This window comes from Aphelocoma coerulescens, chromosome 31 (assembly GCF_041296385.1).
Source record: "Aphelocoma coerulescens isolate FSJ_1873_10779 chromosome 31, UR_Acoe_1.0, whole genome shotgun sequence".
Lineage (NCBI taxonomy): Eukaryota > Metazoa > Chordata > Aves > Passeriformes > Corvidae > Aphelocoma > Aphelocoma coerulescens.
Genome location: NC_091044.1, coordinates 200 through 270,429, shown reverse-complemented (window position 1 = coordinate 270,429; position 270,230 = coordinate 200). Strand labels below are relative to the sequence as shown.

The 270,230-nt window shown below is 60.8% G+C and overlaps 23 protein-coding genes, 1 long non-coding RNA gene and 1 pseudogene across 27 annotated transcripts in view; 12 read left to right on the top strand and 13 right to left on the bottom strand.

The window, feature by feature from the left end:
• LOC138100406 (uncharacterized) overlaps window positions 1–6,242 on the top strand; it is a 7,593-nt gene extending 1,351 nt beyond the window's left edge. The window contains exon 3 of the long non-coding RNA XR_011146814.1: window positions 3,857–6,242. This is a non-coding gene — a long non-coding RNA (uncharacterized lncRNA). The remainder of the gene's footprint in view (window positions 1–3,856) is intronic.
• Window positions 6,243–6,391: 149 nt separating this feature from the next.
• LOC138100300 (zinc finger protein 70-like) lies at window positions 6,392–12,380 on the bottom strand. The gene is made up of 7 exons (XM_068998112.1): window positions 12,341–12,380; window positions 12,176–12,254; window positions 12,010–12,100; window positions 11,487–11,629; window positions 10,653–10,866; window positions 7,501–7,579; window positions 6,392–7,314 (listed from the first exon to the last, which is right to left on the bottom strand). The coding sequence occupies exons 1-7, from the start codon at window positions 12,378–12,380 to the stop codon at window positions 6,392–6,394; spliced, it is 1,569 nt and encodes a 522-aa protein (XP_068854213.1).
• Window positions 12,381–51,738: 39,358 nt separating this feature from the next.
• LOC138100403 (olfactory receptor 14J1-like) lies at window positions 51,739–52,695 on the top strand. The gene has a single exon (XM_068998242.1). The coding sequence runs from the start codon at window positions 51,739–51,741 to the stop codon at window positions 52,693–52,695; it is 957 nt and encodes a 318-aa protein (XP_068854343.1).
• A 12,892-nt stretch (window positions 52,696–65,587) lies between these two features.
• On the top strand, window positions 65,588–66,490 carry LOC138100299 (ribonuclease H-like). Its single transcript, XM_068998111.1, has 2 exons — window positions 65,588–66,182; window positions 66,486–66,490. Exons 1-2 carry the CDS (start codon window positions 65,588–65,590, stop codon window positions 66,488–66,490), a joined length of 600 nt encoding a protein of 199 aa, XP_068854212.1.
• A 7,884-nt stretch (window positions 66,491–74,374) lies between these two features.
• SPATA16 (spermatogenesis associated 16) lies at window positions 74,375–86,581 on the bottom strand. Its single transcript, XM_068998239.1, is given in 12 exon segments — window positions 74,375–74,581; window positions 76,254–76,331; window positions 77,612–77,776; window positions 80,537–80,646; window positions 80,880–81,020; window positions 81,380–81,527; window positions 81,694–81,778; window positions 82,187–82,276; window positions 82,977–83,122; window positions 84,184–84,570; window positions 86,185–86,266; window positions 86,442–86,581. Coding segments are annotated over 12 exon segments (1,758 nt in total). The 5' UTR covers window positions 86,561–86,581.
• An 8,695-nt stretch (window positions 86,582–95,276) lies between these two features.
• Window positions 95,277–95,910, top strand: LOC138100298 (olfactory receptor 14C36-like; annotated as a pseudogene).
• An 11,864-nt stretch (window positions 95,911–107,774) lies between these two features.
• Window positions 107,775–113,272, bottom strand: LOC138100297 (uncharacterized). Its single transcript, XM_068998110.1, has 3 exons — window positions 112,985–113,272; window positions 108,644–111,362; window positions 107,775–108,193 (listed from the first exon to the last, which is right to left on the bottom strand). The coding sequence occupies exons 1-3, from the start codon at window positions 112,988–112,990 to the stop codon at window positions 108,048–108,050; spliced, it is 2,871 nt and encodes a 956-aa protein (XP_068854211.1). The 5' UTR covers window positions 112,991–113,272; the 3' UTR covers window positions 107,775–108,047.
• Window positions 113,273–113,676: 404 nt separating this feature from the next.
• Window positions 113,677–123,608, bottom strand: LOC138100402 (5-aminolevulinate synthase, erythroid-specific, mitochondrial-like). 2 transcript variants are annotated; one of them, XM_068998240.1, is made up of 11 exons: window positions 123,535–123,608; window positions 122,013–122,104; window positions 121,545–121,658; window positions 121,390–121,467; window positions 120,704–120,911; window positions 119,973–120,157; window positions 118,398–118,577; window positions 116,283–116,447; window positions 115,386–115,654; window positions 114,710–114,869; window positions 113,677–114,104 (listed from the first exon to the last, which is right to left on the bottom strand). In XM_068998240.1, the coding sequence occupies exons 2-11, from the start codon at window positions 122,098–122,100 to the stop codon at window positions 113,950–113,952; spliced, it is 1,602 nt and encodes a 533-aa protein (XP_068854341.1). In that variant the 5' UTR covers window positions 122,101–122,104; window positions 123,535–123,608; the 3' UTR covers window positions 113,677–113,949. The 2 variants fall into 2 exon arrangements, with proteins under 2 accessions (XP_068854341.1, XP_068854342.1); XM_068998241.1 differs by lacking the exon at window positions 123,535–123,608 and adding an exon at window positions 122,524–122,617.
• Window positions 123,609–124,045: 437 nt separating this feature from the next.
• On the top strand, window positions 124,046–131,376 carry PRICKLE3 (prickle planar cell polarity protein 3). Its single transcript, XM_068998197.1, is given in 10 exon segments — window positions 124,046–124,115; window positions 124,836–124,912; window positions 124,995–125,175; window positions 126,549–126,662; window positions 127,151–127,288; window positions 128,027–128,044; window positions 128,046–128,240; window positions 129,389–129,569; window positions 130,010–130,222; window positions 130,981–131,376. Coding segments are annotated over 10 exon segments (1,266 nt in total). The 5' UTR covers window positions 124,046–124,064; the 3' UTR covers window positions 131,079–131,376.
• A 445-nt stretch (window positions 131,377–131,821) lies between these two features.
• PQBP1 (polyglutamine binding protein 1) lies at window positions 131,822–138,230 on the top strand. Its single transcript, XM_068998158.1, has 7 exons — window positions 131,822–131,850; window positions 134,620–134,856; window positions 136,080–136,191; window positions 137,065–137,174; window positions 137,256–137,360; window positions 137,459–137,519; window positions 137,607–138,230. Exons 2-7 carry the CDS (start codon window positions 134,790–134,792, stop codon window positions 137,755–137,757), a joined length of 606 nt encoding a protein of 201 aa, XP_068854259.1. The 5' UTR covers window positions 131,822–131,850; window positions 134,620–134,789; the 3' UTR covers window positions 137,758–138,230.
• FTSJ1 (FtsJ RNA 2'-O-methyltransferase 1) lies at window positions 138,231–143,306 on the bottom strand. The gene is made up of 11 exons (XM_068998157.1): window positions 143,223–143,306; window positions 142,555–142,691; window positions 141,943–142,012; window positions 141,408–141,504; window positions 140,794–140,872; window positions 140,663–140,715; window positions 140,423–140,476; window positions 140,230–140,332; window positions 140,054–140,137; window positions 139,560–139,663; window positions 138,231–139,115 (listed from the first exon to the last, which is right to left on the bottom strand). The coding sequence occupies exons 2-11, from the start codon at window positions 142,673–142,675 to the stop codon at window positions 138,750–138,752; spliced, it is 1,131 nt and encodes a 376-aa protein (XP_068854258.1). The 5' UTR covers window positions 142,676–142,691; window positions 143,223–143,306; the 3' UTR covers window positions 138,231–138,749.
• Window positions 143,247–158,596, top strand: GPKOW (G-patch domain and KOW motifs). The gene is given in 13 exon segments (XM_068998156.1): window positions 143,247–143,289; window positions 153,698–153,904; window positions 154,456–154,676; window positions 154,756–154,856; window positions 155,095–155,198; window positions 155,651–155,816; window positions 156,309–156,411; window positions 156,853–156,917; window positions 156,919–156,956; window positions 157,212–157,326; window positions 157,767–157,836; window positions 158,234–158,319; window positions 158,395–158,596. Coding segments are annotated over 12 exon segments (1,386 nt in total). The 5' UTR covers window positions 143,247–143,289; window positions 153,698–153,713; the 3' UTR covers window positions 158,521–158,596.
• PLP2 (proteolipid protein 2) lies at window positions 143,958–147,895 on the bottom strand. Its single transcript, XM_068998186.1, has 5 exons — window positions 147,773–147,895; window positions 145,666–145,818; window positions 145,081–145,176; window positions 144,697–144,784; window positions 143,958–144,347 (listed from the first exon to the last, which is right to left on the bottom strand). The coding sequence occupies exons 1-5, from the start codon at window positions 147,857–147,859 to the stop codon at window positions 144,328–144,330; spliced, it is 444 nt and encodes a 147-aa protein (XP_068854287.1). The 5' UTR covers window positions 147,860–147,895; the 3' UTR covers window positions 143,958–144,327.
• On the bottom strand, window positions 148,787–153,517 carry MAGIX (MAGI family member, X-linked). Of its 2 annotated transcripts, XM_068998195.1 has the most exons (8): window positions 153,442–153,517; window positions 152,626–152,698; window positions 152,171–152,332; window positions 151,473–151,547; window positions 151,016–151,080; window positions 150,110–150,244; window positions 149,620–149,740; window positions 148,787–149,173 (listed from the first exon to the last, which is right to left on the bottom strand). In XM_068998195.1, exons 2-8 carry the CDS (start codon window positions 152,657–152,659, stop codon window positions 149,070–149,072), a joined length of 696 nt encoding a protein of 231 aa, XP_068854296.1. In that variant the 5' UTR covers window positions 152,660–152,698; window positions 153,442–153,517; the 3' UTR covers window positions 148,787–149,069. The 2 variants fall into 2 exon arrangements, with proteins under 2 accessions (XP_068854296.1, XP_068854297.1); XM_068998196.1 differs by lacking the exon at window positions 152,171–152,332.
• A 347-nt stretch (window positions 158,597–158,943) lies between the features above and the next one.
• On the top strand, window positions 158,944–164,626 carry WDR45 (WD repeat domain 45). The gene is made up of 10 exons (XM_068998249.1): window positions 158,944–159,140; window positions 159,485–159,559; window positions 160,205–160,309; window positions 160,653–160,749; window positions 161,373–161,467; window positions 162,127–162,206; window positions 163,127–163,335; window positions 163,722–163,823; window positions 163,902–164,044; window positions 164,460–164,626. The coding sequence occupies exons 1-10, from the start codon at window positions 159,092–159,094 to the stop codon at window positions 164,567–164,569; spliced, it is 1,065 nt and encodes a 354-aa protein (XP_068854350.1). The 5' UTR covers window positions 158,944–159,091; the 3' UTR covers window positions 164,570–164,626.
• Window positions 164,627–164,929: 303 nt separating this feature from the next.
• HDAC6 (histone deacetylase 6) lies at window positions 164,930–185,294 on the bottom strand. The gene is made up of 28 exons (XM_068998251.1): window positions 185,274–185,294; window positions 184,936–184,988; window positions 184,269–184,376; window positions 183,423–183,505; window positions 182,877–182,946; window positions 182,721–182,761; window positions 182,439–182,484; window positions 181,745–181,839; window positions 180,647–180,733; window positions 179,931–179,999; window positions 178,663–178,759; window positions 176,008–176,073; window positions 175,457–175,504; window positions 174,870–174,959; window positions 173,070–173,173; window positions 172,660–172,727; window positions 172,072–172,309; window positions 170,922–171,050; window positions 169,924–170,092; window positions 169,069–169,202; window positions 168,929–168,997; window positions 168,355–168,544; window positions 167,748–167,897; window positions 167,236–167,410; window positions 166,642–166,883; window positions 165,823–165,978; window positions 165,393–165,521; window positions 164,930–165,016 (listed from the first exon to the last, which is right to left on the bottom strand). The coding sequence occupies exons 2-28, from the start codon at window positions 184,936–184,938 to the stop codon at window positions 164,945–164,947; spliced, it is 2,928 nt and encodes a 975-aa protein (XP_068854352.1). The 5' UTR covers window positions 184,939–184,988; window positions 185,274–185,294; the 3' UTR covers window positions 164,930–164,944.
• Window positions 185,295–185,807: 513 nt separating this feature from the next.
• Window positions 185,808–199,868, bottom strand: GATA1 (GATA binding protein 1). The gene is given in 7 exon segments (XM_068998247.1): window positions 185,808–186,086; window positions 186,088–186,171; window positions 188,078–188,203; window positions 191,850–191,995; window positions 194,379–194,537; window positions 195,416–195,585; window positions 198,965–199,868. Coding segments are annotated over 7 exon segments (975 nt in total). The 5' UTR covers window positions 199,012–199,868; the 3' UTR covers window positions 185,808–185,843.
• A 316-nt stretch (window positions 199,869–200,184) lies between these two features.
• Window positions 200,185–208,220, bottom strand: CDK20 (cyclin dependent kinase 20). Its single transcript, XM_068998194.1, is given in 9 exon segments — window positions 200,185–200,544; window positions 202,755–202,910; window positions 204,594–204,717; window positions 205,072–205,134; window positions 205,218–205,258; window positions 205,260–205,340; window positions 206,491–206,679; window positions 207,645–207,758; window positions 208,083–208,220. Coding segments are annotated over 9 exon segments (1,023 nt in total). The 5' UTR covers window positions 208,158–208,220; the 3' UTR covers window positions 200,185–200,364.
• A 548-nt stretch (window positions 208,221–208,768) lies between these two features.
• On the top strand, window positions 208,769–222,695 carry PORCN (porcupine O-acyltransferase). The gene is made up of 13 exons (XM_068998260.1): window positions 208,769–208,967; window positions 209,638–209,830; window positions 210,541–210,584; window positions 211,189–211,376; window positions 213,863–213,993; window positions 215,125–215,139; window positions 216,598–216,723; window positions 219,628–219,728; window positions 219,838–219,914; window positions 220,442–220,505; window positions 221,595–221,680; window positions 222,148–222,258; window positions 222,355–222,695. The coding sequence occupies exons 1-13, from the start codon at window positions 208,832–208,834 to the stop codon at window positions 222,454–222,456; spliced, it is 1,374 nt and encodes a 457-aa protein (XP_068854361.1). The 5' UTR covers window positions 208,769–208,831; the 3' UTR covers window positions 222,457–222,695.
• A 132-nt stretch (window positions 222,696–222,827) lies between these two features.
• SLC35A2 (solute carrier family 35 member A2) lies at window positions 222,828–228,643 on the bottom strand. Its single transcript, XM_068998149.1, has 5 exons — window positions 228,560–228,643; window positions 228,009–228,191; window positions 227,372–227,523; window positions 225,911–226,572; window positions 222,828–223,545 (listed from the first exon to the last, which is right to left on the bottom strand). The coding sequence occupies exons 1-5, from the start codon at window positions 228,621–228,623 to the stop codon at window positions 223,518–223,520; spliced, it is 1,089 nt and encodes a 362-aa protein (XP_068854250.1). The 5' UTR covers window positions 228,624–228,643; the 3' UTR covers window positions 222,828–223,517.
• Window positions 228,644–229,010: 367 nt separating this feature from the next.
• Window positions 229,011–237,434, top strand: LOC138100335 (selenide, water dikinase 2-like). Its single transcript, XM_068998148.1, has 8 exons — window positions 229,011–229,258; window positions 229,981–230,084; window positions 231,400–231,507; window positions 233,369–233,523; window positions 233,797–233,887; window positions 234,241–234,340; window positions 235,835–236,047; window positions 236,742–237,434. Exons 1-8 carry the CDS (start codon window positions 229,039–229,041, stop codon window positions 236,975–236,977), a joined length of 1,227 nt encoding a protein of 408 aa, XP_068854249.1. The 5' UTR covers window positions 229,011–229,038; the 3' UTR covers window positions 236,978–237,434.
• Window positions 237,435–237,880: 446 nt separating this feature from the next.
• On the bottom strand, window positions 237,881–247,488 carry IKBKG (inhibitor of nuclear factor kappa B kinase regulatory subunit gamma). Of its 2 annotated transcripts, none has more exons than XM_068998165.1 (12): window positions 247,239–247,488; window positions 245,777–246,093; window positions 245,459–245,571; window positions 245,321–245,365; window positions 244,276–244,378; window positions 243,347–243,456; window positions 242,233–242,373; window positions 241,977–242,073; window positions 240,989–241,117; window positions 240,026–240,150; window positions 238,123–238,187; window positions 237,881–238,033 (listed from the first exon to the last, which is right to left on the bottom strand). In XM_068998165.1, exons 1-12 carry the CDS (start codon window positions 247,351–247,353, stop codon window positions 237,915–237,917), a joined length of 1,479 nt encoding a protein of 492 aa, XP_068854266.1. In that variant the 5' UTR covers window positions 247,354–247,488; the 3' UTR covers window positions 237,881–237,914. The 2 variants fall into 2 exon arrangements, with proteins under 2 accessions (XP_068854266.1, XP_068854267.1); XM_068998166.1 differs by having other exon boundaries at window positions 243,347–243,453.
• A 210-nt stretch (window positions 247,489–247,698) lies between these two features.
• G6PD (glucose-6-phosphate dehydrogenase) lies at window positions 247,699–262,138 on the top strand. Its single transcript, XM_068998164.1, has 13 exons — window positions 247,699–247,753; window positions 248,916–249,064; window positions 250,252–250,289; window positions 252,389–252,497; window positions 252,927–253,144; window positions 255,375–255,530; window positions 255,611–255,736; window positions 255,825–255,918; window positions 256,848–257,034; window positions 259,802–260,037; window positions 260,436–260,512; window positions 261,607–261,699; window positions 261,937–262,138. The coding sequence occupies exons 1-13, from the start codon at window positions 247,699–247,701 to the stop codon at window positions 262,037–262,039; spliced, it is 1,641 nt and encodes a 546-aa protein (XP_068854265.1). The 3' UTR covers window positions 262,040–262,138.
• A 1,057-nt stretch (window positions 262,139–263,195) lies between these two features.
• Window positions 263,196–266,077, top strand: LOC138100296 (collagen, type I, alpha 1a-like). The gene is made up of 3 exons (XM_068998108.1): window positions 263,196–264,077; window positions 264,187–264,936; window positions 265,130–266,077. Exons 1-3 carry the CDS (start codon window positions 263,196–263,198, stop codon window positions 266,075–266,077), a joined length of 2,580 nt encoding a protein of 859 aa, XP_068854209.1.
• A 1,558-nt stretch (window positions 266,078–267,635) lies between these two features.
• FAM3A (FAM3 metabolism regulating signaling molecule A) lies at window positions 267,636–269,582 on the bottom strand (the record flags this gene model as incomplete). The annotated part of the gene is given in 5 exon segments (XM_068998107.1): window positions 267,636–267,834; window positions 267,836–267,871; window positions 268,992–269,030; window positions 269,032–269,119; window positions 269,386–269,582. Coding segments are annotated over 5 exon segments (540 nt in total), but the record flags the coding sequence as incomplete, so codon positions are not given.
• Between the last annotated feature and the right edge of the window lie 648 nt (window positions 269,583–270,230).

Here is a 270,230-nt window from a genome sequence, read left to right as displayed (position 1 = left end):
ACCTCTACCTGCTCCCACTAACACAGAGGAAGGGAAAAGGCAACAGGGAACCGGAACCTCCAGAACCTACGCACAGGTTGCAACAGAGCAAGACCTAGAAACTGATTCCAGTTCTGAAGAAGATATTGATCCATTAGACTCAGGTCCGGTAAATCTGGAACAGGAACCCAGTAAAGCGATAGTCTATCCCGTAACAGATTGGGTAGCAGAGAGACGCAAAGTGATTAAGGAGGGGGATTTTGATATGTTGCATGGTCCGCTTCTAGCTATGCCTGTCAGATACAACAGATGGAATTGAAATCCAAAATGGGAGAATATGGGACATACCAAAATTAAAGATTTATGGAGAGCTATAAAGGAAAGTGGACTGAGTTTGCCATATTTTAAGCAATTGCTGAAAGGCATATATGCTACTTTTGATCTAACATCGTTTGATTGCCAATATGTCTCACAGATGATCTTAACAGACACACAATATCTCATGTGTGAATCCAAATGGCAAAGGCACCTTAATAAAGTTTTAGAGAGCTATGCTGGCTGTCCTAATCCAGTGCTTACAATTGCTCACAATAGCTGGCGACCCGCCTCATGACTGAGCAGAAGACCAAGCGGCTGATTTACCCAGAGACATGCTTGGTGATATTAAAGAGGCAGCTCATAAAGCTCTCTTGCAAATCCAACTGGCAGGGTCTCCTGAAAGTCTTTATACACAAATACTGCAGGGGGTTTCGGAGCCCTAGACAACCTTCATTGATCGCTTAACTCAAGCGATCAAGAGACAATGCGAAGACGATACTGCCTGTCTGCTTTTGCTCCATAACCTTGCTTTTGTTAATGCTGATGATGATTGCAAGAGAGTTATCCGAGCTTTACCTGATCCAGAGCCTACCGTACTTCAGATGCTAGAGGCTTGCAGCAAACTTGGCCGCTCCACAAACACATTGTCACAATACAAGCAGATACCTTGGGGGAGAGACTTCAGAAGGCTTTTGCAGCTCAAACGGACATGCTAGCTAAAATTCTCACTGCTCTTAATCTAAACAACACCAAGGCAGTGATGCAGGCCGAGGTTGTCAATAGATCCTGTTACCGATGCGGAAAACCTGGACACATAATAAAAAACTGCCCAGAATCCGTGGAAGATACTAAGCAACCTAATTGCTGCCCCAGATATAAAAAAGGAAGGCATTTTGCAAACCAGTGTTGCTCTAAATTTGATGTTGATGGAAATCTCCTGCCCCAGTTGGGAAATTGGAAAGGCAGCACGTGCCACCGCGTGACGAAACAAGTAGTGGCAGCATACCAGAAAGGGCCCGATGCATTTGGAGGACCTCACCACACACGGTCAGCAGGATCATCCAACACCTCCTCAGATTATTACCCCCTGGGTCCTTCTGCGACTTGGCAGCTTCCAAATTAACATTTTTTACACGTGAATTTCATTATACAATATATACAGGAGTCACTGGAACATCTGAAGAGAGGCAAGAATTTTTAATCATGGGGAAAGATGCTTGTTCTATGATAGGCCTCATCATTTATCCAATTATTGTTGCAGCTAATTGTCATGAAGAATTGACTGTTTTAGTTCAAGCTACAAAACCCCCATTGGTGATTCCTGCAGGGACGAAGATTGCCACAGCTGTTGCAGTGCCCACCACAACTACACACCAGGCCATAAAAATGGAATGTCAGCAAGGTCTGCGTTCAATAACAAATTCTACTCCATCACCTGAAGTTTATTGGACCGAGCTCATAGACTGTAACTGGCCACAGCTCATAGACTGTTACAGGCCTTCAGCCTGACACATAACAACAAGACAATTAAGATCACAGGTCTGCTAGACACAGGTGCAGATGTCACAATCATCTCTCACTCGTTTTGGCCAAGTGATTGGAAGCTAATCATACCTTCAGATTCTCTTACAGGTATTGGTGGAGTTGCAGTGTGCTTGCAGAGTGAATTCATGATTGCAGTCAAAGACCATGAAGGGAAAACAGCAGCCATTCATCCCTTTGTTGTGAGAAAGCCCATCACAGTTTGGGGAAGAGACTTGCTATCTCAGCGGGGAGCAAGGTTAGAAGTGGACTTTTAATAGGGGCCACTACAGCACTCACTGCTCCAAAGCTGTCATGGAAGACCAGTGACCCTGTTTCGGTGGCACAGTGGTCCCTAGAAGAAAAGAAATTGAGTGCCCTCAAAAAACTGGTAGCTGAACAACTGCAAAAAGGCCACATTAAACCAACAAACAGTCCCTGGAATTCACCTGTATTTGCCATTCACAAGAAAACTTCTGACTCCTGGAGATTGTTTCATGATCTCAGAAGAATTAATGAAGTGATTGAAGATATGGGACCTCTCCAACCTGGCCTTCCTTCCCTCTCGATGATTCCAAGAGACTGGCCTATTGTCATCATTGATCTAAAAGATTGTTTCTTCAGCATTCCGCTTCTCCCAGAAGACACTCCATGGTTTGCATTTTCAGTCCCTAGTGTCAGCAGACAAGAACCACTGCAGAGGTACCACTGGGTAGTCCTCTCTCAAGGAATGAAAACTTCATCCACAATTTGTCAATGGTTTGTAGCACAAGCCCTTGTGCAAATGTTTTGCATTTCCAAAGATCAGGCAAGAGCAATTGTAAATGCCTGCCCTGATTGTCAACTGGTGCAATCCCCTGTTTCCACAGGAGCAGTTAACCCGCAAGCGTTGCAGAGTTTACAATTATGGTAAACAGATATCACTAAATACCCATCTTTTGGAAAATTTAAAAATATCCATGTGTCAGTGGATACCTTTTCTGGCACAGTTTTTGCTTCTGTACACGCAGGAGAAACAGCTACCCATGCTTGCCAACATTTTTTGCAAGCATTCGCCTCATTAGGCGTTCCCCAAGAAATAAAAACAGACAACATGTATGTGTATACAGCTCAAAAATTGGCCACATTTCTAATGGATTGGGGTGTTCACCACACTTCTGGTATTCCCTACTCTCCCATGAGTCAAGCCGTCATTGAAAGAACACATCACACTTCGAAATGCATTCTAGACCAACAGAGAGGGGGACCAGGGCAAGCAACACCACAGATGCGTTTAGGTAAAGCTTTATATGTATATAATTTTTTAAACAGTTGCTTTGCAAAGCCAAACCCGCCAACTTTTAGGCATTTTTCCAATAGTACTCTGTAGGGTATGCCCAGCCCCTGCCCTGGAGGGATGTCTGCTGAGATAAGGAGATTGCTTAACCTCCCAGCAGGACCCCCCCGGGAAGGCAGCTAACTTTTCAGTTAGGCGAGAAAAGACAGACCCAGAATCCTCTGGGAGACCCTGTGCAGATCCTTTGTAACCCATTGGCCTTTACCCTCTGACACCCACTCCCTGTACCCCAATAAAAGCTAGCCCTCTGCCCTTGCAGGGGAGAGAGATGCTCGTCCCTAGCCTCCCCTTCGCCAGAGTACGGACCAGGAGTACGGACCACCAATAAAGCTACCTCGTGCAGAACAGCTACACGAGCCTCTCGCCTCTCTCCCTGGTCTGGCCTCGAGGCTGTCCTGCAGAGCTGAGCTGAAATCACGAGCTGACAATCACTAAAGAGCTGACAGCTTCTGCACAGGCCCTCCTAGCTAGCAGCTGAGGGAAAACACTGGGCCTCGGGAAGGCGATTCCTTTTGGGACCATCTCTCTGGACCGGTCACCTCTTCCTTGGTCAGAGCTACTGACCCCTCACCAGCAGTAATAGTACTCAAGTTAAATTAAAAGAGAATCCTCCAGTTTTAATTAGAAATCCAGAAACAGGACAAATCAAAGATCCGTATCCTCTAATAACATGGTGCAAAGGGTATGCTTGTGCCTCCACAGGTGCAGGTCCTAAGTGGGTTCCAGCAAAGAATGTGAAACCATATCACGTGAGACAACAAGAGCCTGATGAGCACACAAAGTGAAGGGCCCGCTCAACCTTCCACTATCGATCAGCCTTCCATTGCTACCTCTGAGTCTCCTGTCCGTGCGGACACCCAAGAACAACCTGTAATCGCTGAACCTCAGAAAAGACCAAGACGGAGACCCAAAGGAAGCAAAAACAAGAACCCCTCTAAAGCAGCTCAGAAACAAGTAGAACCCACTAGTGAAAAGTGATCTAGAGGCAGGCCCAGAAAGTGGCTGCTCCATAACTAGGCTGCGAGTTTTGCAGAGACTGTAGTTTATGTATCAAAAAGAGTTACAGTGGGAAAGATGAAATTGAGTTGGATGTTATGTTTATGCTTTTTTGCTTTGCTTGCTTTTAACGACGCAAGTATACTTGTTGACCAACCCCAAACAAATGTTTGGGTGACTGTAGTTAATGCATCAGGTCTAGATACCATATGTCTTTTGACCACAACCCCCGAGAAACCATTTCCAACTTGCTTAGTCGATATGCCAGTAGATGTTTGGCCAATACCGAAAAAACTTAAGGCAGTGAGAGGCACTCTAGCTGGGTCAAACCAGTGGGATTTCTGGACACCAGTAGACAAGTGGGATTGGTGGACTTCTCACCTTCCCAAAGCATCCTTTGAACCACAAGAATTAGAGCTTCTTGCTTTGGTAAAGATGGATTTCTGTGTCAAGTTCAACTATATAAGAAAAGATCAGTCAGCAGTCAAAGATGTTTCTCCACATCACTCTGTCTTTAAAAATCAGACATTTTGGTGTAACTATACTTCTTTAACTCCATATGTATCTAGCACAGTTCCCCTTTTATTACCACAGGGAATGTTCTTTATTTGTGGAGACAGAGCTTGGTCTGCTATCCCATCGCACATCAGGGGCGGACCATGTAGTTTGGGAAAGCTTACTTTATTCACACCTTGTATAAAAATAACTAGCCAGATCAGACGCAGAGAGAAAAGATCATTTGTCCCTCAATATGGACCAGAGTGCACTAACGATTTTAATCCTTGGGGTTGTGGGAAAAGATTTACTGCATCATTGTTTTTACCTCAAGTAGTCTCTAGACAAGCATTAAAACAATTAGATCAATTGGGGTGTTGGCTGAGTAAACACGCCAATTGTATTGAGTGATTTGCTAACAGACGTTAAAGACGTTAAATTGACTATCTTTTATTGGCTCATGGACATGGCTGTAAAGATTTTGATGGAATGTTGTCCTGGGGTGACCTTATGATGTGTATCCCATATCGCTGCCTATGCCCAGAAATTAATTTCTGTGTCTTTCTATGCCTCAAAACTGAGCCTGAGAGGGGGAAGGAAAAAACTGAGCAAAACTGAGCAAAAAAAACTTCACAAATGTGCTGCATGAATTTATCTGATCACTCGGAGTCCATTCATAAGAGCATACAACAGTTAAGAGAAGGCATGTCCAAAATCAGAGTTAATGATGGGACTTGGTTAGATGACTTGTTTGATGGATGGGGTTTAGCATCCTGGTTAAAACAGCCTTTGAAAATAAGTCTATATATATTACTTGTTATCATAGTTGTGTTGATAATGGCGCCTTGCCTACTTCAGTGCACACGATGAATGGTCGACAAAGCTATCAAAGAGATTTTTGTAGTTCAACAGAGGGGGAGATGTGGGAAATGAAGTTACAGAGAACTCACAGGTGCTGACAGGGTACAGAAACAGCATTGTGCTTGAACAGATAGAAATGGATACATGTCTCGATCTGAGACCTTGGCGAAGGCTGCCTGAGTTAGAACAATGAGCTTTTGCAGTTTAAAGCAAGAAATTAGTTTTGTAGTTTTAAAATAAACATGCTTTATAGAAGTAGAAATGTATTTTTAACAAGTAAGAACATGTTTTATGCAAGAAATAATAGTGATAAGTAAAAGAGTAAAGAGTTTTGAGTTTAACAATAAATTTTATAATAAAGTTTCTTAGAAAGTTAAGATACAGTAATATAAGCCTGTGCAAAAGGCCATAATAGCAGTATGATGACTGGATAAGAAAGTATGCACTGTGGCAGAATCACGTACAGTGATGATTGGTACAAATGTGTTAACAAGCCTTGTGGCATTTGCTTATTGGCTTCAAAAAGTATAAAAGGCCTTGTAGAAAAAAGCTGCTTTTAACTACCTCAGCTTTTGGATCTGCTGCAGCTGCTGCTACCCCTGGCCTCTGTGCCTGCTGCAGCTGCCACTGCTGCTGCGTTTGCTATTGCTACTGTAACTGCTGCTTTTGATATTAGAGATGTTGTCCCAAACATCTCACCTGTCTCACTCTTCAATAAACATGAGACTGATTCAGCAATAAATCATCCTTGTGACATTTCTGAGTCATCCCAATCCCATAATCCTGACAACCAGGGCCCTTCCCAACGTGGGTCCTCTGCTGGGGGATGAAGTTGGAGCAGCGGACAAAGCTCTTCCCGCAGTCAGGGCACTCTCAGGGCTTCCCTTACTGGTGCCTCCGTTGGTGTTGGGTCAAGTTAGAGCTGCTGGAGAAGCTCTTCCCACACTGGGGACACTCGTAGGGCCTCTCCCCGGTGTGGATGCGCCGGTGGGTGGTGAGGCTGGAGTTTTGCTTGAAACCCTTCCCGCAGTCGGGGCAGCGGAAGGGCCTCTCCTCTGAGTGAATCCGCTCGTGCCGGAGGAGATCTGAGCCGGTCTGAAACCTCTTCTGACACTCAGGACACTCATAGGGCCTCTCCCCGGTGTGGATACGCTCATGGCGGATGAGGTGGGAGCTCTCTCTGAAGCTCTTCCCACATTCCAAGCACTTATAAGGCTGTTCCCTTGTGTGAATGCGATGGTGGCGGATCAGGTGGGCGTGCTGGTTGAAGCTCTTCCCACATTCGGGACACTTGTAGGGCCTCTCCCCACTATGAATCATCTGGTGGGAGGTCAGGTGGGATCTCTGGCTGAAGTTCTTCCCACATTCCCCACACTCGTAGGGCCTCTCCCCACTATGAATCATCTGGTGGGAGGTCAGCTGGAATCTCTGGCTGAAGTTCTTCCCACATTCCCCACACTCGTAGGGCTTCTCCCCAGTGTGGACCCTCTGGTGGCAGATCAGGCGGCATCTCCACCTGAAGCTCTTCCCACATTCCCCACACTTGTGGGGCTTCTCCCCATTGTGAAGCTCCTCATGAACCACCGGGTCCAACCTCTGGCTGGCTCTCCAGCCACCTTCCTGGCACAGGGTGGGTCTTTCCTCCTCAGAGCTCCCTGGGCTGTGTTTGAAGCCCCTCCTCGTGTGGGATCTACGGGGCTTTTCCTCCCCGTTGGATTCCTGCGCCGTGGAGCCGCTCAAAACGGCCTCTTCCACCAGGTTCTGCCGCGGGGATTTGTCCTCCCTGGGCTCCGTCCTCAGCTCCTTGTCTGGGGGAGGAAGGACAAGGAGAGGATGGGATTTGCCTCCGTGCCACAGGGAAGGGGAAGGAGATCCCCCCAGTCCATCCCTGGCAGGACGGCGTCGGCAGCGGGGTTGTCCTGCAGCCGGGGGCGATGCTGGGCTGGGAGATGGAGCAGGAGAGAGGGGGAAAGGGGCACTGACTTCCTCCTCACCTGCCTGGGGCTCCCAGGGCATCTTCCTCTTCCTCGCAGCTTCCTCCTCCATCTGGCCAAGGGTTGGGAATGGGAAATCCTGGTTTGGGGGGAAAACAAGGGATGAGTGCTTTGGCTTCAAAGTTCCCCCTGCCCAAGTCCATCCCTAGAACTCCCTGGGCGTTGTGTGTCTATAAAAACCTCCCAAACACCAAGATTCTGCCCTGAAAAAGCCTCCCAGGAGTCTCTGGTCTCTCCCCTCTGGTGTTCGGGGGTTCCCCCCTGTCCCAGCTGCTGGGGGTCATGCTTGTATTGGGGGTCCCCCCTCTATTTGGTCTCTGCCCTCCCCAGATTGCTGGGAGTCACAGGAATCTGAGAAGTTCTCCCTCTTCCCTCTCCCCACTTAGAGATGCTGGGGGTTTTGGGGGTCCAAAGGGTCCTTTTCCCTTATTCTCTGATTTGGGGTGCAGGGGGTCCAAGGAGTCCCCCCTCCCCCTCTCCAGGCTGTTGAGGGTCCTGCGAATGGCAGCGCTCCCCCCTCTCTGGGCTCCCCACTTTGGGGTCCTGGGGGTCACAGGGGTTTGCTCCTCCAGACTGCCAGGGCTCCCCTGGTCCCAGTACTGCCCCTCTCTGCTCCCCCCACTCTGAGGGTCCCGAGGTTCCCCCCTACAGCTCTTCCAGGGGGTCTCGCAGCCCCCTGGCTCCAGGCTTGAGGTGGCTGTGCCTGACGCCGGCAGACCCAACAAAAAACACCTGCTGGGGACCTCCCAATGTCCCCTCAAGGGGAATTTTCTGCTCAGCTTTGGAGTTCTTCATTCTCCAAACACACCCCCCCCCCCAAAAAAACCCAATCCAGGGACAACACTGAGAGCAAATGGGAGTGACTGGGTCTGAACTGGGGGCAACTGGGTTCAACCGGAACCACACTGGAAGATAATGGGAGCAGCTGTGCCCATGCTGGGGTCATACTGGGATCCTACTGCAACTGACTGGGATCATACTGGGAATGACTGGAATAGTACTCAGAGTATCTGAGAATGACTGCGGTCATACTGGGAGGGACTGGAAAGGTACTGGCTGGGATTGGAACCATGCTGGAAGTGACTGGGAGCAACAGAGACCATGCTGGGAGCAAATGGGATCATATCTGGAGTGACTGGATTCATACTGGGAGTGACTGGGCCCACACTGGGAGTGACAGGGAGTCACTCTGGGCATGACTGGAATAATACTGGGAGTACCTGGGAGTGCCTGGGATCATACTGGGGGTGACTGTAACCATGCTGGGGATGACTGGGTGCAACTGGGATCATACTGGGAGTGGCAGTAAGTGACTGGGATCATACTGGCATTGAGAGGGAGCAGCTGGGATCACATTTGGGGCAACTGGGACCATACTGGAAGTGACTGGAACCATACTGGCCGTGACTACGGGTCCTACTGGGATCATCCTGGGAGCCACTGGGATTACAGTGCGCGTGAATGCAACCTGACTGGGGGTTACTGGGAGCTGCTGGGCCCATGTTGGGAGGAAAATGTGGACACATTGGGAGCATCTGGGATCAACTGGAAGGTACTGGAACCATGCTGAGGGGACTGAGACCACAACTGGGATCATACTGGGAGCAACTGGGACCACACTTTGGGAAACTGCCAGAAACTGGGATCATGCGGGAGGACCCTGGAAGTAATTGGGAAAGACTGGGATCATTCTGAGGTAACTGGAACCTTACTGGGGCAACTGGAAGTGCCTGGGAATGACTACAAGCACGCTGAGGGCAACTGGGATATACTGGGAGTGTCTGTAACCATACTGGGGGTGACTGGAACCACAATGGGAACAGCTGGGATCATGCTGGGGAGAAATGGGACAACACTGGAGGTACCTGGGAGCAACTGGATCTATGCTGGGGGCAACTGGGCGTGACTGGGACTATTCTAGGGGCAACTGGGATCATACTGGGAGGAACTGGGAACAACTGGAACTATGCTGGGGGCAACTGGGATCATACCGGAATCACAGTGGGAGCAGATGGGTCCATGCTGGGTGAGACTGGGATCATACTGAGGGTGACTGGAATCATACTGGGATTGTCTGGAAGTGGCTGTGAGCAACTGGAATCATGCTGAAAGCAACTGGGAAGAAGTGGGAAGGACTGGGAGCATGCTGGGGGTGACTGGGATATACTGGGAGAGACTGGGAGTCACGGGGATCATACTGGAGGCTACTGGGGTCATGCTGGCATTGACAGGGAGCAACTGGGATCACACCGGGGGCCACTGGCATGATACTGGGAGTGACAGGGCATAACCATGAGAATGTTCAGGGAAACTGGGATTTACTGGGTGTGACTGGGATTGCGCTGGGGGGAACTGGGACCACACTGGGGGAAACTGGGGGCAAATGTGAGTGACTGGGGCCCTGCTGGGAGAGACTGGCATCATACTGGGAGTGACTGGGACAATGCTGGGGGCAAATTGCATCATAATGGGGAATGACTGGGAGTGACTGGGTTCATACTGGGAGCAACAGGGAGTGAGGGGAAGTGACCAGGATCATACTGGGACTGACGAGGAAACTGGAACCAGTCAGGGAGGGAACTGGGCTCATACTGGGAGCAGCCATTTCCCGGGTCCGGGACCCCCGAGCCCCCTTCCCGGCCATGCCGCCCCTGCAGCCCCCAGACCCCCCTCCGGGATCCCGCCAATCCCAGGGGTCCCCCCTCTCGGGGTCCCCGCTTTGGGCTTCTGGGGCTCTCCTCTCTCCGGGGTCCCGCTTAGGGAAGCCGCGGCTCTCCCGGGGGTCCCCAAAACCGGTGTCCCCCCGGCCCCGCCGGCCCCGCGCCGTCCCCACGGGGCCCCGGCAGAGCTCGGAGGGCCCGGCCCGGGAAGCCCAACCCCCACCGCGGGGGAACCCGCATTCCCCCGCCGGGGTCTGCCGGCACCGCCACCGGGACCCCCAAAAACACCGCCCGGGACCCCCCGATATCCGCCCGAGGGGCATCTGCGGCTCGGCTTTGGAGTCCCGCAAGCTCCAAACATCGCGCCGCCCGCCCCGACAGAGAGGATGAAACAGCGAGCCCCAAACAGATTTCCTGGGAGCTCCAAATATCCCTCCCCCCTCCAAAAACACCGCCCGGGATGTTTGGGGCGAGCTCCCCCTCCCCGGGCACCTGCGGGATGCGGGGCGGGCGATGCTCCCGGCCCGAGCGGCTGCGGATGCAGAGAGCGATGCCCGCACGTGGAGCCTCCTCCGCCTGCTCCGGCTCCTCCTTCTTCCCCCCGGCCCTCCTCTTCCTCCTCCTCCGTCCCGCCTCCTCCTCCTCCTGCCCTTCCTCCGGGAGCTCTCGGGGCAGCGGGGCCGGGCCGGGCCACGATGGGAAAGGGCTGGGTCACCCCAGAGCGAGCTGGGGCAGCGGAGGTTTTGGGGGAACAACGGGAAAGGGATGGGAGAGGGGGGATCCGGGGAGGTGGGACAGCGGGAAAGGGGTTCTAGTGGGGTCCCCCAGTTAACCCCAGCACCCCCAAACCCCGTCCCAGTCCTCCCCGTTCCCTCCCCACCCCCGACTGAGTGGGGGGCTCAGCCCAGGACCCGTCGTCGTTCGGGGCTCCCCCGAGCGCAGCAAACGGGAGAGTTCCCGGCTCGGAGAGGCCCCAGCGGAGGAGGGAATTTGTCCCTCTTTGAGGGCATTTAAGGATCTTCGGGCCCCTTTGAAGAGGAGTTTTCCTCTTTGTAAGGTGTTTTTGTGGGGATCCCACCACTACAGGGGTGCTTTTTCCTCCCTATTTTAGGGTGTTTGTGGGGCCGCAGCCCCACAAGCCCCTTTTAAGGGGGGGATCATGACGGCTTCAAGTGACATTTTTAGGGGCCCTCCACTACAAGCCCCTGTAGGGGCTGTTTTGCCCCCCAGGGTGAATTTTTGGGGTTCCCTCTACCATCGCCGCTTTAAGAGCCCCAGGTAAAGTCGGTCCCCCTATAATTCCCGTTAAAAGGGCAACACCACTACTGTTGATTCCGGCAGCGGAGCCCCGGGAGGGTTTGGGGGTCCCGGGAGTGTTTGCGGGTCCCTGGAGGGTTTGGGGGTACGTGGGTGGTGCCGATGATGGCGATGCGGATCCCGTGCTGGGTCTGAACATTCGCGAGGGGCTCCTGGGGGGGTTTTGTGAGTCCCGGGGATTTTTGGGGTCCCGGTGTTTTTTGGGGTGTTCCCGAGGGGGGTTTTCAGGGGTCCCAAAGTGGGGGTTTGGGCGATCCCGGGGGCAATATTTGGGGGTCCCAAGGCTGTTTTGGGGTCCCTGCCGGTGATGGAGATGGGGACCCCGTGCCAGGTATAAACCTTCTCAAGGGGGTCTGGGGGCTGTTGGGAGGTCCCATGGGAATTCTGGTGTCCTGAGCGGGTTTTGGGGGTCTGTATGGGACTTTGTGGTCCTAGGGAGTTTTTGGAGGGTCCCGTGGATATTCTCGCGGTCTCAGGAGAGGTTGGGGTTCCCCGGGGGGGTGTTGGGGATTCCCGGGAGGTTTTGGGGTACCTGGGCGATGCCGGTGACAGAGCTGGGGACCCCATGCCAGGTATGAACCTTCTCGCTGTGCACGGGCAGCATCAGCGTGTTCAGGGAGATCCTGGGGGGCCCGGGGGATTCACCCCAAATCCCGGGGGGACCCCAAATGCTGAGGGACCTCCCAAACTCCCCTCACCGCTGGATCTGCTGCAGGCAGGGGGGCACCAGCACTCGGCCCCTGCCCCCCACTCTCACGGGGGGGCTGCAGAAGAAATCTGGGGGGCACAGACGGGTGAATGGGAACAGCTGGGACCATGGTGGGATCATAGTGGGATCATCCTGGGAGTGACTGGGATCCTACTGGGATCATACTGAGTGTAACTGAAGGTGACTGGGATCATACTGGGGGTGACTGGGAGCCCCAGGGCCCATGCTGGGAGTGACCTGGGCCTCCCTGGGTGGAACTGGGGGAACTGGCCCAGCTGGGGCTCAGGGTTGTTCTCCCCCAGGGCTGCCCCAGGTCCTGCTGCCACCCCTGGCTCTGTCACAGGACAGCTGAGGGACACGGGATGGACAAGGGACACGGGATAGACAAGGGACATGGGGCAGCTGAGGGACACGGGACAGCTGAGGGACAGGGGACATCCAGGGAACACGGCCTGGCCCAGGGACACTGTGCTCCAGCACTCTGGGCTGTTGTGCCCAGGGCGTTGCCCTTGGGCTCCCAGGACAGGCAGAGGGGGCAGAATCCCCTCCAGGAGCTGTTGTTGGCTTGAAGCTTTGGTGTTGGACATTCCCCCGGAGCCACCTGCAGTGGCCGGAGCCCGGGCGGTGCCCGGTGCCACCAAAGCCGCTCCGTCAGTGCCCTCCTGCCCCGGGCAGGGCAGAGAACACCGAAGGAAAGGCCCGAGCTCGGCTCGGGGCAGGGAGAGGGCACTCTCCTGGCGCTGCCACGGGCACCACAGACCCGGCCTGGGGAAAGGATTGGGATTTATGTCCCAGCGAATCGCAGCAGGGATTGCTTCTCATTTCACCACTGTCGTTTGATTAGCCATAAATTCCAATCATTTCCCCATGGAATTCCCATGGCAATGGGCTGAGGGGAGAGATCCATCCACAGAATTCTCACCTGACTGGGATGAGAGTGAGATCCAGCCATGGAAATTCCATAGGAATTCCTGCATTCCCAAGTGCCCCATTCCTGAATCCCACATTCCCAAAGGAATTCCCCTCCCACACCCACCTTTGTGCTCCAGAGCCTCCCAACCACATCCGATGTATTTTGGGAGCTCTTCCACACAGGTGTGTCCCAAGTAATGCTTCATCTGCTCTGCCAGGATCCCTTTGGATTTCCAGCACCTCTGGGGGATCTGGGTGGCACCGTCGGACACCGCAAAGCTCCCAGATCCCAGCTGGAAGGAGATGAAATCCCACCCGTCGTAGCCGTGCCGGTGGGATCCATGGATGCTCCGTTGCACAGGAGGTCACAGCTGGAAACCACCTGCACCGTGGGGAGACCTGGGAACGAGGAGAGAACGGACCCATGGAGTTGTGTCCCAGCCCCATGGAGCCCCTTGCAGCTCCCTGGATTCCTATGCCAGGCATGCAGATCCCATCCCACTCCTGCAGATCCCATTCCCACAGATCCCAGCCCAGCCCCCAGCTCCCCTCCCTCTCCCCGCTCTGGTTGTACCGGCCCCGTCTCCAGGTCACTGTCGGCCACGTGCCAGTTCCTCTCCTTGAGCTGGGTCTGGCTATCCCAATATCCCAGGTCTGGCCCTCCCAATATCCCGGGTCTGGCTATCCCAATGTCCTGGGTCTGGCCATCCCAGTAACCCAGGTCTGGCCATCCCAATGTCCCTGGTCAAGGAAAAGGGTGGGTCTGGGGGCTGGGAGAGGGGGGTGGCTGGGAAAAGGTTGCGTTGGTGCCGGATAAGGAGGTGCAGGGGGGTCTCAGTGCCGGGCAAAGGGGTAAAAGGGCATCTCGGTTCTCAGGAATGGGGGTCCAGGGGCGTCTCAGGGCCGAGGAAATGGGGGACAGGGACTTGGAGAGACAGAAGGAAGTTCCAGGGGCTCCCTGTGCCCAGGAAAGGGGGGTAACAGGGTGGGGGCACCCGGGAAAGGGGAGTTCAGGGGGTCTCCAGTTTTGCAGAAAGGTGGGGCTGGGGGCTGGGAAAGGCAGGAATGGGGGTCCGAGGCGTTCCAGGGCGTCCCATGGTCAAGCACACGGGAGGTCTGGAGGCTGGGAGACATGGGATGGCCGGGAAAAGGGGAGCAGGGGGGTCCTGATGTCTGGCAGTAGGGGATTCAGGGGGGTCCCTGTGCAGGATGAGGGGTTCAGGGGGGTCCCAGGGGGTGCTGGGGTCCCAGTCCCCCCTTGCCGCCCCAGGAGCCCCCAGCCCCAGCGCTGGAGCCATCGCGCTGCTCCGGGCAGATCCCGGCGGCGCAGGCTGGGAGATGCGGCAGTGCCCGAGGGAGGGCGGGGGAACGGGGGGATCACTTCCAGCTGTCCCCAGGGAAGGCTCTGTAAATCCCAGTCAATCCCAGTCGCTCCCAGTGTGTTCCCAGTCACTCCCAGTATGGTTACAGACACTCCCAGTACATCCCAGTTCCCGTCAGCATGCACCCTGTCACCCCCAGCATGCTCCCAGTCACTCCCACCTCCTCCCAGTTGCTTTCAGCACGATTCCAGTTGCTCACAGCCACTCCCAGTCAATCCCACTATGATTCCAGTCACCCTCAGTGTGATCCCAGCATGGTCCTGGTTGTTCCCAGTGTGGTTCCAGTCACCCCCAGTATGGTTACAGACACTCCCAGTATGATCCCAGTTATCCTCAGCGTGTCCGTAGTCATTCCCAGACACTCCCAGCGGCCCCAGTGAGGTGTTAGTTATCCCAGTATGATCTCAGTCATGCCCAGAATATCCCAGTTGCCTCCAGCATGCATCCAGTCATTCCCAGTTACTCCCAGTTGCTTGCAGCATCATCCCAGTTTCTCTCAGTTGCTCCCAGTAGCCCAAGGTGTGATCCCAGTTGCTCCCTTTCAACACAAATATGATCCCAGTTACCTCCAGTATGATCCTGGTCACATGCCAGCACTCCCAGTATGGTCCCATTATCATCCCAATTGCTTCCAGTCACTCCCAGTATGGTTCCAATTGCCTCCAGCATGGTTCCAGTTGCTTCCTAGATCAACCCAGTCAGTCCCAGTATGATGCCATTTGCTCCCAGTGTGCTCCCAGTTGCTCCCAGTCACCCCCCAGTATGGGGGATGATATGCATGGTGTGTTCCCAGTCACTCTCAGATACTCTCAGTCCAGTCGCTCCCAGTATGATCCAAATGTGACCCCACTGTGCTCCCAGTCACTGCCAGTATGAACCAGTTGCACCCCACATGGTTCTAGTTGCTTTCACCCTCACTTTTGTTCCAGTCCCTCCCAGTGTCTCCCAGTGTACCGCAGTTCCCTCCAGCATATACCCAGTCACTCCCAGTTCCTTCCAGCATGATCCCATTTGCTCACAGCCACTCCCAGTGAGCCTCAAAATAGTCACACTCACTGCCAGTATGATCCCAGCCACCTCCAGCATGATCCCAATTATCCCAGTTCATCGCAATATAAGCCCAATTGCTTCCAGTCACCCCCAGCATGCACCCAGTCACTCCCAGTTCCTCCCAGTTGCTCCTAGCATGATCCCAGTTGCTCACAGCTGCTCCTGGTCGCCCTCAGCATGATCCCAGTCACTCCCAGTGCATCCCATTTGCCTCCAACATGGTCTCAATTGCCCCTTGCAGGCTCCTACTCACTCCCACTATGATCCCAGTATGATCCCAGTACAAACCAGTCACTGCCAGTGGTGCCACTCCTGGGATCCCCCAGCCCTCTCTGTGTTCCCCCCTCCTGGCTCTCCAGGCTCCCCAGAGGAGCCCCAAGGGCTGCAAGTACCCCCCCAGGGTCCCCAGACAGGCCCAGTTTGGATCTGCAGCCCCCAGTTTCCCCAGTTTCCCTCTCCTTTCCCCGGGCCGGGTTCCCCCGCCCCCAGCGGGTGGGAGCAGCCGAGAGCCCCGCGCTGCCCATCCTGACCTGTCCCGGCTCCATCCCCGCTGCTCCCGCGGGCTGCGAGGGGCTCGGGAACGGGGCAGGGGGAGCAGGGAGGAGGGGGAGGGGGGATTGAGGAGGGGGGGAGGAGGAGGAGAAGTGAGGAAGAGGCGGAGCGGCAGCGGGAAGCTGGAAGAGAGGAGGAGAGGGGGAACCGCACGGCTCCAGCACTCCCTGAACTTGCAGCCCCCCGGGACCATCGCCCCCCATCCCGCAGGTGCCCGGGGAGGGGGAGCTCGCCCCAAATGTCCCGGGAGGTCCCTGGGTTTGGGGTTTTTTGGGTGGGATGTTTCGAGCTTGCGGGACTCCAAAGCCGAGCCGCAGATGCCCCTCGGGGGGACATCAGGGGGTGCCCGGGAGGTGTTTTTGGGGGTCCCGGTGCCGGCAGAGCCCCGGCGGGGGCGGGGGGATGCGGGTTCCCCCGCGGTGGGGGTTGGGCTTCCCGGGCCGGGCCCTCCGAGCTCTGCCGGGGCCCCGTGGGGACGGCGCGGGGCCGGCGGGGCCGGGGGGACACCGGTTTTGGGGACCCCCGGGAGAGCCGCGGCTTCCCTAAGCGGGACCCCGGAGAGAGGAGAGCCCCAGAAGCCCAAAGCGGGGACCCCGAGAGGGGGGGACCCCTGGGATTGGCGGGACCCCGGCGGGGGGGTCTGGGGGCTGCAGGGGCGGCATGGCCGGGAAAGGGGCTCGGGGGTCCCGGGCCCGGGAAATGGCTGCTCCCAGTATGAGCCCAGTCAGTCCTAGTATGATCCTGGTCACTTCCCCTCACTCCCTGCAGAATCCCTGTTACTCCCAGTATGAACCCAGTCACTCCCAGTCATTCCCCATTATGATGCAATTTGCCCCCAGCATGGTCCCAGTTTCTCCCAGTTGTCCCACTTTTGTCCAGTGTGTTCCCAGTTCTCCCAGTTGCCCCAGCATAGTCCCAGTCACTCCCAGTATGATGCCAGCCTCTCCCAGCAGGGCCCCAGTCACTCACGTTTGCCCCCAGTTTCCCCCAGTGTGGTCCCAGTTCCCCCCAGCACATTCCCAGTCACACCCAGTGTGGTCCCAGTCACCACCTGCATGGTCTCAGACACTCCCAGTATATCCCAGTTTCCCTGAACATTCTCGTGCTCATTCCCAGGCACTCCCAGTTACCTCTGCATGGTTCAGTTGCCCTCAGTTTTATCCCAGTCACTGCCAGTACATCCCAGTTGTCACCAGCATGCATCCTATCATTCCCAGTTGCTCCCAGTTCCTCCCAGTGCATCCCCAGGAGGCTCTCAGCATGGGCCTGGTAGCTCCCAGTAACCCCCAGTCAGAGTCCACTGACACCCACTATAATCCCAGCAAGGCCCCAGTCACTCCCTGTATGATGCCAGTGGCCCCCAGTTGCTCCCTGTCAATGCCAGCATGACCCCAGTAGCCTCCAGTATGATCCCTGTGGCTCCCAGTCTCTCCCAGTATATCCCAGTCACCCCCAGCATGCTCCCAGTCACTCCTACTTCTTCCCAGTTGCTTTCAGCATGATTCCAGTTGCGCACAGCTGCTCCCAGTCAATCCCAGTATGATTCCAGTCACCCTCAGTGTGATCCCAGTGTCACCCAGTTGCCCCTAGAATAATTCCAGTCCCTCTCAGCATGGTCCCAGTCATGCCCAGTTGCCCCTGGGGTAGATTCACTTGGCCCAAGCGTGGTCCCAGTTGTCCCCAGCATGATCCCAGCTGTTCCCAGTGTGGTTCCAATCACTCTCTATATGGCTACAGACACTCCCAGTTGCCCCAATAAGGTTCCAGTTAACCTCAGAATGATCCTAGTCTTTCCCAGTTACGGCCAGTTACCTTCAGCATGATCCCATTTTCTGTCAGTTGCTCAAAGTATAGTCCCAGTTGCTCCCAGTATGATGCCGGTTGCTCCCATTATGATGCCAGTTGCCCCAGTTGTGGTCTCAGTCCCCTCAGCATGGTTCCAGTACCTTCCAGTTGATCCCAGATGCTCCCAATGTGTCCACATTTTCCTCCCAACATGGGCCCAGCAGCTCCCAGTAACCCCCAGTCAGGTTGCATTCACGCGCACTGTAATCCCAGTGGCTCCCAGGATGATCCCAGTAGGACCCGTAGTCACTGCCAGTATGGTTCCAGTCACTTCCAGGATAATCCCAGTCACTCCCAGTATGATCCCAGTTGCACCCAGTCACCTCCAGCATGGTTACAGTCACCCCCAGTATGACCCCAGTCACTCCCAGATATTCCCAGTAATTTTCCAGTCCTGCCCAGAGTGACTCCCTGTCACTCCCAGTGTGGGCCCAGTTGCTCCCAGTCACTTCCAGTATGGTTCCAGTCACAGCCAGCACCTTTCCAGTCACTCCCAGTCTGGTTCCACTAGGATGCCAGTCACTCTCAGATACTATTCCAGTCACTCCCAATATGATCTCAGCTATTTCCAGTGGGATCCCAGTATGACCCCAACATGGGCACAGCTGCTCCCATCATCATCCAGTGTGGTTCCAGTTGCTCCCATTTACCTCCACTGTGCTTTCAGTCTCTCCCAGTGCATCCCAGTTGCTGCCAGCATGTTCCCAGTCAGTCCCAGTAACCCTGAGTTGCTTCCAGTCTGATCCCAGTTGCTCACTGCCACTCCCAGTCACCTTCAGTGCAGTCCCAGTTGCTCCAAGTGTGATCCAGTAGGACCACAGTGTCCCCCAGCATGGTTCCAGTTGCTCTCTGTTCCTCCCCGTGTGATCCCAGTTGCACCCAGTTTCCCCTAGTATAGTCCCAGTCACTCCCCATATGATCCCAGTCCCTCCCAGCATGGTCCCAGTCATGCCCAGTTGCCTCCAGTCACTCCCACTTGCCCCAGTATGGTCTTGATTGTTCCCAGTGTGAACAGACTCTCCCAGTATATCCCAGTGTCCCTCAGCATGCTTGTAGTCACTCCCAGTCACTCCCAGTTGCCCCAGTAAGGTTCCAGTTACCCCAGTACAAACCAGTCAGTGCCAGTGGTGCCACTCCTGGGATCCCCCGGCCCTCTCTGTGTTCCCCCCTCCTGGCTCTCCAGGCTCCCCAGAGGAGCCCCAAGGGCTGCAAGTCTCCACCCAGGGTCCCCAGCAAGGCCCAGTTTGGATCTGCAGCCCCCAGTTTCCCCAGTTTCCCTCTCCTTTCCCCAGGCCAGGTTCCCTCGCCCCCAGTGGGGGGGAGCAGCCGAGAGCCCCGTGCTGCCCATCCCGACCTATCCCGGCTCCGTCCCCGCTGCTCCCATGGGCTGCGAGCGGCTCGGGAACGGGGGACCCAGGGTGTGGCTGGTGCTGGGGGAGGAGGAGGAGGGAGAGGAGGGATGAAGAAGGAGAGCGAGAAGGGATGGAAGCAGGAGAAGGAGGTGGGATTAGGGAGGAGGAGGGATGGAAGAGGAGGAGTGGGAGGAAGAGGAAGAGGAGAGACAAAGGAGGATCAAGAAAAGGAGAAGAATCCACGAGGTCGAAAACTCCCTGAATTCACAGCCCCCTCCACCCGTGGGATCATCGCCCCCCATCCCGCAGGTGCCCGGGGAGGGGGAGCTCGGCCCAAATATCCTGGGGGGGTCCCTGGGTTGGGTTTTTTGGGGGGGATGTTTGGAGAATGAAGAACTCCAAAGCTGAGCAGAAAATGCCCCTGGGGGGACATTGGGGGGTCCCAGTGGCGGCTGCCGGCAGAGGCAGTCTGGAGGAGCGAACCCCTGTGACCCCCAGGACCCCAAAGTGGGGAGCCCAGAGAGGGGGGAGCACCGCGATTCACAGGACCCCCACAGCCTGGAGAGGGAGATGGGGGGACTCCTTGGACCCCCTGCACCCCAAATCAGAGAATAAGGGGAAAAGGACCCTTTGGACCCATAACCCCCAGCATCCCTAAGTGGGGAGAGGGAAGAGGGGGAACTTTTCAGATTCCTGGGACTCCCAGCAGCCTGGGGAGGGTGGGAACCAAGTAGAGGGGGGACCCCCAATGCAAGCGTGACCCCCCAGCAGCTGGGATGGGGGGAACCCCCAAACACAAAAGGGCAGAGACCAGAGACAGGGAACTCCTGGAGACTTTTTCAGGGCTGAATCTCGGTGTTTGGGAGGTTTTTATGGACCCCAGATGCCCAGGGACTTCCAGAGATGGACGTGGGCAGAGGGACCTATAAACTAAAGGTGCTCACACCTTGTTTTCCCTCCAAACCAGGATTTCCCATTCCCAACCCATGGCCAGATGGAGGACGAGGCTGCAAGGAAGAGGAAGATGCCCCGGGAGTCCCAGGCAGGTGAGGAGGAAGTCAGTGCCCCTTTCCCCCTCTCTCCTGCTCCATCTCCCAGCCCAGCATCGCCCCCGGCTGCAGGACAACCCCGCTGCCGACGCCGTCCTGCCAGGGATGGACTGGGGAGATCTCCTTCCCCTTCCCTGTGGCACGGAGGCAAATCCCATCCTCTCCTTGTCCTTCCTCCCCCAGACAAGGAGCTGAGGATGGAGCCCAGGGAGGACAAATCCCCGCGGCAGAACCTGGTGGAAGAGGCCATTTTGAGCGGCTCCATGGTGCAGGAATCCAACGGGGAGGAAAAGCCCCGTAGATCCCACACGAGGAGGGGCTTCAAACGCAGCCCAGGGAGCTCTCAGGAGGAAAGACCCACCCTGTGCTGGGAAGGCGGCCGGAGATCCAGCCAGAGGTCAGAGCCGGTGGTTCATGAGGAGCTTCACAATGGGGAGAAGCCCCACAAGTGTGGGGAATGTGGGAAGAGCTTCAGGCGGATCTCCCACCTGATCGACCACCAGAGGGTCCACACTGGGGAGAAGCCCTACAAGTGTGGGGAATGTGGGAAGAGCTTCAGGCGGAGCTCCAGCCTGGTCCGCCACCAGATTATCCACACTGGGGAGAAGCCCTACCAGTGTGGGGAATGTGGGAAGAGCTTCACAGACAGCTCCAACCTGATCGTCCACCAGCGCATCCACACCGGGGAGAGGCCCTATGAGTGTCCCGAGTGTGGGAAGAGGTTTCAGACCAGCTCCAGTCTCCTCCTGCACCAGCGGATTCACACGGAGGAGAGGCCCTTCCGCTGCCCCGACTGCAGGAAAGGATTCAAGCAAAACTCCCACCTCATCACCCACCGGCACATCCACACTGGGGAGAGGCCCTACGAGTGTCCCCAGTGTGGGAAGAGCTTCTCCAGGAGCTCTCACTTGACCCAACACCAACAGAGGCACCGGTAAGGGAAGCCTTGAGAGTGCCCTGACTGCGGGAAGAGCTTTGTCCGCTGCTCCAACTTCATCCCCCAGCAGAGGACCCACATTGGGAAGAGCCCTGGTGACCCACATTCCCTGTGATCCGTGTTTGGAAGACCCCAGGCTGGTGCTCTCCACGTTCTCCTGGATCCCCGTGGGCACCTGGGTGAATGCAAGGGCAGGAACATCCATTGGGACTCAGATCAGCATTGGAAATTCATTGGGAAGAGCTGATTTATTGACTTTACAGCCCAAAAATTCTCACTCGCTCTGTCCAATTGTTTCTTTTGGTGCCATCTAGCAATCCTGGATGATCTTGGAGGTCTTTTTCGACCTAAATAGTTTCCTCCTTCATCCTGTCAAAACAACCAAAATTGGGATAGAAATAAAGAAATGAAACAAAGATATCTAAAGCTGCACCATTTTAGCAGGATTTGGGGGTGAGTTTGGGGTTGGTTCAGGGGAATATTTGGGAGGATTTGGGTGTTGTGATGCCATGGGTTGAGCAGACAGGGCCACGATCTCATACTTGTGCTGGCAGAACGTGTCCACCTGAGCCCATCTGTTCTCCAGGAATTCCGGTTGTCTGTCCCAGTCCCTGCCCTGGGACTCCTCCTTTGGGGTGTGCCCCCCAAAGTGCCCAAATCGCTGCTGAAGTGCCCGAGCTGCTCCCAGCTGGGGATGTTCTTGCCCCCCACCCTGTCCTGGTGTGCCATGGGGGCTGGGAGGGGGTCTGGGGGCTCCTTGGGGGACTGGGAGGGGCTTTTGTGTCTCTTGAGGGCATTTGTGGTGCTTGGAGGAGCCTTTTGGGGTGGTCTCTCACAGAGTTTGGTGATCTTGGCTGGGCTGTGTGTCTTGGAGAGAATTTGGGTGGTTCTTGGGGTCATTTATGATGCAGGGAGTGGTTGGGGAGGGCTCCTGGTCAGGAGCTGTGGGGTGGTTTGAGGGGCTCGGGAGTGGCTGTGGGGCTGGGAGGGGGTTTTGGGGCGCTGGTGACCCCCCAGACCCCCCAAAGCCACCAGACCCCGTCCCCCAAGATGCTGCCGGGGGTCAGGGGCTCCATGTTGGGGTTCATCCACCTGGCACTGGAGGAGAAGGTGAGGGGGGGTCCCCAGGGGCCGTGTGTGTCCCCCCAGAGCGTGTGTGACCCCCCCCCCCCCCATCCCGGTGTCACCCCGTGTTCCCTGCCCACAGGGCTCCTGAGCCAGCCCCTGCTGTCCCAGGAGGGAATTTGGGGAGGGGGCAGAGGGGGTGCGCAGCCCCTGCCGGGGGATGACCCCGGCCCAGCGCCCTTCGTTCAGCACCGAGCTGGGCGTGGGGCCGCAGGAGGAAGAGGCCGATGGGAAGCAGATCCTGCAGGGGAGACAGGGCTTGGGCTCAGGGCAAGGTTCTGCCCTGCACACCTGGCTCAGGTGTGAGCCTGCCCCAGGAAGGGAGCGGGACATTCCCATCCCCACGGATCAGGGCTGGGAGCAGCACTGGGACCAGGGACATGGAAATACTGGGAGCCACTGGGACCATACTGTGGGCTACTGGGAGCTATTGGGAGCAACTGGGAATGACGTGTGTGTGCTGGAGGCAACTATGATATACTGGGAATGAATGAAATCATGCTGGGGGCAACTGGAACCATGCTGGGGACGCTGGGGTGACTGGGAATGAGCATGCTGGGGGAAACTGGGAGCAACTGGGAGTGACTGTGTCTGTGCTGGGGGCCACTGAGGTCATACTTGCAGTGACTGGGACTGTACTAGGGGCAACTGGGAGCAACTGGAACCATGCTGGAGGGAACTAGGATCACACTGAGGGTGACTGAGATCATACTGGGAGTGACAAGGAGCATGCTGTGGACAATTTGAACCACGCTGGGGGAAACTGGGATATACTGGGAGCAACTGGAACATCACTGAGGGTGACTGGGAGTGGCTATGGGCAACTGGAATCATGCTGGAAGCAACTGGGAGGAAGTGGCAGTGACCAGGAGCATGCTGGGGGCAACTGGGATATGCTGAGAGAGACTGGGAGTCACTGGGATCATGCTGGGAGTGACTGGGAGCGTGGCAATGGCCTGGGCTGGCTGATGAGGGGCCTCAGGGTGTGCAGGGAGCACTGTGACACTGCGGGGCCCCTGGAACTGTTATAAACGACCCAGATCTGATATGGAAATGAGTTCTTAAAATGTATTGAGAACCCAATAAAAATGGCAAAGCAAAAGGGGACAGCACTGGGAGCGTGGCTGGGTGCCAGAGGCTCGCCCACAGCATGGCCATCCTGCCTTTTATACCCCTGTGGCTGCATCAGCCTGATGCATATTTATTTCCTGTTTTGCATAGTCCCGCCCCTCATCAATATTTTGGGAGCCCGCCCTGTTCTGGTGCTGTGGCCCTCAGGGTCCTCACTGGTTGGAGTCCCATTCCTTTTGTGGTGGTGCCTTCCAAGTCTGGCTGGCAACAGCCCGGCCCTTTGCACACCCCACAGCACTGATGTTACAGCACACAGATCATCCAGCCCCTGTAAAAACCAACCCACAGCCAGAGCACCCCAGCAACCATTGAACAGCTCTGACCATGCAATGTTAGAACTCACGATTAATTCATAGCCCATACAATGTATGATGAAAGCCAACTCTCAATAACTCATCTAGAACAGTTCGTTAATTTTTTTTTTCTCTCCTCTGCCCAGCTGTGGCATGGGAGGGTGAGCGAGCAACTCTTGTGGGTGCCTGGCGTTGGGCCAGTGTCAAACCAGGACAGCTGCCCAGATTCCAGGCAGACTGGTGCTGCCAGTGCCGCTGTGGGGACCCCCCAGGGCACAGCGTGGCTGCTTTGGGGCTGTCGGCACCGCCCGGCACTGGGCATGGGGCGTGTGGGGGCAGCTGGGGCTGCACTGGTGGCACTGGTGGTGCTGGGAGCCCCCCCGGGCGCGGGCGAGGAACTCTGGGGTGAGTGGGAGGTGTGGGGGGTGGGCTGGTAGATGGGAAAGGGGAGAAGGGGGGGTAAAAGATGGGGTAAGACCCCCAAACTGAGTGGGAGGGGAGTGGAACCCACTGGGGAATTGAGGCCATGATATCTAATCTCTGAAATTCTGTGCTTGGTGTGGGAATGACCGAAACTGCAAAATTGATAACAGTGAAATGTTCAATTTGTTTAAAAAACAATCCCAAAACCAAGAAAAGGCCACCTTCTGGAACAGTTAAACAGGGAAATTCTCCTGGAGGTCATTGGCGAATCAATTTCTCTGCATTACCCAGACAAAACGGGGATCGGCGCCTTTGGGTATTGGCAGATCCATTTTCTGGATGTCCAGAGGCCTTTCCCTGCCGCATCAAAAAATCCAGGGAAGTGGTACAAATTATGCTTAAAGAAATCACACTGAGATTTGGGGGGCACTTGGGTTGTCTTCAGAGAGAGGCCCCCATTTTATAGCAGATGTGGTGCCACAGCTGAGCAAAACCCTGGGTATAAAACAGGACTGACACAGCCCTTGGTGACCAGGGGAGTGGGAAAGTGGAAAGGATGAATCAGACTTTGAAGCCACAAATGAGTAAAATGTGCCAAGAAGCCTCTTTAAAATGGGCACAGACCCTTCCTCTGGCTCTTTTGTGAGTCAGAATTCAGCCAATCAAGAACCAAAGTAAGTCCCCATGAATTGCTGTAGGGATGGTCGTACAAAACACCATCAGTTCCAGGAGAAACCCATTCAAAGGGAGAAACATTTAAATCTCGACTTGATTGCTTCAGCAGAAACTCTTGCTGGACTCTGTCTGTTTATAACCCTGTCGGGACCAGTTGTTTTGGGTGCCCTGTTGTCCTGGCTTGCAGTGTATTCCATTACCATCCTCATGAGCTGTTGGAACCAGGTGGGGCAGTGTTTCCTTGCCTCCTCCCTCCGGACTATCTTCCGTTAATGAGCCCATCAGCGCCTGGCCTCATGACTCATCATCCCATTGTGAGGTGCTCCACCCAGAGGGAGGAACCAAGCATTCATCCTGGATATAATCTGAGATTCCAAATACAACAGACACCCTTTCCACTGGATTCCCAGAGGACAGGAGCTACACAGCCACCACTGGACCTTCCGAGGAAGAGCAGACCCTTCTACAGGATCACCGCTTCAACAGAACCACATCCCCCACTTCAGGAGGACTGCAGCCACCATCTTATCAGACTGGTACCACCACCCTGGCTAACAGGGTGTCAGGTTGTATCCTGACTGTCACTTTGAACCAGTGTTTTCTGCCTTTTTAAAAATTTCCCTATTAAATTGTTATTCTGACTTGGTGCCTTCCACTGGTTTGGTTTCGAACTAGTACATTTTTTGGCACCCAAGGTGCGACTTGCTCTGAGAGAAGGTCAGAATTACGATTTTGTATTAACAGAAACCTATTCACCATGGTGCTCAGCTTGTCTACATGGGTACTGTATCTTGCTCTCTATATTTTTTCTCACATGGGGAACTACCTGCCTGTTGTATTGCTCCTGTTAAAACCAGGGAATGGTACGAGAATTGCTTTATTGATTTATTATGCCTATAGCATAATAATCTGCGAGGCGATGAATACCATTTGGAATATATACTCAGTTTTGTTTGGCTGTCCTAGTCTGGGCTGCTATGTCTGGGATCTCCTCAACAATTGCACCCAGACCCTGGTGGATAAGAGTAGAGAGTGGTTTCTTCCAGCCTTTCAGGCCAGGCACAGCAATTTTTGAAAATATTGAGTTCCCTCTGGATGTTAAGGATGGTATAATCTTCTTGTCAGTTCTATTCTCTTTTTTCTCTATGGCCTGAATTGTGTACACCATGCTTAGAAACAAAACACTCCTTGGTGTGGTGCAATGTCTGCTTGAGGAGGAGGGAAAAAGGAGCAAAGCAACAAACCCCATGTCTATACAGACTGTCACAAAGAAGAAAAGAACCAAAAGCAAAGCAACTGCATCCATATCTACGCAGACTGTCACAGAGGAGAAAGGAACCAAAACCACCGTCAGTGTCTCCACACAAACTGTCACTGAGCCAGAACAGCCTAAACCGATTGCAGTTGCCCCCCTTCAGAAGAAGAAATCAAAAATCAAATCAGTCCGCATAGTGACTGACGAGGATGCAGCAGGACCTTCACATCCAGCAGAAGAGGCAGAGCCAGAGATCATCACTCGGTCACTATCCCTGGGTGAGCTGCGTGACCTGTGGAGGGAATTCACCCGCCAGACGAACGAGTCCATCCTGACCTGGCTGCTCCGCATTTGGGACGCTGCAGCCAATGACACCATTCTGGACGGAAGTGAGGCCAGGCAGCTGGGATCTCTGTCCCGGGATGTGGTCATTGACCAGGGGATCGGGAGAACCCAAGAAACTCTCAGCTTCTGGCGGCGACTGCTGACAAATGTAAGGGACAGGTACCTTGTAGATACAAAAATGCTGCAAGCAAGGATTTTCTTGCTGTTTTTTAAGTCTGTGAGAGACTTTTCTCTCTCACAGAAGAGGTAGCAGAGTTATATAAACAACCAAACCACCTGCAACCTTGGAAAGTCTTGTTTATAGTACAGTAGAAAAATATTTTGACAATGGATGTTTTAGGATTTTAGCCAGTCACCCCAAGGGGGGGGCTGATCCTTGTCCAATTAGACTATGAAAGAAAAAGTCTATAAAAGAGTTTGTAAAATAATTAAATAAATCAATCTTGCTGCACAATTCCTTCCTGCTGGATCTTCTCTCCTCCTCTTCCCTATGGTTGCGGGACACGGTGATATACCCTAGGGCCTAGGCCTGCAGTAATAGTACCTTTGTAAAGAAGACCTCCAGGTGCACCAAGGAAAATGGAGCACAATGGAACAAGGTATCCGGTGCCTGAGGGAATTGGCCGTGCTGGAGATCATTTTCTCAGAAGATGAGAGATTTCCTAAGAGCCCAGATGGTGTCCAGTGCACGTCACAGTTGTGGTTGAGGTTTGCACGCCTTGGACCAGAGATGTACTCCCGTTACCTGGCAACACTGCAATGGAAGGAAGGCGAGGACAGGGTGGGCGTCTCGGTGAACAAACTGAGGATTTACGAGGACACCGTCACAGCCCTGTTTCGCACCGGTCTCATCTGTGGAAACAAGGCTGGCTGAGCAAGTCCGGAGCTTGATTGAAGAGGGCCATCAGAAACTGAAAAAGGAACTTAAGGAAGAAATTTACCACATCCCGCCAGAACCAACAAGAGTCTCTGCCATTAGGAGCAGGCGTCCCCCAACCAGGGAGAGAGGATACACCCCATGAGGTAATCTCTGGTTTCCCCTTCAGGAACATGGAGAAGACATGAGGAAGTGGGATGGAAAACCCACCTCCTCCTTAGCAGCCTGGCTACATGAACTAAAAAGAGGGACAACTACCACAAGAAGCTCATCTGGAGTGAACACTGCTCCAGTCTCTCGTGCACAGAACTCCAGACAGTGTAGGAATGATAATACGACCGATCCTCTTGAAGGGACCTCAGGAATGTATTCACCAGAAGGGAGCAACATGCACCAGGACCAGGAATAGAGGGGCCCTGCCTCTAGCCAGGTAGAGGAAAGGGATAATCGGGTCTTTTGGACTGTGTGGATCTGATGGCCTGGCACATCTGACCCACAAAAACACACGCCTTTGGTTGACACCAGTACTCAATGTTCTCTAATACCATCAAGGTAGAACCCATTTCTATTTCTGGGGTGACAGGAGGATCCCAGCAGCTGACTCTACTGGAAGCTGGAGTTTAACTGGGAGCAAGTGGCAGAAACACCCCATTGTGACTGGCCCAGAGGCCCCGTGCATCCATGGCATAGACTGTCACAGAAATGGATATTTCAAAGACCCAAAGGACATCATTGGGCTTTAGGGATAGCTGCTTTAGAGACTGAAGGCATCAGACAACTAAATACCCTGCCTGGTCTCTCAGATGAGCCCTCTGCAGTGGGACTGCTGAGGGATGAAGAACGAGTACCAATCACCACAGCAACAGTGCGCCATCGGCAATACCGCACCGACAGAGACTCTGTGGTCCCCATCCATGAGATGCGTGAGCTGGAGAGCCAAGGGATGGTCAGCAAGGCCCGTTCACCTTTTGTACTAGTTTGAAAGCAAACCAGTGGGAGGCACCAAGTCAGAATAACAATTTAATGGGGAAATTAAAGAAAAGGAAAAAATAAAAGAAAACACTGGTTCAAACTGATGTTAGTCAGGGTGGTGGTAGCAGTCTGGTAGAATGGTGGCTGCAGTCCTCCTGAAGCGGTGATCCTGTAGAAAAGGGTCTGCTCTTCCTCGGAGGTCCAGTGGTGGCTGTGTAGCTCCTGTCCACTGGGAATCCAGTGGAAAGGGTTGTCTCTGGTGTTCAGAATCTCAGATTATATCCAGGATGGGATGCTTGGTTCTTCCTTCTGGGTGGACCATCTCACAATGGGGATGATGAGTCATGAGGCCAAGTGTTGATTAGGCTCATTAACAGAAGATAGTCCAGAGGGAGTTATCTCTGAGTCATGCAGGACAATAATGGGTCATTAACAGAAAGATAGTCTGGGGGGGAGGAGGCAAGGAAACACCTGATTTCAACAGCTCATGAGGATGGTAATAGAATACACTGCAACCCAGGACACCTTTCAACAGCTCTATATGGCCAGTGCATAAGTCCAGTGGAGAATGGAGATGGATGGTGGATTACCGTGGCCTGCATGAGGTCACGCCACCACTGAGTGCTGCCGTACCAGACATGCTGGAGCTTCAGTACGAGCTGGAGTCCAAGGCAGTGAAGTGGTATGCCAGCATCGATATGCCAGCATCAATATTGCCAATGCATTTTTCTCCATTCCCCTGGCAGCAGAGTGCAGGCCCCAGTTTGCTTTCACCTGGAGGGGTGTGCAGTACACCTGGAACCGACTGCCCCAGGGGTGGAAGCACAGTCCCACCATCTGCCATGGTCTGATCCAGCCTGCACTGGAAAAGGGTGAGGCTCCAGAACATCTGCAGTACATTGACGACATCATTGTGTGAGGGAACACGGCAATAGAAGTATTTGAGAAAGGAGAAAAAATCATCCAGATTCTCCTGGAAGCTGGGCTTTCCATCAAAAGGAGCAAAGTCAAGGGACCTGCTCAAGAGATCCAGTTCCTGGGAGTAAAGTGGCAAGATGGACGGGGTCAGATTCCCACTGAGGTCATCAATAAGATCACTGCGATGTCTTCACCGACCAGCAAGAAGGAAACACAAGCTTTCCTAGGTGCCATAGGCTTTTGGAGGATGCACATTCCTGAGTACAGCCAGATTGTGAGCCCTCTTTACCTGGTTACCCGCAAGAAGAATGATTTCCACTGGGGCCCTGAACAGCAGCAAGCCTTTGCCCAGATCAAGCAGGAAATCGCTCACGCCGTAGCCCTTGGCCCAGTCAGGACAGGACCAGAGGTGAAGAACGTGCTCTACTCTGCAGCCGGGAAAAATGGCCTGTCCTGGAGCCTCTGGCAGAAGGTGCCTGGTGAGACTCGGGGCCGACCGCTGGGATTCTGGAGCCGAAGCTCCAGAGGATCTGAAGCCAACTACACTCCCACAGAGAAAGAAATCTTGGCAGCTTATGAAGGAGTGCAAGCTGCCTCAGAAGTTATCGGCACAGAGGCACAGCTCCTCCTGGCACCCCGACTACCGGTGCTGGGGTGGATGTTCAAAGGAAAGGTTCCTTCCACGCATCACGCCACCGACGCTACTTGGAGCAAATGGATTGCTCTCATCACAAAGCGTGCCCGTATTGGAAACCCAAATCACCCTGGGATTCTGGAAATTATAACAGACTGGCCAGAAGGTGAGACTTTTGGATTATCTTCTGAAGAAGAAGAAGAGGAAGTGACATGTGCCGAGGAAGCCCCACCATAAAATGAGCTACTGGAGACTGAAAGACAACACTCCCTCTTCACTGATGGTTCCTGCCAAATTGTAGGCACCAGCTGGAAATGGAAAGCTGCAGTGTGGAGCCCCACATGACGAGTTGCACAAGTTACCAAGGTGGATCGAGTCAGTTTGCAGAGCTTAAAGCCACCCAGCTGTCTTTGGGTATTGCTAAACAAGAGAAGTGGCCGAGGCTCTATCTCTACACCAACTCATTGATGGCAGCTCATGCTCTGTGGGGATGGCTGGATTGCTAGAGAAAGGCCAATGGGCAGCACAGAGGGAAACCCATCTGGGCCAGAGAACATGGTATCAAATGGATATATCATATCCCTTATCATGCACCAGCTGCTGGGAAAATGGAACACTGCAATGGACTACTTAAAACCACCTTGAAGGCACTTGGGGGGGACCTTAAAAAATTGGGAAGTGAACTTAGCAAAGGCCACCTGGATGGTCAATACCCGAGGGTCCATCAATCGAGCTGGTCCCACCCAGTCTGAACCCTTGCACACAGTGGATGGAGATAAGAGTCCCTGTGGTACACCTGAGAGGTATCTTAGGAAAGACTGTTTGGATTAATCCCATCTCAGGCAAAGGCAAACCCATCCGTGGGATTGTCTTTGCTCAAGGACCTGGTTGCACTTGGTGGGTAATACAGAAAGATGGGGAAACCTTGGGGAAAGATGTTGTGTACCACAAGGAGACCTAAAGCAAGAACTGTGTGTAGGGTTTCACTGTATATATATGTATGTGTGTGTGTGTGTAGAGTTTAAGGAAGGCATTGATTTGGGAATTTGGGATGAGGCAGATGGTAATAGAATAAGGGATGGATAATGCCCTGGGTTGCAGTGTATTCCATTACCATCCTCATGAGCTGTTGGAACCAGGTGGGGCAGTGTTTCCTTGCCTCCTCCCTCCAGACTATCTTCTGTTAATGAGCCCATCAGCGCCTGGCCTCATGACTTATTACCGCAGGCCTGGTTCCTACGGTATATCACCATGTCCTGCAGCCATAGGGAGGAGGAGGAGGAGAAGGTCCAGCAGGCAGGAATTGTGCAGCAAGATTGATTTATTTAATTATTTTACAAACTCTTTTATAGGCTTTTTTCTTCTTAGTCTAATTGGACAAAGGATCGGCCACTGCTTGGGGGTGATTGGCTAAAATCCAAATCCATTGTCAAAATATTTTTCTACTATACCATAAACAAGACTTTTCAAGGTTGCAGGTGTCTTAGTTGTTTACATTCCCTGCCACCTCTTCTGTGAGAGAGAAAAGTCTCTCACGGACTTAGAAAATAGCAAGAAAATCCTCGCTAGCAGCATTTTTGTACCTACAATGACTCATCATCCCATTGTGAGGTGCTCCACCCAGAAGGAGGAACCAAGCATCCCATCCTGGATATAATCTGAGATTCCAAATACAACAGACACCCTTTCCACTGGATTCCCAGAGGACAGGAGCTACACAGCCACCACTGGACCTTCTGAGGAAGAGCAGACCCTTTTCTACAGGATCACTGCTTCGACAGAACCACATCCCCCGCTTCAGGAGGACTGCAGCCACCATCTTATCAGACTGGTACCACCACCCTGGCTAACAGGGTGTCAGGTTGTATCCTGACTGTCACTTTGAACCAGTGTTTTCTGCCTTTTTAAAAATTTCCCTATTAAATTGTTATTCTGACTTGGTGCCTTCCACTGGTTTGTTTTCAAACTAGTTCACTTTACTTGCTGCTTGCTCGCTTCTTCTTTCTTTCTTTCTTTCTTTCTTTCTTTGTTTCTTTCTTTCTTTCTTTCTCTCTCTCTTTCTTTCTTTCTTTCTTTCCTTGCTTCTTAGTTTCTTGCTTTCATTTGTTATTTCGTTTTCTATTTCTTTTGCTCTTTAATTTTTTAATCTGTTTGCTTGCTTGCTTTCTTTGTTTTCTTTTTCTGTTTCTTGTGGCTTTCTTTCTTTCTTTCTTTTTTCAATTTTACATTTCTGCATCAAATCTTTGGGTTTTTTCATTTTTTGTTATTTTTTGTCTTCATTTCTTCTTTCCTCCTTTATTTCCTTCTTCTTTATTCTCTATTTTCTCTTTGGTTACATATTATTTAGGATACCTTCCTTCCTGGAATCCTTCCTTCCGGGAATTCTTCCTGGAATCCTTCATTCCTTACTGAATTTATTCCTGAAAATCTTCCCAGAATCCTTCCTTCCTTCCTGGAATCTTTCCTGGTCTCATTCTTTAGTTCCTGTCTGGAATCCTTCCTGGAATGCCTTCTGGAATGCTTCCTTCATTCCTGGAATTCTTCTTGGAATACTTCCTTCCCAAAATCCTTCTTGGAATCCTTCCCAGAATCCTTCCTTCCTGTAATCCTTCCTGTAATCCTTCCTGGTCTCCTTCCTTAGTTCCTGCCTGGAATCTTTCCTGGAATCATTCCTGGAATGCTTCCTTGATTCCTGGAATTCTTCTTGGAATCCTTCCTTCCCAAAATCCTTCCTGGAATCCTTCCCTCCTTCCTGGGATCCTTCCGGGACTCCTTACTAAGTTCCTGCCTGGAATCCTTGCTGGAATACTTCCTGGAATCCTACCTTCCTTCCTGGAATCCTTTCTGGAATCCTTCCTTCCTTCCTAGAATCCTTAAAGGAATCTGTCCTTCCTTCCTGCTTGGAATCTTTCATGGAATACTTCCTGGACTCTCTCCTTGTATCTTTCTTGGAATCCTTCCAGGAATCCTTCCTGGAATCTGTCCTGGACTCCTTCCTTAGTTCCTGCCTGGAGTCCTTCCTGGAATCCTTCCAGAATCCTTCCATCCTGGAATCCTTCCAGGAATTCTTCCTTCCTGGAATTATTCCTGGAAGCCTTCCTGGAATCCTTCTTTTCTTCCTGGAATCTTTCCTTCCTGGAATCCTGCCTGGAATCCTTCCTTTACTCCAGGAATCCTTCCTTCCTGGAATCTTTCCTAGAATCCTTCCTTAGATCCTGCCTGGAATCCTGCCTGGAGTCCTGCCTGGAATCCTGCCTGGAATCCTACCTTCCATCCTGGAATGTATCAAGGAATACTTCTGGAAATCATTCCTTCCTTGAATCCTTTCTTCCTTCCGGGAATCCTTCCTTAGTTCCTGCCTGGAATCCTTCCTGGAATCCCTCCTTCCTGGAATCCTTCCTGCAATCATTCTGCGAATCTTTCCTTCCTGTCTGGAAATCGTCCTGGAATCCTTCATTCCTTACTGGAATTATTCCTGGAATCCTTCTGGGAATCCTTCCTTCCCGGAATCTTTCCTGGAATCCTTCTGGGAATCCTTCCTTCCCGGAATCCCTCCGGGAATCCTTCTGGGAATCCTTCCTTCTTTCCTGAAATTCTTCCTGGAATCCTTCATTCCTTACTGGAATCCTTCCTGGAATCCTTCCCATAATCCTTCCTGGAATCTTTCCTGGAATGCTTCCTTCCTTCCTGGAATTCTTCCTGGACTCCTTCATTCCTTACTGGTATTATTTCTGGAATCCTTCCTGGAATAATTCTTGGAATCTCTGCTAGACTCTTTCCTGGAATCTTTCCTGGAATCCTTCCTTAGTTCCTACCTGGAATCCTTCCTTCTTGGAATCCTTCTGGGAATCCTTCCCGGAATCTTTCCTGGAATCCTTCCTGGAATCCTGGAATGTTCTTGAAATCCTTCCTGACTTCCTGGAATCCTTCCTTGAATCCTACCTTCAATCCTGGAATGTATCCAGGAATACTTCCTGGAATCCTTCTTTCCTTGACTCCTTCCTTCCTTCTTTCCTGGAATCCTTCCTGGAATGTATCCCAGAATCCTTCTTGGAATCCTACCTTCCCTGCATCTTTCCTCTAACCCTGCCAGGAATCCTTCCTTCCTGGAATTCTTCCTGGAATCCCTAATTCCTTACTGGAATTATTCCTGGAATCCTACCTGGAATCCTGCTGGGAATCCTTCCCAGAATCCTACCTTCCTTCTTGGAATGTATCCCATAATCCTTCTGGGAATCCTTCATTCCTGGAATCCTTCTTGGATTCCTTCATTCCTGGAATCGTTCCTGGAATCATTGTGGGAATCCCTTCCTTCCTGGAATCCATCTGGGAATCCTTCATTCTTTACTGGAATCATTCCTGGAGGCCTTCCCAGAATTCTTCCTTCCTGGAATCTTTCCTGGAATCCTTCCTATAATCCTTCCTGGAACCCTTCCTTCCTGGAATTCTTCCTGGAATCCTTCCTGGAAACCTTCCTTCATTCCTGGAATTCTTCCTGGAATCCTTCCTTCCCAAAATCCTACCTGGAATTCTTCCCAGCATCCTTCCTGGAATCCTTCCTGGAATCCTTCCTGGAATCTTTCCTGGAATGCTTCCTTCCTTCCTGGATTCCTGCCTGGAATCCTTCTTGGAATCCTTCCTTGAATTCTACCTTCCATCCTGGAATGTATCCAGGAATACTTCTGGGAATCCTTCCTTCCTTCCTTCCTTCCTTCCTTCCTTCCTTCCTTCCTTCCTTCCTTCCTTCCTTCCTTCCTTCCTTCCTTCCTTCCTTCCTTCCTTCCTTCCTTCCTTCCTTCCTTCCTTCCTTCCTTCCTTCCTTCCTTCCTTCCTTCCTTCCTTCCTTCCTTCCTTCCTTCCTTCCTTCCTTCCTTCCTTCCTTCCTTCCTTCCTTCCTTCCTTCCTTCCTTCCTTCCTTCCTTCCTTCCTTCCTTCCTTCCTTCCTTCCTTCCTTCCTTCCTTCCTTCCTTCCCTCCCTCCCTCCCTCCCTCCCTCCTTCCTTCCTTCCTTCCTTCCTTCCTTCCGAATTCCTTCCTTCCGAATTCCTTCCTTCCGAATTCCTTCCTTCCTTCCGAATTCCTTCCTTCCTTCCGAATTCCTTCCTTCCGAATTCCTTCCGAATTCCTTCCTTCCGAATTCCTTCCTTCCGAATTCCTTCCTTCTGAATTCCTTCCTTCCTTCCGAATTCCTTCCTTCCTTCCTTCCTTCCTTCCTTCCGAATTCCTTCCGAATTCCTTCCGAATTCCTTCCTTCCTTCCTTCCTTCCTTCCGAATTCCTTCCTTCCGAATTCCTTCCTTCCTTCCTTCCTTCCTTCCGAATTCCTTCCTTCCGAATTCCTTCCGAATTCCTTCCGAATTCCTTCCGAATTCCTTCCTTCCTTCCGAATTCCTTCCTTCCTTCCTTCCTTCCTTCCTTCCTTCCTTCCTTCCTTCCGAATTCCTTCCTTCCGAATTCCTTCCTTCCGAATTCCTTCCTTCCTTCCTTCCTTCCTTCCGAATTCCTTCCTTCCTTCCGAATTCCTTCCGAATTCCTTCCTTCCTTCCGAATTCCTTCCTTCCGAATTCCTTCCGAATTCCTTCCTTCCTTCCGAATTCCTTCCTTCCGAATTCCTTCCTTCCGAATTCCTTCCTTCCTTCCTTCCTTCCTTCCTTCCTTCCAAATTCCTTCCGAATTCCTTCCAAATTCCTTCCTTCCCTCCTTCCCTCCTTCCCTCCTTCCCTCCTTCCCTCCTTCCTTCCTTCCTTCCTTCCTTCCTTCCTTCCTTCCTTCCTTCCTTCCTTCCTTCCGAATTCCTTCCGAATTCCTTCCGAATTCCTTCTGAATTCCTTCCGAATTCCTTCCTTCCGAATTCCTTCCGAATTCCTTCCGAATTCCTTCCGAATTCCTTCCTTCCTTCCGAATTCCTTCCGAATTCCTTCCGAATTCCTTCCTTCCTTCCGAATTCCTTCCGAATTCCTTCCTTCCTTCCGAATTCCTTCCTTCCTTCCGAATTCCTTCCAAATTCCTTCCAAATTCCTTCCAAATTCCTTCCAAATTCCTTCCTTCCCTCCTTCCCTCCTTCCCTCCTTCCCTCCTTCCCTCCTTCCTTCCTTCCTTCCTTCCTTCCTTCCTTCCTTCCTTCCTTCCGAATTCCTTCCGAATTCCTTCCGAATTCCTTCTGAATTCCTTCCGAATTCCTTCCTTCCAAATTCCTTCCTTCCTTCCTTCCCTCCTTCCTTCCTTCCATCCTTCCCTCCCTCCCTCCCTCCTTCCCTCCTTCCTTCCTTCCCTCCTTCCTTCCTTCCTTCCGAATTCCGAATTCCGAATTCCTTCCAAATTCCTTCCAAATTCCTTCCAAATTCCTTCCGAATTCCTTCCTCCCTCCCTCCCTCCCTCCTTCCTTTACTTCCTCACTTCTCACCCCATTGAAGGGGTGCAAAGCAGCAAGGTCTCCTCCCAATTGGGGTCCCCTCACCCTCCCAAAATGTGGGGATTTCACCTCAGCCCCCTAAATTGCGGGGGGTTTACGGCACCTTCCCCAAATTCACTGCAACCTCCCAGAAGCAACTTAGAGGCCCCAAAATTGTCAAAAAGCAGCAGAGGCTCCCCAAAAGTGGCTCCTGCTTTTCATCCCTGGAGTGCCCCACTCCAAGTGCCCAAACCACCCCATCCCTCCCAAACTTCATCCCAGCCCCACGATCCCATCCCATCCCATCCCATCCCATCTCATCTGTTGGGGTTTTAGGAGCTCTCCTGGGGTTTTTTTTCTGTTAAAGGAATTTTCCCCATATGTGTTGCTAGGGGGACAAATTAATGGGTACTTAAGAAAAACAAAAGAGCTGCCCATTGGGGGTGGGGTGCATCTGGCTACTCTTTTGTTTCACCTGGGTGGCGGACAATCGGTCCCCCAATGCTGGAGAGGGAGGCTGTTTTTCGTCGGCTGCTTTTCCTTCTGCCAGAGAAACCCCAGGATCCCCAGCCCACCTTCCCTGCCCTGCTGGGAACCAGGACGCTGCCACCCTGCCCCTGCCGTTGCTTTGAGCCTTCGCTACATTGTAGCCCTGCTCGCCCTGCCTGCCCAGACCTCCAGGGAGTTCCCCATTTGGATACATCTTGTCTGCCACCCAGGATTTGTGCTCGTCCCTGCCGCTTCAGCCTGCCACTCCAGCCTGCTGTTCCCGAGAGTCCGGCCGGACACTGGGATCGGCTGCCCAGTGGTTTGTGAAGCCTTTGTTCCATCCCTTCCCTGGTATCCCAGGCCGTCAGTGCCGCGTGCTCCCCGAGCTCGCTCCGGAGCGCCCCCTGCAGCCGCGGGAGAACCATCGCACCTGCCCTGCTCACCAGGAGCCGCCAGCGCCCCAGCTGGCTGCGAGCGGAACTGCACCCGAGGGGAAAGGGCCTGACAGCCGAGAAGGCTGGGACTGGGTTTGTGATTGTTTGCTGTTACTGCCACAGTTATTGGTGTTTGTTTGACTGGTTATACACATATAGATATATAACAGTAAAGAAATGTTATTTCTATTTCCCACATCTTTGCCTAAAAGCCCTTGATTTCAAAATTAAAATAACTCGGAGGCAAAGGGGGTAGCATCTGCCATTCCAAGGGAGGCTCCTGCCTTCCTTAGCAGACACCTGTCTTTCAAACTGAGACACCATCCCATCCCATCCCACCCCATCCCATCCTGCCCCTTCTGGAAACCAATTCCCCTTCTGTGGTTCCTGACTCCCCACAGCCGGGGGTTGGGGCTGATGGATCGAGCCATTTGGGGCTGCCATCGACACATTGGGGCTGTGATTTAATTTATTGTAGGCAACCATTCAATCTCTCCATCCCAAATGGGAGCTTGGAACCTCTCCTCAGCCCTTGCTGTGCCCATGGGCTCACCTCAAGTCCCAAAATGAGAGTCAGAGCCCCACAGCCCATTCAGAACCTCTCAGCATTGCCAGAAACAGCAGCATCCTTCCCAAACAATAGGTCCCCCTTCCAAGCACCAGAGCCCCCCTCTCAGAACCCCTCCCTAAGCATTGGGGGCACCCCAAAACTGCCTCAGGAATGGGACATACCCTAAAATCCCTTCAGGAATGTGGGATACCCCAGAACCCACTCAGCAACGGGGTCCCCCCGGCCTCATCATGCGCAGCCTTCAGCTGGCTCAGCCAGAGCCCATCCCGCCCTCAGCAGCCCCAGCCCAGCCCAGCCCTCCTGGGCAGGAAGCCCCAATGGCCGAGCCGGCCTGGGACACTTGCAGGGATGCGGGGGCAGCCGCAGCTTCTCGGGCCAGCCTGTGCCAGGCCCTGAGCGCCCTGCCAGGGAACCATTGCTGCCCCACATCCCATCTCAGCCTGCCCTCGGGCAGTGGGAAGCCGTCCCGGGGGCCTGGCCCCGCAGGCCCTTGGCAAGAGTCTCTCTCCCCCAGCAATTGCTGCTCCTCCCTGCTGCGGGGCCCGAGCTGCAAGTTGATTTTCTGCCGCTGGCCCCGGCCCAGCCCCGAGCCAGGGCCAGGACCTTGCCCTGGAGCTCTGCGGGCGCTGCGTTTGTGCGGCCGCAGCGCAGCGGCCGCAGCTCAGAGCTGCCCTTTGTGTCCCCGCCGGCAGCTGGCAGAGCTGGCGGGGCCGGGCCAGGGCCGGGCCAGCCCCGGCCTTCCCGGCTCTGCGACACAGCGGCGGCAGCCCCAGCCTTCCAGCCCTGCACACGCTCCCACACAAGCGTCCAGAGCCGCGGCCACGCAACGCAACTGACCGGCCGCTGACCCCCCAGCCTGGCCTGATGGCCATTCCTCTGCCCACACCTCGGCCAAGCTCCCCTTGGCCACCTCCTGAGCCACAGTGCCACAGACAAGTGCCACATACAGCTACAGAGCTCTGCCCGGAGCTGGCAGGGAACGTTCATTCAACATAAAAAACACCAAGGAAAAGAGAACTGCCCCCAGCAGAGCTGTTCCCTCCTGCAGTAGTTACACCTGCACACCCACAGCGCCTGAGACTGCAAGCAATGAGCATTCCCTGGGCACATGTGCAGCCCAAGCAGCTCGAGGACAGCCTTGCAGCAGGACTGCTCTCAGCTGAGCCAGAAAGGCCCCTCTGGCAGCTCTATGATTCGCCCCAAACCGGGCCAAGAGACACTTCCCAGACAAAGTCCAAGAAGCGGGTGTTTGCTTTATTCAGCGCGCTGGGTGTGCGGGGATCGCTCCTCCCAACACCCACCCCAGGCACACGGCAGATTACAAGATGTGGTTGCATTTCATGCATATTCATTGTTTTCCCTAGAAAAGGTGTGGTTGTGCAAACCATTTCTCAGAACTCGTTATTATCAGTAGCACACGCGGAGCACAGGCCCAGGGCTCCCTGGTGGTCACGCTCAGGAAGGCTCGGTGGGCATTTGATGAAGGCTGAACGTCTTCCTCGCTCTGCACTTTCCACCTTTCTCCTCTCAGCATGCGCAGTCTCTTGGCAGCTGTTTCAGCAGTTTCTTCACTGGTTTCAGCAGCTTTGTTCCTCATTTCTGCAAGCTTTGCTCCCTACCTCTTGCCAAGTTGTTCAGCTGGCTTCTACATTGGTTAAAGTGTATTTTATTCTTGCCCAAGTACAATGATTTTAATCCTTTCACTTGGGCTTGGCACACACTGGAGGAGGGTGTCTGTTTTCAATGAGGAAACTCAGGAGTTATGAATGTATTGTGATGTTGGCTTTTCGCATGTGTCTCGGTTTGAAAGACGGGTGTCTGCTAAGGAAGGCAGAAGCCTCCCTTGGAGTGGCAGATGTAACCCCTTTCCCTCTGAGTTATTATAATTTTGAAATCAAGGGTCTTTAGGCAAAGATGTGGGAAAATAGGAATAACAGTTCTTTACTATATATATATATATATATGTATATAACTAGTCAAACAAAACAACAACAACTATGGCAGTAACAGCAAACACAAACCCAGTCCCAGCCTTCTCGGCTGTCAGGCCGTTTCCCCTCGGGTGCAGTTCCGCTCGCAGCCGGCAGGGATCGCTGGCGGCTCCCGGTGAGCAGGGCAGGTGCGATGGTTCCCCCGCGGCTGCAGGGGGCGCTCCGGAGCGAGCTCGGGGAGCACGCGGCTGCTCTGGCGCCCTGGGATCCCGGGGAAGGATGGAACAAAGGAGCTTCACAAACCGGTGGGCAGCTGGTCCCGGAGTCTCGGAAACAGCAGGCTGGACTGGTAGGCTGGAGCGGCAGGCACAAACACAAATCCCGGGTGGCAGACGAGATGTATCCAAAAGGGGAACCCCCCGGGGCTCCAGGCAGGCAGGGTAAGCACGGCTACAGCGTAGCGAAGGCTCGAAGCAGCAGCGGGGCGGGCGGCCACAGCCCAGCCTCCAGCAGGGCAGGGAAAGCAGCTTTGGGATCCCCGGTGTTGTTCCCAGCAGAAAGGAAAGACGCCGAAAACGGGAACCAGCAGCTCTTCTCTCCGCGGCTTCTCTCTCCAGACGCTGAGAGCGAACTGAACTGCCCGCCAGGTGAGAACAAAAGCCTGGCCGGGCCCTTTTGTCTTTCTTAAGTATGGCTATCTCTTCTCAAGTATGGCCATTTATCTCCTAGCAACATGCTATGGGAAAAAATTCCTTTAACAGAAAAAAACTAGGACTAAACTGAAACCCCAACATTATCCACCCCGAATTTTTTTCCATACTAACATGTTACATGAAACTTAACTTTTTAACCATATAAATACAAGCATCACCTAAATTATATACATATGTACATGCTGATACTGATACAAGTACAGAGCCATGGGTAGTTCACCCTAAAACAAGGTCCCCTTGCGGTATGCATCGGGTCTCTCCATCCCTTTGCATCACCCACCAGGTACAACCTGGTCCCTGAGCAAAAACAACCCCACGGATGGGTTTGTCTTTGCTCAAGGCAGACTTTACCCAAACAGTTTTTTCAAGCATACCTCTCATGTGCACCACTGGAACCTTATCCCCATCTGTTGTTTGTAGGGGTTCGGATTGGGCAGGGCCGGCTCGGCTGGTGGAGCCTCGGGTGTTAACTAACCAGGTGGCTTTTGCTAAATGCACCTCCCAGTTTTTGAAACTCCCCCCACCCAGTGCCTTCAAGGTGGTTTTAAGCAGTCCATTACACCGCTCAACCTTCCCAGCTGCTGGTGCATGGTAAGGGATGTGGTACACCCACTCAATGCCATGTTCTCTAGCCCAGGTGTTTATAAGGCTGTTCTTGAAGTGAGTCCCATTGTCAGATTCAATCCTCTCAGGGGTACCATGCCTCCAAAGGACTTGCTTTTTAAGGCCCAGGATGGTGTTCCGGGCAGTAGCGTGAGGCACAGGGTAGGTCTCCAGCCATCCTGTGGTGGCTTCTACCATTGTGAGCACATGGCGCTTGCCTTGGCGGGTTTGAGGCAGTGTGATGTAATCAACCTGCCAGGCCTCCCCATACTTGTATTTGGACCACCGCCCACCATACCACAGGGGCTTCACCCGCTTGGCCTGCTTGATCGCAGCGCATGTCTCACAGTCATGGATGACCTGGGAGATACTGTCCATGGTCAGATCCACCCCTCGGTCTCGTGCCCACTTATAGGTGGCATCTCTGCCCTGATGGCCTGAGGCATCATGGGCCCATCGAGCTAGGAACAACTCTCCTTTATGTTGCCAATCCAGGTCTATCTGGGACACCTCTATTTTCGCAGCCTGATCTACCTGCTTGTTATTACGATGTTCTTCATTAGCCCGGCTCTTGGGAATGTGAGCATCTACATGACGGACCTTCACAGATAGCTTCTCTACTCGAGCGGCAATGTCTTTCCACTCCTCAGCAGCCCAGATTGGTTTTCCTCTGCGCTGCCATTTTGCTTTATTCCACCTTTCCAGCCAACCCCACAGAGCATTGGCTACCATCCATGAATCAGTGTAAAGGTAGAGCTTTGGCCACTTCTCTCTTTCAGCAATGTCCAGAGCTAATTGAACGGCTTTGAGTTCAGCAAATTGGCTCGATCCACCTTCTCCTTCCGTAGCCTGTGCAACTTGTCGTGTGGGGCTCTATACAGCGGCTTTCCATTTCCGGCTAGCGCCTACAATTCGGCAGGAACCATCAGTGAAGAGGGCATATTGTTTTTCACTCTCTGGTAGCTCGTTATACGGTGGGGCTTCTTCGGCACGCGTCACCTGCTCCTCTTCTTCTTCAGAAGATAACCCAAAAGTCTCACCTTCTGGCCAGTTCGTAATTATTTCCAAGATCCCAGGGCGACTTGGGTTTCCAATTCGGGAGCGCTGCGTGATGAGGGCGATCCATTTGCTCCAAGTAGCATCGGTGGCGTGATGCGTGGAGGGAACCTTTCCTTTGAACATCCACCCCAGCACCGGTAGTCGGGGTGCCAGGAGGAGTTGTGCCTCAGTTCCAATTACCTCTGAGGCAGCTTGGACTCCTTCATAAGCTGCCAAGATTTCTTTCTCTGTGGGAGTGTAGTTGGCTTCGGACCCTCTGTAGCTTCGGCTCCAGAATCCCAGCGGTCGGCCCCGAGTCTCACCAGGCACCTTCTGCCAGAGGCTCCAGGACAGACCATTGTTCCCGGCTGCAGAGTAGAGCACATTCTTCACCTCTGGTCCTGTCCTGACTGGGCCAAGGGCTACGGCGTGAGCGATTTCCTGCTTGATCTGGGCAAAGGCTTGCTGCTGTTCAGGGCCCCAGTGGAAATCGTTCTTCTTGCGGGTAACCAGGTAGAGAGGGCTCACAATCTGGCTGTACTCAGGAATGTGCATCCTCCAGAAACCTATGGCGCCTAGGAAAGCTTGTGTTTCCTTCTTGTTGGTTGGTGGAGACATCGCAGTGATCTTATTGATGACCTCAGTGGGAATCTGACGCCGTCCATCTTGCCACTTCACTCCCAGGAACTGGATCTCTCGGGCAGGCCCCTTGACTTTGCTCTTCTTGATGGCGAAACCAGCTTTTAGGAGAATTTGGATTATTCTCTCTCCTTTCTCAAACACTTCTGTTGCGGTGTTCCCCCACACAATGATGTCATCAATGTACTGCAAATGTTCTGGGGCCTCACCCTTTTCCAGTGCAGCCTGGATCAGTCCATGGCAGATGGTGGGACTGTGCTTCCACCCCTGGGGCAGTCGGTTCCAGGTGTACTGCACACCCCTCCAGGTGAAAGCAAACTGGGGCCTGCACTCTGCTGCCAGGGGAATGGAGAAAAATGCATTGGCAATGTCAATGGTGGCATACCACTTTGCTGCTTTGGACTCCAGCTCATACTGGAGCTCCAACATGTCGGGCACAGCAGCGCTCAGCGGTGGAGTCACTTCATTCAAGCCACGATAGTCCACAGTCAATCTCCATTCCCCATCAGACTTGCGCACAGGCCAAATGGGGCTGTTGAAGGGTGAGTGGGTCTTGCTGACCACCCCTTGGCTCTCCAGCTCACGAATCATCTTGTGGATGGGAATCACAGCATCTCGATTTGTCCGATACTGCCGGCGGTGCACTGTTGAGGTGGCAATTGGCACTCGTTGCTCTTCCACTTTCAGGAGCCCAACTGCAGAAGGATTCTCAGACAGTCCGGACAGGGTGTTCAACTGCCTAATGCCCTCTGCCTCCACAGCAGCAATCCCAAACGCCCACCTGAGTCTCTTTGGGTCTTTGTAATAGCCATTCCGGAGGAAGTCTATGCCCAGAATACACGGGGCCTCTGGGCCGGTCACAATCGGATGCTTTTGCCACTCCTTCCCAGTCAGGCTCACCTCAGCTTCCAAAAGGGTCAACTGCTGTGATCCCCCGGTCACCCCAGCAATGGATACAGGTTCTGTCCCCACATGTCCCGATGGCACTAAAGTACACTGTGCCCCAGTATCAACCAATGCATCATATTTTTGTGGCTCTGATGTGCCAGGCCATCGGATCCACACTGTCCAGAAAACCCGGTTCTCCCGTGCCTCTTCCTGGCTAGAGGCAGGGCCCCTCTAGCCCTGGTTATCATTCTTTCCCTGGGCATACATACTAGAGGTACCTTCGAGGGGATCTGACATATCATCTTCCTGTCTGTAATACCTGGCAGCTCAGTCACGGGAGGCTGAGGCTACTTTCACCTTAGTGGAACCCCCTCGGTTAGTGCCTCCCTCCTTGAGTTCACGCACCCGCGCTGCCAGGACAGAAGTGGGTTTCCCATCCCACCTTCTCATGTCTTCCCCATGCTCACACAGGAAAAACCAGAGCTCAGCTCGTGGGGTGTACCCTCTCTCTCTCGCAGGGGGACGACGGGCTCTGACCTGGGGGCCTGTGACTCGCACTGGTGCCACACTGACCTTCCTCATCTCCTCCATCTCCTCCCTCATTTCCTTCCTCATCTCCTTCATCTCCTCTTTGAGGTCCTGGACCACAGCAGAGACATGAGCTTTCAGTGGACCATTGACCATGCTGTCATAATTCCTGAGCTTGTTGGCAACAGAGCCCACTGTTTCTCGGTTATTGTCAGCATCAATGGTTGCAATGAAGGTGGTGTATTGCGATGGCCCTAGTCTTGCCAGGTTCCACATCATCTGTCCTGTGCACCTGACCTTATTGGGGTCATTACCGTGCTGTCCATCCCTCCCAAAGAGTACCTCTAATACTGCCACCTCTCTTAGCTGTTGGATCCCTTCCTCAAGTGTCTTCCACTGCATTCTATGATGGTACTCCTGCATTCTCTCTTTGTGAATGAACCTTTCTCTCACACTCATTAAGAGCCGGTCCCAGAGAGAAAGGGGTCCTGGCTCCCTCACAAATATCTGGTTCACACCTGGGTCCTGGGTCAACGATCCCAGATACCTTGCCTCACCACTATCCAGTTGCACACTTGTGCCCATGAGGTCCCAAACCCGAAGCAGCCAGGTGGTATAAGGCTCACGCCCCCTTCGCACAATGTCGTCTCGCATACCACGGAGACTGTCGTACGACAGGGACTCAATGATGATTTCTGGCTCTGGCTCCCCTGCTGGTTGTGAGGGCCCTGGTTCCCCATCATCATTAACTGGTCGTACTGATTTGGTCTTACACTTCCTCTTTTGCACAGGGGCGACTGCTGCTGGCTGTACTTGTCCTTGGGGTTCAGCTGAAACCTGGGCGGTTGTAACATCCGTGGGTTCCACTGCTGCACCGTCGGACTCACCCTCTTTGGGGCAGGGAGAGGTTTTTTCACTAGCTGAGGAGGTGTATTCCCTTAGCAATTGGCATATCTCCTGGCGCACCTGGCCCATCTCCTGGCACATCTCCTTGCGCACCTGGCCCATCTCCTGGCACATCTCCTTGCGCACCTGGCCCATCTCCTGGCATATCTCCTTGCGCACCTGGCCCATCTCCTGGCACATCTCCTGCATCCCTTTCACCAGTACCCCCACCCATTTCGGGTAGTCCATTTCTGAGGTGGGCTGTTGGGCGGTATCAGGCTGTGGGGCAGGGTCTCTAGTGTCTGGGGCTGTGTCAGGCTCTGGGGCTGAATCAGGCTCTGAGGTAGGATCTCTAGTGTCTGGGGCCGTGTCAGGTTCCGGGGCAGGATCAGGCTCTGGGGTAGGAACTCTACTCTCTGGGGCCATGTCAGGTTCTGGGGCAGGGTCAGGCTCTGGGGCAGGATCTCTAGTCTCTGGGGCTGGTGTCTGGGTAGTTATCCAAGCCAATCTCAACTTATCCTTGAATGCTAAATAGAGTAGGCCTACCAGCAGCAGGTGCTTAGTATTCAGAAGGAATCTAAACCCTTCAAAAATTGATGGGGTGGGTCCAAATAACTGGTTGAGGGGTTGGGGGAAAACTTCCCCTGGTGTCATTTCCTCACAGAAGGTACCATTGTTAACATAACCCCAAAAACATGCGCTCAGTGTGTGATAGCCATTTATCCACGTGCCCACATTCCGGAGGAAGTTAAAAACCCATGAATTCCTCACCTTCTCGACCCACAGCACAAGCTGGATAACAGCAATGGTAGCCTTAGTGAGAGGACCCATATTCAAGTAGGGAGCTGCAAAGGGGAAGAATATAGCTACGGCCACATGCCACCCGAACCAGGGCAAAGTAGACCACATAGTGCTGCCTACCAAGGTTCCTATATCCAACACACCAAATTAAGTTATCCAGGAACTGTTATTCCTTTTTCACCTCTCTCTCTTAATGCCCTCAGGCCCCACGTTGGGCGCCAAGATCTGTCTCGGTTTGAAAGACAGGTGTCTGCTAAGGAAGGCAGAAGCCTCCCTTGGAGTGGCAGATGTAACCCCTTTCCCTCTGAGTTATTATAATTTTGAAATCAAGGGTCTTTAGGCAAAGATGTGGGAAAATAGGAATAACAGTTCTTTACTATATATATATATATATATATATATATATATAGTCAAACAAAACAACAACAACTATGGCAGTAACAGCAAACACAAACCCAGTCCCAGCCTTCTCGGCTGTCAGGCTATTTCCCCTCGGGTGCAGTTCCGCTCGCAGCCGGCAGGGATCGCTGGCGGCTCCCGGTGAGCAGGGCAGGTGCGATGGTTCCCCCGCGGCTGCAGGGGGCGCTCCGGAGCGAGCTCGGGGAGCACGCGGCTGCTCTGGCGCCCTGGGATCCCGGGGAAGGATGGAACAAAGGAGCTTCACAAACCGGTGGGCAGCTGGTCCCGGAGTCTCAGAAACAGCAGGCTGGACTGGTAGGCTGGAGCGGCAGGCACAAACACAAATCCCGGGTGGCAGACGAGATGTATCCAAAAGGGGAACCCCCCGGGGCTCCAGGCAGGCAGGGTAAGCACGGCTACAGCGTAGCGAAGGCTCGAAGCAGCAGCGGGGCGGGCGGCCACAGCCCAGCCTCCAGCAGGGCAGGGAAAGCAGCTTTGGGATCCCCGGTGTTGTTTCCAGCAGAAAGGAAAGACGCCGAAAACGGGAACCAGCAGCTCTTCTCTCCGCGGCTTCTCTCTCCAGACGCTGAGAGCGAACTGAACTGCCCGCCAGGTGAGAACAAAAGCCTGGCCGGGCCCTTTTGTCTTTCTTAAGTATGGCTATCTCCTCTCAAGTATGGCCATTTATCTCCTAGCAACATGCTATGGGAAAAAATTCCTTTAACAGAAAAAAACTAGGACTAAACTGAAACCCCAACAGCATGGTACATAATGTTAGAAAAACTTTACCTCAATGATATAGAATGTCTATTGTTTATGTAGTCAATTTAGAAAAGATAGGCAGAGAAAGTCTTTACATTTCTGGAATATCTTATCAGAGAAGAAGAAAACCAGAAACCAGAGAGAAGAATTTATGGAGGGAGCAGAGACAGAATGGAGCAAAAGAGAAAAATAAGGCTGATGGGATGATACATAGGAACTCCAAAGAATTTATGCATCATGCATGATTGTGATGAATATGCAATAAGAGATGTACTTTTAAAGGCAATCTTTTGGATGTAGAGGTGTGCCTTTGGCTCTCTGCCAAAGCACCCAGCCATAATACCCTTTTTGCTGTTGCCTCCTAATTGTCCCTTTTATTAAACTTTTTTAAAATTTTACAAAGAATGAACCTCATTTTTCACATCAGGGGTTTTAGATTGCTTCAAAAAAAACCCCAAGAACCCCCCCTTTGAATGACTGCAGCCAGTTCTCCAAGCAAAGCAGGTCCCAGGTGAGTGAGGAGAGACAGGATGGGCTTGGGAATGTGGAGCAGGGTTGTCCACACTGGATCAGACCTCAAGGCACAGCTTCTGTGACCAGGCCAGACCTCCTGAGGAGAGACCCTGCATCAATATCAGTCACAGAATGCTGAAATCACCCCTTCTCTAAAGAGAAAAGTAATAAAATACGCCCTTTAAAATAGGAATGAGTATTTCTTAGAAGCTCTTTGAAATATTTCTCCATAACTGAAGAAGTAAATGTTCCTAATGAACTGCACCAGGCCAGAGGGAAATCAAGGCAGGGTGTCTTGGTTTGAAAGACAGGTGTCTGCTAAGGAAGGCAGGAGCCTCCCTTGGAATGGCAGATGCTACCCCCTTTCCCTCCGAGTTATTTTAATTTTGAAATCAAGGGTCTTTAGGCAAAGATGTGGGAAAATAGGAATAACAGTTCTTTACTATTCTGTATATAACCAGTCAAACAAACACCAACAACTATGGCAGTAACAGCAAACAATCACAAACCCAGTCCCAGCCTTCTCGGCTGTCAGGCCGTTTCCCCTCGGGTGCAGTTCCGCTCGCAGCCGGCAGGGATCGCTGGCGGCTCCTGGTGAGCAGGGCAGGTGCGATGGTTCCCCCACGGCTGCAGGGGGCGCTCCGGAGCGAGCTCGGGGAGCACGCGGCACCGGTGCCCTGGGATCCCGGGGAAGGGTGGAACAAAGGCTTCACAAACCGCTGGGCAGCTGATCCCTGTGCCCGGCCGGACCCTCGGGAACAGCAGGCTGGAGCGGCAGGCTGGAGTGGCAGGGACGAGCACAAATCCCAGAGGACAGATGAGATGTATCCAAACAGGGAACCCTCCTGGAGGTCGGGCAGGCAGGGTGAGCACGGCTACAGCGCAGCGAAGGCTCGAAGCAGCAGTGGGGCAGGGCAGCCACAGCCCGGCCTCCAGCAGGGCAGGGAAAGCAGCTTTGGGATCCCGGCGTTGTTTCCAGCAGAAAGAAAAACGGCCGAAAAAAGAACCAGCAGCTCCTTTCTCTGCAGCTTCTCTCTGCAGACCCTGAAAGCGAACTGACCCCACACCCAGGTGAAACAAAAGAGTAGCCAGGCCTTTTGTCTTTCTCTTAAGTACAGCCATTTGTCCCCTGGCAACATGCATATGGGAAAAAATTCCTTTAACAGGAAAAAAACTAGGACTAAACTAAAACCCCAACACAGGGCCAGGGTTTGTCAGGACTTGCTTGATCCTAATGAGCCCCGTGAGGCATTTGGGGCTGAGCCCTTGAAGCTCAGGGCCTGAGAGGAGATTGCACAAACCTTTCCAGGAGTCAAAGGCAGAGGAAACACCCAAAGGGTCTCGAGGCATTGATGGGTCCCACTGAGGTCCATCCCCAACACAGGCTCCTCATGGACTCCTTGGAGGAGAGGACTGGAGGCCAGGATTGCCCAAAAACCTCTCAGAGACTCAGTGTGGGAAGGGAAATCCAAACTACCTTAAAACCCTTGAGTATCTCAGAGCATTAATGAGCCCCACTGAGTGTCAATGCAAAGCTCTCAAGGGACTCCTTAAAGTAATTGGAGATAATTGGAGGCCATGATTGCACAAACCTCTCAGAGAGTCAGTGTCCAAAAGGAGTACTTAAATTAACCCTGAGCACCCCGAAGCATTAATGATCCCCACTGAGTGTAGTTACTGACAAAGAATTTCCAGGGACTTATTAGAGCACATAATTGGGGGCCAGGATTGCACAAAGCTCTCAGAGACTCCCAGGCAAAAGCCAAAGCCAAAGTCCTTTGAAAACCCTGCAGTCCCTGGGAGCATTCAGGAGCCCCCAGGGCCATTCCTGACCAAGGCTCCCCAGGGACTCCTTCCAGCAGATCCCTGAGGCCACTGGGATGTGGGGGGATGCTGAGGGCAGGACAAGGGGCTGACAGAGCCCAGCCTTGCTGGGGCTGTGCCCAGGAGGCCCCAGGGCCTCAGGACAAGGTGTCTCCTCCCAGCCCTTGGTGGCACAGGCGCTGCTGTGCCCCAGGGCACCAAGACTTGGCTTCTCTTTGTCCCCGCCTGTCATCCCTGCCTCCAGTTCTCTGCTCTGACTGCAGCCTGGGGACACTTTCTCAGTCGTGTCCCTCACTGGGACCCATGAAAACTTCCAGAAACTTTGAAGTTCAATTCTGACTTGAATCCTTGAGAGGTTTCTGCCAGTCCCTGCCAGGAACTGATGTTCAGGGCCTCAGCACCAAGCCCCGAGAGGGTCATTCCAGTCCTTGTGCTGTGTCTGTGCTGCTGAGCTGGGCCGGGCTCCTGGCACAGAGGCAGCTCCTGGCAAGCGGCAGCGCTGCAGAGAGACAGCTCTGGCCAGGAGCAGCTCCTGGGCACAGCCCAGCAGGGCTGGGGCACTGCCTGCAGCCAGCCCAGGCACAGCACAGAGGCACACAGGGCTTCAACTCAGCCGGGGCTGGGAGCACAGAGCAGAGCTCACTGAGAGCTCACCAGAGCAGAAATCCTCACAGCGTTTGAAACAGTCATTGTCTGGCTGTGGGAAGAGAAGCTGCAGCTCCTGCAGGCATCTCCTGAAGCTGGCCCATCCCACAGCTTTTCGGAGCTTTGCGGAGCACTCCCAGAGTTGCTGCACTCTGGGGGATGTAGCCCTAAGACAGGGCTGGGTTTCCGTACTGCAGCACCCAAGACCCAGCACAAGGCAGCTCCTGCTGCCAGGCTCTGCTGCAGGGCTGAGCACCGGGGCTGCAGCCAAGGGTGCCCAGGGCTGTCCTGCAGAGCAGGGTCCTGCAGCCCAGGGCGCTGTGCTGGGGCAGGGACTCTGCTGCCTGCCAGGGGCAGCTCTCAGCCGGCCCGGGGAGCTGCTGCAAGCGCTGAGGGAGAAGCTATGGGTGAAAGGAGTGACCCGGAGCAGAGCAGGTGCTGCTGCTGAGAGCTGCTGGCTGGGGCAGGGCTGCTCCCAGCTCCAGACCAGCCTGGGCACAGCTCTGGAGACACTTCCCAAAGAAGGTAAGCCTGGGATTGCTGTAAAGATCAGGAGCTTTCCTGAGACTGTTTCAATTTCCTGCTGGGATCAGGGTGGGAAGGTTGGGGGATGAGAGAAGCAGAACAGGAGTTGTAATACCAGAATCACAGAACATTCTGAGTCTCTGCCCTGCCCTCTCAGGCACAGCACCACATCTTCCCTTGTTTCTGCACTCCCCTGGTATTGTCACTGTTATCTGGTGCTCTCAGGGAGGCTCTGGGGTTTGCAGCAGCTGAGTCAGGCTGCCAGGCAGGGCTGTCCATGGGAATGGGGTGTCCAGGCTTCCCTGTGCCCTGTGGGGCTGTGGGCAAAGCAGTCCATAGGAAAGGGGAATGAGCTGAGCCTCTCTCCCTGAGATACCATCATGGGCACACCCGAGGCTCTCCTCGCTGTGTCCTCCCAAGCTCTGAGCTGCCCTCCTGGGTGCAAATCTGTGCCAGAGCCTCTCGGAGTCCTCTGAATGTCCCCCGAGGAAGTGCAGAGATGCCACAGCTGAGGAAATGCTGCTGGGTTTGCCAAGGGCAGCGTGAGTGTCCCTGGCAGAAGGGGGTGCTGAGACCTTGCTCAGAGACCTTTAGAGAGGGTGAGATTCAGGGATCCCTCTGCTCTGGGCAGGGTCTGGTTTATTCCAGGGTGACCTGGGAGTGTGATTGGGCTTTGATTGCAGCCAAAGGGGCAAGCCCAGGGCACTTGGGAACAAGTCCATGCAGCCCCTCAACTTGCCATCAGCCACAGGGAATCCTTTGCCTCTCACCTCTCTCAGTGGCAAACTGGGAGTGCAGCAGAAATGCTGGGGATTTCTGATCTCAGAGAACCAGGAATGATGTGTGGGTAGGAAAAGAATTCCCTCCATCTCCTCCCTGCCATCCCTATCCTGTAGACCCTGGAGTGCAGATGGTACCAAGCCTGTCTGCATGAGGAGTGGTTCCACTGACAAATCCCGACTATCCAGCCTTGTCCCTCTGCCACACGGCCACAAACCCAGGGCAGCAGGGCAGGGATGGCTCCTCGAGAGTCCCCACGCACAGGCCTGGCTACTCCTGGCACACTCAGACAGCACAAGTGGAGCTCAGGCAGGGCCCTGGGTGAAGGTTTTCCCAGAGCAGGAACGAGGGTGGGGGAGTCCCAGCGGGATAGTCTGCAGGGAATGGCACATGTTTGGCTCCAAGCAGCCTGTCCTGACTTGTGCCTGTCCTTTTTCCATGAACAGGTGCCCATGGCCAGAGACAGCAATGTCCAACAGCAGCTCCATCAGGCACTTCCTCCTGCTGGCATTGGCAGACACGCGGCAGCTGCAGCTCCTGCACTTCTGCCTCTTCCTGGGCATCTCCCTGGCTGCCCTCCTGGGCAACGGCCTCATCATCAGTGCCGGAGCCTGCAGCCAGCACCTGCACAGCCCCATGTTCTTCTTCCTGCTCAACCTGGCCCTCAGCGACCTGGGCTCCATCTGCACCACTGTCCCCAAGGCCATGCACAATTCCCTCTGGGGCACCAGGCACATCTCCTACTCAGCATGTGCGGCACAGGAGTTTTTCTTTCTGTTCTTCATTTCAGCAGAGTATTTCCTTCTCACCATCATGTGCTACGACCGCTACGTGTCCATCTGCAAAGCCCTGCACTACGGGGCCCTCCTGGGCAGCAGAGCTTGTGCCCACATGGCAGCAGCTGCCTGGGCCAGTGCCTTTCTCTACGCTCTCATGCACACGGCCAATACATTTTCCCTGCCCCTGTGCCAGGGCAATGGCCTGGGCCAGTTCTTCTGTGAAATCCCACACATCCTCAAGCTTTCCTGCTCCAAATCCTACCTCAGGGAACTTGGGCTCATCGCTGTCAGTGTCTGTTTGCTCTTTGGCTGTTTTGTGTTCATTGTTTTCTCCTATGTGCAGATCTTCAGGGCCGTGCTGAGGATCCCCTCTGAGCAGGGACGGCACAAAGCCTTTTCCACGTGCCTCCCCCACCTGGCCATGGTCTCCCTGGTCATCAGCACTGCCTTTTTTGCATACCTGAAGCCCCCCTCCATCTCCTCCCCATCCCTGGATGTGGCAGTGTCAGTTCTGTACTCGGCGGTGCCTCCAGCCGTGAACCCCCTCATCTACAGCCTGAGGAACCAGGAGCTCAGGGATGCCCTGAGGAAACTGATGACTGGATACTTTTCAGAAGCAAAGAAGTGCCTGTTTTCTGCTGCATAGTTTTCAGAATGGAACTCATGACTGGCCCAGTTTGCCTTCTCAGGTCTTTGATGGTGGTCAATGGCTTCTTCTCGCCATAATTTTGTGCTCAATGAAATGTTTTTATTCATCCCTCATCTAATTCCCTCTCTGCCTCTTGAATTTGATTCAGAAACGCTGTAAAATCTGTAAAATTTGTGCTATTGCTATATTTAAACAAAATAAACTACCTGTCAGGGCCTTGGTTATCTGGGATCCCAACTCTGACACCTGCATGAAGTTACAGGGGAGAGGGGGAAAAGAGTCCCAGCACTGCAGCACAGCCAGGGACAATGACTCTTTCCACATCTGCTGTTCCACACTCTCCTCCCCAGCCCTTCTGTGGGCGCAGGGCCAGAGTGCTCGGGCAGCTCGGTCACTGTCCTGCTGTGTGTCCGTGCTTTGACCACAGGCAGGGACAGGCCACAGGCACTGCTGGGACACAGCTGGGCTCCACCACAGCAGCTCCAAAAGGGCACCTCCTGGAGGCAGGGCAGGAAGGATTCAGTCTTATTTCGTAGTTGCCTCAGAAATAGAACCTAAGGGTCTCAATGTTTTGCTTGTTCTCCCAGGGCTCAATGGGGTGAGATCAGGGTCCCAGGGTGGCCTTCAGGGGACTCAGATCTGGGTCAGGTTTTGTGTGTTGATGGCCAGTGCCCATCAGATGGTGAATGGTCAGTGCTGAACCTTCCTGGGGCTCTCCAGCTTGTGCCAGGGCTAATGGCAGAGGAATGTTTGTCTGGAGGGCCTTGGGAACTGCCAGGAGAACACAGGGGAGCTGCAGGGACAGTGTGTGCCAGGGCTCAGCAGAGAGTGGAGCTCACTGGGTACAGGCGTGTCCGAGGTGGGGTCACGCAGAGATGAAGGACTGAATGTCTGCTATGAGCCATGAGAGCTCTGCAGCCCCAGGGGACACAGCACGCACAGGGAAAGGAGTCTGGGCAGGGACTTGTCTGACCCTCGGGGAACTTCCCCAGGAGGATCCAGGGCAGCCCCAAGGCCACCTGCCAGCCCTGGAACAAGGCAGGCACCCCTGAGCAGCCTCCATGGCCACAGCAGAGCCCGTGTGGGAGGGCTCAGTGCAGGGAGCAGCAGCAGCTGCCTCTGTCTCGCAGCTGCAGCAGCACAGCCCAGCAGAGGCAGCCCAGGGCCCCGGGCAGCACAGCCCCCATGCTCTGCAGAGCAGCACCCCCAGCTCGGGGGCTGTGGGCAGCAGGGCAGAGGCTACAGCAAGGGCTGCTCAGGCCAGCACAGACGTGTTCCCCTGGGAAAGGCTCTGTGGCAGCTGGCACGGGCCAGGAGCAGAGCAGGAGCCCGTGTGTGTGCACAGGAGCCCTGGCAAGAGGCTGCCCTGTGCCTGGGCCAGCAGGAGCTGCCTGAGGAGCCCCAGGGCCAACTCTCTGCTGCTGTGCTGGCCAGTGGGGCTGGCCCTGGGGCTGCAGGAGAGGCCCGAGCTGAGGATCTCCTGAGCATTCCAGACACAGAGTTGCTGTCCCTGACCTGCAGTGCCTCCAGTTCCTGCTGCAGGGCCAGACCTGACTCTGCTGCTCTGCAGGGGCAGGAAGAGGCTGGACTGGGCAGTGCCAGGGAGAGGAAAACAATGGACCCCTGGTTATACGAGTCCCCACAGTGTCACACTGGCCCCTTGGTTCCATGAGCCCCACAGGGTCACAATGGCCCCTGGGTCACATGAGGCCCCACAGGGTCACAAGGCACCTTTGGTTCTATGGGGCCACAGTGTCAATTTTGCCAGTGAGCAGGGTCAGCACCAAAGACACAGACACCAACTGAAGGAATTGTGTCGTTTATTATAATGCAAAAGTGCAAAGAATGACAAAAGGAGCAGCACAGCAATGTCCCCAGTCATCAGTGCCAAAGATTGCCTGCAGTGATTAACCAAGATCCAGCCCTAGTGACCCTCAGACTTTACCATCACCCAGAGCCACCCATCAGCTGGGGGAAGCTGTCCCAGCTGTGAAAAACAAGGTTCACTCTCCTGTGAGAATTTAAATGGTTTAATATAAAGACAATAAGAGACACATAAAATAAAGCAAAGGGGTAATGGCCGGGTGCCTTGGTGCTCTGCCAAGAGCACACTTTTTGCCAGAGGTGAGTCCTTTTTATACCATTTTTACTGTCTGTTCTTTATTCATATTAAAACTTTTCCCAGAGCTGTTCTGCATGGCCACTCCTTGGTTCCGCCTTTTTAGAGCATGCGTATTCTTCTGCCTTGTGGTTTTATTTCTCTTGATTCTTGGGGTTGGGCCCGCTAGGCAAGAGTCGATGGTAGGGGGGAATCTCTTAATTCTCCAGACAGTCAGGGCTGATTGCAGCTTTGGGCCTCTTCCTCTCTCCGGGCAGAGTGGTGATAATGGCTCTTGGACTCTCCTGGCCGCCCTATCTCCGGGCAGAGCAGCCTTTAGGCCCTTTTGTTCCCTGGACAAAGTGTTGATTAGCAGCTTCTCGGGCCTCATCCTCTGTTCACTTGGAGGTTATCTTACGTGCTCACACTTGCTAACATTCTTGCTAAAAAGAGAGAAAACTACATCCACACAGCAAAAAGCATTTCTAACATAATATCTACCTTTATACTTTGCGAGAAGCCAATATAATATATGTTTATAACACAGCCAAGGACTGGAGAGCCACTCCCGGACACTGGGAATTCCTGCAGCTGCCTCCAGCCACAGCTGAGGCTCCAACCCCACTGGGAGAGGGGCCAGCTTTGACAGTGCTGAATAAACAGACAGCACTTCTAGTGCAGGAACATCTGCTTTCATCCTCCTCTTCAATTCAATTCTCAGTCTCTCTCCGGAGAAAAAGCAGCTGAACCACTGGCAAAAAAAACTGTCCAAAAAAAACCTGTCCACTGTCCCCAAAAAAACTGGGGAGCAGCAAGCCAGGTGCTTCCTCCCCCCCTGCCACAGCTGGGAAACAAATTGCTATCTGTGTGTGACCTTGAGCAAGCTGCAAACTGCTTTGGAAAAGTTTCTCTGTTTTCTTTCCCCCTCTCAGGCTCAGTTTAGAGGCCTAGAAAGGCACAAAATTAATTTCCGGGCATAGGCAGCGATATGGGATACACATCATAAGGTCACCCCAAGACAAGAGACTAGACAGGAGTAAGGGAATAAAAGTAGGTATTTATTTGAAAGGCCTTCAAAGCTAGCCCCTGGGGAGCCAGAGGCTATTGCCAAGATGGACCCCAAGATGGACAACAGGTCACGAGTTCTTCACACTTTTATAGGTTTCTTTCATTTGCATATCAGGGTTAATTCTCCAATTCAAGCTTCAGTTTAATGATGTCCTTTCCCCTCCACTTGCCCCCCTTAGAGGCTCTTTGGTTTATACTTTTTGGGCCTAGGACAGTCTGGGTGTCCTTGAAGAGCAGGCCTGGAGAGGCTTTGTTATGTCCAGCTAGCATGAGAGAGCAGAAATTAACAGGCTACAAGAAACTTCAGAGTTACACACCAGGCAGTACAGAATGTGAAAAATATAAAAGTTAAAACCTAAGGCATCAATAGCACCAGAACACCAACAGCTGCTGAGTTTCACAGGACAAAGAGACTCTACAGAGACGCTGTCACGCTTCCTTGTGCTTTTCTGTCTGTCTTTCTTGCACTTTGGGGAAAAAAAAGAATTGGCCCAGCCTCTGATATTCAGCACTCCAGTTGCTGCGTGTCTGGCTGTGGCAGCTCACGTCCAAACACGACTGGGTACCTGCTGAGCAGGGCAGTGGATGGCCACAAACAGGGAGGTTCCCCGGGGAGCACCAAGGCAGACACCTGGGGAAGTGCAGAGGACAGGGATAGCTGTGGGAGGAGAAGCTGTTCTGTGTCTCTGATGATGGTGCCAGCACCCTGAAGGAGCAGCCAAGACAAGTGCTGGAAGCAGACAGGTCCCACCCTTTTCTGCTGTCACATGGACACAGGACACACTTGTTGCCACAGGTCCACCAGACTTGATCCAGGAACAATGGAGGGCCATGCATTGGTAGGGAATGGCCTCCAGCAAGAGCAAAGCAGGATCTTCTAGCAGCAAGGCCTGAGCTTGTGAGCCGGGCCATCTCCTCAGCAGATACCAAAGTGCTTCCCTCCACCCCTGTAGCGTGTTGGGTTTGTAACCGGGCAGAAACACCAATTTAGTGTAGTGGTTTGGTCCAAAATACTCATTACTGTTTATCTTCTGTGAGATAAGAATTAGGAGAAACGTAAAGCAGGCACCAAACTTGAAAGAATATAAAGAAGTTTATTAACAGACCTAAAAAAGGAGAAAAAAAATCATACCACACCTTCAGAACTCTTCTCCTCCCCCCAACCTTCCTCCCTTCTCCCACTGACAATGTAAAAAGACAACCCTTAAGATGTTCAGTCAGTTTACCACTTCCATAATAAACTTGTTCAGTCCATTTAGAAAGAGGAGTCTCTCTGCTCATGCTATGAACACATTATCACAACGAGACAGCCGCCCACTTCCAAATAACTTTGTTCAGTCCATTTAGAAAGAGGATGCTCTGCTCGCATGTGAGTCCCTTCCCCCAACTTGCAGTTTTTCCCACAACTGCTTTCAAGGGTTCACTCTTGAAGGTTTTGGGGTACAGTTTTAAGGTTGAGCTGTTCAGAAACAAAAGTTCTCTTCACCCATCTCTGGGAGCATTTCATCTCTAAGAACAGAGGCCCTTCTCCTTCCCTGGGAGCAAAGGGTCTTCCTCATCTTCATCTCTAGGACTATCTCTGGGAGCATCTCTAGGAACTGAGGTTTTCTCCTTTCCCATTTGGAGCAAAAGTCCTCATCTGGTTCATCTTTCCCTGTCCAACCTTCTCATGAAATTACAGCTGTGTCAGCATCTGCCTATCTCAGTGCAGGTGCTTTTGCTCACGAGCTGAACACTCCACCCCCCATATCTTCATGAAATTACAATGGGATACTCTGATATATCATAGCTTCACAACAGACTTTCAGCTTTAAGCATTTCCTCTCTCTCTTCCCTCAGGTTTTCAGCTCTTCACAGCAATAAAAGGGTTAATCTCACCTCGGCCTTGCAGCTGGAATGTGGCTTATCACAGTGGAGAGAGGGGGGAGCCAAGCCTCTCTCGCTGCCCACAGCAGGGCTGTGGGGGAGCTGTGGGTGGAACAGGTTCATCGGCTCCAGGATGGCCGTGGCCCGGCCCAGCATGGCCCAAGCAGGGCCTGGCCGGGCCCGCTGGCCCCTGCACGGGGCCCGCAGCCACCTGTCCCAGCACCAGAAACGCGAGAGAGCTTGGGGGGGGAGTTGTCTGTTCTTAAGTGTGTATCACAGAGGCAGTCACAACTTTAAGTGGCTTAAAGAATTGTCCATATTCAAACTGGCCGCTGATAGGTTCTGTCAGGTCATGGGGGAAGCTGTAAGCACTCCTTTGTGAGAACATCACTTCCGAGACCATGCTAGCTAACCCATGACATGGCCTGAAGCATGCACTGAGGTTTCACTGCCTCCACTGAGGAGACTAACTTATTTCCAGAGGTATCATTTCTCCTCTCAGAGGTGAAGTTGCAACTCAATATCCTTTTTCATCTTGTTCTTGCACAGGACACCCAGGCAGTGATCTCCCAAGGATGGGATCTCCTTTACCCCTGCTGAGGGAAGGGATCCAGATGGGCCAGTGGAGGCATCTCATCCTGGGTTTGTGTTCCCAGCATTTGAGGGACACCCAGTTCCCATCCCACACCTTCCACTAGGCCACAGCAGGTGAGTTTCCTCTTGCCTCTGTACATGTGTGCATGGAATAGACACCTGTGTGTGAGTGTATTCTCTCAGCTCCCATAGGAATTAAAGAGGACAGAAGGCAGGAGTGAGCTGGTCAAAGGTCAGGCACAAATGCCAGAGGTGGTCCCACATCTCCAGGAAAAGGAGCAGGTTCCTATGGAGGACTAGAATTGTCCTGGCATTCCCTGGCCAAGCAAAGCAATGGGGTGCCAACAGCCTGAAGGGGTTTTGGACAACTCCTTGGATGGGCTGCCAGGTGGGCTAAGAAAGGTGATACTCACTGGAACTTGGAGCTGACCAACAGGAGAAGCTGCTCAGGAATGGGGTCAGCAGTGTCCACCTTGGCTGTCATGACAATGAAATCGGGGCGTCTCACATGCCAAAGGGCAGGGAGCAAGGGCAGCAGCAGAGCGTGGGCCAGGGCACTCCAGAGGAGAAGAATTCGATGTACTGGGAGACTGATCCAAGAGGTGCCATGGTAAAGGCAGCTCTGAAGGCTGAAGGAGCTCAGGAGATCTTACAGGCCTTGCAGGAAAGCCTCCTGCCAGGACAAGAAGGATCTCTCCACGTTCCCGTGAAATAAGCATCCTCTGCTGGCTGAACAGACAGAACTCCAGCACAAAGAGGCAGCAAACAGGACATGCAAACAGGGCAAGTTGCAAAGCAGGAATTTAGCAAACCTTGCCCCAGGATGTACGGATAAAGCCAAAAGCAAAGCTCCTAGCATTTTGGGAGCCGCTGGGAAGGGTAGAGGAAGCCCAAGGAGCTGTTGCAGGAATAGAGGGTCCTGCTGAATGAGTTGCACCCATCCCGGAGGCCTGGCCCAAGTGGGCACTGGGGCTGGTGGCCTCCTATGTGCATGTCAGCCTAGGAGATGGTCATACACCCTTCCTCTGGGAGGGACTGTGCCTGTCCATGCACATGGCTCTAGACTCTGCAGAATCTACTTGAAGACAGGCTGAGGAGCTAAATACGTTGGCATGAATGCAGAATTGGGTCTCCAAAATCCATGTGGTTGAATTTGTCTCTTTAGGTTGAAACCTCTTCATTTTGACTACATTCCTGAAGTCTCAACCTAAGAGTTGAGGGATTAGGGAAAATCACCAGGATGTTGACATTGGCCAAATCCCTGAACATGTCAAGGTCCCTCTGCACTCAAGGTCCCTTGTGCCAGCTGCTCAGGGATGGGTGAGGATGGCTCATCCTGAAGCGCAGTCGCTCATGGGATCATGGAATGATGGAATCATAGAATGGGCTGGGTTGGAAAGGACCTTTAAAGGTGCCATGGGCAGGGACATCTTCAAGCAGAGCAAACTGCTCAAAGCCCTGTCCAACGTGGCTCTGGATGTTCCCAAGGATGAGGCACCCAGCAGCTCCCTGGGCAGCCTGTTCCTTGCTGTCACCACCCTCCGTGTAAAAAATCTCTTCCTCATGGTGGGATCTCTTGGATGACAGTGTGAGGAGCAGCAGGCCAGCAGAGCTCATGGTAGGAAGAGACTCATTTCATGGCACTGCTGGCCTGGGTAGAATTACCAAGGCTCAGAAAGGCAGCAGCTGGTGCAAAGGAATCCAAACCTGGGGCGGTGGTGAAAGAGCAAACAGGGCTGGGCTGAGTGCTTGAGAGAGGATGAGGCTGATGAGGAAAGAGGACTCCCAGTCCTGGCCTTCCCAGAGGGTCCTTCCCCAAGAGCTTTGAAGCTGCCTGCAAGGGCCTGAGCTCTTGGTGCCTTTGGCCATGGCAGTTGTCTGCACCAGTGAGGTCTGTGAGGAGACAGGCTGTCCTCGTGGCACCGGGGCTGTGTCCAGGCAGCCCTGGGGACGCTGGGCATTGTTACACTGCTGTCCTTCCCTGGGCACTGCCCATCACAGCCCAGGCTGCCTCCAGGGAGAGCCCTGGGCTCTGGGAGGGACAGGATCTCCAATCCCAGAGGCTGGGATTCAGGCCTTGGCCCTTCTGCTCCATCAAACAAAGGCTTTGCTCAGCACCAGAGCCACCTGCCCAGTGCCTCTGCCTGCCTGCAATCACAGCCTCCAGTGACTGGCTCGAACGAGGCCCTGGGGAGGCTCCATCAGAAAGGGCTTTCTGATGCTCCAAGACACTTTGGGTTTGTCTTCTGACTTGGATTTCTTGAGGGACTGCTGCTATCTCCTCTCAGGACCTGTGGATCCTGGACTCAGAACACCAAATACACTGCAGGGCTCATTAAAATGAAGAAAGGCCTAATGAGTCGTTACCTTCCCACCCCCTTTGTCAAGTCCTCAAGGATTATACAGCTAATTAGACATTGGAGGATTAGAGATAAAGAGAAAGATTCCAATGTCCCCTTTGAAGACATGATAACAGCATTGTGCAGCTGACCTTGATCCAGGGTTTCCTAAGGAGATCGTGACCAATGGAGAAACAGTTCCTCGTGGCCCAACACGGGATGGACAGCTCTGCCCATCACCTCCACCCCCCGGCCCTTTCTCTCAGTGGCTACCTGGGACCTGCCTCACTTTCTGTCACATGAGACTTCTGAATTCTGTAGTGAGGTCACAGCTCCTTTGCAACAACTTCCACCTCCTTTCACCCTAGATCTGGCTGCAAACAGGCAGGGAAGGGTTTCTGCTAATTAAAAAACTGAAAAGATATTAATTAAAAATAATAACAAAAGAACCACCTCCCCTCTACCCCTCCCAAAACCCCAAACTAAACCCACCAGCAACAAAATAAATAAACAAATAACCGCAAACCAAAAATCCCACCAAACTCCGGAGGTGAAACACCATAAACAGTAAAACACAAGAAATGAGTCCCGCATCCTCCACGACCTGTGCAGACGGTGCCCGCTCGGGCCGGGAGGGGCTGCACAGGGCCAGGTCGGCCTCGTGCCCTGCCCAGGGCCCCCTCACAGCCCCACGGGTCCCGGTCCCGCTGAGGTTTCGGGGAGTGTCGGCTGTCTCTGCCTCGCCGCCCCGCAGCTGCCGGCACACCCCGCTGGCCCTGCACGTCCCCCTGCTCGTCCAGGACTCTGCCCCATGTCCAGCACTGCAGGATCTCCACGTGCCCATCGCACCAGCTCCCGCTGCCCACTAGCCACAGGGATACAGAGACAGCGGGGCCTGGGGACGGCAGAGATGTCACCACCTGGGGGGCACTTGGGAGGCCCCAGCTGCTGCTGCTGTTGCTGGGGCACTTGGGCACCACTGCGGTGGGCTGGAGTTCTCCCAACACTCACCTGAGCGGACAGCAGCAGTGTTCCTGTGGGAGCAGGGTGAGGTCCCCAGGGCAGTCACCGGCCACTGCTCCGGGTGGGCCTCAGTCCCAACCCAGTGGAATGTGTCCCTCCATGTTGGAGTGAAAGCTCCTCTGCACTCAGGACCAGAGGGAAGCCAAAGCACAGGGGTTGAATTAAAACCTTTAGACAAGCTGAGATACATGAAGTCACACCAAAGTGAAATAGAAATACAGATTTTTAACTTTTAGTAAAAATAGATGCTAAGTGCCTTAAGCATTGAAAAGCTGTAGCAGAGACCTTAAACACAGTTCTTGCTGCAGCAGTGTTGCCTTTTCACAGAATTTCTTTACTTTAGACAAAATATAGATAGAACTGTACTGTTCACATTTTTTAGATAGTGTTCACATAAACAATAAAAGCCAATAAAAACTGTACCTGCAAATCTGTGTAATACCTCTGTAATACTTGTGTAAGGCTTAAAACTGTTAGAATTAGACCAGGATCGGTTAAGAAAAGGAAAACTAGAATCATGTGTTAATCTTATTGGTCAATTAACAAATATAATGCACACTTCTGTAAGAAAAAAATATAGAAGAAACTAGAATTAGAAGAAGAAGCTGTTTTCTGCCTGCTGTTTGCTGTTGCTGCTTGGCTTTATCATGTAACCCCCTTGAACTCTGCCTTCAAGAAAGCTATGAGACTATGAAATAAAGAACTTAGCAGAACAGCAGCCTCCTCTGCTCTTTTATCGTGGTCCGAGAAGGAAGGGTATCCCACCAAAAGCCCAACACGTCCACACAGGTCTGGTTCCTCACCCAAAATGCTACACCCTTTAGGAATGTGCATGGCCATCCAATGGAACTTTAGATTATAATACCTTGCTTCAGTTAATGCTGTTTCTGAGATGGGAAGGTAAGTGGGAAGAAGTTTCCTACGCTGATGCGTTTTTCTCTCTCCGAAAACACCCTGAATGGCAGAGAGATTGTGGAATCAAACCCCCCAGTGATCCTATGGTGTTAGCTCTGGAAAAAGAAAATAAAAAAGGCAGAGGAAGAATTCAGCGGTGTTGTTCATCGTGCAGTATAGATCAGAGATGTACAAGGTCAGACAAAGACTATCAAGCAGCAGCTCAGGGACAAGATGATGATGAATAAACTGATTTGCTTAAGCCTCCCCTTAGGAGACGGGAAGAGGATGCGGACTCGGAAGGAACACCAGCGCCAACCCCCTCTCCCCCGGGCAGTCTTGTCTCGTCCCGAACCAGGAAACAGGTACTGATGGCACCCCTGAGAGAGGCGGTGGCACCTGATGGGGATACAATGTTGATTAGAGTACCTTTCTCTACCGCTGACCTAGATGCATGGTATAATATTGCCAAAAATTACCGAAATGATCCAGCAAGTACTGCTGAGCGCTTGCGACTTATAATTAAACAGCACAATCCAGATTGGGCTGATATACAACTATTATTGGGTGGACTAACAGACACGGAGAAACAGTTTTGAAAACAGCTCGAGACTTGGCAGATTACTATTACAAAATACAACAATTAGATACAAAAGATTACTTCCCACTCCAGGAACCACACTGGAGTCCAAATAGAACAGCTGAATTAAAGAAATTTAAAGGTTATCAAGAATGGATAGCAAAAGGGGTGGAAAGGGCTATTCCCAAGACCCTAAACTGGTCAGCTTTGTACGCAATAAGACAGGGTCCTTCCGAGTCACCATCCGAATTCCTGGATCATCTGAGGGATGCAATGCGCCATAACACATCGCTGGATCCTGGGACTGAGGTAGGGGTACAACAGCTGGTATCTTTGTTTCTAGGGCAATCCACAGGAGATATCAGACGTAAATTGCAAAAACTTCAGGGGCCAGGAGGGAAGAACCTGGAAACTCTATTAGATGTGACTTGGAGGGTATTCAGTAATCGAGAAGAAAGCTACAAGCAAGGGATGAGGAAATTAGTAGCAGTAGTAAGGGAAGGAAATAGAGAAAAACCTAGACAAGGACCCCCCAGACGAGGACCTCCCAGACAAGGCCCACCCCGGCTAGGTAGAGACCAATGCGCGATTTGTGGAAGGTCCGGCCATTGGAAAAATGAGTGCCCAGAAAGAAGACAAGAAGACCGCCAGAACAGGGGAAACTGAGAAAGAGGGAGGGTGGTTGCACATGTGAGAGAAGATTGAAGAGGACCGGGGGATTCCACCCTAGCAGATCCACTGGTTATAATGAAGCTAGGGGACAAGGAAAAGGAAATAGAATTTTTGGTTGATACGCAGCATACTCAGTTTTAAATAAAGCTTTAACGCCTGTGGGGGATGACTATATTATGGTACATGGAGCAACTGGTCAATCTGAAAAAACTTATTTTTGCAAGCTGTTGAAATATAAAATTGGGAAACCATGGGGTATTGACAAGTTTTTATATTTACCCAATTCTCCAAAAGCACTTTTAGGAAGAGATCTATTGGAACAATTACAAGCAACCATTATTTTCAGGAATGGGGAAATTATTCTGGAGGTAAACGACTAACAGTATGAGGAAATACTGAGCTTAATATTAACAACCAAAGACTCTGCAGAGGAAATTAGAGAAGAGATAATGAGCCAAGTGTTCCCAGGAGTCTGGGCCACAGATGTACCTGGGAGAGCCAAAAATGCAACCCCAATACAGATCAAACTCAAAGAAGGGAGACAACCAGTTAGAATTAAACAGTATCCCCTTAAAAGGGAAGACAGGGGAGGAATTAGCCCAATAATTGAAAAATTCTTACAGTTGGGATTGTTAAAAGAGTGCCAGTCTGATTTCAATACTCCTATCCTGCCTATCCGTAAACCTGATGGATCTTACCGGGTGGTCCAGGATTTACGGGCTGTTAACAAGATAACTGAGGATCTCTATCCTGTGGTGGCAAACCCTTACACTCTGTTAACATGCTTAACACCAGAGCTAACTTGGTTTACCATTTTAGATCTAAAGGATGCCTTCTTTTGCCTCCCTCTCCATAAAGCCAGCCAGAAAATGATTGCATTTGAATGGGAAAGCCCTAAGAGTGGGCGCAAAACCCAGCTCACATGGACGGTGTTGCCTCAGGGATTTAAGAACAGTCCCACCTTGTTTGGAGAACAGCTCGCAAAAGACATAGAGTCCTGGGAAGCCCCACCAGGAGAAGGGAAACTATTGCAGTACGTGGATGATCTCCTAATAGCTACCCGAACAGAGGAAGCTTGCACAGCCTGGACGGTAAGCCTCTTAAACTTCTTGGGACTCCAAGGGTACAGGGTATCCAAGAAAAAGGCTCAGGTGGTGAAACAGAAAGTGATATATCTGGGCTATGAAGTCAGTGCTGGGCAACAAACTTTGGGGCAAGATCGCAAAGAAGCGATATGCCAAACCCCCAAACCCCAGACAGCGAAAGAGTTACGGACTTTTCTGGGGATGACGGGGTGGTGCAGATTGTGGATTTACAATTACGGGCTGCTCGTGAAACCATTATATGAGCTCATTACAAAGGAAAGCAGAGATCTCCAGTGGACAAAGGAGGCCACGCGGGCCTTCAGCCAGCTAAAGAATGCCCTCATGTCAGCTCCAGCTCTAGGACTCCCAGGCGTGAGTAAGCCATTCTTTCTATTTTCCCATGAGAAGCAAGGGATCGCCCTGGGAATACTAGCACAGGACCTGGGCCCATACCGACGGGCAGTTGCTTATTTCTCTAAACAGCTAGATGCACCAGCCAAAGGATGGCCTGGGTGCCTCAGAGCTGTTGCAGCAGTCGTGCTAAACATCCAGGAAACATGCAAATTCACCTTGGGTCAGAGAATGACTGTACTGGTATCCCACACGGTGTCTGGAAGTGAAAGGTGGGCACTGGCTCTCCCCACAAAGGTTCCTGAAATATCAAGCCATCATGGTGGAACAAGATGATGTAGAAATAGTGGTAACTAACATTGTCAACCCAGCTTCCTTTCTCAGTGGAAATCAAGGGGAACCGGTACGCCATGATTGCCTGGAGACCATCGAAGCCACCTACTCCAGCCGCCCGGATCTGAAGGATACCCCTTTAGACAACGCAGAGACCTGGTTTACTGATGGGAGCAGCTACATCATCAGTGGAAAGCGACATGCTGGGTATGCAGTTACCACCTGCCAGGAGGTGATAGAATCCGGACCCCTGCCAACAAACACCTCTGCACAAAAGGCTGAAATAATCGCCCTAACCCGTGCCTTAGAGATGGCAAAAGGAAAGAAAATAAACATCTATACAGACTCAAGGTATGCGTTTGGAGTTGTGCACGCACAAGGGGCCATTTGGAAAGAAGGAGGACTGTTAAATTCGCATGGAAAGAACATCAAACATGCACAAGAAATAATGCGGCTGCTGGAAGCAGTCCAGCTACCTGAGAAAGTAGCAATCATGCACATAAGGGCACATCAAAAGGTGAGCTCAGAATTGGAAGAAGGGAATGAACTGGCGGACAGAGAGGCAAAAGAAGCAGCAAAAGGTGAGGTAACAACAACTGGAGCCTTGATCCCAGATGGACAACTTTCCCTAGAGGGTAAGCCAACATATAATAAAAAGGACAAGAAATTGATTAAAGATGAAAAGGGAACATTTAACCAAGAGGGATGGGCTATCACTGCGGAAGGAAAATTGGTTATTCCCTCTCATTTCCTATGGTCAGTAGTTAGAACTAACACACTGGGGAACAAATGCTTTATATAACTACTTAATTGGGAAAATTATCGCTAAAAACTTATACGAAACTGTTGTGCAAGTAACTCGACAGTGCAACCTTTGCCTCCAGACTAATCACAAAAATACCCCCAAACCAAAAATGGGCCAGACTGGGAGAGGCCATGGGCCGGGACAGCAGTGGCAAATTGATTTCACAGAACTTCCAAGAAAAGGAGGGTATCGATATTTACTGGTGCTAACAGATACTTTGTCAGGATGGCCAGAAGCTTTTCCTACTAGGACCGCTAAGGCTCGAGAAGTAACCAAGGTGTTACTACAAGAAATAATACCGCGCTTCGGAGTTCCAGCCACAATGTCCTCAGATAGGGGACCACATTTTATTTCAAGGGTGGTACAACAAACTAGCCGACATTTAGGCACAGACTGGGAACTCCACACTCCATACCATCCCCAGTCGAGTGGCCAAGTAGAGAAAATGAATCATTTGATTAAACAGCAAATTGTGAGATTAGGGCAAGAAGCTAACCTACCCTGGCCCCAATCTCTTCCACTTGCATTGTTACGAATTCAGACCAAGCCCAGAATTAAGGAGAAGTTAAGTCCCTTTGAAATACTTTATGGGAGACCATATGGGGTACAGAAAGGAATATCTACCCAAATAGGGGAAGAAATGCTAACCACCTACATGATTGCTTTAGATAAACAGCTTAGAGAAATTGGAAAACACGTGGCTGGAACCCAAAGTCGAGGCTTGGACGGTCCTGTACATGGCATTCAGCCTGGAGATTATGTATACGTTAAGTCTCTTACAGAAAAGACTCTGGAACCACAGTGGGAAGGACCATTCCAGGTGCTCCTCACCACTTACACCAGATTAAGATCAGAGAACAGAGCACCTGGATTCACCATACCCGGGTAAAGAAGGCTCCAGAGACCCCTTGGAAAGTGACCCCTGGGGATGATGAACTGAAATTGAAGTTTACCAAAACAAAATGAAAATGTTAGGGTGGCACGCAAGTATAACCCAGAAAATTGTTTTTCTCACAGTTATAATTGTAACCTTCAGCCGGGAAGTTACTCATAGGAGAGAAGACATATGGTCCCAAGCCTTTATGCGGGTTACTGGACTCATGGGGAAATATTCTGATTTGAAAAATTTAAACCTGTTGACTGTGGTCATGCACGGAAACCAAGTGTATACAAAGCAAGAATGGGAAAAATAAAAAACTTGGCAGCTCCAGGGAACTGTAGGAGAAAAAATCAAGATAGGATGCCGAATGATTAATGGAACTACTCATAGAAAAGCAACCCAAATTAGTGTCTCAACTACTCCTACAGACAAACATAATGAAATCTGTAGTCATTCAAGTGAAGCAGATTGTTGGCATAATTTTACATTAGTACAGACTGTTGAAGTAGTTTGTCTTTGGGGCCAAGACAGTAATGGGTTCTCATTCAAATTCCAGATAAATGCCAAGGCTAGGCCTACTACGACCTACTCTGGCAATCAGATCCAAACCCAGGTCACACCACTTAAATCTGAGCCAAAGGTTTATGAGATTGGCCCTTATGTAGTAAGGAACACAGGCCAACAATTACTGCTGTTTAATCCAGAATGGTCTCTTAAGTGTGTAGAACTACTAATGCAAATTAACATTTCTGAAATCCAACCAGCCTGCTCCCCTTTAATTCAAACATCCCTTGAAGGGTGGACAGCCTGGCTGCAAAAGCAAACCCCCCTCAAGGGCAGAATGTGGAGAGACCTGACTGGCATGCTAGGAACAGGGCTGGGAGTTATAAATGGGATTGATTCAGAGATACTGATGAATAAACTGGCCATGGCAACCAGTGACCTGACCAAATTAAAACAGCCCCTACAATCTTCCCTATTAGCATTAGGAAACAGCCAGTGGCAAGTCTCAAAAATACTCCCAGACCTCACAAAATTCAGCGACCTGGTCCACGAACTGATATTAAACACACTTGGCACAGCTCAGGACAATGTCTCATTAGCCCTTAGCTGCATACAAGCTCAATTATGGATGCAGTCCACAGCTTCCTTAATTATAAGAGAAGGTAATGAAGGTGTATTTCCTATTGAAATCCAAGGAGCTGTTTGGAACAATGCTACTAAATTAGAAAGAAAGCTCCAATCCTGGTGGACCTTGGTAAATTTCACCTATGACCCAATGACTAACATAGCTACTGCCTTTGTGCTTACGATACGGAATGCCACTGTTTATGTAATTCATCCTATTGTCGCATTGGGATTAAACCATAAAGGGACAGTTTTCTACCCCTCTGAACATAGAGTATGGGCTCGGATGGTAGGAGAAAAATGGCAAATGGTAAATTTAGAATCTTGCATCACACGGGAACAACAAGGATTTATCTGTGAAAGTAATACACTTGATGCCAGAGACATATGTCTTGATACAGAACAAGGCATATGTCACTTTGAGATCCACCCAGACACTTCACCAAAAACTGTACTTGTATATGTTGGTCAAGGCTGTGTGTGCTTAAGAACTACCTGCACTTCGATGATGATAGATGACAATGTTATAAATGTAACTGCCAGGAATCACTCTAATTTTTGTATTTGTAATTTTACCAAGATTGTTGGGTGTGACTTTTCGTATTTAGCACCGGTTGTGTCTCATCAATTGATAAAGTCTAACTATACCATTTACCATTTACCACACCTATTGGGATGGACCTAACATTAGTAAAGGATTTAGTGAAACATCAGGACCTAATTGAGATTTTAGAAGAAATCCAAAGAAATGGGGGAAAGACCTTAATCACTATCCATCATGACACACAAGAAATCAGCAGAATCTTGCAAAGAGTAAAACAAGACGCAAGCCATAACTGGTGGGACTCACTTTTCAGGTGGTCACCTACCACAACTGGTATCCTAAATACGTTATGTCACCCCATAATTGTCTTATTAACCTTGGTTAGCACCTGCCTCATGCTGTCTATCACGTTGCTTATTTGGAACTATAGAGTACTAAAAAGGCTATCAGTTCTAACTACTTTGTCAAACACACATGGAAAAGCATTAAGGGATGCCTACCGAAAAAAATCATTAGGAAAAGAATCTATGTATTAGTAAAAGAATTTACTAACTCTTTAGAAAAGGGGGGACTGAATCAGGGGGATGGGGAAGCAGAGGTTAAAAGATTTACTAAGAATTGATTTGTTAGAAGCAATGCATATAGCTTGCTCAGCACTTACTGTGCATACCAAAGCAGGAAGAGAAGATAAGAGACTACTGATAAGGCGAAGGAATCCTGACCAGAGATCCTGTTTCTAACCTAAAACTAGCTCAAACCAGCCTTGAAGTTTGGGTTTGGGCCAGGGGCATAAAGAGCTTGCGCAGGGAGGAAAGGTGATAAGTTCAGGATGCGGAAGACTCCTTACTTCATCTGAGGAAGACTCTTATTTCATCTCGGAGACCCCTGCCCACAACCACCAGACAACACTGCACAAGTGTAACGCGGATGTAAATGACTTTTGGGCTCATTATAATACGAAGCGAGGCTGGGCGGGACTAGATAATGAAAATGTCTAGGTGTATTGGGAAACTTAATGAATATGGAACTTGTAACCCGATAAATACCAAGCTGAATGCAGCTGTTGCACGCATGGCTTTGGAGGAGTTATCCTCCGTGCGTTCCAGGGCTGAAATAAACATACCTACTTTACTACTTATTCTGGTAGTGGAGTCTTTTCCGCTCATCAGGTGGCTGGTTGGTTGGGTTGGGGTTTTTTGGGGTGGGGGGGGGTGTTTTATGTAAGATGTGCTAAGGGGTTTGAAGGTGCTGTGGGTGCCCGCAGCGCTGGCACAGCCCCGGCACGGGCAGGGCGGCCCCGGCCGGGCTGAGGGAACCGGGAGCGGCTGCCCGAGGCTGGAGCGGTGGCGCAGGAGCCGGAGGGCCGCTCTTCAGGAGGAGCGGCCGCGCTGCCCTGGAGCCGAGCTGGGCACAGCGATGGCCTCGGGGCGCTGTCAGCCGCAGCGATTCCCGATGCTGCCACAGCGCTTGGCGGGCGGCTTCCAGGAGTATTCCCGGGGAGTGCCGGGCTGAGGTAAGAGCGCGGGTGCCTCGGAGGCTGCGAGGGCTCTGCCGGGCGGGCAGGGGCGCGGAGCGGGGCCGGGCGGGCCCTCGGGGCCTTGCCGGGGGTGACCTCGGCTGGACGGGCCGGGGCCGCGGCCGAGCGCCGCCGCCTTTGGCCGGGAGCCTCCCGGGCAGAGCTCTGTGCTCGGTGCCGAGGCCCGGGCGGCCCGGGGAGCTCTCGGTGGCCCCTGGGCTCCGGCACAGGAGGGCCCGTGTGGCCGGGCCGGCGCCGTGTCCCCAGCGCGGCCCGAGGGGAACAGCCCGACCCGGCCGCGGCCTTTCAGGCCTGGGGCTGCTCGGGGGGATGGGCTGAGCTGGGCTCAGCGGGAAATGGCTGAGGGAGAGCGGCTGAAGCATTTTCACAGCTCCAGTGGGAAACTCTTTACAGCACCATGTGCTGTATGGTGTTAGAGATGGTGTCCAGTAGAAGGGGAATTCCTTCAAGACACTTGAATTAAGAGTTGATTTAAACATTTTTGTGGGCCTGTAAAAAGCTTTTGTTGCAGTGCAGCTCCCAGACAGCCCCTGGTGCCCGGCTGGGCCGTGTCTCTGGGGCACAAACACCCGCGGAAGGAGCTGGGCCCTCGGGGCTGCTGGTGCTGCTCACGGAGCCTCCTTGCAAAGGGGATCCAGGGAGATCCACAGGCAGAGGCACCTCAGCTCCACACTGTGGCTCTCTAGGGCTTGTTCTGGAAAAATGACCTTCTGGGAACTCAGAGTTCACTGTAACTGGAAGGGATTAACTATTGCAGCACTGTAAGGCTTCTTGCCTCCAATTAAGAGGATTTGTTTAAGTTTTCTAAAGGCTGTGTTGTGACTCTATGATCTGTGGAGAGCGTCTTTGTGCATTAAGTGCAGGTCTGCCCATCACAGATGATCATTGCCACTGGGTGTCACAAAACCTCTCCTGATAAAACCAACTCCATGGCAAAATAAGTTTCCAAAGAGCAAGAATTCTTCTTTTCTCTGTCCTGCATGTTTAAGGAGCTCAGATTTTCGCAAAAAGGTTTCTTTCTACTTACTCCTTGAACAATGAACAAAGGAGCACCAAGAGTTTTGCCAGTTCTTTCTTAGTTTTCCAAACTCTTTTCTAAGAGCCTGGCAAAATGGTATCTGGCAGCTGAGAATCCGTGGGATCGAGACTCTTGTCTGTGATAAAAGATCATGGGAATTAAGTGCCTCAATACCTTTGAGGCCCTGGACTTTTCATTCAGTCTTCGGCCTGGGGCTGGATTTTCCCTTTCTTTCAGTCTTTTTGTTTTAAAATTCCCCTTGAATCAGAAAATGCCATGACCTGATGTGGTTTCTGTAAGGATGAGTGAGGTTCTTCCCTTGCAAAGCAAAGGCAGTGGCCAAAAGGCAGCTCAGCCTCAGCAGGGACCGCGCCCATGAGCTGGAGCCGCCGGTGGAGCATCAGCTTGAGATAAACAAAATTGCCCAATCAAAATTTATAAAGAAATGACATTTATTATGCGACCGAAATATCGGTCTAAAAAGCCACGATCGAGAAAAGCAGCTCCAAGCCCGGCGTGAACACGCATAGATGTGATCTCTATCGCACCAGACATCCCAAGTTCCTGACTGCTGCTTTGGCTGGTCCCTTCTTATACAGTTTTTGGGTGAAGTCCGAATTAATTCTATTCTTCTCATATTCATGAAGTTTTCCCGGAGTTGGACTGCACAAAGCCTTTCCTGAGTCTGATGAATCGTCCATCCTGGGTGATGAGTGGGTCATTTCTGCTGATGGATGGGCCATCTCTGGTTCCTGGAACAGTTATTTTTAGTTCCCGGAATGTCCGATTCCTTATCAGATGAGATGTAGATACCAGAAGGTGTTGATCAAATCGTCATAGTGCAAATGTCCCGGTGATAAGATCCAACCCCACCTAGGTCGAATCCTCACTTATTGTGAGAGAACTTCTTTTGGTGTTGTGAAGTTTTTCTCTCAGCCAAGCCGGTGGGGGCGTTTTGGAACTTTGTCTCTACGTGGTTTGATTACATTCTAGTTTTATATATAACAGCACGAATTACATACTTTATTTATAACAAGCTGCTCTGGTGGTCTCTGGGTAGAAGCAGGGCTGTCCTCTGCTCCCGCTGACAGCTCCGGCGGCTCTGGGAACCTGCGTGCCTGGGCAGCCCCAGCGGTGCCAGATGTGCCCGGGCGGCCCCAGCGGTGCCAGATGTGCCCCCGGGCAGCCCCAGCGGTGCCAGATGTGCCCGGGCGGCCCCAGCGGTGCCAGATGCGCCCGGGCAGCCCCAGCGGTGCCAGATGTGCCCGGGTAGCCCCAGCAGTGCCAGATGCGCCCGGGCAGCCCCAGCGGTGCCAGATGTGCCCCCGGGCAGCCCCAGCGGTGCCAGATGCGCCCGGGCAGCCCCAGCAGTGCCAGATGTGCCCCCGGGCAGCCCCAGCGGTGCCAAATGTGCCCCCGGGCAGCCCCAGCGGTGCCAAATGTGTCCCCGGGCAGCCCCAGCGGTGCCAGATGTGCCCCCGGGCAGCCCCAGCGGTGCCAGATGTGCCCGGGCAGCCCCAGCAGTGCCAGATGTGCCCGGGCGGCTCCAGCGGTGCCAGATGTGCCCCCGGGACAGGCGCTGCCGTGGGAGGGCGAGACGTGGGGCTGAGCCCGAGAGGGGCTCTGCAGGAGGCAGGGGCAGCTCCGCTCCTCCCTGCAGGGTTTGTGCCCTGCTCGGAACCAGTTCCCATCCAGTGGGGGAAAATACCGCCCTCGGGGCACGCAGGAGAACAAAGAGCTTCCCACCCTTAATCCCGGCCCAGCAGCTGGGCTCCGTTTTGCTTTCTCCCGTTCCCCTCCTGTTGTGTTTCTGCCCTTGCAGCTTCCGCCGCCTCCAGGGTCCGGCTGCCGCTTTTCCCCTTGGGAGCGTCGCGGCGGCCGCAGGGAAGGCAAGGGCGGCTCCGTTCCGCGCAGCTGAGCGTGGGGGACCCCCGAGTCCAGAGCTGCTCGGGCCACAGTCAAGGCAGCAGGATGTGACAGAGCTTGGACACAGGATACGCTCAGAGCAGAAGACTGGTGTTGCTTACAGTGTTAAAGTAAATACAGTGTAGTAAAATTGATCACAGCTGAATGAAGTTTAAATTGAAGTTCCTACAACTCACATTTTATACCATAAAGTACAATTTAATACAGCTGACATTTTAAACAAATACAGCTTAAAAGTTTGCAACATTAAATACAATTTAAATTGAAATTCATACAAGTTAAAATTAATACAAGTAAATCCAATTTAATGCAATGTAAACCTTATTTCATATAACAGTTAATGCAAGTAAATACTATTTAACGTCATTTAAATTTAAACTGATACAACTTAGTTTTATGCAATTAAATATAATTTAGTACAATTTAAATTCATACAACTAAAGTTAATGCAAGTAAATACTATTTGATACCATTTAAATTAGTATAACTTAAATTTATGCACCTAAATACAGTTAAATACAAGTTTAGATTCATATAATTTTAATACAAGTAAATACAAATGAATGCAATCTGAATTTAAATTCATACAACTTAAAGTTAATGCAAGTAAATACTATTTAATACCACTTAAATTTAAACTAATACAACTTAAATTTATACAGTTAAATACAGTTTAATACGATATGTTTAAATTCATACAACTTAAAATTAATAAAAGTAAATACAAATGAATGCAATCTGAATTTAATACAACTTAAAGTTAATGCAAGTAAATACTACTTAATACCACTTTGATTTAAATTAATACAAGTTAAATTTATATAGTTAAATACAATTGAATATAATTTAAATTAATACAACTTCAAGTTAATATAATTTAAAATAAGATTAACATCTATCAAATTGATATCAATAGCTACAAAATACCTACAAAATCAACTTTTTGCAAAAGCTATGCGTCTTTTTTTTGGCCCTGTGACCAAACTTCGTGGGTTGGGAATGAACATGTTTGTATTTTTCAGTCTCAAATATCTCTGTCCCCTTGGAGTCCAGTTCCTGTTTCTCATTCCAGGTATTTGCATGCGTGGGGTCCTTAAGTAATGCTCTTCTCCTTCCCTCAGGTACTCTTCAATTAGTGCCACCTGCAATTAGAAGGAAGTGGTGTCCCAAGCAACTCCATTCACCTCGATAAAATCTTTAAAAGCTTCTGCAGTTAGTTTATTTCAAAACTAATAGTCATTAGAAACAGAAATACATGAAGGCTCCTCTTGGGCAACTGGCTGCAGCAGTGGTACCTGACTTTGTCATTATTTTTGTTTTCTCCATTTCTGTTTGGATTCAGTTACTTCATTGCTGTGGAACAGACTCCCTTCCCACGGAGCTCCACTCAAGATGCAAACCCTGCATCATGGGAGAATCTACAGAATCAATCTGCCCATTGCATTTTAAGCTGAAATAATTTAAAAAAAAACCAAACTCCTGCTCTGCCGTGCTGACAGGCATCCAGTGCAGTGTGGCTTCTTCAGGCACAGCACAGAAGAATGGACTGGGAATTAATCCAAGCATGGCTTCCTCTTGTATTGAGCCGTGTCCTGAGTTGTCCCTAAAGTGCTCCTCAGCCCTGGCCTTGGATTGGAGCTGTGCCACACACTCTGGCCATGGTTTGGGTTGGTGAGGGGGATGTGTTTTTGAGAGAGGCAAGCAGGAAAGTTTATGCACAATTCCATCTGCTGCCCTGGGGGGGCTGAGGGCACAAGGGGTCTGGGAGAGAAGCTCTGCCTCCTCCTCATGCCCACAGGGCTGGCAAAGGGGACCTGTTCAGGGGATGGGCTGCAGATAGCACCGTGCATGATGCCATGGAAAAGAGTTTTCTGCGGTGCTGGTGAAGCTTGATGGGCACTTGTGCCTGGGCTGTGGCTCCTTTGCTGCCAAGAGATCCATGGCCACAGGTGCACAGGAAGCTTTGGGCTCTCCAAAGAACCTCATGGATTGGCTTTGCTGTGATGTGCTTGGCATAAAAACATGCAGAGGATCACAGAGAGGATTCCTGGTGCCAGCCTCATTTTGAAGAAGTTGAAATAAAAGCCTAGGAAATCATGGACTGGCCAAAAGCATATGGGAAGTCTGGGGAAGACTGATCCTGTAGTAGAAAGGTCCAGTGCAGGGCTTGGCGCTATTAACCATAACCACTGAGCCCCCAGGACTCTTCAGCCAGAGACCAAATTAAAATGTCTGCACAACATTCCTCTGCCTGTTCTATTTTGGGGGTAGTGTTGGTGTCTGGGTGAGCACAAAGGGCAGAAAGAGGAAGGAAAACATGTCCCAGGTGATGGGTGGGGTGTGGAGTGGGGGCAAAGGGGACACTGGAACAGCAGCAGAATTTACAGCAGCTCCTTTAGGACCATCCAGCAGTGTCTGCCCTGCTGGGGATGCCACCAGGGATCAGCAGAGGAATGATGTTCCTACCTGGAACTGTGGTTTGGCATGGTCTGCCTGTGCTTTTCATATTTATAGAATAGGTGTTGGCTCCAGCCCCCCAAATAAGAACTAATCTGGCACATCAGTTGCTGACATCATTGCCTGACACTGCACTGACACCAGTGCCTGGTGCAGCTGAACAGCTGGGATGGTGTTTGCACAGCAGGGATGCAGTCAGACCCTCGCTGACTCCCAAGCCTGAGCATGGACAGAGGTCAAGGGACGGAATCAGGTTTCACCTGGCACATCCTCTCTTTTCTGCCTTTTGAACAGAGTTAGAGACATTTCCTGCCCAAGGAACAATCTGCTCTCCTGCCCTTTGCTGCAGGCTGTTACCTTCTGTATTTTAGTCCACACACGCTCTCCAGTTCTTCCTGCGAGGATGTCCGCAGCATCTGCCATCAGTGACTGCAGCTGTGGCACCGAGATACAAACAATTGGTGTGGAATTCAGAGAGAAATCATTTCGCTGAATACACAAATTATATCCTAATTAAAATCATTTGCACTCTGATGATTTTGTGACTCATCTTTCACACAGTGAGCACAGCCAACTCATCTTTGCTTCAGCCGTTGCACTGCGTTCTTGTGGATCTAAAATATTGTAGTAATGCCTCCCCACAGTCCCCTTCCAGGGTAGTCCTGGCATTGCCTCACCCTGCACCCTTCCCAACTCCTGGAAAATGGTTCAGATACTCTTAATTCAGAGACAGAGAGACAAGGATTGGATCCAGGGTGTCCTGCCCTTAGCATCAGTGTTTAGGAACAAACTGGGGAAAGCTGGTTCTTGAGACCTGTGCTATTGCTGCACTCTAAAAAATTCTCTTCCAAAATGTTGAGTTAGTTAAAGTGAATCCAAACAAAAGTTTTTGGAGTCTCTTCCCAAGCATTTGACTCATGACAAGGAATTAAGATCTACTGGCACTATGTAAATACCAACATTCCTGGGTGTGCTGCAACACAGTTGGAGGCACAAGGCTTCCCCAAAGGCATCCCTTTGGGGGAGGAAGAGAGACACCATCTGCCACTGATGCAGAGCAAGAAGGAGATGTTTCCCCCCCCCTCTTTTTTCCCCAACCCCCTTGGATACCATCACTTTTGGCCTCGTTGGCTCCAGCCATCATCCCACTGCTGACCCTTGCTGGAGCTGGGTTGGGTCAGCCAAGCGCCCAGTCCATGTTTCTCATGGGTTCTTCACTGTCTTGGGGCACCTCTGCAGCAAGTCTGACAAGTTACCATGAGCAGGCAGACAGGTTTGTTCTGAGACAGGAAGTATGTAGTGCATGGACCCAGCACAGAAAATCAATTTTCCCTCCTTTCCCCCTCTCCTCAGCTCTACCCGGATTCAGGCTGTTTTGCTGCAGGTGCCTTCTGAGGTCAGAGATGTCAAGGCAGCATGATCTGAATCACTGCAATCATTTTTCCAGACTGATTTGGGGAGGTTTCGGGGCCAGAGAAGGGATTTTCCATAGATACTGACAGGTGAATCCTGGTGGCTCTATCAACCACCCTTGCAGGTGATCAGCACCTCCTCTGTCAAAGCACTGAAGGAGGATTTGAGAACTCTTTCAGGTCCCCACATTGGACAAACAACTTCCAGAGCACAGGGTGGAAATACAGAACTCTGCCCTGGCCCTTCCTGCTCTGTCTCCCAGCTTGCAGAGGCCAAAACAAGTGTTGGAAATCAAAACTTACCAGCTTGTTATCCTCCTGAGAGACTCTCTGCAGGTAGGGAGCAGTCGCCAGCTCAGCCATTGCCTGGGTCATCACCTGGGCCTGTTCCTCCCCTCTCTGCAGGCGGCTGAGCAGGCTGGCGTGGTGGAACTGCTCGATGGCCCGTGCACATGGGCCACGCTCATCCTGTTTGCCCAGGAAAAGAGAGGAGGTGAGAGGAGAGGCACAGGGAGCACCCTGATCCTTGGACTCCTGTGCCTCAAGGCTTCTCATCTGTGTTTGTGCTGGTCCTGCTCTCAGCAGTGTGCCATCCAGCACCTTTCAGGCCACGCTGCTGGGACAGGCTTTAGAGAGGGAACAAAAAGACTTTCTTGCTATAACCTCTCTAGTAGGACTAGGAAAATAAAGATGTCATCATGATACACGGGAAGGGGAGACAGCAGATGACAAACACGAATGCAGTTTTCTCCTTTGGAAAGGGCTTTTCCATCACCCCCTCCATTGAACATCACCTGACTTTCCTGGATGGCTTTTCCAGTCTCAGGAAGGGTGTCAGCTCATGGTTTGGGCACAGACAGGCCAATCTGTGGTTTCAAAGACAGACCCTGGAGGAACTAAAACCTACAGAGGTGGTCTCTGACCTCCAGGCAGCCAGGAACATGTCAGGCTTGAAGCATGTTCAGGCTTTCCCTTCACATCTTAGCCAGAGCGGTGTGTGGATAAATGACGTAGTGAACTCCAGGCTGTGTGGCTGCAAAACCGAGGGGGCAGAATTAACTTTTCTTAACTGTTCCCATGGTTTAATGAGCTTGACTTTAGCACTGAGATGGTTTGGTCAAAACCAACCTGAGCAGAACAAGAAGTTGGATTGCACGTTTGCATCCGCAAATGAGGAAGAGGGCAGCAGAAAGAAATGTTTGTTCTGTTAAATCCCAAATATATTATTTTTTCCTCTCCAAGTAAGTTGTAATGCTTGAGTCTGTAGCTGAAGTTCGACCATTTTTAATTTAGCTTATGTGTGATGGAAATAAGACAGCATCATGTTTGTAGCTTGAAGACAATTGTGGAATACATTAAAGAAAACAAAAGTGGCCCAATCTCTGTCAGTGCCATACAGAGGGATGAGTCCCCAGCAGCAGAGCATCTCTGGCTTTGTGCCCATCTCTCCTCCCAGGTAGAACTGGCACTGCCATCTGCTCCTTGAGTCAGAGGTTCGGTCTTGGTGGGATCACTGAACGCTCTGTAAACTGAAGGGAAAGGGAATATGTTTCCCCTGATGATGGATGTGGACCTGGCAGCTGTTTGTTCCAACTCAGTGACTCTCTCTTCTTTCCTGGGGCTTTCCTCCTCTCCATGGCAGGTCCCACACTGATCCCTGGGACTGGTTATGAACCCATAGGCCCACGTTTCAGCCCAGTTCCCTGTCCTTCCTGCTGTGGAGGTGGCACCAGGGTAGCCCTTGCCTAAACCACGGGGCTGCTGTGCCAGCCTCCTTGAAAAAAAAGTCAGTTGGCTGCTGCCTTCAGTGGTGCTGGGGTTTTACCCTGGCTTTTCTGGGATTGCACTTGTGTTTCAGCAAGAATATTTAAATGTAAAGGTGTAAAGCTCATAGAAAATACTGGGGTGTGGCAGCAGTGTAAATGCCCACAGTGGGGACTGGCTTGGGCAGTCCTAAGGCAGCACTCTGTTCTCATCTCTGACAGGATGAATTTCTTTTCCCTGTGCCCTGGAAACCAGACCTCACTGCTTATCTCCGCTTGAACTGTGTGTTCCTGTTCCTCCAAATTAATTTACAGAAGAGGGGAGTCATGAGGAGTGCAAAACCTGCCTGATTTCAAAGTTTTTTCTCTTCCTGTTACTCTTTTGAGACTGCAGTAGTTGCAATAGAGAAATCTCACCTCCAAAAGCAAAGAGAGAAGTGGGGGGTCAAAAAAAAATTTAAATTGCAGTTTTTCTGGGGGTCTTAGAAAAACCAGGATTTTATTGTGTATCCAGTATCCAACCCACACTCTGTTTGTAGTTGTAACTTCTCAAAGTGCATCGAAGGGAATGCCCCCAGCAGGAACAGATCCCTCCCCTTTCCCAAAGCTGCCACTTGCATTACTCTGCACATTGGGAACTGGGGCTTTTGGTCATCCAGAGCCAAGAGCAAAGGGCTTCAGGAAAGCACTGGAAAGAAGCAGCTGTGTTTCCTCAGGGACATCTGCCCTCCATCCACTCCCCTCACCCCCGTGTGGATGCTTTTGGCCAAGCCCTGCACACCTTTCCCTGTGCTGAGTGCGTGAGTTCTGGTGCTTACTGCTGCTCCAGCAACTGCCCTCTAGAAGGAAAGAAGTCAGAGCTTCCCCAGATCTCTAGCTCACGTTTCTTTTTTCAGGAGAATAATTTAAGAATTGCATGAAAACAGTCTCGTCTATGTGCAAATTTGATTGTTGACCTTTGTGCTAATTGGCAGCCAGGGTGCGAAAAGCTGTGTCCATTATGGCAGAAAGGATGGAGCAGAGGTAACTACCATCACCTGGCTTATGGTTGTAACAGATGGGAGGATTATTTCACATCCTTCATTCCACAGGGATCCAGATCTCAATCACTAGAAGTGTTTCAAGTAGCAATGATTAACTCTTGATGGAGCTCTGGGTGGGAGGCTCAGTCCACTATGGGTATGAAACAGAGTGAGTATCTGTGTTGGTGGTTATGTGAAGTAGGGATATAATATCATAGGCCATAAAGATTGCCAAAAATTGCCAAGTGGAGGGATTCTCAAGTGGTCACTGTTAAGTCATTAGGACTCCTTTTCAGAAGTGTCTAAACCCACTGGAGCTCTGTTCCTAATACAATTCACGGAGCATTTGTGGACAGTGGAGGAGCATGTGCAGCAGGAATTACCCCCCAACAGCACACGTCCTTCCCACACACCACATACCAGAAAGGGAATGGGATACTCACCTTTATTTTAGTGCTTCCTATAAAAGCCATGGCTGCCATGATCTTTTTCCCAGTGTTCTGCCAAAATGTTTCTTCTTCCTCCATGCTGGGACTGAAAGCTCTTTTCCGGCCTATGAAGCGAAATTACAGAACCACAGAGGCTGTTTACTCATCTCCCTTTTCTTTAGGGGATCTGGCAGGATGTTGGGTGAACTGGAGGAGGAGTGGAGGGGATGGGAAGAGCTGGGCCATCAAGGTGGCTGGCATGGAGAAACAGGTCCTGAGACACCCCTCACCCTCTCATTTAGTAAGGATTGTGGGGGTCACCCCTGAGCCAGGCCAGTTCCTAAGCAAGTTGGCATACCTGGAAAGACTGGCAGTTTTCGAGTTACAGACGTTTCCACGGTTTTTCCAATCTCTTTGTTTCTGAAGCCCAGAGTCAGTAAGTACTGCTGGTCAGGTTGAGATTCAGCCCTCTCTGGCAACAGGTGAATTCCATGAGGATCTGCATAGGGAAAGGAAAATAATTTCCACTGTCATATTTCTTTTCAGCTGTAAGAGAAGTTACTTTTTTGGAGAAAAATAAGGGAAGTCAGAGTGAAATGGTCTCCAGAAACCTTGCAAAACACAGATGACAAAACCAACACATCCAGCTCTCACTGGGCTTTGAATCTTAGGGCTCTGCAGCCTTTTGCATCAACTGCTTTAATTTTTCTGATGCTTGAGATAAAGCATATTCTGCCCAATACCCCACAGTGTCTGGAGCCCAAGCAGCTCAAACTCTCCAACTGTCTCCAACTCTTTTGAATTCAGCCACACAAACACAGTCCACAGTGCTTAAGGGCAGCTGAAAACTGATGTTACCTGTAAATACGTGCTGCACGTAATCAGGGTGCTTCTCAGCAAAGCTTTTGTTGGCCTCCTTTATTTTGTCAGTCTTGTTCTCTTTCTTAAAAGGTGTGTACAGAACAGAAAAAGAGACTTCTCCACTAAGGGCTTCTTGAGTCAGAGCCTAAAAAAGGGCAAAGAAATGATACATTTAGTTTAAAAAACCCAAACAAAACAACCAGGTCGTTTGGATGAAGACTCCATGAGCCAGGAGTTGGTCTCAGTGGTCCTTGGGGATCCCTCCCAGCTTGGCATATCCTGTGATTCCTCGCCAGGCTGTCAGTTGTTACCTGCCAGTACAGCTGGATGAGGTCACTGGTCTCCAGCTCAGCACCTTCAGCCAAGACGTACAGATACTGCGCGACCATGGCGCTCCTGAGGACAAAAGCAGCAGAAGTGTGTGCAGGCAGAGAAGGGGATCTGTGGCCAGACTGAAAGGAGGTCCTGTTCACAGAGTGTCATGTGAGGTTTATACCAAAGGTTACACAGAACTCCAAGTCCTTGTCCAGCTTTTAGAAAAGTACCAGCAAACACATTTTTAGCTCGCTAAACTCTTGCCAGCAAATAGCCCTGGATGTCATTTAGGGCCGCAAGTGGGATTATTCACATTAGCATGAACTGGGAAGACTGGAGCTCTGCTGCCCCTGAGATCACATACACAAAGCCAGTGCAAAGCTCCTATGGATTTTGGAAAAGCCTGGCTCTTGGAGGACGTGTCACTGCCGAGAGCTGCAAGGGAAGGGATGCAGAGGAGCCCTGTGGAAGCCCAAGCAGCAGAAGTACCTTGCAGCCTCCGAGTATCTGTGCAGGCACCGAAAGCAAACGGCTTGGCGCAGGTGACTGCGGAAGTGAGAGGGGTTCTGAATGATGCTCCTTGGAGACAGAAGAGGAATGGACAAGCTTAGACTGAGGTTTCTTACGTCATTAAAGCTTCTAAGAATCAAATGGTGACTGAGGCAGACACTATATGCACTTCTGCTCTACAACTCAATGCTACATCTCCAGTGTCAGGTGAACTCTCTGTCTCCCTCTCCCTCTCTCTCCAGCTGTGATCGATGAAGAAAATATTACTAAAAATATTACTTAAAGGTTAATTTCATTGTGGTTTTATCCTAAATGCAATTTCATTAGGGGTTTGTGTATTCTAGAAGAAATGTTTCAGGGGTAATATTCTCTCTTGCCTTTGGCGTGTAGGTAGCATAAGTAAAACTGCTACAGCACAAGTTCTTGTTAACCCCCAGCTCCCCAGGCAGGAGCAGCAGGTGTCTGGCCCATCTCCCTGGAAACATTGTGTGTCTGGAATGTTTCAGGAGGTGAACCTGAGTTATTTTGAAATACTCTTTGTACAAGGCATAGGTGCAATGTGGGTGAACCTTGGCCTGTGTATTAGACCCGTCACTTCAACAGATGCGATTAGTCCAATCTAAACACCAGTGCCACATGTAAGGTGTGTTTTCCTGATCCTTCTTTTCTCACCATTAGACTGGTTCTTCCTGCACTACAGTTATTCCTAGTCTTTGTTTCATGTTGGATTTCAGTCTTAGCAGTGAATCTAATCCATATTTTCTCTTACCTGTGTGAATGATGCAGAGCAAGGTCAGGCTGCCCCAGTTTTAAGTAGCAGATGACGAGCTTTGACTCAATCCAACTGGCAAGCCTGGAAATAACATCTGGAGAGGACTTCAAGGGGTCCTCTGTAGCAAAGCCTTTACTGCAAAGCTGCACATGAAACAAAACCATGATTTCCAAATATTAGAATACACCATTTGCTAGGTGGAAATACTTTTTGTGACTGATCAGTGGAGAAAACTGAAGTCTAATAGACTGTGGCTTTAACTAAAGTCAGCATTACAAAAATCAGGACAGAAAGGTCTTTCAGGGATGTTTTGTTTTTTGCTTCTGGGGAAAGCTGGATTAAGAGACTGCTGAGAAGCCCCAGCCCTACAATTCTGTGATGTCCCAGTCACTCTGTCCACAATCCCAGGGATTCATTTCTTCATCCCTTTTCCTGGTACGTCCATTCACCAGCCTTTCCTCTTAGGAGGAGACAAGCCCTCCTTTCCTCTTAAGTGACCCGTGGTGCTGTCCCTACCACAGCTCATTTCAGAATATCGGGGGCAAAAAAGCACTTAAAAATGATGATACTTTATCATTTTACTCACTAGCTGCTGTAATACTTATCACTTTAAAAAAATTACTTCAGTATTGTAGAAAAAAACAGTTAGGAATAGGATATTTGGGGATAGGATATTTGCTTGTGAACTGAAAAGCCCCTAATATTTGACAAATGCTTTTGAATGAAGTTTGGCAGAACAGTGCTAAAAGAAGTGCAGTCGGTCCCTTTCTCAGGGTTTGAAGTGCCTGGCTGAAGAGATTGGAGTCAGAGTGGAGAGAAAGCATTAGCTAGGGCAGAGTGAAAACTCCCAAGTATTGAGAGGGCATTTGTTGCTGATTAAACAACGCTGGGATTAAAAAGAGGAGCATTTTGTTCATGCTATGGGACTTCAATTTCCTCCACACATTAATACAGTTAAGAACTTGGAGAAAAATACAAAATTACCTGAGATTCTTTGGTTCAGTCCAACACCTCCCCCCTTCTGCGGTTTATTTATAACTCCCAATTTTCCCATTTCAGGTGAAATTGCATCTCAGGATTTCTCTTCAACCCTGGGCATTCCAGGTTGGTGCTCCTGGTTCCCTTTGCTATCCCTGCCCCCAGGGAGTGCCGGGACAGCCCCGCCGTGGCTTTACTGGGGGGTCACAGCCCTTTAGCCCCGTACCTCCCGTGCCGTGGAGAAGTTGGCCGCGGCTGCTGCGAAATCGCGCTGCCGGTACCGAGCGCTGCCGCCCCGCAGGGCGGCCTGGAGCCCAGCGGCAGCGCGGGGCCACACGCTGTCCCCCCCGGCTGGGGCAGGAGGCTGGCCCGCTGCTGCTGGCACTGCAGGCACCAGCAGCTCGCCGGGCTCCCACTCGGGGTCCGCCTCATCAGCGCAGATCAGCTCCGCTTCTATTTCCCGGAGCCTGGAGAGAGGAATGTGAAGCGGAGCGCCCGGGAATGTCACTGTGCCGCTCTCTGCTGGCGTTTCTGCGTTTGTCCCGGACAGATTTCCATGGCTTTCTGCGTTATCTGCGCCACTCTGCGGTCGTTCTTTGTGCTTTTCTGCCTCCTGCAAGAGAAGAAGCAGGAGGTGAGAGGAGAATCGTGGGATTTAAAGTCATTTCAGAGAACCCCAGCATGATCTGGGTTGGAAGGGACCTCAAGGATCATCTCATTCCAACTCCCTGCCATGGGCAGGGTCACCTTCCACTATCCCAGGTCACTCCAAGCCCCGTCCAGCCTGGCCTTGGACACTTACAGGAACGGGGCAGCCACTGCTTCTCTGGGCAACCTGTGCCAGGGCCTCAGCACCCTCACAGCCAAGAGTTTCTTCCTAATATCCAATCTAAATCTCTTTCAGCTTAAAGCCATTCCCCTTTGTGCTTGTCACAACTTGACTTGGCAAAATGTCCCAAGAAAGCTTTGTTTTGTTTCCAGAAGTGATTTCTGAAAATGCTTTACCATGGATTTTAGCACCAAATAGGGTGACATGAAGGGGCAATATGTTAAAATTAGTTGCCTTTCATTCTTTTAACTTTACTGGATGCATTGGGATAAATAGATTTGGAACATATTATTACATTAAATTGAATGAAGAAAAAAACCAGAATGAAATAAAATGCAAGTATCTGGGAAAAAAATGTCTTTTCATAGTCCTGAGTGGAGATCTAATGTTCCTTCTCTGCATTATCCTGCTAAAAGGAGGGCAGGTATTCTGTCCTATGAATCACTCCACACCAAGCCTAGGGACACTTGTGAGACGGAGTCCAAGAGCAGGCATTTGCTTTATTCGGTGCCGGGTGTGCAGGGATCGCTCCTCCTAGCACACACCCACCCCAGGCACACAGCAGATTACAATATATGGTTACATTTTATGTATATTCATTATTTTCTTTAGAAAAGGTGTGGTTATGCAAGCTATTTTTTGGAACTCATTATTATCATTAGCACACGCAGAGCGCAGGGCTCCCTGGTGGTTGTGCTGAGGAAGGCTTCAAGTCTTCCTCGGGGTGTCTTGATGAAGGCCGTGTGTCTTCTCCTGTGCACTTTTCACCTTTCTCCTCTAGGCGTGCACAGTCTCAGCTGTTTCAGCAGTTTCTTCACTGGTTTTAGCAAGCTTTGTCCTTCATTCTTGCAAGTTTTGTCTTGCCAAGTTACGTTCCGTGTCTTAAGCTTATGGCTAACATTTGCTAACTTTTAACACTGTATCTTATGCTTTCATAACGCTTTCACAAGTACAGTGATCTTAACCTTTTCACCTATTCCAAAGTACCACCTGAGATGCCTCTTCTCATCCCAACAAGAATGGGTGTTCACTGATGGAGAACCAATTTCAAAATCTACTTAAACATATGAAATCTATTTCTACACTGAGCACATTGCATATGCTTAGGACATGGATTACTGTGACCACAGCAGAATTAAACAGTGCCATCTGAGATCAGATTCCTGTTAGAGTTGTACATGTTCACTGTCAAAGATGTTGTTAAACTGACCAAGCAGAGGAAAGAAGTCTCCTCTGAGGTACAGTGGGGATCCAGAAGTCAGGCACAGAGAAATGAACCCCACTCAGGGACAGGAGAGTCATGGCTGAGCAGCTTCCCCCTTCAGGGTTCCTGCAGTTCCTTTCCCTTAAGTCCCATTTCAAAACGGTCCTGAGTCAGCTCAGCAGAGTTGTACTCACCTCAGAGGCTGAGGAAGATCCTTGTTGACGAGACATGTGAGAAGGGAACTGCTGGCTCAGTCCAAGCTCCTGGACCACCTGGAAGAACACAGGGATGAGCACACTCAGGTTTGCATGGCTGTCCCTGAGGCAGTTGGTCCTAAATGTTTTCCCAGCCTTCCTCAGCTAGAAATTCCAGCTCAGCTCTTCCTCCCCTCCTTAGGGATCCTTTCAGCCCCAGAGTTTGAAAATGGAACAACCAACCTGCAGGAAGTGTCTTACCTGATTAGAAGGGAAGTTGTTCAGAGCCCCATCCAACCTGACCTTGAATATTTCCAGGGCAACCTCTGATTGCTGTGGGCAACCTGTACCAGGGCCTCTCCACCCTCCTCGCCATTCCTCCTCCAGGGAGGAATTTCTTCTCAATATCCAATCAAACCCTGCCCTTTGTCAGCTGGAAGCCATTCCTCCTTGTGCTGTCCCTGCAGGTCCTTGCAAAGTCCCTCCCCGGCTCTTCCTGAGTCCCTTCAGGTGCTGGAAGGAGCTCTAAGGTCTCTCCCAAGCCTTCTTCAGGCAGACTGGTCCCAGCTGTCCCAGCCTTTCCCATAGCAGAAGTGCTCCAGCCCCCTGAGCACCCTCTCATCCTTCCTGTGGGCTCCTCTGGGCCGCAAGGAATCATCTGGGAGGGGACTGGGAGAAACCCACTGCAGCCTCTGGGAGGTGCTGAGGCTGGCTGTAAACTGGCGTTCTGGGAATGCAGTGAAAAGCTGCTCCCTCGTTAGTGGCCGTGGTGATGGGAGGAGGAGATGTGGGTGTGCCCTGGCATGGCCAGGAGTCCCCGTTCCCTGCCAGGCCTGTCCCCAGGCCAGCACCAAAGCTGCCACCAGCTCTGGAACAGCCCCCCGGGAATGCCCTGTTGTTCCCAAAGGGAACTGGTCCCCGTGGGACAGCCCAGGCCCACCCAGAGCCCCTCTGAGCCTGGCACAGGGAGAGCTGCCCCTTCCCCACCCACCTGCTGGGGCTCCATCAGCCGTTCTGGCAGTTGCTGGGCTCCAGTTCCACATCCAGGGCAGTTGAGAGTCCCTGCCCCAGCCCAACTGCTCCCTGCCCCAGCCCAACTGCTCCCTGCCCCCGCCAGCCCTTCCCCAGCGCCCGGGGCCCCACGGCCTGGCCACCCCAAACACGATGGGGCACATCGGGCACCGCTCCTGCCCCGCAGCTGCTGCTCGGGAAGGTGGGAATGGCTCCGGGCCCAGGTCCACTGAGGGCAGTCAGGAGCTCCCAAATCAATCCCTCCTTCCCCTCCTGGGCTTCACCGGCAGCTGGGCAGGGGCTGACACTGCGCTGGGCTTGTGCTTGTGTTTAAAATGATCCCAAGGACCATTTTCCTGTGGGGGAGCAGCTGTCACTGTGCAATTGGTGGCTGAAAGGGATGTGACCCAGGTCCAAACGTGTCTCTGTCATTTCAGACAGCATGTCTCTGGTTTTCAGAGCTGCTGAACACAACTCTGCTGAAGTTAAACACAGGCTTTGGTGTCAATCACTTTGAAAACCAAACTCAGAATTTGTAACAGCTCTCATCTTGTCTCCGCCTGGTGTTGTCCATAATTAGATTTAAGATTTTTTTAGATTTTCCTGTGAAAGGGCATTTCAATGTGTTCTTCCTGCAAGTATTGCAGGCAAGTGACCAGTTTTACTTGTGCCTTACTTTCAAGCCTGGGAGTATCTGACTTTCATTAAAGTCATTTTTAAATGCACCTCAAAGCTTAAATAACTCAAAGCATCTTTCTTCCCAGCAAGAATATAATAGGTCTTTGGTTCAATCTGCCTTAAAAAAAATTGAGGTTGACCATGAAAAATATCTTAAAAAATATGAATTTGTTTGTTTGTTTGTTCCTAATCTGAATGTCCAACTGGACAAGCCCTCCTGTGGTTTGGTGCAGAAATTCAAGTCAGATTTCTTTAGTGCCTCTGAACTTACAGGATAATTTGATTGCTTTTTTCAGCAGCCTAATGACAGTAAAAAAAAATGAGGTTTGTCTTTTTGGTATGGTGGAAGTCTTTTATTATTTATTTATTTTTATTTTTCAAGACTCTCAAATCTTGCACTTTATTAATAGTGGCTACAGTAAAATTAAAATAAGTCCTTCATTGCAATGGAGAAGGTACAAATTTTGCAGCTGCTTGCCCTGCCCTGTTCTATGTCATTGCTGTGTGTGAAGCCTCTGGGCTTCTGCTTCTGGGGTTCCCTCTTTCACTGGTTTTGGAAATTTGATGGCACTGCTCACATTTTAGAAAGAAGAGTTCATTCCAATTAAATTTATTGCCTGAGCTCTTCCAGTCCAGGTGCTTGAAGCTTGTTTTCTAATGTTGTTGGTTTTCTCAGCTTCTGTTAATATTTGTGATTTTATAACGAAATGTTCTTGGATGTCATTTTGCAAGATTCTGTAATCAGCTTGCTATTTTGCTCTTGGATTTCTTAATGCTGGCTCAGAACTGAATGCAGCATTTTGGGAGGGAACCCGTCAGTCTGAGATAGGATTCTCTCAGCAGCAGCTGATTTGCACATCTGAACTAAGGTAACAGGAAGCCGCGAACTGAACATCCCGCCCTTTGCAGAACCCCCAGGGCTCAGTGTGGGGGGAGCTGGTGACATCTCTGCCGTCCCCAGGCCCCGCTGTCTCTGTATCCCTGTGGCTAGTGGGCAGCGGGAGCTGGTGCGATGGGCACGTGGAGATCCTGCAGTGCTGGACATGGGGCAGAGTCCTGGACGAGCAGGGGGACGTGCAGGGCCAGCGGGGTGTGCCGGCAGCTGCGGGGCGGCGAGGCAGAGACAGCCGACACTCCCCGAAACCTCAGCGGGACCGGGACCCGTGGGGCTGTGAGGGGGCCCTGGGGAGGGCACGAGGCCGACCTGGCCCTGTGCAGCCCCTCCCGGCCCGAGCGGGCACCGTCTGCACAGGTCGTGGAGGATGTGGGACTCATTTCTTGTGTTTTACTGTTTATGGTGTTTCACCTCCGGAGTTTGGTGGGGGTTTTGGTTTGTGGTTATTTGTTTATTTATTTTGTTGCTGGTGGGTTTAGTTTGGGGTTTTGGGAGGGGTAGAGGGGAGGTGGTTCTTTTGTTATTATTTTTAATTAATATCTTTTCAGTTTTTTAATTAGCAGAAACCCTTCCCTGCCTGTTTGCAGCCAGATCTAGGGTGAAAGGAGGTGGAAGTTGTTGCAAAGGAGCTGTGACCTCACTACAGAATTCAGAAGTCTCATGTGACAGAAAGTGAGGCAGGTCCCAGGTAGCCACTGAGAGAAAGGGCCGGGGGGTGGAGGTGATGGGCAGAGCTGTCCATCCCGTGTTGGGCCACGAGGAACTGTTTCTCCATTGGTCACGATCTCCTTAGGAAACCCTGGATCAAGGTCAGCTGCACAATGCTGTTGTCATGTCTTCAAAGGGGTTATTGGAATCTTTCTCTTTATCTCTAATCCTCCAATGTCTAATTAGCTGTATAATCCTTGAGGACTTGACAAAGGGGGTGGGAAGGTAACGACTCATTAGGCCTTTCTTCATTTTAATGAGCCCTGCAGTGTATTTGGTGTTCTGAGTCCAGGATCCTCAGGTCCTGAGAGGAGATAGCAGCAGTCCCTCAAGAAATCCAAGACAGAAGACAAACCCAAAGTGTCTTGGAGCATCAGAAAGCCCTTTCTGATGGAGCCTCCCCAGGGCCTCGTTCGAGCCAGTCACTGGAGGCTGTGATTGCAGGCAGGCAGAGGCACTGGGCAGGTGGCTCTGGTGCTGAGCAAAGCCTTTGTTTGATGGAGCAGAAGGGCCAAGGCCTGAATCCCAGCCTCTGGGATGGGAGATCCTGTCCCTCCCAGAGCCCAGGGCTCTCCCTGGAGGCAGCCTGGGCTGTGATGGGCAGTGCCCAGGGAAGGACAGCAGTGTAACAATGCCCAGCGTCCCCAGGGCTGCCTGGACACAGCCCCGGTGCCACGAGGACAGCCTGTCTCCTCACAGACCTCACTGGTGCAGACAACTGCCATGGCCAAAGGCACCAAGAGCTCAGGCCCTTGCAGGCAGCTTCAAAGCTCTTGGGGAAGGACCCTCTGGGAAGGCCAGGACTGGGAGTCCTCTTTCCTCATCAGCCTCATCCTCTCTCAAGCACTCAGCCCAGCCCTGTTTGCTCTTTCATCACCGCCCCAGGTTTGGATTCCTTTGCACCAGCTGCTGCCTTTCTGAGCCTTGGTAATTCTACCCAGGCCAGCAGTGCCATGAAATGAGTCTCTTCCTACCATGAGCTCTGCTGGCCTGCTGCTCCTCACACTGTCATCCAAGAGATCCCACCATGAGGAAGAGATTTTTTACACGGAGGGTGGTGACAGCAAGGAACAGGCTGCCCAGGGAGCTGTTGGGTGCCTCATCCGTGGGAACATCCAGAGCCACGTTGGACAGGGCTTTGAGCAGCTTGCTCTGCTTGAAGATGTCCCTGCCCATGGCACCTTTAAAGGTCCTTTCCAACCCAGCCCATTCTATGATTCCATCATTCCATGATCCCATGAGCGACTGCGCTTCAGGATGAGCCATCCTCACCCATCCCTGAGCAGCTGGCACAAGGGACCTTGAGTGCAGAGGGACCTTGACATGTTCAGGGATTTGGCCAATGTAAACATCCTGGTGATTTTCCCTAATCCCTCAACTCTTAGGTTGAGACTTCAGGAATGTAGTCAAAATGATGAGGTTTCAACCTAAAGAGACAAATTCAACCACATGAATTTTGGAGACCCAATTCTGCATTCATGCCAACGTATTTAGCTCCTCAGCCTGTCTTCAAGTAGATTCTGCAGAGTCTAGAGCCATGTGCATGGACAGGCACAGTCCCTCCCAGAGGAAGGGTGTATGACCATCTCCTAGGCTGACATGCACATAGGAGGCCACCAGCCCCAGTGCCCACTTGGGCCAGGCCTCCGGGATGGGTGCGACTCATTCAGCAGGACCCTCTATTCCTGCAACAGCTCCTTGGGCTTCCTCTACCCTTCCCAGCGGCTCCCAAAATGCTGGGAGCTTTGCTTTTGGCTTTATCCGTACATCCTGGGGCAAGGTGTGCTAAATTCCTGCTTTGCAACTTGCCCTGTTTGCATGTCCTGTTTGCTGCCTCTTTGTGCTGGAGTTCTGTCTGTTCAGCCAGCAGAGGATGCTTATTTCACGGGAACGTGGAGAGATCCTTCTTGTCCTGGCAGGAGGCTTTCCTGCAAGGCCTGTAAGATCTCCTGAGCTCCTTCAACCTTCAGAGCTGCCTTTACCATGGCACCTCTTGGATCAGTCTCCCAGTACATCGAATTCTTCTCCTCTGGAGTGCCCTGGCCCACACCCTGCTGCTGCCCTTGCTCCCTGCCCTTTGGCATGTGAGACGCCCCGATTTCATTGTCATGACAGCCAAGGTGGACACTGCTGACCCCATTCCTGAGCAGCTTCTCCTGTTGGTCAGCTCCAAGTCCTTTCTTAGCCCACCTGGCAGCCCATCCAAGGAGTTGTCCAAAACCCCTTCAGGCTGTTGGCACCCCATTGCTTTGCTTGGCCAGGGAATGCCAGGACAATTCTAGTCCTCCATAGGAACCTGCTCCTTTTCCTGGAGATGTGGGACCACCTCTGGCATTTGTGCCTGACCTTTGACCAGCTCACTCCTGCCTTCTGTCCTCTTTAATTCCTATGGGAGCTGAGAGAATACACTCACACACAGGTGTCTATTCCATGCACACATGTACAGAGGCAAGAGGAAACTCACCTGCTGTGGCTTAGTGGAAGGTGTGGGATGGGAACTGGGTGTCCCTCAAATGCTGGGAACACAAACCCAGGATGAGATGCCTCCACTGGCCCATCTGGATCCCTTCCCTCAGCAGGGGTAAAGGAGATCCCATCCTGGGGAGATCACTGCCTGGGTGTCCTGTGCAAGAACAAGATGAAAAAGGATATTGAGTTGCAACTTCACCTCTGAGAGGAGGAATGATACCTCTGGAAATAAGTTAGTCTCCCCAGTGGAGGCAGTGAAACCTCAGTGCATGCTTCAGGCCGTTTGACAGCAGTTCCCTTGGAGCCCCAGGGACACCTGGTGGGAGCCTCGAGGGCGAGGGGAAAGTGCTGCCTGGGGCTGTTGCTGCGCTGCTGAGCTGGGCTGGGCTCTGGGGCTGGAGGCAGCTCCTGGCCAGAGCAGCACCGCAGAGAGACAGCTCTGCCCAGGAGCAGCTCCTGGGCACAGCCCAGCAGGGCTGGGGCACAGCCGGCAGGCACCCAGGGCACGGGAGGGAGGCAGAGAGAGGGGAAGGGCAGGCTGGGCTGGGAGTACAGAGAAGAGCTCCCTCGGAGCCAAGGCTTTGCTGCCCCTGCCAGGGTCAGTGTCTGGCTGCAGGGCAGTGCAGCTGCCTGGAATGCTATCCCGGAGCTGGCACAGCCCCCAGCCTGCGGCTTCCCTGCTGCACTGCCAGAGGCACAGGGCGTGTGGGCATGGCTGCAAGCTGTGGAGCTTCGTGTGCTGCCAGCGGTGCCCAGGAAGGAGAGGGGGCTTCTGGTTTCAGGAGGTCTTCTCCCAGCTCTGCATCACCCCCAGGACATTGCTGAGGGCACTTGGCAAGGGAAAGGTCAAGGGAGGGATTACTATAAAGATAAGGAGCTTCCCTGAGTCTGTGATTTCAGTTTCATATTCTTGGGGAATTGGGGATAGAAAATAAAAAGGGGCTCTCCTTCTGGAACAAGTCACTGAGAACCCTGAGCTGTAGCTTTGAATGACCAGTAGGTCTGATTGAAGCCTCTGAAAGTGCCTTCAGCCATTCCTCTGCTGATAGAAGCACAAGCATCACCTCTGCTGGACCCATCAGGTTGCTGTGTCCTGCCCTTTCCCACCTGCAAACAGGAAGACGTGTCCAGCCAGCGCCCTGCCAACAGGCAGGTTTCTGGAGGGCCACGGTGAGTGCAGGGATGTTGTGCTGGGTTCTCTGAACGCTGACAGGGGAAAAAACGCTTCCCTGAGGAAAAACCCCAGGCAGCAGAGATAATGGAGTGAGGGAAAACTCTAACCAGAAATGCTGTGTGGGGGAGACTTCAGAGAACTCTGTGTGACCCCCTCCAGTGCAGAGCCCTTCCTCTGAGCAAGCCCCCTTTGCCTCCTCCTCTTGCACCCAGCCAAGCCTCTGCCCTCAATACTGTGGGGCCAAGACCAAGATCCAAGATCCCCGTCCTGTGCAGGCAGAGCTGCAGCAGAGCCGTGGGGCAGCTCTGCAGCCCTGGGCCCCGTCCCTTCTGCAGAGCACAGGGCTGGGGAGCAGCCGCCCAGCACCGGTGGTGTCTGGGTGGTGGCACAGCTGGGTGAGGCTAATGCTGTCCTCACTGCCCAGCTGCCCCTGCCCTGGCCTCTCTCAGCCACAACCTCTCTTTGTGTTTCCTTGCTCCTCCACTATTACTGCATCCTGCAGCCGCAGGGAGGAGAGGAGAGAGATCCAGCAGGCAGGAATTGTGCAGCAAGATTGGTTTATTTAATTATTTTACAAACTCTTTTATAGACTTTTTTCTTCACAGTCCAATTGGACAAAGGATCAGCCACCCCTTGGGGGTGATTGGCTAAAATCCTAAAACATGCATTGTCAAAATATTTTTCTACTGTACCATAAACAAGGCTTTTGCAAGGTCACAGGTGTTCATAGTTTATAGAACTCTGCTACTATCTTCTGTGAGAGAGAAAAGTCTCTCACGGACTTAGAAAATAGCAAGAAAAATTCTTGCTAGCAGCATTTTTGTATCCACACAACCTCTCTTTGTGTTTCCTTGCTCCTCCACCTGTCTGTGGTTTTGCTGTTGTTATTGAGTTCTTGCTCTCATTCTCCTTGGGGTTGGGATTTTCAGTTGCACAGTCAACTCTGATTCTTCCAGTCCTTTTCTACAGCCATGTCCATGGCAAGAAGCTTCCCAACTTTCTTCTACACTGTGGGGCTGTAGGCAATCATTCTGTTTGTTGTTTGGGAATGAGCAATTCTCCCTTACTGAGATGCAATCCTGTACATCCTTCTTGGGTGTCCTTCCAAGCTCTGAACTGCCCTGCAAGGTGCAAACCTGTCTCAAGTATCTTTGTGTTCTCTGAAAGGCTCACGAAGAAGCAGAGACGATGGAGGAGGTGGTGGTGGGTTGGTGAATTGAGCCGTGTGTGTCCTTGGCTGGAAGTGGGGTGCTGAGACCTTGAGGGAGGGTGAGACATTTCCTGGTCTGCAGTGGACCTCTCTGCTCCCAGCAGTGTCTGGTGGCTTTTCAGTGTAACATGGGAGCATAATCGCGCTCCATTTAAGAAAGGTGCAGCCGTGAGGCATCTGGGGATAGGACAGAGGGACAGAGGAGCTCTCACTGCGTGCTGAGCCTCAGGCAATAATGCTCTTGTCTTGCAGGACTCACTTTGTTCTTTGCAGTAGAAATGCTGAGTGTTTCTGACATGCAAGGACACTCAGGTAGAGGGGGAAGAACTGCAGAAAAATCCAAATTTCCCATCCATCCCCTTTGGTTAGCATTGGGTTGCAGGTGCTGACCAGCCCTTCTGTGCTAGCAGCAGTTTCAAGTGAAAAAGGTGAAGCCAGAGCACTGTCTGCTATTCCCAAAATTCCCCTGAAGTCAATGCTGCAGAGCTGGGCCAATTCCTCAGCAGCTGTGGGCAGAGGATCTGCTCCTCACAGGACACTCATCCAGCACCAAGCAGAGCTCCAGGCACAGAGCTGAAGGCAACAGTCCTACGAAGGGAAAGTGGGTCTGAGTAGCAGGGGGATGGTCTCTGAGAAATGCCTCTCATTTTCCTCAGAGAAATCTCTGGAATTTGTCACTGTTTTTTCTCCTTCCTACCAAGAGGGACAAAATGTTCAACAGCAGCTCCATCAGCCAGTTACTTGTCCTGGCATTGGCAGACACGCGGCAGCTGCAGCTCCTGCACTTCTGCCTCTTCCTGGGCATCTCCCTGGCTGCCCTCCTGGCCAACGGCCTCATCATCAGTGCCGGAGCCTGCGGCCAGCACCTGCCCAGCCCCGTGTTCTTCTTCCTGCTCAGCCTGGCCCTCAGCGACCTGGGCTCCATCTGCACCACTGTCCCCAAGGCCATGCACAATTCCCTCTGGGCACCAGGCACATCTCCTACTCAGCATGTGCTGCTCAGGTGTTTCTGTTTGTCTTCTTTGTGGGAGTAGAGCTTTCCCTCCTCCTCATCATGTGCTACGACCGCTACGTGTCCATCTGCAGAGCCCTGCACTACGGGGCCCTCCTGGGCAGCAGAGCTTGTGCCCACATGGCAGCAGCTGCCTGGGCCAGTGCCTTTCTCTACGCTCTCATGCACACGGCCAATACATTTCCCCTGCCCCTGTGCCAGGCCAATGGCCTGGGCCACTTCTTCTGGGAAATCCCACACATCCTCAAACTCTCCTGCTCACACTCACATTACCTGTGGGAAGTTTGGCTTATTGTGGTGTCTGTTTAGACTTTGGCTGTTTTGTGTTCACTGTGGTGTCCATGTGCAGATCTTCAGGGCTGTGCTGAGGGTCCCCTCTGAGCAGGAGCCTCTTCCATGACCATCTGAAGCCCCCCTGCATCTCCTCGCCATCCCTGGATCTGCTGGTGGCAGTTCTGTACTCAGTGGTGCTTCCAGCACTGAACCCCCTCATCTACAGCCTGAGGAACCAGGAGCTCAAGGAGGCCATTAGGAAACTGATTTTAGGAACCTCTTCTGGTAGCTTTTAATCTCTTTTCACAAATGACTCTCATAGTATTGCCCTGGAGACCTGAACCTCCTTGTTTGTTGGTTTTTTTATTACTATTATCATTAACTGTATTGTTATTTGTGTTTATTATTTTCCTAAATGACTATTTAGATTTAGACTATTTAGATTTAGGATGAACCAGCTCTGCATCACCTGGATGTGTCTAAAAGGGCCCAGAGCTGATGCTTTCATAGCATCTTGGCAATAAAGTGGGATCTCCCCAGTGCACTGACTGAAGGTTTGGCTCTTTTTCCAAGTTCATGTCAATTTAAGCCAAGAGAATTTCCCCACCTAAAGGGTCTGTAGCTCCATGGATTTTGGAGAGGGAAAGTGCTCACATCAGTAGCTGCTAAAGCCCAAGAATTTGATTTGGACAAACCCACTGTTGTATGGTGACAGTGGAGATGGTGACAGGTCACTGAGGAACATACCCAAGACTGTCCCACATGGCACAGGGCACAGAATGTTCTCCAGGACAAGAATCTGGAGCTGCCTGGACAGCCCACAGTATCTGCAGGCCTGTGTGAGCCTGGGCTGGGCAGTGACTGGAGCCCCACCAAGGCACAGATCAGCCAAGGTGTTGACCCCCAAAGGGAAAGCACTAAATCCCTGCATCTGCAAGGAAACACAGATGGACACAGCAAACCGTACCCAGAGCAGCTTCAACAGGGAAAGGAGCCTTGACAGCCACCGCACACCTGCAGATCCCCCCCCAAACCCAGGAGCAACACTAATGGCCCCCTCCTGTTCCCTCTGCGGCTGCTCTGGTGTGCAGGTCACAAGTGCTGCAGGTGTCTCCTGCAGCACAGACCCGCAGGCACACACACACAGGCTCTGTCCAGTCTGGGACAGGCATTTGGGGCTGCCCAGGTGCCCTGCCCAGACTTGGGGCTGTTGCCATGAGTGGCTGTGCTGGAAGGGGCTGGTTCAGGCTGGTTCCAGCTGGGTCTGGGCATGGGAGTCTTCATGGCAATGGCCTGGGCTGGCTGATGTGTGGCTTCAGGGTGTGCAGGGAGCACTGTGACACTGCAGGGCCCCATGGAACCAAGGGGACATTGTGACCTCTGGGCCCTGCCGTGCCCCTGGAGTGTTTCAGGAGCCCCGGGGTGCCCAGGGCAGCAGAGCAGAGCCCCTGGCTCAGGAGGCAGCAGCTCCCCGGGCGGGCAGAGGAGGGACGCGCTAGCCAGGTAACAAGAAGCCCGGAGGTCTGGCTGCACCCTCTGTGTCTGCAGCTCCACGGAAGAGAGTGAGCTCCTCACCCAAAGGAGCTTGTCCTGGGCAAGCTGTCAGGGTGCATCAGCAGAGGCAGAGAAGGAAGGAGGGGACTCTTCGTATAGGCTCCACAAGCAGGTTTATTTGCAGGGGAAGGGACTAGGGATGAAGAGCCGATTTTTGAAGAGGGTCCAGGGATTTTATACTCAGGGCAGGTGTACTAGTTTGAAAACAAACTAGTGGGAGACACAAAGTCAGAATAACAATTTAATAGGGAAATAAAATAAGGAAAAAAAGAAAACGAAAATAAAGGCAGAAAACACTGGGTTAAACTGACAGTCAGGATACAACCAGACACCCTGTTAATCAGGGTGGTGGTAGCAGTCTGGTAGAATGGTGGCTGCAGTCCTCCTGAAGCGGTGATCTGGTAGAAAAAAGGGGCTGCTCTTCCTCAGAAGGTCCAGTGGTGGCTGTGTAGCTCCTGTCCTCTGGAAATCCAGTGGAAGGGTTGTCTCTGGTGTTCAGAATCTCAGATTATATCCACGATGGAATGCTTGGTTCTTCCTTCTGGGTGGAGCATCTCACAATGGGGTAATGAGTCATGAGGCCAAGTGTTGATTAGGCTCATTAACAGAAGATAGTCCAGAGGGAGTTATCTCTGAGTCATGGGGCAGGACAATGATGGGCCATTAACAGCAAGATAGTCTGGGGGGAGGAGGCAAGGAAACACCTGATTTCAACAGCCCATGAGGATGGTAATAGAATACACTGCAACCCAGGACAGCAGGAAAGTCGGGGATAAGGGATACCGCCAATAGGGTAGGGCTAAGGAGGCAGGATTAACAATGAAGTAGCCAATGGGAATAACTCAGAGGAGGGACTACAGGGGACAGCCAATGGGGTATCGAGTAACACAGAAACTTCTAGAGCTGATACATATTTAACTAAGGGAAATTAATATTTACAGACATACATAAAACAGGGAGGGGAGAACAAGAACCAACCAATTTAGAACATGTAAATAACCGCAGCAAGGGGTGATGGGATCTCACCCTAACCACGGAGGTAGTCTTTATACATTGGTGCCTGACCACCAAACATTGCCTTCTAGTGTTTCATCTGGGGTCAGGGTGGCTGCAGCTGCTTGCACTGCCACAGGTGGGTGGCAGGGGGTGCCCATGGAGAAGAGGAAGGCCAAGGCCCAACGCCCCAAGGGTGGCACAAGCTGAGGGCTGGGCCACAAGGGAGAGGCCAGTGCTGGGATGGTGCCAGGGCTGCCCAGCAGTGTGTTAAGGCAGGGTCTCTGTCTCACACCTCCTGCTCTTGGTCTGCCTGCAGCAGCGGCAGCCTCAGGGCAGCCAGGGCAGGGCCTCATCCCTCCATGGGGACAGGGACGGGCCGTTACGGCCTTGCAGCCCCGCAGCTCCAGCAGCAGCAGCGGAGCCATCGCGGCCTGGCCCGGGGGCCCTGGCGGGGACAAGGGCTGCAGTGGGGCAGCTGCTGTCCTGGCCGGCCCTTGCAGCCGGGTAGCCCAGCCAGCGCCACGGCCTCAGCCAGCCCTGCCCAGCCCTCAGCAGCACCAGGGGCCCTGCCCAGGCCTGCGCCCGCCCCGCGCCAGGAGGCCAAGGCAGCCTCTGTGTCCAGCAGCAGCCCGCACACAGAGCCTGCAGCCCGAGGCACATTCAGCTGCTCCTCAGCGTGCCCAGCGGGGCACACGGACGCAGCCCCGGCACAAGAGGAGGCACATTCAGCTGCTCCTCAGGCAGCACAGAGCAGCTGCCCCTGGGCTCCTCCAGGCCTGCACAGCTCCCTCTTTCCTGGCACAAAAGCCCTTCAGGCTGATACCCAGGATCTCAGTTCCTTAGTCCTCCTTGTGGCAAATGACTCCAGGAGATGCCTGGGAAGTCTCAGGGAGATTCTGGAAGATACAGGTTTACTGCAAAAGTAAAGATTTATCAATGTCAGCTTCCCTGGAACAATCTGGGGCTGCCAGACAGGATTTTTTGTTCTGAACTTTGAGGTCAAGATTCTCAGAGGTGTCTGGGAACAATGTCAGGTAGATCCAGAAGATCCAGGAACCATGAAAAGAGAAAAATCAGCTCCAGTACTTGCCTTGGAGGAGTCTGAGGGTTCTACCCAGGATTTCAAGTGCCTAAACCAGAGATGAAAAGACTCTGGCAGGTGCCAGGAGGAGTCTCCAGTGGATCCCGGTATAGAGAAAGACTTCCAAATGAGCAAAAACATCTTGGGAATCTTCCCTGGAGAAATCTGGAGCTGCTTCCTGGAGCTTCTTCAAGGAGATGTGAAGACTCTGGGACCTACCTGGCAGAAGTCTTGGGTGGATTTCTCCAAAGGAGAAAAAACATACTGGAAACCTTCCCTGGAAGATTGTGGGCCCGTGGTTATAAACTCAGGTCTCAAAATCAAAGATCAAAAGACTCCAAGAGAATCCTGGGAGGAATGTCAGGTGAATCCAGAAGGATGTAGTTTCTTGCAAGGGGGAAGAAATCACCTGAGGCAACTCTGCTGGGGCTTCTGCCTGGGATCTCAGCTCCTTAGAATGGATATGAAAAGACTCCAGGAGGTGCCTGGGGGGGACTCACGTGGATCCTGGAAGATTCAGGATGCACAAGAAAAGAAAAAACATCTTGGGTAATTCCCTTGGGTGAATCTGGAGCTGCTCCTGGGATCTCAGCTCCCTTGAGGAGAAGGGAATATGCTCCCGGAGATGCCTGGGAGGAGTCTCAGGTGGATCCAGGAGGAGGAAATATCCCATTGTGCCAGTTTGGCCTAATTTAGAAATATATCCTCTGAGAGAAGGCAGGTTACAACCAGCCCTCCTCCACCAGGTTTGGGAAAAAAAGAAACTTTTTCCTTGAAGGAAAGTGAAAGAGATAAAAACTATTTAACAAACACACGAGAAAAAGATAATAGTGCTAAATAATAACATCTCTCTCTCTGCTGAGAGAAACCTGGGAACATTTCAGAGTCCTTCCGTAGATCTCTCTCCCCCTCCTTGGAACTGGGACGGGGTGGTGGGCCCACCTCCAGGGCCAAGGCCTCGGTGGAAATTCCTCCCGATGTATTCTGAGGTTGAAACAGTCGAGTAGAGAAAAAAAGGAAAAAAACAAAGTCCCAGGAAAACAAAAGTTCAACTCTCCATCTCCCTCCGGAGAAAGAAAAAGGAGCTGAAAAACTGGCCGAAAGCAAGCAGGCTGCCTTCCCCACTCTTGCTCTGCTGCCACAGCTGAAAAAAAGTCTCTAGCTCTGTGTGACCTTGAACAAGCTGCAAACTGCTTTGTTTTGCTCAGATTTTCCTCCCCCCTCTCAGGCTCAGTTTAAAGGCACAGAAAGGCACAAAATTAATTTCTGGGCATGGGGCAGCGATAGGGGATACACATCATAAAGTCACCCCAAGATACCCATAAAAGCAATATTTAAACTGGAGCAGCTTCCAGGGGAGAGTCTGGTGCTGCACCTGGTTATGGAGTCAGTGTCCCTGGGGGTGTTTAAAGAAAGACTGGACCTGGCACTCAGTGCCCTGGTTTGGTTGCCATAGTGGTGTTTGGTCATAGGTTGGATTTGATGATGTCGGAGGTCTAATCCAAAGGAATTGACAAAGATCAGAAATCAAAACTCCAGAAAATGCTTGAGAAGGCTCCAGCTCGATCCCAGATGATAACTTTTCCTTTAAAGAAGAAAAATTCTCTTGGGTACCTGCCTTGGAGCAGTGTGGGGCTGCTACCTGGGATCTCAGCTTCTTAGAGGAGATGTGAAAAGGCTCCAGGAGATTCCTGGAAGGAGTCTTGGGTGAATCCAGGAGGATACAATTTCACTTCAAAGCAAAATAGCATCTTGGGCACCTTCCCAGGAGGAGCCCAGGGCTGCTACCTGGGATTTCAGGTCCCCAAATCAGAGATCAAAACTCCAAGAAATGCTGAGAAGGCTCTCGGCATTTTCCTTCAAAAGAGAAAAATCATCTTTGATTGCCTCCCTGGAGCCATCTCGAGTCACTACCTGGGATCTCAGCTCCTTCATGGAGATGTGAAAAGAATCCCAGAGATGCCTGAGAGGAGCCTCAGGTCGATCCTGGAAGATGCAGGTTCCACAACAAGAGAAAAATCACCTCAGGTGCCTGCCTGGGAGCAGTCTGGGGCTGCTACCTGGGATATCAAATCTCGGGGTCACCAGATGTGGACAGCCAGGCCATTTTAAATCTCAGTGCCCACACAGAACTCCATCCTCCGAAGCTGCTAACAACAGCAAAGCAGCCCCCAGAGCAGTTCTGTGTAACCAGTGTGGTAAACTGGGACATTATGCAAAACAATGTAAATCTTATTTCCATGCCAGTGGAAATCAGGGAAACTACCAAGGAGCTGGAGGGGACAGCGTGTTCAGACAGAAATGCTTCCCCAGGAACTGGCACAGGTTTGTGTGACCGGCTTGCCAGCGGAACAAAAGGCTCAGCAGGGATGGATGTTTGCACCACCAGCACAGTGATTATGGACTCTCCTGCAGTTCATAAAGTGCCTTTGGATGCACACGGACCCATAGGGCAAAATTTAAGTGCTTTGCTAATAGGAAGATCCAGTGCTACTTTGCAAGGGATTTTTGTGCATCTGGGAGTAACCAATGCAGACTTTACAGGACAAACACGTGCAATGGTTTCTACACCCGCTCCTCCTGCAGTCACACCTGCTCATACTCGTGTTGCTCAACTTGTACCTCTCCATTCGTGTGTTCCCAGGACCGGACTTAAATAGAGAGGAGACCAAGGCTTCGGTTCTGCCGGCGCACCTCAGGTTTTTTGGACTCAACAGCTTTCCGAGCAGAGACTGCAACTGATTTGTGAGCTAACACTGAAGGGGGCACAGCCACAGACTGTTGAGATCAAAGGGCTGATTGATACAGGAGCAGATATCACAGTGATTTCACATCACGACTGGCCAAACTCATGGCCTGTCACTGCAGTGGGGAATTCAATTGCGGGTCTTGGGGGAATGACACAAAGTTATTTAAGTACACATTTTGTGCTCATTAAAAATCCAGACAACCAGGTTGCTACAGTTCACCACGTATTTCACACTCTACTACTGTTCCTCTGGCTTTGCCTCCAGGGGTGTTTTTTATTTGCGGAGACCGAGCATGGGCTGCGATTCCATCACACATCAAGGGAGGTCCTTGCAGCTTAGGACGGCTCTCACTGTTAACACCTGACACACAGCTATGATTTTACAGCATAAACTACGGAGAGGAAAATGCAGCACCCGTGCGTTTGCCCCTGATTGGGATGACAACACCAAATTTTGGCCACCAGGTACTCGATGGGCTGTTCCCTTCTTTTTTCCACAAGTAGCAGCTGCTAAAGCACTGGAACTGTTAAACAAGTTGGGATGTTGGCTAGCTTGGCAGGCTAACGCCACTTCCCTTGCTTTAGCCGGATTATGAACAGATGTTGGTTCAGTAAGACACACTACACTGTAAAATAGAGCTGCCATTGATTTTTTGTTATTAGCACATGGACGTAGATGTGAGGATTTTGATAGAACGTGTTGTATGAATTTGTCTGATCATTCAAAATCTATTCATGCCCACATTAAGGAATTACAAACAAGCATTTCAAAATTGCGTGAAGAATCAGAATCTGATTGGCTCAATAGTTTGTTTGGCAATTGGAAAGTTGCAGGATGAATCAAAAATCTATTTAAAATTGGATGCCTGATCCTATTGGTTATTTTTTGCATCCTGCTCATTGTGCCATGTTTATTGTCTTTTTTGCAAAGGGCCCTGCAAAAGTCAATAATTGCTGCTTTGTAATATAAAAACAAAAGGGGGGACCTGATGAGACTGACTGGTCTGGGGGCCTCACAGAATCAGACCTGAAACCAGTCAGAGTTTACCCATGGGAATATTACAGTGAAATTCTGCAGCTTCAGCGAAATCCACAGAGAAGGCCAAGAAGACAATCAATGAGAGAAGATGTTCTGGACACAAGGAGATGTTCTTGCTATGGGACACTGAGAGTGTACAAGGAAGAGCTTGTTGATAATATCTAGCAATTCTACTTTTGCTTGTATAGCTGATTGTTTTACTGCCTGAATGGTCATTGTTTGTTAGACAGCCTTGGCATTGTTTGCTCAGCAGCCAATCTCAACAGGCCACAGCCATTGGGAAGAGGTATAAGAACAGCAGCAGAGAAAATAAAAAATCTTTCTACCTTTCTTGACTATGGATTATGACTAGTGTGGCTTTTATGTCTGCCTCGACAAAAGCCACAAGTTGTGGTCAGCAGCTCCTTGTCCCCTTGGAGACCACTGACCAGTGGGGTCCCTCAGGGGTCGGTGCTGGGGCCGATGCTGTTCCACAGCTCTGTGGGCACCGTGGACAGTGGGATGGAGACACCCCCAGCCAGTTCCCTGACAACCCTGAGCTGTGTGGTGGGGGAAGGGATGGATCCAGAGGCACCTGGACAGGCTGCAGGGCTGGGCCCAGGCAAACCTCATGAAGTTCAGCAAAGCCAAGGGCAGCATCCTGCACCTGGGAGGCAGCAATGCCAGACACAGCGACAGGCTGGGCACAGGAGGGACTGAGAGCAGCCCCTGGAGAAGGACCTGGGAGTGATGGGGCACAAAAAGCTCCCCATGAGCCAGCCGGGAGTGCTGCCAGCCCTGAAACCAACGGAGCCCTGGGCTGCATCCAAAGGAGCGTGGCCAGCAGGTCAATGGAGGGGATTCTCCCCCTCTCCTCTGCTCTTGTGAGACCCCACCTGGAGTCTGTTAGGAATGGAGAGGGGAGTTTTAAAGAAGTTTCTGCCTTTGCCCAGGCCTCTGGCAGTAGACAGTACTTTTACTGAGGCAGCCAGCACCCCAAAGCCCACTCTCATTGCAAGTTCTTAATAATGGCCCATTAGGTCTATTACAAAATGAATTATTATGTGATAGACACAAATTTAACAGACATAAGACTTAAACAGATTTACTTACTACACAGGATAACCCCAGAAACGCTACTAGTAGATAAGCAGCTGAGTGCACTATATTGAGGTACCTGTGTTACTGTGTCCGAGGTTACAGTGTAAGATGTGCCCACAAGCTGTGTTCTATCACCATCTTCATGAGCTGTTAAAACCAGGTGGGGCAGTGCTCCCTGCCTCCTCCCTCAAGACTATGTCCTGTTAATGAGCCCATCAGTGCCTTATCTCGTGACTCATCATTCCATTGTGAGATGCTCCACCCAGAGGGAGAAACCAAACATCCCATCCTGGATATGAACTGCGGTTTTTGAACACCACAGGCAGCCTTTTCCCACTGGATTTCTAGAGGACAGGAGCTGCATACCTACCCCTGGACCTTCTGAGGAAGACCAGATCTTTCTACACAGGATCATCACTTCAACAGAACCACATCCATTCACTTCAGGAGGACGCAGCCACCACCTTATCAGACTGCTGCTGCTACCCTGACTGACAGGGTCAGGTCATATCTGACTCTGTCAGTTTAAATCAGTTTTTTCCCTGCCTTGTTTTATATACATATATATATTAGTAAAGAACTGTTATTCCTATTTCCCATATCTTTGCCTGAAAGCCCCTTGATTTCAAAATTACAATAACTCAGAGGTGAAGTAAAGAAATTCAGCCAAATTAAATTTAATAAAGAAATAGATTTTATTCTGAGGCCGAAAGATCGGTCACACAGAAAGCCATGATCAGCCCCGAGCCCGGGATCAGTGCTGGGTGAACACAGATCTGACCTCTATCGCATCAGATCCCCAAGTTCACAAATGTCTCTTCGGCTGGTTCCTTCTTATACAGTTCTTGGGCAGAGTCTGAATTAATTCTATTCTTCTCGCAATTTAGCATATTCATGATGTTTTCTTGTCCCTAAGTTGGACTGCACAAAGCATTTCCTGGGTCTGATGAATTGTCCATCTTCGATGATGAATGGTCCATCTTCGATTCCTGGAACAGTTATTCTTAGTTCCCGGAATGGGATACTCCTTTAACATCTCCAAGATGTTAATCAGTTTCATCATCGTTCAGATCATCACCCAGGTGTGGTGTTAATGGCTCCAGATAAGGTCTACCTCCACCCGAGATAGACTTTTTCGTGTGCTGATTAGTTCCTGGCCGTATGGTCTTCTCTGCTGCTGCCAAGGCTTGTGAAATTTTCTCCATCCCCGGCCTGGGGTTTGGGCTTAGGTGTTTTTATTTGTACAATTAATATATACATTTATGCACACAAGCACGAATTACCAATTTCATTTATAACAGTTCCATGAACTTCCCTTGCGTCACAGCGCTCTCCTGGCTTCCGTGAGGCCCCCCCGTGTCACACTGGAGCCTTGGTTTCATGAGGTTCCTTCCATAACCTCACTTTGCTCTCCTGGGTTCCGTGAGGCCCCCCCGTGTCACAAGGGACACTTGGTTCCATGAAGCTCTCCTGGCTTCCGGGAGCCGCTCTGTGTCACACCAGCCCGCGGCTTCCACGAGCCTCCGCAGTGTCCCTGTGGCCCCCTGGCTCCAGGAGCGGCCGGCTCGGAGCTCCTGGCCCTCAGCAGCTCTCAGGAGGAGCGGCCGCAGGGACACCGTGCAGACGGTGCCACGGGCCCGGCTGTGCCCGCGCCCCGCCCAGCCCCCCGCGCCGGGGCCCGTCCCCGCCCCGCCCTCGGCGTGGAACCCCCGCGAGCGCTCAGGTGCGCAGGGGACACCGGTGACACCGGCATGGCCGCCCCGCCCCGGCCCCGCCCCTCCAGCGCCCCGCCCCGGCCCCGCCCCGCAGCCTCCGGATTGGCTGCGGCCCCGCTGGCCCTGCCCCACAGCCTCCGGATTGGCCGCGGCCCCGCTGGCCCCGCCCCACAGCCTCCGGATTGGCTGCGGCCCCGCTGGCCCCGCCCCAAGACCTCCGGATTGGCTGCTGCCCCGCTGGCCCCGCCCCACAGCCTCCGGATTGGCTGCGGCCCCGCTGGCCCCGCCCCAAGACCTCCGGATTGGCTGCTGCCCCGCTGGCCCCGCCCCACAGCCTCCGGATTGGCTGCGGCCCCGCTGGCCCCGCCCCAAGACCTCCGGATTGGCTGCTGCCCCGCTGGCCCCGCCCCCGGCCCCGCCCCACAGCCTCCAATTTGGCTGCTGCCCCGCTGGCCCCGCCCCACAGCCTCCGGATTGGCTGCGGCCCCGCTGGCCCCGGCCCCGGCCCCGCCCCACGACCTCCGGATTGGCTGCTGCCCCGCTGGCCCCGCCCCCTCCCACCCCACAACCTCCGGATTGGCTGCTGCCCCGCTGGCCCCGCCCCCTTCGGTACTCACAAGCCCGCCCACTCGCCGGTTCCCCCGGCAAAGGCAGCGGTGCCTCATTAGCATAGACCCGCATTAGCATAGATCCTCATTAGCATGGGCCCTCATTAGCATAGACCCTCACTAGCATAGACCCTTATTAGCATAGACCCTCACTAGCATAGATCCTCATTAGCATAGACACTCATTAGCACAGACTCTCACTAGCATAAACTCTCATTAGCATAGGGCCTCACTAGCATAAACCCTCACTAGCATAGACCCTCATTAGCATAAGCCCCCAGCTCGCTCGCCTCGGCCCCGCCCCCTTTGGCGGCCTCTGGGGGTGGCGCTGGGGGTCCCGGCACGGGGGCAGTCAGGGCCCCCCCCACAGCGGGGTTTGGGGTCACGGGCCCCTCCCCCCTCCCTCTCCATGATCCCGGGTTTGCCTTTGGGATCGGGTCTGCCTTTGGGATCGGGTTTGCCTTTGGGATCGGGTTTGCCTTTAGGATCGGGTTTGCCTTTGGGATCGGGTCTGCCTTTAGGATCGGGTTTGCCTTTGGGATCGGGTTTGCCTTTGGGATCGGGTTTGCCTTTGGGATCGGGTCTGCCTTTGGGATCGGGTTTGCCTTTAGGATCGGGTCTGCCTTTGGGATCGGGTTTGCCTTTAGGATCGGGTTTGCCTTTGGGATCGGGTCTGCCTTTGGGATCGGGTTCGCCTTTGGGATCGGGTCTGCCTTTGGGATCGGGTTTGCCTTTAGGATCGGGTTTGCCTTTAGGATCGGGTTTGCCTTTGGGATCGGGTCTGCCTTTGGGATCGGGTTTGCCTTTGGGATCGGGTTTGCCTTTGGGATCGGGTCTGCCTTTGGGATCGGGTTTGCCTTTGGGATCGGGTCTGCCTTTGGGATCGGGTTTGCCTTTAGGATCGGCTTCTGCCGCTGCCGCCTTTGGTCTAAGCCCCGCCCCCACCCCATTGATTTGAATGGCAGCGATTTGAATGCGGGGCTCCGCCCACCACGCTGTTTGATTGGTGGCGCGAGCTGGCTCATTTGCATGGAGCATACCAAGTTCGAAGGCGGGGAGTGGAAGGTGGGGGGGCCGCCCCATCGCCCTGGGAAGGAGGACGCGATGGGGTGTTAAGGGGTGCCGCAAACCGGGGGATTTGGGGTAAAAATCTGGTTTATTGGTGATTGGGTTTACAGACAGTGGGGGAGGTTGACCCTCCCCTTATGTCCCCTCCTCGTGTCCCCCCCATCCCTTGCACGAGGGTTTGCAAGAGGCCCAGCTGTGTCCCCCCGTGCAAGCCCCGCCCCCCGTGCAAGCCCCGCCCCCTCGTGCAAGCCCCGCCCCCAGCACCCCAATCCTCGCGCCCCCCCCATTGCACCACGAGCCCTTGGTCCTCGTGCGGCCCCCACTACGGGACACGAGACCCCCCGGGCGTCCTCGAGTCCTCGTGTGAGCCCCGTGTGCGTCCCCACGGAGTCCTTGGGTGACACAAGCCCCCCCCATCCTCACCCGAGCCCTCGTGTCCCCTTGTGTCACCTCCCGTGCTCTGAGAGGCGGCAGCAGGGACACAGGACACGTGTGACCCCGTGTGACCCCGTGTGACCCCGTGTGACCCCGTGTGCCTCTGTGTCACCCCGTGTGCCCCCGGGGGTGCCGGCAGGGACACAGCACACGGGCCATGGCCCGGGCCAGGCTGGTGCTGAAGGTGGCCGAGATCCAGGGGTTGGTGCAGCTGGTCAGGCTGGCCAGGAGCATCAGGATGGTGAATGCAGGGCCTGGGGGACACAGGGACATCTGGTGACACCTGTGGACACCCCACAGCACCCCCAAGGACACCACATGACCCCCCCCCCAGGCTCTGGGAGGGGGGGGACATTCCCTGACGCCCACCCCCAGCCAGAGTCCACCCTGGTGTGGGAAACAGCTGGGTCACCCTCCCCTGTCCCAATGTCCCCATGGACCCACCCCCATGGCCCTGTCACCCCCATGGCACGGGCACCTCCATGGCCCCCTTCCCATGTCCCCCATAACTCCAACCCCATCCCCATGTCCCCACCCCCCCACATCCCCACGTCCTCCATCCCCGTTCCCCCACGCCCGTCACATTCCCATGTCCCCCTGTCCCTGTGACCCCATCCTCACATCCCCCATCCCTCTGTCCCCTTGGGCCCGTGTCCCAGCATCCCCATGTCCCCCTGTCCCCATGTCCCCCCGTCCCCTCTCACCTTCTCGGGGGGCACGGGGGTCCCACACTGCCCAGAGCTGGGCGCAGAAGAAGGGGGTCCAGCACAGCACGAACACGCCCAGGACCACCACGGCCATGCGGTGGCTCTTGGCCCGGGCCCGTCCCAGCCCCCCGGGACCCCCCGGGACCCCCCGTGTCCCCCTCAGTGCGCGCGTCACCGCCACCTGCAGCACCCCCAGCAGCACCGCAGGGGCCACCAGCACGGCCAGGGCCACCCAGGTGACGTAGGCACGGGCACCCCAGGGCTGGGCAAAGGTGGCCCAGCAGTCGCTCTCGCCCGGGGCCACCTCACGCTGCCCGAAGATGCCAACCTGGGGCAGCCCAAAGAGCAGCGCCAGCGCCCAGGCCGTGGCCAGCGCATCCCAGCGCCTGCGAGCCTCGGCCAGTGCCGAGCGGGCCCGGCCCAGCCCAGAGCGAGCCCACCCAAGGGCTGTGCCAGCCCACCCCAAGGCCACCAGACACCACCCCGTGGTGGCCCCAGACCCCTCCATGGTAGCACCAGACTCCTCTGTGGTGGCCCAAGACCCTCCCACGGTGGCTTCAGACACTCTTGTGGTGGCCCAAGACCCCTCTATGATGGTCCCAGACCCACCTCGGGTGGGTTGAGACACCCCCACTGTGGCCCAGTTCCTCTCCATGGTGGTCTCAGACCCCTGTGTCGTGGCCCCAGAGTCCCCCATGGTGTCTTGACAGTCCCCCATGGTGGCCCAGGACACCCTCGTGATAGCCCCAGACCCCTCCGTGGTGGCACAAGAGCCCCCCCTGCTGGCCCCACACATCCCCATGGTGGTCCCAGACCCCCCCAGGGTGGCCTGTGACAAGGACCTTGTGGGCATCTGGGGTGATGAGGGGGGCGATGAGGGGGGTGACGGGGACATCAGGGGAACGTGGAGGAACACTGGGGTGCCATTGGGACTTGGGGACACTGGGGACACCCGGTGGGACATCGGGGTGCAACTGGGACTTGGAGACACGGGGGTGACACAGAGGGACACTGGGGTGCCATTGGGGCTTGGGGACACTGGGGTGACATGGAGGGACATTGGGGTGACATGGAGGGACATTGGGGTGCCATTGGGGCTTGGTGGCACTGGGGTGACATGGAGGGACATTGGGGTGCCATTGGGGCTTGGTGGCACTGGAGTGACGTGGAGGGTTGGGGACACTGGGGTGACACAGGGGTCTGGGGGGCACAGAGGGGATGTGGCAGTGCCCCCACTGTCGCTGTGTCCCCAGCCCTCAGCAGGTTCCCATGTGCCATCCCAGGTGTCCCTGCGTCCCTGTGCCCCATCCCTGCTGCTGTCCCTGTGTCCCCACCCCCAGCACCCCTTGGGTCCCTGTGTCCCCTCCCTGGTGTCATCAGTGTCCCTGTGTCCCCACCCCCAGCACCCAGTGCGTCCCCCTGAGCCACTCTGAGTGTCCCCAGTGTCCCCATGTCTCTGTCCCCAGGACCCAGTGGATCCCTTTGCGCCACCCCCAGTTTCCCCATGTCCTTGTGCCCCATATTTGGTGTCCTCAATATGTCCCCACCTGCCACCCCTGGGCTCCCCATGTCCCCCCATCCCATCTTTGGCATCCCCAGTGTCCCCATGTCTCTGTCCCCAGCATCCAGAGGGTTCCTGTGTGCCATCCTGTGTGTCCCCATGTCCTCGTACACCATCTCTGGTGCCCCCACTGTTCCCGTGCCCCCTCCCGCAGCACCCCCACCGCTCGCCCCTGCCCTCACCCCGCCACCCCAAGCACCTGCCATTCCCAGTGTCCCCATGTCCCCCTACCTCATCCCCAGCGGCCCCAGTGCCCCCACATTCCCACCCCCAGCACCCAATTTGTCTCCGTGTCCTTCCCTGGGTGTCCCCGGTGCCCCCACGCCCCCACCCCCAGCACCCACCACACCTCCCCCTGCGTTCGGAGGGTTCCTGTGCCCCTCCCTGGCCGTCCCCAGTGTCCTCAAGTCCTTTTACCCCCTCCCCACCGTCCCCACCCCTGTCCCCACCCCTGTCCCCCTGCCCGCCCCCTTTCCGCTGCACCGCGCCCAGCGGCCACCAGGCGGCGCGGTGCCTGTTCCCGGCCTGCCCCGTGTGCCCCCGCCGGCCCCCGCTGTGTCCCCGCTGTGTCCCGGTGTTCCCGGTGTTCCCGGTGCCCCCGGTGTCCCCGGTGTCCCCGGTGTCCCCACGTCCCCGCACCCCTCTCCCCGTGTCCCCAGCGCCCCCACGCCCCCACCTGCAGCACCCCCAGCGCGCCCCGCGCCCCCCGCCCCCCTGCGCCCCCCCGGCCCTCAGCCCCGTGCCCAGCGGGCGGCAAATGGCGCGGCGGCGGTCCCAGGCCATGGCCACGGCCACGTAGGCGGAGGCGAACATGGCGACGCCCTGCAGGTACTTGGTGAGGCGGCAAAGGGCGTCGGGTCCGCGGAACCGGTCCGTGAGGTCCCAGAGCAGCTGCGGCAGCACCTGCCCGGCCGCGGCCGCCAGGTCGGCCAGGCTCAGGTGCCGCAGGTAGCGCCGCAGGGGCCGCGCGGGCCGCGCCGGGGGCGCGCCGGGGCCGCGGGGGTCGCGGCGCGGGGCCCTCAGCGCCACCAGCACCAGGACGTTGCCCCCCAGGGCCAGCACGAGCAGCAGCGCCAGGACCCCGACCTCGGCCATGGCCAGCGCCGCGTCCCGGGGCGGCGAGGGGGTGCCCGGGGGCGGCGGCGGCGGGGCGGTCTGGGGGGAGAAGGGGGGAGAAGTGGGGGTCTGGGGGTGTCATGGGGGGTGGATGGGGGGCTTTAGGGGGTGTCCGGGGTTAGGGGAGTTGGAGGGGGTGTTAAAGAGGGGGGGGGGTCTGGGGGTGTTAAAGGGGAGGCTGGGGGTCGTAGGGCAGGGTATGGGGGGGCATTGGGGTGGGGGGGGCTGGGGGGGATGGGGTAGGGAGGAGGGTTGGGGGGGTGTTACAGGAGTGGGGGCTGGGGAGGGTTAAAGAGGGGCGGGGGTGTATGGGGTATTTGGGGGGTGTATGGGGCATTTGGGGGGGCGGGGGTGTATGGGGTATTTGGGGGGGTGTATGGGGCATTTGGGGGGTGTATGGGGTATTTGGGGGGGTGTATGGGGCATTTGGGGGGGCGAGGGTGTATGGGGTATTTGGGGGGAGGTGTATGGGGTATTTGGGGGCGGGGGTGTATGGGGCATTTGGGGGGGCGGGGTGTATGGGGTATTTGGGGGGGTGTATGGGGCATTTGGGGGGGCGAGGGTGTATGGGGTATTTGGGGGGGCGGGGGTGTATGGGGTATTTGGGGGGTGTATGGGGTATTTGGGGGGGCGGGGGTGTATGGGGTATTTGGGGGGTGTATGGGGTATTTGGGGGCGGGGGTGTATGGGGTATTTGGGGGGTGTATGGGGTATTTGGGGGGAGGTGTATGGGGTATTTGGGGGCGGGGGTGTATGGGGTATTTGGGGGGGGTGTATGGGGCATTTGGGGACGGGGGTGTATGGGGTATTTGGGGGGGGGTGTATGGGGCATTTGGGGGCGGGGGTGCATGGGGGGCTCAGGGGGTGCCCGGACGGGCTGGAGTGGCTCAGTGGGGAGGGCTGAGTTAGAGGGGGGTGCATGGGGACGTATGGGGGGGCCCGGCGGGGGTCCCCGACACCCTCAGGTGCCGCCGGAAAGGGGGCGAGGGCCGAGGGAGGGGGTCCCCGGGCCCACCCGGGAGACACCAGGGGGGTCCCTGAGGGCCACCAGCACCAGCGTGGTGTCCCCCCAAGGCCAGCGCAGGGACCCCACGAGCAGCGAGGGGCCGGGGGTGTGCTCGGGGGGCGTCCGTGGGGGGAAAGGGGGGGTTAAATGAGGGCCTGGGGGGCAATAGGGGGGTGTATTGGGGGGTTTGGGGTGTCCGGAGGGGCCGGGGTGAGGGAGGTCAGAAGGGATGTTAAAGAGGGGGGCCCTGGGGTGCTCGGGGGGTCATAGGGGAATAGTTGGGGGGGGTGTTGGGGAGTGTCCAGAGGGGCTGGGGGCAGAGGGGGTCAGAGGGGGTGTCCGGGAAGGGTTAAGGATGGGGCTGGGGACTGCAGGGGTTATTTGGGGGTTATGGGGTGGTGGGGGGGGTAGAGGGGGTGTTAAACTGGGGGGGGTCAGGGGGACTGGGGGTGCGTGAGCGGTACGGGGGGTTTAGGGGGTGTCTGGGGGGGCTGTGAGGGCTCCGTGGGGAGTGGGGAGGGGGCACGGGGGGGGTCTGGGAGAGGCGGGTTAGAGAGGGGAGGGGGGTTGAGAGGAAGGTGGGGGAAAGGGGGGGTGGTCCGGGGGGGGGGGGGATTGTGCAAGGAGTGGGACCCGCCCCCCTCCCCCCCGGTACCTCCATTTGAATTTTGGGGGTCCCTCAGCCGGCGGGGGGGCGCGGGAGGGGGGTCACTCCCCGGACACCTCGGTCCCCTTGGCACCAGTTCGCCGGGTACTGGTGGCACTGGGAAAGGCCCTGGAGGACTGGGCAGACTGGGAGGGGGAGGGACCCCCCAGGACTGACGTCATGGCTGGGGGGGTCCCCCCACCTCTGGGTGCTGGGGGGGAGCAAAAATTCCTTCCTCATTCCCCAAAATCTTGATAAGGGCAGGAAAGCACCCAGGGGAGCCCTTCCCCCACCCCCCGAGGGACCCAGGTGGGGGAGTGGGGGTGGGGGGGAGAGGGGACCCCCCAGGGACCCCCTCGGGGAGAGGCCTCAGGCTCCATCCCATAATGGTTGATGGCCTGGAACTGGGAGCACTGGGAGGGACCCTGGAAGGGGCGGGGGGGGGAACCCAAGGAGTTTGGGGGGGAGGGGGTGGAAATTGGGAAGGAGGAATTGGGAGGGGAATTTGGGGAGCTCCCCCCCCCCCCCCCAGGGGGGGATGAGCATCAGTCCCATCACGGCTGATTGCCTGGAACTGGGAGCACTGGGAGGGACACGAGGACCCCGGAATTTGGGGGGAAGGGGGGAGCTAATGGGGGGGAAATTGGGGGACACCGCCAGCGATTGCCCCCCACCCCCACCATAAAGAGACGGACGCATCATCAGTCCCGTCTTGGTTTATTGCCATCGTTACTGGGAGCACTGGGAGAGACTGGGATGGGTGGGAGGAAAACGGGGAAAAACTGGGAGAGGAACGGGAGGAGCAGTGGGGGGACACCCCCAGCGCCGCCCCCCAAAAGAGGAGAACACCCCCCCACTCCCGTACTGGGTTAACGCCTGGAACTGGGAGCACTGGGAGGGACTCAGGCGGCCGCGGGGCGGGGACTGAAGCTGCCGGGGGGAGTCGGGACGCCCCCCAGGTTTGGGGGGGGGGGTCAGCCCATGACAGGGACCCCCCCCAGCTGGAAGTGCTGCCGCTCCCAGTCGCTCATGAGGGAGAAGTGCAGGGGCCGCTGGCACGAGGCGCAGGAGGGGCCCAGGGGGGTGTCCCGGGGCAGCCCCAGCGCCCCCCAACACTCGGACAGCTGATCTGGGGGGGGGGGGACACGGGGTCAGGGGAGGGTACGGACCCCCCCGACTGACCAGGGACCCCCCCCGAGCCGGGAGCACCGGCCTGGTGGGACCCCCACCCTGTGACCCTCCCCCAACGGCGCCAGGTCCCCCCAGTCCTTGGGACCCTCCCATGACCCCCCCACCCCTCCAGAGCCCCAAATCCCCGCATCCCTGTGCCCCCCCATGACCCCCCCACCCCCCCAAAGCCCCAAATCCCGCATCCCTGTGCCCCCCCATGACCCCCCCACCCCCCCAAAGCCCCAAATCCCCGCATCCCTGTGCCCCCCCATGACCCCCCCACCCCCCCAAAGCCCCAAATCCCGCATCCCTGTGCCCCCCCATGACCCCCCCACCCCCCCAAAGCCCCAAATCCCCGCATCCCTGTGTCCCCCCATGACCCCCCCGCCCCTCCAAAGCCCCAAATCCCGCATCCCTGTGCCCCCCATGACCTCCCCGTGTCCCCCAAAGCCCCCCCATGGCCATCACCCCCCCTGTGCCCCCCGTGTCCCCCAACTCTCTCCATTCCCACCATCCCCATGTGCCCCCCGCCCCCCGTGTCCCCCCCCCGTGTCCCCCCCTCACCTGCCAGGTGCTCCATCATGGCGGGGCTGTGGTGGGGGGTGGGCGCGATGCGCAGCAGTTCCCCCCCCCTGGGCACGGTGGGGGGGTTGATGGCCTGGACGTACAGCCCCCGCTCGAGCAGGGCCCGGCTCAGCCGGGTGGCGGCCAGGGCGTCCCCAACCTGCACCCCAAAATCCATCACACCCCAAAATATGGCTGCGGGACCCCCAAACCCACCCCCTGACCCCCCACCCCCGGGTGTCCCCCTCCCCCACGGGCACAGGGGCGATGTGACTGGGAGCGGGCAGGACAGGGACCCCCCTGAGCCCCCCCATAGCCACCCTACACCCCAAATTCCCCCGAATCCCCCCAAACCTCCTCACATCCCCCCACGAGCCCCTCCAGACCCCCCCAAAGCCCCCCCGGCCCTTCCAGTCCACGGGCACGGTGATGATGTGGCTGGGGGCGGGCAACACGGGGACCCCTCCGAGCCCCCCCAGACCCCCCAAAAGCCCCCCCGGCCCCGATTCACGGGCACGGGGACCCCTCCGAGCCCCCCCAGACCCCCCAAAAGCCCCCCCGGCCCCGATTCATGGGCACGGGGACCCCTCCGAGCCCCCCCGGCCCCCACTCACGGGCACGGGGACCCCTCCGAGCCCCCCCAGACCCCCCCAAAAGCCCCCCCGGCCCCACTCACGGGCACGGGGACGATGTGGCTGGGGGCGGGCAGCGCGGGGACGCCCCGGTCGCGCAGCAGCACCCGCAGGTGTTTGGCGTGGCGCTGGTGGGTTCGGCGCAGGGCCCCCCCCTCGGGGCCCCCCAAAACCCGCAGGGCCGCCAGGGCCCCCCCCACCACGGGGGGGGGCAGCGCCGTGGTGAAGATGAAGCCGGGGCCGAAGGAGCGCACGGCGTCCACCAGAGCGGCCCCCCCCGCGATGTACCCCCCCACGGCACCCACGGCCTTCCCTGGGGGCACAACGGGGGGTCAGGGCACCCCAAAGTCACCAGGGACCGCCCTGACCCCCGCCAAGCCCCTACAGCCCCCCCAAACCCCCAGAGAGCCCGACCCCAGTGTCCACTCGTGCGGTCCCTCCCCCGCCAATTTTCGGGGTGCCCCCCCTTACCGGGGGTCCCTCCCCCCATTTTCGGGGCGCCCCCCTTACCGAAGGTCCCTCCCCCCATTTTCGGGGTGCCCCCTTTACCGAGGGTCCCTCTCCCAATTTTCGGGGTGTGCCCCTTACCGAGGGTCCCTCTCCCAATTTTCGGGGTGTGCCCCCCTTACCGAGGGTCCCCCCCCAATTTTCGGGGTTCCCCCCCTTACCGAGGGTCCCCCCCCAATTTTCGGGGTTCCCCCCCTTACCGAGGGTCCCCCCCCAATTTCGGGGTCCGCCCCCCTTACCGAGGGTCCCCCCCCAATTTTCGGGGTTCCCCCCCTTACCGAGGGTCCCCCCCCAATTTCGGGGTCCGCCCCCCTTACCGAGGGTCCCCCCCCAATTTTCGGGGTTCCCCCCCTTACCGAGGGTCCCTCCCCCAATTTTCGGGGTGTGCCCCTTACCGAGGGTCCCCCCCCCAATTTCGGGGTGCCCCCCCTTACCGAGGGTCCCCGACACCACGTCCACCTTGCCGGTGACGCCGTCGCGCTCGGCGATGCCGCCGCCCCGGGGCCCGTAGAGCCCCACGGCGTGAACCTCGTCCACGAAGGTCAGGGCGCCGTGGGCGTGGGCGACGTCACAGAGCTCGGCCAGGGGGGCGATGGAGCCTGGGGGGGGGCGCAGAGGGGGTTTGGGGCGGTTTGGGGAGGGTTTGGGGCGGTTTGGGGGGATTTGGGGCGGTTTGGGGAGGGTTTGGGGCGGTTTGGGGGGATTTGGGGGGGTCTGGGGGGATTTGGGGCGGTTTGGGGAGGTCTGGGGCGGTTTGGGGCGGTTTGAGAGGATTTGGGGGGGTCTGGGGCAGTTTGGGGCGGTTTGGGGCGGTCTGGGGGGATTTGGAGAGGTCTGGGGCGGTTTGGGGGGATTTGGGGCGGTTTGGGGGGATTTGGGGCAGTTTGGGGGGATTTGGGGAGGTCTGGGGCAGTTTGGGGGGGATTTGGGGCAGTTTGGGAGGATTTGGGGCGGTTTGGGACGGGTTTGGGGGGGATTTGGGGCAGTTTGGGAGGATTTGGGGGGGATTTGGGGCAGTTTGGGAGGATTTGGGGCGGTTTGGGATGGGTTTGGGGGGATTTGGGGCAGTTTGGGAGGATTTGGGGCGGTTTGGGACGGGTTTGGGGGAATTTGGGGCAGTTTGGGGGGATTTGGGGGGGATTTGGGGCAGTTTGGGAGGATTTGGGGCAGTTTGGGAGGATTTGGGGGGATTTGGGGCAGTTTGGGAGGATTTGGGGGGGATTTGGGGCAGTTTGAGAGGATTTGGGGCAGTTTGGGAGGATTTGGGGGGGATTTGGGGCAGTTTGGGAGGATTTGGGGCGGTTTGGGATGGGTTTGGGGGGATTTGGGGCAGTTTGGGAGGATTTGGGGCGGTTTGGGACGGGTTTGGGGGAATTTGGGGCAGTTTGGGGGATTTGGGGGGGATTTGGGGCAGTTTGGGAGGATTTGGGGCAGTTTGGGAGGATTTGGGGCAGTTTGGGAGGATTTGGGGCAGTTTGGGGCAGTTTGGGAGGATTTGGGGCGGTTTTTGGGGCGGTTTGGGGCCGGTGCAATGTCCCAGGGCACCACCGGGGGCGCTGTTGAGCGGGGGGGAGGGGCATGGGGGCGGCCCATGGGGGGGTCTGGAGGGGTTTGGGGGAATTGAAGGGGATTTGGAGAGGTTTGGGGGATTTAGTGGGGGTTTGATGGGGTTGAGGGGGTTTGGAGGGAGTTTGGGGGGCATTTGGAGGAGTTCGGGAAGTTTGGGGAGGGGTTTGGAGGGGTTTTGGGGGGATTTGGAGGGGTTTTGGGGGAGTTTGGGGGGATTTGGGGTGAATGCCGTGTGTGGGTGGAACGTCACGGAGGCCTGGGGGAACATGGGGGGGGACATGGGAGGGGACAGGTGCGATACTGGGGGGACACTGGTGTGAGATGGGGGGGATGAGTGGGATTTTGGGGCAATACTTGGTGGTTTGAGGGATTACTGGGGGGATTTTGGGGGGATTTGGGGGGAACTGAGGGGATATGGGGGAGATTGGAGGGGGGGGTCCGGGAGCATTTGGGGAAATTTAGGGGAGAACTGGGGAGAGCTGTGGGGGTGCTGGGGGGATTAGGGAGGATTTGGGGCGGAACTGGGGGGAGTTGGAGGGGATCGTGGGGGATTTAGGGGGGATTTGGGGAGAATGGGGGGGATATGGGAGTGTATAGGGGAGATTTGGGGCGATTTGGGAGGGTACAAGGAGATTTTGGGGGGAACTTGGGGCATTTGGAGGGGGCTGGGTTTTTTGGGGGGGAGGATTTAAAAGGACTTGGGGGAGCTGGGAACGATTTAGGGGGATTCAAGGAGATTTAGGAGGGGCTGGGGGGATTTAGGGAGGAACTGAGGGAGATTGGGGAGATCTGAGGGGATTTGGATGGAATTGGGGAGGATTTGGGGGGACCTTGGTAGGACCTGGGAGGGATTTGGGGGGTCTGAGGAGAGGTGGGGACACTTGGAACCCCACGAGCTTTGGGGCTGTTTGGGGGGATCTCAGGGGGTTCTGGGGTGTCCCGGTGGTTCTGGGGGGGGTTTTAGGGTGCCCCACACTGACCATCCATGGAGTGGACGGACTCGAAGGCAACAATTTTGGGGATCCCGGGGGGGCTGCGCCCCAAAAGCTCGTCCAGGTGCTGGGGGTCGTTGTGGCGGAAGACGTGTTTGGGGGCCCCGCTGCGCAGGATCCCCTGCACCATGGAGGCGTGGTTCCCCGCGTCCGAGAAAATGTGGCAGCCTGGGGGCACCCCAAAACCTGTCAGCACCCAGAAAGCCCAACCCCAAAACCCCCGTGCCCATCAGCACCCCAAAACCCCCACCCAATTCATGGGAACCCCTAAAAACCCATCCCAACCACCCCTCCCCCCTCCCCCTCCCCCGTAGTTCCCGGCACCCGAGAAGATGTGGCAGCCTGGGGGCACCCCAAAACTGCCCCGCACTCTCAGCACCCCAAAACCCCACCCCAATTTCCCCCCGCACCCTCAGCACCCCCAAAACCCCATCCCAAAACTCCCCATGATTCCCTGGCAGCCTGGGCACCCCAAAACCCCCTCGCACCCTCAGCACCCCAAAAACCCACCCCGCCCATCAGCACCCCAAAAACCCACCCCAACCCCCCCCACACCCCTCGGTTTCCTTTTGGGAGGTTTTGGGGGCGCTCGGGGGGTGTTGGGTGAATCAGAAGAGGGTTTTAGGGTCCCATGAAGGATTTTGGGGGTCCTGGGGGTTTTTGGGTCCCATGACGGGGGTTTTGTGGAGTCTCACGTGGTTTTGGGGGGGCTCTAAAGAGGAACAGATTTTTGGGGTTCCCAGGAGGAGTTTTTTCTGTTCTCAACAGGTTTGGGGGACTCCCAAGAGGTTTTTGGGGTCCCAGGAAGTTTTTTGGGTCCGATAATCTTGGGGAGGGGCTGCCATGCAAATTTTTGGGGTTCCCACGAGGTTTCTTGGGGTCTGAAGAGCTTTGGATTTCTCCCATGAGATTTTTTTTTAGGTCTCGTGAGTTTTTTTGGTGTTCCAGGAGATTTTTGGGATCCCAGGAGTTTTTTTGGGTCCAGTAAAGTTGGGAGCGGGGCAGATTTTTGGGTTTGCCAAGAGAAGCTGGAGATGTTTTTAGGAGTTCCCAGCAGGTTTTGTAGAATTACCACGAGGTTCTTTCTGCTCCCCTGGATTTTAGGGGATCCCCTGATGTTATTGAGGTCCCATCGGTTTTGTGGGAGCTCCCATGCAGATTTTTGGGGTTCCCAAGGGGGTTTTTTTTGAGGTTCTCAAGAGCTTTTTTGGGGTCCAAGACCCTTCAGAGTTCCCCTGTATGGTTTCTTTTTTGAGTCCCACAAGGTTTTTTTGGGGCCAAGTTTTTGGGGGACCCAAGAGTTTTTGGGGGACCCGATGCGCTTTGGTGAGAGGACTCCTCAGCAGATTTTTGGGGTTGCCAAGCGGGTTTTTGGGGTTGCCCCGAGAACCTGAAGATCTTCTCACGACAAATCTTGTAGAACCCCAAGAGCTCCGACTCCCACCGGGGCGGGGTTTTTTTTTTTTTTTAGGGGGGTTCCCGTGAGATTTACGGATCCCCTTCAGGTGTTTCGGGCTCCCCGTGGATTTTGGGGTGCTCTGGCGGGTTTGGGGTGCCCCGTACCTGGCAGGAGCCGCGCCAGCGTGGCCAGGGCGGTGTCGTTGGCGGCGAAGCAGGAGGAGAAGAGGCAGGCGCGGGGCTGGCGGTGCAGCCGGGCCAGCGCCCGCTCCAGCGCCCCGTGCAGCGGGGACGTGCCCCCGATGTTGCGGGTGCCCCCCGCACCCAGCCCGTGAGCGCCCAGCGCCGCCCTGGGGGCACCGGGGGCACGGGGTCAGAGGGGCTGGGGGCGTTTAGGGGGCTTTGGGGGGGCGTTTGGGAGCAGTTGCGGGGGATTTGGGGATGTTGTGGGGGGATTTGGGGCATTGGAAGGGATTTGGAAGGGGCTTGGCAGGGATTTGGGGAGGGGATTTGGGGGGGATTTAGAGGGGTTAGGGGAGGTTTGGAAAGGATTTCGGGGGTTTGGGGAGGGGTTGGGGGGGTTTGGGAGGGTTTGAGGGAGAGATTTGGGGGGAAGCTGCGGGTATTTGGGAGGGGTTGGTGGTGATTTGGGAGGATGTGGGGGATTTAAGGGGAAGAGTCAGGAGAGCTTGAGGGGGTTTAAGGACATTTGGGGGGGATCCGGGAGCAGTTGGGGCATTTAAGTGGATTTGGGGATCTTCTTGGGGATTTAAGGAGATTTGGGGGGCATTTAAGTGGATTTGGGGATCTTCTTGGGGATTTAAAGAGATTTGGGGGGCATTTAAGGGGATTTGGGGGCAATTTAAGGGGATTTAAGAGGATTTTGGGGTTCCCACCTGGCTGCCCGCAGCACCTCGGGGTGGCGGCTCATTCCCAGGTAATCGTTGGAGCACCAGAGCTGGATCAGGCGCGGGGGGGACCCCAAAAAGGCGGTCGGGGGGTGCTGGGCCCGGCGCCCCACGGCCGTGAACTCCCGGTAGGTGTGGGAGCGGCGCAGCCCCGCCAGGCGCCCCCCAAAAACCGCCTCGTAGGGGAAGGCGTCCTCTGAGGGGGGCAAAAAGGGTCAGGGGGACACCCTGAAACTGCCACAGCACCCCTGACCCCCCCACTGCACCTCAAAACCCTCCAGAGCCCCCCAAAATCCCATCACCCCCCCCCAAAAGCACCTGATGGGGTAAGGCATTCTCGGGGTGGGGGGGGGAAGGGTTGGAGGAACACCCCAAAACACCCAACACCCCACTGCACCCCAAAATCCCCCCAACGCCCCCATTGCACCCCAAAACCGCCTTGTAGGGAAAGGCGTCTTTTTGGGGGGGACTCCAAACCCCCCCAAGCCCCCCCAGTCCCACATCAGACCCGACCCCCCCCGGACCCCAAACCCTCTCATTGCACACCCAACCCCCCCTAAACTGACCTGGTACCCCCCAAAGACCCCCGAATCCCCTCCCAGCCCCCCCAAATCACCCCCCCCCCCGCTCCCCTCGAGCCCCTCCGGAACCCCCCCAGACCCCTCCCCCCTCACCGGGCAGGTTCTCCTCCAGGCGCCGCTCGGGGGGGTCCTCGAGGGGGTCCCCCAAATCCAGCAGCCAGTCCAGGGGCTCTGGGGGGGTCAGAGGTCATTGGGGTATCCCCGGTACGGGAGGGGGGGGGGTCGGGGGGGTCCCCAAAATTCCTCACCTGGCTCGGGGGAGGTCACGTCCTCCTGTACTTCGGGGGCCGCGCGCTGCACAAAGGGGGGCTCCTCCCCCCCCAGATCGATGAAGGGACAGTGGGACCCCTCGGGGGGGTCACCTGGGGGGGACAAGGGGATTCAGGGGGGCCCAGCACCCCAAAATCCCAAAAAAACCCCGCAACACCTCAAAATTCCCTCGACCCCAGCAAGGCTCCCCCGCAAAACCCCTCAAAACCACCCAAAAATCTCCCCAAAACCCCAAACCACCCCCTCACCCACCCCAAAACTCCCCCAAGCCCCCAAAACCCCCCAAACCTCCCCAACCATCCCCAACCCCCCAAAACTTCCCTAAAACTCCTCCCACTCCCCCAAACGCCCCAAACTCCCCAATACCCCCCAAAACTGAAAGGGGGGGTGTCAAAGGGGGGGGATGTTCTCCCCTCCCCCACCTCTCCCCCAAATTTCGGGGGTACCTGGGTGGGGGCGGGGCGGGGCCGTGGCCAGGGCTCGGACCAGCCACGGGTGACGGGCGAGGACGGGGCAGCGCAGCAGAGCAGCCATGGTGCTGGGGGCGGAAAAACGGGGGCGTCAGGGGGGTCCGGCACCCCAAAAAACACCCCAACCCCCCCCAAATCCCCCTCGTCCTTCTCATCTCCCAACCCCCCCCCCCCAGAACTCCCCCAAAATTCCCTCTAATCCCCTCCAAACTGCTGAGGGGGAGCAAAAAATGGGAGGCTCTGCACCCCCAAAACACCCCAAAACACCCCAGAACCCCCCAAAATACCCCTGCTCCCTCTCATCCCCCAAAGCCCCTTGAACCCCCCCCGAAACTGGTTGGGAGGGGCGAAAATGGGGGGTTGGGGGCGGCCCGGCACCCCCAAAGCTGCTGGGGGAGGGGCAAGAAAGGGAGTCTGGGGGGGCTCGACACCCCCGAGCCCTCCCCGAGCCCCCCAAATTGTCCCCGCACCCCTTAATCAGCCCCACCCTGGGTTCCTTCCTGGGGGGGTTTGGGGTCTTTCCCGGTGGGGCGGGGGGCTCTGTGGGGGTCCCGGCACCAGGACCCCGGCGGGGCCCCCCCAAAGCTGTCGCTCCCCCCTAATCAGCCCCACCCAGACACCGCCGCCCCTTTTTGGGGGCGTTTTGGGGGGGTGGGTGTGGCCGCCCCCCCCTTATCAGCCCTTATCAGCCCCCGACACCTGGAGGCGGCCGGATCACGTGACCTCGGGGAGAGGAGGGAAATTGGGGGAGCCTCAGGTGTCCCAACCCCCCCCCCTCCGAGCCCCCAAAACCCCCAACCCCCCCTAAAACGGGACCCAGGGCCCGGGGGGCTGATGGGGGGGGGGCAGCTTGGGGTCTTCTGAGGGGTTTTGGGGGGCCTTCGGGGGAGTTTGGGAGCGCAGGACTCCCCAATTCCTCTTTCTCCCACCCCCCTGCGATGTTTGGGGGTTCGGGGATGTTGGGGCCTTCTGAGAGAATTTTGGGGGGGTCGTGTGGGTTTTGGGGGTGCAGGAACCTCCCCAAATTGCCCTTTGCTCCCCCGTCCAGCAATTTTTGGGGGAGCTTTTGGGGTGTTGGGGGATTCTGAGTGGGGTTTGGGGTTGGTGGGGGGCTCTGGGGCGGGGTTGGGGTGTTCGAGTGGGGGTTTGGGGGTGCTGAGCCCCCCCAGCCGTTCTGCGGGTGCGAGGGGGGATTGGGACCCCCAAATTCCTGGGGCCTCTCAAGGGGAGAGTCCGGGACTCCCACAGACCCCCCGGACCCGCTCGGGGGTCCCCGGTCCCCCAAAACTCCGCACTCAATGTGATCCAGGCATCTGGGACCCCCACAGATGCCTCCTCCCCACATTTGGGGGTCTCCAGCCCCCCAGAATCCCCCCCCAGAGGACCCGGGACCCCCATGGGACCCACCCCCAGACCCACTTGGGGGTCCCCAGCCCCTTCAAGCCCCCTTGGGGATCCGGACCCCCTGAAAGCCCCCGCGACCCCCCGCCCCCCTCACCTGTTGTCCCGCACTGAGGACGAACAACGAGCACTGGGGCCCCCCCAAAACGGGGCCCCCCCAACCCGATAAACCCCGGGGGGGCGGGGCTTAGCGCGTTCAGGCTCCGCCCGCGGCCCCTCCCACCTGCCCAACCCCCCTAAAGCCCCCCGAACCCTCCAACTGCCCTGAACGCCCCCAAAATCCCCCAACCCCGAGCCCCCCGAACCCTCCCAAAGCCCCTGAGCCCCCCAACACCTCTGAGGCCCCCAAACCCCACAAAACCTCGGAGCCGCCCGAACCCCCCTGAGCCCCCAACCCCCGGAGCACCCCCGGCTCTGAGCGAGGGGCGGGGCCGGGGTGGGCGTGGCCAGCGGCGGTGGGGGCGGGGCTTGGCGGTTGCCTGGCAACACAAAGGGCGGGGCCACGAGGGGCGTGGCCACCCGCAGGTGTGGGGGCGTGGCCAGAGGGGGCGTGGCCAGAGGGGGCGTGGCCACCGGCAGGTGTGGGGGCGTGGCCTCCGTGACCGGGGCGTGGCCGGGGCGTGGCCAATGCCCGCCATGTTCACCCGGGGGTCCCGGCGGCGGCGATCGGAGCGAGACGTGAGGGGCGGGGGCGAATTCGGGGGCCCGGGGGGCTTTGGGGGCGCTTTGGGGTTTTGGTGGGGTCTGGGGGCGGGGGGGGCTGGAAGGGTGGGCGCTGAGGGGGCGGAGCTTAGGGCGCGGAAAGGGGTTTGGGGGGGGGGTTATAGGGCAGGTGTGGGGGGCAGGGGTCCCTGGGGTGGGGGGGGGGGGTCTGTGGCTGGGGGAGCCTCGAAGGGGGCTGAAGGAAAGGGGCTGTGGGGGGTAATGGGGGGCTGTAGGGGTGTATAGGCTGGGGGGCCCTGCGGTGGGGGGCTGTGGGGCGGGAGGGGGCTTAGGGGGTGAATCCCCCCCCAGCACGCCCGCCCCCGTTTGTGGTGGTTGCACCTCCGGCCCCTGGGATCCCCCAAGTTCCCAACCCCGATTTTGGGGTGTGACCCTCCACCCAACCCCCAACCCTGTCCCGTGCCCCCTCGGCCCCATTTCTGGGAGGTTCCCCCGCAGCCATCCCTGACCCCGTTTTTGGGGTTTCCCCCGACTCCTTTTGGTGCTTCCCCATCCCCCCCCCACCCCATTTTGATGCCCCCCAGACCCGATTTTTGGGACGTTGCCCCCCCAGCTTCCAGCATCCCCTTTATGGGGTGTTGCCCCCCGCACCCCTTGTCCTTTTCAGTGCCCCTCCAGCCCCCCGACCCTGTTTTTGGGGTGTGACCCCCCCTGACCCGGTTCCTGCTCCCCCAGGCCGAGGACCCCGACCGAGGCCGGCCATGCCGGGCGTGCCAGGAGCTCTGTCCCGGCTTCCAGGAGCACCCATGGAGGTGAGGCCGGGATGGGGGGGCTGGAAGGGGGATTTTGGGGTGTCCCCCCCTCACCAGAGCCCCCCTGTCCCCCCCCCCCCAGGAAGATCTGTCAGCACTGCAAGTGCCCGCGGGGGGAGCACGTTGGAGGGGGGGTCCCCCCGACCCTACAGAGGGTCCTGGCCCGGCTGCTCCCCGAATCCCATCCCCCCCCCGGCTCCGAGGATTCGGGGTGTTCCGCTGAGGAGTTCGCCTGGGCCCCTCCCGGCCTCAGCCCTGACCAGGTAATCCCAGATTCCCCAAGCCCCCCTGGAGCCCCCCAGAAGCCCCCCAAGTGATGAAGGCCTGAAGGCCTCGCCCCTGATTACAGCCCCCCTACAGCACAGAATTCTACCCCCCGCACAGGGGTCTCCCCCCAAACCCCCCCGCTGAACCCACCCTGCAGAGCTGTGAGAGCCCAAAGGCTCCCCCAGACCCCACGGCTTTAGGGGACCCCCCCGGGGGTGCCTCTGTCTCCCCACAGAGCTCTGTGCCCTGCAAGGGCCCCCACACCCCTCCCGGGGTGCCCCAATCCCATACGGGCCCCGCCCACTGGGGAAAGTCCCCGCGCTCTCCACGGACCCCCTTGCCAGGACCCCCTTGCCAAGCCCCCCTTGCCAAGCCCCGGCCCCGCTCCAGGCCACGCCCACGCCAACAAGCCCCGCCCACCTCCCAAAGCCCCGCCCACCTCCCAAAGCCCCGCCCACCTGCCCCAGCAGCCCCACCCCATGGAGGCCCCACCCCCTTTCCCTGCCCCTCCCCTCAGGTGTGTTTCTCACACCTGCCCTGGTGAAGCCCCGCCCCCAGCGAGGCCCCAGCCAATCAGACCCCGCTATTCCAGTCACGCCCACTGAATCCCCGCCCCTTTTCCCGCAGGTGACCGTGTGCTTCTCACACCTGCCCCCACCAAACCCTGCCCATGGGGCCACACCCCGATGAGCCCCGCCCCTTCCTCAGGTGTCCCAGTACTTCCCCACCTGCCCCACTGAGGCCACGCCCCTTGTGCCCCGCCCTGCTAAGCCACGCCCCCGCAGGTGCCCCAGAACTTCTTCCGCCTGCCCCAGTGAGGCCACGCCCCTCGCACCCCACCTCCTAAGCCACGCCCCCGTGCCCCACCCTGCTAAGCCCCGCCCCTCGCACCCCACCCCTTGCACCCCACGCCGCTAAGCCCCGCCCATCGCACCCTGCCCTGCTAAGTCCCGCCCCTCTTGTGCCACTCCTCATGCCCCACCCCACTAAGCCCCTCCCCTTGTGCCCCACCCCGCTAATCCCGGCCCCCTGAAGCCACACCCCTCTCACCCCACCCATCATGCCCCGCCCCACTAAGCCCGGCCCCACAGGTGCCCCAGAACTTCCTCCTGCCCCAGTGAGGCCACGCCCTTTGTACCCTGCCTCCTAAGCCACGCCCCCGTGCCCTGCCCCGCTAGGCCCCGCCCCTCACACCCTGCCTTGCTAAGCCCTGCCCCACTAGGCCCCGCCCCTCACACCCTGCCTCTCTAAGCCCCGCCCCCTTAAGCCCCGCCCCACTAGGCTTTGCCCCTTGCACCCTGCCTCACTAAGCCCCGCCCTGCTAAGCCCCGCCCCGCTAAGCCCCGCCCCGCTAAGCCCCGCCCCGCAGGTGTCCCAGTACTTCTCGCTGCTGCCGCCGCCGTTGGTGCCGCGGCTCCGCAGCCCCGGGGAGCGGCACCGGCTGCGGGAGCTGCTCCGGCAGCTGCCCCCGCACGACCTGGAGGTGAGGGGGGCCCGGGGGGGCTCAGAGGAGCTCTGGGGGGACCGAGGGGGAGTCCTGAGGGGCGGGGGAGGCTTTGGGGGGCTTGGGGGGATTCTGGGGGGGGGGGGCTGGGGGCGTTCAAGGGGGTTCTGGGAGCTCTTCATGGAGCAGTTTTGTGGAATTTGGAAGCATTTGGAAATGGTTGGGCCCCTTCCTCGGTTGTTTTAAGGCAGTTTTGATGTATTTGGAGCATTTTTAGACGGATGAAGCAGTTTTGGGGTGGTTTGGGGTGGTTTTGGAGTATTTGGGGTGTTTTGGGGCAATTGGGTTAGTTCAGGGTCATTTTGAGGTGTTTTATTATGTTTCTAGGTTATTTAGATTTGGGTTATTTGAGGGCATTTTGGGGTTGGTTTTGGGCTGTTTTGGTGTTTCTAGGTAGTTTTGAGGTATTATTTGGGGGATTTTCGAGGTGTTTTGAGGTTCACTCCCCCAATTCTGACCCTCCCTAGCCCCAGTTTTGCCACGACCTGGACGAGGCCGAACGTCGGGAATTGAAACTTTTCGCCCAACGCCGGAAACGGGAAAATTTGGGCCAAGGGAGTGTCCGACCCCTCCCCCTCACCAGCGCCGGTGCCGTTTGCCAGCAGGTGGGGGCACCCCAAAAATGGGCACCCAAAAAAGGGGGAGGCAAAGTATTGGGGAGGACTGGGAATAATGGGGGTGGGACCCCAAAAATATGGGGAGAGAACCCCAAAAATATGGGGAGAGGACCCCAAAAAATGAGGGGGAGCCCCCAAGAATTGGGGAAGGCAAGGCAAAAAAGAGGAGCGGGGACCTGGAGATTTTGGGGGGGCCCAAAAACAGGGAAGGGAAACTTTAAAATAGGGGTGAGGGTTGCCAAAGATGAGGCACCCCAAATAAAAGTTGTTTAGGGTTTCTCCACCCAAAATAGGTGGTAAAACCCAAAAAATGCGGGTGGGAAGCCCCAAAATGAGTCAGGAACCCAAAAAATGGGGAGTGGGGAACCCAGAAATAGGAGTGGAGACCTGGATATTTTGGGGGAGCCCAAAAACAGGGAAGTGGAACCTAAACTTCTGGGGTGAGGGACCCCAAAAACATCACGTGGAGCCCCCAAAACGTGTGAGAAACACATGGGGGGTGGGAAGCCCCAGAATGAGGGAGGGACCCCCAAAAACTGGGAGTGGGGACGCGAATATTTGAGGGGGGATGGGTGCTCAAAAAGAGGGAAGGGGAACTTAAAAATCGGGGCGAGGGACCCCAAAACCAGGGTGGGAGCCTAAAACCAGGGGAGTTTGAGCCCCCAAACCCTCGGGGGTCCCCCGAGGCTGGGGCACCCCCCTGACCCCAACGTTTCCCCTCCCCAGTGCGGGGGCCCGGTGCGGGGGGGGGGCCCTGGCGGTGTTTGCGGGGCGGGCGGGGCTGGGGCTGTGCTGGCACCCCCAGTGCTTCCAGTGCCACCAGTGCCACCAGCCCCTCGTGGACCTCGTGTACTTCTGCCCCGGGGGGGCCGGGGGGCGGCTGCTCTGCGGGAGGCACCACGGGGACACCCTCCGGCACCGCTGCCCGGGCTGTGACGAGGTGAGGGGGGCCCCTGCGGTGGTTCTGGGGTGCTCTGGGGCGGTTCTGGGGTGGATATGGGGTGCTATGGGGGGTTATGGGGGGGGTAAGGGGTGTTGAGTGTGGTTATGGGGTGGTTATGGGGGGATAAGGGGTGTTGAGCGTGGTTATGGGGTGGTTATGGGGTGCTATGGGTGGTTATGGGGGCATAAGGGGTGTTGAGTGTGGTTATGGGGTGGTTATGGGGGGATAAGGGGTGTTGAGTGTGGTTATGGGGTGGTTATGGGGTGCTATGGGGGGTTATGGGGGCATAAGGGGTGTTGAGTGTGGTTATGGGGTGCTGTGCGTGATTATGGGGTGGTTCTGGGGTGGATATGGGGTGCTATGGGGGGTTATGGGGGGGTACAGGGTGTTGAGTGTGAGTATGGGGTGGTTATGGGGTGCTATGGGTGGTTATGGGGGGGTAAGGGGTGTTGAGTGTGGTTATGGGGTGGTTATGGGGTGCTATGGGGGGTTATGGGGGCATAAGGGGTGTTGAGTGTGGTTATGGGGTGGTTATGGGGTGGTTATGGGGGGATAAGGGGTGTTGAGTGTGGTTATGGGGTGCTGTGCGTGATTATGGGTTGGTTATGGGGTGGATATGGGGTGCTATGGGTGGTTGGGGGGGTAAGGGGTGTTGAGTGTGGTTATGGGGTGGTTATGGGGTGCTATGGGTGGTTATGGGGGGTAAGGGGTGTCGAGTGTGGTTATGGGGTGGTTATGGGGTGGTTATGGGGGGATAAGGGGTGTTGAGTGTGGTTATGGGGTGCTGTGCGTGATTATGGGGTGCCATGGGTGGTTATGGGGTGGATATGGGGTGCTGGGGTGCGGTTTTGGGGTGGTTATGGGGGTGCTGAGTGTGGTTATGGGGTGCTCTGTGTGCTTATGGGGTGCTATGGACAGTTATGGGGTGGTTGGGGGGGCTGAGGGGCCTGGGGGTTTTTGGGTGCCCCTGCCCCCCCCCCCCCTTTGTGCCCCCCAGCTGATTTTCGGGGGGTGCTGGGCCAAGGTCGGGGGGGGCAGTCATGGGTCACTCGTGGGGTTTATGGGACATTTATGGGGCTGGGGGGCACCCAGGGGTGCTGGGGGGGTTCTTTGGGTGCTGATCCCCCCCCCTTTGTGCCCCCCAGCTGATTTTCGGGGGGCGCTGGGCCGAGGCCGGGGGGCGCCGGTGGCACCTGCGGCACCTGCGCTGCCTCGAGTGCGAGGGGCCCCTGGACCCCCAGAGCCTGCCCGGGGGGGGGCAGCCCCTGTGCCCCCCCTGCCGCGCCCGCGGTGCCCACCTGTGCGACACCTGCGGGGACCCCATCGGTGAGGGGGGGACACGGGCCGGGGGGGCTGGGGGATCCCCAGGGGGCCTTAGGGGGTTCAGGGGGGATCCCAGAGGGTTCAGGGGGTCCCCAAGGAGGTCCCAGGGGGGTTCAGGGGGTCCTGGTGCTGCTCAGAAGATGCTGGGGGGACTCAGGGGAGCCCAAGGGGTGTCCAAGTGGTCCCCAAGGGGTTCCAGGGGGGTGGGGGGATCCTCGAGGGGTCTCCAAAGGGTCCAAAAGAGATCCCAGCCCCCCACTTTGGGTCACAGCCCCCCCAATCCCCTCTTTCCCTCCTCCCCCGACCTGCAGGCGCCCCACGTCACCCACAGGGGGCAGCACTGGCACCCCCTCATTGTCCCCATTGTGCCCAGACCTGCAGGCGCCCCACGTCACCCACAGGGGGCAGCACTGGCACCCCCTCATTGTCCCCATTGTGCCCAGACCTGCAGGCGCCCCACGTCACCCACAGGGGGCAGCACTGGCACCCCCTCCCCGGCTGCTTCCGCTGCGCCCCCTGCGGGCGCCCCCTGCTGGGCCGCCCCTTCCTGCCCCGGGGGGGGCAAATCTTCTGCTCCCCCCGCTGCGCTCAGGGGCCCCCCCAGACCCCCCGCAGCGCCCCCCAGCGGCGCTCCTGGGGCGGGGGACCCCCGGCAGGTGAGGGGGGGGCACCGGGAGGGGCTGCGGGGGGGCACAGGGAGGGGCATTGGGGAGATCTTGGGGGGCACTGGGAGGAGTGGGAGGGTCTGGGGGGGGGCTGTGGTGGGTACTGGGAGGGGCTTGGAGGGCACTGGGGGAGGTTGGAGGGGTTTGGGGTGGCCTGGGAGGGGCTGGGGGTTACTGGGAGTTGCTGGGAGGGTCTTGGGCGACACTGGGAGGCACTGGGGGGGCACTGGGAGGTGCTGGGGGAACTGGGAGAGACGGGGGGGTTTACTGGGAGCACTGGGGGAGGCGGTGGGAGGTTCACTGGGGACACCGGGGGGGTTAACTGGGCCCGTCCCCCGCAGGCTCGCAGCCGCGGTTCCGCCGGGGGGACCCCCATCGCCACTCGATGCCGGAATTGGGGGCCGCCCCCCGCCCCTCCCCCCCTGCCCCCGCCGTCCCCCCTCCCCCCGCCCCCCGCGGCCCTTCCCCTCCCCCCCCCGGGCCGTGCCCCTCCCCCCCCAGGGCTGCGCCCCCAGGGCCGGGCTTGCGGCGGGGGAGGGGCCGCCCCCGCTGGCCTTCGTCCTCCTCATCCTCCTCGTCCTCGTCCTCCTGGGAGGGGCTGTTCCTGGGGGAGCCCATCCCCCTCCCCCCACAGCTCCGCCCCCCCGGGGCCCCCCCGGCCCCTCCGCGGCCCCCCCGGCCCCGCCCCCGCTCCCGCGGCTGCCGCCTGGCCTGACCCCGCCCCCGCCGTGACCTCTGACCTCTGCCAGGAGCCGCTGAGCCCTCTGTGACCACGCGGCAGCCCCTGCCCTCCCCTGCTGACCTCTCTGACCTGCTGCTGACCTCTGACCTCTGCTGGGGCCTTTGATCTCTCTTGGTGGCCTCCAACCTCAGGGACCTCCTGGTGACCTTCTGTTGGTGACCTTTGACCTCTGATCTCCTATGGGGACTTCGGTGCTGACTTTTGCCCTTTGACCCCACTCCGGCACTTGTTGACCTTTGACTTCTGCCCCTTGCTGAGCACTTTTGACCTCTGACCTCTCTCCCTCACGGGTGTGACCTTTGCACTTTGACCCCTTGACCGCCTCAGGGACCCCCTGACCTCTGCACGGTGACCTTTGACCCCGCGGGCAAAGCTTTAATAAAGGGGCGGTGCCCCAGTTTGGCCACCAGTGTCACTGGAGCCCCGGGACCTGGGGGGGCCCTACGGAAACAGAGGGGGCTGGGCTGGAAACACCACAGAAACACTGGGGACAGCTGGGAGCCGGCCCCGTGTAAACACTGCAGGCTGCACACCGCACACAAACACCGGGGAGGCCCTGGAGCCCCTTTCAGGCGCCGCCGCCCCCGGTGCCCCCCATCTTTAAGGGCGACCCTACAAAAACACCGCGGTGCCCGCCCGCCCCCCCCAACATGGCGGCGCCCGCAGGGGCCACGCGCTCCGCCTGCCGCGTTACCGCGCGCTGATTGGCTGAGCGCCGGCGGCATTCTGGCGGCTGATTGGTCAGGGAAGGATCACGTGACCGGAAGAGCGGCGGCGGCTCAGGCCGGGCGGTTGCCGGGGCAACGGGGGCGGGGCCAAGGGGGCAGCGCGGTCACGTGAGCAGGGTCGGGGCCGGCGGCTTCCGGGGGGATCCGGGGTAAGGGGCCCTTACTGGGGTTACTGGGAGGGACTGGGGGTAACGGGGCCCTTACTGGGGTTACTGGGAGGGACTGGGGGTAACGGGGCCCTTACCGGGGTTACTGGGAGGGACTGGGGGTAACGGGCCCTTACCGGGGTTACTGGGAGGGACTGGGGGTAACGGGGCCCTTACCGGGGTTACTGGGAGGGACTGGGGGTAACGGGGCCTTACTGGGGTTACTGGGAGGGACTGGGGGTAACGGGGCCTTACTGGGGTTACTGGGAGGGACTGGGGGTAAGGGGGCCTTACTGGGGTTACTGGGAGGGATCCGGGCCCTTACTGGGGTTACTGGGAGGGACTGGGGGTAACGGGGCCTTACTGGGGTTACTGGGAGGGACTGGGGCCCTTACTGGGGTTACTGGGAGGGACTGGGGGTAACGGGGCCCTTACTGGGGTTACTGGGAGGGACTGGGGGTAACGGGCCCTTACCGGGGTTACTGGGAGGGACTGGGGGTAACGGGGCCCTTACTGGGGTTACTGGGAGGGACTGGGGGTAACGGGGCCTTACTGGGGTTACTGGGAGGGACTGGGGGATCCGGGCCCTTACTGGGGTTACTGGGAGGGACTGGGGGTAACGGGGCCCTTACTGGGGTTACTGGGAGGGACTGGGGCCCTTACTGGGGTTACTGGGAGGGACTGGGGGTAACGGGCCCTTACCGGGGTTACTGGGAGGGACTGGGGGTAACGGGCCCTTACCGGGGTTACTGGGAGGGACTGGGGGTAACGGGGCCTTACTGGGGTTACTGGGAGGGACTGGGGGTAAGGGGGCCTTACTGGGGTTACTGGGAGGGATCCGGGCCCTTACTGGGGTTACTGGGAGGGACTGGGGGTAACGGGGCCTTACTGGGGTTACTGGGAGGGACTGGGGCCCTTACTGGGGTTACTGGGAGGGACTGGGGGTAACGGGGCCCTTACTGGGGTTACTGGGAGGGACTGGGGGTAACGGGCCCTTACCGGGGTTACTGGGAGGGACTGGGGGTAACGGGGCCCTTACTGGGGTTACTGGGAGGGACTGGGGGTAACGGGGCCTTACTGGGGTTACTGGGAGGGACTGGGGGATCCGGGCCCTTACTGGGGTTACTGGGAGGGACTGGGGGTAACGGGGCCCTTACTGGGGTTACTGGGAGGGACTGGGGGTAATGGGGCCTTACTGGGGTTACTGGGAGGGACTGGGGCCCTTACTGGGGTTACTGGGAGGGATCCGGGGTAAGGGGCCTTACTGGGGTTACTGGGAGGGACTGGGGGTAACGGGGCCCTTACTGGGGTTACTGGGAGGGACTGGGGCCCTTACTGGGGTTACTGGGAGGGACTGGGGGTAACGGGCCCTTACCGGGGTTACTGGGAGGGACTGGGGGTAACGGGGCCCTTACTGGGGTTACTGGGAGGGACTGGGGGTAAGGGGGCCTTACTGGGGTTACTGGGAGGGATCCGGGCCCTTACTGGGGTTACTGGGAGGGACTGGGGGTAACGGGGCCTTACTGGGGTTACTGGGAGGGACTGGGGCCCTTACTGGGGTTACTGGGAGGGACTGGGGGTAACGGGGCCTTACTGGGGTTACTGGGAGGGACTGGGGGTAACGGGGCCCTTACTGGGGTTACTAGGAGGGACTGGGGGTAACGGGGCCTTACTGGGGTTACTGGGAGGGATCCGGGCCCTTACTGGGGTTACTGGGAGGGACTGGGGGTAACGGGCCTTTACTGGGGTTACTGGGAGGGACTGGGGCCCTTACTGGGGTTACTGGGAGGGACTGGGGGTAACGGGCCCTTACTGGGGTTACTGGGAGGGACTGGGGGTAACGGGGCCCTTACTGGGGTTACTGGGAGGGACTGGGGCCCTTACTGGGGTTACTGGGAGGGACTGGGGGTAACGGGCCCTTACCGGGGTTACTGGGAGGGACTGGGGGTAACGGGGCCCTTACTGGGGTTACTGGGAGGGACTGGGGGTAACGGGGCCTTACTGGGGTTACTGGGAGGGATCCGGGCCCTTACTGGGGTTACTGGGAGGGACTGGGGGTAACGGGGCCTTACTGGGGTTACTGGGAGGGACTGGGGCCCTTACTGGGGTTACTGGGAGGGACTGGGGGTAACGGGGCCTTACTGGGGTTACTGGGAGGGACTAGGGGTAATGGGGCCTTACTGGGGTTACTGGGAGGGATCCGGGGTAAGGGGCCTTACTGGGGTTACTGGGAGGGACTGGGGCCCTTACTGGGGTTACTGGGAGGGATCCGGGCCCTTACTGGGGTTACTGGGAGGGATCCGGGATAACCGGGCCTTACTGGGGTTACTGGGAGGGATCCGAGCCCTTACTGGGGTTACTGGGAGGGATCCAGGACTCCAGGGGCCTCACTGGGGTTACTGGGAGGGATCCAGGCCCTTACTGGGGTTACTGGGAGGGACTGGGGGTAACGGGACCTTACTGGGGTTACTGGGAGGGATCCGGGGCTCCAGGGGGGTCTTTCAGGGGCCTCCGGCGTTTCCAGGGCTGTTCCTGGGGTGCTCCGGGGTTCTAAAGAATCTCGGGAGCGTTCTGGGGTTACCGGGGGGTGCCGGGGTCTCCGGGGTTACCGGGAGTTCTGCCGTGTGCGGGAGGATTCCGGACAGACCCCGGCGGTTCCCGGGGTGTTCCCTCGCCTCCGGGGGGGTCTGGGTGTCCCCGGGTGGGAGTTCCCCCGGTCCCGCCGGTCTCCGGGGTCACCAGGAGTTTCTGGGGGTTTCCGTGGGTTCTCAGCAGGTTCCGGAGCTGTCCCGGTGGGGATCCGAGCTCTCGGGGGTCTCCCGGCTTTCCAGGGGGTTCCGGGGACTGATCCCCCCTCCTGTGTCCCGTCGCCAGGGTGCCGGGAGTGTTCCCGGGAGGGTTCCCGGAGTGTTCCGGCACTGCCCGGTGCCCCCGCCGGGGCGATGCCGCTGCCCGTGGCCCTCCAGTCCCGCCTGGCCAAGCGGGGGCTGCTCAAGCACGTGGAGCCCGGTGAGAACGGCCGGGGGCGGGGCTGGGGGCGGGGCTGGGGGCGGGGCTGGGGGCTTTGGGGGCGGGGCTGGGGCGGTGGGGGCGGGGCTGGGGCTTTGGGGGCGGGGCTGGGGCGGTGGGGGCGGGGCTGGGGGCTTTGGGGGCGGGGCTGGGGCGGTGGGGGCGGGGCTGGGGCGGTGGGGGCGGGGCTGGGGGCTTTGGGGGCGGGGCTGGGGCGGTGGGGGCGGGGCTGGGGCATTGTGGGCGGGGCTGTGCGGTGGGGGCGGGGCTGGGGCGGTGGGCGGGGCTGGGGCATTGTGGGCGGGGCTGTGCGGTGGGGGCGGGGCTGGGGGCTTTGGGGGCGTGGCTGGGGGCTTTGGGGGTGGGGCTGTGCGGTGGGGGCGGGGCTGGGGGCTTTGGGGGCGGGGCTGGGGCGGTGGGGGCGGGGCTGTGCAGTGGGGGCTGGGGTGGGGGCTGTGGGGGCGGGGCTGGGGGCTTGGTGGCGGGGCTGGGGCGTGGCTGGGGGCTTTGGGGGCGGGGCTGTGCGGTGGGGGCTGGGGTGGAGGCTGTGGGGGCGGGGCTGTGCGGTGGGGGCGTGGCCTGGGTGCACCCCGAGTTTGGGGTGGGGGTGGGGGTTAGGGGCTGTGGGCGGGACTCTGGGCTGTGGGTGGGGCTATGGGGTGGGCGGGGTTAGTGGCACAGGGCGGGGCTCGCATGCCGGCCCCACCCCAGATCACTGCAAAGGCCTGGCTGGGTGTGGCTGGGGCGGGGTTAGGGGCAGCGGGTGGGGCTGTGGGTGCGGGTGGGGCTGGGGCTGTGGGCAGTGTGGGGGCCGTGGGTGTGGCTGGGCAGTGTGGGGCTGTGGGCAGTGGGTGTGGCAGTGGGTGTGGCAGTGGGTGTGGCAGTGTTGGGGCTGTGGGCAGTGGCTGTGGCAGTGAGTGTGGCAGTGGCAGTGAGTGTGGCAGTGGGTGTGGCTGTGGGCAGTGGGTTTGGGCAGTGGGCAGTGGCTGTGGCAGTGGGTGTGGGTTTGGGCAGTGTTGGGGCAGTGGGTGTGGCGGTGGGCAGTGGCTGTGGGTGTGGGCAGTGGGTCTGGCAGTGGGTGTGGGTGTGGGCAGTGGGTGTGGCAGTGGCTGTGGCTGTGGCAGTGGGTTTGGGCAGTGGGTGTGGCAGTGGGTGTGGCACTGGGTTTGGGCAGTGGGTGTGGGTGTGGCCGTTGGCGGGACCAGTCTGATGGCCCCGCGCAGAGCCCGAGGAGGAGATCATCGCTGAGGATTACGACGACGCCCACGTGGATTACGAGGCCTCGAGGCTCGAGGGGCTGATCCCACCCTGGTACAAAGTCATCGACCCCACCTGGTGAGACCCCTCCCGCCTCCTGCTGGGACCCCTCCCCCACCGATGGGCTGCAGGGACCCCCCCGGTGTTACAGGGGCTGCAGGAACCCCCCCCGGTGTTACAGGGGCTGCAGGGACCCCCCCTCGGTGTTACAGGGGCTGCAGGGACCCCCCCCAGTGTTACAGGGGCTGCAGGGACCCCCCCTCGGTGTTACAGGGGCTGCAGTGACCCCCCCGGTGTTACAGGGGCTGCAGTGACCCCCCCGGTGTTACAGGGGCTGCAGGGACCCCCCCATGCGCTGCAGAGACCCTTTGCAGCTGCTGTAGGGCTGGAGAGATCCCCCTGTAAGGCCGCTATTGGGACCTTGCTCAGGGCTCTAGGGACAGCACAGGTGCTGCCCAGCCTCTCTGGTTGTGCCCAGCCTCTCTGGTGTTGTCCAGCCTCTCTGGTGCTGCCCAGCCTCTCTGGTGCCTGTAGGGCCCCTGCTCAGGTGTTATGGGGCCGTGGGGATTCTCCAGGCGCCTTTCCCGGGTGCTGTTGGGTCCCTCTCCCGGTGTCTGGTGGCTGTGCACACCCTCTGCAGGTACTGCAGGGGTAGGGTTACACGTTCAGGCTCTATAGGGACCCTTGGCAGCTGCTGCAGAGCGTATGGAGGTCTTTGTCAGGTACTATGGGGGCTATAGGGACCCTCTCTGGGGTCTCTAGGATCTGTAGGAGCCCTCCCCAGGGTCTCTAAGGGCCCTGCCTGGGGTCTGTAGGGCCCCTCTCATTCCCTGTGGGGACTGTGCGACTCCACCCCAGGCTCTATAGGGCCTCTCCCTGGGGTCTATAGGGGCTGTAGGGCCCCTCCCAGGGTCCTTATGGCCCCCCCCAGCCCGCTGCTCCTCCCCACAGCGGGCTGCCCTACTACTGGAACGTGGAGACCGACCTGGTGTCGTGGCTGTCCCCCAACGACCCCAACTCCGTCATCACCAAACCTGCCAAGAGGCTCAAGGGCAACCCGGGTGAGTCTAGGAGGGGGCCCCAAAACCCTGAGGGGGGATTTTGGGCCTTTGCCCCTCCCTAAACCCTGGGTGCCCCCCCAGAGCCTGAGGAACCCCCCGAGAGGGGCCACGAGAAGGAGGAGCCGCCGCGGGAGCGCCGCTTCCACCGGCGCGAGGAGCTGGCGCCGTACCCCAAGAGCAAGAAAGGTGGGTGGGGGGTCCCCCGGGATTTTGGGGGCTCCGAGCGTTCCAGGGGTTGCCACACCCCAAAGCAGGGCTGCACTGACCCCCCTGTGCCCCCCCAGGCGGCCGCAAGGACGAGGAGCTGGACCCCATGGACCCCAGCGCTTACTCGGACGCGCCCCGGTACGGGAGGGGAGAAAGGCTGGGGGTTATCGGGGTGCCCCGAGTTTTGGGGGACCCTCAGTGACCCCCCTCGTGCTGTCACGGCAGGGGAACGTGGTCCACGGGGCTGCCCAAACGTAACGAGGCCAAGACCGGAGCGGACACGACGGCGGCCGGGCCCCTGTTCCAGCAGCGGCCGTACCCCAGCCCCGGGGCCGTGCTCCGCGCCAACGCCGAGGCCTCGCGCGGCAAGGACTGAGCCCCGAAACACAGGACCCCCCCAAAATGTCCCCATCTCCTCCAGGAACCCCCAAACCCCAGGGGTTCCCCCAGGATCCCCCAAGCCTGAGGGGATTCCCTCAAACCCCAGGGAACGTTTCAACCCTGCCAAACATCAAGGGGTCCCCCAAATTGCCGGGAACGCCCCCCAAACCTCAGGGGCTCCCCCAAGCTTCCCAGGACCCCCAGAGCCCAAAGGGATCCTCTCAAATCCCCCTCCAAGCCACGCCCCAAACCACCCCCACATCCCCCCCAAACCATCCCCAACCCCCACAGGACCCCCAAAAACCCAGGGGTGCCCCAAATCCCCCAGGATCCTCCCAAAACCCTCCCCAACTTCCAGGACCTCTCACAAACCCCAAGAGGCCCCTCAAGGCCAGGGGGTCCCCCCAAGCCCCCCTGGACGCCCCTCCTTTTGTTGCAATAAAGCCCCGCAGCCCCCAGGGCGTGGAATGGGTTGTTGGGGGTTTTATTGGGGTGTCGCACACCTGTGTGCAGGGGGAGGGTCCGGGGGGCTGCAGCCCAGCAGGGCTGGGCCTCGCACACACCCTCGGGGGGCTCAGTGCAGCTCGGGGGTCCTCGAACACCCCCCGAGGGTCCGTGCACACCCGTGGGGGGCTCAGCACCCCCTGAGGGTCCATGCACACCCGTGGGGGGCTCAGCACCCCCCGAGGGTCCGTGCACACCCGTGGGGGGCTCAGCGCACCCCAAGGGTCCATGCACACACCCCGAGGGTCCATGCACACCCCCTGAGGGTCCGTGCACACCCGTGGGGGGCTCAGCACACCCCGAGGGTCCGTGCACACCCCCCAAAGGTCCTTGAACACCCCCCGAGGGTCCATGCACACCCATGGGGGGCTCAGCGCACCCCGAGGGTCCGTGCACACACCCCGAGGGTCCATGCACACCCCCTGAGGGTCCTTGAACACCCGTGGGGGGCTCAGCACACCCCGAGGGTCCTTGCAGGAGTTTTCAGTCCAAGAGACTGAGCCGGTGCAGCTCCTCGCAGGCGGCTCCTTCCCCCTCGGCTCCTTCCCCCTCGGCTCCTTCCCCCTCGGCTCCTTCCCCCTCGCAGGCGGCTCCTTCCCCCTCGGCTCCTTCCCCCTCGGCTCCTTCCCCCTCGCACGCGGCTCCTCGCACGCTCGGCTCCTCCCGGGGGGCTCCTTGCACACCCAGCGGGGTCCCCACGCCGGGGTCCCGCAGCTCCAGCTCCTCCCCCTCCTCCCCCTGCGGGGGTCCCCGGGCCCCCCCCCGGCGCAGCCGACAGGCCTGGGCGTAGGGGGGGGCGATGGGCGGGGCTGGGGGGGGCACGTAGGTGTAGGGCCTGGCTGGGTCCAGCTGTGGGGAGAGGGGCTCCCAGTACGGCCCAGTCCTTCCCGGTAGAGCCCAGTGCTTCCCAGTATGGCTCAGTGCCCCCCTGAACCCACCAAAAGTAAGTAGGGAATTCCACCGGGACCCCACTGCCCTCCCAGTATGTCCCCGTGCCTTCCCAGTATATCCCAGTGCTGCCCCATACCCACAAGCACCAGGCAAAAACTTACCCCAGTTCCTCCCAGTCCATCCTGATCAGCTCCAAGGGCTCCCCCAGTCTCTCCCAGTGCTCCCAGTCCCTCCCAGTCCATCCTGATCAGCTCCAAGGGCTCCCCCAGTCTCTCCCAGTGCTCCCAGTCCCTCCCAGTCAGCTCTAGGGGCTCCCCCAGTCTCTCCCAGTGCTCCCAGTCCCTCCCTGTCAGCTCTAGGGGCTCCCCCAGTCCCTCCCAGTGCTCCCAGTGCCCCCAGTACCTGCAGGGGGTAGGTGCGGTCGGGGTCGTAGGCGCTCAGATCCCCGCAGGCCACAAAGGGGACAATGACACGGGAGGGACCCGAGAGCTGGGACAGGGCCAGGCCTGGGGGGTGGAATTAGGGGGCTGGGGGGGCACCCCAAATCCTCACGGGTCCCAACCCCCCCAAACTTCCCCAGGGACCCCTCCCAATAGCCCTCAGAGACCCCCAAATCCTTCCAAGGACCCCACAAAACACCCCAAAGGGCCTCCCAATGATTCCCAGAGACCCCCAGAGGAACCCCTCAAAATGTCCCCAGAGACCTCCCAGTGGTCTCCATGGACCCCAAAATCCCTCCCAGAGACATCCCAATGACCCCCAGACACCCCAAAATCCTGCCAGGAACCCTCAGAATTCCTGCAGGGACCCCTGGAAATGCCCCCAGTGACCCCCCAATAGCCCTCAGAGACCCCCAACTGCCCCGGGGACCCCCCAGCCCCCTCGGGGCCCCTTACCCGCGTCGGGGTCGAGCAGGGGGTTGTCCATGGTGGGCACGAAGCCCTCGGGGGGGCTGTAGCCACGGCACACAACGAAAGCCTCTGCAAAAAGTGGGGATTGGGGGGGTCCCCCAAACTCAGGGGGGTCTCCCCAAAGCTGAGGGGGGTCCCCAGTTTTTGGGGAGGGGTCTCACCGATGCTGGAGTTGCGGCTGCTGCGGGGTTTGGCGCAGGTGACGTCGGGGAAGAAGAGGCGCAGTTGGGAGTAGAGCAGGGTCACGTCCTTGCCCCGGAAAATCTGGGGGGGCAGGGGCGTTAGGACCCCCTTTGTGGGGTCGGGGGAGCCCCAGACCCCCCTCATTTTGGGAGGATCCCCTCACGGACTCGCCTTAGCCACGAAGGTGCCGCCTTTCTTCAAGACGTGGGTGGTGATGTTCAGTGCCTAGAGCGGGGGAGACCCCCCAAAAGGGGGATTTGGGGGAACTGGGGGGGGTTTCAATGTTCCCTCAGGGCTTCGGGGGTCCCCAGGAGGTTGTGGGGGGGGTCAGGGGGGTTTCAATGTTCCCTCAGGGCTTTGGGGGTCCCCAGGAGGTTGTGGGGGGAGTCGGGGGGGTTTAACCCCACTTACTGCCAGCAGCAGCTGAGCCTGGATGTACTCGTCCAGGTCGTGCAGCCCCGTCACTGTGGGGAAATTTGGGGCTCAGGGGGGGCTCAGGGGGGCTCAGGTGCCCCCCCAGGCTCCAGCCCCCCCAAACTCACCGTCAGGGGCCCCGTCACAGACCACCAGGTCAGCCGGGTGCCCCTCGAAGTGGCGCTGGATCTCCTGGGCTGTGGAGGCCTGGGGGGCCAAGGGGGAAATGGGGTTTGGGGGTGGAATTTGGGGGTCTGGGGGTACCTTGGGGAGGGAAAATGGCACCTGAGGGAGCCCCTGGGGGGAAGAATTTGGGTCTGGGGGTCCTGGGGCTGGGGGGGCCCTGGGGAGGGGAAGAGGGTCAGGGTGGGAAATGGGGATCAGGGGTGTTCTGGGTGGGGGGAGAAAAACGGGGTCAGGGGGTGTCTGCGGGGTGATTTGGGGTCTGGGGGTAGGAAAGGGGCCTGGGGCAGGGATTTGGGGTCAGGGGGGCCCAGGGGGAGGGAAAAAGAGGATCAGGGGTTCCCCAGGGGGAGAATATGGAGCTTGAGGGGAGCCCAGGGAATCTGGGGGTGCCCCAGGGAGCTTCAGGTTTAGGGAGGGTCCGTGGGGGTGGGGGGGGGTGGTCCCCACCTTGGTGATGTCCCCCTGGATCTGCAGCCCCCCAGGACGGGGGCTTTGGGGGGGCTTGGGGGGCCATGGAGGCTTTGGGGCTCCAGGGGGTTCTGGGGGGGGTCCCCACCTTGGTGATGTCCCCCTGGATCTGCAGCACCCCCGGGAGCGGCGCCATGGCCTGGAGATCCACGGCCACCACCTGTGCTGGGGACCCCTCGGAGCCCCTGGGGGGGCGTCAGGAGGGGCTGTCCCCCCCTGGGCCCCTCCCCCAGACCCCCAGTGCCCCCCCGGGCCCTCAGGGAACCCCTGGGGGACATCAGGACATCGACCCCTCCCGCAGACTGCACCCCTGGGACCCCCAAACAACCCTCCCTGAGCCCCCCCACTTCCAAACCGGGGTTCCCAGTCCTCCCAGTTCACCAAATGGGCACTGCCAGTTCACTCAGACCCCAGACCAGCATTCCCAGTCTCCCCAGCTGAGACCCCCAGTCCTCCCAGTCCCCAACCTATGACCCCCCCCAAACCGGTACCCCAAGACCCTCCAGTGTAGGACTCTCAGTCCCTCCAGCCCCCCAACCAGGAACCCCAGTTCCCCCCAGTTCCTCCCAGTCCCTCCAGTCCCCAGACTGGGACTCCAGTCCCCCCAGTGCCCCCAGTCCCACCTGAGGTGCCGACTCAGCACTTGGCTCCAGCTCCCAGGGGCGGCACAAAGATCCACAGCCCGACGGACCCCTGGGCCCCAGTGCTCCCAGTTACAACAGTGCTCCCAGTTACACCAGTGCTCCCAATTACCCCAGTGCTCCCAGTTACCCCAGTGCTCCCAATTACCCCAGTGCTCCCAGTTACACCAGTGCTCCCGGGCCCCAGTGCTCCCAGTTACACCAGTGCTCCCAGTTACACCAGTGCTCCCGGGCCCCAGTGCTCCCAGTTACACCAGTGCTCCCAATTACCCCAGTGCTCCCAGTTACACCAGTGCTCCCGGGCCCCAGTGCTCCCGAGCCCCAGTGCTCCCAGTCACTCCAGTGCTCCCAGTCACTCCAGTGCTCCCAGTCACTCCAGTGCTCTCAGTTACCCCAGTGCTCTCAGTTACCCCAGTGCTCCCAGTTACACCAGTGCTCCCAATTACCCCAGTGCTCCCAGTTACACCAATGCTCCTGGGCCCCAGTGCTCCCAGTTACCCCAGTGCTCCCAGTTACCCCAGTGCTCGCAGTCACCCCCAGCACTCCCAGTGCCTCCCCCAGCACTGCCCCCAGTGCTCCCAGTGCCGCCAGTACCCTGGAAGAGCTGGAAGCGCTGGTCGAGCTGCAGCAGTTTGAAGGCGCTGCGGGCTCTCCAGCCGCCCTCCTTGGCCAGCCTGTAGTAAATGTCGCGCTTGTCCTTGGAGGAGCGGCCCATGGCGACCCCGCACGGCCTGCTGGCAACAAGCCCTGCTCACGTGGGGGGCACCCACAGCCCCCAGCCCACACCCAGGGCTCGGGGGGGGGCACCCACGCGCCACTTGTGATGTTGTAACCTCCACAGAGTTGTTTATTCGTGTGCCCCGCTATTTATTTATAGGTTCGATGGTTTATTTGTAGGTCCTACTGCAAACAAGCCACTGTTTATATGGGGGAGCACACAAAAACGGGGGGTCCCAGGGAGATCCTGTGGCTCCAACCCACACCCACGGGTTATGGGGGGGTTCCCACGGCCTGTTCACACCCCTACAAACCCTTTAAATCACATCAGTTTAGGTCGTCTCATTTTTACAGGTCCTACATTGAAACCCTCCCTACAAACCCTCACTGAGCCACTGCGCATGCGCTGTCCCGGCGTTCCCGCCCCTGGCGCGCGGCCGGCGCACGCGCAGCCCCGCCCACCCCGGCGCGCGCGGTTTCCCCCCCCCTCCCCTTTACAACCTCCCCCCCTCGCCCTCGCCGCTCCCTCCCGCTCGCCGCGGTACCGGAACGCTCCCGGGAAGGACCGCGGAGGAAACGCAGGAGGAAGGAGGAACGGACGCGGCGGGAGCGGTGAGAGCGGAGCGGCGGCGGCGGCGGCGGCTGAGGCGGGCGGCGGGTGTAGTGCGCGTGCGCCTGGCGGGAAGCGTGAGGGGAGGGCTCCTTTTCGCACCGCGCATGCGCGGGGCGGGAATTGCGTGTGGGTTTCCCGCCTTTTTCTTTGAGGGGAGGGGGGATTTTTGCGCCCCTTTTTCGCTGCGCGACGCAGGAGCCGTGAGGGGTGGAGGGGTTTCCTCCCCTTTTCGGTGAGGGGAGGGGGAGTTTCCCTCCCTTTTCCATGAGGAGAGGGGGGAGGGTTTCCTTTCCTTTTTCCATGGGCAAAGGGGGGTTTCCCGCCCTTTTTCCATGAGAGGAGAGGATTTCCCACCTTTTCTCACCAGGCGGGAATGGTGAGGGGCGGGGGCTTTCCGGCCATTTTTCCGTGAGTGGAGGAGGGGTGTTCCTGCTCCTTTGTCTGTGTGGTGAGGGCGTTTCCCACCCTTCCTTACCAGGCGGGAACGCTGAGGGGAGGTTTCCCGCCTTTTTTCGTGAGGGGAGGGGTTTCCCGCCACGCGGGGCACGCTGGGAGCTGTAGTCTGTGGGGTTTGGGGGTACATTTTGGGGCGCCGGGACAAGTCCTTCAGGATCTGTAGGCACCCCCCAACAGGCTGTTGTCACGACAGAGCCACCGGAACCGGTAATGCAGTAATAAAAAACCTTTATTTCCCAATATATTGCCCCAAAAAGCCTCCCGTGGGCTGGGGGACGGGGGGAACACCCCAAAAACGGAGGTACCCCAGAAACTGAGGCGGGCACCCCAAAACCCGTGAGGGGCAAGGGCACCTTTAAACCTGAGGGGAGGTCTCCCCAGGGGGAAACTGAGGCACGGGCGGTTCAAGGCACTTGCGAAGGTGTTTTGGGGAGGGGCAACCCCTGAGGAACCTCCAGATCTACCCCTGTCCCCCCCCCACCCCCGGGGGGACCCAGGCGTCGGGACCCCTCAATAATTTAAGGCTGGGGGTCCCCCTGCGGGGGGGGAGATCTGGGGAGGTCTCTGGGTTGTTGGGTTGTTCAGGCACCGTCTGGGGACTCTGAAGGGGAGACAAAGTGGGGGGATTAGTTACACCCCCAGGGACCCCCAAACCCTCGGGGGATCTTCAACCCCCCCGGATTTCCCCCTCCACAGGGCAGCGACTCCCTCCCAGTGTTTCCAGTTCTCCACTATGTGTTCCGCCCATTCCATCAGTAGGGCTGCCCTCCCTTTCCCAGTGCTCCCAGTTACCCCCATGGGTCATCTCCCCCACTCCCAGTGCTCCCAGCTCTCCCCTACTGGTCCTTCCCAGTGCTCCCAGTACCCTCCCACAGGGCAGCAACCCCTCCCCAGTGCTCCCACTTCCCCCGTAGGTTAGGAACCCCCTTCCCAGTGCTCCCAGTACACACCAGTGGGGGCGGCGGTGTGGCCCTGCCGTGTGGGTAGGGTGATGTAGGCGTCGTATCCCAGAAGGATCCCAGCCAGGATCCCGAACACCTGATGGGTAGAGGGGGTCAGAGACACCCAAACTCCCCCTGTACCCCACCCCCCCCACCCCATCCAGGAGCCAGAACACCTGGGGGGCAGGGGGATCAGAGACCCCCAGACCCCTCCTTTGTGCCCTAACCCCCTACACCCACAAAGATCCCCCTTATCCAGGAGCCCAAACACCTGGGAGGGGTCAGAGACCCCTCAAACCCCCCCTAAGCCCCTCCCTACACCCTGGTCAGGAGCCCAAACACCCGAGGGGGGTGAGAGATCCCCCAACCCGGCCCCCCCAAATCCCCGCTCACCCCTCCCGCGATGCCGGCGCCGTCCCGGTGGCCGACGATGACGATGAGGGAGGTGATGAGGAAGAGCACAGCCCCGATGACGCAGCGCGTGAAGTCCTGGGGGGCACAGATGGGACCTCTCAGACACCCCCAAACCTTCTGGGGACCCCCGACCTCCAGGGATTCCCCCTAGCGACCCCCAAACTCTTTGGGGACCCCCAACCCCCAGGGACACTCACTCAGCCACTCCAGGACCTCCCAACCTTCCCCCCGGCCCCTCCAAACCCCTCTCAGCCCCCCCAAACACCTCTAATCCACTCCCAGCGTCCCCCAAGCCCTGCCAGGGCCCCCTCAGATCCTCTCCCTCCTCCCCCCAAACACCCCCAGTCCTCAAATTCCCTCTCAGCTTTCCCAAACCTCATCCTAAATCACTCCCCATGACCTCCAAGCCATATTAGGAGTCCCCCAAACCTCTCCCCAGCCCAAGAACCCCCAAACCTCCTCTCAGCCCCCCCAGATGTCCCCCAAACCTCCTCTCAGCTTTCCCAAACCCCCTCTAATCCCCCCCCAGTGCCCACCAGACTCCCCCAGTGCCCCCCGACTCACGGTCCAGCCCCAGTGCAGCAGGGGCAGCCGGGGGGGCAGGCGGCAGCCCCAGGCCAGCAGCACCAGCGCGGCAAACACCAGCTCCACCGCGGCCAGCCCCGCGTAGCCCGAGCGCGACGCCCCAAAGCAGATCAGGGTCAGCAGGCACAGGATCTGCGGGTACAGGGACATATGGGATCCATACGGCCCGGGGGGCACCCTCTGAACCCTCCCCATAAACCCCACAGAGGCCCCCCATACACTGACATACACCCCATTAGGCACCCCCAGCACGGCGGGGTCAGCAGGCACCGCCCTCACGGGGGCCCCTCATGGAATGTCCGTGGTGTGCCCTATAGACCTGCTGCACTCCAGGTACCCTGGGCTACCTAGAGACCCTCCGTGGCGAGTTCAGAGACCCCTCTTAGCAGTGCCCAATTATGACTGCTAAGGGAATGCCTACAGCATCCCTTATAGCGGCCCCTGTATAGATCCTGACCGTCATCCTATAGGGCCCTAGAAGTTCTGGGCCGTCACCTAAAGACTCTTTTGCACTGCTGTGGGGTCACCTACAGCTGGCCCGTAGCGCCCCCAATAGGCCACCGTGGGGTCTGGGCGGACCCGCCCCCATAGCAGCCCCTTTAGGCCCCCAAGGGCCACTATGGGCTCCCCATAGAAGCCCCCCCGCCCCTGGAGCGCCCCCTGCAGGGCCCCCATGGAGCCCCCCACCCTGGAGCACCCCCTGCAGGGCCCCCATGGAGCCCCCCACCCTGGAGCACCCCCTGCAGGGTCCCTATGGAGCCCCCCCACCCCTGGAGCGCCCCCTGCAGGGCCCCCATGGAGCCCCCCGCCCCTGGAGCGCCCCCTGCAGGGTCCCCATGGAGCCCCCCCGCCCCTGGAGCGCCCCCTGCAGGGTCCCCATGGAGCCCCCCCGCCCCTGGAGCGCCCCCTGCAGGGCCCCCATGGCGCCCCCCGCCCCTGGAGCGCCCCCTGCAGGGCCCCCATGGCGCCCCTCGGCCCCGCCCCCGCGTGGGCGCCGGGACAGCAGCGCCGCTGTGGGAGCGCCGGGGCGGGGCCGTCTCCCGGCAACGGTCGCCATGGAAACGGCACAACAGTGCCCACCCCACCCCCGCCTTTCAAGGGGCGATGGCGTGGGTGGGGCCCGCCGGGCTGGGGGCTCTTAAAGGGGCAGAGGCTGGAGTCCCTTAAAGGGGCCGCGCCCGCCGTGACGCGGCGAGCGCCGCCCGGGCTGGCGCAATAACGGCTGGCACGGCGGGCCCGGGCGCCGCCCGAACCCCCCCGGGACGGGACGCAGACATCCGGGCTCCCTCCCCGCTTTCGCACCAGGGCGCCCGGGCCCCGCCCTTTCTCACCTTCCCTGCCCTGCCCCACCCCCCGTTCCGCCAGGGCGTTGCCCCTCCACGCGCCTGAAACGGGACCGGGAGGCGCGGGGGAAGCGGATGCCGGTGCTCTCCCACGGCAGAGGGGACGCTGCTGCGGGGGGTGCCGGCCCCCACGGACACCCGGGCCCCTCACTCCACGTGTTAGCGGCAAGCCGAGCACCCCGAGAGCCGGGCATCCCCCCGGAGGGGACCCCGGTGTCCCGGTGCCCCCCCCAAAATGGGGACCGAGCTGTCACGGTATCCCCCACCCCCTTCAAAATAGGGACCCAGGCATTCTACTGACGCCCAAAATTGGGATCCCGGCATCCCACTACTCCACCCCTTCACTAAAATAGGGGACCCACGTGTCGTGCTGCCCCCCCCAGACCCCCCCAAATTGGGGATCCAGGTATCCTGCTGTCCCCCTCCCAGAAACGGCGATTCCAGACATGCTGCTCCACCCCCAACGCAGGGACCCAGGCATCCTCCTGCCCCCCCCCGAATGGGCACCCAGGCGTGCACCTCCCCACCCCCCAAAAAAGCGGGAGCCGAGTCATCCTGCCCCCTCCGAACAGGGACAGTGGCACGCCAATCCTCCCCCCGCCCCAAGCAGGAGCCGGATATGTCCCGGTGTGTCCCCCCGGGGGGGTACCCCGCCCCCCCGGTGCCCACCTCCGCTGGCTTCCCCAGCCCCCGGGCTGCCCCCACCCCGGCTGCCCCCACCCCGGCTGCCCCCGGTGTCTCACGATCTCGCCGATGAGCACCAGCCCCTTGCGGGTGCGGCTGAAGGCGAGGCAGGTGCTGGGGCAGCTCTGGGACCCGCTGGACTCCATGGCGGGACCGGGCGGCACCGAACGGGCGGCGCCGGGGGCGGGGGGGGGAACGGGGAGGGGGGGGGGGGGAACTGGCACGGCGCGGGGGCGGGGCCTGGCGGCGCGCGCCGGCACGCGATTGGCTGGCGGGGGGCCGAGGGGCGGGGCCGGGCGGTGGGGAAATCCCTATTAGGGATGGAGACGGGGGGAGCCCCGGGGGCGGGGCCGCCGTCACGTGACTGGGCGGCGGGAGGGGGGAACCCCGGTGAGGGTCCCGGGGGCGGGGCTTGGAGCGGGGGAAGCCCCGGGAGTAGCGACGAGGGGGTCCCGGGGGCGGGGCTTGGAGCGGGGGAAGCCCCGGGAGTAGCGACGAGGGGGTCCCGGGGGGCGGGGCTTGGAGCGGGGGAAGCCCCGGGAGTAGCGACGAGGGGGTCCCGGGGGGCGGGGCTTGGAGCGGGGGAAGCCCCGGGAGTAGCGACGAGGGGGTCCCGGGGGGCGGGGCTTGGAGCGGGGGAAGCCCCGGGAGTAGCGACGAGGGGGTCCCGGGGGGCGGGGCTTGGAGCGGGGGAAGCCCCTGACGGCGGCGGGAGGGGGTCCCCGAGGGGCGGGGCTTTGAGGGGGCAGGGCCTGAGGGTTCTGGAATTGGGGGTCGCTGTGGGTCTCTAACGGGGTTTGGGGAGCCCTAGAGGAGCCTGTGGGGGTCCCTGGAGGGCTTGGGAGGATCTGGAGAGATCCAGAGGAGCCTGGGGCAGGGTGGGGGTCCCTGGGGAGGTTGGGGGTCTCTGGGGGTCCCCAGGACTGGTTGGGGGTCCCCAAGGCCTTTTCTTCCCCCGGGGCCGTTGGGCCTCTCTCGGTTTTGGGGTGACTCAGCCGGATGTGGGCAGCGCCGTGCCCGCCGGATGCCGGGGATGGAAAGAACAGGGGGGTCCTCGCGGGAAATGACTCGGGGAGGCACCAGGGGGGTCCCCAGCTTTATTGAACACCCCCAAAAGTGAGGAGGGGGACAACGTCTCCGTGCGACCCCCAGAACGTGGGGAGGGGGCATTGCATAGCTTGAAGGGCGCCCCCGCCAAAATGGGGGCACCAAAATCACCCCCCCGGGATGGGGGGGGGGGGTCCCCCAAAGCACCAAAAAGTGGGGTGCGTGGGGGGAGCACCTCGCTCTGACGTCGCCTTCCATTTGGAGGGGCTCCGGGGGGCAATCAGGGGTGCGGCCCCTCCCCGGGGGGGTTTAGGGGTGCAGCCCCCCCACGAGGCAGAAGCAGGGCTCCCCCCGCGGGGAGCTGCCCACGCACAGCCGCAGCACCCCCCGCGCCCGCGGGTTTGGGGGGGCCCCTGGGGGGGGAAAAGGGGGGGCGTCACTTCATGTGGGGGTGGGGCAGGACCCCCCGCCCCTCCCCCCGAGCCGGGCAGGGGCAGCACGGGGGGCTGGGGGGGGTTCCGGGCTGTGCCATTCTTTCTGCGCGGGGGAGGGGCACTGGGGGTATCTTACTGAGCTGGGGGGGCAGTGGACTGTACCACCTGGTTTTGGGGGTGTTTGGGGGGGCCCTAGGCTGTACCACTGCGCTGGCAGGGGGGTGTGATCTGTACAAATGCATTTCAGGGGGTGCCGGGGTGTCCCCGTGACTTGGGGGGGGGGCTGGGATGTGTCGCTCAGGGGCGTTCCCACCCCGTCCCAGTGAACTCGGGGGATCCTGCCCTGTCTCCGTTGAGCTGGGGGGGCCCCGTCGGGGCGCTGGGGGTGCCGGGGGTGCCGGGGGTGCCGGGGGTGGGGGTCTCACCGTGGGGGCGGCGCAGCAGCAGGCGCAGGCGGCTGCCCCCACCCCGGATCCGGGCCAGCGCCTGCGCGTGGCTCATCCCGGCCGTGGGGGCCCCGTTGATGGCCAAGAGCTCGTCACTGACCTGCCCTCCCCGGGAGGGACACCCAAAAGTTATAGACCCCCACGACCCCCCCAGACTCCTCACAACCCTCCAAAGACCCCCATTGCTCCCCACCAGAGACCCCATATTACCCCAAAACCACCTCCCCCACCCCCCAGCCACACCCAGGACCCCCATGAACCCCCCCCGGTTGCCCCCAGGACCTCCACAGCTGCCCCAAGCCCCCCCAGCTCCTGACAGAATCCCCCCAAGACCTCACTGCACCCCGATCCCATACAGCCCCCCAGCCCCTATTGCTCCCCTCTCCCCACTTCCCCCATAGCCCCTTTTGCCCCCAGACCCCCATTTCCTCCCCCAGGACCCCCGTGGCCCCCCAAGGCCCCCCCGTACCTGGATGCAGCCGCAGCGCTGGGCCGGGCCCCCCTCGCGCAGCCCCCGCACGAAAACCCCGGCGGGGCCCCCCCGGAGGCTGAACCCGAAGCCCCCCGGGCCCCGGGGCAGCTCCACTGTGAACGGGGCGGGGTCCTGGGCCCCCAGTACGCACCAGTTACACACCAGTACACACCAGTAACACACCAGTAATACTAGTCACCTCCCTGGGCTGCGGGGCAGTTTTCCTGATCCTCCCAGTAACACACCAGTACACACCAGTAACACACCAGTCACCTCCCTGGGCTGCGGGGCAGTTTTCCTGATCCTCCCAGTAACACACCAGTAACACACCAGTAACACCAGTCACCTCCCTGGGCTGCGGGGCAGTTTTCCTGATCCTCCCAGTAACACACCAGTAATACCAGTCACCTCTCTGGGCTGCGGGGCAGTTTCCTGATCCCCCCAGTTACACACCAGTACACACCAGTAACACCTCACCAGCCGCAGGGCAGCTCCACTGCGAACCGGGAGGAGGGTACTGACCACACCCAGTACACACCAGTAACACACCAGTAATACCAGTCACCTCCCTGGGCTGCGGGGCAGTTTTCCTGATCCTCCCAGTAACACACCAGTACACACCAGTAACACACCAGTCACCTCCCTGGGCTGCAGGGCAGTTTCCTGATCCCCCCAGTTACACACCAGTACACACCAGTAACACCCCCCTGGCTGCAGGGCAGCTCCACTGCGAACAGGGAGGAGGGGGAGGGGCGTTCCCGTGGCCCCAGTATACACCAGTTACATACCAGTAAACCCCCCAGGGTGACGAGGCAGCTGCATCCCCGCCCTCCCTCCCATCCCATTCCCTCCCAGTGTTCCCAGTATCCTTCCCAGTTCCCTCCCAGTGCTCCCAGTCCGTACCTGTGGCCAGGCCAGGCTGTACCCCGGCCCCCTCCCGGTGCTGCTGGGACTCCCCAGGTCCTCATCTGGGGCAGAGAGAGGGGTGGGCTCAGCGCTCCCAGTATCGCCCAGTATACCCGAGTAGCCACCGAGTGCTCCCCAGTCCCCTCCCACTGTCACCTGTCCCCATCCCACTGCTCCCAGTGCCATCAGCCCCCATCCCAGTGCCCTCCCTGGGACCTCCCAGTGTGCCCAGTCCCCCTCCCAGTGCCCTCCCAGTGCCCCCTGGCACCTCCCAGTGTGCCCAGTCCCCCTCCCAGTGCCCCCTGGCACCTCCCAGTGTGCCCAGTCCCCCTCCCAGTGCCTTCCCAGTGCCCTCCCTGAGACCTCCTAGTCTGCCCAGTCCCCCTCCCAGTGCCTTCCCAGTGCCCCCTGGGACCTCCCAGTGCCCTCCCAGTGCTCCCAGTGCCCCCAGTACCAGTGGGCAGCAGGTCCCGGGGTTCAGGGCCCACGAAGCTGGTGGCAGCCACAGGCTCAGGGGGGGCCCCAGGGCCTGGGAGGGGGGACACACTGCACCAGTGCTCCCAGTGCCCCCCCAGTGCTCCCAATTCCCATGCCAGTCCTTCCCAGTGCATCCCAGTGTCTCCACTTTACCTCCCAGTCCTTCCCAGTATGCCTTAATCCCCCCAGTCCCTCAAATCCCCCTCCCAGTACCCCCAATTCCCATGCCAGTCCTTCCCAGTGCATCCCAGTACCCTTCCCAGTGCATCCCAGTGTCCGCACTCTACCTCCCAGTCCTTCCCAGTATACCTTAATCCTCTCAGTCCCTCAAATCCCCCTCCCAGTGCCCCCCGAACCCTGCCCCGTTCCTTTCCACTGCCCCCAGTCCTCCCCCCAGTCCCTCTCCCAGTGCTCCCACTGCTCTCAGTCACCCCCACAATGCCCCCAGTCCCTCCCAGTGTCCCCAGTCCTCCCCCCAGTCCCTCTCCCAGTGCTCCCACTGCTCTCAGTCACCCCCACAATGCCCCCAGTCCCTCCCAGTGTCCCCAGTCCTCCCCCCAGTCCCTCTCCCAGTGCTCCCACTGCTCTCAGTCGCCCCCACAATGCCCCCAGTGCTCCCAGTCCTCCCCCCAGTCGCTCTCCCAGTCCCTCCCAGTGCTCCCAGTCCGGACGCACCCAGGCTCCGCAGCAGCAGCAGCAGGTCCCCGTCGCGGGGCTGGATGTGGGGGGCTCCCCGCCGCCCCCAGGGTGGGGGGGGGCTCGGGGCAGGGGGCGGCGGCGGGGGGGGGCGGCTGTAGCGCAGGACACAGGAGCCCCCCACCACCACCACCACGCTCACTGGGAGGGGGGACCCCGAGTCAGGGCCCCCCCAAAACTCGGGGACCCCCCCAGGGGAGATGGTGACCCCCCCAAAGGACACAGACCCCCCCCCAAAGGTTGGGGACACCCCTGGGGAGATGGGGACCCCCCCAAAGGACACAGACCCCCCCCAAAGGTCGGGGACACCCCTGGGGGATGGGGGACACCGCAGGTCGGGGACCCCCCTTGGGGATGAGACCCCTCAAAGATCTTTGCCCCCCCCAGGGGTTGGGGACACCCCCAAATTCTGCCCCCCCCCCTTCCCCACTCACCGCTGGGCCCCGGCGGTGCCTCCGGGGGTGGCATCGGGGCTTGGGCCCCCCCCGGGCTGCGGGGGGGCTACGCCTGGGGGGCACCAGTGCTCCCAGTAACCTCCCAGTGCCGTTTGTATCTCACCCACTTCCCTCCCGGTGCCCTCCCCAGCTGCTCCAGTTCCCTCCCGGTTTGCCCCACATCATCCCAGTTCCCCCACAGTGCTCCCAGTGTCCCCCTCCGTGCTCCCCATATCCTCTCCCAGTGCCCCCCCCAAGCTCTCCCAGTATCCTCCAGCCCCCTCCCAGTGCTCCCAGTCCAGCCCGCACCATCCCAGTTCCGCCACAGACCTCCCAGTACCCCCCCCCACTGCCGCAGTATCTACCCAGTCCCCCCCGGCATTCCCAGTATGCCCCCAATGCTCCCAGGATCCTCCCAGCTACCCCCCAGTACTCCCAGTATCCCCAGAACAGTGCTGGTATTCTTCCAGTTTCTCCCCAGTGCTCCCAACATCACCTCTAGCGCTCCCAGTATCCCCCCAATAGCCCCAGCATCCTCCCAGTTCCTCCCGAGTTCCCAGCATCCCAGTGATGCTCCCGGCATCCTCCCAGCACTCCCAGTATGCCCCCAATGCTCCCCGTGTCCTCCCAGTTCTCCCCCTCAGTGCCCCCAGCATCCCCCCAGTGCTCCCGGTTCACCCCACGCCGCCACGGTGCCCCCACAGTCCTTCCAGTAACCCCCCAGCTCCTTCCCAGCGCCTCCCAGGCTTCCCCAGTGCTCCCAGTCCGCCCCACCCCATCCCAGTGCCCCCAGTCCCTCCCCCTCCCCTCGGGTACCGCCGCGGGGTCGCCACGGCAACGGGCGCGAGGCCGGCGGGCGCGAGCGGCGGAGGGACGGGCTGACGGACGCGCGGCTCCGCCAATCAGCGGCCGTGGCACGCGTAGAAGGGGCGGGACAAGCAGGGGCGGTGGCACCGATAGGCGGGCGGCTCCACCAATCAGCGGCCGCAACGATTGCCGGTCGGTGGGCGGGAACGCGCGGCAAAGGCTGCTGGGAGTTGTAGTCCGCCTCAACCACCTCTTTCTCCCACAGGGCCCCGCGGCGGAAGATGGCGGCGGGCGATGGCGCGGCGGCGGCCGAGGGCACCGCGGGGCCGGGGCCGGTGTCGTTCGCGTTCAGCCGCAGGGCGGAGCGGCGGCGGCCGCTGCCCGCGGGACCCTGCGCCGAGCCCGGTGCCGGCGGCGACACCGACAGCGACACCGATTTCCTGACGGCGGTGGAGGACCGGGAGTTGCTCAGGTGGGCGGGGGAGGAGGCGCGGTTTAGAGATGGCTCTCGCCCGTCAAGGCTCGCGGCCGGTCACGGGGCTGCCCTCACAGCGCCCGGGGGCGCGGCTGGCAGCGCGCGCCCGTAAAAGGTGGGGCAGGGCGTGGCTCAGGTGAGCAGGGGGCGTGGCCTCAGCAGAGCGAGGCTCAGGTGGGGCCGTCCCGGTGCGGTTAATGAGGGGGCGTGGCCAGAGCGGCGTTAATTGTCCCTTGGGGCGGGGCTCCGTGTCCGGTTTCCCATTAAAGGCGTCAGGGGGCGTGGCTTAAGGCGGGTGCTGTCCATCAAGGGTCCCGGTGAGGGCGGGGCTGCCGAGGGGGCGGGGCTTTGTTGGGCGGGGCTTTGTTGGGCGGGGCTTAGGCTGCGTTCCAAATATGTCGGGGCGTGGCCTCACACGTGCAGCTGCTGGGGACGGGGCTTTTTGGGGCGGGGCTTTTTGGGGGCGGGGCCTCTGGCCGGGAGCGACCCTTTGTTCAGAGAAGGCCTGGTCTGGTTGTGGGCGCGGCTAACTCTGGTCCCGCCCCCAGCACGCGGCCAGCCCCGCCCCCCAAAAAGGAGCTGGTGATCCCCCTGATCCCCCCCCACCGCTGGAGGAACCCGGAGCCCCCCCGCGCCGACACAGGCCCCGCCCCCGCCGCTGGCCACGCCCCTGCTTCTGACTCCACCCCCAACACAGACCCCACCCCCTCCGGGACCCCCCCGGACCCCCCCTCGGTGGAGGCTCAGGCAGTGCAGGAGCTGCTGCAGGGTGAGTTCGGGGGGTCCTGGGGTGTTCTGGGGACCCGGTTGAGCCCCCTGGGCCCCCCCTGACTCCCTGCACCCCACAGAGGCACGGCAGAGCCAGGAGCAGCCCAACGGGGCCTCGGGACCCCCCATCTCCATCCCCCTGCAGCTGCCGGACAAGGACATCGCCACGGGGCCACAGCCGGTGAGGGACCCCCCAAACATCCCCCAGGACCCCCAGAGTGACCCCTTCCCCAAGTCCTGGCACCCTCCGAGTGACCTCCTCATCCCGGGGCCTGCAGAACTCCCCTGGGGATCCCCAAATCCTTCCCAGGGCCCCTCCAACCACCTTTTCCCCTGTGGTTCCCTCCCCAGCCCCATAAGTGCCCCTTAGGCCCCCCCAAGTGCCCCCCCCAGCCCCAAACCCCCCCTGCTCTCCCCAGACCGCCCAGGACTACGAGGCCGTGCCTGTGGGGCAGTTCGGGCTGGCCATGCTGCGGGGGATGGGCTGGAGCCAGGGCCAGGGCATCGGGCGCACCTTCCCCAGGTGAGTGGGGGCACCCCAGAACCGCGGGGACACCCCTGAACCCCCCAAAGCCGGGGGGGACTGTGAGGGGGGGACGACACCTGAAGCCCCCCTGAGCCCCCTGAAGATGGGCGCATGGGCTGGAGCCAGGGCTGAGGCATTGGGGGCACCTGCCCCAGGTGGGGGAGGGACCCCAAACTGGTGGGGGCCACCCTGGAACCACTGAAACCCCCCCAAAAGCTGGGGGGGATCCCTGGACATGCCAGCCCTGGGGGAGACAGGCTTCAAGGGGAAGCCTTGGGGTGCCACAGCCCCCTGTCCCCCTCCCAGGGTGGTTTCTGTGATGCCCTGATCCTCTCCTCTCTTTTCCTGATAATTTTGGGGTCCCCTGACCCCCCAGGGCTGGTTCTAGGGACCCCTGAACTCCCCGAGGGTGGATTTTGGGGTGCCCTGACCCTGCTTTCCCCCCGCAGGGTGGTGACCCCCCTGGAGCACCGGCCGCGCCCGCGGGGGCTGGGCCTGGGCGCTGAGGCAGCTCCCCCGGGCACCCCCAAACCTGGGGAGCCTTCCCAGGGGGGCCCGGCCGTGGGGGACCCCGTGCGCATCGAGGCCGGGCCCCACCGCGGCGTGGAGGGCAAGGTGAGACCAGTGCAGACCAGTGCAAACCAGTATGGGGCACTGGGGGGCACCGGGGGCAAACTGGGGGTGTTGGGGTGGGGGGGGCAGGGGAGGCCAGGGAGGGACCGAGGGGGGCACTGGGGGTGCTGACACCCCCCCACTTCTCCCAGTATGCCCAGTATGGCACTGGGGGGGGCTCTGGGTGAGATACTGGGAGGTGCTGGGTGGATACTGGGGGTAACTGAGGCAGGACTGAGGGTGTGATGGGGGTAATCGGTGCTGGGGAGTAACTGGGAGGCACTGGGAGGGTGACTGGGGTTACTGGGAGGCACTGGGAGGGTGACTGGGGTTACTGGGAGGCTGCTGGGAGGTACCGGGGGCTACTGGAGTTTGGTTACTGGGAGGTGACTGGTGGCTGACTGGTGTTACTGGGGGGTGACTGGAAAACCTTTGGATGTCATTGGGGGTAAGCGGGAGCCTACTGGGAGGTAACTGGGCTAACTGGGCCCCCAGGTGGAGGCGCTGGACCCCGAGACTGGGCGGGCACTGGTGCGGCTCCAGCTGGGGGGGCAGGTGGTGGCCGTGAACCAGCACGGGCTGCGCCCAGTCAGCACTGGTGAGTGTCCCAGTATGGACCAGTAACCCCCATGCCCCTCCCCATCATCCCCAGTAACCCCCAGGTCAGTCAGCCCAGCCTGTGCCTGATTTGTACTGGTGAGTGTCCCAGTTTGGACCAGTACATCCCAGTAATCTTCCCCCTTATGTAGTTTAACTCCCCCCGTACTCTGCAGACCAGTGTGAGCCCAGTCTGCACTGGGAGCCTCTCCGTAAGCCCCAGTGTCACCCAGTAACCTCCCAGGGTGTCCCAGTAGCTCCCAGTGCCTCCCAGTAACACCTCAGAACAGCCCAGTAAGCCTCAGTGCCTCCCACTACTTCCCAGTTTCCCTCCAGTAACCTCCCAATCCTCCCCAGTCCCTCCCAGTTTCCCACAGAATCCCCTCCCAGGGCACCCCCAGCCCTCTCCCAGTGCCTCCCAGTACCTTCCAGTTCCCCACAGGTGCCTCTGGCCACCCCCCTCAGAAGGGGACGGAGGAGGGGGCGCAGGGCGGGGCCCCCCCATGGGGGGGGGGCGAAGCGGAAGGAGCCCCCCGAAAAGGAGAGGTGAGGGGGGGCTTTGGGGGGGGACTCTCATTTTGGGGGGGTCCTTAGGGGGGTGTGACTGACCCCTGGGGAGCTTGGGGGGCTTTGGGGGGCCCCCAGCATTCGGGGGGCCCCCTGACCCCTGGGGGGCTTTGGGGAGGGGGCTTGGGGGGGTCTGACCATTGGGGACCTTTGGGGGGTCTCTGGGGGGGGTCTCTGACCCCTGAGGGGCTCTGGGGGACCCCGGCCCCCCCCGACTGTCCTGGTGCCCCCCAGGTGTGCGAAGCAGGCGCGGGGGGCCCCCCCTGCCCCCCCCCATTGGCTGCGCAGGGACCTGCGGGTGCGCTGCGTGGACAGGGCCTTCCGGGGCGGCCGCTACTACAACTGCAAGGTGGGAACGCGCCCGGGGACCCCAAAACCGCCCCCAGAACCCCCCCGACCCTGGAATCACACCCCAAAACCTCCTTTGGAGCCACAAAATCACCCCCGGGACACCCAAAACCCCCCCAGGGGCACCCCGGAAATCCCTATGGGACACCACATTCCTCCTGCGGAACGCCAAAGCCCCCCAGGGGCCCCTGGAAACACCCTGGGACCCCCAAAAACCACCCTGGGACCCCCAAAAGCACTTTTGGAGACATCACCCCCCACTGCCAGGGACCCCCAAAGTCCCCATGGCCCCCCCCAAGATCCCCTGAGGGCTCCCCAGGGTTGGGGGGGTGGGTCCCTGCCCCCCAAAATCAGCCCCGGGGGGGCTCCCTGCCCCCAAAAGCCCCCCCTGGGGCACCTCTGGGTGGGATTTGGGGGTCCTGACCCCCTGCCCCCCCCCAGATGCAGATCGAGGACCTGCTGGCCCCCGACACCTGCGTGTGCCGCACCGATGACGGGCGCCTGGTGGAAGGTGAGACCCCGCCCCGAGGGGAATTCGGGGGGTCCTGACCCTCCCTGAGCGCCCCCGACCCCATCTGAAGCCCCCTGACCCCCACAACCCTCTTGAACCCCTAAAATCACCCTGATCTCCCTGACCCCCCATGCTCCCCCGACCCCTCTGAGCCCCACAACGCCCCCTCCCCTGGCCCCCGACACCTCTGGCCCCCCCAAACCTGCGTCTCCTGACCCCCCATAACCCCCCACCTCCCGCTCCCCATTGCACCCCAGCCCCTGTGACCCCCCAAACGCTCCCTCCCCACACCCACCAATGCCCTGGAGCCCCGGAACGCCCCGAGTGCCCCCAGCCCCCCCCCACCGCTCCGCTGGCCCCCGGAGCCCCCCTGCCCTGCCCCCTCTGACCCCCCCAGGCCTGCGGGAGGCCTCTCTGGAGACGGTGGTGCCCCGGGGCAGCTCGGACCGCGTCATGGTGGTGCTGGGGGAGCACGCGGGGAAGGTGAGCGCGACCCCTGCCCCGAGCCCCCTCCCCACATGACCCCTGAGCCCCCCCTGATCCCCCCAATTCCCGCAGGTGGGGCAGATCCTGGAGCGGGAGCCGGAGCGCGGGCGGGCGCTGGTGCAGCTGGGCCGGGACGCGGTGCTGCCGCTGCCCTACGACTCCATCTGCCATTACCTGGGGGGGGGCGACGACGACTGAGACCCCTCCCCAAAACCTCCCGCCAGCTTCCAACATGGCCGCCGCGGCTTCAGGGCAATAAAACCTGTTCGAATGAGCAGCGGCTGCCGCGGTTGTTTTTGCACCCCGCGGTAGTTGTTGACAGGAGGGAGACCCTCCGCCCCTGGTGAGCTCGGAGCCCCCCCGATGCCCTCCGAGCCGCCGCGGTGCCGGTGCCGGTGCCGGTGCCGGTGCCGCTTTGCCAGCTCCCAACATGGCGGCTGCGTGGCCGCTGCCCGCGTCCAACATGGCGCGTTGCCAGGCAACGGCCCCGCCCTCCGGCCGCCGCCAATCAGCGCGCGCGGGTGTCCGGCCACGCCTTAAAGGGGGCGTGGTGTGGATCACGTGACCGGAAGTTTGTCTCCGGCCGGGTGTTCTGAGGCGTCTCGATGGTTTGAGCTCCCCTCGGTCGCGGCCGGAGCGTTTTGGGGGGTTTTGGGGGGGTTTTGGGGGGGGTTTGGTGTTTTTGGCGAGATCCCGGCGGGTTTTGGGGACCCTTCGTTACCCCCTTTCTGCCCCCGAAGCGGCTCCGCCACTGCCGGCGCGTCCCGCCATGGCGCAGGCGCGGGGGGTGAACAGCCTGCGCTTCAACCAGGACCAGAGTGAGTGGGGGGACCCCCAAAACACCCCCCAGAACCCCCAAAACAGCCCCCGGGACCCCTGAAACCCCCCGGGACTCCCAAACCCCTCAGGTGTCCCCCCTCGGAGACCCCCAAAACCCCCCAATACCCTCCTGGGATCCCCCCGCCCCCCTCTAGCGACCCCCAAACAGCCCCCAGGGCCCCGCAGAGCCCCCCCACACCCACCCAGCGACCCCCTGCTTCCCCCCAGGTGCCGTCCCGAGTCCCTCTGGGGACCCCCAACGCCCCCCAGGACCCCCTAAACCCCCCCAGGTGCCCCCCTAAGCCCCTTGGGTGTCCCCCTCACCCCCGCCCGTGGCCCCCAGGCTGTTTCTGTGTCGCGATGGACTCGGGGGTCCGGATCTTCAACGTGGAGCCGCTGATGGAAAAGGGGCACCTGGGTGAGGGGTCCTGGGGACCTTGGGGGATCCCCCCCTCCTCTGCGGGGGTCGTGGGGTGAGGGAGGGGGCGGGGGGCTTGGGGATCCCTTGGGGGTCTTTAGGTCCAGCGAAGGGGCTGGGGGGAGGAAGTTTGGGCTCTTTTGGGGTCCCGCGGGCCCGGGAGGGTGGGGGGGCGCTTTGGAGGGGTTCCTAAACCGGGGGGGTGTTTGGGAGTTTCTAGACCTGAGGGTGGGGGCAGTTTTTGGGAGGAGGGGGGGTGTTTTGGTGGTTCCTAAATCGAGGAGAGGCTTTTTGGGGGCGTCTGGGGAGATCTTTAAGCTGGAGGTGCAGTTCTGGAGGGGCTTGGGCTGTTCTGGGGTCCCCAGGCCTGGTGGGGGGAGGGCTAAATTTTGGGGGAAGTCCTTCAGCTTTTGGGGGGGTCTCTCCTATTTGGGGGTGCTCCTCTACTTTGGGGGTCTCTGAGCTCTGGGGAAGGGGGGGGGTTCTGCCCGGCTTTGGGGGAGTCACTAAATTTGGGGTGTCCCCTCAGACATGGAGCAGATTGGCAGCGTTGGGCTGGGAGGCTCCCTGGGGTTGGGGGGGTCCCTCGGGTTTGGGGGGGTCCCTCGGGTTTGGGGGGGTCTCCTGATTGCAGGGTGCCCCCAGACGCGGAGCAGGTCGGCAGCGTGGGGCTCGTGGAGATGCTGCACCGCTCCAACCTCCTGGCCATCGTGGGCGGGGGGAGTCACCCCAAGTTTCCCGATGCCTCAGGTGCGCCCCAAAACCGGGGGGGGCCCCAGGTGCCCTGACAGGTCCCCCAAAGCCTGGGGGGAGGCCAAGTTCCCTTGGCAGGGCTCCCCAAAACCCAGGGCCGCCCAGTTTCGAGGTCCTCCCCAACACCTCCTGGAGGGGTCCCCGATTTTGGGGCAGCCCCTGACAGCCCCCCCCGGGGTCCCCAGTGTTGGGGCAGCCCCGGACCCCCCCGATGTGGGGTCCCCCCATCACTCCCCTGGCCCTCGGTGGCTCCCCAGTGTCAGGGTCCCCCTGTGTCACCCCCCGGCCCTGGGGGGGTCCCCGATACCGGGGTGTCCCCCCTGACCCCCGGCCCCCCCAGTGCTGATCTGGGACGACGCCCGGGAGGGGAAGGACAAACTGGTGCTGGAGTTCAGCTTCCCCAAACCGGTGCTGGCCGTGCGCATGCGGCACGACAGGTACTGGGAGCACCGGGAGGGACTGGGAGCACTGTGGGGGACTGGGAGCACCGGGAGGGACTGGGAGCACCGGGAGGGACTGGGAGCACTGTGGGGGTCTGGGAGCACCGGGAGGGACTGGGAGCACCGGGAGGGACTGGGAGCACTGGGAGGGACTGGGAAGGGGCAGCTGGGGGGCACCGAGTGGGACTGGGGTGCTGGGGCTGGAGTTCAGCTTCCCCACACCAGTGCTCAATGGGGGGGACTGGGAGGGACTGGGAGCACTGAGGGGGGACTGGGAGGCACCCAAAGCTGCGCTGGCCGTGCGCTTGCAGCGCGACGGGTGGGACTGGGGAGGGTAACTGGGTAAACTGGGGAGACTGCGGTGACTGGGGCAGCACTGGCAGTGCCGGGGGTGCTGGGTGGGACTGGGGAGAACTGGGTCAACACTGGGAGGACACTGGGGGCGACGGGAAGAGACTGGGGGGGTTAACTGGGGGCACTGGGAGGGACCCCCACGGCTCCTGGCTGTGCGTATGTGACATGGTGGGTGCCGGGGGGTAACTGGGTAAACTGGGAGGACTGGGGGGGTAGCTGGGGGTGCCCCAGCCGTGGGGGTCCCCTGAAGCCCCCCGTGCCCCCAGGCTGGTGGTGGCCCTGCAGAGCCGCCTGTACGTGTTCTCCTTCCCCCACCGCCCCACCAAGCTCTTCGAGTTCGACACCCGCGACAACCCCAAAGGTGGGGGCACCCCAAAAACGGCGGGGGACCCCAAAAACGGGGTGGGGGACAAATCTGGGGGAAAGCCTGAAGTGGGGGCACCTGAAAACTGGGGGGATCCCAAACTGGGGGGAGCCCAGACTGAGGGGAGCCCGAAACATGGGGTGGACCCCAAGAACCTGGGGGGGCCCTAAAATCGGCAGGGACGGGTTTGAGGGTGGGAGGGACCCAGGTATCTGGGACAGAGCCCCCTCCCTGTTTTTCCTGCTGGGGGTGGTTTGGGGGGACCCCAAAACCCCACCAAGGGACATCCCAAAACTCAGGGATGGCCCCAAAACCCCAGAGGGATCCCAGAACCTCGGGGGGTTTGGGAAGGGGGGACCTGGGGGGGCCCAGGTGTCCAGGACAAACAACCGCCCATTCTCTTTATTGGGGGCGTTGGGAGGGACCCCAGAATCCCAAAGGGGGAACCCCAAACCTTCCCCCAGGGACTCCTCAAAGCACAGGGAGGGACCCCAGTGAATGAGGGAGAGCCTGGGACTCAGGGGGGACCCCAAAACCCTGGAGGACCCCAATACCCAGGGGGGACCCCGATGTCCTGGGGGGGATTTAGGGGGACCCCGATGTCCTGGGGGAGCTGAGGGGGCAGGGATACCCCAATGTCCGGTTCCTCCCCCCAGGGATCGTGGATCTCTGTCCCAGTTTGGAACGGGCCTTACTGGTGTTCCCGGGACACAAGTGTGGGAGCCTCCAGCTGGTGGTGAGGGCCCTACTGGGGATACTGGGAGGGACTGGAGGGAGCTGGGCAGGGCAGAGAGGGGGACTGGGGGTCACTGGGAGGGGGCTGGAGGGGTTTGTGGAGAACTGAGGATGCTGGGAAGGACTGGGGGAACTGGACAGGAATGGAGAGGACTGGGAGGGAACGGTGAGGGGGCTGTGGTGAAACTGGGGAGCACTGGGGGTCCCTCACCCCCCTTGGCCCCACTTTCCCCCAGGACCTGAGCTGCACTGGGGATACTGGGGTGCACCTGGGGGGGCACTGAGAACTCACTGGGGAGCGCTGGGGGGTCTCTGATCCCTTCACCCCTCCTTTGCCAGGACCTGGGCGGCACTGGGGTGATACTGGGGAGCACTGGGGTGTACTGGGGAGCACTGGGGTGATACTGGGCAGCACCGGGGGTGATACTGGGGTGATACTGGGTGGCACTGGGGTGATACTGGGTGGCACTGGGGTGTACTGGGGAGCACTGGGGTGATACTGGGCGGCTCTGGGGGTGTACTGGGGAGCACTGGGGTGCTACTGGGCGGCTCTGGGGGTGTACTGGGGAGCACTGGGGTGATACTGGGCTGCACTGGGGTGATACTGGGAGCCCTGGGGTGTACTGGGGAGCACTGGGGTGATACTGGGCGGCACTGGGGTGTACTGGGGAGCACTGGGATGGTACTGGGGAGCACTGGGATGTTACTGGGCTGCACTGGGGTGATACTGGGAGCCCTGGGGTGTACTGGGGAGCACTGGGATGATGCTGGGCTGCACTGGGGTGATACTGGGAGCCCTGGGGTGTACTGGGGAGCACTGGGATGATGCTGGGCTGCACTGGGGTGATACTGGGAGCCCTGGGGTGCTGCTGGGCGGCTCTGGGGAAGCCCTGGGGGGTCCCTCAGCCCTGTTCCCCGCAGGACCTGGGCTCGGCCAAGCCGGGCACGTCCTCGGCGCCGGTGACCATCAACGCCCACCAGAGCGAGGTCGGCTGTGCCGCCCTGAGCCCCCCGGGGACCTTGGTGGCCTCGGCCTCGCGCAGGGGGACCCTGATCCGCCTCTTCTGCACCCAGAGCCGCGCCCGGCTCCTGGAGCTGCGCCGCGGCACCGACCCCGCCACGCTCTACTGGTGCCACTGGGGGCACTGGGAGGGACTGGGGGAGCTGGGGGGCGGTGGGAACCGCCGGGTGTCCCCTGCTCGAGCTGAGCCAGGGGACCGACTGGGCCACACTGTACTGGTGGGACTGGGAGCACTGGGAGGGACTGGAGGTGGATCTGAGGGTTTGGGGGATCCCGCCCAGCCCGGGTTTGGGGCGCTGCCCCCCACCCCGCCCTGTTTCGGGGTTCCCCCTCCGCCTGGTTGAGCGGCTCCAGCTCACGGACCCCGTCTGGCTCTGCCGGTGGCACGGGGGGGGGCTGTGAGTGGATCTGAGCGTTCGGGGACCCCCGAGCAGGTTTTGGGGTGTCCCCCCCCCCACCCCTGACGGGGTTCTGGGGTGTGTCCGCCCCCCCCAGCCTGGCCTTCAGCCCCGACTGCTCCTTCCTGTGCGCGGCGAGCGACAAAGGCACCGGCCACGTCTTCGCCCTGCGGGACACACGGCTCAACCGGCGCTCGGCGTGAGTGGGGGGTCAAAGTGGGGGCAGGGGGGGCACCCCAGAGCCCCCCGGGACCCCCCTGACGCCCCCTGCCCCCAGGCTGGCGCGGGTGGGGAAGGTGGGCCCCGTGCTGGGCCCCTACGTGGAGTCGCAGTGGTCGCTCGCCAGCTTCACCATCCCGGCCGAGGCCCCCGGGGTCTGCGCCTTCGGGAGGGGCGGCCGCAGCCCCAGCTCCGTCATCGGTGAGCGCCCCCAAAACACCCCCGGGGGCCCAAATACTCCCTGGGAACCCCCAGTTTCCTCCCCAGGACCCCAAAATACACCCAGGGAACCCACAACCCACCACAGCCACACCCAGATCCCCCCCTAACGCACCCCAGACCCCTGTGACCCCCCCCAAACTCCCCTACCTGGGATCCCAAATTTCCCCCAAAAGTCCCCTGTGACCCCCCCAAACTCCCCTACCTGGGATCCCAAATTTCCCCCAAAAGTCCCCTGTGACCCCCCCCAAACTCCCCCCTGCCTTTCCCGGGAAGCCCCAGGCATCCATTAAAACCCGCTGGGAGCCCCCCCAGGGACCCTCTCACCCTCCCCAACCTCCACCCTGCACCCCTGGGGTCCCCCTGGAGCCCCCTGACCCCCCAAGCCGCTCCCCAGCCGTGTGCGTGGACGGGACGTTCCACAAGTACGTGTTCAGCCCCGACGGGAACTGCAACCGCGAGGCCTTCGACGTCTTCCTGGACATCTGCGACGACGACGACTTCTGACCCCCCCGGGACCCCCCCCGGGGAACCCCCAAAACCTCCCAAAACACCCCAAGTCTCGCCCGGTCTCTTTACTGGTGTCTCGGCGTAACAAAGGGGATTTATAAAACCCTCAAAAAAGGGGAGGGGGATACAAAACTGGGGTCCCCCCGCGTGCCCCGGCTGCGCCCGGGACCCCCCCGCGGTGATGTGGGGGGGGGAGGTGTCCCCCCCCCTCTGCCCCCTGCCCCCGGCCCTGGGTCCGGCCCAGCCTTTGGCCCAGGGGGGGTTTGGGGGTCCCGGGGTGCTGGTGATGGGGGGGGGGGGGGGAATGGCACGTGTGTAGCCCTTTAAGAGTGGGGGGAGGGGCGGGGTGGGGGAGGGGGAGGGGGGAGGAGCTCAGAAGGAGGGGGTGGGGGGGTCAGTGCCGAATTTGAGGCGGTAGATGAAGGTCTTGGTGGGGAGCAGCACCTGGGGGGGTGTGGGGCGTTAGATGGGGAACCTCCCCCCCCCCACGCCCTGGTGGTTGTGTCCAAAGTGGGACTCTGCCCCCCCCATACCCTGTTCCCTGATGGTTTGCCCCATCCCCCCCACTTCCCAGTGGTTCAACCTTGTCACCCCCCCATTCTGCAGTGGTCCAGCCCACTGTCACCCCCACCCCAGCAGTTCAATGGTTCACCCCGATGTGTCCCCCCCCCCCCCACGTTCACAGTGGTTTACCCGGTGTCCGTCCCCCCCTCCCCCGTTCAACAATGGTTCATTCCCGTGCCAGCTCACCCCGGACCCCCAAACCCCGGGGGTGCAGGGACCCCCCGGCCCCCCCAGCCCCCCCAGCCCCCCGGCTCACCGGGTGGGTGACGTAGCCCCCGCAGGGGTAGCACCAGGCCGCCAGGTCCCGCAGGCTCAGCACCAGGGGGTGCCCCGAGGCCGCGCCGTGCTCCAGCATGTGCCGCCCCACGTAGCGCCCGCACAGCACCTGCGGCACGGGGCGGCGTCTGGGGGGGCCCCCGGGGCAACGGGGGGGTGCCGGGGGCAGGTCTGGGGCGCAGGATGGGCGATGTGGGGTGTGGGGAGCGATTGGGGGTGAACGAGAGGTGTAGGGGGTGGTTTGGGATGCACGAGGGGGTTTTTGGGGGTACAGGGAGTGGTTTGGGGGCGCTTTAAGTGTGAATTGGGGGGTTTGGGTGCAGGAGGCGATTTCGGGGTGGTTTTTGGGGTGATCTGGGGTGGGGTGCGGGGGTGTTTTTGGGGTTTCTGGGTGCTGTGGGGTCGCTGACCTGGTGGCAGCTGAGGCACAGCCAGTTCTCGCGGCGGCTCCCGCAGACCCCGCAGGGGGGGGGCAGGATGTCCCCAAGGGCCCCCCCGGCCGGGGGCGGGGCCACGGCCCCCAGGTGGGGACAGTCCAGGAGGGGCGTCACGGCGTACAGCGCCCCCTGCCGGCCCGGAGGAATGGGAGCGTGAGGGGCCGGGGGTCCCCCAAACCCATCCCCAAACTTATCCTCCCAAACCCACCCCCCAAACCCATCCCCCAAACCCACCACCCAAACCCACCCCCCAAACCCATCCCCAAACCCATCCCCCAAACCCACCCCCCAAACCCACCCCCAAACCCATCCCCAAACCCACCCCCCAAACCCATCCCCAAACCCATCCCCAAACCCACCCCCCAAACCCATCCCCAAACCCATCCCCCAAACCCACCCCCCAAACCCATCCCCAAACCCACCCCCCAAACCCACCCCCCAAACCCACCCCCCAAACCCATCCCCAAACCCACCCCCAAACCCACCCCCCAAACCCACCCCCAAACCCACCCCCCAAACCCACCCCCCAAACCCACCCCCAAACCCATCCCCCAAACCCACCCCCCAAACCCACCCCCCAAACCCACCCCCAAACCCACCCCCCAAACCCACCCCCCAAACCCATCCCCCAAACCCACCCCTCAAACCCACCCCACAAACCCCCGCCCCAAACCCCCTGCCCAAAACTCCCCAAAAACCCTTCCTTGAACCCCCTCCCCAAAAACTCCCCTCCCCAAATCCCCCCCAAACCTCCACCCTTCCCTAAGAACATCCCCCCATCCCCCTCCCCACCTCCTCCAGCTCTTCCTCCTCCTCCCAGCAGGGGGCGGCAGCGGCCGCTCCCGTGGGGGCGGGGCCTGGCAGAGGCTCCTCCCCCGGGGCCGCCTTGGCCCCGCCCCCCGGGGCGTCCCCGAGCTGCAGCGCCCCCATGCGGCGAATGGCGGCGTCCAAGGGGGCAGACCCCGTGACGTCATCGGCGGCTGGTGTGACGTCATCGCTGCCTTCCTTCCTGGGGGCCGCCGGGGGGGGCTCAACTGGGGGAGGGAGGGATTGGTTGGGGGGAGTTCGGGGGGTCCCTGAGGGTCCCCCAGGGGGGACGGGGCTGGGGGGCCCCTGGGGGTCCCCTGGGTCCCGTTTCGGTGTCCGAGGGAGGGTCCCTGTGGGGGTGGGTCCGGTTTGGGGCTCTGGGGAGGGGGCTCGTGTCAGAGTTTGGGGGTCCCAGGGGGTGTTTGGGGGTTCTGGGCTGAGGATTGGGGGCCTGGGGGGGGGTCCTGGTGGTCCCCGTGGGTCTGGGATGGGATTTGGGGATCCCGGGGGGGCCTCGCTGTGCAGAAACTCCAGGACCCCCGGTGTGGGTTTGGGGGTCGCTCTGGGGAGGGGTCTCACCCCGGGGCAGCCGCAGGCAGCTCCAGCAGCCCCGCTGGGCGCGCAGGGTGCGGCTCAGGGCCCTCAGCGCCGCGGGCTGGGGGGTGCCGGGGGGGGGCAGCGAGGGGGGGTCCCCGAGCAGGACCCCCAGGCACTGCCCCACCCCCTCCGCCGTCACCCCCAGGTTGTACCCGCCCTGCGAGACCCCCAGCGTCAGAGACCCCCGGCCCCCCATGGGGACCCCTCCAGAAAGGGACACACCCCCCCCCCGGGGACCCTCATCCCCCCGAGGGACCCCCGGACCTCCCCCGCCCCCCAAACCCCGAACAGGCCCCCCTCACTCCCTCCCAGCTCACCCACCCCTCACTGAGACCCCCAGGCCTCCCCCAGAGCCCCCAACCCCCAAATTGGCCCCCCAGGATCCTCCCATCTCCCCAGGGCCTCTCCGACCCCTCACTGGGACCCCCAGACCCCCCCAGGATCCCCAAAGAGCCCCCAAACCCCCCCCAAGCGCCCCCCCCCCGGCCCCTCACCTCGAGCACGAGCACGAGCCGCCCCCCCGCCAGCCCCCCCAGCAGATGGGTCATGAGGCCGAAGGTCTGGGGGGACACCAGGCACCCCCCCAGGGGGTCCCCCCGGCCCGCGTCGAACCCGGCCGACACCAGCACCAGCTCCGGCCCGAACTGGGGGGGCCGTGAGGTCAGGGGGGGGTAAAGGGGGCGGGAATGCCGCCCCCGACCCCCCCAAAATCCAATGGCTCCAAATGGGGGACACAGACCACCCCCAAAAGGAGCCAGAGCCCCCCCAAAGTGTCACAACTGCTCTCGTGGGACCCAGCCCCCAAAATGAACCCAAGACGCCCCCAAAAGGATCCCCTGAAAGGCCCACCCCCCCCCAAAACAGATCCAGACTCCCCCAAATGAACCCAGACCCTCCCAAAGCATCACAGCCCCCCCAAGGAACCCCCCAAAACAGGGACCCAACCCCCCTGAAACGGACCCAGATCCCCCCAAAACAAACCCAGCCCCCCCTCCCCAAAGGGACCCAGCCCCCCCAAAGGGTCCCACCCCTCCCACAGAGAGACCCAGCCCCCAAAACGGCCCCAGCCCCCCCCGGAGCCCCCCCAGGACCCCCCCTCACCTGGCAGGCCACGGGCAGCACCAGCCGGGTCAGGGCCGCCAGGTACTCGGGGTCCCCCACGCGGGGCCCCCCCCACCCCACGTTCAGGGTGAAGCCGGTGCCAGGACCCCTCCCCCGGCGCCGCGGGGACCCCCCGGCCCCCCCCGGGAAGAAGGAGCCGTCGTGGCGGTGCAGGGACACGTACAGGACACTGGGGGGGAGCCAGGGGGGTCAGGGACCCCAAAATCCCCTCAGGACCCCAAACCCACCCCAGAGCAGCCATGGGACAACCCCCAGGCACCCCAAACCCCACCCCAGACCCCCAAATCCTCCGGGATGCTAAAACAACCCAAAGCACCCCAACCTCCCCCCAGCACCCCAAAACCCCCCTCCTCAGCCCTACAGGGACCCCAAAGCCCCCAGCACCCCCTGGAGCCCTTCCCCACTGCCCCAAGCGCACCCCACATCCCCAGAGCCCCCTCCCCAGGACCCCCCACCATCCCCAAAATCCCCCCCAGCACCCCTGGGACCCCCCTGAGACCCCCAGACCCCCCGAACCCACCCCAGCACCCCAAACGCCCCCAGGCCCCCCCACCTGGGGTCCTCCTCGAAGATCTCCTGGGTGCCGTTGCCGTGGTGAACGTCCCAGTCCAGGATCAGCACCCTGGGGGGCACAGGGGGTGTTGGGGGGGGTGGGCGCCCCGGGGGGGTCCCCGCAGCCCTGGCCCCCCGTACCTGAGGGGGGTCCCGGCCAGGCGCTGGGCGTGGCGCGCGGCCACCCCCACGTTGTTGAAGAGGCAGAAGCCCCCGGCAGAGCCCGGGCGGGCGTGGTGGCCGGGGGGGCGCAGCACGGCCAGGGCCGAGCGCACCTGGGGGGGCACGGTGGGGTCAGGGGGCACCGGGACCCCCGAACCCCAGAGAGACCCCCAAACCCCGCTGGGACCCCCCAAACGCCATAGAGACCCCCCCCAAACCCTGCCAGGACCCCCCCAAAACCCCAGTACCCCATGGAGACCCCCAGATTCCACTGGGACTCCCTAAATCCAGAGACCCTCCCCCACAAATCTCATGAGACCCCAAAACCTCAGAGATCCCCAAACCCCACAGAGACAACCCCTAACTCCACTGTGACCCCCAAACCCCACAGAGACACCCCCTAACTCCACTGTGACCCCCAAACCCCACAGAAACGCCCCCTAACCCCTCTGGGACTCCCAAACTCCGTAGAGACCCCTTCAACCCCACAGAAAGCCCCCAAGCCCTAAAAGCTGCCCCAACCCCACAGAGACCCCAAAGCCCAGCGGGACCAGGAGAGCCCAGCACGGCTCAAACCCCTGCACCCCCCGGTGCCCACCTGCCCGCCCAGCACGGCTCACACCCCCGCACCCCCGGTGTCCCCGGTGCCCACCTGCCCGCCCAGCACGGCTCACACCCCTACACCCCCGGTGCCCCCGGTGCCCCCGGTGCCCACCTGCCCGCCCAGCACGGCTCACACCCCCGCACCCCCCTGCACCCCCCGGTGCCCACCTGCCCGCCCAGCACGGCTCACACCCCTACACCCCCGGTGCCCCCGGTGCCCCCAGTGCCCACCTGCCCGCCCAGCACGGCCCCCGCGGCGGCGCAGGCCCCCCCCGCGGCCAGGCGGGCGCAGCTGTACGAGCGGGGGCACAGGTAGAGGCTGTTGTAGCGCTGCGACAGCGCCCGCAGCTCCCGCGGCGACAGCGCCGGCGTCCGGGACAGCGTCCGCACGTGGGCCCGGCTGGGGGGCACGAGTCAGGGACCGACCCCCGCAGCACCCACCCACCCCGAGCTCCTTCAGCAGGGACCCCCGGAGCACCGACCCACCCCGAGCTCCTTCAGCAGGGACCCCCGGAGCACCGACCCACCCCGAGCTCCCCGGTCAGGGACCCCCGGAGCACCCACCCACCCCGAGCTCCCCAGTCAGGGACCTCCGGATCACCCACCCATCCCAAGCTCCTTCAGCAAGGACCCCCGGAGCACCGACCCACCCCGAGCTCCCCGGACAGGGACCCCCGGAGCACCCACCCACCCCAAGCTCCCCGGACAGAGACCCCCGGAGCACCCACCCACCCCGAGCTCCCCGGACAGAGACCCCCGGAGCACCCACCCACCCCGAGCTCCCCGATCAGGGACTCTGGATCACCCACCCACCCCGAGCTCCTTCAGCAGGGACCCCCAAATCCCTCCCCTCAGGGAGCCCCCTGAGCTCCCCTGCAACTCCTGGGCCCAAATCCCCCAAAATCCCCCCCTCAGGGACACTCCAAACCCCGCCACTGGGGACCCCTCAGTCAAGAACCCCCCAAACTTCCCCATCAGGGACCCCTCCCCAGAACTCCCCCGAACCCCCACCCCCAGGCCCTCCCTGTTCCCCACCCCCATAGCGACCCCCAAAACCCCCCCAGGACACCCCCATGCAGCCCCACCCCATGGGACCCTCCCGACCCCAGGACCCCTCCTCATCCCCCCCCCACCCCACAGAACCCCCATCACTGGGACCCCCTCAGGACCCCCCCGGACCCCCCACCCCACAGGACCCCTCCCCACCCCCCATTTGGGCCCCCCCTCACGTGTGGCAGGCACGGAGCTCTCGGGGGGTCGCGGGCCGGGGGGGCACCCGGAGGCAGCGCTGGGCCAGCCCCAGCTCCTGCAGCCGCTGCAGCACCCGGGACAGGCGCTGCGGGGACTCGGGGTGCTGGCTGCGAGACACCCCAAAACCGCCCCAAATCACCCCAAAATCACACCAAAACCACCCCAAATCACCCCAGAATCACCCCAAAACCACCCCAAACCACCCCAAACCACCCCAAATCACCCCAAAATCACACCAAAACCACCCCAAATCACCCCAAAACCACCCCAAATCACCCCAAAATCACACCAAAACCACCCCAAAATCACACCAAATCACCCCAAAATCACACCAAAACCACCCCAAAATCACACCAAATCACCCCAAATCACACCAAAACCACCCCAAAATCACACCAAAACCACCCCAAATCTCCCCCGGGACAGGTGCTGCGGGGACTCGGGGTGCTGGCTGCGAGACACCCCAAAACCGCCCCAAATCACCCCAAAATCACACCAAAACCACCCCAAATCACCCCAGAATCACCCCAAAACCACCCCAAATCACCCCAAACCACCCCAAATCACCCCAAAATCACACCAAAACCACCCCAAAATCACCCCAAAACCACCCCAAATCACCCCAAAATCACACCAAAACCACCCCAAATCCCCCCCGGGACAGGCGCTGCGGGGACTTGGGGTGCTGGCTGCGAGACACCCCAAAACCACCCCAAATCACCCCAAAATCACACCAAAACCACCCCAAATCACACCAAAATCACACCAAATCCACCCCAAATCACACCAAAATCACACCAAATCCACCCCAAAATCACTCCAAATCCACCCCAAAATCACACCAAATCCACCCCGGGACAGGCTGCAGGGACTCGGGGTGCTGGCTGCGAGACACCCCAAACCACCCCAAAATCACCCCAAATCACACCAAATCCACCCCAAAATCACCCCAAACCACCCCAAAATCACCCCAAATCACCCCCAAATCACACCAAATCCACCACAAAATCACTCCAAATCCACCCCAGGACAGGTGCTGTGGGGACTTGGGGTGCTGGCTGCCAGACACCCCAAATCACCCCAAAATCACCCCAGAACTGCCCCGAAGGCCCCGGGTGCCCCCCTCACCTGTCCCAGGTGTTCCTGTGCTCCTCCATGCGGGGGTCATACACCAGCCCCACCCGGGGTCTCGTCGGGGCCTCCGGGGGGGTCTCCGGGGTGGTCTCTGGGGGGTTCCCATCCCCCTCCAGCTCCTCCTTCTCCTCCTCCTCATTCTCTTCCTCCCCTGCTTCCACCTCTACTTCCTCTTCCTCCTCCTCTTCCTCCTCATCCTCCTCCTCCTCATCCTCTTCCTCCTCCTCGATCTCTGTGCAGGGGGGGCACCTCAGGGTGGGCACCCAAAATATGCTCCCACCCACCTTTGGGGCTCCCCAAGGAGATTTTGGGGGTCCCTGAGGGGGTCTGGGGGGTCCCCAAGGGAATTTGGGGGTCCCCGAGAGACTTCTGGGGGTGTCTGTTGGGGGGTTGGGGTGTCTGGGGGGTCCCTGAGAGGGACCAAGATGGCGGCGAGCCAATATGGCGGCATAGCAACCAAGATGGCGCCTTAGCAACCGGGCCCAGCGTGTCCCCCAAAGCCTCCGCTCAGTTTTTGAGGGGTTCAAAGGGCCCCTATCGCCATTTCAGGGCGTCCCCCCGGATTTCGGGGTCCCCCCTCACCGATGCTCTGCAGGCAGCCCCAGTACTGCTGGTGGACGCTCAGGGTGCGGGCAATGCTGGCCAGGCCGCTGGGGGAAAACTGAGATGTTGAGACTGGGGGCACCCCGAAACTGCCCCCAGCACCTCCATGACTCCCTCCAAGCTCTCAGCCCCCTTGAAGCTCCCCAAAATCCCCGCCAAGGGCCCCCAGATGCTCCCCAAAATCCCCTCCAGCTCCCAAAACACCCCAACCATCCCCAACAGCTCCCCAAGGCTGAGCCCCTCCAACCCCACCAGCCCTCCCCAAACACCACCCCGGTCCCCCCAAACCCACCCAAGGTTCCCCCAACACCTCGAAACACCCCCAAAACCCCCCCCAATCTCCTCCAGCCCCCCCCAACCTCCCCTTTAAACCCCCCAAGCCCCCTCACCTGGGGGTGGGGCTGATGGGCCCGAGGGGGTCCCCAGGGTCCCCCAGCAGTGTCTGCAGGACGGCCCCCACCCCCCCCGGGGACGCCCCCAAGTCCGGCCCCCCCTGTGGAGAGGGGGGGTCAGGGGGAGCCTCACGGAGCCCTACGGACCCCCAGGACGGTCCATACGGCCCCTGCGGCCCCCCAAACATGGCCCCCCCAAAACAGCCCCTACAGCCCCCCCAAACGGCCCCTGGAACCCCCTGCGGCCCCCCCGACCCCCACAGCCCCGAACAGCCCCGAAACAGCCGCTGCAGAGCAGCCCAGTGACCCCCACAGCCCCAAACCCCCCCTACAGCCCCCAGCGGCCCCACAGCCCCCCGGCACCCCCATAACCGCCCCGGCCTCTACAGCCCCACAGAACCACCCGGAACTGCCCTCAGTGGCCACCCCCAGGTGCCCCCATAACCCCTCCCAGAGCCCCACAGACTCCATAGACCCACAGCCCCCAGCCCCATAACCCCCCTCAGCCCCACAGAACCCCCAGCCCCATAACCTGCCCACAGAGCCGCCAGACCCACAGCCCCCAGCCCCATAACCCCCCTCAGACCCCAGCCCCATAACCCCCACAGAGCCCACAGCCCCACAGAGTCCACAGAGCCCCACAGACCCCCACAGAGCGCCACAGCCCCCTACAGCCCCCACAGCCCCATAACCCCAAGAGCTAGTTATACCCCCAACAGTCCCACAGACCCCCGCCCCATAACCCCACAGAGCCCCACAGCCCCCACAGACCCCTACAGCCCCACAGAGCCCTATGGAGCCCTACAGAGCCCCACAGCCACCAGCCCCATAACCCCCCCACAACCCCACAGCCCCCATAGAGCCCCACAGTCCCCAGCCCCATAACCCTCCCCACAGCCCCACAAAGCCCTACAGCCCCACAGAGCCCTACAGCCCCATAACCCCACACAGACCCCACAGCCCCATAACCGCCCAACAGACCCCTACCACCCCCACAGACCCCTACAGCCCCACAGAGCCCTATGGAGCCCTACAGAGCCCCACAGCCACCAGCCCCATAACCCCCCCACAGCCCCACAGCCCCCATAGAGCCCCACAGTCCCCAGCCCCATAACCCTCCCCACAGCCCCACAAAGCCCTACAGCCCCACAGAGCCCTACAGCCCCATAACCCCACACAGACCCCACAGCCCCATAACCGCCCCACAGACCCCTACCACCCCCACAGACCCCCACAGCCCCATAACCCCCCCCACAGACTCCCACAGCCCCCCACAGCCCCCACAGCCCCATAACCCCAGCAGCTGGTTTTACGCCCAACAGTCCCACAGACCCCAGCCCCATAACCCCACAGAGCCCCACAGCCCCCACAGACCCCTACAGCCCCACAGAGCCCTACACAGCCCTACAGAACCCTACAGAGCCCCACAGAGCCCCACAGCCCCATAACCCCCCCACAGAGCCCCCAGCCCCCACAGACCCCCACAGACCCCAGCCCCATAACCCCCCACAGCCCCCACCGACCCCAGCCCCATAACCCCCCACAGCCCCCACAGAGCCCCACAGACCCCAGCCCCATAACCCCCCCACAGCCCCCACAGAGCCCCACAGACCCCAGCCCCAAAACGCCCCCACAGCCCCCACAGAGCCCCACAGTCCCCAGCCCCATAACCCCCCCACAGCCCCACATCCCCACAGACCCCAGCCCCATAACCCCCCCACAGCCCCCACAGAGCCCCACCGACCCCAGCCCCATAGCCCCCCCCAGACCCCCCAGCCCCCCCGAGCCCCCCCTCACCTGCAGCAGCAGCAGCAGCCGCCCCCTGCCCAAGGCCATGAGCAGGTGGGTCAGGAGAGCAAAGCCGGCAGGGGAGACCCCCAGAGACCCCTGGGGACATGGGGGGACCTTAGAGACCGCCCAGAAACCCCTATAGAGCCCCAGAGACCCCCCATAGTGCCCTATAGACACCAAGAGGTTCAGAGACCCCTATAGAGCCCCGGAGACCCCCCCATAGTACCCCATAAACACCAAGAGGCTCAGAGACCCCTATAAAGCCCCCCTCAGAGACCTCTCAGAGACCCCCCCGACCTCCCACAGGGCCCTAAAGACACCGGGGGGCTCCGAGACCCCCAGAGAACCCCAGAGACCCCCACAAACCCCCAGAGACCCCTCTGGAGCCCCAGAGAGCTCCAGAAACCCCCTGAGACCCCTGGGGGCACCAGGGGGCTTCGAGACCCCCAGAGATCCCCCAGAGACCCCCCCAGACCTCCCAGACTACCCTATAGATGCTGGGGGGCTCAGAGACCCCCAGAGCCCCCCAGAGCCCCCCCCCCATCCCACCCACACCCCCAGAGCCCCCCAGCACCCCCCAGAGCCCCCCGTACCCCCAAATCCTCAAGCGAAGCCTCGACCAGGACGAGCTGGGGCTGGAACTGAGGGGCCACAGTGGGGTCACAGTGGGACCCCTCCAAACACCCGCAGGGACCCCAAACCCCACCCAGGGACCCCAAACCCCCATCCAAGTACCCCCAAACCCCCACCCAGGGACCCCAAACCCCACAGGGACCGCTAACACCATCCAAGTACCCCCAAACCCCTACCCAGGCACCCCAAACCCCACAAGGACCCTCAAAATTCCACAGGAATCCCTAAAACCTGCTTGGGACCCCAAAATCCCAGAGGATCCCCCTGAAACACCCCCAGGGACCCCAAACCCCCACCCAGAGACCCCCAAATCCCCTTGGGACCCCCAACTGCCCACCTCAAACCCCCCTGGACCCCCCCAGCCCCTCTCCAGAGAGCCCTGAAGCTCTCCCTGGGACCCCCCCGTGAACCCCAACGCCCCCCAAGGACCCCCACCTCCCCCCACCCCGTGCGGGACCATCCCAGGCCCCCCAAAGCCCCCCAAAGCCCCCCAAAGCCCCCCAGACCCCACCTGGAAGGCGATGGGCAGCAGGACGTGGAAGGCGGCGGCCGCGTAATCGCCATCGGTGACACCGGGCTGGGGGAACCCAGAGATCCTGGGGACCCCATGGACCCCCGGGGACCCTACAGAGCCCTACAGAGCCCCTACGGACCGTGCAGAGCTCGGGGGACCCTACAGGCCCCCCCGGCTCCTACAGACACCCCAGAGCCCCCCTGCTCCCGGCACACCCCTCCTGCAGATTCCCCAGAGAGCCCCTATGGCCCCCCAGCCCCTACTGGAACCCTCTACGTGCCCCCGTAGCCCCCAGACCCCCTATAGCCACAGACCCCTTAACCCAGCCCCTATAGCCACCCCCTGTATCCATCCCCCACAGCCCCCATACCCAGCCCCTATAGCCACCCCCTGTATCCATCCCCCACAGCTCCTTAACCCATCCCCTATAGCCGCCCCCTGTATCCATCCCCCACAGCCCCCGTACCCATCCCCTATAGCCACCCCCTGTATCCATCCCCCACAGCCCCCATCCCCATCCCCTACAGCCACCCCCTGTATCCATCCCCCACATCCATCCCCCACAGCCCCCATACCCAGCCCCTATAGCCACCCCCTGTATCCATCCCCCACAGCTCCTTAACCCATCCCCTATAGCCGCCCCCTGTATCCATCCCCCACAGCCCCCATACCCAGCCCCTATAGCCACCCCCTGTATCCATCCCCCACAGCTCCTTAACCCAGCCCCTATAGCCACTCCCTGTATCCATCCCCCACATCCATCCCCCACAGCCCCCATCCCCATCCCCTACAGCCACCCCCTGTATCCATCCCCCACAGCCCCCATACCCAGCCCCTATAGCCACTCCCTGTATCCATCCCCCACAGCCCCCATCCCCAGCCCCTATAGCCACTCCCTGTATCCATCCCCCACAGCCCCCATACCCAGCCCCTATAGCCACTCCCTGTATCCATCCCCCACATCCATCCCCCACAGCCCCCATCCCCAGCCCCTATAGCCACCCCCTGTATCCATCCCCCACAGCCCCCAGCCCCTATAGCCACCCCCTGTATCCATCCCCCACAGCCCCCGTACCCATCCCCCACAGCCCCCATCCCCCCGTACCCGCTCCCAGCACAGCTCCACGCTGAACCCCTCCCCAGTTCCCGTATCCCTTATATCCATCCCCTATACATCCATCCCCTATACCCATCCCTTATACCCCCTATATCCATCCCCCATATCCACTCTCTATATCCATCCCCTATACCCGTGTCCTACAGCCCCGTACCTGTTCCCACTGCAGCTCCACGCTGAACCCCTCCCCACTTCCTGTATCCCCTATACCCACCCCCTATATCTCCCATCCCCTATATCCCCTACGCCCCCCATAGCCCCTACCTGTTCCCACTGCAGCTCCATGCTGAACCCCTCCTCAGTTCCTGTATCCCCTATACCTATCCCCTATACCCACTCCTTATATCCATTCCCTATGTCCACGCCCCCTATCCATGCCCTATATTCATGTCCTATATCCATCCCTTATGTCCATGCCCTATATCCAATCCCTATACGCATCCCCTACACCATCCCCTACAGCCCCGTACCCGCTCCCACTGCAGCTCCATGCTGAACCCCTCCCCACTTCCTGTATCCCCTATATCCCCCATCCCCCCTAGTCCCTATACCCATCCCCTATATCCCCCATCACCTATATCCCCTATATCCCCATCCCCTATATCCCCTATATCCCCATCCCCTATATCCCCCACACCATCCCCTATATCCCCCACACCATCCCCTATATCCCCATCCCCTATATCCCCATCCCCTATATCCCCTATATCCCCCACCCCATCCCCTATATCCCCCACCCCATCCCCTATATCCCCTATATCCCCTATATCCCCCACACCATCCCCTATATCCCTTATATCCCCTATATGCCCTATATCCCCCACCCATCCCCTATATCCCCCATCCATCCCCTATATCCCCTACATTCCTTATATCCGCTATATTCCCTATATCCCCCATCCATCTCCTATATCCCCTATATCCCCTATATCCCCCATCCATCCCCTATATCCCCTATATCCCCAACATCCCCTATATCCCCCATCCCCTATATCCCCTATATCCTCCACCCCACCCCATCCTCTATATCCCCTATATCCCCTATACCCCCTATATCCCCTATACCCCCTATATCTCCTATATCCCCTATACCCCCTATATCCCCTATACCCCCTATATCCCCTATATCCCCTATACCCCCTATATCTCCTATATCCCCTATACCCCCTATATCCCCTATATCTCCTATATCCCCTATACCCCCTATATCCCCTATACCCCCTATATCTCCTATATCCCCTATACCCCCTATACCCTCTATATCCCCTATATCCCCTATACCCCCTATATCCCCCACCCCATCCCCAACATCCCCTATATCCCCCATCCCCTATATCCCCTATATCCCCCACACCATCCCCTATATCCCCCACACCATCCCCTATATCCCCTATATCCCCTATATCCCCCACCCCATCCCCTATACCCCTTATATCCCCTATACCCCCTATATCCCCCATCCATCCCCTATATCCCCTATACCCCCTATATCCCCTATATCCCCTATATCCCCTATATCCCCTATACCCCCGTACCTGTTCCCACTGCAGCTCCACGCTGAACCCCTCCCCGGGGCCGTGGCCGGGGCTGGGGGGGGGGTCCCGGCCCCGCTGCGCCCCAAAATACAGGACACTGGGGGGAGGGGATGTGGGGGCTGGGGGGGGCACACCCCACACCCCCCACCACGGCCCAGGGCCCCCCAGTATGGCCCAGAGCCCTCCCAGCATGGACCAGTGCCCCCCAGTATGGCCCAGAGCCCTCCCAGTATGGACCAGTGTCCCCCAGTATGGCACAGGGCCCACCAGTGCCCCACAGTATGGCCCAGTGCCCCCCAGTGTGGCCCAAGGCCTCCCCAGAGCCCTCCCAGTATGGCCCAGGGCCCCCCAGTGTGGCCCAAGGCCTCCCCAGTGCCTCCCAGTATGGCCCAGGGCCCCCCAGTGTGGCCCAAGGCCTCCCCAGTGCCTCCCAGTATGGCCCAGGGCCCCCCAGTGTGGCCCAAGGCCTCCCCAGTGCCTCCCAGTATGGCCCAGTGCCCCCCAGTGTGGCCCAAGGCCTCCCCAGTGCCTCCCAGTATGGCCCAGGGCCCCCCAGTGTGGCCCAAGGCCTCCCCAGTGCCTCCCAGTATGGCCCAGGGCCCCCCAGTGTGGCCCAAGGCCTCCCCAGTGCCTCCCAGTATGGCCCAGGGCCCCCCAGTGTGGCCCAAGGCCTCCCCAGTGCCTCCCAGTATGGCCCAGGGCCCCCCAGTGTGGCCCAAGGCCTCCCCAGTGCCTCCCAGTATGACCCAGGGCCCCCCAGTACAGCCCAGTGCCCCCAGTATGGCCCCCCCAGTCCAGCCCAGCACCCCCGGTAAAGCACCAGTCCAGACCAAAGCCTCCCAGTCTGACCCAGTTCACCCCAGTGCTCCCCAGTCCAGCACAATGGCCCCCAGTGTCCCCAGTATGGCCCCCAGTCTATTCCAGTGCCCCCCAGAATCCCTCAATGCCCCCAGTGTCCCCAGTATGGCCCCCAGTGTCCCCAGTGTGGCCCCCAGTGTCCCCAGTGTCCCCAGTATGGCCCCCAGTGCCCCCAGTATGGCCCCCAGTGCCCCCAGTGTCCCCAGTATGGCCCCCAGTGCCCCCAGTGCCCCCAGAGTGGCCCAGTGTCCCCAGTATGGCCCCCAGTGCCCCCAGTGTCCCCAGTATGGCCCCCAGTGTCCCCAGTGTCCCCAGTGCCCCCAGTGTCCCCAGTATGGTCCCCAGTGCCCCCAGTGTTCCCAGTATGGCCCAGTATCCCCAGTATGGCCCCCAGTGCTCCCAGTGCCCACCTGGGATCCTCCTGGAACAGCCGAGGGAGGCTCCGGCCGGGCCGGGGGCTCCAATCCACGATCAGGACACTGGGGGGGGTCGGGGGGTGGGACCCCAAATTCCCCCCAAAACACCCCAAAAGGGGCCCCGGGCACTGGGACCCCCCCCCGAAACACCCCCAAACCCCAAAAGGGCCCCCGGGGGCTTCGGCCCACCCACCCCAAAAGGAGACCCCGGGGGCTGGGACGCCCCCAAAAAGGACCCAGAGACCTGGGACCCCCCCCAACACCCCCCACCCCAAAAAGGACCCAAAGACATGGGACCCCCCCAACACCCCCCACCCCAAAAAGGACCCAGAGACCTGGGACCCCCCCAACACCCCCCACCCCAAAAAGGACCCAGAGACCTGGGACCCCCCCCAGGCACCCCCCCCACCCCAAAAAGGACCCAGAGACCTGGGACCCCCCAAGCACCCCCCACCCCAAAAAGGACCCAAAGACATGGGACCCCCCCAACACCCCCCACCCCAAAAAGGACCCAAAGACATGGGACCCCCCCAACACCCCCCACCCCAAAAACGACCCAGAAACCTGGGACCCCCCCACCCCCAAAACGGACCCAACGTCAGGGGGTGCTGGGCCCCCCCAAAAAGGACCCCGGGAGCTGCAACCCCCCCAAAACCCCCCAGAAATTTCCCCCCAAACGGCCCCGGCCCCCCGGTGGGCGCCCCCCTCACCGCTGCACCCCGAGCTGCTTCTGGGCCACCCGGGCGGCCACGGCCGCGGCTTCGGGGGGGTCCTGGGGGTCCTGGGGGTCCTGGGGGCTGGGGGGGGGGGGGGGCAGAGAAATGGGAGAGAGCCCTCCAGACCCCTATAGACATCTACAGACCCCCCCAAGCCCCTGCAGAGCCCTATGGGCCCCATAGACGCTCACGGAAACACAAAACCCCATAGAGCCCCACAGGACCCCACAGAGCCCCGGGGGACCCCATAGAGCCCCGCAGGACCCCACAGAGCCCCACAGGCACCCCTAAAACCCCCCCAAACCCTACAGACCCCACAGGCACCCCCCAGCCCCCAGAGACCCCATAGGCACCCCCGAACCCCTACAGACCCCATAGACACCCCCCCAGCCCCTACAGACCCCACAGGCACCTCCCAAACCCCCACAGACCCCACACGCACCCCCCAGCCCCCACAGGCACCCCCCAGCCCCTACAGACCCCACAGGCACCCCCCCCAACCCCCACAGACCCCACAGGCACCCCCCAACGCCCACAGGCACCCCCCCAGCCCCCACAGATCCCACAGGCACCTCCCCAATCCCCACAGACCCCACAGGCACCCCCGAACCCCACAGACCCCACAGGCACCCCCCCAACCCCCACAGACCCCATAGGCAGCCCCCAACCCCACAGACCCCATATGCACCCCTCAACCCCACAGACCCCACAGGCAGCCCCCCAACCCCACAGACCCCATAGGCACCCCCCCAACCCCCACAGACCCCACAGGCACCCCCCAACCCCACAGACCCCATATGCACCCCTCAACCCCACAGACCCCACAGGCACCCCCCAACCCCACAGACCCCACAGGCACCCCCCCAACCCCCACAGACCCCACAGGCATCCCCCAGCCCCCAAACCCACCTGGAACCCCCTTTTGGATCCCTCCAAACACCCCCCCAAACCCCACAGCCCCCAGAGCCCCCCTGGACCCCCCTGAGCCCCCCCAGACCCTTTTACCTCCCTGAACCCCCTTCCTGACCCCCCTACGACCCTTCCCTGCCCCCCCTTTTGGTCCCCCCGTACCCCATTTCTGCCCCCCCGTACCTGATCAGGGCCACCCCATTGCGCAGGGCCCCCCCCAGGACCTGCTCCAGCAGCGCCAGTGCGGCCCCCACGGCCCAGCGGGGCCCCGACCCCCCCTGTGGGCACCCCAAAATCAGGGAGGGCCCCAGAACCCCCGGGGGGACCCCAAAATGGGGGAGGGGGCCCAAAATCCCCAGGGCTGGGGGTGAACCCCCCATAAAGGGGACCTGAAATGCCCAGGGAAGACCCCAAAAGCCTCGTGGGGGAACCCAAGGGGTTCGGGGGAGCTCTGAACACAGGATGGACCCCAAAACCCCCACGGGAGGGACCTGGAACCAGAGGGGACCCCAAAACCCCGGGGGGACCCCAAAACCGCTATGGCAAGGATCCAGTGTCAGGGGGACCCCAAAACCCCATGCAGCAACCCCCAGAACCCCTTGGGGAAACCCTAAAACTCCCATGGACCCCGGGGCCCAGGGGGACCCCAAAACCCCCAGGGGAACCCCAACCCCCCCCCACAGGGGACCCCAAACCCCTCATAGGGACCCCAAACCCCTCAGTGGGGGCCCCGGGTGTCCGGGAAGGGACCCCAAACCCTCCCCCCGGGGCTGCAAGGGTTTGGGGACCCCCCAACACCCCCTGGGGACACCCCCCCCCCCCCCCCCCAAGGATCCCCCCAGACCCCCGGGGGACCCCAAGAGCGGGGGGTGCTCACCGGGGCGGGGCCGTCGGGGGGCTCCAGCTGCGCCACGAACGAGGGGCTGGGGGACCCCAAAACCGCCCTCAGGGGCCGGCCTGGGGACCCCAGAGCCCCCCAAAACCCTGGGGGATCCCATCACCCCCCCCAAACCCCACAGAGACTCCCCAAACTCCACAGGAATCCCCCCCAAACCTCTGAGAGAGCCCCCCCCCCGCCCCCCCGTGTCCCCCCTAAATCCACCCCAGAGCCCCCTCAGGGCCCCCCCCAATCACTCCAAGCCCCCCCAGATCCCCCCACCTGTGCACCAGCAGCAGCTCCTCGTCGGTGGCCGGGCGGCACTGGGGGGAAGGGGGGGTGTCAGGGGGGTCCCCGAAATCCGGGGGTGGGGGGGTCCCCAAAATGGGGGAGGGACCCCAAAATCGGAGGGGACCCCAAAATGGGGGGGGGTCTCACCTGCACACGGACACAGCGCTGGACCAGCCCCTCCAGCGCTGCCCAGAGCGGGGCCGGACCCCTGGGGGGGCTGCGAGGGGGACCCCGAGAGTCAGGGGGGACCCCAAAAACCCCAGGGGGGACCCCAAAATCCCCGGGGGGGACCCCAAAACCCCGGGGGAGACCCCGAGAGTCAGGGGGGACTTCCAAGTTTGGGGGTTCCCAGGTGCCCAGGACAAAGCCCCCCTCCCTGCTCCCTCCCCTGCAGGGACCCCAAAATCCAGGAGAGAATCCCAAAAAGCCCAGGGGGACCCTGACATTTGGGGTGAGAGGGAATGTGGGGGGTGGGAGGGACTGGGGGTGTCCAGGACCCCCCACCCCGATATTGAGGGGGGACCCAGGAATGGGGGAGGGGCCGTTTGGGGGTGGGAGAAAGGGGGACTTGGGGGGAGGGGAACTGGGGAAGGGGGAATTTTGGGGGGGATTTCAGGAAGGAGGAGTTCGGGGGGATTTGGGGAGGGGGGGGTTTGGTGCACGGGAATTTGGGGGGCTCAGGGGGGTCCGTACCGGCCGTCCCCGCCATCGCCTCCGTTCCCTCCATCGCTGACCAGTCCGGTCCCGGTGGGAGCTGCAGCTTCCGCCCCCAAATCCTGCCGGGGGGGGGGGGGCACGGGGGGGTCTGGGGGGTCCTGGGACACCCCGAGCCCCCCAGGGCCAGCCCGGCCTCCAGGAGCGCCCCCCACCCCAAAGGGACCAGGACACCCCCAAAGGGACCCAAGTGTGGGGTGACCCCAGAGCCCCCCCCAGGGCACCGGGGGTCCCGCCCCCCCCCGCCCCCCAAAGGGGCCCCGAACTGGGACAGCCCCGGCCCCTCTGCGCAGCCCGGGAAGGATCTGGGGTGAGCCCCCCACGGCCCCAGCTATCGGGAGTGCCCCACAGGGCCCCCCAAACCCCCATTTTTGGGGTCCCCCCCGTTACCAGCTGCTGCATCCCTGCCCCACACCCCCCATATCCCAAACCCCCCCAGACCCCCCCAGACCCCCATTTTTGGGGTCCCCCCCCGTTACCAGCTGCTGCATCCCTGCCCCACACCCCCCATATCCCAAACCCCCCCAGATCCCCCCAGACCCCCATTTTTGGGGTCCCCCCCCGTTACCAGCTGCTGCATCCCTGCCCCACACCCCCATATCCCAAACCCCCCCAGACCCCCCCCAGACCCCCATTTTTGGGGTCCCCCCCCCGTTACCAGCTGCTGCATCCCTGCCCCACACCCCCCATATCCCAAACCCCCCCAGGACCCCCAAACCCCCATTTTTGGGGTCCCCCCCCGTTACCAGCTGCTGCATCCCTGCCCCACACCCCCCATATCCCAAACCCCCCCAGACCCCCATTTTTGGGGTCCCCCCCCGTTACCAGCTGCTGCAGCTCCGCCTCCAGCCCCGCCCTCCGGCCCCGCGCGCGCCCGCGCCGCCGCGCCTGGCACAGCGCCCCCTGCTGGGGGAGCCGCCGCCCCGCGCGGCCCTGGGCGGGGCCGGGGTCAGACACGCCCACCCGGGCCGGGCCACGCCCACCCGGGCCACGCCCACCCGGTAAAGCCACGCCCACCGGGCCACGCCCGCCCCAACAGGCCCGTGCGGGGGAAACGCCCTCCAAGAGCCACGCCCCACCGACCACACCCTTCTAAACCCCGCCCACAGTGGAAACACCCCCGGGAGCCCCGCCCACAGCAAACCCCGCCCACCCACGGCCGGGAACACGCGAGACACGCCCCGCCCCCAGCCCCGCCCCCCACGGGAGCCCTTTGTTAGCAGGGGGCGGAGCCCGGGTGGCCACGCCCCGTTGGGCCCCGCCCACTCAGCAGAGACCACGCCCAGCACCGTGCGGTGCCCCCGGGGCTTGGGCGGGGCCGTGCGAGCCCCGCCCCCTTGGAGCCCCGCCCCTTCAAGCACCGGGACCCCTCCCCATTTCAGGGGCGGCGCTGCGCAAACCGGGCGGGGCCTCCAGCCACGCCCCCGGCCCGCGGCCCCGCCCACCCGGCCCCGCCCCGCCCCCGCCCTCCTGCCGGCCCCGCCCCTCTCACCATGGCAGCCGGGGGGGCTCTAGCGGCGCGCGGGGGGGGGCATCGCGGGGGGCCTGGGGGGGACACGGGTTAGGGGGACACGGGGCGGGACACGGGGGCGGCAGCGGGGGCGGGGGCGAGCGGGGCCGGGGGGGCGGGTGGGAAACAAACGGGGCTGGTGGGGGGGATAAGAATGGGAGCCGGGAGCTCCATGGGCCCGGGGGGGGCTCCATGGGCCGAGAAGGGCACGGGGGGCTCCTGAGGGGTTCCGGGGGGTCCCGGGAGGTGTCTGGGAGGTCCCAAAAGGGCTCGGGGGGACTCGGGGGGTCCCGGGCGGGGCCCGGAGCGGCCTCGCTCACCTGCAGCCCCGCGCGACGCTGGCGCCGGGCGCGCGGTGATGACGTCAAAGGCGGGCGGGCGGGCGGGCCTGGAGCGAGGCTGGGGGCGTGGCCTGGCCGTGTCTGGGGCGCGGCCTCACGCGCCGCGGGGCGGGGCTTAACGGGGCGGGGCTTAACGGGGCGGGGCCGTGCAGCCCCCGAGCGGTCCCTTCCGTACGGGCCGCCATGTTGGCTGCACTCCTGGGGGCCGCCATGTTGGCTGCACTCCCGGGGCCGCCATGTTGGCTGCGCTCACGGGGCCGCCATGTTGGCTGCGCTCCCGGGGGCCGCCATGTTGGCTACGCTCACGGGGGCCGCCATGTTGGCTGCGCTCACGGGGCCGCCATGTTGGCACCAACTATACGTTGTCCATGGCGGGGGGGGGGGCACCTTTTAATCAACACTTTCGTGGTTCCACCCAAAACGCCGCCCCCACCTCGCAGGGGGAGCACGACCCCCCCACCCCCACCCCCCCCCAGCCCAGCGCACCCGCAAAGAACCAGGCCTGAGTCGGGCTCCGTTTCGATAGCAAACTGTACTGGGATCCCCCCGTTAGAGCTGTGGGCTGAGCCCGGGGGGGGCCGCGCTGGGGGCCGGGGGGGCCGCATAGCCCCCCCCGGGACCCCCCAGGAAGGGTCCGGCGGGGGGGAAGGGCAGGAGGTGCCCGGACAGGACGAGGGGCCCGAGGGTGAAGAGCGCGGACGGGTCCTCGGGGGGGGGCTGGGGGGGCGCGGGGGGGGGCAGGGGGGGCCCCGCCGAGGTTTCGGGGACCCCCCCGGGGCCGGCGCCCCCCCCCCTGGCGCCGCTTCTTGCCCTTGGCCGAGACCTTTCGGTTGCGGGTCTGGATCCCGTCCTTGCGCATGGTCAGCGGCCGGTTCACCTGGGGGGGGGAAATCGGGGTTCAGGGGGGTCCCAAAACCCGGGGGGAGGGGGCCTGGACCCCCCCCCCCCAATCCCCAGAGAGATCCCACCCCCCCCTTCAACAATGGGGACCCCAAAAATCCGTCCTGACCCCCCCGCGGTGCAGGAGTTGGGGGGTTGGGTGGTCCCAACCTGGGGGGGGAGGGGAGGGGGGTTCAGGGAGGTCCCAAAACCCCGGGGGGAGTCTGGACCCCCCCCCCCCCCCGTGATCCCATCCCCCACCGGCACTGGAGCCCCAGGGGAGCCCCAAAAATTCCATCCCAGTCCCCCCCTGACCCCCCTTGAGCTGAGAAATTGAGGGCTCGGGGGCATTTGGGGGTTTGGGGAGTTCTGGGGAGGTTCTGGGGTGGCTTTGGGGTATTTTGGGGTGTTTTAGGGACATTTTGGGGTATTTTGGGGTGATTTTGGGGTCCCTCACCCGGTGCAGTTGGTAGTAGAGCCCGCAGGCGTTGCAGACGGGGTTTGGGGTGGTTTTGGGGTGTTTTAGGGATATTTTGGGGTCCCTCACCCGGTGCAGTTTGTAGTAGAGCCCGCAGGCGTTGCAGACGGGGTTTGGGGTGGTTTTAGGGTGTTTTAGGGATATTTTGGGGTGTTTTAGGGACATTTTGGGGTATTTTGGGGTGGTTTTGGGGTATTTTCAGGTGGTTTTGGGATATTTTGGGGTGGTTTTGGGGTCCCTCACCCGGTGCAGTTGGTAGTAGAGCCCGCAGGTGTTGCAGACGGGGTTTGGGGTGGGTTTGGGGTGCTTTAGGGATATTTTGGGGTCCCTCACCCGGTGCAGTTTGTAGTAGAGCCCGCAGGCGTTGCAGACGGGGTTTGGGGTGCTTTTGGGGTGCTTTAGGGATATTTTGGGGTCCCTCACCCGGTGCAGTTTGTAGTAGAGCCCGCAGGCGTTGCAGACGGGGTTTGGGGTGGGTTTGGGGTGCTTTAGGGATATTTTGGGGTCCCTCACCCGGTGCAGTTTGTAGTAGAGCCCGCAGGCGTTGCAGACGGGGTTTGGGGTGGTTTTAGGGTGTTTTAGGGATATTTTGGGGTGTTTTAGGGACATTTTGGGGTATTTTGGGGTGGTTTTGGGGTATTTTCAGGTGGTTTTGGGATATTTTGGGGTGGTTTTGGGGTCCCTCACCCGGTGCAGTTGGTAGTAGAGCCCGCAGGCGTTGCAGACGGGGTTTGGGGTATTTTGGGGTGTTTTTGGGACATTTTGGGGTATTTTGGGGTGGTTTGGGGTCCCTCACCCGGTGCAGTTGGTAGTAGAGCCCGCAGGCGTTGCAGACGGGGTTTGGGGTGGGTTTGGGGTGTTTTAGGGATATTTTGGGGTCCCTCACCCGGTGCAGTTTGTAGTAGAGCCCGCAGGCGTTGCAGACGGGGCTTGGGGTGGTTTTGGGGTGCTTTAGGGATATTTTGGGGTCCCTCACCCGGTGCAGTTTGTAGTAGAGCCCGCAGGCGTTGCAGACGGGGTTTGGGGTGGGTTTGGGGTGCTTTAGGGATATTTTGGGGTCCCTCACCCGGTGCAGTTTGTAGTAGAGCCCGCAGGCGTTGCAGACGGGGTTTGGGGTGGTTTTGGGGTGCTTTAGGGATATTTTGGGGTCCCTCACCCGGTGCAGTTTGTAGTAGAGCCCGCAGGCGTTGCAGACGGGGTTTGGGGTGGTTTTGGGGTGCTTTAGGGATATTTTGGGGTCCCTCACCCGGTGCAGTTTGTAGTAGAGCCCGCAGGCGTTGCAGACGGGGTTTGGGGTGGGTTTGGGGTGCTTTAGGGATATTTTGGGGTCCCTCACCCGGTGCAGTTTGTAGTAGAGCCCGCAGGCGTTGCAGACGGGGTTTGGGGTGGGTTTGGGGTGCTTTAGGGATATTTTGGGGTCCCTCACCCGGTGCAGTTTGTAGTAGAGCCCGCAGGCGTTGCAGACGGGGTCCCCGCGGGGGCTGCGCCGCCACAGCGTCGTGGTGCTGGTCTGGCAGTTGCTGCACACGGTGCCCGCGCGTTTGCTCACCAGCTGGGGGGAAACGTGGGGGATTGGGGGGCATTAGGAGAGGTTTGGGGGGGACTTAAAGGGGACTGGGGGGGACTAGAGGGGGTTTGGGATGGATTTGGGGCCGCGAGGATGGGTTTGGGGGGAGTAAAAGGGGATTTGGAAGGGCAAGAAGGGGCTTGGGGGGATTTTGGGGGGTGCGGGGGGGGCCTAGATGGGGATTTGGGAGGGATTGGGGGGCACTACAGGGGGGTCTGGGGGTGTAAGGAGGGGTTTGGGGGTGACTAGAGGGGATTTGGGGGAATTTGGGCGGGACTAGAGGGGATTTGGGGGAGTTTGGGCGGGACTAGAGGGGATTTGGGGGAGTTTGGGGGGGACTAGAGGGGATTTGGGGGAGTTTGGGGGGGACTAGAGGGGATTTGGGGGAGTTTGGGGGGGACTAGAGGGGATTTGGGGGAATTTGGGGGGGACTAGAGGGGATTTGGGGGAATTTGGGCGGGACTAGAGGGGATTTGGGGGAGTTTGGGGGGGACTAGAGGGGATTTGGGGGAATTTGGGCGGGACTAGAGGGGATTTGGGGGAGTTTGGGGGGGACTAGAGGGGATTTGGGGGGGACTAGAGGGGATTTGGGGGAGTTTGGGGGGGACTAGAGGGGATTTGGGGGAGTTTGGGCGGGACTAGAGGGGATTTGGGGGAGTTTGGGGGGGACTAGAGGGGATTTGGGGGAGTTTGGGGGGGACTAGAGGGGATTTGGGGGAATTTGGGCAGGACTAGAGGGGATTTGGGGGAGTTTGGGCGGGACTAGAGGGGATTTGGGGGAATTTGGGGGGGACTAGAGGGGATTTGGGGGAGTTTGGGGGGGACTAGAGGGGATTTGGGGGAGTTTGGGCGGGACTAGAGGGGATTTGGGGGAATTTGGGGGGGACTAGAGGGGATTTGGGGGAGTTTGGGCGGGACTAGAGGGGATTTGGGGGAGTTTGGGCGGGACTAGAGGGGATTTGGGGGAATTTGGGGGGGACTAGAGGGGATTTGGGGGGGACTAGAGGGGATTTGGGGGAGTTTGGGGGGGACTAGAGGGGATTTGGGGGAGTTTGGGGGGGACTAGAGGGGATTTGGGGGAGTTTGGGCGGGACTAGAGGGGATTTGGGAGGGGCTGGGAAGGGCTGGAGGGGGATTTGGGGGTGAGGATTTGAGGGGGTTTAGGGGGAATTTGGGGAGGTTTTGGGGGGAGAAGGGAGGATTTGGGGTGTAAGGAAAGGTTTGGGGAGATTTGGAGAGAGTTGGGGGAACTAAAGGGGGATTTTGGGGGGCTGAGAGGGGTTAGAGGGGAATTTGGGGGGGGCTGGAGGCAGTTTTGGGGTGTAAGGAGGGGATTTGGGGCAATCTGAGGAGATTTGTGGAGGATTGGAGGGAGGAACTGGGGGGGATTTGGGGTGTAAGGAGGGCTCTGGGGGAACTTGGGGGTCCTTGGAGGGGGGTTGGGGTCTCAGGGGTGGTTTTGGGGTCTCGGGGGTGGTTTTGGGGTCGTGGGGGTGGTTTTGGGGTCTCAGGGGTGGTTTTGGGGTCTCGGGGGTGGTTTTGGGATCTCAGGGGTGGTTTGGGGTCCCAGGTGGTGCCTTTGGGGTCTCGGGGGTGGTTTTGGGGTCCCAGGTGGTGCCTGTGGGGTCTCAGGGGTGGTTTGGGGTCCCAGGTGGTGCCTGTGGGGTCTCAGGGGTGGGTTTGGGGTCTCAGAGGTGGTTTGGGGTCCCAGGTGGTGCCTGTGGGGTCTCGGGGGTGGTTTTGGGGTCCCAGGTGGTGCCTTTGGGGTCTCAGGGGTGGGTTTGGGGTCTCAGGGGTGGGTTTGGGGTCCCAGGTGGTGCCTGTGGGATCTCAGGGGTGGGTTTGGGGTCACAGGGGTGGGTTTGGGATCTCAGGGGTGGTTTTGGGGTCTCGGGGGTGGTTTGGGATCTCGGGGGTGGTTTTGGGGTCTCAGGGGTGGTTTGGGGTCCCAGGCGGTGCCTTTGGGGTCTCAGGGGTGGGTTTGGGATCTCAGGGGTGGTTTGGGGTCCCAGGTGGTGCCTGTGGGGTCCCAGGCGGTGCCTGTGGGGTCTCAGGGGTGGTTTGGGGTCCCAGGCGGTGCCTGTGGGGTCTCGGGGGTGGGTTTGGGATCTCGGGGGTGGGTTTGGGGTCTCAGGGGTGGTTTGGGGTCCCAGGTGGTGCCTGTGGGGTCTCAGGGGTGGGTTTGGGGTCTCAGAGGTGGTTTGGGGTCCCAGGTGGTGCCTGTGGGGTCTCGGGGGTGGTTTTGGGGTCCCAGGTGGTGCCTTTGGGGTCTCAGGGGTGGGTTTGGGGTCTCAGGGGTGGGTTTGGGGTCCCAGGGGTGGTTTTGGGGTCTCAGGGGTGGTTTTGGGGTCCCAGGTGGTGCCTGTGGGATCTCAGGGGTGGGTTTGGGGTCACAGGGGTGGGTTTGGGATCTCAGGGGTGGTTTTGGGGTCTCGGGGGTGGTTTGGGATCTCGGGGGTGGTTTTGGGGTCTCAGGGGTGGTTTGGGGTCCCAGGCGGTGCCTTTGGGGTCTCAGGGGTGGGTTTGGGATCTCAGGGGTGGTTTGGGGTCCCAGGTGGTGCCTGTGGGGTCCCAGGCGGTGCCTTTGGGGTCTCAGGGGTGGGTTTGGGGTCTCAGGGGTGGTTTTGGGGTCCCAGGTGGTGTCTGTGGGGTCTCAGGGGTGGTTTGGGGTCCCAGGCGGTGCCTTTGGGGTCTCAGGCGGTGCCTGTGGGGTCCCAGGCGGTGCCTGTGGGGTCTCAGGGGTGGGTTTGGGATCTCGGGGGTGGGTTTGGGGTCTCAGGGGTGGTTTGGGGTCCCAGGTGGTGCCTGTGGGGTCTCAGGGGTGGGTTTGGGGTCTCAGGGGTGGTTTTGGGGTCCCAGGTGGTGTCTGTGGGGTCTCAGGGGTGGTTTGGGGTCCCAGGCGGTGCCTGTGGGGTCCCAGGCGGTGCCTTTGGGGTCCCAGGTGGTGCCTGTGGGGTCTCAGGGGTGGTTTGGGGTCCCAGGTGGTGCCTGTGGGGTCTCAGGGGTGGTTTGGGGTCTCAGGCGGTGCCTTTGGGGTCCCAGGCGGTGCCCGTGGGGTCTCGGGGGTGGGTTTGGGGTCTCAGGGGTGGTTTTGGGGTCCCAGGTGGTGCCCGTGGGGTCTCAGGGGTGGTTTTGGGGTCCCAGGCGGTGCCTTTGGGGTCCCAGGCGGTGCCCGTGGGGTCCCAGGCGGTGCCCGTGGGGTCTCGGGGGTGGTTTGGGGTCCCAGGCGGTGCCTTTGGGGTCCCAGGCGGTGCCTTTGGGGTCCCAGGTGGTGCCCGTGGGGTCTCGGGGGTGGTTTTGGGGTCTCAGGGGTGGTTTGGGGTCTCAGGGGTGGGTTTGGGGTCCCAGGCGGTGCCTTTGGGGTCCCAGGCGGTGCCCGTGGGGTCTCGGGGGTGGGTTTGGGGTCTCAGGGGTGGTTTGGGGTCCCAGGCGGTGCCTGTGGGGTCTCAGGGGTGGGTTTGGGATCTCGGGGGTGGGTTTGGGGTCTCAGGGGTGGTTTTGGGGTCCCAGGCGGTGCCTTTGGGGTCCCAGGCGGTGCCTGTGGGGTCTCGGGGGTGGTTTGGGGTCCCAGGCGGTGCCCGTGGGGTCTCAGGGGTGGTTTGGGGTCCCAGGCGGTGCCCATGGGGCTCACCAGGCGCTTCTTGGGGCGGATGAGGGGCCGGTTGTGCCCGTTGAGGCGGTGGTAGAGCCCGCAGGCGTTGCACAGGTAGTGCCCGGTGCCGTCCCGGCGCCACAGCGGCGTCGCCGTCGCCCCGCAGTTCACGCACTCCCGCGCCTCTGCCCAGTGCGGACCAGTACGGACCAGTAAGGACCAGTATGGACCAGTGTGGACCAGTACGGACCAGTACGGACCAGTAAGGACCAGTATGGACCAGTGCAGACCAGTATAGACCAGTAGGGACCAGTAAGGAGCAGTACGGACCAGTAAGGACCAGCGCGGACCAGTAAGGACCAGTAGGGACCAGTAAGGAGCAGTACGGACCAGTACAGACCAGTACAGACCAGTAAGGAGCAGTAGGGACCAGTAAGGAGCAGTACGGACCAGTAAGGACCAGTGCAGACCAGTATAGACCAGTAGGGACCAGTAAGGAGCAGTACGGACCAGTACGGAGCAGTACAGACCAGTACAGAACAGTAAGGAGCAGTAGGGACCAGTAAGGAGCAGTACGGACCAGTAAGGACCAGTACAGAACAGTAAGGAGCAGTACGGACCAGTACAGACCAGTACAGAACAGTAAGGAGCAGTACGGACCAGTACGGACCAGTACAGACCAGCGCGGACCAGTATGGACCAGTGTGGACCAGTAAGGACCAGTGCGGACCAGTACAGAGGAGTATAGACCAGTAGGGACCAGTACAGAGCAGTACAGAGCAGTACGGAGCAGTACGGAGCAGTAAGGACCAGTGCGGGCCAGTATGGACCAGTACGACCAGTATGGACCAGTAAGGAGCAATGCGGACCAGTAGGGAGCAGTACGGACCAGTAAGGACCAGTACAGACCTATACGGACCAGTAGGGACCAGTAGGGACCAGTGCGGACCAGTAAGGACCAGTAGGGACCAGTAGGGACCAGTACGAACCAGTAGGGACCAGTACGGACCAGTAGGGACCAGTAAGGAGCAGTAGGGACCAGTAGGGAGCAGTACGGACCAGTAAGGACCAGTACAGACCTATACGGACCAGTGCGGACCAGTGCGGACCAGTAAGGACCAGTACGAACCAGTAGGGACCAGTGCGGACCAGTAGGGACCAGTGCGGACCAGTAGGGATCAGTACGGACCAGTAGGGACCAGTACGGACCAGTGCGGACCAGTACGAACCAGTAGGGACCAGTGCGGACCAGTATGGACCAGTAGGGACCAGTAAGGAGCAGTACGGAGCAGTAGGGACCAGTACGGACCAGTAGGGACCAAGAGAAACCCCCCCAGGCCCCTGTAGGGCGATGCCCACCCCCGTGCACACCCCAGTGTCCACCCCCAGTTCTCACACGCAGACCAGTATCGACCAGTACAAACCAGTTTGGACCACTATAAACCAGTATGAAGCAGTAATAACCAGCACAGATCACTATGGGATATCCTGCACCAGTATAAACCAGTATGGGCCAGTACAAACCAGCACAGATCGCTATGGGATATCCTGCACCAGTATAAACCAGTACAAACCAGCACAGATCGCTATGGGATATCCTGCACCAGTATAAACCAGTATAAACCAATATGGGTCAGTACAAACCAGCACAGATCACTATGGGATATCCTGCACCAGTATAAACCAGTACAAGGCAGGACACGGTACTGGGCAGCCCAGCACACACCCCAGCGTGCTCCTCCAGCTCTGCCCAGTACAGCCCAATAGAAACCACTATAAACCAGTAGGGACCAGTATAAACCAGTATAGACCTCTATAAAACAACAGACACCAGTATAAATGAGTATAAACCAGTATAAACCAGTAGCCACTTCTGTAACACAACACTGACCAGCATGCACCAGTACGGCCCAGTATAAACCAGTACAAGCCAACACAGACCAATCTGTGCCCCAGTATGGACCAGTCCAGGCCCCAGTATAAACCAGTACAAGCTCCAGCAAGCTTCCCAGTGCCTCCCAGTGCTCCCAGTCCCTCCCAGTGCCCCCAGTGCTCCCAGTGCCCCCCCAGCCCCTCCCAGTCCCTCCCAGTGCTCCCAGTCCCTCCCAGTCCCTCCCAGTGCCCCCCCAGCCCCCCCTGTCCCCAGTCCCTCCCAGTGCCCCCAGTCCCTCCCAGTTCCTCCCAGTCCCTCCCAGTGCCCCCCAGTTCCTCCCAGTCCCTCCCAGTGCCCCCAGTCCCTCCCAGTGCCGCCCAATCCCTCCCAGTCCCTCCCAGTGCTCCCAGTCACTCCCAGTCCCTCCCAGTGCTCCCAGTCCCTCCCAGTCCCTCCCAGTGCCCCCTGTTGCCAGTCCCTCCCAGTGCTCCCAGTCCCTCCCAGTGCTCCCAGTCCCTCCCAGTGCTCCCAGTGCCCCCAGTCACTCCTACTGCCACCAGTCCCTCCCAGTCCCTCCCAGTGCCCCCTGCCCCCAGTCCCTCCCAGTGCTCCCAGTGCTCCCAGTGCTCCCAGTCCCTCCCAGTGCTCCCAGTGCTCCCAGTGCTCCCAGTCCCTCCCAGTGCTCCCAGTCTCACCGCACGGGGCCGAGGGCGGCGGCAGCAGCGGCCCCGGGGGGGGGGGGCTCCGGGGGGGCTGCAGCAGCTCCAGGAACCGGGGGGGCTCCGGGGGGGGAGGGGTCCAGGAGGGGCCCCCCAGGGACCCCCCCTCAGCCCAGGGGAGCAGGGACAGGCGGCCTGGGGGGACACGGGGCCGAGTGAGGGGGGTACTGGGGATACTGGGGGCACTGGGGGCACTGGGGGCACTGGGGATACTGGGGATACTGGGAACAGTTTGGGGGCACTGGGGGCACTGGGGGTACTGGGGACACTGGGGGCACTGGGGATCCTGGGAACACTGGGGGCACTGGGGATACTGGGAACACTGGGGGCACTGGGGATACTGGGGGCACTGGGGGCACTGGGGACACTGGGGATACTGGGAACAGTTTGGGGGCACTGGGGGCACTGGGGGTACTGGGGACACTGGGGGCACTGGGGATCCTGGGAACACTGGGGGCACTGGGGATACTGGGGATACTGGGGGCACTGGGGGCACTGGGGACAGGGGGGGCACTGGGGACGGGGGGGATACTGGGGATACTGGGGATGGGGGGGAGGGGTACTGGGGGCATTGGGGACAGGGGGGATACTGGGGATACTGGGGGCACTGGGGGCATTGGGGACGGGGGGATACTGGGGGCACTGGGGGCACTGGGGACAGGGGGGACACTGGGGATACTGGGGGCACTGGGGGCATTGGGGACGGGGGGACACTGGGGATACTGGGGGCACTGGGGACAGGGGGGACACTGGGGATACTGGGGGCACTGGGGGCACTGGGGACAGGGGGGACACTGAGGACGGGGCTCGGAGGGGCTCGGGGGGGCTCGGGGGGGCTCAGGGGGGCTCAGGGGGCCATGGGGGAAGGGGCCACGGGGGGGGACACAGGGGCCGGGGGGGGCTCAGCAGGGGGGTCCTGAGGGGACATGGGGGGGTCATTGGGACTTTGGGGGGACAAAGGGGGGCCCTGGCGTGGCTGGGACTTTGGGGGGCACACTGGGCTGGGTGGGTACCTGCGGGGGGGTACGGGGCCAGCAGCCCCCCCGGCTCCAGCCCCTCGGGCCCCCCCAGCCCCAGGAAGGCTCCGGCCTCGTCGGAGAACGGGGGGGGCCCCTCCGGCCCCCCCAACGCCACGAACTCCATGGGGGGCCCCAAAACCCGGCTCGGGGGGGGGCAGGGGCACCTGCGGGAAACCCCCCGAAATCAGCACCCCAAACCCGCAAATCAGCACCCCAAAACCCCCTGAGTGTCCCCCAAATCAGCACCCCAAATCCCCCTGAGTGCCCCCCCAAATCCCCCCAAATCAGCACCCCAAAACCCCAACCCCAAACCCCGAGTGCCCCCCCAAATCAGCACCCCAAAACCCCAACCCCCCCGAGTGCCCCCCGAGTGTCCCCCCAAATCAGCACCCCCAACCCCCCGAGTGCCCCCCAAATCAGCACCCCAAAACCCCAACCCCAAACCCCGAGTGCCCCCCCAAACCAGCACCCTAACCCCCCGAGTGCCCCCCCAAATCAGCACCCCAAAACCCCAACCCCAACCCCCCCTGAGTGCCCCCCCCAGATCAGCACCGTGGGCACCCCAAAACCCCGCACCCCCAGTGTGGCCCCCCCAAAGTCACCCTCGGACCCCAAACCCTCAGGTTCCAAAATAGGGAGGGGAGGGTCCCCAACCCCCGGGGGTCACAGCGCCCCCCCCCCCCCCAAAATAAGCCCCCAGACCCCACAGCGCCCCCCCCCCCCCCAAAATAAGCCCCCAGACCCCCGGGGACCCCCAAACCCCCCAAATCGGGGGGGGGGGTCTCAGCCCCCCAGCTGCCCCCCCAAATCAGCACCCAGAGCCCCTTCCCCCCTCCCTGAGCCCCGGGGGGGCTCTTTGGGGGTCCCGCCCCCCCCGACTCCCCCAAATCCCGGGGGGTCCCTGACCTGGAGCCGTCGTGTCCCTGCTCGGACGGACGGACGGACACAGCGGGGGAGGGGCGGGCCCTGCCTTGGGGCTGGGCGGGGGGGGGAGGGGCTCTGGGACCCCACCCCGGCCTGACCCCCCCCCCCCCTCCAACACCCCAAAAAATTTTAGGGGGGCCCTGAGTGAAGGGGGGGGGTTTGGGGGGCTCTGGGGTCCCAGCCCACCTGACCCTGTGGGAGCCTGGGGGGTTTGGGGGGATTTTGGGGGGAGATTTGGGGAGGTTTTGGGGGATTTTGGGGGTTCGGGGGGGTGGGGGGGGGGCGGTAACGGCCCCGGGCTGCCGGGGGCTGATAAGGCCTTATCTGATTTTGGGGCCCCGGCGGTTGGTTTGGGGGGGCCGGGCGGGGCCGGGGCCCTTTATCAGCCCCGGCCAGAGCGGGGGGACCCCCCCGGGGAGGGCAGGGCCTGCTCCACACGGCACCCCCAGTTCCGGGCTTTTGGCCCCAAACTGGAGCCCGACACCCCCAATTCCGGGCCTCACACCCCAAATTTGGGGCCTGAAACCCCAAATTTGGGCCTGACACCCCCAATTCCAGGCCTGACACCCCAAATTTGGGGCCTGAAACCCGAAATTCCGGGCCTGACACCCCAAATTTGGGCCTGACACCCCCAATTCCGGGCCTGACACCCCAAACTGGGGCCTGACACCCCAAATTCCAGGCCCAACACCCCAAATTTGGGGCCTGAAACTCGAAATTCCGGGCCTGACACCCCAAATTTGGGCCTGACACCCCAAATCCAGGCCCAACACCCCAAATTCCAGGCCTGCTCAACACCCCACATTCCAGGCCTGATACCCCAAATTCCAGGCCTGAGACCCCAAATCCAGGCCCGACATCCCAAATTTGGGGCCCGACACCCCAAATTCCAGGCCTGACACCTAAATTTGGGGGTTTTGGCCCAAAATTCTGAGCCCAACACCCCAAACTCAGGGCCTGACACTCCAAACTTAGGGCCTGACACCCCAAATTTGAGGATTTCGGCCCAAAATTTAGGATTTTCAGCTGATTTTGAGAGGTCCAGCCCAAAATTTGAGAGTTTAAACCCCAAATTTTGAGTTTCAGCCCGAAGTTCAGGATCTTTCAGACTCAAAATTGAGGTTTTCAGCCCCAAATTTTGAGGGTTCCGGCCCCAAATTTGAGGTTTTCAGCCCCGAATTTTGAGGGTTTCGACCCAAAATTCAGGATCTTTCAGCCTCAGATTTGAAGCTTTCAGCCCAAAATTTGGGATTTTCAATCCAAAATGAATTCTTTTGGCACCAAATTTGGGCTTTGAACTGTAAATTTGACATTTTTAGGCCTCTAAATACTCAGAGTGTAACGGGGAAAGAGGTGTTGGGAGCCCCAAAATTGGAGGTTTCAAGGAAAAAAATCAGGATTTTCAGCCTAAAATTTGACAGTTTTGCCCAAAAGTCAGGGTTTTCAGCATGAACTTTGAGGCTTTCAAGTAAAATTTTCAGATTTTCGGCCTAAAGTTCACTTTTTCCAGCAGCAAAATTGGGATTTTGAGCCCCAAATTTGGCATTTTTAGGCCTCAAAGTACCCAAAAAGAGCGTTTTTGAGGGGAAAATGGAGTTGGAAGCCCCAAAATTTGAGGCTTCAGGGAAAAATTCAGGATTTTCAGCCTAAAATTTCAGGTTCTCAAGTAAAAATTTGGGATTTGCAGCCTCAAGTTCACTTTTTTCAGCATCAAAATGTGGATTTTGAACTGCAGATTTGGCATTTTTAGGCCTGGAGCTCCTCAGAATGCATTTGAAAGAAATACGGAGCTGGGAGCCCCAAATTTTGAAGTTTCAGGGTAAAATCCAGGATTTTCAACCAAAAATTTGAGCTCTTCAAACCAAAATTCAGGACTTTCAGCCTAAAATTTGAGGTTTCAGGGTAAAATTCAGCATTTTCAGCCAAAATTGGGGATTTTCAGCCTGAAATTCACCATTCTGGCATCAAAATTGAGATTTTTCAGCCTTAATTCCACTGTTTTGGCAACGAGCCAGTGAATTTCAGCCCCAAATTTGACATTTATTGGCCTAAAAATTGGCATTTTCAGGAAGAAATGGAGCTGAGCGCCCCAAAATTGGGTGTTTTAACCCCAAAATCAGGCAGTTCAACCTAAAATTGCTATTTTCAGTCCCTAACTGGGGGTTTCAGTCACCAAACTGAGAATTTTCACCTTAATAGCCGGACTTTGATATTTTTTGGTCCAAAAGTCTCTTTTTTGGCACCAAAATCAGCCTTTTTACTCCAAATTTGGCATTTTCAGCCCCAAAACTGGAGGTTTGCAACCCCAAATTGGAATTTTCAGCCTGGAAGTTCCATTATTGACCCCAAAACCGGGACTTTTCAGCTCAAAATTACAACTTTCAACCCATAACTGGGGATCTTGACCCAAAATTAGGAATCCCAACCCAAAATTGGGACGTTTAAGCTGAATTTGGCATTATGGAAATAAAACTGAAACTTTTCACTCTAAAACCGGGGATTTGCAACCTAAAATTGGGCATTTTCTACCAAAACTCGGGAATTTTCAGCCCAAAACTGAAGATTTTCAGCCCCACATTTCCAAAATGAGTTTTTTCCCCCCAAATCTGCTGCCCTCACCGGGCATTTGGGTTCAAATCCAGCGGTTTCAGGTCCAGTCTGTGCATTTCTCATCTCTCGCCGCGTTGCCAGCCCCAAATCCGACATTTTCGGCCCCAAATCCGACGTTTTCGGCCCCAAATCCGACATTTTCGGCCCCAAATCCGACGTTTTTGGCCCCAAATCTGACGCTTTCGTCCCCAATCCGACATTTTCAGCCCCAAATCCGACGTTTTCGGCCCCAATCCGACGTTTTCAGCCCCAAATCCGACATTTTCAGCCCCAAATCCGACGTTTTTGGCCCCAAATCTGACGCTTTCGGCCCCAATCCGACATTTTCGGCCCCAAATCCGACGTTTTTGGCCCCAATCCGACGTTTTTGGCCCCAAATCCGGCATTTTCGGCCCCAAATCCGACGTTTTTGGCCCCAATCCGACGTTTTTGGCCCCAAATCCGGCATTTTCGGCCCCAAATCCGACATTTTCAGCCCCAAATCCGACGTTTTCGGCCCCAAATCCGACGTTTTCGGCCCCAAATCCGACGTTTTTGGGTTGAATTTCCCCATTTTCGCTGCTCCCGGCGCTGCTTTGGTGCTTGGGGGGGGCTGGGAGGGGTCCAGGGGTCTGGGGTCCCCCCAAATCCGGGGGTCTGGGTGCCCCCCCCGAAATTAAGGGGGTCCCAGAGCACCCCTGGGGGCTCAAAGGGGGTCCCTCAGGGTGGGGAGGGGTCCCAGAGCTCCCCGGGGTCCCCCAGGCTGCGGGGGGAGGGGCAGTGGGGGTCCCAGAGACCCCCGGGGGGGCTCATCAAGGGTCCCCTGAAATGGGATGGGGGGGTCAGTGGGGGTCTCCTCGGGGTCCCCCATTAAGGGGGGGTCAGTGGGGGTCTCCTGGGGGTCCCCCATTAAGGGGGCGTCAGTGGGGGTCAGTGGGGGTCTCCTGGGGGTGCCCCATTATGGGGGTGTCAGTGGGGGTCCCCCAGCATGGGGGGGGTCAGTGGGGGTCTCCTGTGGATCCCCCACCACGGGGGGGGGGGTCAGTGGGGGTCACTGGGGGTCTCCCGGGGGTCCCCCATTATGGGGGGGTCAGTGGGGGTCCCCCAACACAGGGGGGGGGTCAGTGGGGGTCAGTGGGGATCTCCCAGGGGTCCCCCATTAAGGGGGGGTCAGTGGGGGTCAGTGGGGGTCTCCCATGGATTCCCCACCACGGGGGGGGGGTCAGTGGGGGCCCCCCAGCACGGGGGGGGTCAGTGGGGGTCAGTGGGGGTCTCCCGGGGGTCCCCCATTATGGGGGGGTCAGTGGGGGTCTCCGGGGGGGTCCCCCATTACAGGGGGGTCAGTGGGGGTCTCCCAGGGGTCCCCCATTACGGGGGGGGGTCAGTGGGGGTCAGTGGGGGTCTCCCAGGGGTCCCCCATTATGGGGGGGTCAGTGGGGGTCAGTGGGGGTCTCCCGGGGGTCCCCCATTACGGGGAGGGGTCTCAGGGCCGCGCGGGGGGGCAGCTCCAGGGCCGTGTCCAGGCTGAAGTCGGGGGGCTGCCGGGGCCCCCCCGGGGGTGGGGGCGGGGTCAGCTCCTGGGGGCCGAAGAAGAAGGGGTGCAGCAGGGCCTGGGGGGAGGGGAGCACTCAGGGGGGGCAGGACCCCCCCCCAAAATGGGGAAAGGAGGGGGAGCTGAGTGACCCCCCCCAGTGAGGGTCCTGGGGCTGCCAATCCCTGAGACCCCCCCCAAACACACCTGGGACCCCCCCAACACACCTGGGCACCTCCTGGTACCTCTGGGACCCCCAAATCCCTGGGACCCCCCCCAAACCCACCTGGACCCCCCCCCCCCCCCGAGCCCCCCCAGCCCCCCGGGACCTCCAGACTCCCCAAATCCCCTCAAATCTCCCCAAACCCCCCCAAGGTCTCACCTGGTACCTGAGCAGGGCAGATGTGGGGCTGCAGCCAGGAGCACCCCGGAACCCCAAACCCCTCTGGGACCCCCAAACCCCCCCAGGACCCCCCCAAATCCCTCTGGGAACCCCCAAACCCCCTCAGGACCCCCCCCAAATCCCTCTGGGAACCCCCAAACCTCCCCAGGACCCCCCCAAATCCCTCTGGGACCCCCAAACCCCCCCAGAACCCCCCCAAATCCCTCTGGGACCCCCAAACCCCCCCAGGACCCCCCCAAATCCCTCTGGGACCCCCCAAACCCCCCCAGGACCCCCCCAAATCCCTCTGGGACCCCCAAACCCCCCCAGGAGCCCCCCAAATCCCTCTGGGACCCCCAAACCCCCCCAGGAGCCCCCAATGTCCCCCCCAGGACCCCCCAGTGCCCCCGTCCCTCACCTGGTGCGCCCGGGGCTGCAGCGGGTGCTGCAGCAGGGCTGATCCGGGGCTCCATTGGGGGTACCCTGGGACCCCCAAAACCCCTCTGGGACCCCCCCAAACCCCTCTGGGACCCCCCAAATCCCCCCCAGGAGCCCCCAACCCCCCCCCAGTGCCCCCCTGCCCCTCACCTGGTGCACCTGGGGCTGCATCAGGCACCGCAGCGGGGCTGATCCGGGGCTCCATCGGGGGTACCCTGGGACCCCCAAAACCCCTCTGGGACCCCCAGAACCTCTCTGAGACCCCCCAAACCCCGCTGGGACCCCCCAAAACCCCACCAGGATCCCCCAATGCCCCCCTGCCCCTCACCTGGTGCGCCTGGGGCTGCAGTGGGCACCGCGGCGGGGCTGATCCGGGGCTCCATTGAGGGTACCCTGGGAACCCCAAAACACCTCTGGGACCCCCAAACCCCCTCTGGGACCCCCAAACCCCCCCCAGGGCCCCCCAATGTCCCCCCCAGGGCCCCCCTGTCCCTCACCTGGAGCACCTGGGGCTGCAGCAGGCGCCACAGCGGGGCTGATCCGGGGCTCCATCGGGGGTATCCTGGGACCCCCAAAACCCCTCTGGGACCCCCCCAAACCCCTCTGGGACCCCCCAAATCTCCCCCAGGAGCCCCCAACGCCCCCCCAGTGCCCTCCTGCCACTCACCTGGAGCACCTGAGGCTGCATCAGGCACCGCAGCGGGGCTCCATCGGGGGCTCCATTGGGGGTACCCTGGGACCCCCAAAACCCCTCTGGGACCCCCAGAACCTCTCTGAGACCCCCCAAACCCCGCTGGGACCCCCCAAAACCCCCCCAGGACCCTCCATTGCCCCCCTGCCCCTCACCTGGTGCGCCTGGGGCTGCATCAGGCACCGCAGCGGAGCTGATCCGGGGCTCCATTGAGGGTACCCTGGGAACCCCAAAACCCCTCTGGGACCCCCAAACCCCCCCAGGGCCCCCCAATGTCCCCCCCAGGACCCCCCTGTCCCTCACCTGGTGCACCTGGGGCTGCAGCAGGCGCCACAGCGGGGCTGATCCGGGGCTCCATCGGGGGTATCCTGGGAACCCCAAAACCCCTCTGGGACCCCCCCAAACCCCTCTGGGACCCCCCAAATCCCCCCCAGGAGCCCCCAACCCCCCCCCAGTGCCCCCCTGCCACTCACCTGGAGCACCTGGGGCTGCATCAGGCACCGCAGCGGGGCTGATCCGGGGCTCCATCGGGGGTACCCTGGGACCCCCAAAACCCCTCTGGGACCCCCAGAACCTCTCTGAGACCCCCCAAACCCCGCTGGGACCCCCCAAAACCCCCCCAGGACCCTCCAATGCCCCCCTGCCCCTCACCTGGTGCGCCTGGGACTGCCGTGGGCACCGCGGCGGGGCTGATCCGGGGCTCCATCGGGGGTACCCTGGGACCCCCAAAACCCCTCTGGGACCCCCCCAAACCCCCCAGTGCCCCCCCTGCCCTCACCTGGTGTGCCCGGGGCCGCAGGCGGGCGCGGTAGCGCAGCAGCCGCCGCAGCAGATCCAGCGCGGCCGCGTCGGCGCCCGGCACCAGCAGCTCCAGCGGCGGCGGCGGCTGCGGCCGGAACCGCAGCTTCGGGAAGTCCGGCAGCTCCGCCAGCTCCTGCGGCGGGACGGACCAGTATAAACCAGTGTCAACCAGTATAAACCAGTATGGACCAGTATAAAGCAATATAGACCTGGTCACACCCATAGAAACCGCTGTAGGCTGCCTGACAGCTCCCAGAGCACCCCAAGATGGCCCAGGGCATTCCGGGGGTTTCCCAGTATGTCCCAGTGTACCCCAGTAACCTCCTAGTATGTTCCAGTAGCTCCTAGTACCTCCCCAGTTCCTCCCAGTACCTCCCAGTAAACCTCAATGCTCTCCAAGAAAATACCAGTATCTCGCAACACGCTGTTGGGGTTTCCCAGTAGCTCCCAGTACAACCCAGTAGCTCCCAGTACAACCCAGTAGCTCCCAGTAATTCCCCAGGAACCCCCAGTGCTCCCTAGAAAGACCCCAGTAACACCCAGCACGTTCCAACTGCTGCCCCGTAGCTCCCAGCAGCCAACCAGTTTCTCCCAGTGGGCCCCCCAGTAACCCTCAACCCTCTTTAGAAACATCCCAGTAACCCCCAGTGCACTTCCAGCATTTCCCAGTATCTCCCAGTACATCCCAGACGCCCCAGTTTCTCCCACTAGTCCCCCCCCAATAACTCTCAATCCTCCCCAGCAACACCCCAGTATCTCCCAGTAACCCCCAGTATGCCTCCATCACATCACACCATGTCCTGAGAGCTTCCCGGTACACCCCAGTATGGCCCAGTAGCCTCCCAGTAACCCCAAATGCACCCTTGCACCATTCCAGCACCCTCCAACACCTTCCTGAGGTTTCCCAGTATCTCCCAATAACCACTAGTATGAACCAGTGCCCCCAGTGCTCCCAGTGCTCCCAGTACTCCCAGTGCCTCCCAGTGCTCCCAGTCCCTCCCAGAGCTCCCAGTGCCCCCCAGTGCCTCCCAGTGTCCCTCACTCCCTCCCCCAGTGCTCCCAGTGCCCCCAGTACTCCCCGGTGTCCCCAGTCCCTCCCAGTGTCCCTCACTCCCTCCCCCAGTGCTCCCAGTGCTCCCAGTGTCCCCAGTCCCTCCCAGTGCCCCTCACTGCCTCCCCCAGTGCTCCCAGTGCTCCCAGTGCCCCTCACTGCCTCCCCCAGTGCCCCTCACTGCCTCCCCCAGTTCTCCCAGTGCTCCCAGTGCCCCCAGTGCTCCCCGGTGTCCCCAGTCCCTCCCAGTGCCCCTCCCTGCCTCCCCCAGTGCTCCCAGTGCTCCCCAGTGTCCCCAGTCCCTCCCAGTGCCCCTCACTGCCTCCTCCAGTGCTCCCAGTGCCCCCAGTGCTCCCAGCGCCTCCCAGTGCCCCCAGTCCCTCCCAGTGCCCCTCACTCCCTCCCCCAGTGCTCCCAGTGCCCCCAGTGCTCCCAGTGTCCCCAATCCCTCCCAGTGTCCCCAGTCCCTCCCAGTGCCCCTCCCTGCCTCCCCCAGTGCTCTCAGTGCTCCCCAGTGTCCCCAGCCCCTCCCAGTGCCCCTCACTGCCTCCCCCAGTGCTCCCAGTGCTCCCAGTGTCCCCAGTCCCTCCCAGTGCCCCTCACTGCCTCCCCCAGTGCTCCCAGTGCTCCCAGTGCCCCCAGTGCTCCCCGGTGTCCCCAGTCCCTCCCAGTGCCCCTCACTCCCTCCCCCAGTGCTCCCAGTGCTCCCCGGTGTCCCCAGTCCCTCCCAGTGCCCCTCCCTCCCTCCCCCAGTGCTCCCAGTACCGGCCAGTCGCGGGGGCTGGGGGTGCCCAGGCCCCTGAGCACGCAGCAGAGCTGCTCGATGTCGTTCTCCCCCGGGAACAGCGGCGACAGCGTCAGCAGCTCCCCAAAAATGCAGCCCACGGCCCTGGGGGGACCCCGAGATGCCAGAGAGACCCCCCCAAAATCTGGTGGGGCCCTGATGTTTGGGAAGCACCCAAAGATCCAGCAGAGGAACCCAGAAATGGGGAACCCCCGGCACCCAACAGGAGGGACCCCAAAACGCAGGGGGACCCCGCCAAAAATCCCGGGGGGGCACCCAGGCACCAAAGGGAGCCCCAGAATCCCAGAGTGGGGGGACCGAGGAGTCTGGGGGGGATCTACAAAGCCAAAAGGGGGCACCCCAAGATCAAGCAGGGCTGGACAGGGGGTGAGTGGGGACCCCAAGACCCTGGGAAGGACCCCAAAATCCCGGGGGGGCCCCCCCACAGCGGGGACTCACCACAGATCCACGCCCTCGTCGTAGTGCCGGGCGCCGTAGAGCAGCTCGGGGGCTCGGTACCACCTGGAAAAGGGGGGGAGGGGGGTCCTCGGCTTCTGGGAGGGCACCCCGACATCCCGGGGAGGGGACACCCCAAAAGCCGGTACCTGGTGGCCACCTGGTGGCTGTAGGGGCGCCCCGGGGGGGGGGCCCAGCACCCGCGCCAGCCCAAAATCCGCCAGCTTGAGGCGCCCGGCGCTGTCCAGCAGCAGATTGGCTGGTTTGAGGTCCTGCACCCCAAAATCGGGGTCACGGGGGGCCCCCCGAGACTCGGGGTACCCCCCCAGTAACCCCCCAGTGTGCCCCAAACTGGGAACGGGGTCCTGCTGCACCCACATGCTGGAGATCGCCGCCCTGGTTTTGGGGTGCCCCCCTCGATCTTGAGGTGCTCCTGAATTTCTTGGGGTGTCCCCAACACCCGCGATCCCTCTGCAGATTTTGGGGTCCCTCTGAGGTCTTGGTGGCCACCCTCCTGTTGGGGTGTCCCACAGCTGCCTGAGTGCCCCCCCCCCGATTTTGGGGTCCCCCCCTGCCTGGGTGTCCCCCCCAATTTTGGGGTACTCACACGGGGCAGGAGGTGCTGCTGGTGCCTCCCCCCATTTCTGGAGTCCCCAGACACCCCTTCCCCCCCAGTTTCTGGGTGCTCCCCCAGTTTTGGGCATCCCACCTGCAGAATTTTGGGGTTCTCAGGTAGTGTGGGAGGTGCTGCTGGAGCCTTACCCCCCCAGTTTCAGGGTTCCCTCCCCTATTTTTGGGGTCCTCCCCAATTTCGGGGATCATCCTGTATAGGAAGCAGTGGCCGTGCCCCCCAGTTCCTGTTCCCCCCCCGTTTTTGGGGTGTCCCCCCCTGTTCTCGGGGCGCTCACCCGGTGCAGCAGGCGGTGCCCGTGTCCCCCCCTGTTTTTGGGGTCCCCCCTGTTCTCGGGGTGCTCACCCGGTGCAGCAGGCGGTGCCCGTGTCCCATTCCCCCCCGTTTTTGGGGTCCCCCCCATTCTCGGGGTGCTCACCCGGTGCAGCAGGAAGTGCCCGTGTCCCATCCCCCCCTGTTTTTGGGGTGTCCCCCCCCATTCTCGGGGTGCTCACCCGGTGCAGCAGGCGGTGCCCGTGTCCCATCCCCCCCCCCGTTTTTGGGGTCCCCCCCGTTCTCGGGGCGCTCACCCGGTGCAGCAGGCGGTGCCCGTGTCCCATCCCCCCCCCGTTTTTGGGGTCCCCCCCGTTCTCGGGGTGCTCACCCGGTGCAGCAGGCGGTGCCCGTGTCCCATCCCCCCCCGTTTTTGGGGTCCCCCCCCGTTCTCGGGGTGCTCACCCGGTGCAGCAGGCGGTGCCCGTGTCCCATCCCCCCCCGTTTTTGGGGTCCCCCCCCATTCTCGGGGTGCTCACCCGGTGCAGCAGGCGGTGCCGGTGGACGTGGCCCAGCCCCCGCAGGGTCATGGCGAGCAGGGCCCGCACGCGGGGCGGGGGCAGCGGGGCGGGGGCCGCGCGCAGGAGCCCCCCCAGGTCCCCCACGAGCAGCTCCAGAGCCAGAACCACGGCGGGACCCTGAGCGAAGGCGGCCCGGAGCCGGATCACCTGTGGGACAGCAAAGGGACAGCAACGGGGACAGCAATGGGACAGCAATGGGGCAGCAATGGGGACAGCAATGGGGACAGCAGTGGGGACAGCAAAGGGACATCAGTAGGGACAGCAATGGGACAGCAATGGGGACAGCAACGGGGACAGCAATGGAGACAGCAATGGGACAGCAATGGGGACAGCAAAGGGGACAGCAAAGGGGACAGCAATGGGGACAGCAATGGGGACAGCAATGGGGACAGCAAAGGGGACAGCAAAGGGGACAGCAGTGGGGACAGCAGTGGGGACAGCAAAGGGGACAGCAATGGGGACAGCAATGGGGACAGCAATGGGGACAGCAAAGGGGACAGCAATGGGGACAGCAATGGGACAGCAATGGGACAGCAGTGGGGACAGCAGTGGGACAGCAATGGGACAGCAATGGGGACAGCAAAGGGGACAGGAAAGGGGACATCAGTAGGGACAGCAACAGGGACAGCAATGGGGACAGCAATGGGGACATCAGTGGGGACAGCGGCGGGGACATCAAAGGGGACATCAGTCGGGACAGCAGTGGGGACATCAGTATGGACATCAATGAGGACATTAATGGGGACATCACTGGCGTCAGCAGCAGGGACAGCAGTGGGGACAGCGGGGACGGAGCCACCTGGGGGGGACACCGCGATTGGAGCCCGATAAGCGTCGGGGAGGACATCGAGGGCAGATTGAAACTGGGGGGGACACGGGGGCGTCACAGGGACCCCGCGACGGGAATACAGGGGGGACGGGGGGGACACAGGGGGGACACCAGGAGCAGAGGGGACCCTGAAACTGGGGGCAGTTTGGGGGGCACAGGGCGCTCCTGGGGGCGGCGGGGGTCACCCGGGGTTTTGGGGGCAGGGGCCGCTCATGTGAAGGTCCGGGGGGTCTGGGGGGGCATCAGGGTTTCGGGGGTCCCCCGAGGTCCGGGGGTCTCTCACATGGGGGTGCTCCTCGATCTCCCGCAGGGCCTTGATCTCGCGCAGGGTCTGGGGGGGGACCCCGTCCTCGGGGCGCCGCAGCGGCACCTTCTTGAGGGCCACCAGCTCCCCGGTCTGAGGGGGGACACGGGGCTTTGGGGGGCTCTGGGGGGGCCCGCGCCCCCCGCTCCCCCCCGCACGGGCCGCACCCAGCGCTCGGGGCCGAAAGGCCGCGGCACCCCCGGCCCCACAGCCCCACAGCCTCACGGCCCCACAGCCCGGCCCCCACAGCCCGGCCCCCACAGCCCCACGGCCCCACAGCCCCACAGCCCGGCCCCACAGCCCCACGGCCCCACAGCCCGGCCCCCACAGCCCGGCCCCCACAGCCCCACGGCCCCACGGCCCCACGGCCCCACGGCCCCACAGCCCGGCCCCCACAGCCCCACGGCCCGGCCCCACCTCCCGGTCCTTGGCTTTGAAGACGACGCCGTGCGCGCCCTCGCCGATGCGGCCCAGCACGATGTACCGCTCCATAGCGGGGCCACCGGCCCGGCGCGGGGCATTGTGGGCCGGGGTCGGGCCTCCACCGGCCCACAATTCCCCGCGCAGCCCCCGCGGCATCTGGTTGCCATGGCGACAGGCCCCGCCCCTGACAACCGGCCCCTCGCAACAGCCAATCACCGCCGCTCTATGCAATTGGGCCCCGCCCCTAGCAACGCACTCCCCGGCAACAGGCCCCGCCCCTAAACAACCATCCACGGCTTTCTAACAACAAACCCCGCCCCTAACAACCCGACCAGTTCCGGAGCAACCAGACCCCGCCCCTAGCAACACGACCCACCCCTAGCAACACGGTCCAGCTCCCTGGCAACGAGGCCTCGCCCGTAGCAACAAAGCCCCGCCCCTTGGCAACCAGGCCCCGCCCCCGCGGCATCCCCCGCTCCCCGGCAACCGCGCCCCGCCCTTGGCAACGGCGGCCCCGTCGCGCGCCGCCATTTGGCCGCGCCGCGCTCTGATTGGTCAGCGCGGCCGCGCGGGGAGGCACGGCGGGCGCTGATTGGTAGGCGCGGGGACCCCGCCCCTTTCCCCTCAGGCGGGCGGGCGGCGGCGCCGGGCGAGGCGCGGGCGGGGGGATTTGGTGGGGTTTTGGGGGCATTTGGGGTTTTTTTGGGAGGTCCCGGCACCCACCGAGCCCCGCTCGGGTCGGGATGGCGGCGTTGCCTCCGCGGGAGTTCGCGGCGCAGGTGCTGCCCGGCTGCGTGGTGCCCACGGCGCGCCAGGGCCTGGCCCAGCTCTGGCCGCTGTTGCTGCTCTGCCTCGGGGCGCGGTTGCTGCACCGGCTGCGTGAGTGGGGCCGGAGAGGGGGGCCGGGGGTTTTGGGGGGGGCAGAGTGTTGGGGGACATCCGAGGGTCTGGGGGGAACCGTGGCTCTGGGCAGGCCGAGGGCTGGGGGGACATCCGGGGGTCTGGGGGGATCTGGAGGGACCCGGCTGCCGCAGCGGATCCGTGAGCGGGACCGGGGCGGGGAGCGCCGGGAGTCCGGAAAGGGTTCGGAGGGTGGGGGAACATCGGGGGGTCCCGGGGGGTTGGGGGGGGCACGGCGGGGTCTGGGAGTTTCGGGGTCTGGGGGCGTCCTGGGCGGCTGAGCGGACTCGAGGGGTTGGGAGGAGCTGGGGGGTCTCGGGGGGAGGTTGGGGGGTGAGGGGGGGGTCCCGGGGGGAGGTTGGGAGGAGCTGGGGGGTCTCGGGGGGAGGTTGGGAGGTGAGGGGGGGTCTCGGGGATCTGGATGTGTCCCGGAGCTGGGGGCGGCCAGCGGAATCTGGAGGGGCTCGGGGGAGTCCGGAGGGGGGGGGGTCCGGCAGGGAGGGGAAGATTCGGAGATCTGTGGGCACCCAGGGGTCTGGGGGGGGGTCCAGAGCTCCAGATTTGGGGGTTTTGGGGTGAGGGGACACCCGGGGGTTTTGGGGGTGCTCCCAGGGCTGTGGGGCGCCCCCCTGACCCCCCCTTGGCACAGCCCTGCCGCGGGGGGGGAAGCACGCGGGGGCGGCGGCCGGGGGGCTCCTGGCCCTGCACCATTTCTTCGGGGCGCAGGCGCTGTGGGTGGCCCTGCTGAGCGGGCTCTGCGTCCTCACCCTGCTCCTGAGCCGGGCCCGCGCCCAGAGAGGGCTCTGCCTCGCCCTGGCTGCCCTCAGCTACCTGCTCATGGGGTACGGGGCGCTGGGGGGCACTGGGAAGGGGCTTGCGGGTGATTTGGGCACTGGGAGGGCGTTTGGGGGCACTGGGAGGGGGGTTGGGGGGGCTCTGCCTCGCCCTGGCTGCCCTCAGCTACCTGCTCATGGGGTACGGGGCGCTGGGGGGCACTGGGAGGGGGCTTGCGGGTGATTTGGGCACTGGGAGGGCGTTTGGGGGCACTGGGAGGGGGGTTGGGGGGGCTTTGCCTCAGCTACCTGCTCATGGGGTAGCTGAGGCAGGGTGGGGGGCACTGGGAGGGGGCATTGGGTGATTTGGGCCCTGTGAGGGGGTTTGGGGGGGCTCTGCCTCGCCCTGGCTGCCCTCAGCTACCTGCTCATGGGGTACGGGGTGCTGTGAGGGGAACTGGGGCCAATGGGAGGCACTGGGAGGGGGTTTGGGGTGATTTGGGGCACTGAGAGGGGGTTTGGGGGTGCTGGGAAGAGGATTTGGAGATGCTGGGAAAGGGACTGTGGGCACTGGGAGGGACTGGGAGGGCATTGGGGGCACTGGGAGGATGCTGGAAACAACTGGAAGAAGAACTGGGCAGGAACTGAGAAGAGCTGGGAGCAACTGGGAAGGACTGAGGGCATTGAGCAGGAAGGGACTGGGAGCACTGGGATAAACTGGGGCGTTGATTGCATTGAACTGAGAGTAACTGGGAGTAACTGGGAGCCCCCCATCGCAGGGAGCTGCACATGGTGGACACGGTCACCTGGCACAAGATGCGAGGTGAGACCCCCACCCCTCCCCTCCCCCCAGGACCCCCAGATCCCCGTGCCCCCCCACGCTTTGGGGATCCCTCCAGTTTTGGGGTCCCCCCTGATTTTGGGGTCTGGCAGGGATGAGACCCCCTCCCCCACTCCCCCAGGACCTGTTCCCTCCACCCCACTCGGGACCCCCAGTTCCCTCCTCCCCTGAGCCCCCCCAGACCCCTGGGGACCCCCCTGATTTTGGGGTCCCACAGTGGTGCCGATGGGGGGGCCCTGAATGTGGCACCCCCTCCCCTTCCCTCCAGGACCTTCAGCCCCCCCCCCCACACCCGCTTTGAGCCCCCAGACCCCTGGGGACCACCCCACATTTCAGTGACTTCCCTCACATTTTGGGGCCCCCCCAATTCAGGGTGCCTGCTGATTTTGGGGTCCCTAGGGGCACAGATGGTGGTGGCCACGAAGGCAACCCTCCCCTTTCCCCCCAGGACCCCCAGTTCCCCCCACTTCGAGCCCCCAGACCCCTGGGACCCCCAGTTCCTCCCCCTCCCCTGACCCCCCCAGACCCCCGGGGGAGTTCAGGACGCCCCCGAATTGGGGGTGCCCGCTGATTTTGGGGTCCCCAGGGGCGCAGATGGTGGTGGCCATGAAGGCCGTGTCGCTGGGCTTCGACCTGGACCGGGGGGCCGGGGGGGCGCGGGGGGAGCCCAGCCCCGCGCAGGTCCTGGGCTACCTCTGCTCGCCCGGCTCCGTCGTCTTCGGGCCCTGGGAGCCCTTCGGGGCCTACCTGAGATCCGTGGAGGGGCCGCCCCTGGTACGGGGTGGGGACGGGGAGTTTGGGGGGAAATGGGGGGAAATGGGGATTTGGGGGGGAATGGGGAGTTTGGGGGGAAATGGGGGGAAATGGGGATTTGGGGGGGAATGGGGAGTTTGGGGGGGAATGGGGGATTTGGGGGGGAATGGGGAGTTTGGGGAGGAAATGGGGGATTTGGGGGGGAATGGGGAGTTTGGGGGGGAAATGGGGATTTGGGAGGGAAATGGGGATTTGGGGGGGAATGGGGAGTTTGGGGGGAAATGGGGGATTTGGGGGGGAATGGGGAGTTTGGGGAGGAAATGGGGGATTTGGGGGGGAATGGGGAGTTCGGGGGGGAATGGGGGGAAATGGATTTGAGGGGGAATGGGGAGTTTGGGGGGAAATGGGGGATTTGGGGGGGAATGGGGAGTTTGGGGGGGAAATGGGGGATTTGGGGGGGAATGGGGAGTTTGGGGGGGAATGGGGAGTTTGGGGGGGAAATGGGGGGAAATGGGGGATTTGGGGGGAATGGGGAGTTTGGGGGGGAAATGGGGGATTTGGGGGGAATGGGGAGTTTGGGGAGGAAATGGGGGATTTGGGGGGGAATGGGGAGTTTGGGGGGGAAATGGGAGGAAATGGGGGATTTGGGGGGGAATGGGGAGTTTGGGGGGGAAATGGGGGGAAATGGGGGATTTGGGGGGGAATGGGGAGTTTGGGGAGGAAATGGGGATTTGGGAGGGAAATGGGGATTTGGGAGGGAAATGGGGATTTGGGGGAAATGGGGATTTGGGAAGGAAATGGGGATTTGGGGGAATGGGGAGTGGGATAAAAGTAGGGATTTGTGGGAGAAATGGGGATTTGGGCGAATGGGGAGTTTGGGGGGAATGGGGGATTTGGGGGGGAAATGGGGATTTGGGGAAATGAGGGATTTGGGGAAATGAGGGATTTGGGGGGGGAATGAGGATTTGGGGGAGGAATGGGGATTTGGGGAAATGGGGATTGGGGGGGAAATGAGGATTTGGGGAAATGGGGATTGGGCTAGAAGTGGGGATTTGGGGGAGAAATGGGATTGGGGGAAATGGGGGATTTGGGGGGGAATGGGGATTTGGGGGGAAATGGGGGATTTGGGAGGAAATGGGGATTTGGGGAAATGAGGGATTTGGGGGGGAAATGGGGATTGGGGGGAAATGGGGATTGGGGGATTTGGGGGAGAAATGGGATTGGGGGAAATGGGGGATTTGGGGGGGAATGGGGATTTGGGGGGAAATGGGGGATTTGGGAGGAAATGGGGATTTGGGGAAATGAGGGATTTGGGGGGGAAATGGGGATTGGGGGGAAATGGGGATTGGGGGATTTGGGAGGAAATGGGGATTTGGGGAAATGGGGATTGGGGGGGAAATGGGGATTTGGGGAAATGGGGATTGGGCTAGAAGTGGGGATTTGGGGGAGAAATGGGATTGGGGGGAATGGGGATTTGGGGGGAAATGGGGGATTTGGGGAAATGAGGGATTTGGGGGGGAAATGGGGATTGGGGAGGGAAAGGGATTGAGAGGGAAAAAAGTGGGATTAGAGAAGAGAAATAGAGAATGGGGGAGAAAAGGAGCATTGGGGATTGGAGGGAAGTTGCGATAAATGCGGGATTGGGAAGAGAAATTGGGGGGAAAGGGGATTTGGGGGAAAAGAAAGGGATTTGGGGGAGAAATGGGGGATTGGGGAGAAAGTGGAAACGGAAAGTTTAAAGGAGAAGAATCTGGGATTGGAGGGGGAAAGGGGGGAAAAGGGGTTTGGGGGGAAAAAGGGAGGATGGGGGAAAAATAGGGAATGGGAGAAAAAGAGGGGAAAAGAGGAATTGGGAGCAAAGAGGGATTTTGGGGGGCAAAGGGGGATTTGGTGGAGAAAAAGGGGCACTGGGGGGGCTTTGAGGAGCGTTGGAGGGAGCTTAAGGAGCAGGGGGGAGTTGGGGGGGCACCAGGGGAGGGGGCTGGGCGGGTTTGGGGGCACTGAGGGTTTGGGGGACACAGGGGGGGATGGGGTGGGGATGGGGGGGTCTGGGGGTGTCAGTGTTGGGGTCCTGGGTTTTGGGGGTGTCTCTGGGGGGTGCTGGGTTTGGGGGTGTCTCTGGGGGGTGCTGGGTTTGGGGGTGCCGGGTTTGGGGGTGTCTCTGGGGGGGGTGTCAATGTTTGGGGGTGTCTCTGGGGGGGTGCCGGGTTTAGGGGTGTCTCTGGGGGGGTGTCAGTGTTTGGGGGTGTCTCTGGGGGGGGTGCCGGGTTTAGGGGTGTCTCTGGGGGGGTGTCAGTGTTTGGGGGTGTCTCTGGGGGGTGTCAGTGTTTGGGGGTGTCTCTGGGGGGGTGCCGGGTTTAGGGGTGTCTCTGGGGGGTGTCAGTGTTTGGGGGTGTCTCTGGGGGGGTGCCGGGTTTAGGGGTGTCTCTGGGGGGGTGTCAGTGTTTGGGGGTGTCTCTGGGGGGTGTCAGTGTTTGGGGGGTTGGGCTGACCCCCGCTGTCCCCAGAGCGCGGCCTGGGCGCGGAAGGGGCTGCGCAGCCTGGGGCTGGCCCTGCTCTGCCTCCTGGTCAGCACCTGCCTGGCCCCGTTCCTGTTCTCCAGCCTCCTGCCCCTCTATGGGGCGCGGGCCCTGCGCAGGTGAGACCCCCCCAAACCCCCCGAGCCCCCCCCCGGGACCCCCAAACCCCCCCTGGGACCCCCAACCCCCCCCCCCAGCACCCGCCTGGCCCCGCTCCTCTTCTCCCATCCCCCTTTGGGACACGGGCCTGTGCAGGTGAGACCCCAAATTCCCCCCAGGGACCCCAAACCCTTCCTGGGGACCTGAAACCTTCCCCAGGGACCCCAAAACCTTCCCAGGGACCCCAAACCCTCCCTGGGGACCCCAAATTCCCCCCAGGGACCCCAAACCCCCCCAGGGACCCCAAACCCTCCCTGGGGACCTGGAATCTTCCCCAGGGACCCCAACCCCTCCCTGGGGACCCCAACCCCTCCGCCAGGGACCCCAAAACCTGCGTGGGGACCTCAAACATTCCCCGGGGACCCCAAATTCCCCGCAGGAACCCCAAACCCTCCCTGGAGACCTGAAATCTTCGCTGGGGACCCCAAACCCTCCCTGGGGACCCCAACCCCCCCCAGGGACCCCAAACCCTCCCTGGGGATCCCAAACTCCCCCAGGGACCCCAAAACCTCCCTGGGGACCCCAAACCCCCCCCCAGGGACCCCAAACCCTCCCTGGGGACCCCAAACTCCCCCAGGGACCCCAAATTCCCCCCAGGAACCCCAGACCCTCCCTGGGGACCCCAACCGCCCCCAAGGAGCCCTGACCCCTCCCCGGGGACACCTCAAATTCCCCAAGGACCCCAGAGCCTCCCAAGGACCCCCAAACACCCCTGGGGAACCCCAACCCACCCTGGGGACCCCTGAACCTGCACAGGGACTCCTGAGCTGCCCCTCAGGGCCCCTCAAAGCATCCCAGGCACCCCCAAATCTTCCTGGGGATCCCCAAAACCCTTCCAGGACTCCCCAAAACACCCAACGGCTCCCAAACCACACCAAGGGCCCCAAAAACCTCTTGGGGGGCCATAAAACCCTTCCCAGGACCCCCAATTCCCCTCAGGAACCCCAAAACCACTGTGGGAACTCCCAAAATCCCCTGAGGACTCCTGAATGTCCCCTGGGGGTCCCTCAACCCCCCCAGGGACCCCTAAAATCCCCCAGGGACCCCCAAACCCCCCCACTGACATCTCTGTTCCCCCCGGTGCTGCCCAGGAGCGTCTTCGCCAGGTGAGGGGGGATTTTGGGGGGGCTCAGGGGGGATTTTGGGGGGCCCGGGGGGATATTGGGGGGGCTCTGGAGGGATTTTCGGGGGGCTCAGGGGGGATTTGGGGGGGCCCACAGGAGATTTTGGGGGGGCTCAGGGGGGATTTTGGGGGGGCTCTAGAGGGATTTTTGGGGGGCTCAGGGGATTTTGGGGGGCCCAGGGGGATTTTGGGGGGGCTCTGGGGGGATTTTGGGGGGCCCAGGGGGGATATTGGGGGGGCTCTGGAGGGATTTTCGGGGGGCTCAGGGGGGATTTTGGGGGGGCTCTGGAGGTATTTTTGGGGGGCTCAGGGGATTTTGGGGGACCCAGGGGGGATTTTGGGGGACTCGGGGGATTGTGGATTGCTCAGGGGGGATTTTGGGGGGTTCAGAGGGGATTTTGGGGGGGCTCGAGTATTTTGGGTTGCTCAGGGGGGATTTTGGGGGGCCCAGAGGGGATTTTGGGGGGGCTCAGGAGGGATTTTGGGGGGGCCCACGGGGGATTTTGGGGGGGCTCTGGAGGGATTTTTGGGGGGCTCAGGGAGGATTTTGGGGGGCTCAGGAGGGATTTTGGGGGGCTCGGGGGATTTTGGGGGGCTCAGGGGGATTTTCGGAGGCTCAGGAGGGATTCTGTGGGGCCCAGGGGGGATTTTGGAGGGCTCAGGAGGGATTTTGGGGGGCTTGGGGGATTTTGGGGGGCTCGGGGGATTTTGGGTTGCTCAGGGGGGAATTTGGGCGGCCCAGGGGGGATTTGGAGGGGCCCATGGGGGATTTTGGGGGGCCCAGGGGGTTTGGGGGTTTCTGGGATGGGAGTGGGACAGGGATGGGGCACATAGGGATGGGGGGGGGGGGGGTTGGGGGAGCCCGAGGGGAACTGGGGGGCGCTGGGGGGGTGTGGGGGGCCCAGGAGGGTCCAAAGGGATTTGGGGTGATGGGGATGGGGGGGAACATTGAGGGGACACGAGATGGGGGTGGCACCTTAATGTGTGTCCCCCCCAAATCCCCCCTGTGATCCCCCCAACCCCTCTTGTGCCCCCAACCCCCCGTGTCCCCCCAAACCCCCCCATATCCCCCTAAAAACCCCGTTCCCTCCCAAACTCTCCCTGTCACCCCCAAACTCCCCCAAAATCCCCCCCAACTGCCCCATGTCCCCCCAAACCTCCTGTTTCCCCCCAAAATCCCCACAAACCTTCCATTTCCCCCACAACCCCAATATCTGCCCCAAATCCCCCAAACCCCTCATTTGTCCCCCAAATCCCGCCATGACCTCCCCACAATCCCCCACAATCCCTCATGTCCCCCAAAAACTCCCCCATGTCCCCCCCAAACCCCCTCAAACCTCCCCAAATCCCCCCCAAACTCCCCCAAACCCCTACAAACCCCCCCAAATCCCCCCTCCCCCTCCCCCGTCCCCCCTGCTCCCTGGGTCCTCCCGGCCGCTAGGTGGCTCCACGCCTACGAGAGCGCCCTCTCCTTCCACTTCAGCAACTACTTCGTGGCCTTCCTGTCCGAGGCCACGGCCACGCTGGCGGGGTCCGGCTGCTCGCTGCACCACGACCACCTGCACTGGTGAGGGCCCGCGGGCACCCGCAGAGCCCGCCCGGGGCCACTGCGGGCCCACGGGCACCCACAGAGCCCGCCCGGGGCCACTGCGGGGCCGAGGGCACCCAGAGAGCCCGCCCGGGGCCACTGCGGGGGCGGGAGCGCCGCCGAGCCCGCCCGGGGCCACTGCGGGCCGGGGGCACCCAGAGAGCCCGCCCGGGGCCACTGCGGGGCCGGGGGCACCCACAGAGCCCGCCCGGGGCCACTGCGGGCCCACGGGCACCCACAGAGCCCGCCCGGGGCCACTGCAGGGGCGGGGACACCACTGGCCACACCCACAGGGCCGCTGGCCACATCCACAGTGTGATTGACCACACCCACAGGGCCGCTGGCCACGCCCACAGGGATACTGGCCACACCCACACAGCCACTGGCCACACCCACAGAGCCACTGGCCACACCCACAGGCTCCCCCTGTGGTGACCGGGACTCTCCACAGGCTCCCCCAGTGATGAGAACCCCCTGCAGTGACCCCCCCAAAGTCACAGCGTGACCCCAGTGTGACCCTGACCCTGTGTGTGACACTGACCCTGTGTGTGACACTGACCCTGTGTGTGTGTGTGACACTGACCTGTGTGTGACACTGACCTGTGTGTGTGTGTGACACTGACCTGTGTGTGACACTGACCCTGTGTGTGTGACACTGACCTGTGTGTGTGTGACACTGACCCTGTGTGTGTGTGTGACACTGACCCTGTGTGTGTGTGACACTGACCCTGTGTGTGTGTGTGACACTGACCTGTGTGTGACACTGACCTGTGTGTGTGTGTGACACTGACCCTGTGTGTGACACTGACCTGTGTGTGTGTGTGACACTGACCTGTGTGTGACACTGACCCTGTGTGTGTGTGTGACACTGACCTGTGTGTGACACTGACCCTGTGTGTGTGTGACACTGACCCTGTGTGTGTGACACTGACCTGTGTGTGTGACACTGACCCTGTGTGTGTGTGTGACACTGACCCTGTGTGTGTGACACTGACCTGTGTGTGTGTGACACTGACCCTGTGTGTGTGTGACACTGACCCTGTGTGTGTGTGACACTGACGCTGTGTGTGTGTGTGACACTGACCCTGTGTGTGTGACACTGACCCTGTGTGTGTGTGACACTGACGCTGTGTGTGTGTGTGACACTGACCTGTGTGTGTGACACTGACCCTGTGTGTGTGACACTGACCCTGTGTGTGTGTGTGACACTGCCCTGTGTGTGTGACACTGACCCTGTGTGTGTGACACTGACCCTGTGTGTGTGTGTGACACTGACCTGTGTGTGTGACACTGACCCTGTGTGTGTGACACTGACCATGTGTGTGTGTGTGACACTGACCTGTGTGTGTGACACTGACCTGTGTGTGTGACACTGACCCTGTGTGTGTGACACTGACCATGTGTGTGTGTGTGACACTGACCTGTGTGTGTGTGACACTGACCTGTGTGTGTGACACTGACCTGTGTGTGTGTGACACTGACCCTGTGTGTGTGTGTGACACTGACCCTGTGTGTGTGTGACACTGACCTGTGTGTGTGACACTGACCCTGTGTGTGACACTGACCTGTGTGTGACACTGACCCTGTGTGTGTGTGACACTGACCCTGTGTGTGTGTGACACTGACCTGTGTGTGTGACACTGACCCTGTGTGTGTGTGACACTGACCCTGTGTGTGACACTGACCCTGTGTGTGTGTGACACTGACCTGTGTGTGTGTGTGACACTGACCCTGTGTGTGTGTGACACTGACCTGTGTGTGACACTGACCTGTGTGTGACACTGACCTGTGTGTGTGTGTGACACTGACCTGTGTGTGACACTGACCTGTGTGTGTGTGTGACACTGACCCTGTGTGTGACACTGACCCTGTGTGTGTGTGTGACACTGACCTGTGTGTGTGTGTGACACTGACCTGTGTGTGTGTGACACTGACCCTGTGTGTGACACTGACCCTGTGTGTGTGTGTGACACTGACCTGTGTGTGTGACACTGACCCTGTGTGTGTGACACTGACCTGTGTGTGTGACACTGACCCTGTGTGTGTGTGACACTGACCTGTGTGTGTGTGTGACACTGACCCTGTGTGTGACACTGACCCTGTGTGTGTGTGTGACACTGACCTGTGTGTGTGTGTGACACTGACCCTGTGTGTGACACTGACCCTGTGTGTGTGTGTGACACTGACCTGTGTGTGTGTGACACTGACCCTGTGTGTGTGTGACACTGACCTGTGTGTGTGTGTGACACTGACCCTGTGTGTGACACTGACCCTGTGTGTGTGTGTGACACTGACCCTGTGTGTGTGTGACACTGACCTGTGTGTGTGTGACACTGACCCTGTGTGTGTGACACTGACCTGTGTGTGTGTGACACTGACCTGTGTGTGTGTGTGACACTGACCCTGTGTGTGTGTGACACTGACCTGTGTGTGTGTGTGACACTGACCTGTGTGTGTGTGACACTGACCTGTGTGTGTGTGTGACACTGACCCTGTGTGTGTGACCCTGACCCTGTGTGTGACACTGACCCTGTGTGTGTGTGTGACACTGACCCTGTGTGTGTGTGTGACACTGACCTGTGTGTGTGTGACACTGACCCTGTGTGTGTGTGTGACACTGACCCTGTGTGTGTGACACTGACCTGTGTGTGTGTGACACTGACCTGTGTGTGTGTGACACTGACCTGTGTGTGTGTGTGACACTGACCCTGTGTGTGTGTGTGACACTGACCCTGTGTGTGTGACACTGACCTGTGTGTGTGTGACACTGACCCTGTGTGTGTGTGACACTGACCCTGTGTGTGTGACACTGACCCTGTGTGTGTGACCCTGCCCCCAGTGTGACCCTGCCCCCTGTGACCCCCCTGTGCCATTGTCCCCCAGGGACCTGGTGGTGTCGCGGCCGCTGCGGGTGGAGCTGCCGCGCTCCATGGCCGAGGTGGTGACGAACTGGAACCTGCCCATGTCCCGCTGGCTGCACACCTGTGAGCACTGGGAGGGCACAGGGTGGCACTGGGAGGGCCTGGGGGGCTCCAGGAGGGCGCTGGGGCTGGCATTGGGGCTGGCACTGGTCTGACTGGGCTCCCTGGGCAGATGTGTTCCAGACCGCCCGGCGCTTGGGCACCTTCGCCGCCGTGCTGGGCACCTACGCAGCCAGCGCCCTGCTGCATGTGAGAGACCCCAAATCCCCCCAAAATACCCCCAAAACCACCCTGGGAACCCCCAAATGCTCCCCCCAGCACCCTGCTGCACATGAGGGACCCCAAATCCCCACAACCCCCCCAAACCCACCCTGGGAACCCCCAAATGCCCCCCCAAACCTCCCCCCAGCACCCTGCTGCATGTGAGGGACCCCAAAACCCCCCTGGGAACCCCAAAAACCCACCCTGAGACTCCCCCAAAATCTACCCAGGGGCCCCCCAGCACCCTGCTGCACGTGAGGGACCCCAGCCCCCCTAGTGTCCCCCTGCACATGAGAACCCCAGGACCCCCAAACCCCTGTGACTGTCCCCAACTCCCCCCTGGGGACCCCAAACCCACCCTGGGACTCCTTGAAACCCCCTCGAGAAACCCCCAGAAACTCCGTGGTGACTCCCCCAGCCCCCCAGAGCCCCCCCCGCCCAGCCGGGGGCTCCCCCAAAGCCCCCAGCCCAGGCGGGGGCTCCCCCAAAGCCCCCAGCCCGCGCTGTCCCCGCAGGGGCTCAGCTTCCACCTGGCTGCTGTGCTGCTCTCCCTGGGCCTCATCACCTACGCCGAGCACGGTCAGTGCTGGCCCTTTAAGGGGCGGGGCCAGGGAGGGGCGGGGCCAAGTGGGGTCACCTGAGGTGGGAGGGGGTGGGTGGGTGGGGCACGGAGTGGGTGGGGCTTTGAATGTGGGCGTGGCCTAAAAGGGTGGGTGGGGCTTGTGGGGTGGGTGGGATCAGGAGTGGGAGGGGCTGGGGATGTGGGTGGGGCCCTGGGTGGGCGGGGTTGGGAATGTGGGTGGGGTTGGGAATGTGGGTGGGGCTCTGGGGTGGGTGTGGTGCTGGGTGGGCGGGGCTGGAGAGGTGGGTGGGGCCCTGGGGATATGGGTGGGGCTCTGGGGTGGGTGTGGTGCTGGGTGGGCAGGGCTGGAGAGGTGGGTGGGGCCCTGGGGATGTGGGTGTGGCCCTGGGTGGGCGGGGCTGAGAATGTGGGTGGGGCCCATGGGGTGGGTGTGGCTCTGGGTGGGCCGTGCTGGGGATGTGGGTGGGGCCTTGAGCTGGGTGAGGAGGTGGGTGGGCCCTGGGTGGGCAGGGCCGAGGATGGGGGTGGGGCTCGCGGGGTGGGCGGGGCTCGGGGTGGGCGGGGCTGAAGATGTGGGTGGGGCCCTGAGGTGGGTGTGGCTGAGGGCTCGTGGGTGGGGTTTCAATGATGGAATTCAGAGAGATGTGAATGGGTGGGGCATGGGCGGGGCCTATGAATGTGGGCGGGGCACCGAGGGCTGTGGGTGGGGCACTGAGAGCTGTGGGCGGGGCTATGGGGTGTGGGTGGGGCACTGAGAGTTGTGGGCGGGGCCATGGGGTGTGGGCGGGGCACTGAGAGCTGTGGGCGGGGCCATGGGGTGTGGGCGGGGCCATGGGGTGTGGGGGGGCACTGAGAGCTGTGGGCGGGGCCATGGGGTGTGGGCGGGGCCGTGGGGGTGGGGGCGGGGCCATGGGGTGTGGGCGGGGCCGTGGGATGTGGGCGGGGCCGTGGGGGTGGGGGCGGGGCCATGGGGTGTGGGCGGGGCCGTGGGGTGTGGGCGGGGCACTGAGAGCTGGGGGCGGGGCCATGGGGGTGTGGTCCGTGGTGGGCGTGGCTCGCTCTGACCACGCCCCCGCCCCCCCCAGCCCTGAGGCAGCGCTTGGCCGCCATCTTTGACGCCTGCGTCCTGTCCAAGCGCTGCCCCCCGCGCTGCGCCCACCGCCACAAGGACGTGAGATGGGGGGGTCCCTGAGGGGCACAGAGCCCGTGGGGCAGGGTGCTCAGCTTTGAGGGGCCCTGGGGAGCTTGGGGGGGCTCAGAGAGGTCGGGGGCCCCCGGGTGGTCTCTGGGGTGGTTTGGGGGTGGTGAAGGGCAGGATGGGGAGGTTTGGGGATCTCTGGGCGGAGGAATTTGGGTGTCCCAGGGAGAGGGCAGAGGGTTTGGGGGGCTCTGAGGGGATTTGGGGGAGGGCTGGGGGGTCCCTGGGGCCTGGCCAAGGGGCCTCAGGGGTCCTGGGAGGCCCCGCAGACGCTGTGGGTGTCAGCACTCCATGGAGGAATTTGGGGGTTCCTTGGGGGGGTCTCTGGAGGAGTTTGGGGGTCCCACAGACAGAGTGGGTGTGGGCGGAGAACACGGGGGGATTTGGGGGATCCCTGCAGGGGTTTAGAGGGTCCCTGAAGGGGTCCGGGGTCCCCGCAGACGCTGTGGGTGCGGGCGCTGAACGCGGCCCTGGGGGCCCTGGCCCTGTTCCACCTGTCCTACCTGGGCGCCCTGTTCGACATGGAGGCCGAGGACGCCGTGGAGGAGCAGGTGGGACCCCGAGACCCCCCAGAGCCTCCCCAGGGTTTGGGGTCGCCCCCGGTGTTCTGACACCCCTCCCCCCCCGACGCCATCTTGTCCCCTCAGGGCTACGGGATGGCCTACACGGTGCGCAAGTGGTCGGAGCTGAACTGGGCCAGTCACTGGGTGACGCTGGGCTGCTGGGTGCTGGCCCGGCTGCTGCGCTGAGGCTCTGGGAGGGCACTGGGAGCGATCGGGGGGAACTGGGAGCACTGGGAGAAGCTGGGGGCCGCTGGGAGGACCGGGCGCCACCGAGAGCGCGGCCGCTCCGCCCCGCGCGGGCCGCTCCGCCCTGCCGGAAGCGCCTCTCGATGGTTTCAACTTCCGCTTCCTGGCGTTTCCCGCCTTTCCCGGGCGGAAGTGATGTCACGTAGCCGCTCTGGGACCGATAAAGCCTCGCCTCTGTGGTTCCTGTCAATCATTTCCTGGCGGCCAATGGGAGTGCGAGGGGCGGGACCGAGCGGCGCATGCGTGGAGGCCGCCAGAGGATGGCGCCCCCTGGCGATCGCGCGGAGTCAACGCTTTGACCAAAATCGTCTTAATTCACATGAAAACCGCGGGGCGGGGCCATACGGGCCCTATAGGGACCGGGGGGTGTCCATAAGGTCCCTATAGGGACTGAGCGGGGCGGGGCCATACGGGCCCTATAGGGACTGGGGGGTGCGAGCGGTCCCTATAGCCCCCAGCAGGGGGGGCGGGGTCCATATGGCCCCTATAGGGACTAGGAGTGTCCATAGGGTCCCTATAGCCCCCGGGAGGGGGGAGGGGTCCATATGGCCCCTATAGGGACCGGGGGGTGTCCATAGGGTCCCTATAGCCCCCAGCAGGGGGGGCGGGGTCCATATGGCCCCTATAGGAGGGTCCCTATAGCCCCCAGGAGGGGGGAGGGGTCCTTATGGCCCCTATAGGGACTGGGGGGTGTCCATAGGGTCCCTATAGCCCCCGGGGGGGGAGGGGCTGCAGGGCCCCTTTAGAGCCTGCAGGGGAGGGGGGGGGTCCATATGGCCTCTTTAGGGCGTGGGAGGGCTCCATACAGGCCCTATAGGGCTCAGGGGGCTCCATACAGGCCCTATAGGGCTCAGGGGGCTCCATACAGGCCCTATAGGGCTCAGGGGGCTCCATACAGTCCCTATAGGGCTCAGGGGGCTCCATACAGGCCCTATAGGGCTCAGGGGGCTCCATACAGGCCCTATAGGGCTCAGGGGGGCCGGGCGGGGCGCTCGGTGCCATCAGGTGCCCTTGTCCTTGTTGGGAGACCTGCAAGAGAGAGAGAGCCCGGGGCTGAGGGCGGCCCTATGGATCCCATACGGCCCGGGGGGTCCCCATGGATCCTGTATGGCCCTGGGGAGGGTCCCTATGGATCCTGTATGGCCCTGGGGAGGGTCCCTATGGATCCTGTATGGCTCTGGGGGGTCCCTATAGATCCTATATGGCATTGGGGAGGGTCCCTATGGATCCTATATGGCCCGGGGGATCCCCTATGGATCCTGTATGGCACTGGGGGGTCCCTATAGATCCTATATGGTTCTGGGGATCCCTATGGATCCCCCCTGGGGAGGGTCCCTATGGATCCTATATGGCACTGGGGGGCCCCTATAGATCCTATATGGCTCTAGGGATCCCTATGGATCCTGTATGGCCCTGGGGAGGGTCCCTATAGATCCTATATGGCTCTGGGGATCCCTATAGATCCTATATGGCTCTGGGGATCCCTATGGATCCTGTATGGCCCTGGGGAGGGTCCCTATGGATCCTATATGGGCCGGGGGATCCCCTATGGATCCTGTATGGCACTGGGGGGTCCCTATAGATCCTATATGGCTCTAGGGATCCCTATGGATCCTGTATGGCCCTGGGGAGGGTCCCTATAGATCCTATATGGCTCTGGGGATCCCTATAGATCCTATATGGCTCTGGGGATCCCTATGGATCCTGTATGGCCCTGGGGAGGGTCCCTATGGATCCTATATGGCCCGGGGGATCCCCTATGGATCCTGTATGGCACTGGGGGGTCCCTATAGATCCTATATGGCTCTGGGGATCCCTATGGATCCCCCCTGGGGAGGGTCGCTATGGATCCTATATGGCTCTGGGGATCCCCTATGGATCCTGTATGGCCCTGGGGAGGGTCCCTATGGATCCTGTATGGCCCGGGGGATCCCCTATAGATCCTACATGGCCCTGGGGGGTCCCTATGGCTCCCATACGCCCCGGGGGTCCCTATGGCGCCCCTCCCCCCGTGTTAGTGTGTTAGTGCCCCTCCCCCAGCACGCGCCGGTAACCAAATCCGCCTTTATTAGCCCGAATCCTCGTTAAAAACGCGCCCGGCCCCTCCCCCCCCTACAAAATCTGTACATCCGGCCCCTCCCCCACCGGGCGGGGGGGCCAAGGGAGGGAGGGGGGACCCCCACAGAGGGGCCGGGGGTCCCAATGAGCCCCTCCATTAACCCAGAGCTCCTTCATTAACCTCGGACCTCGTTAGCCCCTGACCTCACTGACCTCATTAACCTCATTAATCTCATTAATCTCATTAACCTCATTAACCTCCACCGCGGGGTCCCCCAACGAACCTGAACGAGCCCCACCAATTAATTAACACCAATTAACGCGCTCCCCACCCCTCTCGACCAACAGCCTCAGGCACTTCGCCAGCCCCTAATGAGCCTTAATGAACCCCGTGACCTAATGAGCCCCATGACCTAATGAGCCCCGCGGGTCCTGCGGCCCCAACGAGTCCCTGCCCCAGAGAAATCCGGGACCCCCAGCTCCTCCCCATCCTAATGAGCCCTAACGAGCCCCAACGAGCCCTAACGAGCCCCAACAAGCCCTAATGAGCCCCAACGAGCCCCAACGAGCCCCAACGAGCCCCAACGAGTCCCAATGAGCCCCAACGAGCCCCAACGAGCCCCAACGAGCCCCAACGAGCCCTAACGAGCCCCAACGAGCCCCAACGAGCCCCAACGAGCCCTAACGAGCCCCAACGAGCCCCAACGAGCCCCAACGAGCCCCAATGAGTCCCAATGAGCCCCAATGAGCCCCAACGAGTCCCAATGAGCCCCAACGAGCCCTAATGAGCCCCAATGAGCCTCAACGAGCCCCAATGAGCCCCAGTGAGCCCCAACGAGCCCTAATGAGCCCCAACGAGCCTTAATGAGCCCCAACGAGTCCCAATGAGCCCCAACGAGCCCCAATGAGCCTCAACGAGCCCCAATGAGCCCCAGCGAGCCCCAATGAGCCCCAACGAGCCTTAATGAGCCCCAACGAGCCCCAATGAGCCCCAATGAGCCTCAACGAGCCCCAATGAGCCCCAGCGAGCCCCAATGAGCCCCAACGAGCCTTAATGAGCCCCAATGAGCCCCAACGAGCCCCAATGAGCCCCAACGAGCCTCAATGAGCCCCAATGAGCCTCAACAAGCGCCAACGAGCCCCCGCTCCTGCAGACCCTGCTCCTGTGGCCCCCACACCTGTGGCCCCCTCACTGCGGACCCCTCACCTGCCGACCCCTCACTGCCGACCCCACACCTGGGTCCCCCCCTCCCCTCCCCCTCCCCGGCGGCTCAGGGCCAGCCCCGGGGGCTCGGGGCCGGTCCCGGGCTGTGCCCGTCCCTACGGCCCCACTGACTTGCCGCTGTCCTGGGCGCGGCCGGAGGCGCCGCGGGGCCGCCCGTAGAGCACCACGGCGGCCAGGACCATGGCGGTGCCGGCCAGGAAGGGCGCGCGCGGCCGGAAGCCGAAGAGGTGCGCGGAGGCGGCCGTGGAGGCCAGGATGGAGAGCGCCGTGGCGAAGCCCTTGAGGATGTTGTCGGCGTAGCGCACCACCACGGCCACCAGCAGCCCCCCGGCCGCCTGGTTGACCACCACGGCCCACACGGCGCCGTTGTAGCCGTAGAAGAAGCCGAGCGCGGCCACGGCCGGGCCCTCCGCGGCCAGCATGGCCCCCAGCCCCACGGCCGTGCCCACGGCGCCCAGCTGGACGTTGCGCACCCAGATGGAGCCGCCCGAGCGCTTCAGCAGCCGCTCGAAGTAGACGCCGGCGAAGCCCGAGGACAGGCAGGAGGCGGCCACGGCCGCCAGCCCCACGGCGTAGCTCTGCGGGGGCCCCTCGGGGCCGGGGGACGGCGCCAGCGCCGCGGCCACGGGCACGGCCCGCGCCTGCTCCGCCTGCACCAGCGCCACGCCCGCGAAGAGCAGCGCCAGCGACAGCCACTGCAGGCGGGACAGCGCCGTGCCCAGCAGCAGCACCGAGAACAGCGCCGTGGTCAGGATCTTCAGCTGGTACGTGACCTGGGGGGACAGCGGGGACAGGGTCACCTGGGGACAGCGGGGACAGGGACACCTGGGGACAGCGGGGACAGGGACACCTGGGGGACACGGACACCTGGGGGGACAGTGGGGACACCTGGGGGACAGCGGGGACAGGGTCACCTGGGGGTCAGGGACACCTGGGGGGACAGTGGGGACACCTGGGGGACAGCGGGGACAGGGACACGGGGACAGCGGGGACAGGGTCACCTGGGGGTCAGGGACACCTGGGGGGACAGTGGGGACACCTGGGGGACAGCGGAGACAGGGATACCTGGGGGGACAGTGGGGACAGGGTCACCTGGGGGTCAGGGACACCTGGGGGGACAGTGGGGACACCTGGGGGACAGCGGGGACAGGGACACGGGGACAGCGGGGACAGGGTCACCTGGGGGGACAGTGGGGACAGTGACACGGGGACAGGGTCACCTGGCAGACAGGGTCACCTGGGGGACAGTGGGGACACCTGTGGGGACAGCAGGGACAGTCACATGGGGACAGCGGGGACAGGGACACCTGGGGGACAGGATCCCCACGAGGGTGCCATGGGGATGGGGACACCTGGGGACAAGGACCGGGGTGGGAACAGGGTCACCTGGAGACACAGACACGGGTGTGGGAACAGGGACATGGGGCCACCAGGGGCACGGGGACACCGTCACCTGCAGGGACACCAGGGACAGGGATGGGGACCCTGGACACAGGGACAGGGACACGGGCGCAGGGACAGCACCGGGGTCACCACACATCCCCCCGTGGCCCCAGGTGCCCCCTGTCCCACCTGGAAGGTGGCCGCGGGCAGGTTGGAGATGGCCACGTACTGCAGGTTGTTCTGCAGGGTGTAGATGAGCGAGGGCACGGCCAGGCGCAGCGTGTCCCCAAACTGTCCCACCACGGCCTCGTGCAGCGTCACCGCCGTCTGCCGGACACTGCCTGGGGCACAGGGGACACCGCCCGGGCTGGCCACGCCCCCCCTCGCTGCCACCCCCAGTCCCCTCCTGTCCCTGCCACGTGTCCCCTTCACCCCTCCCCCGTCCCATCTTGTTCCCAAGGTCCCTCCCGTGTCCCCTCCGTGTCCCCTCACCCCCAGGTCTCTCCCGTGTCCCCGTCACGTCCCCCCCTCGTGTCCCTGCATCCTTTTGTGTCCCCAGCCCCACCTCAGAGCTGGAGCAGAAGGAAGAGGAGACAGCACCGCCTGTGTCCCTGTTCCCTCACAGCCTCATCCCCGTGCCCCCAGTGTCCCCGATGTCCCCCTCACCGCGGTGCTGGATCAGCAGCAGCAGCAGGCACAGGCCGTGTCCCCCCCCGTGCCCCCAGTGTCCCCGATGTCCCCCTCACCGCGGTGCTGGATCAGCAGCAGCAGCAGGCACAGGCCGTGTCCCCCCCCGTGCCCCCAGTGTCCCCCGTGTCCCCCTCACCGCGGTGCTGGATCAGCAGCAGCAGCAGGCAGGCGCTGCCCTTCATGGCCTCGGCCATCACCACGGCCGTGGTGGGCAGGAAGCGCTCCCCGGGCAGGGTCCGCACGTAGCGGATGCTGAGCACGAGCGACGCGTTCTGCAGCACCAGCACGCCCAGGCTGGCGTACTTCACCCGCCGCGACACTGCGGGGACACCGCGGCGTCACCGGGGCCGGGAGCCCGCGGGCCGAGCCCCCCGCGACCCCCGGGACGGAGAACCCCCCACCCGCCGCGACACCGGGGGTCACTCGGGCCCCATGGCGGGACCCCCCCAGCCCTGAACTCCCCGTGCCCCCCGCCCCCCACAACCGCCCCCAGCCCCCCAAACCCTGCGGGTGCCTCCGGCCCCTGCTCTGCCCCGCGACCCCTCTCCCGCCAGGACCCCCACAGCCCCCTCAGGCCCCCCGCCCACAGCCCCCGCACGGCTCTGCCCGGGCCCCCCCGCCCCGCAGCCGCCCCGCAGCCGCCCCCCAGGGCCCTGCCCGTCCCCTCCTCGCCCGTCCCCTCCTCACCCGTCGCGGGCCCCGCGGAATCGCCGGAGCCGCCGCCGCCGTCCGCCGCCCCCGGGGCCGCCATGGTGGCACCTGCCCGGCACTTCCGCTTCCGGCCACGCCGCCACCCCGCCCACCGAGGGCGAGCGGCTCCGCCTCCCTCGGGCCCAGCCAATCCCCGCGCGCCTCCTCCCATGGAGCCACGCCCCCTCGGCCAGCCTGACCAATCAGCACCCGCCTCGCGCGCTTCCCGCCACCGCCTCGCGCTGTTCCCGCCTCTCTCACCCGTAAGCCACGCCCACTGCTCGCACCGACCAATCGCCGCTCTCCTCACCTCTCACACCTCCTTAGTCCCCGCCCATCGTTCGCCCCGCTCCCTCCCCCTCACAACCGACCAATCCCCGCCCGCGTTCCTCACGCGTCGCCCAATCAGCGCCCGCCGCCGGCAGCGCCGCAGCCAATCAGAGGCGGCGGCGCTGGGCGCCGCGGTGCATTCCACGATGGCGGCGGTGCCGGGCGGGTCGCGGCGCTTCGACCCCGCGGCGCTGGGGCTGGACCCGTCCTGGCGCCTCACGGCCTACGGGGAACTGCGCGGCTGAGGCTGCAAAGTCCCGCAGGAGACGCTGCTCAAGCTCCTGGCGGGACTCGAGGGACAGCGCCCGGGAGGAGGAGGCGGAGGGGAAGGGGCGGAAGCGGAGAGCGGCGGGGCCCCGGCGCTGGGTGAGAGTGGGGGGATCTTGGAGGTCCCGGGAGGTCTTCAGAGGTCAGGGGGCTCTGGGGGTGGCTCAGAGACGCGGCTGGGGGGAGTTGAGGAGGCCTGGGAGGCCTCGGGGGAACGCTTCGAGGGGGTGCTGAGGGTCTCGAGGGCTTGGGGGGGCGCAGGGGGAGGCCAGGAGGGCTCTGGAGGGGCTCGGGACGTGGCGGGGAGGGGCTGGAGGGACCTCGAGGGAGTCCGGAGGGCGCAGGAGGGACCGGGGGGCCTCAGGCACGTGACGGGGGGCACGGGGCAAAGGTGGCCCGGGGGGGGGGGGGGAGGGGGCAAAGGGCGTTCGGAGGGGGGGAGGGGAGGGGAGGGGAGGGGCGGAGCCGCGGGGAGGGGGCAGGGACAGGAGGGGCCCCCCGGATCCGGTTCCTCCCCTGGGCTGGGCCCGGGTCCCGCCCCCCGAACCGGATCCGTGTTTCCCTCCCCGTCCGGTTCTTGCCCCTCCCCCCAGCGGGGTCTGTGCCCCCTCACGGGCTCCTGTGCCCCCCATCCCTGCCCGCGCCGAGCCGCTCCCTGCCCCCCCACAAAGGGCTCGGTGCCCCCCCCGTGCCCCGCCTGAAGGATCTGTGCCCCCCGGGATGGGGTTGGGGCCCCCGCTGATGGGTCTGTGCCCCCCCTGGGTGGGCTCGGTGCCCCCCTGGGTGGGCTCGGTGCCCCCCTGAGCGCTCGGTGCCCGCAGGCATCGGGCTGGACTCGTGCGTGATCCCGCTGCGGCACGGGGGGCTCTCGCTGGTGCAGACCACCGACTTCTTCTACCCCATCATCGATGACCCCTACATGATGGTACCCAAAACCCTCCCTCGGGGACCCCACAAATCCTCCTTGCACCCCAAAATCACCCTTGGGGACCCCCCAGTTTCCCCCTGATTCTCTTCCTCCTTCTGGGGACCCCCAGACCTTTCTCAGCCACTCTCCAAAGCCAATTGAGGTCCCCCAATTTTTCCCTGGGCCCCACAAATCCCACCCTGAGCGTTCCAAATCCTTTTGGACCCCCCCCATCCTATTCCAGGCCCCCCCAAATTCCATCTCCAAACCCCAATATTCTTCTCTGCCCCCCCCAATCCCCGTGTGGGACCCCAAATCCTGTTGTAGTTCCTCCAGTCCTGTCCCTGGGTCCCCCAAGCCCTCCTTGGTCCCCCAAAACCCACCCTGGGGACCCCAAATCCCCTTCAGAGCCCCCAGATCGTTTCCTGGGTCCCCAATCCCATTTTACCCCCCCCAAATCCCCCCCCAGGTCTCTTAGCCCTTTTCTGAGCACCCCAAATCCCCTTGGGAGCCCCTAAAATCCCCTTGTGACCCCCCCAGTTCTATCCCAGGCCCTCTAAACACCAACTTGGGCTTTCCTAAATCCCATTTGGGGACCCCAAATCCCCTCAGAACCTCCCAGTCCTGTCCTGGCCCTGCCAAATCCCACCTGGGGACCCCAAAACCGCCTTGAGACCCCCCCCCCAATCCTATCCTAAGGCTCCCAAACCCCACCTGGGGCCCCCCAAATGCCACATCAGGATCCCCCAGTGCTATCCTGGACCCCCCACACCCCACCTGGGCCCCCCAAATGCCACATCAGGATCCCCTGGTGCTATCCTGGACCCCCCACACCCCACCTGGGCCCCCCAAATGCCACATCAGGATCCCCCAGTGCTATCCTGGACCCCCCAAACCCTACCTGGACCCCCCAAATGCCACATCAGGATCCCCCGGTGCTATCCTGGACCCCCCACACCCCACCTGGGGCCCCCCAAATGCCACATCAGGATCCCCCAGTGCTATCCTGGGCCCCCCAAATGCCACATCAGGATCCCCCAGTGCTATCCTGGACCCCCCAAACCCCACCTGGGGCCCCCCAAATGCCACATCAGGATCCCCTGGTGCTATCCTGGGCCCCCCAAATCCCACCTGGGCCCCCCAAATGCCACATCAGGATCCCCCGGTGCTATCCTGGACCCCCCAAATCCCACCTGGGGCCCCCCAAATGCCACATCAGGATCCCCCGGTGCTATCCTGGGCCCCCCACACCCCACCTGGGGCCCCCCAAATGCCACATCAGGATCCCCCAGTGCTATCCTGGGCCCCCCAAACCCCCTGCCCCCCGTTCCAGGGCCGCATCGCCTGCGCCAACGTCCTGAGCGACCTGTACGCCATGGGGGTCACCGAGTGCGACAACGTCCTGATGCTGCTGAGCGTCAGCCAGCGCATGAGCGACGAGGTGGGGACACGGGGACACGGCCTGGGGACACGGGGGCACGGCCTGGGGACACGGGGACACGGCCTGGGGGTGGCACGGGGGGCACGGGGGTGATGGGCCCACGGGGCAGTGACACGGCAGCGGCGCTGTGCCAGGGAGGGGACGGCGACGTCGGGCAGCGCAGGGACACAGGGACAGCTGGGGGGACAGGGACAGGGGAGGGGGTGACAGTGACATGGGGGGGTCACAGTGGGGACAGGGGGTGACAGGGATGGGGGGGTCACAGTGACATGGAGGGGTTATGGTGGGGACAGGAGATGGGGGCTGACAGTGACAGGGATGGGGGGGTCACAGTGACATGGAGGGGTCACAGTGGGGACAAGGGGACAGGAGGGTGGCAGGGACAGGGATGGGGAGGTCACAGTGACATGGAGGGGTCACACTGGGGACGGGGGGTCACAGGGACAGGGATGGGGGGGTCACAGTGACGTGGAGGGGTCACAGTGACGTGGAGGGGTCACAGTGCAGACAGGGGGTGTCAGGGACAAGAAGGAGACACGTGTGTTGGGGGGGCAGGGGGGTCACAGTGACGTGGAGGGATCATACTGGGGACAGGGGGGTGACAGTGATGGGGGTCACGGTGACATGGGGGGGTCACAGTGGGGACATGGAGGGGTCACAGTGGGGACAGGGGGGTGACAGTGACAGGGATGGGGGGGTCACAGTGACATGGGGGGGTCACAGTGGGGACAAGGGGATGGGGGGGTCACGGGGATGGGGGGGTCACAGTGATGGGGGGTCATACTGGGGACAAGGGGACAGGGGGGTGACAGGGACAGGGATGGAGAGGTCACAGGGACATGGAGGGGTCACACTGGGGACGGGGGGGACAGGGACAGGGATGGGGGGTCACAGTGACATGGGGGGTCGCAGTGGGGACAGGGACAGGGATGGGGGGGTCATGGTGGGGACATGGAGGGGTCACAGTGGAGACAGGGGGGTGACAGGGACAGAGATGGAAGAGTCACAGTGACATGGAGGGGTCACAGGGTCACACTGGGGGCAGGGGACAGGGGGTGACAGGGACAAGAGAGTGACACGTGTGTTGGGGTGGCAAGGGGGTCACAGTGACATGGAGGGGTCACAGTGGGGACAAGGGGACAGGGGGTGTGATAGAGCACACGGGGGGTGCCAGGGGACACGGGAGGTGCCAGGGGACACGGGGGGGTGCCAGGGACACAGAAGTGCCAGGGGACACTGGGGGGTGCCAGGGACACGGGGGGTGCCAGGGGACACAGGGGGTGTAATGGAGGACACGGGGGTGCCAGGGGACACTGAAGGTGCCAGGGGACACAGGGGGTGTAATGGAGGACACGGGGGTGCCAGGGGACATGGGGGGTGCCGGGGGACACTGGAGGGTGCCAGGGACACGGGGGGTGCCAGGGGACACTGGGGGTGCCAGGGACACGGGGGGTGACAGGAGCACTCTGTGCCCCGCTCCACAGGGGGTGCCAGGGGACATGGAGGGTGCCAAGGGACACGGGGGGTGTAATGGGGGACACGGGGGGTGCCAGGGGACATGGGGGGTGTAATGGAGGACACGGGGGGTGCCAGGGGACACGGGGGGTGTAATGGGGGACACGGGGGGTGCCAGGGGACACTGAAGGTGCCAGGGGACACAGGGGGTGTAATGGAGGACACGGGGGGTGCCAGGGGACATGGAGGGTGCCAGGGACACAGGGGGTGCCAGGGGACACTGGAGGGTGCCAAGGGACACGGGGGGTGTAATGGGGGACACGGGGGGTGCCAGGGGACACTGGGGGTGCCAGGGGACATGGGGGCAGGGACACGGGGGGTGACAGGAGCACTCTGTGCCCCCCAGGAGCGGGACAAGGTGATGCCGCTGATCATCCAGGGCTTCCGGGACGCGGCCGAGGACGGGGGGACGTCGGTGACCGGGGGACAGACGGTGCTCAACCCCTGGGTCATCGTGGGGGGCGTGGCCACCGCCGTCTGTCAATCAAGCGAGTTCATCATGTGAGTGATGGGTGGGGCGGGGCCACTGTTGTCAATCAAGTGGGTTTGTGGTGTGAGTGACAGGCAGGGTTTGGGGCGGGGCCTGGGGGCACGGGTGGGTTTGGGGACACGGGTGGGTTTGGGGGCACGGGGGTGGGGCCTGGGGGCACGGGTGGGTTTGGGGGCACGGGGGTGGGGTCAGTCCCTCGTGTCACGGACAGGGTGTGGCAGGGGGCGGGGTTTGGGGACAGGGCGTGTCCCACCCTGACCCCACCCTGCCCCCACCCTGCCCAGGCCGGACGGTGCCGTGCCCGGGGACGTCCTGGTGCTGACCAAGCCCCTGGGGACACACATGGCCGTCACCGCGCACCAGTGGCTGGACATGGTGAGTGGCACCGGGGCAGAAGGGACAGGGGCCACCCTGGGGGGTCCAGAGCCAGCCCAGAGCCCCCAGGGGCGCCTGAGATGGGGCTGGAGACACCCAGGGGGAGCCAGAACGGGACCGAAAAGCTCCTGAGATGTCCCTGAGGGAACCCCAAAGCCACCTCTGATGTCCCCAAGGGATGGAGCTCCACCCTGGGGGTCCCTGAGCCACCCCGATGTCCCCAGGGGGGTCCCTGACACCACTGTGGGGTCCCTGATGCCACTGCGGGGTTCCTGACGCTGTCCCCTCCCTGTGCCCCTCCCTGTGCCCTCCCTGTGCCCTCCGTGCCCCCTGTGCCCCCTCTGTCCCCGCAGCCTGAGCGCTGGAACAAGATCAAGCTGGTGGTGACACGGGAGGAGGTGGAGCTGGCCTATCAGGAGGCCGTGTCCAGCATGGCCACGCTCAACCGCACCGGTGGGTGCCACGGGGGACACCGAGGGTGCCAGGGGAGGTGACACTGGGGTGGTGGAAGTGGCCGTGACCACACCAATGGGTGACACTGGGGACAGAAGCCACCCTGTGGGTCCCCAGAGCCACCCCAGATGTCCCCGAGGGAGCACAAAGCCACCAGGGGAGTCCCTAAAGCCGCCCCAGATGTCCTCAGAGCCACTCCAGGGTGTCCCTTTGTGGTGCTGGGTGTCCCCAAAGCCACCCCAGATGTCCCCAGAACCCTTTCAGATGTCTCCAAGAGAACACAAAGCCACAAAGCCACAGCGAGACTCCCCAGAACCCCCGGGGTGTCCCCAGAGCCACTCCAGGGTGTCCCCAGGCCATGCTGGGTGTCCCCAGAGCCCCCCAGGGTGTCCCCAGAGCCACTCTAGGGTGTCCCCAGAGCCCCCCGGGGCGTCGCCAGAGCCCCCAAGGTGTCCCCAGAGCCCCCAGGGTGTCCCCAGAGCCACTCCAGGGTGTCCCCAGAGCCACTCCAGGGTGTCCCCAGGCCATGCTGGGTGTCCCTAGAGCCCTCCAGGGTGTCCCCAGAGCTCTCCAGGGTGTCCCCAGAGCCACTTTAGGTTGTCCCCAGAGCCCCCAGGGTGTCCCCAGAGCCCCCAAGGTGTCCCCAGAGCCCCCAGGGTGTCCCCAGAGCCACTCCAGGGTGTCCCCAGAGCCCCCAAGGTGTCCCCAGAGCCCCCCAGGGTGTCCCCAGAGCCCCCAAGGTGTCCCCAGAGCCCCCCAGGGTGTCCCCAGAGCCCCCAGGGTGTCCCCAGAGCCACTTTAGGTTGTCCCCAGAGCCCCCCAGGGTGTCCCCAGAGCTCTCCAGGGTGTCCCCAGAGCCCCCAAGGTGTCCCCAGAGCCCCCCAGGGTGTCCCCAGAGCTCTCCAGGGTGTCCCCAGAGCCCCCAGGGTGTCCCCAGAGCTTTCCAGGGTGTCCCCAGAGCTCTCCAGGGTGTCCCCAGAGCCACTTTAGGTTGTCCCCAGAGCCCCCAGGGTGTCCCCAGAGCCCCCAAGGTGTCCCCAGAGACACTCTAGGTTGTCCCCAGAGCCCCCAAGGTGTCCCCAGAGCCCCTAGGGTGTCCCCAGAGCTCTCCAGGGTGTCCCCAGAGCCCCCAAGGTGTCCCCAGAGCCCCCCAGGGTGTCCCCAGAGCCCCCAAGGTGTCCCCAGAGCCCCCCAGGGTGTCCCCAGAGCCCCCAAGGTGTCCCCAGAGCCACTTTAGGTTGTCCCCAGAGCCCCCAAGGTGTCCCCAGAGCCCCCAGGGTGTCCCCAGAGCTCTCCAGGGTGTCCCCAGAGCCCCCAAGGTGTCCCCAGAGCCCCTAGGGTGTCCCCAGAGCCCCCCAGGGTGTCCCCAGAGCTCTCCAGGGTGTCCCCAGAGCTCTCCAGGGTGTCCCCAGAGCCCCCCAGGGTGTCCCCAGAGCCCCCCGGGGCGTCGCCAGCCCGCGTGGGGCGCTGTGAGGTGACGCCCGTGTCCCCCAGCGGCAGGGCTGATGCGGGCGTTCGGGGCGCACGCGGCCACCGACGTGACGGGCTTCGGGGTGCTGGGCCACGCGCGGGCCCTGGCGGCGCAGCAGCGCCTCGACGTGGCCTTCGTCATCCACAACCTGCCCGTCATCGCCAAGATGGCCGCCGTCAGCAAGGCCTGCGGGGGCCGCGGGGGGCTGCTGCAGGGCACCGCCCCCGAGACCTCGGGTACGGCCGGGGCACCCCGAAATGGGTGGGGGGGCACCAAAAACGGGGAAAAAGGGCACCGGAAATGGGATTGGGGGGGACTAAAAATGGCGGGGGTCGATGTGAGGGGGAATTGGGTCCTCCCGGCCAGCAGGGGGCGCTGTGCGTTAGGGCAGGACGCCAGAAATGGGGAGAAACAGCCCAAAAATGGGGAGGGAGGGGGTCTCAGAAATGGGAAAGGGAGGCTCAAAAATGAGGGGATGGATCCTTGAAATGGGATGGGGGACCCTGAAAATGGGAAAAGGGGCACTAAAAATGGGATTGGGGAGCCCGAAATGGGATTGGGGAGCCCAAAAATGGCGGGGGTCGATGTGAGGGGGCATGGGGGTCCTCCCGGCCAGTAGGGGGCGCTGGGTGCCGCAGCAGGGACCCAAAAATGGGGAAAAGGGGCACCGAAAATGGAATGGGGGACCTCAAAAATGGGGTCAGAGGTGCTAAAAATGGGAGAAGGGACCCCAAAAACGGGAAGGGCGGAAATGGGGGCACATGGGGTCAGCCCAGCCAGCAGGGGGCGCTATGGCAGGACCTCAAAAACGGGAGGGGGAGGAGAAATGGCGGGGGGAGGGGGGAGGGAAAAGACCCCAAAACCAGCAGGAGGGATCCCCCAAAGTCCCCATTTTGGGTGGGAAGCGCCGCTGACGGCCGCGCCCGGCAGGGGGGCTGCTGGTGGTGCTGCCCCGCGCCCAGGCCGCGCGGTTCTGCGCCGAGCTGAAGGCGCCGGGCCGCGCCGAGGGCCTGCAGGCCTGGATCGTGGGCGTCGTGGAGAAGGGGCCGCGCGGCGCCCGGGTCATCGACAAACCCCGGCTGATCGAGGTGCACCCCCGCGGGGCCCCCCCGCGCCCCGACAGCCCCGGCACCCCCCCCTCGGAGCCCCCCCGAGCCCCCTCCTAGGGGAGCGTCTCCCCCCAAAAAACCCCCGAAGTCGGGGTAAATCCCGCACCCGATGCAGCTCCCCTATGGGGGACCCCAAAGAAACTCCTAAATTTGGGTCAAATTCCACCCCCAAGGGAGCCCCAGCAGCCTCGGGGTCCCTCGCGGACAGAGCCGCCCCGAGCCCCCGTCGAGGGGACCCCAAAGAAACCCCCCCAAAAAGCTCGGGGCTCGCCTGTGGTCAAAACCGCCCAAAAATCCCATCAAAGGCCCCAAATCAGGTCAAACCCCCCCCACCCCCCCGAATTTCCCCCGTGTCCCTTTCCAGGGGACCCCAAAGACCCCCAAAACCTCCCCAAATCTCTGCCCAAACCCCAGCGCTGCCGGTGAAGCTCCCAAAACCCCCCCGGGGGGGCCCCCAAAACCCCAACCCCAGCTCTGCACTTTGGGGGACCCCAAACCCCCCCGGACCCTCCCCCTTTTTTGGGGACACCCCCCCCCAAAATCACCCCTCCCCCCAGGCTCTGCCCGATGAGCAGCGGGCGAAGCCCCCCCAGACCCCCCCCGCACCCCCAAAATCCCCCCCCCGCGTGACGCCCCCCCCCAAAACCCCCCGTGGGGGTGGGGGAGGGGCCGAGGCCCCCCCTCAGTGAGGGGGGGGTTGGGGGGCTCCGGGTTTTGGGGGGGGGCGGGGGAACCCCCCAGCAGTGGGGCAATAAAAGCGATTTGAGACAAATTTGGGGGGCGTTTATTGAGGGGAGGGGGAACCCCAAAACCCTGGGGGGGTCCCAGGGGGGTGTTGGGGGAGGGGTCCGGGGGGGTTTCAGGGGGGTGTTTTGGGGTGTCCCCCCTCACCTGACCCCACCCACGAGGCGGCTCCAGTGAGGGGGTTCCCAGAAGGATTTTTGGGGTTTTGGGGGGGTCCCGGGGGGGTCGGGGGGGGTTTTTGGGGCCCCCCTCACTTGATGCAGTCCATGACGTGGATCTGCAGCGTGTCCATGTCCGGGGCCTTGTACTGGCACTTGGGGCAGCAGAGGTCGGGGCCCTCCTCGGGGGGCGGCAGCAGCGCCCCAAAACCTGCGGGGGCGGGGGAGGGGCACGCTCAGGCCCTGCCCCCACCCCTCAGGGGGGTTTTGGGGGTCCCGGGCCCCCCCCTCTGTACTCACCCCCCGCCGGGGCCGGGGCCGGGGGCGGCTCCGAGTGTCGGTTCCGCATCTCCTCCAGACGGGCCCTGGGGGGAGAAGGGGATTTGGGGGGGTCCGGGAGAGGATTTGGGGGGTCCAGGAGGGGCCTCAGGGGATTTGGGGGATCCGGGAAGGGTTTGGGGGGTCCGGGAGGGGCCTCAGAGGATTTGGGGGGGTCCGGGGGGGGATTTGGGGGGTCTGGGGGGGGGCCTCAGGGGATTTGGGGGGGTCCGGGGGCGATTTGGGGGGTCCAGAAGGGGATTTGGGGGGTCCGGGGGGGGGGATTTGGGGGGTCCAGAAGGGGATTTGGGGGGGTCCGGGGGGGGATTTGGGGGGTCCAGAAGGGGATTTGGGGGGTCCGGGGGGGGCCTCAGGGGATTTGGGGGATCCAGAAGGGGATTTGGGAGGGTCTGGAGGAACCTCAGGGGATTTGGGGGAGTCTGGGGGGGGGCTCAGGGGATTTGGGGGGGTTTGGGGGGTCGGGGAGGGGTTTTATAGGGGGTCAGGGGGGTTTTTGGGGGGGCTCCCAGAGGCTTTGGGGGAGTCGAGGGGTTTGGGGGGTCCTGGGGGATGTCAGGGAGGAGGGGGAGGGGGAACGGGGGGTCCCTGGGGGCGGTTTTGGGGCGTTCTCGGGGGGGTTGGGTGGTTTGGGGTTGCTTTTGGGGTGTTCTGGGTGTTTCGGGGTGGGTTTGGGGTGGGGGCTTTTGCTGTGGGCCCCGAGGGCGTTTTGGGGCAGATTTGGGGTGGTTTGGGTTGTTTTGCAGGAGTTTGGGGTGTTTGGGGGTGGTTTTGGGGTCTCTTGGGGTGGTTTTGGGGTGTTTTGGGGTCTCTCAGGTTCTTTGGGGGGTTGAGATCTTTTAGGCTGTTTTTTGGGGGTTTTGGAGGGTGTTTTGGGGTCTCTCAGGACACTTTAGGGTTTTTTGGGGTCTCTTGGGGTGGTTTGGGGGTTTTTTGGGGTCTCTCGGGGTGTTTAGGGGGGTCGAGGTCTTTCAGGTTGTTTTTTGGCTTTTTTGTGGGCTTTTGGAGGGTGTTTTGGGGTCTCTCAGGGCACTTTGGGGTTTTTTGGGGTCTCTCGGGGTGTTTGGGGGGGTTGAGGTCTTTCAGGCTGTTTTTGGGGGGTTCTGGAGAGTGTTTTGGGGGTGTTTTTGGGGTCTCTTGGGGTGTTTGGGGGGGGTTGATGTCTCTCAGGCTGTTTTTTGGGGTCTCTCGGGGTGTTTTGGGGGTATTTTTGGGATCTCTTGGGGTAGTTTTGGGGTTTTTTGGGGTCTCAGAGTGTTTCGGGGGGTCAAGGTCTTTCAGGCTGTTTTTGGGGGGTTTTGGAGGGTGTTTTGGGGTCTCTCGGGGCACTTTGGGGTTTTTTTGGGTGTTTTGGGGAGTTTTTGGGGTCTCTCAGGGTGTTTAGAGGTGTTGAGGTTGTTCAGGCTGTTTTCGGGGGGTTTTGTGGGGTTTTTTTGGGTGTTTTGGGGGGTTTTTGGGGTCTCAGGGTGTTTAGGGGTGTTGAGGTTGTTCAGGCTGTTTTTGGGGGGTTCTGTGGGGTTTTGGAGGGTGTTTTGGGGGTGTTTTGGGGTCTTTCAGGGTGTTGGGGAGTGTCGAGGTCTTTCAGGCTGTTTTTGGGGGCTTTTGGAGGGTGTTTTGGGGTCTCTCAGGGCACTTTGGGGTTTTTTGGGGTCTCAGGGTGGTTTTGGTGTTTTTTGGCATCTCTAAGGGGCTTTGGGGGGTTTGAGGTCTTTCAGGCTGTTTTTTAGGCATTTTGGGGGGTTTTGGAGGGTGTTTTGGGGGATTTTTGGGGTCTCTCAGGGTGTTTGGGGGGGTCGAGGTTTTTCAGGCTGGTTTTGGGGGGTTTCCTGGGGTGTTTTGGGGGTTTTTGGGGTCCCTGTGCCGGTACCGGGCCCCGTCCCCGCTGAGCCGCAGCCGCAGCTGGCTGAGCTCCTCCAGCAGCTCCTCGCGCTGCCCGTGCAGCTCCTCCCGCGCCGCCCGCTCCGCCTCGAAATCCGCCTTGTAGATGTCGGCCTGGGAGTGGGGAGGGGTCAGCACACCCCAAAATCCCCCCTGGGAACCCCCAAATCCCCCCTGGGAACCCCCAAATCCCCCAGGACCCCTCCAGTCCCACCAGAACCCCCTAAATCCCACCAGAACCCCCCCAGTGCCGCCCGCCTTGCCCCGAAATCCGCCTTGGGGATGTCGGCTTGGCATTGGAGAGGGGTCGGGACACCCCAGAATCCCCCCTGGGAACCCCCAAATCCCCCAGGACCCCTCCAATCCCACCAGAGCCCCCCCAGTGCCGCCCACCCCACCCCGAAATCCACCTTGGGGATGTTGGCCTGGGACTGGGGAGGGGTTGGGGGGGGGTCAGGAACCCCCAAAGCCCCCCAGGGAACCCCCAAATCCCCCAGGACCCCCCAAATCCCCCCAGGAACCCCCAAATCCCCCCAGGGAACCCCCAAATCCCCCAGGACCCCTCCAGTCCCACCAGAACCCCCTGAATCCCACCAGAACCCCCCCAGTGCCGCCCACCCCGCCCTGAAATCCGCCTTGGGGATGTCGGCCTGGGACTGGCGATGGGTCAGGACCCCCTAAATCCCCCCAGGGACCCCCAAATCTCCCCAGGACCCCCCAAATCCCCCCAGGGAACCCCCAATTCCCCCCCTGGGAACCCCCAAATCCCCCCAGACCTCCCCAGGCTCCATCCTTGAGACGTCGGCCTGGAGTTTGGGGGGGTGGAGTCAGGACCCTCCCAGGACCCTCTGGAGCTCCCTCGGGACCCCCCAAACCTCCCTTGACCCTCCCAGAGCCCCCCAGACTCCCCCTGGGGCCGTGGACCCGGATTTGGGGGGGGTCCCGGCCCCACCTGGGCCTGCAGCACCGGGATGGTCTCCAGGGCCGCCCGCTGCCGCTCGGCCTCGGCCTTGAGGCGATCGATGAGCTCCTGCTTGAGCGCCAGCGCCGCCTCGGCCGCCCGCAGCTGCTCCTGCGTCACCTGCCGGGAGCAAATGCCACCTGTGCCACCTGTGCCACCTCAGAGACCACCTGTGCCACCTGAGAGATCGCCTGTGCCACCTGAGAGATCGCCTGTGCCACCTGTGCCACCTGTGCCACCTCAGAGACCACCTGTGCCACCTCAGAGACCACCTGTGCCACCTGTGCCACCTGAGAGACCACCTGTGCCACCTGAGAGACCACTCGTGCCACCTGTGCCACCTCAGAGACCACCTGTGCCACCTGAGAGATCACCTGTGCCACCCCAGCCCCAGCACTGCACCCCCAGCGCGGCCTCGGCCGCTGCTCCTGCGTCACCTGGGGGGGACAGCGACACCTGAGGGGTCCCTGTGTCACCTGGGGGGTGGCACTGTCACCTGGGGGTCACCCTGAGGGGTGGCACTGTCACCTGGGGGTCACCCTGAGGGGTGGCACTGTCACCTGGGGGTCACCCTGAGGGGCCCCAAGGACATTCCCGGTGTCCCCAAGGGGCTGGAACGGGGCCAAGGTGCCACCACAGGGGAATGGAGCGGGGGACAGGGGCCACCCTGGGGTGCCCACGGGATGGGACGTGACCTCCGGTGCCCCTGGTGCCCCTGGTGTCCCCCGGCATCCCCCCAGTGTCCTGCTGTCCCCCAATGTCCCCCTGGTGTCCCCCTGGTGTCCCTGGTATCCCCCTGGTATCCCCCTGGTGTCCTCTGGAGTCCCCCCGTGTCCCTGGTGTCCCCAGTATCCCACTGGTGTCCCCTCAGTGTCCCTGGTGTCCCCCCAATTTCCCCCTGGTGTCCCCCTGGTGCCCCTGGTGTCCCCGGTGTCCCCTGGCACGTCCCGGTGTCCCCCCGGTGCCCGCTGTCCCTCACCTGGCTCCGTTTGTCGCCCTCCAGGCTGGCCTTGATGTGGGCGTCGTACTCCTGGAACAGGTGATGGTACGCGGCCTGCAGCTGCACCAGCTTCCGCCTGGGGACAGCGGGGGGACGCTGGCACTGCCACCCCTGTGCCCTCCTCGGGGGCCAGGAGGCCCCGAGCGCCAGCCGGGCCATCACTGGGTGTCCCCAGGGCCAGCCCCGTGTCACCCGCTGCTCTCCCCGCCGTGCCCAGGGGCCCCGTGCCACTCACTTCTCCTCGGTGGCCCCGCGCCGCTCCACCCTCAGGGCGCTTTCCAGGTTGGTCACCTGGAGCCGCTGCTGGTCCAGCTGCACCTGGTAGCCCTGGGCCACCTCCTCCAGCTGCTGGCAGCGCTCGGCGTCACTGCGGGCCCTGCCACGGCCAGGGACACCCCACTGTCACCCAGTGCCAGCCTGTGCCACCCCAGTGTCACCCACTGTCACCCTGTGCCACCCTGTGCCACCCCAGTGCCACCCTGTGCCACCCCAGTGTCACCCTGTGTCACCCACTGTCACCCAGTGCCAGCCTGTGCCACCCCAGTGTCACCCTGTGTCACCCAGTGCCACCCTGTACCACACCACTGTCACCCAGTGCCACCCCACTGTCACCCTGTGTCACCCAGTGCCACCCTGTACCATGCCACTGTCACCCAGTGCCACCCTGTGCCACCCCACTGTCACCCTGTGTCACCCACCCACTGTCACCCAGTGCCACCCCACTGTCACCCTGTGCCACACCACTATCACCCACTGTCACCCTGTGCCACCCTGTGCCACCCCAGTGTCACCCTGTGTCACCCACTGTCACCCAGTGCCACCCAGTGTCACCCCACTGTCACCCTGTGTCACCCAGTGCCACCCTGTACCACACCACTGTCACTCTGTGCCACACCAGTGTCACCCAGTGTCACCCCCCTGTCACCCTGTGCCACCCCGTGCCCAGCAGTGTCACCTCCTCGAACTGGTGGCACCACCCTGAGCCCTGTGACCCCCCAGTGCCACCCGATGTCACCTCCACAGGTGTCACCCTGCCCCCACCTGCGCCTGGCCCAGCTCTGCTCCGGTGTCCCCTCCCCCCCTTGGGGACCCTCCCTGATCTCCAGCCCCCCCCGTGTCCCCTGGCTGTCCCCGTGTCCCCATGTCCCCGTGTCCCCCCCGTGTCCCCCCCATGTCCCTCCCGTGTCCCCCCCGTATCCCCTAATGTCCCCCCGTCCCCCCCGTGTCCCCCCATGTCCCCCCGTGTCCCCCCGTCCCCCCTGTGTCCCCCCATGTCCCCCCATGTCCCCATGTCCCCATGTCCCCCTGTGCCCCCCCGTGTCCCCCCCGTGTCCCCCCCATGTCCCCACCGCCGCTCCAGCTGCTCTCTCTCCGCCCGGCTCCTCTCCAGGCGATTTTGGCTCTCCTGGAGCTCCCCCAGCAGTGACGTCACCTGGGCCTGGAGCTGGGCCTTGTCCTGCTGGGGACGGGGACAGGGACACTGTCACCCCCTGCGTGTCCCCGGGGTGTCCTCAGGGCTGTCAGACCTGTCCCCGGGGTGTCCCCAGGGTGTCCCCAGGGTGTCCCCGTGTCCCCAGGGCTGTCAGACCTGTCCCCGGGGTGTCCCCCAGGGTGTCCCCAGGGTGTCCCCCGCTGCCCTCATGTGCCCAGGGCTGTCCCCAGGACGTCCCCCAGGGTGTCCCCCAGGGTGTCCCCAGGGTGTCCCCAGGGTGTCCCCCAGGGTGTCCCCAGGGTGTCCCCAGCTGTCCCAGCTGTCCCCAGGGTGTCCCCCAGGGCTGTCCCCATGTCCCCAGCTGTCCCAGCTGTCCCCAGGGTGTCCCCAGCTGTCCCCAGGGTGTCCCCAGGTTGTCCCCCAGGGTGTCCCCAGCTGTCCCCAGGGTGTCCCCAGGTTGTCCCCCAGGGTGTCCCCAGGGTGTCCCCAGCTGTCCCCAGGGTGTCCCCAGGTGTCCCCAGCTGTCCCCAGCTGTCCCCAGGGTGTCCCCAGGGTGTCCCCAGCTGTCCCCAGGGTGTCCCCAGCTGTCCCCAGCTGTCCCCAGGGCTGTCCCCCAGGGTGTCCCCAGCTGTCCCCAGGGTGTCCCCAGGGTGTCCCCAGGGTGTCCCCAGCTGTCCCCAGGGTGTCCCCAGGGCTGTCCCCACGGTGTCCCCAGCTGTCCCCAGCTGTCCCCAGCTGTCCCCAGCTGTCCCCAGGGTGTCCCCAGCTGTCCCCAGCTGTCCCCAGGGCTGTCCCCAGGGCTGTCCCCAGGGTGTCCCCAGGGTGTCCCCAGGGTGTCCCCGGTACCTCGAGCTGGCGGCGCAGCCCCTGCAGCTGCAGCTCGGCCGCGCGAGAAACGTCCTGAGCCCGGAGCTCGGCCACGGCCACGCGAGCCCGCAGCGCCACCAGCCTGGGGACAGGGCCACCAAACGTCACCGTGGGCCACCGAACACCACTGACCCCTGCCCCCCACACCCGCAGCGCCACCAGCCTGGGGACAGGGCCACCAAACGTCACCGTGGGCCACCGAACACCACTGACCCCTGCCCCCCACACCCGCAGTGCCTGGGGAGGGGACAGGGCCACCAAACGTCCCCAACACCCCCAGCCCCCCTCAGCCACGGCCACCGCCAGCCTGGGGGGGCCTCAAAGCGTCCCCAAGGTGACCCAAAGTTTCCCCGAGAGTCCTCAGGTGTCCCCAGGTGTCCCCAAAATGCCCCAAGTGTCCCCAAAGTGTCCCTGAAGCAACTCCAAAGTGACCCCAAAGCGTCCCCAAACTGTTCCAAAAGTGCCCCAAGTGCCCTCAGGCTGTCCCCAGCCTGTCCCCCAGGTCCCCAGACTGTCCCCAGTGCCCCCCAGTGTCCCCAGTATCCCCCAGTGTCCCCAGTGCCCCCCAGTGCCCCTCAGTGTCCCCCAGTATCCCCCAGACTGTCCCCAGTATCCCCCATGTCCCCAGTGTCCCCAGCCTGTCCCCCAGGTCCCCAGTATCCCCAGACTGTCCCCAGTATCCCCAGAGTCCCCAGACTGTTCCCAGTATCCCCAGACTGTCCCCAGTGCCCCCCAGTGTCCCCAGTGTCCCCCAGTGCCCCCCAGTGTCCCCAGACTGTCCCCAGTGTCCCCAGTGCCCCCCAGTGTCCCCAGTGTCCCCAGTGTCCCCCAGTGCCCCCCAGTGCCCCCAGACTGTCCCCAGTATCCCCCATGTCCCCAGCCTGTCCCCAGTGTCCCCCAGCCTGTTCCCCAGTGTCCCCAGTATCCCCAGACTGTCCCCAGTATCCCCAGAGTCCCCAGACTGTTCCCAGTGCCCCCCAGTGTCCCCAGTATCCCCCAGTGCCCCCCAGTGCCCCTGACTCACTCGGCCTCAGCCTCCGCCAGGCGCTGCCTCAGCTGCTCCTCGGAGCTGGGGGGACACGAGGGGGGGTCAGGGGGGGCTGGGGGGGGTTGGGGACATCGGGGGGTCCCCAAGGGGCCGGGGGGGGGGGGAGGGGCTCACCTGGGCTCCGGAGGGGCCCCGGGGGGGGCTCCGGGGGGGACCTGGGGGAGCTCCGGGACAGCGGAGACGTCCTCGAGGGGGGGGGACACCGAGCAGGGGGGGCCCTCGGGGGGCTGCGGGGACAATGGGGACATCAGGGGGACATCAGGGGGACATCGGGGGGTCCCCGGGGGGCTGGGGGAGCGGGGAGGGGACAAGGGGGGACACGGGGGGTGCAGTGGGAGGGGCGGGGGGAGATGGGGGGAGGGATGAGGGGACACCGGGAGAGAGAGGGGACACGGGGAGGGGGGGCCACGGCGGGGGGGGGGCCGCACGAACCTTGGTGCTGGCGTCAGGGGTGTCCCCGGAAACGTCCCCGGGGGCGTCTGCGGTGTCCCCGGGGGCGTCCCCGGGGGTGTCCCCGATGTCCCCAGGGGTGTCTGCGGTGTCCTCAAGGCCATCCCCGCCGCTGGCCCCGGTGCTGGCCCCGCTGGCCCCGCGCTGGCCCCGCTGCTGGCCCCGCAGGTGCAGCACCAGCTCCCGGGCCTGGCCCCAGCGGCCCCGCAGCAGCTCCCGCTCCCCCCGGCGCTGCAGCTGCAGCTTCCGCAGCTCCTCCAGGCGCTGCCGCAGCGACTCCGTGCAGTGACAGAGCGCCCCTGGGGACAGCGACAGCGCTGGGGACAGGGACAGCGCTGGGGACAGGGACAGGGGACAGGGACAGGGCTGGGGACAGGGACAGGGCTGGGGACAGGGACAGGGGACAGGGACAGGGCTGGGGACAGGGCTGGGGACAGGGACAGGGGACAGGGACAGGGCTGGGGACAGGGACAGGGACAGGGGACAGGGCTGGGGACAGGGACAGGGCTGGGGACAGGGACAGGGGACAGGGACAGGGACAGGGCTGGGGACAGGGCTGGGGACAGGGCTGGGGACAGGGACAGCGCTGGGGAGAGGGGCAGGGCTGGGGACAGGGACAGGGCTGGGGACAGAGCTGGGGACAGGGACAGTGACAGGGGACAGGGCTGGGGACAGGGACAGCGCTGGGGACAGGGACAGGGCTGGGGACAGGGACAGCGCTGGGGACAGGGCTGGGGACAGGGACAGAGCTGGGGACAGCCGGGGACAGCCCGGGGACAGCGACAGGGGACAGGGACAGCGACAGGGACAGGGCTGGGGACAGGGACAGCCCGGGGGACAGCCGGGGACAGGGACAGGGCTGGGGACAGGGACAGCCCGGGGGACAGCCGGGGACAGGGACAGGGCTGGGGACAGCCCAGCCGGGGTCCCCCGGGGCACAGGGACAGAGGCGCTCTGAGGGAACGTTGGAACATTTGGGGCGTGGGGACACCGGGGGGACACCGGGGGGTTGGGGACGTTGGGGGTTTGGGGGGACATTGGGGTCACTGGGGGTGTCAGGACCCTGGGACATTGCAGGCACCGGGGGGACACCGGGAGCACTGGGGACATCGGGGATGCTGGTGAGGTGAGGGACACTGGGGGACACTGGGGGGGCACTGGGGGACATTGGGGGACACTGGGATCGCTGGAGCCATTGGGGATGTCGGGGGCGCGTCGGGGGCATTGGGACCCCAGCGGGGACATTGAAGGACTTGGGGACACTGGAACATCACTGGGGACACCCCCACGGCGCCCCCAGTCCCTCCCAGTGCTCCCAGTGCCCCCCAGTCCCTCCCAGTGCTGCCAGTCCCTCCCAGCCCCTCCCAGTGCCCCTCAGTGCTCCCCAGCCCCTCCCAGTGCTCCCAGTGCCCCCCAGTCCCTCCCAGTGCCCCCCAGTTCTCACCCCTGAGCTCGCGGTTCTCCGCCCGCAGCCGCTGCAGCGCCTCCGCCAGCGCCGGCTCAGCCTCGGGTCCCGGCTGCACCATCTCCGCGGGCCGCCGCCAGCGCCCGCCGCTCATCGGCGGCTCCCGGGGGGCCCGGGGCGGTCGGGGACGCTTTTGAGCCGAATCCGGGGATTTTTGGGCCGAATTCGGGGATTTTTGGGAACCCGGCGGCACCGCCGGCGCCGCCACTTCCTGCTTCCGCCGGAAGCGCGTGACGTCACCTCACCCCGCTGCACTTCCGCCTCGGTAAGTGTCATGGCGACGCCATAGCAACGCCGAGGGCGGAGCGCGCTGATTGGTTACGCCTCCGGGTGAGGGCCCGCCCGTGCTCGGCGCTGATTGGTCGGCGGGGAAGGATGCTCAGCGATGACTGGTGGGTGGAGGAGGGGGCGTGGCCAGGGGCGTGGCCTCCGTGAGGGGATGGGGACCCGCGCGAGCGTGGGGGAGGCGGCGCGAGCGGGGCCGGAGCGGGAAGGTGCGGGGCGAGCCGGGAATTGGGGGAACTGGGGGAATTGGGGGAATTTGGGAGGATTTGGGGGGATTTGAGGGGCTTTGGGGTCTGGGATGGTTCGGGGGGTCCATGAGGGCCTGGGGGGGAGCGCTAGAGGGAAACTGGAGGGGGCTGAGGGGAGTTGTGGAGGGGCTTTGGGGCGGAAATGGGGGGGGATTTGGGGTCTGGGGGGGATTTGGGGGCGTGTAGAGGAGCTGGGGGAGGTTCACGGGGAGGGTTGGGGGCGCTGAGGGCGGAATTTGGGGATCTGGAGGTGTTGAGGAGTCCGTGAGGGTCTGGGCAGGTTCTGAGGGGGAACTGAGGGGGGGGGAAGGCGGAAATTGGGGAAATCGGAGATTTGGGGAGATTGAGGGGGATTCGAGGGAAATTGGGGGGTCCGTGAGGGCCTTGGGGGCCATGAGGGGACCGGGAGGGAATTTGAGGGGGTGGTGAGGGGAGTTACGAGGGGTTTGGGGGCGCCGAAGGCGGAAATGGGGGGGATTTGCGGGATCTGGGGGGGAATTGGGGGGGGGTCCTGGGGGGGATTTGGGGTTCGGGGGGCAGTGGGGGTGGGGGGGGTAAGGGGGGGTCTGGGGGGGGCGATGGGGCCGGTTTGGGGGGCGATGGGGGGAGGGCGTGACCTGCCCCACCCCGGCCCCGCCCCCACCGCCCAAATCCCGTCCCCGAGGTGCCAAATTCCAGCCCCCCCCCCCCCCCAAATCCCGCCCCACAAGTGCCCGAGCCCCACCCCGGGTGCCCAGTCCTGCCCCCCAACACCCCAAAACCGCCGCCCAACTTCTGCTCCTGCCCCTCGGCTGCCAAATCCCGCTGCCCAGCTGCCCAAGCCCGCCCCAAAACACCCAAATCCCATCCCCCCCGTGCCCCATCCCACCCCCCAAGTGCCAGCCCTGCCCCCCAAGTGCCCACCCCTCCCTCCAGGGGCCCGTTCCTGCCCCACAACCCCTCAAATCCTGCCCTGGGGTGCCCAAACCTGCTCGTCTGCTCCCCAAATCCTGCCCGGGGTGCCCGAACCTGCCCCCGAACCCCCCGAACCTGCCCCCGAACCCCCCGATCCGGCCCCCCAAGTGCCCGATCCGGCCCCCCAAGTGCCCGATCCGGCCCCCCAAGTGCCCGATCCGGCCCCCAGGAGCGATGCCGGGCCCAGGTGAGGAGGAGCCCGGCGCCGGGGGGGAGCTGAGCCGCTCGCAGGTGTGCGGGATGCTCCGGCAGGAGCTGAGCCGGGACGGAGCCTTCCTGCAGGGCCACCCCCACGTCCTCGTCATCCTCGGCGCCTCCGTGAGTGGGGACGGGGCTTTGGGGGGGTCTGGGGGGAATGGGGGAGGGGTATTGGGGCTGAGGGGGGCACTGAAGGGGTTTAGGGGGGATTACTCGGGGGGCTGGAGGAGAGAATGAAGGGGGCTGGGGGGGGAATAAAGGGGTTTGGAGGATGTTGGGGGGCTGGGAAGAGAAAAGGAAGGGGATTGGGAGAGAAATTTGGGGGTTGGGGGGAGAGAAAGGGGTGTGGGGGACATTGGGAGGGACACTGGGGGGGCTGGAGGGGTGAACAGAGGGGTTTGGGGGGGAATTGGGGGTGCTGGAGGGGGGGATGAAGGGGTTGAGGGGGGTGTTGGGGGTGTTGGGGGGGAATAAAGGGGGCTACGGGGAGAAATTTGGGAATTGTGGGGGAAGTGAAGGGGTTTGGGTGGGAATTGAGGATATTGAGGGGGTTCAGGGGGGCAGTGAAGGGGGTTTGGGGGGAAATTGGGGGGCTGGAGGGGGCACAAAAGGGGGGAAGCAAACCTGGGGGGCAGTGGGGGGATATCGGGGGCTGGAAAGAGAACTTGGGGGCAACAAGGGGGGGCGGGGAATTGGGGATGGGGGGCAATAAAGGAGATTGGGGGGGAATAAAGGAGATTGGGGGGCAGCAAAGGAGATTGGGGGGATGTTGGGGGGCAATAAAGGAGATTGGGGGGCAGCAAAGGAGATTGGGGGGATGTTGGGGGGTCTGGGGGGCTGAGGAGAGAATTGGGGAGGATTTGGGGGGCTGGGGGCAAATTGAAGGGAGTGAGGAGGGACCTGGGGGCACACTGGGGGTGATGGGGGGCTGGGAGGGCACAAAGGGGCTGGGGGCACTTTGGGGGTGCCGAGGGGTCACTGGGGGGCTGGGGCGTTATTTGGGGTCACTGGGGGAGGGGCGGCCACCCCGATGCCTCGGGGGGGTGGGGGAGGGGCACCCCCAAAATCTTCCCCCGCCCCTCCCCCCAGGTCACCCACCAGGGCGAGGCCGCCCCACCCGCACCCCAACTTCCTCCTCCCCTACCTCATTACCCAACACCCCTTAATTAAACACCCCGGGGGGGTGGGTGGGGGAGGGGCGGCACCGCTGACTCAGCACATTCCGGGGGTGGGGGAGGGGAAGGGCGGGGCCAGCGCTGGGTGCGGCCCTGGCCCCACCCCCACCCCTGACGGCCCCTCCCCCACAGGGCGACCTGGCCAGGAAGAAGATTTACCCCACGATCTGGTACGGGGACAGCGGGGACACGTGGGGGACTGTGGGGACATCTGGGGACATCTGGGGACATCTGGGGGACTGTGGGGACACGTGGGGGACTGTGGGGACATCTGGGGACATCTGGGGACATCTGGGGACATCTGGGGGACAGCGGGGACATGTGGGGACTGTGGGGACATCTGGGGACAGTGGGGACATGTGGGGACATGTGGGGACATGAGGGGACATGAGGGGACATGTGGGGGACTGTGGGGACACGTGGGGACAGCGGGGACACGGGGGGGACATGAGGGGACATCTGGGGACATCTGGGGACATGTGGGGGACTGTGAGGACATGAGGGCACAGTGGGGACATGTGGGGGACTGTGGGGACACATGGGGACAGTGGGGACACGGGGAGGACATGTGGGGGCATGTGGGGACATGTGGGGGACAGTGGGGACATGTGGGGACATGTGGGGACATGTGGGGGACAGCGGGGACATGAGGGGACAGTGGGGACATGTGGGGACATGTGGGGGACTGTGGGGACACATGGGGACATGTGGGGACTGTGGGGACATGTGGGGACAGTGGGGACAGCGGGGTCACGTGGGGACATGAGAGGACAGCGGGGTCACGTGGGGACAGTGGGCGATATGTGAGGACACATGGGGACATGAGGGGACAGTGGGGGACATGTGGGGACAGTGGGGGACACGTGGGGACATGAGGGGACATGTGGGGACAGCGGGGACACATGGGGACAGTGGGGGACAGTGGGGGACATGTGGGGACACATGGGGACAGTGGGGGACATGAGGGGACAGTGGGGACAGCGGGGTCACGTGGGGACATGAGAGGACAGCGGGGTCACGTGGGGACAGTGGGGACACATGGGGGGACAGTGGGGGACACGTGGGGACAGCAGGGATGTGTGGGGGACATGTGGGGACATGAGGGGATGGGGGGACATGTGGGGACAGCAGGGACAGTGGGGACACGTGGGGACAGCGGGGATGTGTGGGGGACATGTGGGGACACGTGGGGACTTGTGGGGACAGTGGGGGACAGTGGGGACACGTGGGGACAGCGGGGATGTGTGGGGGACATGAGGGGGACATGAGGGGACACGTGGGGGCATCAAGGCCACCTGTGTTCCACCTGTCACCAGGGTCCTCAAGGTCACCGATGTCCCCAAAGCCACCCAGGCAACCACAGTCACCAATGGCCCCAGGGCCACCAAGGTCCACCCCCTGTGCCCAGGGCCACCGGGGTCACCAAGGCCACCAGTGTGCCCCCAGCTCTGAGGCCACCAGGGTCACCAGGGCTCTCAGTGTGCCTCCTGTCCTCAGGGTCACCAGGGACGCTGTGGTCACCAGGGCCACCAATGTCCCCACCTGTCCCCATGGTCACTGATGTCACCGGGGTCACTGGGGCCATCCCCGCTGTCCCCAGGGCCATCAAGGTCGCCGGTATCTCCAGGGCCACTCTGGGGTCACCGACGTCCCCAGGGTCACCAGTGGCAGTCACTGCTGTCCCCAGTGCCATTGGCTGGCCCCAGTGTCACCACAGCTGTGTGTCCCCACTGTCCCCAGGGAACACACTGTCCCCACTGTCCTTGTGTCATCAGCTGGCACCAGTGTCCCCAGTATGACCCCAGTGTCCCCAGTTGGCACCAGTGTCCCCAGTATGACCCCAGTGTCCCCAGTTGCTCCCTTTGCTGCTTCTGTGCCATCTGTGTCACCTGTCCCCTGTTACCTCTCCCAGGGTGACCTGGGCACAGCAGCCGTCACCAGTGCCACCATCCTGGGGGAGGCTTGGTGCCACCGGTGCCACCTCAGGCCTGGTGTCCCCAGAGGGGGGTGGTGCCAGTGCTGTGGCTGTGCCCGGGGGGGTTTGGTGACAGCGGTGTCCCCACTGTTGTGGGACAGGCTCCTCCCTGCTGTCCCTGGGGTGGGCTGGTGACAGCGCCATGGGTGTGCCCAGGGGGTTGGTGACACAGGTGACAGCGCTGTGCCTTGTGCCCAGGTGGCTCTTCTGGGACAGGCACCCCCCGATGCCGCTGTCCCTGGGGGGGTTTGGGGACACAGGTGACACGGGTGACAGCGCTGTGCCCTGTCCCAGGTGGCTGTTCCGGGATGGGCTCCTCCCCGATGCCACGCGCGTCGTCGGCTTCGCCCGCTCGCCCCTCACCGTGGAGCTCATCCGGGAGCAGACCCTGCCCTACCTCAAGGTGACAGCGCCGTCCCCTCTGTCCTCTCTGACCCCTCTGTCCCCTCCTGTCCCCTCTTGTTCCTTCTGTCCCCACCTGTGCCCTCCTGACTCCTCCTGGCCTCACGTGTCCCCTCTGTCCCCTCCTGTCTTCTCTGTCCCCTCCTGTCCCCTCCTCTCCCCTCCTGGCTCCTCCTGGCCTCACTTGTCCCTTCCTGTTCCTTCTGTCCCCACCTGTCCCCTCCTGTCCCCTCCTGTTCTTTCTCTCCCCACCTGTGTTCTCTGACCCCTCCTGGCCCCACATGTCCCCAGGTGACCCCCGAGGTCAGGCCCTGTGTCCCTGTGTCCCCTCACCTGTCCCTCCCTGTCCCAGGTGACCCCCGAGGTCAGGCCCCGTCCCTGTGCCCCTGTCCCTGTCTCACCTGTCCCCTGCGTGTCCCTGTCCCCTCAGGTGAACCCCGAGGACGAGCCCCGCCTGGCTGCGTTCCTGGCCCTGCAGAGCTTCGTGCGGGGTCAGTACGGGGACGAGGCCTCGTTCCGGGCGCTGGACGCTCACCTGCGGGGGCTGCCCGGCGGCGGCCGCGCCCACCGGCTCTTCTACCTGGCCCTGCCCCCCAGCGTGTACACGCCGGTGACACAGCACCTGCGGGCCCTCTGCATGGGGGAGGGGTGAGTGGGGACACCCCGGGGACACCCCGGTGACACAGCACCTGCGGGCCCTCTGCATGGGGGAGGGGTGAGTGGGGACACCCCGGGGACACCCCAGTGACACAGCACCTGCGGGCCCTCTGCATGGGGGAGGGGTGAGTGGGGACACCCCGGGGACACCCCGGTGACACAGCACCTGCGGGCCCTCTGCATGGGGGAGGGGTGAGTGGGGACACCCCGGGGACACCCCGGTGACACAGCACCTGCGGGCCCTCTGCATGGGGGAGGGGTGAGTGGGGACACCCTGGGGACACCCCGGTGACACAGCACCTGCGGGTCCTCTGCATGGGGGAGGGGTGAGTGGGGACACCCTTGGGGACACCCCGGTGACACAGCACCTGCGGGCCCTCTGCATGGGGGAGGGGTGAGTGGGGACACCCCGGGGACACCCCGGTGACACAGCACCTGCGGGCCCTCTGCATGGGGGAGGGGTGAGTGGGGACACGCTTGGGGACACCCCGGGGACACCCCGGGGACACCCTGGGGACACCCCGGGGACACAGCACCTGCGGGCCCTCTGCATGGGGGAGGGGTGAGTGGGGACACCCCGGGGACACCCTGGGGACACCCCGGTGACACAGCACCTGCGGGCCCTCTGCATGGGGGAGGGGTGAGTGGGGACACCCCGGGGACACCCCGGTGACACAGCACCTGCGGGCCCTCTGCATGGGGGAGGGGTGAGTGGGGACACTCTGGGGACATCCCGGTGACACCCCGGGGACACCCTGGGGACACCCCGGTGACACAGCACCTGCGGGCCCTCTGCATGGGGGAGGGGTGAGTGGGGACACTCTGGGGACACCCCGGGGACACCCCGGGGACACCCTTGGGGACACCCCGGTGACACCCCGGGGACACCCCGGGGACACCCCGGTGACACAGCACCTGCGGGCCCTCTGCATGGGGGAGGGGTGAGTGGGGACACCCCGGGGACACCCCGGTGACACAGCACCTGCGGGCCCTCTGCACGGGGGAGGGGTGAGTGGGGACACCCTGGGGACACCCCGGGATGGGACTGCAGGGGACACAGGCTGGGTTGCCACCGTGTCCGTGCTGTGTCCCCCCGTGTCCCTTGTGTCCGTGTCCCCCCCGTGTCCTTATGTCCCCCTGTCCCCCTGGGTCTGTGCACGTTCCCGTGTCCCCCATGTGCCGTGTCCCCTGTGTCCCCACGTCCCTTGTGTGTCCCTGTGTGTCCCTGTGTCCTCGTGTCCCCCCACGCCTCCTGGACCCCTGGGTACAACCCGTGTGTGCTCGTGTCCCCCCATGTCCCTGTGTGTCCCCCCATGTCCCTGTGTGTCCCCCCTTGTGTCCCTGGGTGTCCCCATGTGTCCCCCATGTCCCCATGTGTCCCCATGTGTCCCCATGTGTCCCGGGGTGTCCCCCCATGTCCCCGTGTGTCCCTGGGTGTCCCCATGTGTCCCTGGGTGTCCCCGTGTGTCCCCATGTGTCCCCCCATGTGTCCCTGGGTGTCCCCATGTGTCCCCATGTGTCCCCATGTGTCCCCCCATGTGTCCCTGGGTGTCCCTGGTGTCCCCATGTGTCCCCCCCCCATCGTCTCCCATATTTGCTGTGTCCCCCCCATGTCCCTGTGTTCCCATGTCCCCCCAATGTCCCCCATGTCCCCACATACCCCCATGTCCCATGTGTCCCCTCATGTCCCCATGTGTCCCCGTGTGTCCCCCCATGTCCCCATGTGTCCCTGGGTGTCCCTGGGTGTCCCTGTGTCCTCGTGTCCCCCCACGCCTCCTGGACCCCTGGGTGCAACCCATGTGTGCTCGTGTCCCCCCATGCCCCTGTGTGTCCCCCCATGTGTCCCTGGGTGTCCCCATGTGTCCCCATGTGTCCCCCCATGTCCCTGTGTGTCCCCCCATGTCCCTGTGTGTCTCCCCATGTGTCCCTGGGTGTCCCCATGTGTCCCTGGGTGTCCCGGGGTGTCCCCCCATGTCCCCATGTGTCCCTGGGTGTCCCCATGTGTCCCTGGGTGTCCCCATGTGTCCCTGGGTGTCCCCGTGTGTCCCCCCATCGTCTCCCATATTTGCTGTGTCCCTCCATGTCCCTGTGTTCCCATGTCCCCCCAATGTCCCCCATGTCCCCACGTACCCCCATGTCCCTCCGTGTCTCTGCATGTTGCCCCATGTCCACGTCCCTCATGTCCCCGTATTCCCCCGTGTCCCCGTGTCCCCGTCCGCAGGTGGAACCGGGTGATCGTGGAGAAGCCGTTCGGGCGGGACCTGGGCTCGTCGGAGGAGCTGTCGGCGCACCTGAGCGCGCTGTTCCGCGAGGAGCAGATCTACCGCATGGACCACTACCTGGGCAAGGAGATGGTGCAGAGCCTCATGGTGCTGCGGTGCGCCGGGGGCACGGGAGGGCACCGGGGGCGCCGGAGGGGACACGGGGACGCCCCTCACCCACCCTCACCCATCCCAGGTTTGGCAACCGCATCTTTGGGCCCATCTGGAACCGCGACAACGTCGCCTGCGTGGTGCTCACCTTCAAGGAACCCTTCGGCACCGAGGGCCGCGGCGGCTACTTCGACGACTTCGGCATCATCCGGTGAGGGTGGATGTCCCCCGGTGTCCCCCGGTGTCCCCCGGTGTCCCCCCGTGTCCCCCGACCCCCTGGCAGCGCCGGCTCCCCACAGGGACGTGATGCAGAACCACCTTCTGCAGCTGCTCTGCCTCGTGGCCATGGAGAAGCCGGCGTCCACCGACCCCGACGATGTCCGCGACGAGAAGGTGGGGACAGGAGGGACACGGGCGTGTCACCAACACGTCACCACCCCCTGCCACCGCACCGGTCACTGAGCTTTGTGTCCCTGACGGCCACGTCACGGCCACGGGGACCATCCCCAGGTGGCCCCAGGGTTGTGTCCCTTGCTTGTGTCCCCCTGTGGCCACATCCCCCCTCCCCAGGCGTGTCCCACCACCATGTTCTTGAGGGTGGCCCCCAAAGCCACGTCCCCCATGGCCACATCCTCAGCCATGTCCCACCACCCCGTTATCAATGGTGGCCTCCCAAAAGCACGTCCCCAACTCCATCCCATCACCCCATTATCAATGGTGGCCCCCCAAAAGCACGTCCCCAACTCCATCCCACCACCCCATTATCAATGGTGGTCTCCCAAAAACACATCCCCAACTCCATCCCATCACCCCGTTATCAATGGTGGCCTCCCAAAAACACATCCCCAACTCCATCCCATCACCCCGTTATCGATGGTGGCCTCCCAAAAACACGTTCCCAACTCCATCCCATCACCCCGTTATCGATGGTGGCCCCCCAAAAGCACGTCCCCAACTACATCCCATTACCCCGTTATCAGTGGTGGCCCCCCCAAAGCACGTCCCCAACTCCATCCCATCACCGCTTTCTTGATGGTGGCCCCCAAAACCATGTCCCCCCCAGCCACATCCCCAAACACGTCCCATCACCCCGTTATCGATGGTGGTCCCCACAACTCCTGTGGCCATGTCCCAGATCACATCCTGCCACCACCTTCTTGTTGATGACCCCCCAAAGCCGCATCCCCCAATGGCCACATCTCCACACCCCCATCCCATTGCCTGTTCTTACTGGTGGCCCCCCATAACCACGTCCCCAGCCCGTCCCACCCTGTGGTCTCACCGGTGCCCCCATAACCAGGTGTCCCTCACGTGTCCCCCAGGTGAAGGTGCTCAAGTGCATCAGCCCGGTGGAGCTGCAGGATGTGGTGCTGGGCCAGTACGTGGGCAACCCCGAGGGCCCCCCAGAGGCACAGAAGGGCTACCTGGATGACCCCACGGTGCCCCCCGGCTCCACCACGCCCACCTTCGCCACCGCCGTGCTGCGCGTGGCCAACGAGCGCTGGGACGGTGAGAGAGGGGCGACGATGGTGATGGTGATGGCTGTGATGGTGGTGGTGGCCATGGAGATGGTTGCCATGGCGATGGTATTTGTGGTTGTTGTGATGGTGGTGGTGGTGATAGCAATGACCATGGTGATGGCGGTCGCCATGGTGACAACGTTCACGGCTCTGATGATGATGGCGGTGGCCATGGTGACGGTGTTGATGGGGCGTGATGGAGGTGATGATGGCAATGGCCGTGAGGATGATGATGACGTTTGCCATGGAGATGGTGATGATGATGATGATGATGATGATGATGGCCGCGACGGTGACATTGATGAGCAGAAAATGACAGTGGTGTTGGCCAGGCTGATGGCAGTTGCCATGGTGATGATGTTCGTGGCTGTGATGCTGATGACAGTGGTGATGATGATGATGATGACCACGATGATGGTGGTTCCCATGGTGATGGTGTTCATGGCTGTGCTGATGATGGTGATGATGCTGATGGTGGCCATGGAGATGGTGCTGATGATGGTGATGATGGTGGTGGTGGCCATGGAGATGGTGCTGATGATGGTGATGATGATGGTGGTGGCCATGGAGATGGTGCTGATGATGGTGATGATGCTGTGGTGGCCATGGAGATGGTGCTGATGATGGTGATGATGATGGTGGTGGCCATGGAGATGGTGCTGATGATGGTGATGGCCACAATGGTGACACTGATGACAGAGGATGACAGAGGTGTTGACCATGGTGATGGCTGGAATGATGATGAAGATGACGAGCAATGGGGATGTCTGTGATGATGATGATGGTGGTGGTGACAATGCTGATGGTGTCCCAGGTGTGCCACTGGTGCTGCACTGCAGGAACGTGCTAGGATGGGGATGGGTGGTGGTGAGGATTGTGATGACATCGATGATGATGATGGTGACAACAGTGATACCACTGATGGATGTTGATGACTTTGTTGGTGCTGATGTTGGTGATGGTGCTGGATGTTGATGATGTGGATGATGACGATGACGATGTTGGGGGATGATGATGATGACGATGACGGTGGTGCTGGATGTTGGCGATATTGATGATGACAATGTTGGTGGAAGTTGATGATGTTGATGACGATGACGATGTTGGGGGATGTTGATGATGATGATGACGGCGGTGCTGGAAGTCGATGGGTGCTGATGACGATGTTGATGATGTTGACAATGGTGATGGACGTTGATGATGATAATGATGATGACAACGTTAACGATGTTGATGGATGTTGATGATGACAACAGTAATGACGATTTTGACAATGATGATGTTGATGGTGATGATAACAATGACGATGGACGTTGATGGGCGTTGATGACGATGAGGGATGTTGATGATGATATTGATGATGATGACAATGTTAACGATGTTGATGGATGTTGATGATGATATTGATGATGATGACAATGTTAACGATGTTGATGGATGTTGATGATGATGACAGTGATGACGATGTTGACAATGTTGATGGTGATGATGTTGATGATGTCGATGGTGATGATAACGATGATGATGGATGTTGATGGATGTTGATGGACATTGATGGGCATTGATGAGTGATGATGTTGACAATGTTGATGATGATGATGACAGTGTGGATGATGAGATCGATGAGGTGGTTGATGATGATGCTGATGTCGATGTTGAGAACGCCAATGTTGATAACGTCAGTGATGTTGATGACAACATTGGCAATGACAATGATGACCACGACGATGACCCCTCAGGTGTCCCCTCCATGCCGTGCTGTGGGAAGGCACTGGGATGGTGATGGATGGTGATGATGTTGACGATGGCAATGATGACAATGTTGGTGACGATGATGACATTGTTGATGGATGATGATGTCGAGGATGACAGTGACAGTGATGATGTTGATGGATGTTGACGATGACGATGCCAGTGCTGCTGTCCCCAGGTGTCCCCTTTGTCCTGCGCTGCAGGAAGGCGCTGAACAAGCGCAAGGCCGAGGTGCGGCTGCAGCGATGCAGGATGATGGTGATGATGACAATGGTGATGTTGATGTTGATGATGACAGTGATGGCAACGATGGGGATGTTGAGGGACGTTGATAACACTGATGATGTCGATGATGACAGCGGCAATGATGACAATGGCAGTGAATGACGACGATGATGGTGCTGTTGATGGATGTTGATGATGATGATGATGACGATGATGACAATGATGACAGTGACAATGGTGTTGATGGTGATGTTGATGGATGTTGATGACCATGGTGATGATGACAATGATGACAATGATAATGGCGTTGATGGCGACGTTGATTGATGGATGTTGATGATGATGGTGATGACGATGATGACAGTGACAATGGCGTTGATGGTGACATTGATGGACGTTGATGGATGTTGATGATGATGGTGATGACGATGAGGACAGTGACAATGGTGTTGACGGTGATGTTGATGGACGTTGATGGATGTTGATGACAATGATGACAATGACAATGGTGTTGATGGTGACATTGATGGATGTTGATGACGATGGTGACGATGATGATGATGACGATGATGACGACAATGGTGTTGATGGTGACGTTGATGGATGTTGATGGTGATGGTGATGATGATGATGACGACGATGACGACAATGGTGTTGATGGCAATGTTGATGATGATGATGACGACAATGGTGTTGATGGCAATGTTGATGGGTGTTGATGATGATGATGCTGATGATGACAATGACAACGATGACAATGCCAGTGCTGCTGTCCCCAGGTGTCCCCTTTGTCCTGCGCTGCGGGAAGGCGCTGAACGAGCGCAAGGCCGAGGTGCGGCTGCAGTTCCGGGAGGTGCCCGGGGACATCTTTGCGCAGCAGTGCAAGCGCAACGAGCTGGTGGTGCGGGTGCAGCCGCGCGAGGCCGTCTACGCCAAACTCAACACCAAGAAACCGGGCATGTTCCTGCGGCCCGAGGAGTCCGAGCTCGACCTCACCTACGGCAGCCGCTACAAGGTACCCGAAAACGGGCAGGGGGAAATGGGGTTTGGGAGCACGGAAACAGAGCATTGAGACCCAAAATGGGGTTTGGGGACCCAAAACCGGGGCTGGAACCCCAAAATCGCAACACTGAGACTCAAAATTGGGGCATTGAAACCCAAAAATGGAACACTGACACCCCAAAATTGGGTGTGGAGACCCCACACCTGGGGGTGTTCCCCACACCTGGGGGGTTCCCACACCTGGGGGTGTTCCCCACACACCCGAGGCCACCTCAAACCCAGAGAAGCCCCCAAAACCCCCAAACCCTGGGGTCCCCCCATACCTGGTGAGATCCCCCCAAAGCCCAGGTGTCCCCCCACACTTGGGGGTGCCCCCGGACCCCCCCCCCAGGCCCCTCTGTTGCCCCCCAGGATGTGAAGCTGCCGGACGCCTACGAGCGGCTGCTGCTGGACGTCATCTGCGGGAACCAAATGCACTTCGTGCGCAGGTGAGAGGGGACAGGTGACACCTGGGAACGGGGGGACATGGGGGGGACAGAGGGACAGGTGACACCTGGGAACAGGGGGACATGGGGGGCACAGGGGGGACAGGTGACACCTGGGAACAGGGGGACATGGGGGGGACATGGGGGGGACAGAGGGACAGGTGACACCTGGGAACGGGGGGACATGGGGGGGACATGGGGGGGACAGAGGGACAGGTGACACCTGGGAACGGGGGGACATGGGGGGCACAGGGGGGACAGGTGACACCTGGGAACGGGGGGACATGGGGGGGACAGAGGGACAGGTGACACCTGGGAACGGGGGGACATGGGGGGCACGGGGGGGCACAGAGGGGACAGGTGACACCTGGGAACGGGGGGACATGGGGGGCACAGGGGGGGCACAGAGGGGACAGGTGACACCTGGGAACGGGGGGCCATGGGGGGCACAGGGGGGGCACAGAGGGGACAGGTGACACCTGGGAACGGGGGGACATGGGGGGGACATGGGGGGGACATGAGGGGGACAGGGGGACAGGTGACACCTGGGAACGGGGGGGACATGGGGGGCACAGGTGAGACACGGTGGGGGCACAGGTGGGACATGCGGGGACAGGTGAAGCCAATTTGGGGAGGGTGAGTGGGACCAGTTTGGGGAGGGCGATGGGATTTGGGAGGGGCAGGTGAGGGCCAGGTTAGGGGGGGCAGGTGGGATTTTGGCGGGGGGGAAGATGGGACCAGTTTGGAGGAGCAGATTGGACTGGTTTGAGGGGGGCAGGTGAGTCTGGGGAGGCGGGTGGGGTGTGGAGACAGGTGAGGCCAATTTGGGGAGGGAGGATGCGACCAGTTTGAGAGGACAGGTGGGACCAGTTTGGGGGGGCGGGGTGGGCAGGTGAGTCCAGTTTGGGGAGGGCAGGTGGGACTGGTTTGGGGGGACAGGTGAGTCCCCTGGGGGGATGCTGGGACCAGTTTGGGGGGGGAACAGGTGACTCCAGTTCGGGGGGGAAGATGGGACCAGTTTGGGGTGCCCAGGTGAGGTTTGGGGAGGGTTTTGGGGTCCCTGGGCTCAGCTTTGGGGTGCTCTCCCCCCCCCCCAGTGACGAGCTGCGCGAGGCCTGGCGCATCTTCACCCCCCTCCTGCACCAGATCGAGCAGCGCCGCGAGCCCCCCATCCCCTACCCCTACGGCAGGTGAGGGGGAGGGGGCACCCGGGGGGGCTGCGGGCACCCGGGGCAGGAATTTGGGGCTCTGGGGGGCACCTGGGGAGGGCTCGGTCCCAGGGATCCCACTGGGAATTTGGGGGGGTTCCCAGGGGTTTGGGGGGGTCCTGGGGTCCCACTGGGGTTTTGGGGATGCTGGGGGTCCCGTTGGGGATTTGGGGGGGGTGCCGGGGGTCCCCCCTGACCCCGTGTCCGCCCCTTTCCCAGCCGAGGCCCCCCCGAGGCGGACGAGCTCCTGCGGCGGGTGGGGTTCCTGTACGAGGGCACCTATCGGTGGGTGCCCCCCCCCGGGCCCGACCCCCACCCCTGACCCACGGCCGGACCCACGGGGGGACCCTCGGAGGGGCCCCCCAACAACACTCCAGGGCTCTGGGCTGGGGGTTGGTGCCCCGTGGGACCACCCCCACCCCGTAACACCCCCAATCCTGTCCCGTTGGACCCCCCCCTGCCCCACAGCCCCCCCCCCCCCCCCCCCCGCACTCCAGCCCCCCAAAAACACTCCTGGGCTGGGGCTGACTCCCATAATCCCCCCGCCCCATAGAGCCCCCCAGTCCTGCCCCATAGAGCCCCCCAGTCCTGCCCCATAGGCCCCCCCTGGGCCCCCCAACCCCCCCAGCTGGGACCAAAGCTCCCCTTCCCCCTCAATCAGCCTCCAAAGCTTAATTACCCCCTCATTACCTCTGCCCCCCCTCCCTGGGAGCAATTAATGATTAACCCCAATCAATTAATCAATTAACCCCCCCCCTTAACCAGGACCAAATAAACGCACCTTTGGCTAATTAATTACCACCAGCACTTTGTAATTGCCCCCAGGCACTTATGGGGCAGAGTCCCCCTTGTTTGGGGGGTCACAGCCCCTCTCTGGCGTTTATGGGGCAGAGCCCCTCACTTGTGGGGCACCCCCAGCCCTGGCACTTGTGGGGCACAATCCCCATGGCTGGGGGGGCAGGAAGGGGCGGGGCCGAGGCGTGTGGGGGGGTATGCTAATGAGGGCATATGCTAATGAGGATCGATGCTAATGAGGGTCTATGCTAATGAGGGCCTATGCTAATGAGGATCGATGCTAATGAGGGTCTATGGTAGTGAGGGGCTATGCTAGTGAGGGTCTATGTTAATGAGGATCGATGCTAATGAGGATTTATGCTAATAAGGGTCTATGCTAGTGATGGTTTATGCTAATGAGGGCTTATGCTAATGAGGGTATATGCTAGTGAGGGTCTGTGTTAATGAGGGCCTATGCTAGTGAGGGTCTATGCTAATGAGGGCCCGTGCTAATGAGGGTATATGCTAAGGAGGGTCTATGCTAATGAGGTTATATGCTAAGGAGGGTCTATGCTAATGAGGGCCCATGCTAATGAGGGTCTATGCTAATGAGGATCTATGCTAATGTGGGTCTATGCTAATGAGGATCTATGCTAGTGAGGGTCTATGCTAATGAGGGCCCATGCTAATGAGGATCTATGCTAATGCGGGTCTATGCTAATGAGGCACCGCTGCCTTTGCCGGGGGAACCGGCGAGTGGGCGGGCTTGTGAGTACCGAAGGGGGCGGGGCCAGCGGGGCAGCAGCCAATCCGGAGGTCTTGGGGCGGGGCCAGCGGGGCCACAGCCAATCCGGAGATCGTGGGGCGGGGCCAGCGGGGCAGCAGCCAATCCGGAGGCTGCGGGGCGGGGCCAGCGGGGCCGCAGCCAATCCGGAGGTCTTGGGGCGGGACCAGCGGGGCAGCAGCCAATCCGGAGGCTGTGGGGCGGGGCCGGAGGCGGGGCCAGCGGGGCAGCAGCCAATCCGAAGGTCGTGGGGCGGGGCCAGCGGGGCCGCGGCCAATCCGGAGGCTGTGGGGCGGGGCCGGAGGCGGGGCCAGCGGGGCAGCAGCCAATCCGGAGGTCTTGGGGCGGGGCCAGCGGGGCCGCAGCCAATCCGGAGGCTGCGGGGCGGGGCCAGCGGGGCCGCAGCCAATCCGGAGGCTGTGGGGCGGGGCCAGCGGGGCCGCAGCCAATCCGGAGGCTGCGGGGCGGGGCCGGGGCGGGGCGCTGGAGGGGCGGGGCCGGGGCGGGGCGGGGCGGCCATGCCGGTGTCACCGGTGTCCCCTGCGCACCTGAGCGCTCGCGGGGGTTCCACGCCGAGGGCGGGGCGGGGACGGGCCCCGGCGCGGGGGGCTGGGCGGGGCGCGGGCACAGCCGGGCCCGTGGCACCGTCTGCACGGTGTCCCTGCGGCCGCTCCTCCTGAGAGCTGCTGAGGGCCAGGAGCTCCGAGCCGGCCGCTCCTGGAGCCAGGGGGCCACAGGGACACTGCGGAGGCTCGTGGAAGCCGCGGGCTGGTGTGACACAGAGCGGCTCCCGGAGAGCGCCGTGAGGCCACGGAACCCCGATCAACCGGGTGCCAGCCGTGGGAGGGCCGGGCCTCCTTGAGCCCAGGTGGCCCCGGGAGCCCCCCAGGGCTCGTGGAGCTCCGGCTCAGTGGGACACCGGGACCGGTTTGGGAGGGCGGAGGGCGCGGGAGCCTCCCTTGGGACGGAAAATCCGGCCCCGTTCCCTCGGGAGCGGCGTCGCTTTGGGATTGAGCGGCCGCGGGCGCAGCGACGGCAAAAGGAGCGGCGGCGCTTCCCTGGCGCGGCTGAGAGGGCGAACGAGCCCCGGGGGCCCGCAGCGCCAGGCACGGAGCGGGCACCGGGACCGGGACCAGAACCGGGACCAGAGCCGGGACCGGGACCAGAACCGGGACCAGAGCCGGGACCAGAACCGGGACCGGGACCAGAGCCGGGACCAGAGCCGGGACCAGAGCCGGGACCGGAACCGGGACCAGAACAGGGACCAGAGCCGGGACCGGGACCAGAACCGGGACCGGGACCAGGGCCGGGACCAGAGCCGGGACCAGAACCGGGACCAGAACCGGGACCAGAACCGGGACCGGGACCAGAGCCGGGACCGGGACCAGAACCGGGACCAGAGCCGGTGCCAGAGCCGGTGCCGGTACCAGAGCCAGTGCCAGAGCCGGGACCAGAGCCGGGACCAGAGCCGGGACCAGGGCCGGGACCAGAACCGGGACCAGAACCGGGACCAGAGCCGGGACCAGAGCCGGAACCGGGACCAGAACCGGGACCAGAGCCGGGACCAGAACCGGGACCAGAGCCGGTGCCAGAGCCGGTGCCGTACAGGAGCCGGTGCAGTGCCGGAGCCGGTGCCGATAGCGGTACCAGAGGCGGTGCCGGTACCAGAGCCGGTGCGGTGCCGGTGCCGTACAGGAGCCGGTGCCGGTACCGGAGCCGGTGCGGTGCCGATACCGGTGCCGTGCCGGAGCCGGTGCCAGAGCCCCGCCCGTGATGTTCATGGCGCTCCCCGGGCCGGGCGGGGCTGTCCAATTCCCCGCTCGGACGCGTTGCTGTCATTGGCGCCCGTGCCAGGCGCGCTCGGTGCCCTGGTGGCCGCACTGGCGGAGGCTCCTCTTCCTCCTCGGGCTCTTCCTGGCGCCCCTCGGTCGCCCTGGTGGCACCGCGCTCCCCGCCTTTCCCTCCCGGCCCGCGGGGGCTCCGCTGGCGGCTGCGGCGGCTTCTGCGCTCCTCGCCAAGGGCTCCCGTTCCTCCCTGGCCTTGTGGTTCACGGTCGCCGCCGGCCCTTCCCAGCCCGCTCGTGCCCCCGGGAGGGAGCCGGCGATCGGCTCCGTTCAGCGGGCGCGCAGCCGGGGGGGGACGGGAAAGGCGCTGCCTTCACCCCCCCGGGCAGCCGGGCCCGGTGCCCGCCAGGAGCCGCGGGAGCGGCGGGGACGGGCAGAGCCCCGGCGGGCGGAGGAGCCGTGCCAGACGCTCGGCAGCCGCAGCGGGAGCCGCGGGAGGCCCGGCAGGCGGGGGGAGCGGGGCGGCGGAGCAGCGGCGGCCCGGGGCGGCGGCCGGGGCACGGCGGGGCTGGGCGGAGGCAGCCCGGCTCCCCAGCGCGCCGGGAGAGGCTCCCCGGGGCTTCTCACTGGCACCGGCGGGCCCCGGCTCCGGGCTGCGCGCACGGACGGCCCCGGCAGGGAACGGGGCGAGCCCGGGTCCCGCAGGGAAGCGCAGCCGGCGAGCCCGGTCACGGCACCGGAGGGAGAGAAACAAAAACGGGCAAACCCCACCTGGCAGCCGCGCCCCTGGCCAGGGGCACCCGCGGCGTGGCCGCCTCGAGAGCCCGCCCGGGAGGAGGGAGCTGCCCCGAGCCCCGAGCCCCGAGCCCCGAGCCCCGAGCCCCGAGCCCCGAGCCCCGAGCCCCGAGCCCAACCCTCTGCAGAGCCCCGGCCGGGCTCCCGCTCCCGGCTGCGGTGGGGGGAAGGGGAGCGAGCGGACACAAAACGGATCAAAAACCCCCAAAACGATTTGGGATAATAAACCATCCCCGAGGCATTGCAGCCCCTGTCCCGTCCCACTTGATAATACCTGGGTGAGTACAGCTCAGCTGCACACACGCGTCTGTAACTGGCACCGGCACCGGCTCTGGTCCCGGTTCTGGCACCGGCTCTGGTACCGGCACCGGCTCTGGTCCCGGTTCTGGTCCCGGCTCTGGCACCGGCTCTGATACCGGTGATACCGGCTCTGGTCCCGGCTCTGGTCCCGGCTCTGGTCCCCGGTTCTGGTCCCGGCTCTGGTCCCGGTTCTGGTCCCAGTTCTGGTCCCGGCTCTGGTCCCGGCTCTGGTCCCGGTTCTGGTCCCGGTCCCGGCTCTGGTCCCGGCTCTGGTCCCGGCTCTGGTCCCGGTTCCGGCTCTGGTCCCGGTTCTGGTCCCGGTCCCGGCTCTGGTCCCGGCTCTGGTCCTGGCTCTGGTCCCGGTCCCGGCCCTTGGTCCCGGTCCCGGTTCTGGTCCCGGTCCCGGTGCCCGCTCCGTGCCTGGCGCTGCGGGCCCCGGGGCTCGTTCGCCCTCTCAGCCGCGCCAGGGAAGCGCCGCCGCTCCTTTTGCCGTCGCTGCGCCCGCGGCCGCTCAATCCCAAAGCGACGCCGCTCCCGAGGGACCCGGGGCCGGATTTTCCGTCCCAAGGGAGGCTCCCGCGCCCCTCCGCCCTCCCAAGCCGGGATCTTTGGGGCGATTTGGGGGCGATTTGGGGCGATTTGGGGGCGATTCGGAGCTTTCTGGGCTGTCCCCGGTGTCCCCCCCACCCCAAATCTGGCCCTCCTCCGGGCCCCCCCTCGCCCCCAATTCCCCCGATCGCCGCCGTCCCGGCTCCCCCAGCGCCGCCCGCACTTGGGGGTCACAGCCCGCCCTTGGCACTTGTGGGGGCAGAGCCCCCCACTTGGGGGGTCACAGCCCTTCCTTGGCACTTATGGGGCAGAGCCCCCCACAACACTTGTGGGTCCAGGCTCGTGTGTGGCCCTTGGGGGAGGTCGCACCCCATGGCTGCCACTTATGGGGCACAGTCCCCAAAATCCCCTGTGGGGCACAGCCCCCATGGCACTTGTGGGGCAGAGCCCCTACTTGGGGGTCACAGCCCTTCTTGGCACTTGTGGGGCAGAGCCCCCACTTGGGGGTCACAGCCCTTCCTTGGCACTTGTGGGGCACAGCCCCCCACTTGAGGGTCACAACCCTTCCTTGGCACTTGTGGGGCACAGCCCCCACGGCACTTGGGGGTCACAGCCCTTCCTTGGCACTTGTGGGGCAGAACCCCCCACAACACTTGGGGGGTCACAGCCCTTCCTTGGCACTTGTGGGGCACAGCCCCCACTTGGGGGTCACAGCCCTTCCTTGGCACTTTGTGGGGGGCAGCCCCTGTGGCACTTGTGGGGCACAGCCCCCACTTGGGGGTCACAGCCCTTCCTTGGCACTTGTGGGGGGGAACCCCTGTGGCAGTTATGGGGCACAGCCCCACTTGGGGGTCACAGCCCTTCCTTGGCACTTGTGGGGGGGCAGCCCCTGTGGCACTTATGGGGCAGAGCCCCCCAAAATCCCCCCACGCTCCAGAACCGTCCCGGCCTTTATTTGGTGACACTTCGGACCTCTCCCCTCCCCCACCCCACAACCCCGGGGGGTCCCTGTGGGTCCGGGGGGTCCCGGGGGGTCCCGGGGGAGTTTGGGGTCACCCCGGGGGGCTTTGGGGTCACCCCGGGGGGGCGCCGGGGGACGCAGCCCCCCAATTCCAGCGCCTCCGGCCACCCCCTCGTATTTGTTGGAGCCGCGGCTGTTCCGGACGTGCTGGGGGGGGAGGGGGGGATTTGGGGGGGGTTCTGGGGTGCCCCATAACCCCCCTGAACCACCCCAAACCCCCCCCCAGTCACCCCATAACCCCCCAAAACCGCCCCATAACCCCCCCAAAATCACCCCAGAACCCCAAAACCACCCGGAACCCCCCAAATCACCCCATAACCCCCCAAAGCCCCCCAAATCACCCCATAACCCCCCCAAATCACCCCATAACCCCCCAAAGCCCCCCAAATCACCCCATAACCCCCCAAATCACCCCATCATCCCCCCCAAACCACCCTATAAACCCCCAAAAACCGCCCCATAACCCCCCCAAAACTGCCCCAGACCCCCCCAAACCACCCCAGAACCCCCGAAATCACCCCATAACCCTCCCAAAATAACTCCAGAGCCCCCAAATCACCCCATAATCCCCCAAACCACCCCATAACCCCCCCAAAACCACCCCAGAACCCCCAAAATCACCCCATAACCCCCCAAAACCCCCCCAGAACCCTCCAAAACCACCCCAGACCCCCCCCAAATCACCCCATAACCCCCCAAATCACCCCCTAACCCCCCAAAACCTCCCCAAAACCACCCCATAACCCCCCATAATCCCCCAAACCACCCCATAACCCCCCAAAAACCACCCCCACAACCCCCCCAAACCACCCCAGAACCCCCCAAAATCACCCCAAAAAGCCCCAAAACCGCCCCCATAACCCCCAAAACCACACCACAACCCCCCCAAACCACTCCATAACCCCCCCAAACCACCCCCTAACCCCCCAAAACCTCCCCAAACCACCCCATAACCCCCCCATAATCCCCCAAACCACCCCGTAACTCCCCAAACCACCCCAAAACCCCCCCCAAACCACCCCAGAACCCCCCAAAACCCCCCCCAAACCACCCCAGAACCCCCCCCAAACCACCCCATAACCCCCCCAAACCACCCCCTAACCCCCCAAAACCTCCCCAAAACCACCCCATAACCCCCCCCAAACCACCCCATAACCCCCCCAAAACCACCCCCTAACCCCCCAAACCACCTCAGCCCCCCCCCCAAACCACCCCAAATCCCCCCAAAACCCCCCCCCGACCCCCCCAAACCCCCCCCCGGCCCCACCTGCTCGAAGGGGCTCCTGTCCTGCACCCCCTTGGCCCCCCACGAAGACCCAACTGTCCCGAAATCCAAATCTTTGGCCACGGCGCTGCCCCAGCTCCCCAAAAAGCCTCCGGGTCTCCTCCGTCAGCCTGGGGGGGTCGCGGGGCTCAGGGGGACCCCAAAACCCCCCCCAGGGAACCCCAAATCCCCCCCCCCCCCCAGGACCCCCCCAAAGCCCTCCCGGGACACCCCCCCCCCCCCCACCCCGGAGCCACCAAGGGATCCTCAAATCCTCCCTGGTGTCCCCAAATCCCGCCCTGGGAACCCCAAATCCTCTCTGAGACCCCCCCAAAACCCCCCCGGGGACCCCCAAATCCCCCCCAGGGCCACCCCGGGGGCCACCCCCGGGGCTCACTTGGTGGCCGGGTCGTCGTAGGAGGCCACGAGCACCAAGGTCCCCTCGTGCAGCGGGCGCAGGAAGCGGAGCAGGTCCTCCACATCTGGGGAGAGCGCCCGAAAACGGGGGGGAACCCCAAAAAATGGGGGGAAATCAGCCCGAAAATGGGGGGAATCAGCCCGAAAATGGGGGGGAACCCCAAAAAATGGGGGGAATCAGCCCGAAAATGGGGGGAATCAGCCCGAAAATGGGGGAACCCCAAAAATGGGGGGAATCAGCCCGAAAATGGGGGGGAACCCCAAAAAATGGGGGGAAATCAGCCCGAAAATGGGGGGGGGAGCCCCAAAAAATGGGAGAAATCAGCCCGGAAAATGGGGGGGAGAACCCCAAAAAATGGGGGGAATCAGCCCGAAAATGGGGGAAATCAGCCCAAATATGGGAGAAATCAGCCCGAAAATGGGGGAGAACCCCAAAAAAATGGGGGGAAATCAGCCCGAAAATGGGGGGAATCAGCCCGAAAATGGGGGGGGGAGCCCCAAAAAAATGGGGGGGGAAGGACCCAAAAAGGGGGAGAGAACCCCAAAAATGGGGGAAATCAGCCCGAAAATGGGGGGGAACCCCAAAAAATGGAAGAAATCAGCCCAAAATGGGGGAAATCAGTCCGAAAATGGGGGGGAACCCCAAAAAATGGGGGGAAATCAGCCCGAAAATGGGGAGAACCCCAGAAAGGGGGGGGGAGGACCAAAATGGGGGAGAGAACCCCAAAATTGGGGGATATCAGCCTAAAAATAGAGACGAGAACCCAAAAATGGGGAAATCAGCCCAGAAATGGGGAAGAGAACCCAAAAAAAGGAGAAGAGAAC

Coding starts and splice junctions, on each gene's coding strand:
- LOC138100300 (XM_068998112.1), bottom strand. CDS start 12,380: ATGATCCCAGTCACCTTCAGTTACACTCAGTATGATCCCA. Junction 11,630..12,009: donor CTGTCACCGGCATCGCCCAG/GTACCCCAAAAC, acceptor AAACCCCCCCAG/GAGCCCCTCGCGAATGTTCA. Junction 7,580..10,652: donor GCCCGCCCCGCATCCCGCAG/GTGCCCGGGGAG, acceptor CCCCCAAACCAG/GATTTCCCATTCCCAACCCT.
- LOC138100403 (XM_068998242.1), top strand. CDS start 51,739: ATGTCCAACAGCAGCTCCATCAGGCACTTCCTCCTGCTGGCATTGGCA.
- LOC138100299 (XM_068998111.1), top strand. CDS start 65,588: ATGGTGGAACAAGATGATGTAGAAATAGTGGTAACTAACATTGTCAAC.
- LOC138100297 (XM_068998110.1), bottom strand. Junction 108,194..108,643: donor CCCCCGTGCCCCCCGAGAAG/GTGAGAGGGGAC, acceptor TGTGTCCCCCAG/GCCCTGCATTCACCATCCTG.
- LOC138100402 (XM_068998240.1), bottom strand. CDS start 122,100: ATGGCTGCTCTGCTGCGCTGCCCCGTCCTCGCCCGTCACCCGTGGCTG. Junction 118,578..119,972: donor GCTGGCGCGGCTCCTGCCAG/GTACGGGGCACC, acceptor GGGTGCCCCCAG/GCTGCCACATTTTCTCGGAC. Junction 114,105..114,709: donor CATGATGGAGCACCTGGCAG/GTGAGGGGGGGA, acceptor CCCCCCCCCCAG/ATCAGCTGTCCGAGTGTTGG.
- PQBP1 (XM_068998158.1), top strand. CDS start 134,790: ATGCCGCTGCCCGTGGCCCTCCAGTCCCGCCTGGCCAAGCGGGGGCTG. Junction 136,192..137,064: donor AAAGTCATCGACCCCACCTG/GTGAGACCCCTC, acceptor TCCTCCCCACAG/CGGGCTGCCCTACTACTGGA. Junction 137,520..137,606: donor GCTTACTCGGACGCGCCCCG/GTACGGGAGGGG, acceptor CTGTCACGGCAG/GGGAACGTGGTCCACGGGGC.
- FTSJ1 (XM_068998157.1), bottom strand. CDS start 142,675: ATGGGCCGCTCCTCCAAGGACAAGCGCGACATTTACTACAGGCTGGCC. Junction 140,873..141,407: donor TCCAGGGGGACATCACCAAG/GTGGGGACCCCC, acceptor TTGGCCCCCCAG/GCCTCCACAGCCCAGGAGAT. Junction 139,664..140,053: donor CCTGCTCGACCCCGACGCGG/GTAAGGGGCCCC, acceptor TCCACCCCCCAG/GCCTGGCCCTGTCCCAGCTC.
- PLP2 (XM_068998186.1), bottom strand. CDS start 147,859: ATGGAGTCCAGCGGGTCCCAGAGCTGCCCCAGCACCTGCCTCGCCTTC. Junction 145,177..145,665: donor TGCTGCACTGGGGCTGGACC/GTGAGTCGGGGG, acceptor TGTGCCCCCCAG/GACTTCACGCGCTGCGTCAT. Junction 144,785..145,080: donor GCGCCGGCATCGCGGGAGGG/GTGAGCGGGGAT, acceptor TCTACCCATCAG/GTGTTCGGGATCCTGGCTGG.
- MAGIX (XM_068998195.1), bottom strand. CDS start 152,659: ATGCCACCCCCGGAGGCACCGCCGGGGCCCAGCG. Junction 151,548..152,170: donor GCTGCTGCTGCGGAGCCTGG/GTGCGTCCGGAC, acceptor CCCCCCTCCCAG/GCCCTGGGGCCCCCCCTGAG. Junction 150,245..151,015: donor ACAGCCTGGCCTGGCCACAG/GTACGGACTGGG, acceptor CTGGGGGCCCAG/GACCCCGCCCCGTTCACAGT.
- WDR45 (XM_068998249.1), top strand. CDS start 159,092: ATGGCGCAGGCGCGGGGGGTGAACAGCCTGCGCTTCAACCAGGACCAG. Junction 159,560..160,204: donor GATGGAAAAGGGGCACCTGG/GTGAGGGGTCCT, acceptor GGGTGCCCCCAG/ACGCGGAGCAGGTCGGCAGC. Junction 162,207..163,126: donor GTGGGAGCCTCCAGCTGGTG/GTGAGGGCCCTA, acceptor TGTTCCCCGCAG/GACCTGGGCTCGGCCAAGCC.
- HDAC6 (XM_068998251.1), bottom strand. Junction 183,506..184,268: donor AGGCGGAGCTGCAGCAGCTG/GTAACGGGGGGG, acceptor CCCCCCCGGCAG/GATTTGGGGGCGGAAGCTGC. Junction 180,734..181,744: donor AATGGGGTGGCCCTGATCAG/GTACGGGGGGGC, acceptor CCCCCCCCCCAG/CCCCCAGGACCCCCAGGACC.
- PORCN (XM_068998260.1), top strand. CDS start 208,832: ATGGCGGCGTTGCCTCCGCGGGAGTTCGCGGCGCAGGTGCTGCCCGGC. Junction 216,724..219,627: donor CACCACGACCACCTGCACTG/GTGAGGGCCCGC, acceptor ATTGTCCCCCAG/GGACCTGGTGGTGTCGCGGC. Junction 222,259..222,354: donor AGGACGCCGTGGAGGAGCAG/GTGGGACCCCGA, acceptor TTGTCCCCTCAG/GGCTACGGGATGGCCTACAC.
- SLC35A2 (XM_068998149.1), bottom strand. CDS start 228,623: ATGGCGGCCCCGGGGGCGGCGGACGGCGGCGGCGGCTCCGGCGATTCC. Junction 227,524..228,008: donor GCTGCTGATCCAGCACCGCG/GTGAGGGGGACA, acceptor CCTGTGCCCCAG/GCAGTGTCCGGCAGACGGCG. Junction 226,573..227,371: donor TGCCCGCGGCCACCTTCCAG/GTGGGACAGGGG, acceptor CTGTCCCCCCAG/GTCACGTACCAGCTGAAGAT.
- IKBKG (XM_068998165.1), bottom strand. CDS start 247,353: ATGAGCGGCGGGCGCTGGCGGCGGCCCGCGGAGATGGTGCAGCCGGGA. Junction 242,374..243,346: donor AGAGAGCAGCTGGAGCGGCG/GTGGGGACATGG, acceptor TGGCCGTGGCAG/GGCCCGCAGTGACGCCGAGC. Junction 242,074..242,232: donor CGCGGGGCCACCGAGGAGAA/GTGAGTGGCACG, acceptor CGCTGTCCCCAG/GCGGAAGCTGGTGCAGCTGC.
- G6PD (XM_068998164.1), top strand. CDS start 247,699: ATGGGGACCCGCGCGAGCGTGGGGGAGGCGGCGCGAGCGGGGCCGGAG. Junction 247,754..248,915: donor AGCGGGGCCGGAGCGGGAAG/GTGCGGGGCGAG, acceptor TCCGGCCCCCAG/GAGCGATGCCGGGCCCAGGT. Junction 261,700..261,936: donor ATCCCCTACCCCTACGGCAG/GTGAGGGGGAGG, acceptor CCCCTTTCCCAG/CCGAGGCCCCCCCGAGGCGG.
- LOC138100296 (XM_068998108.1), top strand. CDS start 263,196: ATGCGGGTCTATGCTAATGAGGCACCGCTGCCTTTGCCGGGGGAACCG. Junction 264,078..264,186: donor AGCGGCTCCCGGAGAGCGCC/GTGAGGCCACGG, acceptor GCTCCGGCTCAG/TGGGACACCGGGACCGGTTT. Junction 264,937..265,129: donor CGGTACCAGAGGCGGTGCCG/GTACCAGAGCCG, acceptor CGCCCGTGCCAG/GCGCGCTCGGTGCCCTGGTG.